Source organism: Pieris rapae, chromosome 12 (genome assembly GCF_905147795.1).
Source record: "Pieris rapae chromosome 12, ilPieRapa1.1, whole genome shotgun sequence".
Lineage (NCBI taxonomy): Eukaryota > Metazoa > Arthropoda > Insecta > Lepidoptera > Pieridae > Pieris > Pieris rapae.
Genome location: NC_059520.1, coordinates 8,469,624 through 8,711,824, shown reverse-complemented (window position 1 = coordinate 8,711,824; position 242,201 = coordinate 8,469,624). Strand labels below are relative to the sequence as shown.

At 33.8% G+C, this 242,201-nt stretch overlaps 11 protein-coding genes, 1 long non-coding RNA gene and 1 other non-coding gene across 14 annotated transcripts; 7 read left to right on the top strand and 6 right to left on the bottom strand.

The window, feature by feature from the left end:
- Positions 1–31,690: 31,690 nt before the first annotated feature.
- LOC123689579 lies at positions 31,691–44,025 on the bottom strand. The gene is made up of 2 exons (XR_006750533.1): positions 43,921–44,025; positions 31,691–31,768 (listed from the first exon to the last, which is right to left on the bottom strand). It is a non-coding gene; the product is annotated as an uncharacterized LOC123689579 (long non-coding RNA).
- A 4,421-nt stretch (positions 44,026–48,446) lies between these two features.
- On the top strand, positions 48,447–56,843 carry LOC123689596. Its single transcript, XM_045630530.1, has 2 exons — positions 48,447–48,896; positions 54,780–56,843. The coding sequence occupies exons 1-2, from the start codon at positions 48,880–48,882 to the stop codon at positions 56,584–56,586; spliced, it is 1,824 nt and encodes a 607-aa protein (XP_045486486.1). The 5' UTR covers positions 48,447–48,879; the 3' UTR covers positions 56,587–56,843.
- A 2,634-nt stretch (positions 56,844–59,477) lies between these two features.
- Positions 59,478–59,596, bottom strand: LOC123689617. Its single transcript, XR_006750557.1, has one exon. It is a non-coding gene; the product is annotated as a 5S ribosomal RNA (ribosomal RNA).
- Positions 59,597–88,581: 28,985 nt separating this feature from the next.
- LOC110999337 (alpha-protein kinase 1-like) lies at positions 88,582–89,834 on the top strand. The gene is made up of 2 exons (XM_022268349.2): positions 88,582–88,661; positions 89,018–89,834. Exons 1-2 carry the CDS (start codon positions 88,650–88,652, stop codon positions 89,753–89,755), a joined length of 750 nt encoding a protein of 249 aa, XP_022124041.2. The 5' UTR covers positions 88,582–88,649; the 3' UTR covers positions 89,756–89,834.
- Positions 89,835–91,255: 1,421 nt separating this feature from the next.
- Positions 91,256–92,452, top strand: LOC110999332 (larval/pupal rigid cuticle protein 66-like). Its single transcript, XM_022268345.2, has 2 exons — positions 91,256–91,385; positions 92,010–92,452. Exons 1-2 carry the CDS (start codon positions 91,374–91,376, stop codon positions 92,370–92,372), a joined length of 375 nt encoding a protein of 124 aa, XP_022124037.2. The 5' UTR covers positions 91,256–91,373; the 3' UTR covers positions 92,373–92,452.
- Positions 92,453–93,114: 662 nt separating this feature from the next.
- LOC110999339 (ice-structuring glycoprotein-like) lies at positions 93,115–101,282 on the top strand. Its single transcript, XM_045630472.1, has 4 exons — positions 93,115–93,246; positions 93,382–93,989; positions 100,359–100,401; positions 100,606–101,282. The coding sequence occupies exons 1-4, from the start codon at positions 93,235–93,237 to the stop codon at positions 101,167–101,169; spliced, it is 1,227 nt and encodes a 408-aa protein (XP_045486428.1). The 5' UTR covers positions 93,115–93,234; the 3' UTR covers positions 101,170–101,282.
- On the bottom strand, positions 98,058–98,861 carry LOC110999341 (larval/pupal rigid cuticle protein 66-like). Its single transcript, XM_022268355.2, has 2 exons — positions 98,727–98,861; positions 98,058–98,646 (listed from the first exon to the last, which is right to left on the bottom strand). Exons 1-2 carry the CDS (start codon positions 98,736–98,738, stop codon positions 98,128–98,130), a joined length of 531 nt encoding a protein of 176 aa, XP_022124047.2. The 5' UTR covers positions 98,739–98,861; the 3' UTR covers positions 98,058–98,127.
- A 5,587-nt stretch (positions 101,283–106,869) lies between the features above and the next one.
- Positions 106,870–107,984, top strand: LOC110999338 (cuticle protein 19.8-like). Its single transcript, XM_022268350.2, has 2 exons — positions 106,870–107,001; positions 107,103–107,984. Exons 1-2 carry the CDS (start codon positions 106,990–106,992, stop codon positions 107,886–107,888), a joined length of 798 nt encoding a protein of 265 aa, XP_022124042.2. The 5' UTR covers positions 106,870–106,989; the 3' UTR covers positions 107,889–107,984.
- Positions 107,985–110,963: 2,979 nt separating this feature from the next.
- On the top strand, positions 110,964–111,893 carry LOC110999331 (larval/pupal rigid cuticle protein 66-like). Its single transcript, XM_022268344.2, has 2 exons — positions 110,964–111,051; positions 111,301–111,893. The coding sequence occupies exons 1-2, from the start codon at positions 111,040–111,042 to the stop codon at positions 111,826–111,828; spliced, it is 540 nt and encodes a 179-aa protein (XP_022124036.2). The 5' UTR covers positions 110,964–111,039; the 3' UTR covers positions 111,829–111,893.
- A 10,750-nt stretch (positions 111,894–122,643) lies between these two features.
- Positions 122,644–164,406, bottom strand: LOC110999329 (zinc finger protein chinmo). Of its 2 annotated transcripts, none has more exons than XM_022268341.2 (7): positions 164,295–164,406; positions 144,866–145,008; positions 127,075–127,298; positions 125,226–125,542; positions 124,877–125,079; positions 124,060–124,239; positions 122,644–123,171 (listed from the first exon to the last, which is right to left on the bottom strand). In XM_022268341.2, the coding sequence occupies exons 2-7, from the start codon at positions 144,981–144,983 to the stop codon at positions 122,957–122,959; spliced, it is 1,257 nt and encodes a 418-aa protein (XP_022124033.1). In that variant the 5' UTR covers positions 144,984–145,008; positions 164,295–164,406; the 3' UTR covers positions 122,644–122,956. The 2 variants fall into 2 exon arrangements, with proteins under 2 accessions (XP_022124033.1, XP_022124032.1); XM_022268340.2 differs by lacking the exon at positions 164,295–164,406 and adding an exon at positions 156,968–157,280.
- A 26,023-nt stretch (positions 164,407–190,429) lies between these two features.
- On the top strand, positions 190,430–197,746 carry LOC110999324 (signal transducing adapter molecule 1). Its single transcript, XM_045630441.1, has 8 exons — positions 190,430–190,682; positions 191,590–191,798; positions 192,509–192,718; positions 193,181–193,415; positions 194,373–194,483; positions 195,140–195,362; positions 195,650–195,823; positions 196,511–197,746. The coding sequence occupies exons 1-8, from the start codon at positions 190,640–190,642 to the stop codon at positions 196,515–196,517; spliced, it is 1,212 nt and encodes a 403-aa protein (XP_045486397.1). The 5' UTR covers positions 190,430–190,639; the 3' UTR covers positions 196,518–197,746.
- A 710-nt stretch (positions 197,747–198,456) lies between these two features.
- Positions 198,457–204,499, bottom strand: LOC110999334. Its single transcript, XM_022268347.2, has 6 exons — positions 204,381–204,499; positions 203,385–203,553; positions 202,822–203,040; positions 200,763–202,229; positions 199,153–200,355; positions 198,457–198,870 (listed from the first exon to the last, which is right to left on the bottom strand). The coding sequence occupies exons 1-6, from the start codon at positions 204,487–204,489 to the stop codon at positions 198,699–198,701; spliced, it is 3,339 nt and encodes a 1,112-aa protein (XP_022124039.2). The 5' UTR covers positions 204,490–204,499; the 3' UTR covers positions 198,457–198,698.
- A 2,414-nt stretch (positions 204,500–206,913) lies between these two features.
- LOC110999333 lies at positions 206,914–237,071 on the bottom strand. Its single transcript, XM_045630397.1, has 11 exons — positions 236,851–237,071; positions 221,381–221,455; positions 219,283–219,335; positions 218,464–218,929; positions 216,921–217,527; positions 215,535–215,951; positions 214,699–214,959; positions 212,569–212,777; positions 210,530–211,735; positions 210,005–210,179; positions 206,914–209,279 (listed from the first exon to the last, which is right to left on the bottom strand). The coding sequence occupies exons 2-11, from the start codon at positions 221,383–221,385 to the stop codon at positions 209,181–209,183; spliced, it is 3,498 nt and encodes a 1,165-aa protein (XP_045486353.1). The 5' UTR covers positions 221,386–221,455; positions 236,851–237,071; the 3' UTR covers positions 206,914–209,180.
- Between the last annotated feature and the right edge of the window lie 5,130 nt (positions 237,072–242,201).

Below are 242,201 nucleotides of genomic sequence, written 5' to 3'. Positions count from 1 at the left end.
AGTTTTAGAACGGCTCTCCTGGGCATTCAAACCTCATTTTGTATGTGGGCACACGGTAATTTGTCTGGCATTATTATTTATTCAAAACGCACACATCGCTCATGGCACCTGTTCGTTTCAACTTAGTAATATTAATCTGGACCCAGAGTGTCCTGTTATCATTTAATCCTAATTATACAGGCCTAGAGTTTATAAAGGTAACTTAGAATTTATGTTTTCGCTTATCGCATATGCTCAGCAGAATATTCAACGAATATTGTAATCTATATAAATATATAAAACACCATTTATAACTCAACATCGGCTAGACCAATGTTAGTTATTGCGTTTTGCTCCGAATACAGCGGAATCAGTAATAAAATATCGGTTAAGTTATCGAATACCAATTAAATTTAAAGAATGACAATAGCATGTGGTGCCATCTGTTGACTAAACAACGCATAATTGTACATCTTATTCGTGTCAGTTCAAGAAATTCCTATCTTGAGGTGAATTATATGAATAAGCCTGGTTGGTTGATGGATATTGGGGATATCCATAACCAGGCTTTGTTCTTGATCGCAGACATTTGTAAATTGTACTGATAGTACATATCAATGCTGTCAGACGATAGACCATAATGGCGACACTGCGGGGAAGTCCTTTTGGGTTCGATAGAATAGATGATTGAAAATTGGTTCATTGGAAAAACTTGATCCCGCCATGATCTTGGTTTGAGGTGTAGCGCGCTCTTCGTAGAATCTTTGGCCGTCTTTGCTACGTCGGTGTTTGGCGAATTCGCTACAATGAAGAACTTTAAAACACCCTTGACGACGCCAATATCCTCCAAATCAAAAAGTGCAACAGGCTCAAGTGGTACATGTACACCGAATGGGAGATGACAGACCTCAAGAGAAAACCCGGTACACCGAGACTGCGTCGGTGGGATGGAGTTGTCAAGGACCTCGAAACACTAAAGGTTCGAAGATGGACGCGGTGAATTCTGAGGCAAACGAGCGTTTATTGTTGATGATGGTGGTGGTATACTTCTTATAAACCATTTTTTTCATCAAAGTTAGTTTAAAGTTACACTTAATAAGATATTACGCCATTAGGTATTTGTTTACCTATATATAATTTATAACCTATTGTTATAAATAACTATTAAAGCACAATGATGACACTTCATTCTAGTTATTTAATTGTTTAAAGGCCTGTATTTACTTTGATTAGTGCGAGTGCAGCGTCCCTGTCAAACCTGTCATGTTCGTCTATAGTTACTGATTGACATCTATCGACTACTGAATTTACTTCCGCCCAAACATAATACCCTCTCTCAATCCATTTATAACCATCTGATATAGACATCTTAATCCTAATATTGATAACAGTTTGCCAATAACCAATCGACGAATTGTAATAGCCATCTATCGATACTAGCTATCCATGGTAGGTCGTATCGGTTTATATAGATCGACCTTTGTATCAAAATGATAGTTCGAGTGTGCCAATATTAAGATTTTAACTTACACCAGTTTTTTAAATATTTTAAAAGCTATTTGATATGTTTTAAACATAGACATGAATATTTTAACATTATTACTACGGTTCTATTTACTTAATTTGATTTATATTTATTATCAAATATGAGGTAAAGAGAGAAGAGATTGCATTCGTAGAGTTTGGTTATTGGGTTGCAGATAGGAAATCGATCGACTGTCACGGTCTGATAGAAAATCTGAGAATGTGGATAAATTATTGGGTTCGGGCGTTAACTAATCAAAGTGAATACAGGAATAAAATAAGTTATAATATTTTTTTTCACCATGAGTATATCGTTTAACTGCGTACACGGTCATTTAATATACCCTAATTGATTATTATGTTTTATAAATATCTGCGCTACTCCCATATTTCATTCGTTAAATAAATATCGCTGTCAAAGATAGTCTAGTTTAAAGTCAAAGATATTAAAGAGCAGTTTGGGGTAGTCTAAAAGTTTAACCTCTAATCGTTCAAAGTTGCTCCTAGAAGAAACATAATGGATGTTCTACACATGCATTTGACAGCATTGCATAAACGGATGTGCAACCGCGTTTAGTTTAAGTCTTTAACAATAGGAATATTATTAAAAGTTTTTTTTATTATAATAGGTTATAAATTATCGAATTAATAGGGATTTGACGAGTACTACCAACTTAAAAAAAACATTTTAAACTAATAAATCCGCGGTCTAGAAGTTATTAATCATGTTGACAAGGTTTTTCATCAAGTTAGATACGTAAATATTATTTTCAAGTCGTAACCACGCACGCTGTTAAACATGTGAAACGTCGGTTAAATTTAAAATTAAGTTTAAATAATTATAAGTTACAATAATACATAACTTCAATCCGTAAAAAAGTGTTTTTCTTTAAATTAGGTTATGTTATTAATTGTCTCGCGATAAGAAGTCAGGGTAACTATAAACTGACTTGCACCGATAGTCCACACATAAGTTAGATATACCCCATAAACATAATATTTTATATAAATGGGTTTTTTTCAATATTCTTACCTGTTACTGAAATTTTACACACAAAAAATCCAGGTAACCTACCCTGTCGCCATCATTAGTGGCATTACAGTGGAAAAGCGAAGAAAAAAATGTGGTCCTTTAGAATTCTCGTCTCACTAACGACAAATTGAAGAGTTGGTCTAATTAGTGGTGGTGCTAATGACCCGCTCAGTACTGACTTGCACCTTTCGGTTATATCGAAGACAATAAAAGTTAATAAAAAAAGAGTGTGTGTATTATGTACACGCATTAAAAGTTATACTTCTTTGGCGTATGAAAAATGATTATTATTAATTATTATATTATTCATTCAATTTAATAATAAATATTAAAAGTTAATATTTAAATTTGATGTTTTATTTTACTTTTATCACAATTTTTTAAATATAGAAACTCAAAGCATGTGGATAAATATTATAAATACACAGTGAACTGAGGCGGCGTGCGCCAATATGCGCCACTAACTTCATTCTGTTAATTTTGTGTCACGGTGCGCGCGCATCGTAAAATTTCACTGTCATAAATTTTTCATAACGCGCCTAAAGAAATAGCCGTGATACTCGCGGTAATTACAAATTTTGTCTATGCATCAAACTAACAAATATTTACTTAATAATTCAGCATGTTTAAAAAATCCTTCCTATGCCGTGATGACTAGGCGAGGCGATGACTTGCCAAACTTTGAATAGCGACTACAAAATGGAAGTTCGGCCGCAAATTTATAAGAACCGATGATTAAAGATTTATTGAGTTATTCAAAAGCAAGAGATCTAACAATGACTTAGGATATTTGAATTGGTACTTACATACACAATATAAACTTTTATAAAATGGAAATACTATATACCTTTATATCATAGATCTTGGGTTCAAATAACAATATCATTAGTAAATAAATTAATAAGTGTTCAGATATCATTTAAACATTGTCCAACTGTTAACACTCACGTGGTTGTTAAACAGCTACGCTATTTTAAAGTGCTATACATCGACAGCTCACAAGGATAATATGTGTTGAATTTAAGATGTTGTTTCATCACAATAAATCAGATTTAAAAGTTGCTTTCGTTTCCATACCTCGACGAATACTTCTTCAAGCCCTTAATTATCATGGTGAGCCTGCCCGATAGCTTTTAGATCATCCCACTACCTTGAACCTTTGATCCTACCCGTAGGGCTCCGCCTTTTACTTTAGGTCTCTTAGTTATTTATATATTCACTATTTATGTGCCTTGGGATCTGTGGGGTTGTAAGGTTCCTATAAGAGAGAAGTGCTTTCTCCTCTCTTATATATTTAGTTATCTAGTACAGCTTGCTAATATATACACTATGTGTAATATACAGATACTCTTGTCATTTAATGCAAATAAATTTTAAATAATAATAAAAAATGGCTTCACGCCTAGACCATGGTTGCCGATTCTCCTTTTCCCTTCCCTCTGATTTAAGAGTTTGTCTATAGATTCGACAGTGCCATCTAGTAGTGAAAAGCATGAGCTATTGAGTACGACTAACCAGTAGAAACTCTGAAATGGTTTAATGCTGTAGCGATATAAAGAAATTTAAATCTCTTTTGTACAAACATTACCTGTTCACATCGTAACACTTGTCCTCTTATAATTTCGTTTTTTTGTTCCTGTATTAGTTCTGTGTAAATAACTATTATCTATTTTGCACTTCTTGCGTACCTTATCTAATTTAATATTTTTTCTTTTTCTTCAACCGTGGTTGCCTGGAAGATATCGTTCGACAGCGAAGGCGGCTAGTTGCCTTCCTTTTCGTTTAATTTTGGCAATTTTATAATGTTATTGCAACGAAATATTAATCAATAAATTAATAAAGGTTTCATAATTTGGATCCAAAATGTAATATTTACAAAATTGTAATAATTAAATCATGCATTTTTTCTAAATGAAATGATATTAAGGAATTCTTCTCGTCAGTGGCGCCATCACACTATAGCCAGCATTTACTGTATATTTATTTTTATATGAACATTGCTGGTCATGAAATACAGAAGTGTTTTGACAATTCTACTTTCGGACTCCACGTATACTTAATAGAACAAAAACTCATACAGGCATCGTGATTCGCGATTAAAAAATATTATGAAACTAAAAAATTTCGCCCAATAAAAGGCAAACTCTTATAAGATTAAGTTTCTGTATTATAATTGGAACGTTTTTTAATATATTTAACGTGGAACGTACAACCTTTATTATTAAGATGTTGTGTTCCAATTAAAAGATAGGGTCAATCTCGAATCCATTTCGTCATAGTCATAAAATATTCATAAAATCGGAGAATTTCAAATGCTCCATACAATTTGTAAAGATATATCCCAGGGGATATTTCTTTTCAATGCATCGGAAACAGTGAGAAATGATTGAATTTTTCACGAGAACATTTGAAATATCACGCTATTTGCAGTTTCCGTAAAATGTCAAATGGCAGTATATATTATGCAAAGTAGATTTTTTCATATTTAATTAATACTTAATAAAACGAGCAAGATGGTTACTTGAACCTGTGGACTATGGCAAACGGTCAGGTTCACCAGATGTTAAATATTACCACCACGCATGGACACAAAGGACTCTATGCTGAATTGGTTCGGACATAATTGTGACTGATTTAGTTTATCTTATAATTATTTATTCCAACCAACCTTGGTTAATATATTAAAAAAAAAATTTAGAAATTAAAACCTAACTAGGAGTGTAGTTCAAATTAACGGTTAACTATGAGTTTTGAAACCACTTCCGGTCAAATTATGTGCATCCCCTGAACCAATACACTTTAGATAATAACTTTGGTGAGAGACGGAAGCTTCACGAACTACGCGAAGTGTAAATAATTTAGTGTTCGTAGTCATCATACTTACTACTACTTATATATATAATAATAATAAGGTACTTGATGTACTCTACATCAAGTACCCAGCTACCGTAATCTGTAGTTGTCAACAACCTTCAAGGTGTTTTAAATTTGAAAATAATACATAACTAGTGAATATATAAAATAATACAGGATATCTGCACCAAGAAGCCTAATCTAATTGAACTTGTATCCATGCCGGGTTGTCTCTGAACAGTTTTAACATGTGATAAGGGGCATCATAATATGGGTTCATACGCAAACACACACACTCAATGAGTGAAGCTATCGTTTTATGATTTGACAACTGACAATGCTGCAATAAACGGAAATCGGAAATTCTACTTTCAAAACTGGGTGTAATTTTCGTAAATGTACGCACGCTTCATAGCCCATGGTAAGTAAACAAGTGTATCAGGGATAGCAATTTGTGAGAATACCAACGCAGCTCCGATTAATCCTAGATGATTGATGGCTTGTCAAACTGCGCATCGGGTTACCTGGTGGACTCATCGGCAGTGAGGTCGTTAACGTGGGACACAAATTTATGTTGTAGATTTACGATATTTTTACCAGAAACCAGGCGCTAAATAAAACACAGGGCAGGAGGCTCATCTTTAAGTGATACCATTGCCCATGGACACTGTTAAAGCCAGAGGGCTCGCGAGTGTGTTGCCGGCCTATAAAAAATTTTACGCTCTTTTTTGATGGAAAAGTCGAATTCGAAATCACAATTTAAAGTTACAGAATAACGGGGCTGTTTATGTAATACTATACTATCAAGAGAGACTCTTGAAAATGCATACTTGATATCTCTTACTATGTAATCAAATCTATCTGAGTACACTTGGCAAGCTGTCGAGTTTCATATCATTTAACGTAAGAGCTATTTCAAATATATTATAAGTGTTTGGAGAACATATATTCATAGTAGTTTGTGTATAAATTGCTGCTTGCTTTTAGCTGTAGTTAACGTATCATTTGAATCACTACAATTGAGTTTTACAAAATTTATATATATTATGTATATATTTCCCAACTTTCAGTTCGAATTTTAAATTTAAAAACACAGTAGGTGCTAAAAACTTCGAAAACTTGGCAGTAAATAAATGAAGTTTCATTCACGACGGTTAAACATTTACAAAATATAAATATATTTCCAATTTTTCAGTTCCAATTTTAAATTAAAAGCACACAAACTTCTAAAAATTTACGAACAAACTTATTGTTTATACTACAATGAAAACTCGAGAGTTTTTATTAAACACGTCATTAGAGTTTTTCACGTAATTTAATATTTTAATAAATTTCTTTATATCCGTCGAAAACAGTAAAGTTTTTAATTGCTTTAATAAAACCTATAAATGACCGCCTGCAGGTAAACGAGTGAAGAAATTTGGGATTTTATTTGACTTTCGAAGCGGCCTGAACTCTTAATGGCTGGAAAATTCTGAGCGAACTTTTGCGGAAGGTCTGGTAGCTAATTTAAGAAGAAAAGTTCGAAATTCGATTTTGAATATTAAAAGAAATCCTAAAGACCCAAAGAAGCTTTTGTATTCGACTCCTGTATGACCGCTAACTTTCTCTTATATGGATTGTAGGGCTTTCGTATCCGAATAAATACTTAGTACATTACAACTGTACTCAGAGCTTAATTAATTTATGTAATAGTGAAAACAAATAATAAATAGCTTTGTAATTTATCTTTTCTGCAGTGTTGGCCTAGTGGCTTCAGCATGCGACTCTCATACCTGAGGTGCACCAATGGACTTTCTTTCTATATGCGCATTTAAAATTTGCTCGAACGGTGAAGGAAAACATCGTGAGGAAACCGACATGTCTTAGTCCAAAAAAGTGCACGACGTGTGTCAGGCACTGGAGCCTGATTACCTACTTGCCTATTAGATTTTTAAAAAAAAATCATGAAACAGATTCAAGAACCTACAGAGGTTGTAGCGCCACTGATTTATTTAATTTAATTTATCTATTTATTAACACTTAGTTGCATTAACGTAATAAAAAATGAACATCATTAAATGAAAAGGACTTATCGCTTTCGACAGATCTCTTCCAAGCAACCACTAATTATAAAGTTATCATCATATTTGATCCCGTCAGACTTGTTTTTATAGATTATTTAATATTTCTTTAGTAACTTATATTTACTTATAACTTAAGTTCATAACAACTGTATTGTTGATAACAATCTGAGATCAGACCGTGACCGTCGATCGATCTCCTATCTGCATCCCAATAACAAAACCCTACGAAGACAATTAATTTTTGGCGACGAATAGAATGCAATCAGTTCGCTCTTTACTTCATATTTGATAATCAATATAAACCAAATAAAGTGAAAAAACCGTACAAATCATATTAAAATATACATGTATATGTTTAAAACATATTAAATAGCTTTTTAATTATTTTAAATATTGGTGTAGTAGCATGTATCGACAGATAGCTATTGCAGACCGTCGTGGTCGATTGGTCATTGGCACACTTTTATCAATATTTAGATTAAGATGTCTATTTCAGACGGTCAAAAATGGATTGAGATAGGTTATTGGGTTTGGGCGATAGATCACAAAAATCCATGTGGTACTTCATCTTTACACTAGCATGAACAGGCATTTTGTACGCTTTTTGTACGTACATACGTACGCAACATAAACGCTTTTTACAACTTGCTAGATTTTGCAACTTCATAATAACACTGTGGGCAATTAGGTATGAATGAATATTCATATTTTATACCAGCTTAAACCTTCAAAAGTTTAAATGACCTGGCTTTTAATAATTTAGGTCTCAATTAAAACAGATAACTGTAGTTAAAAGTACGTTCCAATTACGTACAGAATAATTTATTAAAGTTTCAGTCAGAAAGAGATCGATCATTATCAAAATCTCAAATTATATCGTTTATCAATGAAAGTTTTTCAGAGTTTTTGCATTGTGTCATAACTAACTTGAACATGCAATAAATTATGAAAAATGAGATTTAGCTTGCTAGACCGTTCTTTTAGAGATATATATTATTTAAATGTGTACATATTCTAATTATTATTATATTATAAGCATTATGTTTGTGTACGCCGTCCGCATCTATTAATTATTATCAATGGCACAAATTGGTGGCATTGTGTCTTTCTGTTTATCTGTTTTTGTTTTGTTTGGCAGTGTTGGCGCGGCCTTTAATAAATAAATATAATTTCTAATAACTATTAATTTTCTTCTGATTCAATACTTAACTGATTTTATTTTTAATTATTGTTAAAAATAAGAAAACAGTCAATTGTAAAGGTTAGACTTTAAATGTATAAGAACACGCATTTTTTAAATTAATTCGAAGATCATTTCTGTTTATCTAATGAATAAAACAGACTACAAATATTTAAAAGCTTCCATTCAAAATACAAACAATAAACAATTAAAAGAATTCCACGAGAAAAATAAGGTTTCCTGTCAAAACAAAAGCAAACAAGCCGCAGGAAAAGTAAAGATTAAATCGGGAAAACATTATGAAATTGGGAAAACAAACACAAATCTCGAACAGCTCCCCATTGATGACGTATTGACGAAGATAATGAAAAGACAAACTGTTTGATTTCGTTATAGACTTCTTGTTTAATAAGGTGAACGATAGATAAATGTTTTGAAATATAGGAATATTTATAGCAATAATTGTGTTTCACTGCAAAGAAAAACAAGGATAGAAATTCTGCTACAATCATGAAAAGAATATGATGGTCCTTTTTTTCGTAAGCCATTCTAGTGCGTAAAAATGAGATAAATAATGTTTGTCGTGTCATCTACGTAGTTCGTAGTTCTAATTTTAGTTTTTATTCATTGTTATTCGAATGTCCTTTCAAGTTCAGCAAAATTAATTTTTGATTTGTTTAGCAATATTTACCATTGTTTTTGTTAATTTTACTTGTTGTAATAATATTATTTCTATTGAAATTAAGTAATGTAAATTTTTTTCACAAAGGTTAGTAATTTAAGTAGTTATTAGTGGCGATATGTATAGCTTTCTGTACCTTTATTCTTGATAATATCTTAAAGTAGCAGTATGTAAAAGTAACTACAGAGTTCTATGCTTAACCATATGTTTTCTATGCGTATCAAACGAAAATCGATTAGTCCACAGCAGACTACGGCTTCCGGCATTCCTCTATTAATAATGATATGACAGACAAAAAGATATAAAACTTTATCACCTTTAAAAACATACATACATATATATAAAGATATACATGAGATAGTGCACTAGCCCCCACACTACTTCTACGAGTAATATGTATATCCTACTTCATATTTAGTATAATTTTACTAAAGTTGCACAGAAACTATAGTTTCGGTTTGTAAGACTAAATGTGAATATATGCAGTTTAAAATCGAGAGTTTCAAATCGTTGGACGAAGAAAGTGAGGTTTTTGGTGCGTTGTGTATGATGTAGTGTAGTCAGTGTGTTTCCAAATAAATTGAAATTGAAAGTTAATTAGTAATTAGCAGTTGAGAATTATATGTTACTTAGAATAGAACGAACGAACATTGACTGAAATTTTATTAGAAAATAGATTTTTCTTTAAAAAACAATGGGTTGCATGGCGAAGGCGAGTTAATTTTTATTTCAAAGCATAGGCTTCCTGTAAATGACATTTTCATTCGATTTGTATCACACCCTCTCACACCCTCACATAGACACCCTCTCGTACATACACACAACACATCCGAATTAGGTATAACATTATATATATATTTATGATTCTTTTCGCTAATATATGAAACGATTTGTATATTGTGTATTCTACCCTTGGCTGTATCTTTAATATAATGTTTTAAAATAAATAATTTACTGGCAGACTCGGCCAAGCGCTGCTGTGGCTAAGGTTTTTATTATAATGCATAGTAGTAAGCTATTCAAGGGAAACTGTAGAAGAACTGATGTGAAAGGTAGATAGCTTATGTGAAACGTTGGTACTTTTAACACAGCCCCACCTGTTAGAATTGTATCAAATAATAAACAAATAATTTGCAATAAAATAAAATTGCGACTATAATTAAAGATCTAAGCTATCCTATCTCTTAAGTTGGACCAGACTGCTCACGGTGTGCCAATTTAATTTAAAATCGGTTAAGTAGTTTAGGAGTCCATCGCGGTCAAACATCGTGACTGGAGTTTTATATATACATGTATTAAGAAGTTAGCTATGATATAAATAAAGAAGTAAAATGCATTCAGTGAGTTGAGAGGAATTTAGATTAAAACAAACCCTTAATAAAGCACATAGACTATGGTTAAGTGATTACATTAAAGTCACACTTTCAAAGGTTGTTCTAATTCTATTATACTAGCTTTTCAACCTCGCGCAGCCTTCATTAACGTCACTTTTAGTGAAAAGATCTTTTGTTGCACACATTTTTGGAATTCTCTTTGTTAACTAGTGGCCGAGGCAAACTTTTGTACTGGTGGAAACTATCTTTGGAGTTTGGAAAACATTTTATGTTAAAGAAATTTCAAAGGAATGTTTTTGAGTTTTGCCTTTTTATGTTGTTTGCTAAGAATTGTTAGAAAGAATGTTAGTTTAAGATTTTTGTAGAATATTTTGATTCAAAGACATGATATAGAATTTGATGTTCTTATAACAATGATAAAGTATTGTATTTGGATAATAACGTATTTAAATTTTATTAGTGATCATAACAATCAAATATACAGTATTTACAATTTTCTTAAAGGTACACTACCACAAGGACCAAACTTTTTAAATTTGTTTGAATTTTCTTTTTATTAACTTTTAATTAATTTTATTATTACTATATGTAGATTTAGAAATTTGTACAGAAATATTTTAAACATACCTACACCCTCTGACTTCTTTGCCGATGAGTAGGGATGTCTACAGGTTTTACAACAAATTTAATGACGTGGAATGAGTGATACCTTGATGATTTTATGTTCCAAAATAAACTAAATATATATAATATATTTACAATATTGTTTGCTTTATTAAAATGTTTCCCTATTTCTTTTTGGCTTGCGCAACTCTATAAATTTCCCATCAGGTGTGAAAATTTCATCATATCGCTTAAAATGTAGTGGTCATCAAAAGATCCTTCTGCCAGGTTACAGAACCATTTCTTCATACAACCCCATAACTTGCCTAGCTTAGTTCCACCGCTTCTTAAGCAGACTACATTCGTAACAGAATATACTAAATCATTTTTACCAATCAAACACGCTTTCTTAATCCAACCTTATACTAGTTTTTCACTGATGTCTTTGTTAATATGTTTTTATTTTCAGATTTGTACAAATAATTGTTGTGTAGAGTATTGTATTAATCAAGTTAATTTTCTAAAGTAAATCTAATACGTGTACATTGTTTAGTTGAATTTCTAGATGGATTGTTTGACATCCATGAATTATGAAAGAGCTGAATAAATTTGAGACGAGGAATTATGTCAAGTGAATGCAGCGGATTCTACACTGCCTCTTGTTCTGGGTAAGTTAAGTGCTTTTGTTAGGTCAACAAGGATTATAATTAGTCTAGGCTTATGAAGAAAGGGAATTTTTAAACACTGATAAATACTGCCCATAACAGGAATAGTTAATAAATGTCTTCGAGTCAAGCACTGTTTTTGAGATGACATCTTAATATATATATTTCTTGTGTGCGTGTGTATGTGACTGAACTCCTCCTAAACGACTGGACCCATTTAGACGAAATTTTTTGTGTGTGTTCAAGGGGATCTGGGAATGGTTTAGATTCACAATTTTGTCCGCTGGACAATGTTTTTTTAATTAATTTTCAATTTATTAGTTGTTGTTGATTTTGGAATGTTTTACATTGGATCCGACAGACGGCGCTACCATCGCAGTGTCAAATTTTAAATAATATTCGAATTTTAATTTTAGTCTGTCCCGAAATTTAAAAAAAGTTTTGTAACGTTAAAGTAGACAGGACAACGTCTGTCGGATCCGCTAGTATTAATGTATAGACCCGTGCTGTAACCCAAGTTCAGCTCTGAACAACGTTATTGGTGAGAGAACGTTGAGGTATTTGCTACCGCGGCTAATAAATAAACAACAGAGGTCAGCTATTTGAAAGTCTAACGTTAAGCAACATAAAAAGATGTATGTAGAATAAATGTACGAAACCCAAAGTAAAGATACTAATTTGATGTAACGCTCGCCCGATCATTGACATGATCATTTACGACATTTTCTATTAAACAACGATTTGTAGCATTTTATGATCTTTTGCGTATATTTTCAGGGCTTTACGTGATTGAATCTAAAGTGAGGTGAAAATTAAACAACTGTTGCCATCATAGATACTTAAACAACCAATAATTTTTCGGTAACTTTTCTTTGAAATCAATATTAATTATATATTAACTCTCATGTTTAACACACGAAATCACAGTATATAAGTAGTAGTGTAAATGTACTCTGTTACTTTCTATGTTTTGACAAAACTATAATTGTATGTATACAAGTCATACGGAATGATAGAAAACAAAATGAGGTGTTTTAAAGTCTCGCAGTGATTCGACTAATTTACCAAAACTAATAACCACCTTTTCAAAGTAGTTTTAATCAAACGCTTAATATGAATATCGTAGAGTAGATATCGCCGAATGGAAGAATTGATTTAATGAAATAGAAATCACGCTACACCACTTTACGTAGGGACATTTCTGATTAATCAACGATATACACACATAAACGCATGAACACTTCAGAAATTATAATCAAATGATACTGTTACTATGTTTTATTTATTAACACTTCATTTCATTACAATATAAAAATTGAACATAGTTAAATGAAATGTAGAGCAACTGGCGGCCTTATCGCTTTCGAGCGATCTTTTCCAGGCAACCACTATGTTTACAGTTACACTGATATAATTTCCATATTACTATAGTAAGTTAGGTTGTTTATAAAATGTTTAAAACTTAAATAACATTGTTTTTCCATTAATTATTAACAGACTGAAAAAACTGTTTAGCCATATAGCTGTATAGACAAGAGACAAAAGAATTATAAAATATTGTTTCTTGTACTATATTAAATTTTGTTTTTTTTTATAACTTTGTGAGTCATCTGCTTTATTTGGTCATTAATTTAGGGTTTTGTCAATGTTTTTACTTTATGAACTTTGGGAAATACCCTCAAATAAAATAAAAATATGTTATCAACTATCGATTCTGCGCACTACTGTAAATAATATACTAATATATAAATAATCTACTGTAAATAAGATCGTTATTATCGTATATTACTATAGCAATAATATTAATAGTATAGTGTATAATCATCGAGACAGCCCTAATATAAAAATACCGCTTAAGGTAAATACTTCCGTCTAAGATTCCTCTAACTTCGCTAAATGGAAATAATCCACTACGGCTTTTAGTGTCTGAATAAAGCAACACTTAATAAAATTCCAAAATACACTCTATTATCAATATATACGATTGCTTTTTCTTTGGCAGTGTGAGGGAATCAGATACCTCCGTTTTAAGAATTCAGCAATCTCTGCCTTAATACTGACCATTTTATTATGTACGCTTAATTATTTTTTTTATCCTTTTTGAGGCTTAGCTAGAATACAAATTATAAATATAAGAAATAATAATAGAAAATAATAGAATATAATTATAACACCGCTAGAATACAGAACGGAATCTACACATCAAATAAATAATATCTCAACATGTGAGATATTTAAAAAAAATATCTCAACGTGTGAGATATTAAAAAAAAACTTTATTAAAAGGTTACACTTTTTAATTAAAGATAATTTATTTATAATTAAATCTGAGTGCTAGGTGGTGATGTATATGTAAGTAATAAGTCTGCTGCATTTATACTGTGGGTGCAACGTCTGCGGGGTAAGATGCCGGTGGTCACTGGTGTCATTGCAACAATGCATCTGTATACTTTAATATAATGCTTCTTCTGTCATTCCAAGGCGTCATAATCCTAGGTTATTTATCCTTATGAGAGGTAGCGAATTCATAATGATAAGATCATTATTATTTCCTTGGTTATCGACTTGGTTACTTGGTTCTCTTGTGTGCGTGTGAGTTTTTTTGCAAGCATAACAAGTTAATAATAAAAATAAAAAAGATACTAAATAAAAAATGTAATCAATGCAGAAATGTAAAACTAAAACTCATGAAAGCTATTGAATGTATATAAATAACGACCCATACGTTCAAATCCTATTCAATCTGTATTAAACGCAGCATAAATGGCGAAATTCATTTCAGCTTCCAATACAGTCGTGTGTATTGGCCCGGTTTTGTTTGCAGCAATTTATTGTTTCAACTTTTCCAATAATTCAATAAAATACTCTTCGAGCACATGGAGCTTTCTTAGTTCGGATATGGGCTTATTCATATCAGAACTTCAGCATAACTGGCTAAGAATGTATTTCGTTTATTTTATATATGCAGTTGGATATAAACTATAGTAAGAAATTAACAAATAAAATTACGCATACAGCGCGCCGTGCTTATATAGCCTGAAAACCAGTTTAGTCAAGTGAAGTGTACACTTGACTTTTTACAGCTTATTCTATTTTTTTTTTAAAAAACAGGGGGCAAACTGGCAGGAGGCTGATGGCCTGATGTTAAGTGATACCACCGCCCATTGATACTCTGAATGCCAGATTAAATTACTTTTAAAGAGGGCTTTAAATGTATTTAGTTACAATTCTCTAATTTCGCTTGTTAGTTTGTTGTAAAATCGAGTATAATTTCCATATAAGGAGTGGTTTATCTTATGAAGCCTGGTTGAAACAATCTTAAAATCCGCCTGAATGCACGAAAACAATGTAATTTTGAGTATTAAAGAATTACATATTCTATGTATGGGGGCACGAAACCTAATATTAGTATGCATATCTATACTAATTATAAAGAGAAAATATTTGTGTTTTAGTAATGTTATCACACAAAAACTACAAGACTGATTGCAAAAATGTGTCACCATCTTCACTGACTGTCATTGCCTATAGTATGTCCCTAATAAAAAAGTAATATAAAAACCCTAGGTGTGAAAAAATTATCTATAAACTGTCATAACGTGCGGTGTGGCAACTATAGATTATAGAATAAAAAATGTTGTACAGTATTATAGAACTTATATCTACAAAAATAAAGTTTTAACGGCACGGTTTTGACCTAACGAGTCAGAACGCCATAACATCAAATTATTTTGCTGCCATTTGTGGCAAAAACTACATCAAATATTGCTCTTGTCACTTTTTTTTTTAATTTTTAATATTGGTTTTAAAATTATATTTTCACTATTATATTTGTCATTCCAAGTTCTATAATCCTATTGAAATTGAATTACCGCAATCACCCGGGGCCTGCATCAGAATTAATTATTAGGTATTACGTCTGTTTCATGTACAATTAAATTGATATTTTATGCCAACATTTTCACTGGCCGAAACAGATACAGGATTATAACATCACTAGGACTATCAGAATTATAATCAGAAGCTATGTATGCCTGAAGTGAAGAATACACTTCATCGTGAACCGAATCGTATTGGCGTCACATAAAATATTCTTCTCTTCTCTTTCTTTCAGTGCCTCTCCAATGGCCGTCTTGAGGCGTATCTTATCCTGTGCAAATGCATCAACTCACCCGCAGTTGAAATACCAGTCCACTCTCTAACTTTGCGAAGCCATGATTTCTTCCTTCTACCAACATGGCGTTAGCCTTGGATTTTACCCATATACGCAATTTTCTGGTGTTTCTTGATCTGCATAAGTTTTTTTGACATTCTAACTCCTTTCAGAACCTTCTCGTTAGAGGCTTCATAACTTTAGTACATTAATTAAGAAATTATTATATATTTCTGTAATTAAAAAAAAAACATATTTATTGAAACAATATACCAACAATCTATAACATTCATCGCTTACGCGTTTACGTTGCTAACAATACAATAATTATTTCTCGTAAAAATGATGTAGGAGAAAATCCGAATATAGCATGAATTGTGCGGTAATGATACATTGTTCGATTTTCCGGCGATTCACGTAAAATATCAGCTCTTATGTGGAATGGAGGAAACAATTTGTATCTCTCCGCACATCAATAAAACCTTCCCACCTTTTGTCTGCTATTGTATTTTATTCCAAACCATCTAGTTTTATGAGAATAAAAACAACTCATCCGATCTTTGTTAAAGTAAAACTAATTATTAACTTGTATGTAATATATCAAGGACTGGAAATTCTATACTAATAGACAAATCAGTTTGATAGATAAACATTTATTTAAATCAAATATAGGTAACACTGAAAATGTTTAGAATTGGACAGTTAGAAACATTTCTAATGAAAACCTTTTTTTAATTTCAATTTTAGAACTCTTTGGTAACCTAATATAGTATATTGAATTCATTTGTCATTTGTTTTTGTGAATTGGCGGCAAATCTTTCCTCCTTCTTTACACGTGAAAATTAACCTAACAAGAGAAATTTTTTTTAAAGCTCCTATTAGAGGAGCGTAACATATGCATAGTTATAAGAAAAAAAATGAGTATAGAAGATTTTTTTTTATAGAACAGGGCAAACGGGCAGTGGCTGATGTTAAGTGATACCGCCGCCCATGGACACTCTCAATGCCATAGGGCTCTCGAGTTGGTACGCTCTTTTCTTGAAGGACCTTTTTTTTCTTAACTCTTTTTAGTTGAAGGAGATGAGCGTCACGTCTGTGTCGAACGCCCGAGATGCCTGCAGAATATATACGTATAGGTTCACTCATAGCAAGGTTAAAATAGCTAAGGTCTGAAAGTAGAAAGGCGTAGAGACTAGAGTAAATATTTGTGTAACCTAAATTGATAGTGATATTTGGGATGGATAAACATTTGATTGAATGTTTATTTAGATGTTTGCTCCGGTTTTAAATTTATTTTATTGTAACAGCAATATACGTACTGTTAGTAAGATTCAGAGTACATAGTAAAAGTGGTTTAACTGCATTTTACTTCACATAGTTAACTTCAAGTCTCGTAAATCTTTTTCTTTGTAAAGTTTTAGAAAGAAATCTGTGGTGCTACACCTTTTACTCTTAGTATTGGATTTCTCTGTTTACTTGACATTTATGGGCAAGCAGGTGTTCAACCTCCTGTGTGAAATTATTAACGCATTACGTCCAGTCACTTGAAATTCAAAGTATTCAATTTAGGTAACCCAATAGAAATACAATGCTACTAATTTTATATTTATTTCCAGTTTTCAAATCAGGACGTAGGACGAAAAGAACTGGCAACAAACTCTCCGCTACTCTTTTTAATCACCAAGTTTTTTTTTACAAAATATTTTAAACAGCTGCAACCATGCAGCATGCTTCACACGACATCTTTATTAAAAAATTTAAACGAAAATATAAAAATCAAAGATTTATCTATCACCAGTAAGCATGGTGTAATAGGAGCACGCACTTACATTCTCGTGGGAACAACACGCTGATTCTTAGTCGAAATAACTAATATCAACGCATACACGAATTCAAGTTCGACCAGTCACCACAATCAGCACCTGATCACGTGTATGACGCATGGTCAGCTACCAGCAGTTGTCATAAGAAAAAGTTTTAAGTACAATAACACAACTGAAAGTAACTAAAGTCTTTTTTGAACAACTTAATACATTGAAATAAGTAGCTAATATTTGCTTCATTGGATTTTTAATAACATGAAGAAGTTACAGTCAAGCATTGACCAAAAACAAATGACATTCATATCAGTTTAGGGTTTTTAAATTAATGTACAATAATATAAATTTTTGTTCACGTCTAATCTCTTATATGTGACTTATGTCTAATGAAAAAGTAGCTATAATAGGGACAATTTTCTTTTAAAAGAGGTTATAGGAGCATTGTAATGGTGAAATATTTGTTGAAATCATTTCATCATCGTTTTGGACTATTCATTATAAACATAGACTCTTTCCTCTTTGTAATATTATATAGAAAATATTAGTCCGAAACCATTATAGAGTGGCTTAGAAAGATAACCTAAATTGTATGTGTGCTTCATTGACATAAATTTATGGGATAATTTGTTATACTGCAAAATCTCATGCGTGAAATTGGTTTGCAGTAAAGATGCTGTATTATACATCGTAACTAGCAACGAATTGGTATAACAAGAAGGAAAATAAATCATTGTTATTTATAGTTTAAAGTTAGCTTATCATCTATTTAAATGTTGTACTTAAATTTTAACGAAGAGCTTTAAAAACATTAGAAGATTTTCCAACAGGAGTTTTTAAAAATAGAATAAACGTCCTACATCCTTTTAAAAAAAATATTATCCTCTTAATGATTATTTGCGTGAATAGTTTACTATTTATTAGTAATATTTTATATATGAAGACACATAAAGAAAGACAATGGAAAACAAATGATTTTTACGTCAACATTTTTAGTAAAATTAACACCTCAAACAACGATCGTGTTACGTACAAAAGGGTCTGAACAGCCTCTGAAATTCAGGTCTGACGTTGAGAGATCACATCTAATGAGCTAACTTGAAGAGAGTGCACCTTTTAGCTTGATTGAATTTCATTGAAAAACTACTTGGGCGAAATTCCCTCATAGTTTTCGTAAAAACCTAAAACAGATTCTAAATTTAAAATGGGCTTTAAATAAAGATAATATATATCTTTGATGAAGTTAGACATTAAAATACTGTATAACAATACAAGCAACTGTTCAATATTCTATAAGCTAATATGTACTTTCATGTGCATACTCTAATAGTAATCTTCACGGAAACTAGACATTATCTGAATCTTAACGTAGATCATATAAAAAAACTAAAAGAAAATCCTGCAGACCATATAATAAAACTAATACAATTATACCAGTTAAGTCGAATATTATACAAAGTTATTGATTTTCATATAAATAGATTTATGAATATCGAGTTAATTATCCGAAAAAATAGTAGCCATGATGATGGGCAATCTCTAGGCAGGGGTAACAACAAGTCTTGAAGAAGCAGTTTTTGTATAGCCGAAGTTACTCTTTTCCGAAATATAATGTACTGTAATGGTGAAATTTTTTACATTGTGGTGTATTGCTTTAATAAGCCGCAAGCCCCAGTGCTGAACGTTAAAGAGCATCAAAGATTTTGTAGCTATCTACTCAGATCAGCATGTATGTTGTTTGATTTTTAGATCCAAAGCACGATGTTTTTAATCACCATACGAGTGAACAATGCGAAAGTCCATTGGCTTAAATTGATTGCCTTTTTTTTTGCTCAGACTTCCACGCTCAAACTACTAGGCCTATATTATCTTTACTAATCTATCTATTGAGCTATTGAATACACTATATTCAGAATTTAGTAATAGCAAAAAGTTAAATTTAAAGAAAAACACTTTTTTAACGGATCGAAGTTATGTATGTAAACTTATAATTAATTAAACATATTTTTAAATTTCTAATAACGGCCAAAATGTTCATATGAGGTTAAGTGATTCCGCCGCCCATGGTCACTCTAAATGCCAGAAGAGCCACAAGTGCGTTGCCGGCTTTTTAAAAATTTGCACGCTTCTTTACTTCAATGGGCAGAATACTTACTATACAATGGGTGAAATACTTCAGTGGGCAGTTAGTTCGACATAAGGCAAAAAACTGCCTTAAAAAACGCTTAGTTCTGGAACGATGGACGTCTAGGTGATGGTGTCCGATAAATGAAATTAATATTCTGGCCTCGGCTCTATCGTAAATGGCGGACACCTTCGTTAGAATTTATTTCATGAAGCAGTCAATTTGAGCGGAATTTTTTCATTATATTTTTAAAAGGGTAGGTAGTTTAAACGAACTGTTTTTTAGACTCTATTACACACTTTGTTACAATCTTAGTGCTATACTTAATTGTTTATAATGAAAAATTATATATCAAAACAGCGAACTTAATTTTTATTAAATATTTTAAAAATAAATAAAGTCTCGCAAGGATAGTGTAATAATGAGCAAAAATATATTATTTCAGTATTTTTGCACTTTTAGGTATAAACACAAAATACATTTTTGTTTTATATAACTGTGTATTTGTCTTTTTTGTTTTGGGTAACTCTGCTTAGATTAAATTCAATCCATCAAATCTATCCTCACCGTGTTAAGACTTTGAACCCGACATTGGCGGAGTTGTGATTTACAAAGAAGTCGCCATTAAAAATAAAGTAAAATGAAGTGAATTGACTGGTATATAAAATTATTTCAAACTGTATACAAAGCCATATTTTAATCAAAATTATTCACAAATTTATAAAAATATCGTCAAAGTTTATATTACCTACAACAACCACTTATTAATACACACAGATGGCCAGCCAAACATTATGTAAACTTGTAAAATGCAAATTGTTAAGAGGTAAATAAAATTTATTATTTGCTCATGTTAAGCATCTAAATTAGGGAAATACAAACCATCTGAAGGATATGTGGTACGAATGAGTATGATATATATATAATATATAAATTTAAGAGACGGAAAAAAGACCCTGGCAGAGGAATTAATTCCTAATTCTGGAACTATTTTAATTTTTCTTTATGCTTTCCACGCTGAGCATACAATGAGGAAAGGAAATTCCTTTTTAATGTGTTTTGAGTTTCCTTTCTGTTTTCAAATGTTTTGATGTGTATGTTAACCTTAGTTGGGATTTTATTGGTTAGTTATTAATGTATCAATTAATTAATTATAAAGGTAATTATAATTAAATATTATAGGTCAATGTCCTTTATTTTTATATGATAAAATTACATTAATATTTATTTATCGTATATATAATGTATATTTATGAACGTCAATAATAACAATTGACTGTAATGTTATTTCTAGTTTTCTAATCAAGGACGGAACGGACGAGAACTTGTTCCCGATGTCTACACCAAGACACCTATGGGGCAGGCTCACGATAAGTAATGGTTTCAAGAAGATTGGCCAATTTTAGAGCATAGACAATAGAGCAATATTCAAATCTGAATGATTTAATTTAATTCCTTGACAAAATCAATTGATTGCTGATCTAATTTTACAATTTTTTGTTATTTTTTGCTGTACAATATTTTTGTTATTTTTTTTAATACTACACACGCATTATTTTATGTTTATCTCACACAATGTTTTTTTTTATTATCCTTTAATGTATAATATTCAAAGGTATTTGTAAATATGTGAGAAATATGTATACTAACAATACAATAATAGACCTGTTTAGTAGTTCTATTTTAGGTGTACATTATCTTCACATATAATTATTTAATTAATGTATACAAATATTGTTAATTCTATTTTAAAAGAGTAAGTGTGGAGTTTCTTACCCATCCTTCTCCACGCGAACCTACATTTTGGAAGGAGCAACTAGAATCATATTTATTTATTAAGTTATAAAGTGCCTTGTTGGTGGTCTAATTGGAATAAATGATTTGATTAATTATTATAAATTTATATCTTAAATACTAACATCTAACACCACCTAACACCTACAATAGATAGGCAAGAAATGCAAAAATACATATTACATACATATAGACAAGAAGAAAAAAAACTTAATAATTTTATTTAGCAAGAATTAACAAAAGTAAATTTTACAAATAAATGGCATCGGTTTCATTAAAAACGCCTACCAAACTCACGAAAGCATGGCTAGCATAATGCGATATTAAAACCACATTCAACGTAGAAATATTTTTAAATTGCTTCTCGGCGAAGGCATCCATCGATTTCATGCTCTATTTCTTGATAAAACTGGCACAGATGTTCTAGTTGAGGCTTCTCATAGGCTTTATTTTAATGTTTCGTTCCTACTTGCCGACCCTATAATCAATATGCCTACAAAGAGGGAAATGATTTTTATACTTTTATGCAATTATTATAACTAACGTGATTAAGACCTAGTATGAAGCAATAAGTAATCCTGTCGTCTAAAACAACTAAATGTGAATAAATAAATAGATAAAAACTCGTGTGTTCTTATGTAGGTACACGTGTTAGAGGTTATACTTCTTAGGCGGAACAAGATGCGTTGAGGTGAGCCTCCTGCCCGTTTGCCCCCTGTTCTATATAAAAAAAAGATAAAAATCGTTTCAAAAAAGTATTCTACATTTGTATAAAAAAACAACACTACCAATAGAAAAAAGGTTTTTAATACATTCAAATTTTTATTACAACGCATTATCTAGTTAAATAAAAAATCTAAAATGTTCACTTTATCTAACTTCAGGGTGTATGCGCGAGCATCGTAAAAATTTACTCTCAACGCCCCAAAATAAATATAATTCCAATAAATAATAATTTAATAAAAAAATCATTTCAAGCACTTTAAAAGATCATTTAAATCCGTATGCTTGTAAAGCGTTGATTACTATTTATCGTTCGATTCAAAATAGCATGAAAGCGGATATGAAATGGTGATTGCTAGCAGAGCAAAATAACTAGATTGAACGATGAATGACGTGTTCTCAAATACAATGAACGAGTGATTTATGAGTATCTATTTCATATTTATTTTAATCTTATTGTATTTTTTAGTACACTAACGATAATATATTAAAACACTTATTATTATTATTAAAGTTTTATTAATCCATACAATAGTATAAGTTTAAAAAAGAAAAGTTAGATTTATTGCAGTTTTGGTATTTATTCGGATACTCAGTATAAAATACTAATATCCGAAATCACAGTAATTCTAAATGTAAGTGAAGTTCTCATTATTTTCCTTATTCTCATTGTCATTATAGTATGTATATCATATATACTACAATAATATATAATAGGACGTCGAGCCAGGAATATTTATATATATATATAAAAATTTCCTTTAAAAAGGCACATTTGGCCCGCACCGCACCGAAGTGGCTAATCGAAGTATTTCTAAACTCATTCTACTTGGAATCCGAGAACGTATGCGTATGAACGTACGCCAGAAATACCTTCTAACTAAGAAATATTATCGTTCGTTTTTCTTTATTTCTATATTTGTTCAGATTTTTAAATATTTTTATACTAGCAATTTATTTGTATTACAATGCAATTAGTGCAATCCGGATAGGCATCAGGAGATGTTCTTTCGTGTCATCGTTAAATCGAAAAAAATAATAACACGTGTTGTAGTATTGTCTATAGTATTGACATTTCAATGGCTGGCCAGCGAGTGATTCACACTATTTTAAACAGTAAACGTCTTTTTGTGTAATATTTTGTTCAAGAAGTAAGTTAACTTCAGTACCCATCGACCAATACTTCAATACATATAAATTTGCTTACGAAATTGAAAACCCATTAAGGAAATTACACATAATTTCGTTGTCTATATATTGGGCCCGGGTTAGGTACACGGTTTTCATGAATGTTCCACTTTACCGAATCATTGTCCGATTATGTATTTAAAATCTATTTATGGCTAAACTCATGAAAATGAAACCAAATTCAAAGCCCGGTTATACACATCGTTAAAAATTAACCTCGAAGAGTAGAAAATTCCTGAAAAAAATCAATTACCTAAAAGAAAAAATCTTAGACCACTTTGATACCACCCCTTATATAAGTCTTGTCTAGCTAAGTATCTCAATTACAATGCGTACTGGTTACTAGACATGCGGTTTTGTGTCAAAATTGAACATGTCTAGAACCTAGTTGGCCTATATTAGGTATTAACAAATATTATAACACAAAATCTGTTGCTCGAGGAAATAGCATACAATTCACACTTAATATTTCAAAGAAAATATTATTTGCTTTATTGGTTTACAAAATTGTGGCCTTTTGCCTTCTTATAATTTATTCATAATATTCATTATTATTGATAAGTTATTAGGACGTCTCCGTAGGATTTTTAGCGTTAAAAAAATAATTTGAATTGATTTGAACAAAAATTCTTCCTTAAACTTACAGCGTATTTTTTCTCTAATAAAAAACTTATAACTAATTACCATTCTTGAGTCGATTTGGATATTTACCTGTAACAAAAATAATTTTAATTAGTTCATATTATGTTTTAATGAGCTTTAGCTGAAACTAGTGAATATTTGCCGAACACTGCCGCTTGTCAATGAGCCACTTATCTATATCTGTCCTAAATATATTGTTCTTTTAAAAATATTCGTAAGACAAAACCGTGCGCTTCATTTTAATTGGACAAACCTAACATCGCTCTTCGTTTTCTATTTTCAGCGGGTCTCGATATTTTTATAGCATTTTTATTGAACAGGAGGCAAGAGGCTCATCTGGTGATATCGCCCATGGGCACTCTCAATGCAAAAAATTGCTACACTGTTTTCTTGTATAGCCCTATTCGAATTAGTTTGGAAATGCTTCAATGGACAGCTGGTTCCACCTAGTGATGGTGCACTGCAGAAACTGCCTAGAAAAAAGCACAAACTGTTCATATTTAATAAATTAATTTATAGTTTGCAGAAGTCCCAAGTCAACATTGAAGTTAGAAATCACGCACCAAACTTTTATCATTATGTAATTTGAAACTTTATCTTGCACTGAAAGCTTGTGTAGGATCCTACACTTTAATTACATCAGTTCTACTTAATTAATATCAGTAACCAAAACAAAAATTAAATGATATTTTAAAAAATGAGGTCTGACACGAAAAAACCGTAAAACCGAATAGCTATCATATTAGAAATGCATTGCTAGATTTTTAGGTCTTCTTTCTTCGTTAATCTAGGGACCCTAACAAAAGCGTTATACGAATAAAATTACTGATATTGACTTTTGTAAGTTAGCAAAAACCTGTGTCGTGGAAAGTGATCCTGTTTCGCCACACATGTTTTTATTTTTGTGATATTTTTGTAGCCTGTACAAAAATATCTGTGTTTAGTTCCTGACATACAGAATTCATGGATATAATAGAGAAATCGTAGGTTTGTCATGACGTTTTTTTCTAATATAAATATGCTCGCAAGAGCAAAATTAAACATTACTCCAGCTGGTTTTGAGCTAACTCATTTTTTTTTACAGAACAGGCGTCAAACTGTCAAAGGGATCTGATCTTAAGTGATACCGCCGCCCATGACAAAGAGCACGCGAGAGCTTTGCTGACCATTGGTACACTTTTTTCTTGAAGGACCCAATGTTAATCAATGAGATTGAGAAGTAGCGACAGAGGTTGTTTAGCGGTTTAGTTTAAATGAGCAAACTTATGTTTTCTTGGTTAATTGGGATTTTTATTATATTATCTCATTATGTTTATCAAAATATATTTCGAATATCACCATATAAAATATCGTATTCGCATGCTTCGATCACTCTCATAATATGAAAACATCAAACGATATAAAGGACTTCATATTTTGAGTATTTCATTATAAACCACTTTCGCAGAACACTCCACAACTTGTTATATAGGAGCGATTTAATTACATTAATATTACATTCATCAAACAGTAGAAGATGTTGGTTAGACTAATTGTTCTTATATTAAAAATGTTATTTAATGTTACGGTAAATGCTTATTGCTTTCGGCTGATTGCTACGGTAAATAATTTCTCATAGTATTGTCTTTTATTAAAATAACTTTTACACATTTAAAGAAAAACACTTTTTTACGGATTATAGTTATGTAGTAGTTAAGTAGCTTTGTCCCGATGCCCATCTGCGACGCCGAAGGAAACCGCAGGCCCGTCGCGTAAACGCGCGACGCGCAATGGACGTCGAGGTGATACTGATGGTATTTGTATTCCGTCCGTCCTTGAAGTCTAGTGATGAAACTCAGCTGCAGGTCTGATCCGAACAATCTTACTTCAATAGGAAAATGTGCAAACATGGACTGAATAAAGGCAAAACGGCCTATCCTTTGAACGTGGCTGAAGTATCGAATACATTACAACGTATCAATACTTTATATTATAATCTTATATAATAACTCCAAAAAAGATCATATCAGATTAAATGACTTATTTTATATGATATAGGCAACGAAAAAGCTATAAAGTGCGGCTACTGCAGCTCAGCTCCCTTTGTCGCATCTCCCAGGAAAGACTACACCTGAAAGACGATTCCACAACTCGCTAGTCCGCGAAAAATGAATCCTAAATCAAGTTGACTGTGGAATCATCGAGATGGTGCCTATGTATGTAAACGTCCACTTATAACCTAATTTAAGTGACATTTAATCTATGTTTTATATAATAGATGGGCAGTCATACTCGAGATCTTATTGTTTTAAATTTAACTTAAAACATTAAGATTCAACTATTAAACGAAGCAGCCTACAGATCTTACATAATTCACAATACGTGACGTAAAATCCTTGTGTAGAGAGATAGTTTAATAGTAGAATAAAGCCGATAGTTATACAACGGAGATTAGAGACCAGCCCTCCGATGAATTTGATCCAAAGAAAGGAACTAGTATTTCAGGCCACCGGCCCAGAGATGTAAGCAGTTTTCCATATAAGTTTGTACTTAAGTGTGGATATCATGTCACAATTAAAATTATTTTAGTAGTCCATATTGAAACGTAATAAGACACACAAATTAATGTAAAGATTGGGAGTTACATATTACCAGGTTCTGGAGTTGCTGGGTTAGGACATAAGCTATTAATAGAAGAACGTTTCAAATCCTTTTGAGATGGCATGTGTTTGCGAAATTTTCTTAATATTCAATTAAATTCAATTAAAGATTCAAATGCTTATAAAATAAAAATATCTAAAGGTATCGTAAAATTTGCTATAAGCTTCACAAAGTTGCTTTGTTATTTTCTTTGCCGGCAACGCATTCGCGAGGCCTCTGGCATTGAGAGTGTCCATGGGCGGCGAAACTTAACACCAGATGAGCGTCTTTCCCGTTTGCCCCTTGTAAAAATGATAGATTTTTGAAGTGAAAATTCTTTACGCACACTTGACTTGGGGAGTAAGCTGGCGAACGCGTGACGTAAGCGTTACGAAAAGTGTGATTGGGCAAGGCGAACGGAAGTTGAGTGGGGATATAAGCAAGAGACAGCAGTGCGGGTGCACATTTTCTTTATCTCTTCCTCTCATTAATGAGCCAACTACAAGATATGGAACAACAATCGATGCAGTTCTTTCTAGATATATGTCTGTCTGATATTGTTTACCATGAGAACTAGGTACGGTAATCTATTCAATTCAATTCAAAATCATTTATTCCTTTGGGTAACGCAACGTACATTTATGAACATCAATAAAGAAATCTGAGAAAAATCTAGTAATATGGTATGAAGGAAGCCTTTAAAAAGTTACAGTTGAGAATTGCTTGGTTCGCAAGCCAAGAATGCTACACATAAATATAATACGTCTGCATAAATTACGACAAGTAATGTTGTATATTCTAAACATGTTTCTCTTGCATTTCAGTTTCAGAAACTGCCCCATTAATACTGGGATGACAAAGATCTTGTGTCGCAAATGTATGAGAAGAAACGCACGCTGTTTATGTAAAATTCAGTATGCAATATTTCTTTTGTTCTTGGTATAAAATACTACAGTAACAGAGTGTATCAATGATATATAGTTTGATATAAAACTCTTAATAAATTATAATGCACCGCGGATCAATCAATTTATTTATATATTTCTGCGTTTTGATACGAATCTTTTAATTCTTCAATTCAGGTTCTTCAAGATAAACGATAGTAAGGTCTGTTACATCGGCCTTTTTTATCTAATGAATGTAATGCATATTCCTTAAAATGGACATCAAAATTTTACTTACATAATCTAGCTGTTTCTATAAGCTTTCTGTTTTAATACGCAAATAAATTAAAAATATCGCATTCAATTTTTCTTTATATAAAACTTTTATAGGAGTCGATATAAAGGATTCCAATTTTATTTTAACCATCAATTCTAAGCGTTCAAAATCCATAAAAAATATCGACATTAACATATTGCCAGTTTATGGTGAATCATTTAATGGTTTTATATCTGTGAACGATTCACAAGGGATATGATGACCCAATCTCGCCGCAGACGAGAATTAATTTAGATCAAAACTTGTTTAACATACAAATCCAAGTTTTAATAAAATATGAACTTTGAAAAGGATTTATTAAAATGGAAATATTATATCGTATTTGTTAGGCTCAACAAATCTAATCGAGTGGACGAAAAGCCGTCAATTTTGCAATTAGGGTTCTATGACCGCGCCTTTATTTCTCTTGTGAAAGCTTAAAAAGCTTACCAGATATACTAGATCAATATATATATAAATGTAATTGCTGTAAAATATAAAAATAAATTACGTCTTAGACGTGACTCCTAAGATTACATTATACAGTAGTAAATACTTATTGACTTAAGCTAAAATAATCATTAACATTTTTACCCCTTATATTATGTAAATTAATAAATATCCCCTTTTCATTTATGACATATGCAAGTACAGATAAATACCACACATCATCAAACAGTTATAGATTAAAATATTCGTTTTTGAACACACAAATATATTATTTTAGTAATATTCAAAACGAATTACCTGAAATTTAAAACAAATTAAAAAAGTTTGGTCCCTGTGCCACATGTGAAACGCTGGCAGTAGTAGATTAGTTTTACCAATTCAAATGTCTTTAAATATTTTTTTACAATGTACATTCGTACAAAAACAGTTTTATTTAAATATGTCATTTTTATAATAAAAGAAAATTTTCCTTTTGGTTGACCGTAAGAGCTAAAAAAAAATTCATTGTTTTGTTTCATTCAAATTTATTAAATCTATAACAGTCTGATAACTATTAACAAATAATGGGATACATTTATAATCACAGACATGGCATATTCTGGTACTCTGCACTTCTAATGCAATCTTGAATGCAATCGAAGGCTACGCGGCTATGGGTAACTGCATGCTGCACCACGATCTATGTAAAAATTGTTATTACATGCCTATTTAACTATTTAATGCCGGCAACGCACTCGCGAGCCCTCTGGCATTGAGGGTGTCCATGGGCGGCGGTATCACTTAACATCAGGTGAGCCTCCTGCCCGTTTGCCCCCTGTTCTCAGTTCTATAAAAAAAATAATAATAATAATAATCTCTTTCCTAGAAGTTATAGATCACTAACGTTCAATTCTTTCAAGGGGACACATTCCCCTTGAAACACATTAAAATTTTAAAGGCAATGTTCCTTTATAGCGTGGGCGAGTATTTAGATCATAAGTTTGCCACCAATTCTAAATAACTTATCTTTAATTATTATGGCATTATGTTTATGTTTGTATTATATGACATTATATAAATAGTACGACATTTCTATGCCTATTTATATACAACTGATTGTGCGGATTTTATAATTAATCTATCTAATTTTACCACCAGATGGCTCACAAGTGCGTTGCCAGCCTGTATAACAAACAAAGTCATTGCAATTCTTTAATTTTGAGTTATAGCAGCGTTGCAACCTTACTTCGAAACTGCATTCATACATGTACAAAAAAGTCGGTACTAGAAATAAGGATGTACCAGCGATCTGAAAAGTACAACCCAAGTCACATATACTGTAGACTAGGCGGTCAGTAATAAATTTTACGAGAGTTGCACGTGTTGTAGGCTATTGATGTTAACACTACCAGTTATTAACTGTAGGTGACTTGAAACTTGACTTGTTTAAATAACAGCATTGATATAAAAACCACGTCTTCATTTACGGTATACATATATATGCAAGTCATTAAGCTAAAGCCTCCCATTAAAAAGGTAATTAGCAAAAGCCGGAACGCCGAGAAATGCAACAAGAGCACCGACCAAATTTCTTTGTGGTATGTAGTTCCAGTATTATTATTTAATATGTAGGGTAACCAAATAGGGAATACTTTCTGTATGCCAACGCAAGTCTTTCTTATTACTATCATATAACTGCATACAAATTGAAAGTATTTAAATTAAATCAGCGTTATAAGGCATTTTATGCCGCCGGTTGCGCCGATTTCACATATATATAGTTGTTCAATATATCCATCCTAATCGTTTATAGACGCATATTTCCCAGTTCCCCAGCTCCCATCCTATGGAGGCCCTAGTTCCAGAAAGATAGAGGAAAAATCTTTGTTTTTAATATATTTCATTATTATTTATTAACTAAGGTTGCGACTCCTTACAAACATTGTGGAAAACAAAAAAACTTGGCGATTAAAAAGAGTGAAGCAGAGAGCGTTCCGTTCTACGTCCTTGATTTGACAACTGGAAGTATACGTAAAATTAGAAGCATTTAATATGTTTATTTATTTATTGACGTTCGTATCGTTCGCACAGTACATTGTGTTACCCATGTGAATATAACATTTTGTTTTTCTCTTACCTATTAGATTAAAAAATTACCATGAAAGTGGTTCAAAAGTCTGAAGCCTAGACTTAAAGAGGTAGTAGAGGTAGCCACTGATAATTTGTAATATATATTTAACCAAAAGTGTTTTACAATATTTCTTATAAAAAACGATTTCCTATTACAGGTCTCTTAAATGGTTGTAAAAATAAACAGTAAATACTAACATGAGTAATTTTTTTATTAGTTTAGAATTGCTAAAAATCATTTGGTATCCAAATAAATCTTTCTATTCATTAAATTGAATACTTTATAAAAATGTATTGTTCTGATAACATAGGAATGTCATTAATAATGCCACTGAAGCGAAATCAAAGCCCATTATTTGGATAGAAGATTAATTGAAACAAGAGATTTAAAGATAATTTCAAATCCTTTTGTGTTAAACTAAGCACATAAATTAACTTGACTAAAACTAAACTAAACAACTAAAGTTTCTACATCCCAAACACAACCGCCAAAGAAATAAACTTTTTAAAATCCCACACCTCTAATAGCTTTTTAAGGTTTATAATATATCACAATAAAAATATAAATTCGTTACATAATATTTACACTCTTCCTCGAACTCTTTCTTAGCCGTTAAGAGTTATTGCGGAGCTAGTATCCGTAGTCGACATAAAACCGGGTGGCCCTCGGTGGTGACTATGTGGTGCTGTATGGAATGTTTTACCAGTCTCCGAAGTCCAGGAAGACGAATAATATCCAGAAACTCTTGACCCATACAACTTACGCATTCACTTACAATCTTAAACAACAACTCAACTTTTTCTATGCTGAAACAGAAAATATTCTAATGTTGAACAATAGTTTATTATGCAACCACCAAATTAAATAATATAAAAGGACTCCTTAATATTGTCTTTTATTTACATAACTTTTACACATTTAAAGAAAAACACTTTTGTCTGCCCTTTTTGGACATTTTAATTATACGCAAAGCAGATGGCACACTAGGTCACACAATACACAGAAAGGCAACCCACACAGATAGGTACCTCAATGGTGAATCCCACCACCACCCGTCACAACTGCTCTCTGTCGGTAAATGTTTGTTTCAGAGAGCCCAACGTCTTTGTGATGCGGCCCACCTCAAGGAGGAACTACAGCATGTCAAACAGGTGCTACACCGAAACAAGTTGCGCATCCCCCGGCTGCATCACAGAAACAAAAACAAGACACAAACAGTTCCTCGCCAGCCAGCTTACCTGCCATATGTGAAGGGAGTTACAGATAGAATTAGCCGGGTCCTAAAACGAGCTTCCATTAATACAATTTTCAAGCCGCACAAGAAGATTCAGCAATTCCTAAGACCAATCAAAAGTAACACCCCATTGCAAGATGCAGGTATATACAAACTGGATTGCGACTGTGGCCTGTCTTACATAGGGCAAACTAAACGCAATATGTCCAGCAGACTCAAGGAACACATCGCGGACATAAGACATAGACGACACACAAAATCAGCAGTCTGTGAACACACACTAGATAGGCCTAATCACTACATACGCTTTGACCAACCGAAAGTACTTGCGAAAGAAAAAAGATTCTTCCCAAGATTGGTACGCGAAGTCATTGAAATCAAAAAACACGCCAATTTCAATAGAGAGGACGGCCTAAAATTATCAAACACCTGGGATCCAATAATATCCAAATTAAAATCTCAAAATAAACAACCCGCGAAAATGGAGGATACCGTGAGCAATTTCTGCAAAAACCCTACATCTTTTAGTCGATACCAACTCCGGGGAAATAAATACAGATAACACAACATTTTCTACAGCTGTAATACTTTTTGACATTTAACACCTTTGTCTTCAGTCACCGTGACCACGCACGCTGTAAAGCACGCGAAACGTCGGTTTAAATTTAAAATTATGTACAAATAATTATAAGTTTAAATATAAGGCCGGCAACGCACTCGCGAGCCCTCTGGCATTGAGGGTGTCCATGGGCGGCGGTATCACTTAACATCAGGTGAGCCTCCTGCCCGTTTGCCCCCTGTTCTATAAAAAAAAAAAAAAAAAAAAAAAAAATATATATAATAATACATATCTATAATCCGTTAGGACTCCTTAACTTTAAAACATTTTATATAATAACTAATATAATAAAAGGAGTCCCTTTAGGCAAGGTTCCGAAAATACTATATAAGTACTGTAGTTTAATTATAAATTATAAGCTTTATGTAAAAACTATTACTTCAAGATAACGTTATCATGTGAAATGGATGGGACTAGCTGCCCATGACACAGGGAAGCCTAGTGTTTTGGGGCTACTGTACTTCCTTTTTTAACAAAACTTAATTCTTTTATGATATATATTAAAGTTTTGTGCAGTATTAAAACATAATGTGAATCCATTTAAGCCTATCCCTGAGCATAATATTGTGCGACAAACATGAAAAACTTTCTCCAACCAAAATGGTGTCACGCTTGGATATGAATCTGCTAGGAATTTAATTAGGAGATTCTTCGAGCCGCTATCGACGCGACACGGGAATATTCGACGCAATTCCCTTTTTAACTTCGATATTAAAAAGTAAATGGGCAACCAGTCAACGTCAATGTCTCTTTGTTATGAAGCCAAAGTTTCGAGTTGGAAAAGGTATATAAAAATGTTAATAACTTTGATAAGGCAACAAAAAAGGCAGGCCTACACAAGTCATCTACGTGTATGAAGACAGAATACAAATGGCTTAAAATAGAATTAACTATTTTTCGAAGTATTTTTATATTTTTTTATGTAATAGGGGAGCAAACGAGCCTGCGGAACGTCCAAAAAGGGCATTCATCGCAGCCCATAGACATCCATTATCACCTATTTTTAGTTGCGTTGCCGGCCTTTAAGGGAGGAGTACGCTCGAATTTTAAATAGTTGGGGGTCGTATCTCTCAGGGAACACCCCTACCGGTAGTCGATACCACAGTACACTAGTTCGCGAAAAGAGAATGCCTTGTGAAACGAACTGTGGTAGATTTCCAGCCATCTAGTATTTAAAATATTTCTGAACTTATGAATATGTAGATCTTAGTACTACAATTCCAAGTGCAAAACGTATATATCATTTGCCAGTTTCCCACCTCAAAAGAATGCCAGCTAGATTGCGCTGATGAAGAGTTAATCATCGAAATTGAAGCCTGTGTCATAAAAATATCGAAATAGTTAGCCAAAGAACTGTGTTAGTTAAATTACTTTTTATTCGACTATTTTTCTCTTGTATTTTAGTGTGTCTTCTTTATCGTAATTGTATCTACACGAAATGTACACCTGTAACATTAACGTTGCACCTGCCAGCACAAAGAAGCATTCAATACGGCTACTAAGCCCTTCTTGAGTTTAAAAATTCTTTAGATATATAATATATTGTAACTATTCGAATTTATTGTTAAATGTGAAAGCCCTAGAGGTTCAATATATCCAGTGTTTGTCCACTTTGTATATAGGTCACTTACTCGGATTCCAATGACAACAGAACTACGAGAATACCCATAAGAATACGCTTTCTGATTCCTAATTGGGGGAAAAAATGAAAAAAAATCAAAGTCATAAATAATTTATTTATATGGGTATAACAATGTACACTTATGAACGTCAAAAAAGAAATATACATTAAATGCTTCTAATTTTACATTTACTGCCAGTTCTCAAATCAAGGGCGTAGAACGGAAGAAAAGAACTGGCAATAAAGTCTCCGCCACTCTTTTTAATCGCCAAGTTTTTTTGTTTTACACAATGTTTATATTGCTGCAATCATTATACCATATTCCTCAGGACATCTCAGGTAGTAAATAAGACTTATCTCAGATTGTCAAAGATCCTCTGTCAGCAGGATGCATGGTGATATAGGAGCAAGCTGGTGAGAAGAAGTTCCCACGAGAATGTGGGAACAACACACAACACAAATATATTTATAGTCAAACAATGTTGTTAATATTAAGATAATTTAATAAAAATATTGATAATTCAAAGACAATGTTAAAAATATCAATATAATTTAACCAATCACAATCAAGTGAAATAAAAATCATTTTGTATGGGGTGAAATTAATGCTATCAAAAGCTTTAATGTAAAAACTATAAATGAAAAAGATAAACGATGTCATGTTCGATAACGTGCAGTTAAATAAAAATTAATCGCAAAATGTTACTAAACGCAAAACTGGACCAATTTCTTATTTAATTTATTCCGTAAACTCTGAGAAAGGTTTTCGTTAAGAGAAAAATTGCACGGGAATATGAAAAAAACTGAAAAAGAACACTACAGACCAGTTATCCTTTTTTTGTAATTGTAAAGATTGTATAGGTTTATATTAGGGTATAATATTGGGCATAGTAAAATGTCTCATATGTTATATTGCTACTAAAAAGGTAGGCTAGGTAAAAAAATCATATTTGTTTGCAGGTATAGGTAGTTACAAATGATACTAGAACTAAAATGTATAAATAATTGATATAGAGACTATAATATTAAAGAAACGAACGCTAATTGAGTATGTCTCACAAAAGTGATGATAATAATAATCATTTTATGTGATTAACGTCACAAAAAATGCTTGCAGCATTTTTTGGCTTGGATTTTCTGCATTTGGCTGGCTATTCGCATAAGCAAGGAAACGGGGTTTTACAAAACAACAATTATTGTTCTAGATAGATTGCAATATTTTGTAATATAAATTTTGCAGTTTAAAGATAATTCGAGTCTGATATTATTATAAGAGAATAAATATATATGTGTTCGTTATAAGGCCCTGTAACTTTCAACCACGCTTTTTTATCAAATTTGTCTTGTTCTAGGGTCTTATTTTTGAAATAATTAATAGTTTTACTTAATATAAACGCTAAAACAATTTTATAAATTTAAACCCAACCGAAATTGTTTTACTATGCTTTACTAGGTACTATTTACACGAATTAAAATTGCGTAACACGAGATTTTTTTATAAGTTGAAAAGGGTTATTCCACATTTAACACACAAATTAAACAAACAAAAAAATATCAAGAATTACGGTGACATAAAATAAGAAACTACATCTTATCATAAGACTAAATATTGCCTTATAAATATGAAATAATTATAAAAATACTGAAATTACTATTGTGAAGTAATGATCCATGACGTACGACGCACAAATCGTGAACTAATCTATTATAATTAATATGTATCTAGTTTTTATTAGAAAAAATTGAGATATAGAAAAAGTCCCTGGACACAATGGCAGAGGAGTAGAGTATGATTAATAAAAAAACGTATAGACGTATAGAGTTTACTTATGCGGGAACACGTAAATCATGGCTCCGGTCCGTTAATTTTATCATCTCACGTAGCCTTTTTGCGGTGAACCGAAGTGAGACCAATGTCCTTTCATCGGAGGACCTGTTCCCTCAAAAGAATTTGTGGGATGTGAATTAAATGAATTGCAATTTCGGGACATAATTCAGAGACAAGTCTACATACATATCACTACATAGTATAAAACAAAGTCGCTTTCTCTGTCCCTATGTCCCTCTGTATGCTTAAATCTTTGAAACTACGCAACGGATTTTGATGCGGTTTTTTTTAATAGATAGTGTGATTCATGAGGAAGGTTCCGTGATGGTATATGTCTATCTCTTACGGATAACCCGCATTTTTATATACAACGTTCACAGATTTTCTGTAGTGTATTTAGTAACAGCATTGCACCCGTGCGAAGTCGGGGCGGGTCGCTAGTATTTTATAAACTGATTGATTTGAAATAAATATTGGTTGGCAGAAATCAACAGAGGGATTTGAATGTAATATGATAGACGCAAGACGAAGTGCATTCGATTTTGGTTGGTCAGACCTAATAACATGACACATCGTGTCGCGTGTCGCGTGGTCAATTGGTTGTGTTAGTACGTTTCTTAATCCAAAGGAAGTGCGTTTGAATCCCTGTTGTGCAATATAGGCTGCAAAAATCATCATACTCTTGGATTCAAATGAGATACAATGAGTAATAAATGTATAAGTAATTCGTCTTATATGAGTTTTTCATGACTTTTGTAATACTTATATCTCTTATTATTTTGTATTGCATTTCGTAAATCCGCGAAATTAAATTAAATTTATCAGCTATCTTTATTTTGTAATAAAATCTTGATTATGTCTTTACGTTTAATACATCAATTCCACAATTCCGTCAATGCCAACCATGATTTAATATAATAATAAAGTATTATGGTTACTCAAGATTTAATTCTATTAGCTACATTTCTAACAATTATAATTTTCTACGGAAGCACCTCTCATACGCTCAAATGGTGCTTCCGTAGACGGAATAGAATAATCCGATACCTCAGCTCAACCGTCAAAAATTTCTGTAATTCATTTCTTTAACCTACGCATTTCCTTCGCGTTTTTTTAAAATCTCTATCTTTTTTTAAATCTACCTTATACATATATTATAGCCTAATTGTAGAATTATATCGTCCGCTTAGTTACACACCTTTTTTTTATAAAAGAGGACAAACGGGCAGGAGGCTCATCTTATGTGATCAATGATCGCGAGTGCGTTGTCGGCCTTAGTTAAAATGGTACTATTTAATTGAAGTAGCCTAAATGGTCTCTTGCAATATGAGAAAAGCCTATAGTATTTCTTTTTTTCCTTACTAGGATTGCATGGAATATTTTTTTAGCGATAAGGATGGCTCATTATAATTCAAGTAAAGTGAAGCCAATATGTATTCGTAATATCCAATAACTCAACCAAACTATAACCAATACCTTGAATGTTTATTGTCTAACTTCATCGTGGGGTTGAAATGGTATTATTATTACAAACGACAGCTGGGTAATATGAAAGTGCTTCATATTTAATGGTCTATTAAGCTTAAGTATTAAGATGTGAGGGTACATTTGATATATATGACCTAACAATAGGCGGGTAGCCACCTTGGGTGACAGATTTATGGGGCGGGAAATAAGTTTTTTTTTCCTACTTCCAAGAAATCAAGAAGACTAACAATAGGCGGGTAGCCACCTTGGGTTGCAGATTTATGGGGCGGGAAATAAGTTTTTTTTCCACTTCCTAGAAATCAAGAAGACTAACAATAGGCGGGTAGCCACCTTGGGTTGCAGATTTATGGGGCGGGAAATAAGTTTTTTTTTCCTACTTCCAAGAAATCAAGAAGACTAACAATAGGCGGGTGTAGCCACCTTGAGTGGCAGATTTATGGGGCGGGAAATAAGTTTTTTTTTCTACTTCGTAGAAATCAAGAAGACTAACAATAGGCGGGTAGCCACCTTGGGTTGCAGATTTATGGGGCGGGAAATAAGTTATTTTCCTGCTTCCTAGAAATCAAGAAGACTAACAATAGGCGGGTAGCCACCTTGGGTTGCAGATTTATGGGGCGGGAAATAAGTTATTTTCCTGCTTCCTAGAAATCAAGAAGACTAACAATAGGCGGGTAGCCATCTTGGGTGACTCTTACTTGTACATTTGGTGTAGCAATCTTCTAGAGAAGAACAGCTAGTTCGTTGCCCAACCAGTAATACTTCTGCACCCTCAGTAGTATGAGTTAATAGAGCGAAATTGCAGAAATTATATTTCCATTATTCCCCTCTATCTACCCATATATGTCAGTCCTACTATTGGTTGGAGGCTGCGACGGGATGGTTTGCGCTCAAAAATAAAACCTAATAAAATTATTTTACGTACAGCGTAAGAACTTTAGGGTATTTGGTGATTACGTCAACAATAATTATTTACTTTTTTTCACATATTCATCACATTGTCTATGCACGTGTGACGCAATCGTGTATATGAAATACTCAAAATTGCAAAGAACTCGCAAACCCGAGTTGCCAAGCTTAATCACATAACTAACGTTATGATAGAATGATATTAGATTAATATTATTAGATTTGAGAACTGGCAGTAAATGTAAAATTAGAAGCATTTAAATACATTAATTTTTTTTTTACGAACTTAATTGTACATTATGTTGGTAACATGAATAAACATAACTTTTACACATTTAAAGAAAAACACTTTTTAACGGATTATAGTTATGTATTGTTGTATTTAAACTTATAATTATTTGTACATAATTTTACACACACTAGATAGGCCTAATCACTACATACGCTTTGACCAACCGAAAGTACTTGCGAAAGAAAAAAGATTCTTCCCAAGATTGGTACGCGAAGCCATTGAAATCAAAAAACACGCCAATTTCAATAGAGAGGACGGCCTAAAATTATCAAACACCTGGGATCCAATAATATCCAAATTAAAATCTCAAAATAAACAACCCGCGAAAATGGAGGACACCGTGAGCAATTTCTGCAAAAACCCTACATCTTTTAGTCGATACCAACTCCGGGGAAATAAATACAGATAACACAACATTTTCTGCAGCTGTAATACTTTTTGACATTTAACACCTTTGTCTTCAGTCACCGTGACCACGCACGCTGTAAAGCACGCGAAACGTCGGTTTAAATTTAAAATTATGTACAAATAATTATAAGTTTAAATACAACAATACATAACTATAATCCGTTAAAAAGTGTTTTTCTTTAAACATGAATAAATGATTTTTTAATTTGATAAAATTATTTTTATTTAATTACTGGGTACTATTACATTCATAAAAACATAGGCTTCAAAATCTAATAAATTCTACCTCAGACATCCCATCATGCCATTTGTCCCTTTCAGAAGAACGCGTTGTAGACAACACTCATACACCGATATCCAGATTGAGCAATATAATAAACGAGCTAGCTAGGTGAAATCAATTTTCCTTCAGTTTTTATATAATTTTGAAGCAAAACGTCACGATGATGTGCAGCGCTGTTGTGGAAGAAAAAGGGGAGAGCGATTGAAACCGATTGAGAGAGAGTGAGAAAGGGAGATCGAGAAAAATTCACGCTATTAGTAGATGTATTCGTTTAGTAGTTAGATATTAGAACTTTAGACGGCAATTCTGTCACAACACTTGTGCAATAAATTTTTACAGATAGAGACAGATATATACAATGTAAATATAGATATACAAATACATTGAGTGATCATATACTGGTACATGATCATCTATTGGAGCTTTTACCTTTGTAATAATTAATTTACAAAGAAGTTTCACTTCTGACATGTGTTGTTTATCTCTTCGTATTTATATGTTAGCCTGTAAATGCTTGTCATATTGAATATTATATTTCATTTTGCTTATACCGATGTATCAGTTCGTCAAGCGTTTATAAATAAATAATATGTATACTATTATAACTTTTATACACACTAGTGGTTTGGTAAATAAATGAGAATAGTCTAGATTATAGGTAATTTTCAAATGAACCTGTTAGTATCTCGTGGATATTATTATATTTACTTATTTATTCAAGTTTACCACATCATACATAATACTATGTCTACGGTATATGTCACAAACTCTTTTATTTAAATTGATGTTAACACAAATGTTACAAAAAATACAATTAAAATATAAACAAGATTAAATAAAAATACCAGTAATTTTTGCCAAGCAGAAAAAAATTACCAGCAAAACAGCGGATTAGGTAGGAGATAAGTACTTAACAATGCTTCCTTTAAAATTGATCCGATTACTACCGAGTATATCCACCTCCGGATAAGTATTGTCTAATACGTTATAGTCGCGAAAAATTCGAAAGTAAGGTACCTAAACTTGTTAGTTGGTTTTTGCAGACGGAACATGCTGATTATAGTATTGCCTTTTATTAACATAGCTTTAACACAATTAAAAAAAATGCTTTTTTACCAAATGGAAGCTATGTACTATTGTAAACTTATAATTATTTAACATAATGAAAATGAAGGACACCGTGAGCAATTCAATTCTGCAGAAACCCTTCATACTTCTACTTCCTTTTAGTCGATACCAACGCCGGGGAAATAAATACACATAATACAACTTTTTCTGCAGCTGTGATACTTTTTCGACATTCAACACCTTTTGTCTTCAGTCACCGTGACCACGTACGCAGTAAAGCACGCGAAACGTCAGATAAATTTAAAATGATTTTTTTTAATAGAACAGAGGCAAACGGGCAGGAGGCTCACCTGACATTTCATATTTCAGTTACCATAAGCCATTAATAACAAAAATATATTATAACGATTACAATGATAATTATTATGAAATAATGAAATGATAATAAATGAAGCTCTTTTATAATCTTAGTAGTAATAAGGTAAAATGAAATACTTGAAGTTTCACTTCTAAAGGGTGTACACTAGTACAAGCACACATTATTTTTAAATCAAACAATATTTCGCCTTTACAATAGTGCAGCATACACATTACAACGTAGAAGCTTAACAAAGCATAGTAAATGCATAATTACTAGAAACTTCCTAATTAAACCACTATATTAGTTTCAGCTTCGGTGACTTACAAACGTTATGTATAATTTAATTATAATACTAAGCACTACTCTTATGTGTATGTATGTAGTAGTATTGGGTTCAAAGCTAGGCACATACTCAAGTTTTAACTACGTACCGTGAATATCGTCCAAGAGTAAGATTTTGGAGAGGCGCGTATGTCAAATCAGCATTTCACAAAAAAAGAGAGAGAGTAAGATTCAAAAACAAGACTTAGGGCGAACTGTGTTGTAAAAAGAAAACTAAACCTTGACCTACGAATTACAAAGTGGATCTATGTAATAAGAGGACTGAAATATCAGCTCAAAAAAATTATGACGTAGACCCAATAACAGTTGCCTAATAGTAAAACATTCAGTACAAAATATACAGACACTGGGTGGATGATATTTTGCTTTAAAATTTTATCAGGCGTTTTATTTAATTAACTTTTTGGTTAAGGTTAATATTGTGGTTAAACTATTAACGCTGTAAATGAGAATGGATGCTGAAATTGACGCAATTTTATTTACTGTTAAATATTTTAATGGAATATAAACTATCAAACAAATTAAAATTCAATAATAATTTATTCATGTAGGTAACAAAAAGTACACTTATGAACGTCAAAAAAATACTAATGCTTCTAATTTTACATTTACTATCAGTTCTCAAATCAAGGGACGGAAGAGAAGAACTGCAAGCAATAAACTCTCCGCCACTCTTTTTAATCGCAAAGATTTTTCTTTTACAGAACGTTTGTAAGGAGCTGCAACGATTTAACCATGTACCATATGACATCTTATGCAATAAAGAATAATAAAATAATTAAAAACAAAGATTTGTTCTCTATCAGCAGGAGGCATGGTGAAAATGGAGCACGCACTTACATACTCGTGAGAACAACATTCAAATACGTAGTAGAAACAACTAACATCACCGCATACACGAATTCAAGTACGACCAGTCACCACAAGTACACCCTAAAGTTCTCTAAATTACATAAATTTAGCCTAAGCTTAAGTATTTGCTTTTAGTTCTTCATTATTTTAGATTTTAGTTTTATAATTCTATTATTTTTCGTTATTACTTCTAATTTTTGCTAATTATGTTATGTAGCTCACTTTAACTATAGTATTTTCTTTTCCTTAGTACAGTTGCCTGGGTGAGCCAGCCGTTACATCCCTAAATTTGTGTTACCTATGTTTATAAGTATAGTAATTAAAAATTTAATAGATAACTAGTAGCTGGAGCTATAGTAGCTCAGTAAAAAATTTGATAAATGCTCATTAAGATTAAAAAAAATTTGTATGAAAAATATGTTAGACAATTTAACGATTTTACAAATGTGATCACGATTTAGACGATTTATAGACTGTTATATAGCCTATTACTGAATAATGTTTGCTTCATAACATTTAAATTATTCAGATTGCAAACATTCGAGATTAATAGGGGCTTTAAAAATTGTGGCCATTTATATAAGAAGTCCGAACAAGAAAGTACTCTCAGCTGATGCGCTAAAGAACTCCAAGACAATCAATCAAGTTAAAAGCATTGTATTAACCGATGCGATTCCGAAAATAGCAAATTAAGCTTTTTGTGTTTTAAGTAGATTTAAGACAGTTCCGAAAAAGCTTATACATATATATGTATACAAAAGCATATAACTATAGATATGTCACCAGAATATAACACAATCCACAAGTTTATAAATTTCCCAGGAAATGTAGTAACACGTTTTCCGTGGAAATTTAACGACCTAATTTCGCATGGGCCTCCACAGTACCATAGGTTCTCTACCTTTCTTTTCTAGATTGAAAGGAAGATCGGGGTTCTTGTATTTAGAGCGCTTTCCGCCAATAAGTGAAGTCAGTTTAATACAATAATTTCCTGGGAAATTTTAAACTGGTTTTCGCGTGGAAATTTAACGAGCCAATTCCGAAAAAGAAAGGTAATAAAGAAGAAAGGCGGAGGGCCTCCGCAGGACTAGAGAACCTTTCTTGTTCTGTCAGTTGATAATACAAAGGTTGCACCATTCAGCATTACGAAGGGCCGTTTTCCCTTTGATGATTTTTAAAGTTTATTTTATTATAAATATTTTATTCACTCGCAGTCAAATAGAGTTTCGCTTACACGAGTTTTTATTTTGTTAACAAAAACAAAACGCCGTTTATAAATATGTAGTAACATCCCAAAAATGGAGAACCTTTTGTGTAAACGATATTCTTTAATGATTCCACACAATATATTCTTATATGCTTTGATTTTATTATCATAATAACCTTTTCTCTATAAAAATAGTTTGATTATGTTTAAGAGAGGAGTTCGGGAAACCAACATCGGCTAATTATAGAGAAGCATTTATTGCAAAGAAACCTTCGTTTCGAAACTAGAATGAAATTGAAAACGGAATCTGTAAAAGCAGTCTGTAGCAAAAGTTTTATCTCCATTCGGAGTATATTTGAGGAGCAATATTGTTTCTATTGGCTGTAAATCTCAGCTCTATGGCACAAGAGGGAATGAGAGCTATTGTCGAAGGGGAAAGAACTTTTGCTTTTAATATTCTTCTACATATTATTACAAATTGTGAGACACGCAGACTATTTTTAAACCAAAGCGGTTTTCTAATGTAACATATTGTAATACTAGCGGATCCGACAGACATTGTCCTGTCTACACGTCTTTAATTTCAAAATTTCAATTTTTAATAAGCCATTTTGATGAAAATTATTATTCAAATGTTATGACAATATCTAACGATATACACAGATAGGTACCTCAATGGTGAATCCCACCACCACCCGTCACAACTGCTCTCTGTCGGTAAATGTTTGTTTCAGAGAGCCCAACGTCTTTGTGATGCGGCCCACCTCAAGGAGGAATTACAGCATGTCAAACAGGTGCTACACCGAAACAAGTTGCGCATCCCCCGGCTGCATCACAGAAACAAAAACAAGACACAAACAGTTCCTCGCCAGCCAGCTTACCTGCCATATGTGAAGGGAGTTACAGATAGAATTAGCCGGGTCCTAAAACGAGCTTCCATTAATACAATTTTCAAGCCGCTTAAGAAGATTCAGCAATTCCTAAGACCAATCAAAAGTAACACCCCATTGCAAGATGCAGGTATATACAAACTGGATTGCGACTGTGGCCTGTCTTACATAGGGCAAACTAAACGCAATACGTCCAGCAGACTCAAGGAACACATCGCGGACATAAGACATAGACGACACACAAAATCAGCAGTCTGTGAACACACACTAGATAGGCCTAATCACTACATACGCTTTGACCAACCGAAAGTACTTGCGAAAGAAAAAAGATTCTTCCCAAGATTGGTACGCGAAGCCATTGAAATCAAAAAACACGCCAATTTCAATAGAGAGGACGGCCTAAAATTATCAAACACCTGGGATCCAATAATATCCAAATTAAAATCTCAAAATAAACAACCCGCGAAAATGGAGGACACCGTGAGCAATTTCTGCAAAAACCCTACATCTTTTAGTCGATACCAACTCCGGGGAAATAAATACAGATAACACAACATTTTCTGCAGCTGTAATACTTTTTGACATTTAACACCTTTGTCTTCAGTCACCGTGACCACGCACGCTGTAAAGCACGCGAAACGTCGGTTTAAATTTAAAATTATGTACAAATAATTATAAGTTTAAATATAATAATACATATCTATAATCCGTTAAAAAAGTGTTTTTCTTTAAATATCTAACGATCCAGCACATGGTCACACACGATATAACACAATGATAACAAAACTTTTTTTTAATTTCGGGACAGACTAAAATTAAAATTCGAATATTATTTAAAATTTGACACTGCGATGGTAGCGCCGTCTGTCGGATCCAATGTAAAACATTCCAAAATCAACAACAACTAATAAATTGAAAATTAATTAAAAAAACATTGTCCAGCGGACAAAATTGTGAATCTAAACCATTCCCAGATCCCCTTGAACACACACAAAAAATTTCTTCTAAATCGGTCCAGTCGTTTAGGAGGAGTTCAGTCACATACACACGCACACAAGAAATATATATATATTAAGATATATTATTTTGTAAAATAAAAAAAAAATACTGACAAATTTTATTTATAACTTATTCAGCTGGTGAATACCACCTATATATCTGTGAAAACATTTTTTTTTAATAGACCAGAGATCAGAACTTATACAATAGCTATTCAATTTCTGAATGCATCTAAATATATGGCAACTTAGTGACAATTTGTTTATATCTAAAAGACATCAAATTCAATTGTTGTTTCTAGTACATCTCTATAGTTATTATTTATGTTTCCCACCGTGTATACCTTAACTGAACTTTCATCATCATCAAGAAAGATCGCAATTAGCCAAATCGGTCAATTCATTCTCGAATAGCGAGAGAAACGTATACCAATTCATTTTAATATATATAAGACATGCGATTCATAAAAAAATAGAAAAGAAAAATATTTATCATTCACGAAATATTTCATTTATTATTAAACTGAAGTATTTCCGAACCAATTCGACTTAGGGTCCTTCGAGAAAAGAGCGTATCAACATGCCAGCAACGCACTCGCGAGCCCTCTGGCATTGAGTGCCCATGTATCACTTAACATCAGGTGAGCCTCCTGCCCGTTTGCCCCCTGAACAGTTTTTTTATAGAACTATAAAAAAAATTTATATACTTTATTCACGTGTTAGCATAGGGGTAACGTGCAACCGTAAATTAAACCATAGGAAATCATCATAAAAATTTTTTTAAGAATCGGACCGATTTTCTACTTCTCGATAAAATATTATTATATAAGTATATATGAAATTGATAAAACTCGTAGTATTTATAGAACAATAGCATCCAGGAACTTGAAAACAGCGTCCAGGTATTTTAATAAGAGATAGATATAGATATCAAATCAAATAAAATCAAAAATCATTTATTCATATATGTAACATAATGTACACTTATGAATACTTTAAATGATTCTAATTTTACATTTACTGCCTGTTCTCAAATCAAGGGCGTAGAACGGAAGAGAAGAACTGGCAATAAACTCTATCTCACCTATTCTCAGATTTTATTTCAGTAGAATTCTGACAGCTATATTTTTTTGACATCTTAGAGATGGCAAACCTTCACACTGCCGCCTTTCTATGCCTACATCCCTGCACCCACAAAATGAGAGTTTCTTAAAGCAGTTTTTTCGGCGAGCGAACGAGCCCACTGAAGAATTTTAAAACCAATTCGACTTAGGGCCGGCAACGCACTTGCGAGCCTTCTGGCAATGTACATGGGCGGCGGTATCGCATAACATCAGGTGAGCCACAGATTATAAAATACTACGCCAAAGAATTTTAAATACACATATGTAATTGAATATTTTTTAGGTAGCTACGAACCCTGCTAAATGCGAAGCGAAGGTGTTGCTTTAAGAATTAGAGGTGTTTTAGTGAGAGCTTTACTATTACTAGTCTGATTAATAAGTCGCAGTTGGTTCACGTATGTAGTAGTAGCAGTAGTAGCTACATATTTTGTAGTTGTGTGGTTAATGGCGGTGCAACGCATTTAAGCCTTGGTTAATGAAACAAAAAGGCCTGACTGAAGAATAATTATTTAATAAATTACATCGGCTTTAAACAAATAACTACAGTTTGCAATATATCAGCAAATAAAACTGCCCTTTTGAAACGAATGTCCGAGTTGTGTATTTGACTTTCCGTAGCTCTAGAATCATTTATGTTTCAATCTGTTTTACGTACAAAATAATTAATAAATATTCCTTTTTGTTATATATAATTTTTACAGTTGTGTGTCTCTATTTTTACAGTATATGCAAGCTATCTACTCTGAGATACATGACAATTATGATGCACATAAATGTTACAAAAACAAAAGTATTAATTTCAATTTCGGTTAAAGTGAATTAACGTAATTTTATTTACTATGTAATTAAAACGGTCATTTACAGCTCGTTGTGTATTCTATTTTCAAAATTATATAAAGCAAAAGTCTATTTATTTAAATAACTTTAGTGCCAGTTCGTCTCGTCTGTTTTATGCACTTGATTTTCGAGTGTTCCTGTGGAAGAATTTATCATGGTATTATGTAAATTATCTTAAATATAACGGTTATTCTTGAAGTGTGTGAAATCTTTCCATACACAAAATCTACGCGGTTAAATCTGCGAAGGGAAAGCTAAAGATATCTAGAATAGATAGCTAGATAGAAAGAAGCTCTTTCTTAGCTTCTTTACTATACTTAGTTTTTTATACAGGATATGGACACATGCTAGCCTTTGAGGGTTAAGTACACTCTAACAGTGAGTAGTTGGAGGTCGTATCTCTCAGAGCAGATCCCCATCGGAGTTGATTCTAGAGTTCATAGGCTCGCAGAAGAAAGTGTCTTTTCTGCGTAAGACTGCCATTAAGGTGATGTTGATAAAATTTCGAATTGATACAGCTTGTACGGTAATGAAACGAGGCAGGAGGGATTAACCCAAATAATTCTTCAGAACGAGTGTTCTGAAGAACACAAAAATTGTTCGGTAATACTTCAATAACTTGTAAAATGTTGAGATTAAAATCCCATTTAATTTCTCTGTTAAATAATTATACTATATAAAATGAATACCATTTATTCAACAAAGCCTCGGGTGAGGTCCCTAAAAATTAATATCTCTTCTAAATATATCATGTTTGATGTTTAAACACAAAACTTTACAATACGGGACGTAATTAGGACGACTGACGTCATACTCACGTGCGGGAGCTTTCAGAGTTTCGGGAAAGCCAGCTGGTTTTATTTTAGAACTTTATTCGTATCTTTGTATCTATTTTTAAAATAACCCTTCCGCTTTAATTTTTTTTTAGAGAACAGGGGGCAAACGGGCAGGAGGCTCGCCTGATGTTAAGTGATACCGCCGCCCATGGACACTCTCGATGCCAGAGGGCTCGCGAGTTCATTGCCGGCCTATTGATGCGATCTTTTCTTGAAGGACCCTAAGTCGAATTGGTTCGGAAATACTTCAGTGGGCAACTTCATAGGATAGACTTTTTGGTGCACAAAAATTGCGCGTATTTTTAAGTCTACCACGTTCACACAGACACGGCCGGAGGATTATAATATTATATACTTGAGATGTAAAATAATTAATAAATATAATATAACAATAATTATAAAAATATTAATAATAATTAATAATTTATTTCAAGTTTGTTTCACAAGAAAAGCTTGAAATAAATTGCGCTAGTTATATAAACAAAATTAGTCAGGTTTATCGGACTGTTATATATTTAAAAACCATAGAAACCACCCTGTGTCAACCTTTATTCTAGCAAGCTTGCATTCTTTTACTCAACTGCGATTAGCAACATCTCTCAACCATGATTCAGTCCTATTTTACCATTCAAGCCGGGCAGTTGCCTTTCTAAGCCAATAATTTTAATAAAATCCTTCGTGTTTAATAAATAGTTTTTTTTAAAACTCTTAAATCGGGACGCCGTATAACATTGGTGGCAGCGAAAAGGGATTTTTGATAAATCCTGGAATCGTCTCTTGTGTGTTAAAAGTGCATAAGTGTATCAGTGAAAGTGTTAAGTGGTATCAAGCCCCATCCGTCCACTGTGTGATAAGTGGAACAGGCCTTTCATCGTCAGCCCAGTTCAACCCAGTTCAGCCCAGCACCGTCGAATACCGACGATATTCTTTTTCAAGAATCTAAGAATGATATTCATCACCCTGTAAGTTTTTAATTACTTTTGTGCAACATACAATACCAACTTACAAATCAGTGCAGCGCCTTATCAATTCTCAGTAACGCTAGCCGTCGCAACGTCGTTATCACTATTGTTTAGTCTAAGCCATATCCTAAGTGACAATGCCTAAAGAAGATATTATTGTACGTGAATCAAAGAATAGGTCAGCCACAGACGTTGATATAAATATACTCATTAGATTTATAAATAAATTTGATGGCCAGCGTGAAAAATTAAGTGCATTTTTAAATAATTGTAGGAATGCGGTAGAGCTTGCTACTCAAAACCAACAAGACATTTTATTAAAGTATATTGTAAGTCAATTAGAAGGACGCGCAGAGACTGCTTGTTGTGTTAAAGAATTTGAGAATTGGCAACAGCTCGAAGATTTCTTAAAATCTCAATTCGGTGATAAAAAGCACTATGCTGCGCTGCTTTCTGATTTACAAGAATGTCGTCAATTAAGCAACGAAACGGTCAACCAGTTTGCATTACGATTAGAGTCTTGTTTGTCAAAATTATTATCAGAAATTAATATAACTATCCCTACGAAGAAAAAAGACGAACTGGCAGGCCGCGTCGCAGCTATGAAAGATTTAGCCTTACACACGTTTGTAGTCGGCCTAAATCCAAGGTTGTCAACTGTAGTTCGATGCCGTGACCCTGAATCTTTGAACGACGCCGTTAATTTCGCTACATCCGAAGAAAAGATTGTCAATGCCTTAACACGACGAAACACTAATTACGCGCAAACTCCAAACAACCAGAATCAAGCGCGTTTCCGCCCATCTCACCCATCATATGCACAAAATAGATCAGCCTTACAACATGGCACTAATAATAATATAACATCTGCTGCGTTTAGGCCCTCTAATTCTATAGTGTGCCGATATTGCAAGGCCCCAGGGCATACTATTGAAGGTTGTCGCAAACGAGAATACAATAATAGGAAATTTGGAAATAATCAAAATTCAAACTACAACCGCACAAACCCTTCTACTTCCTTTCAAAATCGGAACCAACCGATTCATGCAATAACTTCATATGAAGATTATGGTGTTGATGAGACAGATAATCCTTTAAACGAATAAGGGACTCTCGACGGTGTCTCCCGAGTCCGAAATTTCAACGTCCTTTATTGCTATATCGAAATGACACCGCAAATTCTATATCTTATTACAATTCCAAGGTCACACAACAGGGTAACCAGCCCCAAAACGAAGACTATATTTCTATTTCTAAATCCAAGGTCACACAGCAGGGTAACCAGCCCCAAAATGAAGACCATGTTCCTATTTCTAAATCCAAGGTCACACAGCAGGGTAACCAGCCCCAAAATGAAGACCATGTTCCTATTTCTAAATCCAAGGTCACACAGCAGGGTAACCAGCCCCAAAATGAAGACCATGTTCCTATTTCTAAATCCAAGGTCACACAGCAGGGTAACCAGCCCCAAAATGAAGACCATGTTCCTATTTCTAAATCCAAGGTCACACAGCAGGGTAACCAGCCCCAAAATGAAGACCATGTTCCTATTTCTAAATCCAAAGTCACACAACAGAGTAATAAAATTCCCATTCATAGTGGTAACAACGTTGATAAATCAATTTCGAAATCCTCTGTACCACATAACCTTTATTCAAAAAATAGTGCAATAAATGCCCAACAAAGGACATATGCATCTATTGTATCCGGTACTCTGAAATACATGCCTGCCATATCTCCTCTTACTACATCCATAGTCGATACACCAAATACCACACCCGAAACAAAAAATAATACATGTAACAAAATACATAATGTTACTTCAAATCCATCCGAAAAATACTTACCCTTTGTTGAAGTACAAACCTCTGTATCCACAAAACGACTTAAGCTCCTTGTTGATAGTGGTGCATCTATTAGCCTTATAAAGAAATCATCTATTCAAAATCTACCTGAAATAGATGAACACACCATAACATTTTCAGGAATCGGAACTGCAGATAAACCGATGAAGTCATTAGGACATATACCTATCGAATTCAACTCTTTGAAGTACAGATTTCACGTTATTGACAACATAAATTTTCCTTACGATGGTATAATTGGAAACGATTTTCTATCAGACAACTGTTCAAATATTGATTTTAAGAATGAACTACTTACAATTAATCAGGTTGAACTTGTTTTAAAATTTAATGAACCAGTATATGTTATTGCTCCCCGAACTGAAACCATCATAGAATGTTCAGTACTTAATCCAGAAATAGGTGAAGGCTTGATGGTAGATCAAAACCCCGTTGACTCAATTCTAATTGCTAACTGCATTGTCAAAGTGAAACCTAATTCTAGAATAAACATTTCTGTTGTAAATATCTCTGAATCTCCAATTACGCTAAACTCAAATTTGAAATTAAAACTTACGCCCTTTGAAAACAAAGCAAATCACCAAATATTTAATATATCTCATACAATCCCTAACAATGCCGTTAACAGAACTGAGCAGGTCCTAGATCTTTTAAGAGTCACTCACCTTAATAGCGAAGAACGAGAGTCATTATTTAATCTTTGCGCTGAATTTTCAGATATATTTCACCTCCCCGAAGATTCTTTAACTTGCACTAATGTTCTCGAGCACCAGATACCAACCTCTTCCTCTGTACCCATTAATACAAAATCATATCGATTTCCTGAAGTGCATAAACAAGAGGTAAATAATCAGATTAATAAAATGCTTAATGAAGGAATTATCAAACCATCAACGTCTCCATGGTCATCTCCGATCTGGATAGTTCCAAAAAAACTTGACGCTTCTGGTCAGCGTAAATGGCGCATTGTTATCGATTACCGTCGATTAAATGATATCACCATTGGAGATTCTTACCCTATTCCTAATATTTCGGAAATTTTAGACCAATTAGGTAAATGTAAATATTTTAGTACACTCGATTTAGCTTCTGGATTTCACCAAATTAAAATGTCTGAAGCTGACGCTCCTAAAACTGCTTTTTCCATTCCACAGGGACACTTTGAATTTGCGCGAATGCCGTTTGGGCTCAAAAATGCCCCTTCTACGTTTCAAAGGTTGATGAATTCTGCTCTGTCAGGTCTGCAAGGGCTACAATGCTTTGTTTACCTAGATGATATCGTAATTTACTCATTTGATCTCCAAAAACATATGAAAAACCTCTCAAATGTCTTTGACAGACTCCGACAATTTAACCTCAAACTTCAGCCAGATAAGTGCGAATTTCTGCGCAAGGAAGTTTCTTATCTCGGTCACATAATAACTGACGAAGGCGTCAAGCCAAATCCCGAAAAAACCAAAGCAGTCCAAGAATTTCCCCGACCCAAATGTCCTAAGGACATTAAATCCTTTATGGGGTTAGTGTCCTACTATCGTCGTTTTATACCTAACCTGTCCAAGATTGCTAAACCACTTACAAACCTCCTAAAGAAGGATGTTCCGTTCAATTGGCAACATGAACAACAGTTAGCCTTTGAAACTCTAAAAAATAGTTTGATCTCTGCACCTATACTTGCTTACCCAGATTTTAACCAACCATTCAACCTCACCTGCGACGCATCTAACTATGCAATTTCCGCTATCTTGTCACAAGGGCCTATAGGAAGAGATCGCCCCATCGCTTTTGCGTCAAGGACATTATCTAAAGCCGAAAGTAACTACAGCGTTACCGAAAAGGAATGCTTGGCTATCATATGGGGAACTAAAACCTTTAGACCATACCTGTATGGTAACAAATTTACAATTTTAACAGACCATAAACCACTCAAGTGGTTATTTAATTGTAAGGATCCTGGATCCAAGCTTGTAAGGTGGCGTTTAAAACTCGAGGAGTTCGAATACGACATTGAATATAAAAAGGGAAAAATCAATAGTAACGCCGACGCTCTGTCTCGATTTCCCGTCAATCCAATTATCAAAGATCAGACTGATTCTCAACGTGTGATACCGTCTTCAAGTGAGAATGATCCACTCCCTTTTAGTCCTCTAACAATAGATGATCTAGGGATTCAACTCCCTTCGACATCTAATGCTGGTAGTGACAGCCTGCCCAATATTGACCTTTTAGAAAATGATGAAATGTTGTTCCCTGCTACTAGCCCTGAGAGTGAAACCAACTTACCAGTTCAAAACCCTTCAATCTCTTCACCTCTTCAAGGCGTTTCAAATTCTAACACCGACTACAATGACTTTCTGAAAACTTTCTCAAACAAAAAAGAAAACTTTAATACCCATATAAGAGAACATAATGAAAGTCTCCTTAAGAGTAATTCTAAAGCCATCTTAATCCCTGTATCAATCGACTTCGATGATTCAAATCCATATCTCCAAGACATCCTGTCCACACTACCCGACTCTACCAATATTCTAAATTCAGAAAGAGAACTACATTCGTTTCAAAAAATCGAAATTAAAAATAAGATATACTATCTTTTATTTACCAAAGTCTACTATTTCGACGACTGCACATATCCAGATATATTCAAAACTCTCAAAACAGCCCGTGACGATATCTTGCTTTCCGCGAATATTGGAGAAATAGCCATATCTGACTTTAAAAGTATCTTCGAACAACATTCCTTTGTCAAAATATACGGCATGCTTATGTACTTATTTAATAATACTAACATAACAGTAAATATACACCATAATACCATCCTATATCCTGTTCCTTCCGAGATCACCAAAATCCTTAAAGAAAACCATGATATCCCAATTGCAGGACATCTAGGCTCGAATAAGATGTATAATAGAATCAAAGAACGATATTATTGGAAAAATATGCGTACAGATATAGAAAATTATGTACAAAACTGTAAATTATGCCAATCAAACAAAGCGCTGAGAAAGATCAATCAATCACCCATGCAAATTACGACTACTGCTACACGCCCATTTGAAAGAATTAGCCTCGACATAGTTGGACCTTTGCCTGAAGCTGGATTTCAAAAACTGAAATTCATACTTACCCTTCAAGATGATTTAACCAAGTTTTCTATTTCATACCCAATATCAAACGCTACAGCAGAAGAAACCTGTGAAGGTCTAGTTCACTTCATTTCTCTATTTGGCATTCCTAAAACCATATTAACAGACCAAGGAACTAATTTTACTGCCGAATTATTTAAACGCACATGCGAGTTTTTGAAGATTAAACAAATTTGGTCATCACCTTACCACCCTCAAACTCAAGGGGCTTTAGAAAGAAGCCATTCCACTTTAAAGGAATACTTAAAATCTTACGTAAATGAAAATCAGACAAACTGGCATAAGTTCGTATATACCGCCATGTTAACCTATAATAGTAATATCCACACAACGACTAAATTCACTCCATATGAACTTGTTTTCGGGCACAAGCCATATATCCCTGACTCAGTATTTGAATCGCGCCCTGACGTTACATATCCAGAGTATATTAAAATGCTCCATCACCGATTAAAAATTTCTCGCGAAAAGGCTTTGGAGAATATCAAAACTTCAAAGGAAAGATCAAAGACCTACTATGATAGACATACGAGGTCTATACAGTATAAAGTAGGTGACTATGTTTATTTAAAAAATCACGTCAGACTGCGCAAGGCTCTTTCGCCAATTTGGAAAGGTCCCTATAAAATCGTCAAAGTCCACAATAATAATACTTTAGAACTATTAATAAATAGACGTCATATTAAACATCATTTTGATGAAGTGAAACCAGCTCACGATACCTAATTTTATTTTATAAATGTTTACTTTTATTATATACTGTATACACTTTAAGTTTTGTAAGATAAGTTTATATCAAATGTTAATGTCGTTCTTTTCTTATAAGTAACATTATTTTACTCTTTTTAATAACACGCTCACATATTTTCCAGGGCCATCGCAATTCTCTGCAATGTCACCCTAGCTGAACCTGAAAATCAATATGTTAAAAATATAGTGAACGGTCCTGGGATCTTCTTCGACCCTGTTGGCTCACTAAAGATAATAGATGACCAATTTCAAATTGTAATCCCAGTAGAAATCATTCCCATAAAAAATCATATAATGGACATAAACAAAGTATTTAACAACGTTCAGTCTTATTGTCAGAGAAACGTAGTAATTGGTGTTTCGCAATGTCATAACTTATTACAACCGTTAGAAGCAATCCTTAAAGATCTCCAACGTGACTTTGATGCCGTTTCACATCTAGTATCCGACGATTACGTCTCTAAAAGGTCCGCATGGTTTTCCGGAATAGGCACTGTTTTCAAACATATATTCGGTACCTTGACCGAAGATGATGCGAGAATTTACGAAGACGCTATTAAAACTCTTTATGAAAATGATAAAAAGATTTCAGGAACATTGAAGAAAACCGTTATTGCTTCCCAATCTGCCATTTCCAATATAAATCAATCCTTACATGACATGAACCTTAATCAAGCAAAATTAAATGGTGTCGTCAAACAATTAGAGTCTTCGGTATCTAATATAACAAATGCCTTTAATGAGGTTAACTTTAGAAATAATTTTTATAACATTTTAAATATTTTACAATCAAACTTACTGACTTTATCTTTTAAGGTGGAAGACTTACTTAACTCCATTTTACTCATAAAAAGTAACACTTTGCATCCTTCAGTTCTAACCCCTAACCAAATGTATAACGATATTGTAAGTAATTTTAAGTTACTCCCTAAGTATAGAGATTTTCCTGTAAGCATAGATATAAGCAACATTCATATTCTAATTAATATAGCCGATTTAACTTGTTATTATTTCAACAAAAAATTAATGTTTATTGTAAAGATACCACTTGTAACCTTAGAATATTTTAATATCTATAGAACTGTACCATTGCCTATCCCACATAAGGAGGGCAATCTTAATTCTTTTGCTATGATCCTCCCTTCGGAACAATTTTTAGCCTTAAGTGCAGATAAATTATACTATATATATCTCAAGAATCTGAATTACTGTAAAAGCATATTTACCGATACCTATCTTTGTGAAATAACCGATGTCTACGCAGTACTTAATAACCCTTCATGTGAAATCGAAATAATTACTAAAGCCTTAACTACCCTTCCGGAAAGTTGTCCTGTTAAGGTCATGTTTGGTAATCTAGATATTTGGCATAAGCTAAATAATAACAATTGGTTATTTGTACAATCAAAATCCACTAAATTGTCTATTGAATGTAATCGAAATGTATCTGAGTTAATTATATCCGGTACAGGTGTACTTAATATACCAGTAAATTGTGTAGGTTTTCATAAAAACCTCAAGCTAGTGACTAAAGTGTATCCCAAAATATATGTACCCACTGTATCCTCAAACTTTGACATTATTAATGATAATTGCTGTAAAAGTGTAAATAAATTAAGCAATAACATTTCTATTCCAACAATCAAAATTGTTAACCTTGATGATTTAAAATCGATTAAAGCTATTTCAGATATGTCAATGAAGGATCTGAATGAGATCAAAGATCCTAATAATTTTAATAATCATGTTAGCTTTCCTATTTTAAGTATTTTCTCTGTAATCCTAGTTATTAGTTTTGTTTTTGTATATTTTTATAAGAAAGGCAAATGTTCGAGAAAACTTGAAATTTCTAATAATATCCCGGTTGAGCAAGATAATAATCCTGCAGATCAGACTAATCCTTCGGTAGCCCGCTTGCGAATTTGTTAAATGTTAAGTAAACTTACAAATAAACCGTAAGTTTCCTCATAACGAGGGGGTTGTTATATATTTAAAAACCATAGAAACCACCCTGTGTCAACCTTTATTCTAGCAAGCTTGCATTCTTTTACTCAACTGCGATTAGCAACATCTCTCAACCATGATTCAGTCCTATTTTACCATTCAAGCCGGGCAGTTGCCTTTCTAAGCCAATAATTTTAATAAAATCCTTCGTGTTTAATAAATAGTTTTTTTTAAAACTCTTAAATCGGGACGCCGTATAACAGGACGCTGAACTAGGTGTGGACCTGTATTTCAGCATAGAGCGCCTTACCCCTTAAATATATCAGAGGAAAACTCTAGCATCAAGTATATAACTCATTGGAAAAACTTAAATGTTATAATTTACATTATATTTAACAAGTAGTTATATTATGGTGTAGAGTGTTGAAGTGTTCTCCCTGTGAGTAACGGTGTATGTGTGTTTGTAGGAGAGTGTGTTTAATACTATATTGCCAAAAGAATACTATAATTGATAAACTTAAGTTGTTTTTTGTTACATAGTGTAGATAAACAAAATTGAATAAATATGTCTTAAGATGTCATGTGGAACATGGTATAATGGTTAAAGCAAAAAAACTTGGCGATTAATAAGAGTGACGGGGAGTTTATTGCGAGTTCTTCTCTCCTATTATACGCTCTAGAATTGAGAACTGGCTGTAAATGTAAAATTACAAGCATTTCATACATATTTCATATTGACTTACAAGTGTTGGGTTACCTATATGAATATTTTGATTTTGATTTTATGTAATGATTTAATGCTTCTAAATGTGAATTAGGTACAATTCATTTTGGGATCCGGTCGTGAATACATCAAGAGCAAAGATAAAACATATTTAATTGTAGACATATATAGATATAAACAGAGTCGCGGAGTGTTTCTTGTCAGTTCCTCGTGCCCGCTCTACGTCCTTGACTTACGAACTGGTAATAAATGAAAATTTCAAATCAATTAAACATACTTTCTGTTGACATTCATATCTATACTTGTTTACCAATATGAATAAAGTTATTTTGAGTTTGAGTAAAATTGAACATTGAAATTTTAATTTCAAAGGAATATTTCAGAACCAACTTCAGCTCTATAGAATGTTAGTACGGCAAAAATTGAATAGGTTTTAATCGTATAATTGAATCTGTCAACCTGACCTGACATGTTGACGATGATTGAAAAGTACTGAAAGTGATGATTAAAAAGTATTGCTTTTATATAAAGTGGTCAAACAGGCAAAAGGCTCACCTGATGTTAAGACTTAAGATATATCCACACTCATGTACACTTACATTGACAGAAGGCTGGCAAGTGCGTTGCATGTACAACCTTAACTCATATTGGTTTTAAAATAATATACTTTAGTAGGCAACTAGTTCCACAAAGTGAGTGGTGCTTGGAAAAACTGCCTTTAGAATCAGTTTAGGAACCGAAGTTGACGTGACACAATTGAATAAAACACTTACTGAAATCAATGCGATTAATTTAATAAAAACCTTATGTATAACGCAAAAATTGCATCATTTATTTATTGTATACATAATCTTAAATAGAAAGTAAAATTGTGTGGTAGAAACACAATCTGGACATAGTTTTTCTGTCCACTAGGACGTCGAACATATTTAAATAATTAAATTATATACATACTAAGGCCAGTGACATAACATACAATATAATTTTTTGCCATCAAACCATCAAAATTGCACGAATACCACACTTACATAGTCAACTTTATATAGGTAATATACCATAAATGACTTTCTGAATTCCGAACAACTTTTTCTACATTTGGCGTGTGTGTTTTTAGAATAAAACATTAAATGGCTATTAAACAACATACAGGAGTGCCCAAGTAGTCCCAATCTATATTTAGACCCTGCCGTTTTGCATTAATTAACCCGTCACTGAGTTCAAAGGACATTTTGTTCACGCGTTCACAGCATTGTGTTTACATAGGTTGTTGAACATTTAATCTTCTAAAATTCCAGTTTGTTTTATGTCCTATGTTCGTATTAAAATGGTCACTTTAATTGTGGTGCCAGGCCCACATAGTCCTGGAGATGTCCACGTAGTCATGTGAGGTTGTGACCAAACAACGTACTGAAATCCTCGGAACAGTGAGGTCGCTCTGTGAAGCCTGTGAAGTGCCTAGACGACTTCTGTACTTCTGGAAGGAGCTAGGCTGGCTAAATTAGCCAGGGCTTCACGCACAACGGACCTTTTGACCATCTAAGTGCGGAAACAGAGTCCACATACATACATACACATTGTGGTGCCAGGTCCCACTTTTGAAGAAATCCCTGAATTGAAATCAAAATTCAAGTACTAGTTGAACTGAGGCACCAGGTTGTATTGGACGTCAAACTTTTGTTTAATTATATATAAAAATGTTTTGTTGGTTTGTGTACTCTTCAAAAACTCAAAAAGTTCACTGATCGAGCTGATGCATGATATATAATCCGCATCAATCTATTTTTTGCATCAGTCACATATCCGCAAACGCGAAGAAACAGTTTTTTTTAAGCTGTGTACCAGTGGCCGCGCCATTTGCCGTTAGGAAAACATGATTCACATGAGAAACAATATCCGTTCCAAATTATAATATTGTTTATTTACAAAAAAATTAAATCTCATTCTGACTTTAATACAATCTTAAATATAAATCAAGGAGCTTTTGTGTGATCGAACAACGACTTTCACCAAAGTAATTTATAACAATCAAAAAACTTGTATTGTAATAATTTTAAATTAAGAACTTTCATCCATGCAACAAGCTAGAAGACTAGACAACTAGAAGCAAGAAGGTATCGAATAACCATTTTCCCCTTTAATAGAAAAGAAAAAAAGCCAACATCACAAGGTGTTCCCAGGCGGTCACCCATCCAAGTACTGACCTCGCCCGACGTTGCTTAACTTCGGTGATCGGACGAGAACCGGTGTATTCAACGTGGTATGGACGTTGGCGATAGACATCCCGAAGATATAAAATATAACACTTATAGCAAAAACTGTCTTTACAACTCTTTGTTTTAATTTTTTCCGTCTATCTACTACTTCGTTCCAAAACATGCAATAATTGAAAGATTGTAGCATAACTATTGGACAGTTCTGGGACAAAGATGGGATGTATGTTTCATTGTTTGTTCTTAATGTCCATCTTCTTTTGGTGCCTCTCCATTACCAGAGATTGGCCGTAAGTCCCGCGAAGCGTGTCTATTTTTTGCCAGGCGCAACTCTTTCTAATAATGTTTATTGATTAACTGTATTCTTGACTATACTAGTTTTAATTTAAATTAAATAGTAAACCTACGACCTCACAGATGATAGTGAAACGACTAGACTACTACTCAGTATTAAGCACCTTTCATACTTGTATAACACTCATTTGTACTCTTTGATTTTGGATTGGCATAATAGTTATTTCAGCGACACTTTGCTATGCGACTTTTAAAGGGCGTTCGACTAAGTATAATTCATTTAATTTGGTTAACATTCCTGTCATGAGTGATGAGATTGTTACACATAAGCTTAATTCATAGGTCATCCGAAAATCAATATTTGGATATCTTTGCAATACCTGTGTGAGCAGATAGAATAAAACCAATAAAAAGTAGTAGTCTTACAACCTACAACATAGTTTTTGCCTCAGATTTATATATTTGTTTCGCTTTCATTATTTCCTAATGGGTGATCAGCTACCGTTGTCTGACAAACGCCGGTCATGCATCCCTCAGGATGTTTTCCTTTGCCATACGAGCGAGAGTTAGGTTTAAAGACTTTATTTTCTCAAAACAGACCAAATGCCACTTAAATGAGCAACAATACTTCTGGTAAACATAAAATTGTAGTCGTTCAATATTTACACATAATCACAAATCGTACATGCAACCAACCCAAAAGTAAAACCAAAGATACACGAATAAAAACCAATTATAAGAAAATTAAATTAAAAGTCATTTTTTTTTTACATACTCACCCAGCCTCGATATGAAATAAGTAATATTTTTCATATTTGTCGGTAGTTACATATACAGCTGTGCGCCTTCGTAAGTAAACATTATTTTGCCATAGTTCGTGCGTATTTTAGGTAGTGCAAGGTAGCTCGTTCGACGCATACTACTATGACTCACACGTTAATGCGCATTTAGTCAGAAAAGTCCATTGGTTCACAGTGAAGTTCAAACCTACATAGGCGTGAAAGTCACACGCTTAGACTATAATTATATCATTGTGATCAATAATAATAATTCAGAGGACGGCAATATGACGGAAATGATATTACAACGTTAATTAAGTTCAGAGTTCCACTCACCGACATTGTTAAAAGTTTGATTTGATCTGATTTGAACTGTGATTTTGAAAACAAGGCCAGCGACCAATTAAAACTCATTCAGCAGTCGTTTATAAGTATCTAATGTGTCTATGGTTACATTAATCTTCAAACTAACCCCTTTCATAAAATCAAAATCACTTCCATGCACGGTTCTAACTTAAGTAATACGTCTGTCTCTTTTCATCACCGCGTATACTTAATTTGACAGAATAAGAGAGATAAACTGATTTAGTTTTAATAAGGGCTAAAACTTTATGACAACCACTTGTAGGAGATAAACAGTGATTGGGTATATAATAGTCAGAAAACAATTTATTTGAGACGTTAATTCTATTACAATTATTTAAAACAAATGTGATTGAGATTAGACTCAGACACCACACTGAGGTCATCGTACCTTAAACATAAAAATAATATTAATTACATTAAAAGATAACCGTTTACCTAGCCCTTCTAACAATATTTCAGCTTAATAAGCTTTTATTAAGTCATATATCTTTTAAATAGACATGTTATATATAAAACTATATTCATACAGTTTGATTATACAAAATTATTAATGCCAATCGATAGGGTGATTCATTTAACACATGATAAAGTACGCGTTACGTATGAAACCTTATATGAAAAATTATGAAATAAAAGACAAAAGTAATTTCTGCATTTGTATTTGTTCCTTCTCAGTGTGGCTACGAAACTAACAAAGCCCGTCCATTCTCCAAGGAATCAAAGACATCCAGCCACTTGCCATTGTCGATCGACTACATGGTGTCCAAGACTACTTACTTCTACTACTAAAGCCATAAAGACTCTTACAGGGAGTATAATATATGGGCACTTTAAGCAAAGGCTGATGGAAATTCGATGTGATGTACGGAACAAGGAGTGCCAATGTTAGTGGCGAAGGATCTGAATTAAACCAATCACTGGCTTCCCTGCACCTCAATGCCATCAGCCTTGCGCACTCTGTAATCGAGGTGTGACCTAATAAGTTAACTATTTTTTTTTAATTTTAAATTTTCTATTTACAATTATTATTACTATATAGGTTAAGAACATTGTTAATACTGTGTGTTCGAATTAAAGTATATTATAATTTGTATTTTTAAATCATATAGTTCCTTTTAGTGTGGTAGAACTAAATGCCTTACTTGAATAAAACCATAACGTAAGCTTAATATATTCTTTAGCGTATTTCTGAATTATGCAGATATTACCATATTACAAGTCTAGTTCGTTAAATCTCTGAAATATTTATGAAGTTATATTATAAACACTATAAAGTTAGCACCTCGTCACTCCATCACAGTTTATTAGATTTTCTCCATTTTGTTATGGATGGTTAACTTCGGCCCTAACCAACCCTTAGCCAATTTTACCCTTGCATTTAATATAAGCAAAATGAACTGACTATTATCATATTAATCGTATATATTACTCTGGTTGTGTGACAAAATAAATAAATACATATATATATATATCTTAATATATATATTTCTTGTGTGCGTGTGTATGTGACTGAACTCCTCCTAAACGACTGAACCAATTTTGATGAAATTTTTTGTGTGTGTTCAAGGGAATGGTTTAGATTCACAATTTTGTCCGCTGGACAATGTTTTTTTAATTAATTTTTAAAATCGATGCCATGTATTAGACAGGAGGCTGATAACCTTAAATGTCTATGAAATAAAAATGATCAAAGAAAGTGAAGCAATCTAAGAAATCTCATATAAGGCTGTAGCGTCACTGGATATTCTAAACTAACTTAATTATTAAATTTTACATAGGTTAATGAACTGAATTTCAAGCGATCATAGTCGTCCGCACCAACTAACACATTAAACTCTGCATTAGGAGAGATGCAGAGTGCATCCTATCCTTAGAAAAATTTTATAAAAGTTTTCAATTAACTTAGCCAACAAATAGATAGAAATAGAGATTATCCGAGAGCTGTAAATAACGATCTGCAAATTTGTAATTATTTAACTTAGAACAATAGAAACATTATGCTAACATTTAAGTTCTCTAAAAACATTTGATGATTAAACCGCACCAACTACCGTTGATAGGGCAACATTTACATAGTTTAATAATAGCGGCGGCGGAAACTTTATTGCCAGTTCTTCTCTTCCGTTCTACTCCCTTGATAGAACAGGCAGTAAATGTAAAATTAGAAGAATTTAATATGTATTAATTTTTAACGTTCATAAGTTCAATTGTGTTACCTACATGAAATAATGATTTTTAATTTAAACAATATATGTATATAATTAAAACTGACTACAAGTAATGCACTCAAAGCATTGTGTCACGTAAATGTTACAATTTTAAGTTTGTATCCCTTAAAGAACTTTTAAATACGTACTTGCCTCACACACACACAAAGCCTCGGCCTACACCCTCTATCTTCTTTGCCGATGAGTAGGGATGCTAAATCTAAAGACGTGGAATAAGTGATACCTGCATATCTATCTATTCTATAATAACCGTTTTTTTTTAAGTACGAAGCAGCCTTACCGCAACTTTTGTTTACAAAAGGTAATAGCAAAGATAATGAAAGAACAACAATGATTAGTGTTCAATTAGAACATAATTAGAAACGGCCCTTTCTATGAGAGGTAATGCCTGTCTTTTATGGAATCAATTATTGGAAGTAATTGGTAGCGAGGCGCCCTTAGAAACTTTGGGAAAGCTTTTAACAGATTTAAAAACGGACGTCATCAGTTTTACCACACAGTTGGGTAAGGTTCAATAGGGCTGCTTGAAAAAGCAATTTAAAGTGATAACGCCCATGGACACTCACATTTTTAGAAGGCTTGCACTCTCCATCGTAAATGCGGATGAAGATGAGATTTAAATTAGATAGATTCAAACTTGGGGAAAAAATCGGTTATGAATCACTTGGTAGATGATCTAATATATTTTGTTTGGTTTGGTATAGTATAAAGTCAGAATATGGTTTTCGATATAAAAATTGTAAACTACTCTATATTATATCCGTAATTTGGGTATCAAAATGATTTTCAATATTTTAAAAATAAAACTACATGTCATTATTGTCATTTATTCAATTATAAAATGTAAGTTGTAAAAAGATAAAATTCCTGAGCAACTGTTATCTAAGAATTATTTAATGCGAAAGGAAATCGCTGACATTTTTCATTAAAATTCTCAGCTCGGCTTATAAAAGTTATTTTCTTATCAGTTTTTAATTCTATTCGCAAATTCTCTTTGAGATGCTGTCTTGATAATATTCCCAATGCAATTGATTTGATTTGTCCGCTTTTATTTCTCGGTATAACTTCTAAGCACTATGATGTAGCTGTGAATTCCTGGGTTTGATAACCATGTATTAACTTTTTAAGTAGCTTGCAAATGAATATTAAAAAAATAGTAATGGAAATTTATCTTCCTTTTTTTGATGTGTTCAACGTCTAATAAATCGATAAATGCTGGCTGCACGTACATAAAGCATGACTCATTGTCCCGTTTCGCTTATTGTCCTGTACGCTCATTGTACGGTTACGGTCATTGAAGGCTTGCGCCGCATCCATCTCTCTTCCACTCGATTGGCCTATGTGTCCGAGGATTCACTCCTTTGTATCCATATATATTTATTATCCATAATTTTATTCATAAAAGTATGTAATCATTTTATCTATGCTTGTTATGACGTTGTCACGTTAAACTATCGTTCGTTAACTGACTTTCCAGACAACCATTTTTTTATCAGTCAGACAGAGACAGAATAATATCTTAATGATTACTTCGCTACATTTAAACACTACTGTGGTTTGCATTAATGTTCCATAGCAGTCTTATTTAGGAGCGAGACAAATGCACATAATAATAGTTCTTAAATTGTTTTTTCAATGGATACGTCGGATAAGAGTCAGGGTGTAAGCTCCGTCATAATCTTTGTTCTGTGGTGGGAAACAAACTTGCTCTGCCTTGCCTTATCCAAGAAATGGGTGATAGGGACGAGGTATGGAATGCAGTGTCTTCTGTGAGTAATAGTAGAATATATCCCATCTCGAATCTTCTATTTACTGCACCCGAGGTTTTGAGCGTAACATTTATGCCATTGACGCCCTGGTTCAATGCGACAGAGACCTCAGAACCTGAACCCTTGGAACTTTTGTGGGCAGGGGATACGCAAACTCATATCCCGCTCGATTATAAAAGAAAATGACAAAGCAATCATTAAAAAAATAGCAATATGTTTCTATTATTAAGCAATAAGTCAACATGAATAAGGAATTTGTGGAAACATTCAGCACGTGTTCATTTTAATATCATTCCGTACAAAGCAACGAAAACATATTTCATTTAAGTGACGTTAAGTTTTACCGGATTTTCGCGTGGCCTACATTGGTGACAGCCATTAAAAGAAAGGGAGGATTTATTTTATTGGATTTTTCCTATAAAACCTATTTTGAGGTATTCGAAATTCGAAAAATCTCGGCTTCGCACTGAATCTGTTGAATACGGCTTTTAGGTGTATTTTGAATAAACGAGGCCTTCTGTCACCATTTGTATGGTATACTATAAAATAGGGCATTGGTGTATAAACCATACTGAACCTCTATTATATTGCTAATTAAATTGTTCTGAATTTAATTTATTGTTATTAGTTTTCTTAGTAATTATTTTTTTAAGTGAAACTTCTTTAGGCGCATGAGGGTAACATTTGTATGGATGCAACGTCACGAAGATGTGCAGCGTTTTTGTTTTGATTAGGTGATAGTGAGAAAGGGATCTAGAAAAAATACACGTTAATGTATTCTTTATTGTATTGAAGGAGTCGCAGTGGTTCTCAAATATACACTGTACTTGAAGCCTTGTTTATACAAAAAATATAGGGGATTTAAAAAAATGGTGACTCTCACCAGTTTCCCTGGACAGAGAACTAATATACGTTTTCTTAAAAGTTGTCTCGTTGCATTATTTAAATTATTCTTATTCTGGGTATTGATCACATCCAGTTCAAACAATCTGTATGACTCAAAACTCGGCGACTAAAAAAAGTGGAGGAGAGTTTCTTGCCGGTTATTCTTGTCCGTTCTATCCCCTTGACTTGCAAACTTGTCAATTAAACATCTTTTCTGTTGACGTCCATAAGTGTTTTTACCGATATAAATAACGTTAAGTATTTTGAGTTTGAAAGTACACATTTTTTTATTTTCCAATTCAAAGCAATCCATTCAGACATATCACGAATGTGAGAAACAGACTCAAATGCGCTCTACGATGCACATAAAACTCTGCAATAAACAGATGAGGTAGTGAATGAAAATAAACTACTGACCGACTACCTAAAAAAGTTTTACTAGCAATAAAGCAGTTATACGTCTTAGTCGTAATTTATTAGCAATAACCTATGTAATTACATAGTGATTTCCAGTATAATTAAATGGACTGCAAACGTAATAAAATTACTCAAACTATAAAATGGAATGGAAAACAGAAAATTTTATTTGTTCGTAAAATGCTTGATAACTTTTGTTTGCCAGCGGTTACCACATATATATTTTTTATATATTGTCTATGTACAAAGACATAATTCACTACACTTAAAAGTATATTTAACATAAGAAGTGTGCAATAACACTACTCACAGTCTCTATTAAGGGAAATACATTCTGTTCTTGTGTACTCTTTTTTCACTAACCCTTATTAGTACTTAGACTAACGCGAACTCACACTAAATCACTCATTCGAATGGTTTTGTCCATTCCAATCTTCTCACTAGGCTCCATTCTCATAGAGCATTGTATAAATTATCACAAAGGTTGAATAATGTTTAGGGAGCAAATGGTCAGTGCTCGTCTGATGTTGAGTGTTTCAAATAAGTAAGCCAGAAGGCTTGTGAGTGCGTTGCGACTGATAAAGATCTTAATACAGCAACTCTTTGATATTAGCCTTAAACTTCTGTATTTGTTTTCGGATATTTTTCGTGGTTTCGAACGTATCACTGCAGGGACGGTTGACGGTCGCCTACCGCTTCTATTTAAAGATGCCTTTGTGTGTAAAACTCGACCGATTTGCCTAATTATGATCTTGAAGTATTTGTTTAGGGAAGGTTTGGTGGAAAATATAAATATTGGAGAAATACAAATAACGACAAATAAATTTTTCATTAAAAGCTGTTCCTAGCTAGAAAGAATGGTTATCTTTATTTATATATATAAAATAGTGTGTGTACTTATGTGCTCGCGTTAGAAGTTATAATTCTTTGGCGTAACAAGATAAAATCTTTTTTAAATTGTATTCAACGTTTGTAGAAAAAAAGACACTAACAATAGAAAAAAAGGTATTTACATCGAAAGTTTCATTATAACGTATTATCTAGTTAATTAAGTTTATTAAAATATCACTAAATACAATTTTGTCTATAGCTAACATCAAGGTGTCGGTTTTTTGTGACGGTGTGCGCGCGCATCGTAAAAATTTACTCTCATTATTTTTCCCTAACGCGCCAAAAGTGGTATAACTTTAACATTGTCGCTTGTCATTTATAGACGCCTTATAAAATTTGCGTTTCATCTTATATCTTTAAACGAACAATTCTTGTATTAACTTGTATAATAATTGGCATCTTGGAATCGGCTCCAACGATTTTCATGAAATTTAGTGTACGGGGGGTTTCTGGGGCGATAAATCAGTCTAGCTAGGAATGATGATGATTTTTTTCTTTAAATAACCAGTTCATATTTTTTATTATTCAGTTGGTAAGATCGAAAAATATTATTCATATTTCATCATTTTATTAGTATGTTATTCGAACTTAAATATAATTTCCAAAAAACACAATTTATAAAAAAAAATACCGGTCAGCCAGGTACTATCTGAGGTATGAGGTCCGATATCCTTGGATTGTGTTCAAAATATCTATTGAAATTTTACACATGTATAGAAGATACGAAGTTCACCGCGTCATTTAGTAGAATATATAACTAACCCGTAGTGAAGAAATTGTTTATACGTTAGAAGTTATGTTATACTCCCGACGTATTATGAATTCTGTAACTTAGCGAATATTTGGTCTCCAACACAATTTCAGAGACAAATTGTTAGATAATATATATATATATATATATATATATAACTTCAACTAATTATAATATAATTAGTTGAAGTTATAAGTGAATTCAAAGTAGCGATATTGTGTATATTATGTGCTTAATATTATATGCACTTCATTATATTTTATTAAATGATTCTCGACATTATCGTATTGGCATAGTCTGTAAGGATAATGTATGTATTTTTGTAATAAATAATAATGATATGCTATAGAAATAGTACTTCAAAGCGTGGTCTGGGGGACTTGGGTTCCGTTCCCGGAGAAACAGTAATGAATGAATTCCAGTTTCTGTTTAATTTCAATCTGCTGTTCGTAATTATTCTAATTAATTTGCAATATTGGTTTTGTTTGATGATTTGCTTTTTTAAAAGAGTATCGACAGTTTTTTACGCCGGCTTTTTCTCTCGGCCTACACCCTGTGTCTTCACTGCTGAAGAAAAAATGTAAGCCTAAAAATAAAAAATAAAAATAACAGTTCGTAATTATTTCCCAGCTTTGAATTTGCAACAAAAGCTGATTACATGCCTAAAAGAACACAATTAATTAAAGAGACGTAGGCGTATTTATCCCAAGCCAAAGTCGGTCACACTATTTATAGATTTCCCTCTTGATAGCTGAAATTAATTCTGATTTCATTGACTGACTACAGAATCAATACTGGAAGTCTTAAACAAAGAATACCTCTGATGTTATCTATTATGATCTTATTTTGATGTACTCTTTAGATTGATGATTTATACTTTTTATTCCATGGACAAGTAGATGTGATCAGCAATCCAGCATTTGAGACATGTCGATTTCCTAACTGAGTTATGTTTCCGTACGACCGAATTATATGTGTGTAAGAAGCGCACGTAGACAGAATGTGCATTGGTGCACAACGGGTGGTCTAACGACTAGGGATGAGAGTCGCACGATGAACCCACTAAACCAACACTACTACGATGTACGTATAGCAATTAATGGTGTAAGTTAAATCATTAACGCAGTAACCTTCTGGATTCGTTTTAAAAAATCTATATAAATTAAATAAACTCGATATTTTGATAAAATATGAATATATGTTATCCTATATGTTATATAGGATACTTTGAGGACATGCGAGGCTGATCCTTATTGTGAAAGTATTCATGCGTAAGATCCATCTGCATCCATTATTCGAGGACCGATAAAAATGTTTTAATAAATGTCATCTAATAATTGTCATTGTCTGCTACAATTTTGTAAGTTGCAGAGAATGCTTAGCTCAATTGAGATGGCCTCTATCTGATCGTATACATGATAATCAGGGCACTAATGTACGTAATACATTTTCTCAGAGTCATTGTTAGCGCTTAGTCTTGTCGAGCAAAGCTTACGCGTCATTAAACAATGTACTTTTGGGTAGTGTTATTTTAGTTAGTAATTGCCATAGGCTTGGGATGTTCATACAACTGTCATGACCACAAGTTATGGGGTTGAACCCGGATGCTTATATGACATTGCTATTGATAGATAGTTAGAAGTGAGTTGGACATTTGAACTATCATACTATGCCAGTTATAGAATAGTGTGCATTTTGTCTATTGAATCTTGTGTTATGCATACAGGAATTAAGTTTATACAGCGTGGCCGAAACGACCTGAAGAATTATTAACAAGATATGATATAACTAGAGCATGTGGCTATGTAAGATAGAGAAGAGTGGAAGCTCTGAGACCTATGTCTTACACTGTAAAATAAAATTAAAAGGCTAGCCGATGAATAATTAGTATGTATAGTACATTTTTACGTAAAAGGATAAGTATTTATCAGCAATAAAGGCTTTTATTATTATTATATATGACTTTACTAATTAAGTGAGCAGTGTTGCCCTAGCGGCTTCAGCGTGCGACTCTCAAACCTGAGGTCGTAGGTTCGATACCCGGCTGTGCACCAATGTAGTTTCTTTCTATGTGCGCTAAAACATTTGCTCGAACGCTGAAGGAAAACCGACATGTCTTAGACCCAAAAAGTCGAGGACGTGTGTAAGGCACTGGAGGCTGATCACCTACTAGCCTATTAGATTTAAAAAACGATCAATAAACATATTCAGAAATCTGCGGCAAAGATCTAAAGAGGTTGTAGCACCACTGATTTATTTTATTACTAATTAAGTAGACCTTACAAAATATTTTATTTTCTTATTACAAAGTTCGAGTCAAGTTCTGAAAGCGAATTGCACTTCAGTGATAGCTCGAGAATTGAAAACGTTGTTACGAAGTTATCATGAGGAGATTTCTTCAACTTGGAGAAAAACATTCCAACTCCTCGGAAAATCATTTCCCAATAGATTGAAGTAATAGAAAGTTTTATACTCTTTAACGATTTTATAATAGTTTTACATTTTTAAATTTATGTTATGGATTTGGTAACATATAAAATATTATTTGTTTTACGGCATACAATTTTTTTTTAAAAGATCAAGGATATTAAGGTCATAAAAACGACGCGATGATTTCATAACTTAAATTGTTACTTAATTTCCTGAATACTATACACTAAACGCCACTCTATGGGTCTGATTCGCTGTTGAATTTTGAATGAAAAAACGCTTTATTTGATATAATATTGAAATATTTATAAAATTACAAGCTGCCCCGGCGAACTTTGTTCCGCCTTAATGGCAATAAATAAGCAGTTTGTTTTTTTTATTGGAAAAAATACAAAAAAATTAAATACCTACATTAATCATTCATTATTATTTCTGTATTTTAGTACATAGGTTGTTCTTCACTTAAGTACCTTGTGATACACGACATTTTTTGTTTTATTATCAGGCGCAAAAACAAACAACGCTGATGGTCTTCCGACCCGTGAACATGCCACGTATAATTGACCATGGGAAAAACATGAATGTTCTAGATTTAAACCACAAACTTTTAAGCTTTGGCCTTGTGATTTGTTGATGGTCATGGCAAATGCAAGACGTATCGGAAATTGAAGTCTTTTAAATTCAAACGGCATATCGGTTGGGATCATCGGGATCCTCGGAATAAGAACTTCCTCACCTTTGAGATTTCCTATCATTATCGTAGCGTAAATTACATTGTTCTTCAATTTTCTAACCACCAAACGCATACCGTTGCAAAACTGTGCAACGGTTGGTTTATGTTTCGAAGCATGATTACTACGGAGCCAACCTTTAGGCGTAAATTGTGCGGTGGTAAGCCAGGCACGTCCAAAGAGTTTAAAAATTCAATGGGATAGTTGGTGGCTTCATCTTCATTTGTGACGCAGTCAATAGATTTGAATGAAGCATTGTTCCAATGATCTTATTTTGAATTATGTAGTTCAGGTCATCTACATCTTTATTCTTAGCCGCTAAAATTGCTCGCTCACTCAACCATTCATTATTTTTGTAGTTAGAAATAATGTTTGGAAACACATTGTTAATAAAATCGTCTTTTGATTCCATTCATCGACAGGTACTTGACCATTACCGATAGTCAGCAATTGCTCCGAGAAATCTTCAGCAGATGTATCATTAAGCAATGTAACTCTCATGTTTGTTGTCAGCTGCAGTTTCTTCACATAGCGCCATAGGTTTGACGACTTGAGGCAAGTGTTTATTTCGTCGACAGCCGTAGATCTTGGAATTACTGGCAGTATTTGGCGGAAATCGCCAGACAGTAAAATCATTGCTCCTCCAAAACATCTTGAGTCATTGCGTAAATCTTTTAATGTTCGGTTAAGTGCTTCTAATGCACGTTTATGCGCCATTGTGCATTCGTCCCAGATGATGATTTTCGATGCCGCGAAAACTTTTGCCATTGCTGAGTGTTTTGCAATATTACACGTTGGTTCTTCAATAGTTTGAAGATTTAACGGTAATTTTAATTCTGAATGAGCCGTACGGCATCCTTCTAACAATGTGACTGCTATTTCAGAAGAAGCAACTGCAACCGCTATGTTGGATCTCGCCCGAACAGTTGCTAAAACTAATGACATGAGGAATGTCTTGCCATTTTCATCATCGTTTGCCTTCATTAAAGTATCATAAACTTGCTTTTGTTGGTAATTCAACAGGGTTACATTCGTTTGAACTACTAAATCTAATTCCTGGTGATCATATTCACGTTCCCGCAACAACAACAAATAGAAACATTAATCATTATTTGGATGAACTGAATACAAACGACCATGTCGAGTTTTATAGTTCTCTTCACTGTTTATACGAATGGGCAATGGCACTATCATTACATTTAATTATTTATTTAATAGAAATATTTTGAATATTGATTTCTTACAAATATCAAATTGTCATATATACGTCATTACATAGCTGTCATTATACGTCAATTACATAGCTATCATTTGCGTTTTATTATTCTTTTTTGTTATACCACGTTTTATAGTGACTGACGTTTCATGTCAAGTCCCACGGGAACGCTGCCGAACGGGATAAAAAGTATCCTATGTCCGTCTCCTGGCTCTAAGCTACCTCCATTCCAATTTTCACCCAAATCTGTTCTTCCGTTCTTGAGTTATAAGTGGTGTAACTAACACGACTTTCTTTTATATATATAGATAAAGGAGTTATTGCAATTCAGGTCTAAGTTATCAAGAGAAATTGACTTATGACTCGCAACTTCTAACATTTTAACTTTTAATGGGTTTTGTTAATAACTGCTTCAGTATTTAAACTTAAGTATTTGACAAGATTAAATTAGAGCTTGTAATTAAAGTTTATATCAACAGTTAAATATTAGTATTTTGCACCAGGCGCCTAAAAATTAGAAATTGAGTCCATGAGTTTTTGACAGATTACTTTTTTTATAAGTAACGTTAATAACCGTTGATTAAATAAATGTACATAATGCAATTATTTATTTGTAGGTAAAATTATATTATTTATAACTAATACTATACAAAACAATTATACTAAAGATGATGACCAAAAATGTCATAATATATATGTAAAAAGGTTAAAAGATACTTAGAATTGAAACAATCATTAAAGGTTATTAAATACATTTAACCTTAATAAAGGTATAAGGCATAAAGGTATGTGTGTGTGGATGTGTATTTGAGGTGTGCTCATGGGTAGGTTAAACGCTGAATATTATTATTATTATAATCCGCGATAGTTTAAAGCATATTCCGCGATAGTTTAAACGAGTTGGGGCTTATATAGCTTATATACTTTTTGCACAGTTGGTGTTGATGTGAAGAATGTGAATTAAAGAACATTTATGACTCTGGTAGGCAGGAACCAAGATGGTGGAGAGTAAAGTGATAAGACGCATATTCTCAGATACAGCTTCGCAACACAAATTCATACAGTTTCATTCTGTTTTTTTTTAAAGGACGCTCATCTGATATTAAGTGATCTCGCCCATGGTCACTCAATGCCAGAGGGCTCGCGAGTGAGTTGCCGGCGCTTTATGAATTGTTACGTAAATTACAGCTTTCCTTAAAAGGCTTTTCTCATGACTTAACGAAGAAAGCAGAAAAGATCTTTAAATATTCACCTCATCAAATATCTTCTCTTGAAACCAAATTAACATTAATTCAAATTATATAATTACCACACTGAATAAAAAAGATAATTAAGGAATAACTCAAGATGTTTGACGATTAAAATTTCCAGAGGGATGTTAAAAATTTCCCGACATGATGATTTATTATATCTCCATTATATAAAATCCTTCGTTGAGCGAAAGTGAACACTTTTTAAAGAAAATTTTCTTTTTTCTCCAGATTAGTATGTTTAAGACGAGATAATGTTACTTTAATTTTTTTGGAATTGGAGTTTTTATTGAAGTCTAATTAGTCTGTAACGCGAATGTTAACATGTCTATGATCCGTTGACGACCTATTAAATTGGAAAATAACCACGTTTATATTCAACTTATTGTTATTTATATTTATATAAATGTAAATTAATATTGCAGCTAGTTGCTGTTTCGGCAATTTTTTTAATAATTAATCTTAATTAAAAAGTCAACTAATTGAGAAATTAATAACCTACCTGGTGCAGAAATTTGCCTATGCATTGTGATGTCGCTTGTAGCTGACGCTCATCAAATACCACCTGACCTACACCAAACACTCCAAAACACTTTGTTAAACTTATCTAGAAATTAACAGTAATAATACAAAAATAATTTAAAAATTAAATTAAATTAATATGTAGTTACGAAAGTTGGCGCGTGGATCGCACGTGAAAATATTCCTCGGAAATGATTTGAAAACAGTCCGGACCGCCGGCGTTCGTAGGAGCTTCTGAGGGCAGATTTCGTTGGGCGGATTCAACGCTGGGCGGCGGCGCGGCGCCCGCCCAAGGCGCGCCCGATACCAGGCTGTCATAACACACCAGAAGCAAGCATAGTACTAGTGTAACTACTGCGCATGTCCAAGAAAAGCTTGGGGAAAGCGAGTGAGATGGGCATACGCTAAAAATAGGGGTGCGAATGAAACAGATTGAAGTTAAATCGGGAAGCGCCAAGCAGTCTGTGAAGTTGATACGTATGATTTTGTTCTGAAGTTATTCGTGTATCAGTTGGAACACCTGCGTACACTAACTTCGATGAAAAGCTCTTGCCATTGCTCATTACAATATAACAGATATGGTTAATAATTATCATACTTTTGTTTGTTACATATTACAAACATAAATATACTATGTAAAGTAAATAATACATAATTTAGGGTATATTATGACTTTCAAGTGTTATAAATAGTAGGTATCTTATTTGACATCCATATTTTTTTTATGTTACAGGACCGCCGCCGCCCATGGACACTCGCACTGGCAGAAGGCTCACAAGCGCGCCGCCGGCCTTTTAAGAATCGGTACGCTCTTTTCTTGAAGGATCGTAAGTCGAATTGGTTCGGAAATACTTCAGTGGGCAGCTGGTTCCACATCGTGGTGGTGCGTGGCATAAATTGCCTTAAGAATCGCTTAATTGTGGAACGACAGACGTCAAGCTGACACGTCACATAAGCCTTTGTTTTTAATAAATAAATAAATATAGCCTTTATTGACAATCTTGTAACATTTTATTTTTGGTTTTAATAGCAAACTTAATATTATGTAAAGATATTCTAAATCTAGCTAAAAGTTTCCTTTCCCTGTAGAGGAAACAAAAAATGCTATCAATCATCACACGGATCCTTTAAGTATCACAACTTCAACCTCTTGATACTCATCGTATCTCTCAATACGCATGACCAATACTTCCAAAATATTCTATACACTTCTTACCGCCTGGTATTTTTAACCTTATTTCTGAATTTCAAGGAAAGGTCCTTCACTTAAGGAAAACGTGGAAAACGTTTCAGCTGTCATAATGTATCGTTAAAGTTTCCCTTTCGTTAAAATAACCGCGGAAATTGAAGGTTATCTTTGATAAAAAAAGAAAGAAAATGTTTCTAATTTTCCATATTATTTTAAAACTTTTTCGTCTCTTTGTAGAGAAATGGTGCTTGAAGCTGGATTTCACTTTGATGAACCAAAGAAAAGTAAACTTATTAATTTGTTAATTTACCTACAAATTACATTTAAAAAATAGATTACAATATGATGCCATTATATTATGATATTTGTATAACATGCAGCCCATGTCATACAGTAAAATTTTCTAAATATTACAATATCATTTACTTAAAAACAACCTATATAGTCTGCAGAAAGGGTACCTAGCGTAATTTTATCATATTACTTTCAATGGGGATCGTTGAACAATAATGACGTCTTTTTATTATTACATTATATTACTCATTCAATAAATAATGTATACATTGATGCCTTTAAGACAATATAGGCACATAAACCAAACTAATCTAAAAAAAGTTACCTTCAGGGAACTGGCCCACTTTCCCACGTGCAACAATTGTTTAATGATTACATTCCCTTCGACCTGACTATAAATTTTCAAGCATATACTTATTATTATCCTTAGTCAAAACAATCGTTTTAATATTATGAATATATTATGTGTTGGCTGATGTGCAGTTACGCATAGCTTTATTCAAAAAATGTCTACCAGCCTCTAGGTTTCAGCATCTTTATGTTCTGTATCATAATCAATAAACTATAGATTATGTATGCTACATACGCCGTCGATAATTAAGTCTAGGACATACACCTTTATTCAATATTTTCTTACGCAGTACGAGCAAGTGCTAATGAAAGACTGCTAGAAACTTTTCAAGTAGAGGGCGCTGTTTTTTTTTGTTCTATTCAGTTGAATGTAAAAAAATCTCCATGTTTTTAATAGCGTTTTTATTTTTCAGAAAATATCTGTAGTTATGAAATGTTTGTTTATAGTTTTTTTTAGTAAGTTATCTGCACACAGAAAGTTAATATACTGTTAATTCGTGCTCGGCCCAGAATCAAACGCGCGACTTGACAACACTGATTAATTATAATAATTAAAATAAATTAATTTTACCTAAATTTATACCTAGACAAATACAATAACTAATTCTCATTTAATTGGTACATAGTTTGTTATCATTATACTAGGGTCATGTTAAATGTACATAATACATATATTATGTTACATCCCATACAATAATACAATTTTTATCAGTACATTTTCCGCGTTTTGCACCACGTCAAAACCGACACTGACAAGGGTGTGACAGTGACGGGCGTATGTCTGCCACGTCATCACTACGCTTTCGCCCCATCGGTACCAGGGGAGCAGTTCAGTAGGGGAGATCAAAGTGAGTTTAGAAATAGACCGGGCTTCGCCGGTTACAAATAGATATTTTATGAACACGTGTAATGGCGCGATTTTAAATTTAGAACGCCTGTTAGTAATTTATGCTATAAACGCTCAAAAGATTAGTACATTATGAGGTGACCTAAATATAAAAGTAAACAAAAGCTTTAATTGTAGATCAATAGATGGCGTTATACATAATCATAATATACGCAACATGAAAGAATAGAGTTGCAATATGAGGTACAATTAATTATTAAATTTGTAATAGTCGAGTTAATATTCGATTTAAGATAAAAATCTTCAAATATCATCAACTATTTTGATTCTTGAATAACTGGTTGAAACCATTTTATAACCTGGTTATCGCCTCGTACAATGGGCGTACATGACATTTAGCAGTTACAACTACGTGTCGGTAGCAACCTTGTCCACTTCCTACCGTAAAAGTAAATGTAAATATCAATTATTACCTCTCATAATTACGTCTGTTGCAAATCTAGAATTCCCAGTATTACCGTTTTTAGACATGTTTAATTCAGAATTTGAATATGGAATTTAAATGTTGAAAGAATTTTTAAAATCGGTCCAGTAGGTTTTGAGCCACTTCCTAACAAACATACATACAAATATATCTTTATAATAATAGTTTAGATAAGTAAACGTGGATGTTAATAATTTAATACTATACATATATTATATATTGATTTGATTTTGTTTTTACGGAATCTGTAAAGATCCACTTACAAAAGCTTAAAATGTTCGTAACAATATCAATTAAAGATACATTTAAGAATTAATGTATTAAAGAAAAGCCGAGTAAACAGGCTTACTATAAAGTTAGCGATTATCTAGTTGATAAAAGGGCCTAGTGCTAGGCAGGCTACTTCTACTCTCATTCTTCTATTAAACTCTTATCATTAATTTGCGATATTTGTTTTAACAAATAAGTGTTATTTGATGATTTGCTATTTTAAAAGAGTACCGAGAGTTTTTTACTCCGGCTTCTTCTCTCTGCCTACAACGTTTATCATCTTTGCCGATGAGTATAGATGTCCGATTCAAATTTAATGACGTGGATTAAGTGAGACCTATATCTTATATTCCATACCTAATATATTTTATTTTTATAAAAATGTTGCCCGTGTTTTAGCTTGCGACTCTCATCTTTGATGTCGTAGGTTCGATGACCGGCTTTACACCAATATTATGTCAAAAGCGCATCTAACACTCGTTCAGTGAAAGAAAACATCATGACGATTGTCTAACACAAAAGGGTTATGGACTACGTATCTCTGAAAAGAAAAACTGACAATAGAAACGGATTAAATCTGAAGCCTGAGGCCATAGCATCAGGCCTCTGTGTGGTCATGACAAGTGCCTGATACATGTTAGTTACGCGAACTAATAGACAGCGATAGTTTGAAGGCTAGGCATGATAGAAGAATCAGAAAATAGAATAATTTACTGGAAAAAAAATTTAGAAAACATAGTAACAATTAAACAGGTAACCGAACCTGTTAAATATGTAATGTATGTAATCATTGTTATGTTGTAAAACGATACGCAAACAGAACATTTTTCGTAAATATATTTTCTTTAATATTTCCGTTTGTAAATAAATTTGTGATAGTCTATGCAGGTTATAAAGTGAATTACTTGACCTAGAATCATACTGACCTCTCACTATACTTACTGCTATTTACACAGTTAAAATCAAGGCTGCTTAGAATGTTTTGAATTAATTACATTGTGGTAAATAAAAAAATGTATAAAAGAGCAGTGTTGGCCTAGTGGCTTCAGCGTGCGACTCTCATACCTAAGGTCGTAGGTTCGATCCCCGGCGGTGCACCAATGGACTTTCTTTCTATGTGCGTATTTAACATTTGCTCGAACGGTGAAGGAAAACATCGTGAGGAAACCGACATGCCTTAGACCAAAAAGTCGACGACGTGTGACAGGCACTGGATGCTTATCATCTACTTGATTACCTATTAGATTTAAAAATTATCATGAAACAGATTCAGAAATCTGAGGCCAAGACCTAAAGAGGTTGTAGCGCATCCATGCTATGTCCCTTTGGGTGGTTTTTGAAAGGTATATAAGATACTATAAATTTTTGTATAATAATGAAAAAAATATACTGGCCAAATCAAATTATAAAAAATTAATTCATCAGAGTAGCAGGTAGCTCGGGCACACAAAGATTTATTTACATTATTTTTTGTTTTACTCAAAAACTAACATAGTTATTTTAAATTTAATTGAAATATTTTTAATAAACAAATGTGTTTTATCTAAGCAATCTCAAGCTTAATTATTGAAAACTTAATCACCTAGTCATAAGTCTGTCCACGAGATTGAACAAAGAGACGACCTTGAATGCGCATACGCAAGCTAGACAGAGCGACAGCAAAAAAAGTAGAACAGACTTTAATCGTGATTTATAAGTACCTATATAATATCTTATATCTTTAAACGAGCAATTCTTGTATATATATATAATTGGAATATCGGGATCGGCTCCAACGATTTTCATGAAATTTAGTATACGGGGGGTTTCGGGGGCGATAAATCCATCTAGCTAGGAATAAATGATAGAAAATAACAAAAAGGTGGTGTTTGAGTAGTCCCAATTTAAACTGAAAAATGAATCTTCCTGACATCTATCGGCGAATAATAATACTATTTTTTTTAAATTGCTGTAACGACACAACAACACTAAAGCTATTCCAGCATATATAATCTATATTGTTCATATTTCATCATTTTATTAGTATGTAATTCGTACTTATATATAATTTCCAAAAACACAATTTATAAAAAAATAAAAATACCGAGCAAAGCTCGGCCATCCAGGTACTATTGATTAATATAAGTCCGTTAATACTATTGTGTACTACGTCAAGATCATAATTATTACCTTTTTTTTTAATTTTTCTTAAAATGCAATTCAACGCAATTGCCAACCCTCTGGCAATGTAATTATCTATTTGCAGCGATTTTCTTTACCACTGTTATATACAAAAAATACCCACATTATATTAATTTTACTATTGCTTTGCGTTTCACGCACGAAATTGCAAACGTGAGTGTTTAACTAACTTTAATGACAAGCATATATTACTATAACTATTTTTTTAATAATTATGTCTCAATATTGTGTGTGACAAAGTCATGATTCTTATAGATCTGCTCATAACAGCTGCGCTAAGAGAAGCTATAGACATCAAACTGGAGAGATATCACTAGCAAGGCAGCAAGCACATTATAGTGACACGATCTTCAGCAATGAAGATACGACTGAGAAAGTGTAAACAAATAGTTTTGGACAAAATCCGTCGTATGATAAAATTTTACATAGAAATATTTAAACTTGGTTTGAAATAAGGGTTTTTCACTTCGACACGTAACTTTACTGTCTATTTAAAGCTAAGATTTATAGAACACGATTTGTTACACAACAGTCTTGATAACAGCCCTTTGCACAATAAGGACGTTATCAATAGGTTATACAAGTTGATATTGCTGACCGTACTAGTCCACTTTCAATCCGCATTCCGGTCAAACTGCTGAATCATGCGCAGTTACAAATATAAGGTACCGTTTACTGAGTGGCAACTTCTGACAAACACAACTTAAGTTGCTTGTGATATTTTGCACGGAAATTAACAATAAAAACTTACCTTGAACCATATTTGGTTTTTCCCATATATAATGTCGACACGAAATCTGAAAGTACTTGAAGACTATATTTTTCTCCTCTCTCAAAGGCCGGCAACGCACCCACTAAAAATTGGTGTCCGTGGGTTGCGATACTCCCTGTCCCGTCATTTGCCCCCTCATTATATACAAAACTATGAAAATTATTATGTCTTTAATATAATATTAAACTGTATATTTACATTATTTTTTACTACACACCATAACTTTTACTATTCAGAACGCGTAGGTTAGTCTTCATTTAAATGTTTACATACCTATACACCTTCCATAGGCACAATCGAAACAATATTTCAACACCAATACTCCAAACTGGGTTCCAGCCTCACTGACAAACACAAAGACAAAAATAATTTATTCATATAGGTAACATAAGAACATACATACATACAACATACACTTAAGAACGTCAAAAAAAAGAAAAGAAATATCGATTCTAATTTTACATTTACTGCCAGTTCTCAAATCAAGGGCGTAGAACGGAAGAGAAGAACTGGCAATAAACTCTCCGCTTATTGACGTAAGCCTTTTAAAACCCAAAGTTCTTCCAGGCCGGCAAAGAAAGGTGAATTTGTAGAAATCGCCGCGTACATAAACGGCCTATCACGCAACGCGTACTACATCCATTCATGCTCATCTCATGTCAGTGTCAGCGACCGAAGATGATCGTAATGCAAATAAACTCGTTGGAGCTTCTTGATTTAATGTTATTTTTATGGTGATGTGAGATTGAATTTATTTTTATGTTGATACCGTTTATTGAAAGAGATTTATATTTGAATGTATCGAAATATACTTTAAAAAGTTTTCTTTATGTGCATTACTTTTACTTTTACGGGATGGAGACTCGCTTTAGACGCCCTCTGCCCCACCTAAGGGTTATAGGACATGAAGAGATTACTTTTACAGTGTGTGTATATTAATTGATTTCATTCAATATCATATTGACTTCCGAGCTAACGCTTTTTCGCTCAGCGTGTGTCGAACACAGGCTATAATAACCGAATTTTGTTATTTTTTTATAAAGAAACAACTGCTTTATTAAACTTATTTGCCACTGTTATGTATATGAGCAGTGTTGGCCTAATGGCTTCAGCGTGCGACTCTCATACCTGAGATCATAGGTTCGATCCCCGACTGTGCACCAATGGAGTTTCTTTCTATGTGCGCATTTAAGATTTGTATAAACGGTGAAGGAAAACCTTGTGAGGAAACCGACATGAATTAGATCCAAAAAGTCGACGGCGTGTGTCAGGCACTGGAGGCTGATCACCTACTTGCCTATTAGATTTTAAAAAAAATATCATGAAACAGATTCAGAAATCTGAGGCCAAGACCTAAAAAGGTTGTAGCGCCGCTGATTTCTTTTGCCACTGATATAGTTAGTCTTATGCCTCAAAGTATTTATACACTGAATAGTTTTGCAATTAAAATCAATTAAACAGTACAGACACTACAGTACAGTACAAACAATTAAATTAGTACAATATTTTTGCGGTTATCAAAACTATTTTTAAGGCCTGTTTCACAATGTCCGGATAAGTTCCAAATAAGCTATTTGTTACTTATTGGTAGGACAAATAGTATTTTTGCGTTTCACGACTGTCAGATAGCGCTATACGTCATGAAATTCGAAGTATCTTATTTGGAACTTTTATCTTTCGAATAATTTATGTGTTGCATAGCTATTTGGCACTTTATCCATACATTGTGAAACAGGCCCTCATTAGTCTCACAAAGTGAACGAGACAAACATTGACAGTGTGGCACATGCTTCATTTATCGAGAAATGCGTAAACTATAAACAAAAAATGAATCGCAAAATATGCTGCTAAGCATATAATTAGAAATTAAGAAATACGACTGGAGCTATGCGAGTTTTATTATATTTTATATTAGTTGAACTGTGACTAAGGTTTTTATGCAAAACAAAATTTTTCCAATTTTGTTCTGAGGTTTTTGTTGTGTTCCATATGGTATATATCTACTGAAAAAATAGGCTAAGTAAAAAACAACTAAAATCGTAAAATTGCTGGACCGATCGTTCTTATATAAAACCCTTTAATATTCTTTGTTCAAGCTAAGTATTATTAGATACTCGATACTGAAGCTGTTGGCTTTGTTCCCGATATCGACCTCTGACCATATTGTATAGCTATTAAAAGATTATATAACATGCAGACTATACTACTATTTATGTGACATGGCGTAAATTACTTAAGTTAGAAATATTATGAACTTGACATGAGACGCGATTTTAATGACAACCCGAAATTCGCCGGGAAATTGATCCAGTCAATGCGTTTACTCCGCCACGGGTTTTTATTTAACATAAAGAAATATTCTAAAATCAGTCAAGCCATTATTAAGTACTAAATAGTGGTTGCCTGGAAGAGATCGCTCAAAAGCGATAAGGCCGCCAAATGCCCTCCATTACATTTTATTATATTCAATTTGTATATCGTAATGTAACGAAGGGTTAAATATATAAATTATTATATAAATAAATAACAATATGTTTTATAGAAACGGCTCACCTGATGGTATACGATGGACAATAAGATGGATACTCTCAATGCCAAAGGGTGCGTTACCGGCCTTTTAGGGATTGGTACTTTCTTGATCGTTATATTTTTCTTTAGACAACTTAATGCTTGGTCGTTATAGCCTGTATCAGAGTGGCTTACAACTCATAATGTCTTTCGTATATGAAATCCAATAGTTTTTTAACACGGGTGTCTTATTTAGTGGTCTACACAATTCTCTGAGAAAGTTAAGTACCCGGGATTCGAACGCTTACCACTAGACTAAGATTTAATAATAATTTTTAATTAAGACAGCTTACAATTGTAATTATTATAAACAAAATATTTATAAACATAAATTAAAAAGCTAATTAAGTGGTCTCGCTCTAAATACGAAATATTTGTAAATTTTTTGTTTAACCAAGTCGTTTTACACATATGTTAACGGTACACATATGATTAAGTTTTCACTGTCATACATTCTTTTAAATCTATATTACTAATGGAGGTTTCAATCAAAGATTTTTTAACTAATAATATTTAGAAAGTGATAGACTTAATGTCCGATAATATATCGATATAATATATAAATTAATATATAACCCCTGGGTAAGGCAGAGGGCGTCCACAGTGAGTCTCCATTACGTTGGTCTTGAACCTAATTCACCACCAGGTCTTTCTGGCTCTATTTGTCTCATCTGTAGGACACCAAGGTTAGGTAGGTTTGCTTGGGTCGGCCAAGCTTTTGCTCCGGTTGTGGGTTCCAATCAAGCACCTTCTTGGTTAATTGGAATCCCTTGGAGTGTATGGTCCATCAATTTTCACTTGTGTCACTTGGCTTATAGTCCTTTTCATAAATAAATTATTAAATTTACGTAAAAGTTTTGACTGCATTTCAAATATGGGAGTTCTAATGAACTTTGAATACAAAATATAATGGTTAATTATGATGTATCATCTGTTTATTAAAACTACGTTATATTACAAATAAAAAAGTAACATACATTATTAAGGATGCAATGCCCTTATCGCTAAAAAGCGATCTTTTTCACGCAATTCTTGAATGAAAAATAAATAAGTGTAAAGTGCAAGAAGAATCAAATCCAAAAAATACAAGAAACACTGAAAAATTATACAATTACCAAACTTAATCTAAATCAAATTTATAACAGACTTGTATGTATACTTTTTACATTTTATATTCAAAAACCAGTTCCTAATTACATTTAAAACAAACGTTTAAAGTTTAATCATTTTAATTTTGAACAAAGTTGCTTATTTTAATTAATCAAGTTACCTTTTGATATAAATCTAATGCCAGTTTTACCGGAATTAATTCAAGGCTAAAATATGTTGCAGGGTCTCAAACACGTTCATAAAACTCATATTAAACCCTCGCCGTCAAAGGTTCCGGGCTCAATTTCGGAGGAAAATTTCACTATAGTACGCAGGAGAACACACCCAAAATGGCGGACGTAGGTAGTCACTTGAGCACAAAATTCGTGATAGTTCTTTCAACTATTTGATAAATTAAAACAATAATTTCAGTTGATGACAGCTCGTAAAGTACCGACGTTTGATACAATTTGAATAGTTTACTCGTAGAATACTAATGATAAATATTCATGTTTTTACTAAATAGTAAAATTACACACGCTACTATAAATGTCGATAGTTGACCGATGCGATGTGGATCACCCTTTCGCATCCGACAGTAACGAAAAGATATCGGGAGTAGGCAGTGCCATCTTTGGTTGTCAACTGTAATATACGACTGATAGATTTTATATATTTAAAAATAAAAATATTATTGTGTAATATCAGCTATACTTTAATCTAATTAACGCATGTATATCTTAAATTCTCCATCAAACAAATATGTAATGAAATCTATCACCTTAGACCTGAAAATTATCTAACATTTCCATGTCCTTATTATTCTCCTTCTATTTATACCGTAACTTTATACCTATATAATAGAAAACATATTAATGTAATAATTAAACTAAATCATAATATAAATAAAACAATAAAACAAAAAACCTAAATTCAACATTAAGTAATTATATGTAATACAATTCCTGTGAATACTGCCTGTGAGCAACCAAATATCCGTCTCACATGCAATAACAGGGTGCGCAAGATACGCGCAAATGGCGCTTCTCTGAGTAAATTTGTACACGCTTGCGGCACTGCAAGCAATTGCGATTTGCTTGCCACGCCGAGTGAGATTATTTGGCACACAGCCCCAGTCTCTTCAACATATTCGCATTATATATTCTACCTCTAAGGTCCTTACAGTAAATATAATGTGATAGTAAGCTCCATCCTTACTAGATGTATTTATAGGAAGTCTTCGTTATTTTGTTCTCCATCGAATCCTTTTAACTTGTAAGATGCTTTTGATGGCAACTTCTAGAAATTTTACAAAATGGCTTATTTATTATTAGAGTGGAAAAACTTATCAGAAGGTTTTAACAGTAACTGCATTAACTATAATTTGGCTTCATATTTCTGCTTTATGTGTAAATTTAAAAAAATGTAAATTAAATCGATACAGAGAGATTATTCTGTGTTTTGTAAAACCTTTTTTAAGGTAAAAATATTATTTACTTACCGTCCAGATAATGAATGATGCTGAATGATGAAAAATGAGCTTTCGCTCCCTGCTTATCTGATGTTATGTGATAGCGCGCGGACGTTAACGCCAGAGAGTTCGCGAGTTCGTTGCCGGCTTTTAAAGCACGATAACTGTTAAATATACTACTACATTACTACGGTAAAAGCATTATCCATATTATTACTACTTTTCCCTTTCCAAATATATAACTAAACTATGAGTTATATTTCACAAATAGAAAAACTAATAGTCTGACACCAAGAAAAATTATACTACGCATTTATGTATCCTTTCCCATTTCTATAACAATTATCTATTCAATATCAGACTAATAATGACATGTAAAACATTATGACCACTTAATCAACTCACCGCAGCTGTAACGAAAGATCATAATTACAAACAGGAAGACTTTAATAACAACGGGTATCAAATTTAATTATGGAATTTGTTATATCGATTCCGTAAGATGTATATTCTATACGAATATACACTATATTCGTAAACATTGTTTACAGCAAATACCTTGCTTATCGCCGTGGTAATTAGATGTAATAAATGAATGTTAGAGCAGTGTTGGCTTCGGCGTGCGACTCTCATAACTGAGGTCGTAGGTTCGATCCCCGGCTGTGCACCAATGGACTTTCTTTCTATGTGCGCATAATTTGCTCGAAAGGTGATGGAAAACATCGTGAGGAAACCGATATGTCTTAGATCCAAAAAGTCGACGAAGTGTGTCAGGCACAGGACCAACCTACTTGCCTATTTGATTTAAAAATGATCATGAAACAGATTCAGAAATCTGAGGCCAGTGAAATGAGTAATCTTAACGAGAGATTTTGTCCAAATCATCGGGCATCTTAATCATCAATTCGATTCATTTTCCGAGGAGATTGAGTTTATCTTGGTATATATGTAATATAATGGTGAAAATATGTCTTATGCCAGATGACAGGCTGGTTATTACACTGCTTTCTATGTAAAATTAACATGTAAGTTTTAATTTTTTGGTTCTGTTTTGAAAATGCGAACACTGATTAAAGGCTTATTTATTATTTATTTATTTGTAACTGAATCCATTAGTTGACAGCTGTGATTCGAAGTCAAGACGAAGGCAAAAACGGAATACACATTCAAACATAAACAAAAAATACAGTTCACAATTATTACCTACTTATACAAAAATAATGGTATTTGACAATACTATACTTCTATTTATTATGAATTATTGTTTCTTTGAATTCTTGCTTATGGGTTGTGCAACTGTGAATAGTCGGGGCTAACAAATTAAAAAAAAAGATTTTGTAGCCAATAATAATCTTTATTTCTTCTCTCACATATACATACAAGGATATAATGATTAAAACTAAGATGATAACATTTGAAAGTGTATGTGAGTGACTAGTCTCTGTAACAGGAGACCTGAGTGACAGATAGCCAGTCTCTCCACCACCGGACCGGAAGACGTACAATCAGGTCATTGTCATAATATACAAAAGAATAAAAAAATTAACGCTAAAGAGAAACATTGCAAAGATTCTATATTTATAACCATAAATATTAAAATAAATCAAATACTTGACCCAGATCTTACTTATTTTGAAATGATAAGTAAAAGCATCCTTATTCCAAAAACAAGTTCTGTTACTTAACTTGACTTAAAAGGTGAGGTCGTGATTTCGGCTCAAGAAGCGGCAAGTTCATTGCCACGGCCACATCTGTCTTGCATAATCTCTGATGCGATTTATGATGATTACGGGAAGAGGCGTGGACGGTTAATGCGAAAGTGGATTATAGGTTTAACTATGAAGCTTAATGTTGAAGTGTGTATGTTGTTGTGAATACCATTATGTTTGAGGCAACTTTGAAATTAATATTATGCTTAGGATTTTAAATTATCATCAATATGATCAATCAATACATGTTTTGTGGATTATACACAAAATGATACTAATGCGTACTAAGAATTAAGACATAAAAATATGTATTTTATTATTTTTTTCCTGCATAATAATATTCTTATAATTATAATATACTTTACAGACGGAAAAGTGAACAATATTCACTCGAGTCAATTTAGAGTCACCTGTTAAGGTAGGAGTATTTTTATAAATAAATAATATTTAATATGTAATAAACATCCCATTCGTAGTTCTCAACCGGGTCGTTGATTCGCACCTTTGAGCAATAAATTTTTCATTGTACGCAAGTCAACAAAGTATGCTTCGACATGCACAGCAACTATAGACAGAGAATACTCTCTCGAAAACTCGTCTTCCTATATTTGCCTATTATGGTGTTGAGATAAATTCAATTCAAGAATGGATATCCTTCTTAAAAGACTTCTAATTACAAGGTATCGAATTCTGATGTGTAATACGTACGCATTTTTTTTGATACTTTCTTATGTATATTTGGCTCTAATAAAATTAACTCTCATTACTTATTTAGCCTAGACGAAAAAATGACCAAAGATCTATCAGTAAAAAGAAAATTTATGCAAAAATACTATTAATGTATGTTGTATGATGTGTCTTGAATTAATATGTATTACTAGGCGATTCTAATACAAATAAATAAACATGAGCATTTGATACCTATTGAACTATATTCATTGATAATGAATCAAGTGTTTTGTAATTTATAATGTAGTCAAGTATAAGTATACTTTTATAACCTCTTAATTGTGGTTCACATCTTATTAAAGAAATCAGATGTAATTAAAGGTTTTAGGTTCTTTACTCACGATGTTCTGTTACTTGTATAAACAAAAATCCGGGTTTTGTCTTAAGACCTCAAAAGATTTCTAAAAATATCGATGCCGTTAATGAAGCCGTAAGTAGCTAATACGCATCGTATTACATACGTAATCTAGACCTACAATAGTCTAAACATTCTAATCCACAAGGTATCGAATTCTGATTGTGAAATACAGTATCATTTTTCACTTATTTGCATATAAATTGTACAGATTTCATCTCATAATCACAGTCGTCAACTGTTCAATATTGTGAACACATCAATCAAACAAACAAGATGGTTCAAAAGGTAATACATTTCATCTACTAAAAAGGAAATCAACATTTGTTTTAACTTGATCAAATTCTCAACAAATTCATTAATACAACATCCCTTTTCAATTAATTGTAGCATTATTTATCGCTTGCCTTGTATTTGACAGTTTTTGTTTGAAAACCTTGTTCGGTCTTTGAACCAAGCCTTTTGTTATTTCGGGAGGCAAATGATTGGATTTTTTTATCTGTTTTTTTTGACAATTTTGTGCTTATGTTAATCTTATTACAGTAGCTTACCTTTCAAGTTGACAAAGCAGTTAATACACAATTATTGATAAAGTTTGATTAATAAACTTCTGCCATACTTAAAAATTATGTTCTGTTTTTCAGCTTTTAATCTTTTCTGGTCTTATCATTTCTGCAACATGCACCTTCCTCCACACTGCACCAATTATACTGGAACCATTCCGTGAGCCGCCAGTATCCTACGACTTTTCATACCACGTCAATGATGCTCGCACTGGCGACTTCAAAGCCCAATCAGAAGCTAGACGCGGCGACACTGTTCTCGGACAATACTCGTTGATCCAACCTGATGGCGTCAGGAGGGTTGTGGACTATCAGGCCAACGACTTAACTGGTTTCCTTGCGACTGTCAGTAACCAGCCTTTGATCAACCCAATCCAAATCAACAAAGCACCTCAAGCACCTCAAACTCAAGAAATTCAAGACAACCAAATTAGCCAAGACAGCCAGCGTCAACAGCAACAAGATCTCCAACAGCAACAACAGCAACAGCTCCAGCAACAGGAACAACAGCAACTTCAGCAACAGTACCACCAGCAGCAGCACCAGCAGCTCCAACAGCAACAGCTCCAGCAGCAACAACAGCAGCAACAGCACCAGCAACAACAGCAACAGCAGCTTCAACAGCAACAGCAGCAGGTTCAACAGCAGCAGCAGCAGCAGCTTCACCAACAGCAGTACCAAGAGGAGGCATCCCGCCCAACAACAGCGAATGCTGGTGTTAGCATTGAAAACCAGTGCCCTAACTGCGCTAGTTCCACACCTCCCACCATTTCTCTATCAACAGTTCTCCACCCATACCAAAACAACCTTTGGTTGTAAATTAAAAAAAAAAATTTAGACAGACCTCGCAAAAGTGTTCCTTTGACTGTTTATTTAAATATACTATGGCACTCGTAATATAAAACGTATTTCCTTTAAAAACCTAATTCATCTAACGAAGAAATTACACGAATTACATTTATAACAATTTGATGATCACGTGGTCATTACAAAACATGAATAAAAGTATCTGTAATAGGACAAGTTAAACAGATACTTAGCTGAATAATTTCGCTTTCAGGAGTTTAATTAAAACACGTTTTTGCACAATAATTAAAATAATAAATTAAGTAAATACTTTACGCTAATAAAGAATGTTGAAACTGAAAATTTTGAAACGTTTTAACTATATGTAACCTTTACAAGCGAACCGTAAAGTTATCGTGTAACACCTTAAACGTTTTTATATCAACTCTTTGATCATATTATCTCAGATGGTAGACTGCAAACCAAGTGGAATATAAATCTCATTATTTCTTCGTAAATTTAAAAAATGCCTACAATTTTGTGCAATTATTTATTTATTTAGATAATTAGTAATACTCTCAGTCTAACTACATCCCTTTTCTACACAGAATACATTAAATTTGACGGAAAGAGACAAAAGAGTGCTGCTCAAACAATTCAACAACACAACACTCCGGCCCTCAAAAAAATTTCAATTTCAACAATAACACAGATATGCAGGTCACCTTTTCAGTCAAAAGAAAGCTGTATGAGAAACTTTTGTTCAACATTTTCAACATAAGCCTGTGTTTGTCATACGATGTTTGTCAATTTAAGAAATTAATAATTATAAATTTATAAGCACTATGCCACATAGGACTTATGATAGACGGACGATTTTTTAGGCTAATATAGACGGACATACAACATTTAAGCATAGTAATTATGCCGTATAAGTCTATGTATATATATTTTATTCAATTCAAAATAAATAAATAGGATGTGGAAGAATAAAGGTTTATTATATTTTAATTGTGTAAAAGTTATGTCAATAAAAGACTTATTCATATATTATTCTTTTTCCATCATTTTATATTTGGATAATAATTATTATTTGTGTGTTTCTATGCGTGTGTTTCGTTAGTAATAAATGTTATGTCTACGTCTATACGCTTCAAAATCATAGATTTTAATGCTAAATAAATCATGTTACAATGATTTCAATTCACTTTCCGATTTCGAGAAGAATGTGGATTATAGTAACTAATGTGGTATTTAACTCCGTGCTTTATAGGGCTGTTTGGCCGTGCATTGAATAAGCCAGGAAAAATATATTTAACGACGTTAAAGTGAGAGAGTATTAACTTATTTTAATCTCGAGAATTATATCCTGGCCTTGTATTTTTCGTTTAATTAGACTACAATCGAATGGCCAAGATTAACTCACAACACGTATTTATGTACTTACATAAACATTGATCAAGGCTGATGAAGTAGAAAGGTCTCAAAAAGTGCATCGTTCAGACGAACTTGACTTTTAAACATTTCCTGAATTTCTTCTTAAACAGGTCCATCCAGATCTGGATCATATAAAAAGGTACCGCATCATACCAACAGCATCACATCTTCAGGATTCTTCAGCGTAGTCACAACCTCATCTATAACACTCAAAATGGTTGCGAAGGTAAGAAATTTAAAACACTATTTTCTCTTCTCGTAACAATATACTTGATTTATAATTTTGTTACCGGTAGCGTAATGTTACTAAACAATTATTTATTTATTTTTATTTATTAACACTTCGTTGCATTACGTAAAAGAAAAAATTAAACATAATTTAATGAAAAGCAACTGGCGGCCTTATAGCTTTCGAGCGATTTCTTCCAGGCAACCAATGTTACTCACAAGGAAAAAAAAACATGTACTAAATTATAAGGTAGGCAAGAAGTGCAAAAATACATATTACAAATACAATAAGAAGGAAAAAACATACTTAACAGTAACAAAAAAAATACTAAACTGATTACAAGTAGCGGCACGAAACTCTAGCGCTGACCGTTATTGCGCAGAAGTATAGCTGGCTAGCGGAATGAAGAGCGTCGATTGGCTCGCCAGTCGCATTCCGGCCCCCGCTCCACAGTACACATGCGCAGCAATTCCCTCCACGTATCGGCCAGCGCTAGACTTACGTGCCGCTGCCTATAAATAATTCCCCAATTCAAACAAAAAGTTCCTGAAACGTTCAACAAATAAAACCTATCCACATATTACTACAGATTTGATCAAATTTGTAATTCTTTATCAACAGTGCGTTATCCTTTTCGCCCTCTTGGCTGCTGTAAGCGCTGACTTCTCCAGCTTCTCATATGGAGTAGCAGACCCCTACACCGGTGACTTCAAGCACCAATTCGAGACCCGCAACGGTGAGAGAGTTCAGGGCCAATATGCCCTCTTGGACTCAGATGGAACACAGAGGACCGTCGACTACGCCGCTGGTGCTGAAGGATTCAACGCTCTCGTGAGGAAGGACCCAGCTATTGTTGCACCAATTGCCCGCGTAGCCCCCATTGCCCCTATTGCCCCCCTCGGTCTCCGCTCTTACGCTCCCTACGCCCCATACGCCTACGCTCGGTACGGAGCTTACGGCTACCCTTCACCTTACTACTACTGATTCAATGAAAGCTTTTCACAACGGAACTCAATTCTTCAAAAATTGTAAATAATGTAAATAAATTAAATCCAACATCAGAACAATTATTTTTCTTGATTTCCTTAATATCTGAGATGGTCGAAGTAACTGTGTGACAGTTGAGTACGGGGTATGAAATGTGTATACCAAAATGTTTCTAACTACTACAATAAAATATATTTTGTTTATATATATTAAATGAGAATAGCTAATTCACATTTACATACACACACATTGCATTACAGCTTCTATGTGTAGATTATTCTACGGTTAAAGATATTTATTTACAACACACAAATATACAGTATTAATACTACACACGTAGTAATAAAAATGATTAGAAAATAAAAACAAATTTGGTCTCTGTGACAGAATTTCGCTGTATTGCGATACTAATATACAATTTTCAATAATGGAAATGTTATATAGACTTAAGGATAACATTGAATACGCTGTGCACAAAAAATAAAATTTATCAATAATTAATTTAAATGTATTACAATAACCAAATAGGTTTACGGTTCAAATCAAACATAATTTAATCATCAATATCTAACCCATACATGCCATGCCACAAATCATTGTTATTGATTAAGTTTCCTGGAAATTATTATTCCCGTACAATATCCGCCGTTGTCCGAATGGGTCCGACTAGTTCCGCATAGCAATTCTGTCTGACGAAATTGAACTCTAAAAAACATTCACTTTACTTGACCTAGAGTGGCCCTGCCATTATTATTTCCTATTAATAGCGCCGATATTGTTCAGGACCCGTATAAAAGCCCTATCACTGTTAGGATTAAACATTCACAGTTCACTGTGCAGCAGAAACATACACCTCAAAATGGCAGCTAAGGTTAGTTGGCTAGTCGGGGTTTATTGTGCAAAAGTGATAACTTGATTTAAATTTATACGACCAAATTGTTTAACTGAATATATATTGTTTTATAAATAAATTTGCTTATACTAATGATTTTTTTTTCGTTAACAGTTCGTCGTTCTCGCTTTATTGGTAGCTGCCGCCCAAGGCAGTGCCATCCATGGAGGCGACTACTCCAGCTTCTCCTATGGAGTAGCAGACCCTCACACCGGTGATGTAAAGAGCCAGCATGAGACCCGCCACGGTGACAACGTGGTCGGCCAGTACTCTCTGCTGGAATCTGATGGCACCCGCCGGACAGTAGACTACGCTGCTGACGCCCACAACGGTTTCAACGCTGTTGTACGCAAGGACCCAGCTCTCATCGGACATGTTGCCCACGCCGCTCCAGTCGTAGCTGCCCCAGTCGCCCACGCTGCTCCCCTGGCTTACGCTGCTCATGCTGCCCCAGTCGCGGTTGCTGGACCCTCCGTGTCATACTCTTCACACTCTACCTCAGTGAACCACGGAGGAGTAGCTGTCGCCGCTCCTCTTGCCTACGCTGCCCACGGTGCCTACGCTGCCCCCTTGGCCCACGGTGCCTACGCTGCCCCCTTAGCCCACGGTGCCTACGCTGCCCCCTTAGCCCACGGTGCCTACGCTGCCCCCTTAGCTCATGGATACGGTGCTCTTGCCCACGGTGCCGCATACGGTGCTCATGGTCTCGGCTTACATTACTAGATTACTGACCTAGGAACAAATTAATCTGTCTGTGTATTTAATTCTTCTGACGATGACTTCTGATGATGTTATGAATGAAACTGCTGTGATGTGAAATAAATGTATAAAGATTTATAGTTTACAGAACTTTGTAGTTTTATATATTACCTATCCAAAAAAATAACAGTCTATATTACGAGGGAAAGTTTTGGTAGGTTGTAAGAAGTAATTTCTGCTACACAACCGATTTTCAAAATTATTTTACCGAAAAGAAGCAACCGCCAAAATGCCTGTTACTTGTGAGTTTCAAGGGATATTTATAAAACTCGACAACGTATGAAATTTATGTAATACAAATCTGCCGCATCTGCCAGTCTGTTCGCGATAAACTCAAAATTACTGCACGGAATTGAGTGCAATTTTCACCAAACTCTAGAATGATTTATGAGGATAATTTTTTGAGATTAAATAAAATAAAAATTCTTAAAATTATATATAAAGTAACTAAAAACTATTGAATAATGAAATTAATTTCGCAATAATTCACTGCATTTCCATAATCATTCTTTAGGTTCAGTTATCACACGGAAGGAGTTTCAATATTAAAGTTTTGTTTTATAGATTAACATAGAATCATTAAGATATCATTTAAATACAATTAAATATTAATATGTTTTAATAATAATAAGTGAAATGTATTACATTAATTTCATAACTTTTTTATCAAAGAGCAGGAGGCTAATCTGATATTAAATGATGCCCATGGATAGTCAATGCTGAGAGTGCGTCAACGGCCTTTTAAGAATTTGTACGCTCTTTTCTTGAAGGACCCTGAGTCGAATTAGTACGGAAACATTTCAGTATAATACTTAAACTCGCCATTTTGAGAGCTTTAAAACAAGTGACAATAACCTTTAGTAGGCCTATGTAGGTGAAAGTATTTCAACTTAAATAGTTTATTTACACTTACCGGAAGCTTACAATTCTGTTTTTGTATATTTAATCTTAATATATATAAATCTCCTGTCACGATGTTTGTCTGCGATGGACTCCTAAACTACTTAACCGATTTTAAATTAAATTGACACACCGTGAGCAGTCTGGTCCAACTTAAGAGATAGGATAGCTTAGATAATATTGATATGATATTTTATAATATTTATTATTAAGTTTGATTGTGATTTGTACGATAATGTTATTAATTGATTATTGACTGTCTTATTTATAAACAGTATTTAGACTCTCATTTGGTCCGTTAAGTCCAGACTAACTAAGCCAGTCCAGTTCCTTCCAGAAGCACAGAAGTCTGGGCACTTCGCAGGTTTCACCTCATTTCCACAGCCACACATTCGAAGTCAAAGTCGGAGTCAGAGTCAAACTTTATTCATATCGGAAAACAGGTACAATTATGAACGTCAAAAAAAAAAGATAAATTTAAATTTCCATTTTTGTTTTATTTTATTCCAGGATAACGTAGTGTAGTTTGATAGACTATAGTTTCTAAAATAATGTAATTAGTAATTATGTTTCTCGTTCAATCGCCCTCGTTTTGCATCTACATCAGTTTACATCTAACAAGAGATTCTGAGTTTCACTTGGTGAAGCGATACCTTTTTTTATAATTAATAACTAATGTATTATTTATTTATAAGGGCTATGAAAATCTAAGCCTGTAGTTGGCATTCCAAAGGGTTATCAATTATAGTCATAATTCATAGAATGATTGTGGTTATATATACATACTCAATTCCGAATATTGTGACATCTCGATTAACTAGATCGGTTCAAAAACACACAAAAATACAATATGATAACCTCCTTGTTAAAGTCGATTTTAAAGAAATAGAAATGTGTCTGCTACTCGCCCCATTTTAAAGCTTCAAATAATGTACCTCCATAATGCCGCATTTCTAAAGGTTAAAAACTTTAATAGTCGTGATAACAATCAGTGGAATCAAATCTACATAACGTGGAACTAATAGACAATTTTAAAGTCCTTCAAATAAAGTTCACGTACTTTTACCAATTAGTCACACTATACCATTCCCATAGTTAATAATTATAGATAATTAGTGTTGGCGACTTGGCAAGGTCAGTCGAAAGATTTTCTGAAGGAAGTATTTGTAAGATATGTGGCTATAATACAGGATATAAATCATTCGACCTTGATTTGTTTGTATTGATTTCGTTACTCAAATGATAGACTATGTGAAGTAAAATTTAAAGAAATTCATTAAATTATTTATGAATGCGACTTATACGAGGAATTGAAATAATATAAATGTTGTAATTGACCCGAATTTTAGTTTGATAATTTTCATTCGTAATTTATGAAATTACCTATTTCTTGAGAGGAAAATTTTAATATTTAAGCCTTTAATACATATGCAGTAAGGAACAGCCATTAATTGTAATATCTGTTTTTGTTTACAGTCCACTAAAAATATTATTCTTTCACAAATGTAACTTATAAAAATCAGGCTAAAACAGATAATTGGTATTTTGTAAACAGATAGGAGAGGCGGGGCTCATGATTCATGAAAACTAAAGAAAGAAATGAAAGCGTACCATGTTTTATTCAAGTAGGAACATAATAAAATAACTACTAATGTTTTAGTGTCACTTCTAACAGCCATATTTTGTGCTGCTTGCTATAAGCTGAAAACATATTGCAAGTATAGACTTTATTAACTATCTCTATATATAAATCATATCAATAATAAACAAAAGAAGAAATGTTGACAAATGTCTGCAAGTTTCATTAATCTGTATCAGATGCACTGGTACACGCTCTAAGGCAGGTCATATATTTTTAGGACGCGGGATCGACTCCTGAAACAATAAAATAGACTGTACCTACTGGAAAAGATGTATACGTCAAAAGAAAAGATGGACATAATGTTGCTCAAGACAAAGAGAAATGGAAAAGTATGGGGGACGCTTTTACCCAAAAATAATAATTAACTCACTCAATTTTTTAGAATGTTTTACTAATCAATACTCATATAAAGAAATGTTAATTAACCTATTGTTTTATAGATTGGTTAATAAAGCTTTAATAATAACAATCAATCATAGGAAATACATTTAATGTTAATTATTAAAGAACAAGTTCTACATTGTGCAAACCAAAACACTGATTTCGTATTGTTAACAGTCAAAGTCAAAAGAGTTATTTATTTAATTACGTATGTACACTTATGAACGTCACAAAAGTAATACATATTGTATGCTAAATGCTTCTAATTTTACATATACTGCCAGTTCTCAAATCAAGGGCGTAGAATGGACGAGAAGAACCGGCAATAAACTCTACGCCACTCTATTTAATCGCCAAGTTTTTTCTTTTACACAACTTTTGTTCGGAGCTGCAACCATTACACCATGTTCCAGATGACACCTCAAGTAATTAATAGTTAAAAAAACAAATGAGCCGTCACGGGACGCCTGGCAGATGTGAAACATCGATATTATTTTTTTAAAAGTAATATGCAGAAAAGAACAGACTGTGATAGGAAATAAATATGTTATAATGATAAAATAAAATAACGATTTTTTTCCAGATAACGATGACTATTTGTTGAATAAACATTATATTCATTAAATATTTTTAATGTGAAATTTACTACTGCATTTAGACTGTATATCATACAGTGTGGCGACGCGTCGCCACGGCATGCGTCGCCACGCCAGAAATCGGTTTTACGTGCGGCTATAGATGTGTCACATCAAAAACAATTTAAAACAAAGATTTGTCCTTTATCAGCAGTAGGCATGGTGAAATAGGAGCTGCACTTATATTCTCATCGGAACAACACGCTCATAAACGGATAACTCTTTTCATCACAGGGAAAACACAATTTGATAAAAGAAGACGAAGCTAGAGTACTCCGTTCAGCCGTATAATATAACTGATTCACTTGTATAAGAGGTTCCTTAATGTATATTTAGATACAGCTTGCATCTTTCGAATGATTAATGTATTTAATATCGATTGTTGAAAAGATTTACAAGGTGTAACATACATATTTAAACAAACTCTACAAGTAGGTTTATATTATTTTCAGGTTCAAATTAATTAGACTTTATGCACATAAATATGTTTATTTTTTTAAATTAAAGTAGATCACAGACATTGACTTTCTTGATTTGGATAAATCACCAGGCAAGACGGGCGTTAAGACCATGAGCACCGTAACCGTAACCCAAGGGGGAACCGTAAGAGACGGCTCCATGGGCGAGGGGAGCGGCAGCGTAGGTGTTGACGGCGACTGGAGCGTATGAGTTGTAGGCAAGAGGAGCGGCGTGAGCGGAGTAGGCGGGGGCGGCGTAAGCGTGAGCTCCGTATGCGACAGGTGAAGCAGCGTATGCGGCGGGAGCGGCGACAACAGCGGGAGCGGCGACAACAGCGGAAGCGTGGGCTAGCAGAGCTGGGTCCTTGCGTACAACAGCGTTGAAACCGTTGTGGGCGTCAGCGGCGTAGTCAACAGTCCGGCGGGTTCCATCTGAGTCAATGAGGGAGTATTGGCCGACCACGTTGTCACCGTGGCGGGTCTCGTGCTGGCTCTTTACATCACCGGTGTGGGGGTCCGCTACTCCATAGGAGAAGCTGGAGTAGTCACCTCCATGGACGGCGCTGCATTGAGCAACAGCCACGAACAAAGCGAATACTGCGACCTGAAAGTAGAACGTATTAGTAGAATTCATAAATAATGATATATTTATTTATTTATTTATATGTATGATTTAAAATGTACCTTTGAGAACATTTTTTCTAGTTTGAAGTCTATGAAACAACTGACGAATATGCCTTTTGATCGCGACCTTTTATAGCGATAATTTTTATCAAGCACGTATCATGCAATCACATTATGTAGGAACTTGTGAAAGAGCATGCACAGTGACCTAGGCTCACACGGGCATTCCGTTGCCTTTGTTTAAATAAACGGCATTATAAATTTCATAAATTTTGACCATTTAATATAAATCGTGTGAATTATAAAATATATTACGGCATAAACAAAAAATCGGATCATTACACAAAACAATTATTAAACAAAACAACTAAAACTACTTCTACTCTTCTGTTATTTTAGTAGCAATAACAAATAACGGGAACAACACCCACCCAGTAATATTGTGATGCAAATTGAGTTAGCAATATTATAAGTGCAGCAACAAAAGTTTTCTAAGCAAACTCCTTTGTAACCCACGCGTGTTATGTCAGGTTATATCAGATGCTTCCCTAAGCCAAATACTCTTTTAACGCTCCCTTATCTCTATCTATTTTATCTTATCTCTATCTCTTTTATCTCTGCCTTTTAAGAAATATATTAAAGAAAAGTTGGCTTACTATAAAGTCAACTACTATCTTGTTGATAATAGGGCCTAGGCCTAGTGCAGGCTACTTCTAAATAATTTGCTATATTTGTTTCAAAATATGTGTGTTTGATGATTTGCTTTGTTAAAAGAGTACCGAGAGTTTTTTACGCCGGCTTTTTCTCTCGGCCTTTGTCTTCTTTTCCATTGAGTAAGGATGCCTACAGGTTCCAATTTAACGACGTGGAATAAGTGATATCTGTCTAACTTATATTCCGTAATAACTGTTTTTTTTATCTTCTACATTCAAAAGAGACGCATTTAAGAAAACATTGACTGAACCGAGTTTCAACGGCGTTTCATTATCAAAATTTTCAGTAATTTAACAAAAGAAGGTTTGAATTATTTTGTTCTAACTTCAACATCACAGATTGCAGACTAGCCCACCACCAACCACCATCGGTTAGGAGTGTTCGATTCCTACCAAAGAAAAGATGCAAATTAAGCTAGAATTTTTTTAAACAATTATTAAACCACAAGACAAAAGACCATCAAAGTTTGGAGGTTATTAAGAATGCATTACACAAAGTACTCTCTTAGTTACATTTAGAAAATTTAAATACATGACACATATTGAGGAAAATTATTAAATCGATAATATAATATAGATAAACAAAATAAGTTTTTTAATATTTATTCAAATTTTTCAATTTCAATCAATATCTGTAGACATTTTTGTTAATTCCAGTTTCGAACTTCTTCGCTATCTTAAAACAACCATTCCGCCTCTACACATATACATGTGGATGAAGAAAACGAAATTTAACTTAATATTATTTAATAACACTTAAAAAGTATGCCAGTTTAAAAATTTAATAATTAAATGTCTAGTTAAATAGATCAAAACGCCGACCTTGCGAAAAAGTTGAACATTAACAAAAAATACGGCCGACGTTACCTAAAATTAATTAATGCATGGTGGAAAGTACTGCTTATGAACTTCCTGCTTTGTATCAAAATCAAAGCCTTCGCGATAATATAAATAGTATACGCGTGCACGATTAAAACAGTTGCGATCAGAAGTCGAACAAAACACGTACAATGGCCTCTAAGGTAAAATTACTATATTTAAATTACACATTCTAGGCCTTTGTTACTTGCGAATTATTGCGTCAAAGTTTTATTTGAGTACCAGCATGTGTACTAAATGGGTACATTAAAATACTCATTTATTTTATTGTATTTAATATAATTTATTAATTCAAAATGAATAAAAAAATTTAAATGATTTAGATGTAAAAATATTTTCTTTTGCAGTTTGTTGTCCTCGCTTTATTGGTAGCTGCCGCCCAAGGCAGTGCCGTCCATGGAGGCGACTACTCCAGCTTCTCCTATGGAGTAGCGGACCCTCACACCGGTGACGTCAAGAGCCAGCACGAGACCCGCCACGGTGACAACGTGGTCGGCCAATACTCCCTCATTGACTCTGACGGAACCCGCCGGACTGTTGACTACGCCGCTGACGCCCACAACGGTTTCAACGCTGTTGTACGCAAGGACCCAGCTCTGCTAGCCCACGCTCCCGCTGTTGTCGCCGCTCCCGCTGTTGTCGCCGCTCCCGCCGCATACGCCGCCTCTCCTCTCGCATACGGAGCTCATGCTCGCGTGGCTTACGCTGCCCCAGCCTACGCCGCATCAGCCTACGCCGCTCCCGCCTACTCAGCACATCCTTCTCCCCTTGCCTACAACTCATACGCCGCTCCAGTCGCCGTCAACGCCTACGCTGCCGCTCCCCTCGCCCATGGAGCCGTCTTATACGGTTCTCCCTTGGGTTACGGCTACGGCGCTCATGGACTCAGCCATGCCCGTTTGGCCTGGTAATTAATAGATAAAAAATAACTGTGATCTTAGCTTACTTATCTATTAAATGTTCCTCAGAAATGCGTTCCCATCTTGTAAATACGAAGTTATTGTAATATAAACTCTTATTACAACACGTTTTTTTATTAATCTTTACGATCCTTGACATAATTTCTTTAATAATTCATTTATAAGGGCATTAAAGATATTATTATTAATTTTTAAACTAATTATTCTATTTCGAAATTTATAGAACAAGGCTGTTTCAGGAGAAGTTTGTTAATACGTTGTAGGCATTGTATTTCCGAATTATTCGACTTAGGGTCCTTCAAGAAAAGAGCGTACCAATTCTTAAAAGGCCGGCAACGCGCTCGCGAGCCCCCTGGCATTGAGAGTGTTCATGTGCGGCGGTATCACTTAACATCAGGTGAGCCTCCTGCGCATTTGCCCCCAGTTCTATAAAAAAAGACAACGCAAAAACTTAAAATTAACATTTTTAATTTTTGGCTTATGAAGGACAACTGCAATAACACACAAAAAATATACTTTATTATTACTTGCACCTTGTTCTTATTCTAGTTAAAATAAAACTAAAATAAATTAAAACAGTATGTATAAAAACAGCTTTATGGACGTTTGATGTTGAAATAATTATTTAAATACTAAAACATACAATTTTGATTAGCGCAATAAAGTATACAGACCTAGCCTACTTGCACAGAATAATTTCAACTTCCTGTTTGGCCAGTTTCGGACAGCATATCGAAAACAGTTTGCGTTTGTCCTTCAATACTCTATATCCTATTACATGAAGTAATTTAAACGGATTGGCATAACTCAATATTAGATCGATTAGTCTACCACATCTACCAACCAATTACGGCAAAATATTGAGCGTTGGGGGAGTGCTGAGATAAGACTCCAAAATATAAAAAGTGCAGACAGCCTAGCAATATTTAAATTAAGAAAACCATCTCTTGAGTGAGTTCTCTATGGAAATGAAAGTCCACCCAAGTTCTTTTCCAGTTCTTCTCGTCCGTTCCAGCCCTTGATTTGAGAACTGGAAGTAAATTAGAAGCATTTCATATACATCTCTTTATTGACGTTCATAAGTGTACATTGTGTTACATAGATTAATAAATGAATTTCAATTTTAAAAGCCACCAGCTAATGCTTGAATAGTATATCGATGCAGAGTTTAAACTATTTCTCCTAATATATTTTAAATCAATAATTTTGTTCAAATTTAATTAATTGTAAATGTCACATTTATATCTATAATTCACAAGGTTGTTTATTTTAGAACTATAAGGGTCCGTTTCGCAATGTATGGATTAAGTACCAGATAGCTATGCACCACATAAATTATTCGGAGGATAAAAGTTCCGAATTAGAAACTTCGCGTTTCATTTCAATTCAATGCGTCGCTATCTGGCAGTCGTGAAACGCAACAATAGTGTTTTTTTTTATAGAACAGGGGGCAAACGGGCAGGAAGCTCACCTGATGTTAAGTGATACCGCCGCCCATGCACACTTTTAATGCCAGAGGGCTCGCGAGTGCGTTGCCGGCCTTTTAAGAATTGGTACGCTCTTTTCTTGAAGGACCCTAAGTTTAACCCACGGATAAGTAATAAATAGCTAAGAGAAACATCTCTTCTACCTATCGATTAATATTTACCTATTTACAAAGTTGTGTGTGTGCAACGAATGTTCTTAATTTGTAACAGTGTTTATAAATTCTTATTCTCCGACCTATTTTTTTAGATAATTTAAGTTTTGCAAGGGAAATTAACCAACTATTTCTATAGTACATGTCTATTTAAATATGAAACCTGAGTTCGTGTGTTTGAAATCCGGCTTAATAGTTGTTATATTTATTATATATATTATATATTATACATAGTAATAACATTTAACTTAAAAATAAAATAAGCTACAATATTTTAGGTGTAGGCCTCAGATTTCTGTATCCGTTTTATGATCATTTGTCAATCTAATAGGCATATTCAATCATATGATTAGTCTCTGTGCCGGACACACGCCGTCGACTCTTCGGGTCGCCGCAAGCCGATTTCCTCACGATTTTTCCCTTCAGAGTTTGAGCGAATGTTAATTGTACACATAGAAATTAAATTCATTCGTGAACAGCCGGTAATTGAACTTATGACCTCAGGTATGAGAGTCGCACGCTGAAGCCACTAGGCCAACACATTCTCTGTGTTGCGTTTCGCTACTTAAAAAAAGATTTTTACACGTGTGCAGTATATGCAAAGTTAATAAATGAACTTACTACAATTTCTAAAAAAAATGTCGTACAAAGCTAAGGTAAAGCTGTAAAAGTTCACTAAACTTTATCTAGGCTAGGACAAATACAAGATCTAGTTGTATTTGCATCTCATGGACTAAGGCTTAATAACAAGTAATTAAATTGTAGAAGCAGATATTGAATTTAATAAAATACCTATTGACCTCATTGATTTCGTGTATCGGTTAACCAGTCCTGGTTCTTCTGCGGTCATGGTGAAATCCTTTATGGAGAAGAAGAAGAGAGAGAAGAAGCCTTAAGAGGCTATATGCAGATTCAAAAAACCTCAGTTATTAAATATTTTGATAGACGCGTATGCAACGATTAAAGATTATTAACTAGAATTACTTATAAATTTTAATCATATGATAAATATTAGAGAAAATTTTCATTCACACTTATTTATCATAATTTAAGAGTTACTTACACTTAACATATGAAATATAATTATTTATTTAATTAATAATTGTGTTAAATTAAAGAAATCTATGAATTTAAAAATATAAAATTGTCCAGAAGTTTAATTGCTCACATCTCGAAGATGCATTTTAATTATTTAATAATATGACAGTATTTTCTTGCTTTTTATATTAGGTACATAAAAATACCGTATTTAATTATTTTAATCATATGTAGTTTATATAATTAATTAAAATTTAAAGTAATTTTAAAGATTTCTATAGTGAAATTATAATAGAACAAATCGGTGAAATTCATGATCCTGACTTTATTATAATAATTATTTTATTCAAAACATGGGCGGGATTTCCCATAATTCTTCATTTTCGAATTATGTCTCTACATAACAACGAACTATTAGATATTCTGCTTCCGTTATCCAAACATTTTAAATTATAAAAGTTGACGTAATTTTATTCATACTTCCTTAAGCTCTTGAATTGTTACGATGCGTCCACACTAACATTTTTATTGCTAACTTCACACGAACGCTTTCAAAGTTTTATGGCAGAATTTTATTAGTATATAAAACAATATTCCAGGTTTATATCGGCAGTTTTTAAGTTCAATAAGTTATGTTATTTTCATGATATTATTGGTTTATAATAATTAATTATATTTTATTGAAACCAATTAAATATAAACATAGGTTCTTGCATTTGTTTTCTTAAAACTGTCTTTTAAACATTTACATCTCCGAGCCCTCTAAATTTAATAATTTATGTAATTGAGATACTTAAAATGTATTTTTTATGCTCCTTCCCGCCGGCTAACCTGTTGTTAAGTGATATCCCATGGTCACTCACATTACCCGAAGGCTCACAAAAGCGTTGTCGGGCTATTAATTTTTGAATTAGTACGCTTTTTTCTTGAAGGATCGTAAGTCGAATTGGTTCGGCAATACTTCAGTGGGAATGTGTCAGTTCAATGGTTATATACACTCTGTTTAAAATGTCCTTTACATTATTACTATGCAGTAGTTATAACACAAATCTGTATATTCTCTAGATCTAGCCTTATGATTCTGTATTCCGTTTTGTGGGCACTTTTTTAAAATATGTCTAGATCAGTCTGTGTGCCTGACGATGTAAGTCCTAAGACGTTCCGGTTTACCACGATGTTTCCTGCACCGTACAAGCGAGCTTATTGGTCATATATAAAATAGTCACACACACAGCCGTATTCGGACGCATGGCCTCAGGGTTGTGAACTCTCAAACTATTCATCTTAACAAGATCAAAATCAATCTTAACACAAGTGTGTACGTAGCATAACACAAAACGTGTTAACCTTGCGCTGATTCACTTTATCGATACTTCTTTCTTCTGATCTCTATATTTGTTATTGATTTAAAATACGAATATCTTTTAAAGTGCTTTTATAAAGTTATTTAACATATTTTACGCACGGGTAGACATTTTTTATATAATTTTTGCATAAACCTACATTTATTACACAAATATCTATTAAAAATTATTAAGCAATTAAATGTTGAAAGAATTTTTAAAATCGGTCCAGTACATTTTGAGCTAATTTGTTACAAAGATACAAACAAATATTTCCCTTACATAATAATATATATATTTAGATCGACGTTTATTTCTCGCTTCGAGTTTTTTGCCTATAAGTAACAATAAATCTTGTTTTTCTTAAGTAAAACTATCGCAAGTATCGGTATCAGTGTACAGGGCAATTTTTTTATAAATAATTAAGGTTCATTATTTTTATATGAAAAACCAGTTAAGAGGCGTGTATTTGATTGCCGACTATGCAGCAAGCTGCCCTATACGATTTGTAATGATGGTTAAATTGGGATTCAAAAAACAGTGGAGCTACAACTCTAGGCCTCATCTTCAAGTTATACTTTTTCATTGAGTACTTTGCAGTACGGGCGACTGTTTAATTCGTACATACATAGTCTATTGGTTTCGCCGGAGATCAAACGAACTCAGAAATAAATTCTCTCAAGCTATTAGGCCAATACAGCTCTGTCCCCAATACATACGTTTATAAAATTATATTTTTCTTACTCTAATATCAGCCAAAAATGGAGATTACAATGCCCACGTATTGAGGCATTATGTCTGCATAAACCCGTACGTGCGATGCCAACAAATGGATAGATGATAAAAATCCTTGTACGCTCGTAACCATTTGGGAGAACAATCGTATCTTTATTACCGTATTACGCCTTAATTTTGGCATTTTTGCCGACCACACCCTGATTTAAAAGTTTTAATGTATCTTATGAAGTACTAACTAACCTAACTAAACTCTACTAAGATTGAGATGTTACAATAAAAATAAATTAACTTAAGTGGAAACTAAATTGCACATGGCAAGAGAAACAGAGAAGTGGAACAAGAACTAAACGGGTTAAAAATTACATAAACGACAAAGAGGAAGACAACTTAGAAGTTGGAAAAACCAAATAAAGGAAACAGCAGGTAGTTCATGGCAGAGAGTCGCACAGTCCAGACAGGAGTGACGTCATTTGGAGTAGGCCATTTCCAAAAAAGGACGGCAACGCACTCGCGAGTCCTCTGGTATTGAGAGTCAATGAGCGGTGGTATCTTTTAATATCAGGTGAGCCACCGTTTGCCCCTGTTGTATTAAAAAAGGCACAAAGTGTAAGGCGTAACTTAAATGTGAATCTATTTTCGGAAAATCGCAATACAAGCGAATGCACCATTAATATAAAGGATTCCGAAAAATCTTTTTTTGCTTTCATATATCACCTGTCGCGCGAAAACTCGTACACGTCTTGCAAACAACACATATCGTAGTAAAAACTGTGATAATTCCATAGTTAAGCAGTAAAAAGTTGATCCCATAAATCTCCGCCTGCATTAATCATTTATGAGTCCAAAGAAAGGCATCTTAATGGATACAAATTATCATTTCTTTGTACTTTCCAGAGTACACGGCCTTGTGTTTCCGGATACATCGACATTATCATGTACATGTAGTTTAAAATATCAAAAGACCACGCATTAACCACGCCCGCAGATTTGTATAAAAGCTCTCGTTTAGATCCATCAGTATTCACTTGTCGAGATTCACTTGAACACACAGCAATGGCAGCAAAGGTGTGGAATTAAAACTTGAATATTAAATACTCATTACAGTGTTAACCTGTTCGTTCGTGCCGGTGTTTGATATTTGTGACTAATAGTGATCTTTTTTCCAGGTTGTAGTTCTTACCGCTCTGGTGGCGTTAGCCAACGCATCAGTTGTACCAGTAGCGAAAGTAGACAACGATTACACCAGCTTCGCATACGACGTAGCTGATCCCTACACCGGTGACTTCAAGAGCCAAGTGGAGACCAGGTCTGGAGGCCTTGTTCAGGGCCAATACTCTCTTCTCGATGCTGATGGCACAAAGCGTACCGTAGACTACACAGCTGATGATGTCAATGGATTCAACGCTGTTGTACGCAAGGACCCAGCTGTGATCACTGAGACTGTTGCTGCCCCAGCCGCCGTTGTTGCACCAGCTGTTGCTCCAACTGTTGTTGAGGCTCGCGTTTCTGCCGCTCCCGCTGTTGTAGCATCTGCCCCCGCCGTCGTCGCATCTGCCCCTACCGTCGTTGCATCCGCCCCAGCTGTTGTAGCTAAGACTGTCGCTCCTACATACTACGCTGCCGCTGCTCCATCTTTGGTAGCGACCAGTTCTTACGCTCCCTCTGTTTACGCTTCAGCTCCCTCGGTTTACACTTCAGCTCCCTCAGTGTACGCTTCAGCTCCCTCGGTTTACGCTTCAGCTCCCTCAGTTTACACGTCCGCTCCCGGTTTCGCCCGCACCTACTCATATGCTGCCTCTGCTCCAGTTGTATCACACGCTGCCCCAGCCTTCGCTGGATCTTACGCTCCTTACCTGACCCGCTACGCCCCTACCCTGTACTCAAGCAACTCTTACTTGGCTCCTACCCAATACGCCCGTTACGCTTCTCCTTACTACTCCACTTACTGGTAAACGATAATCGATTGTATTAAACCAAATGTTTCTCGAATAGTAGTGTATATAGTATGTTGTACATAAACATCTGTTAAATAAACGACATATAAAGTATTTATTTGTTTAATTTTACCTTTTTAAAGTATATTTCTGAAATAACAAGGTGAATGGTCAAAGGTCAATATTATTATTAAATAACAGATACTATATAATCTTAAGGTATTCCAGGCCAAAAGTTATTTTATAAGATTTTTTTATTATTTTCTTAAATTAATCATAATTAAGCTCAATAAAATAAGTAGACTTATCAATCTTATTAAATATTTATTACTGAGTAATGAACTTCTAGCTATTTATTCAACATTGAATTATGCGCAAATCATTTTATTTTTATTTATTTATTTATTTATCACTACATTTACAATTTTGTAGTTCTTAAACTAGTTCATATATATCTGGACAATTTATGGAACCCTTACTTTGTTTATTAAGATCGAGATATCCATACATGAACTTGTAACACGTTTGAAACACATATGGTTAACTATTTTCCACCCGGTAGTATGGCCAGTGACGCGCTCACATTTGTATATATACATATATATAAATATAGTATATATAAATGCATATATTCAAATACTGTTTTTCCTATAATTGATATAATTGAGAGAAAAGTACACTAAAAAGCCTACAACCAGTTCTAAAAATTTTATACATATCTTTAAACGAGCTGTTCTTGTACCTTTACATATATAATAATTGGAATCTCGGAATCGGCTTCAACGATTTTTATGAATTTAAGTATACGGGGGCTTTCGGGGGTGATAAATCGATCTAGCTGGGAATGATGATGATTTTTTTCTTTAAATAACCAGTTCATATTTTTTATTATTGTGTCGGTAAGATCGACTTTTCGATCGATTTTTTAGTATATAATTCGTACTTAAATATAATTTACAAAAAACACAATTTATAAAAAAATACCGGTCATCCAGGTACTATTATTAAAGCGAAACGAATTTAGCTAGTGATCAATTTTATTATATTTGATCTTATATTATTATTATTTTGGGTGTATCTTTACTAATAAATGTTATATCTGTGTGTGTTGGCATTTAGACGGTTAATTTAAACTTTTTAACGAATTTCTCAATATATAATCTGTCATTGATAGAGCTTAGAAACTTGATGATATTTAACAGACTGGAGTGGAACTTGTTATAATCTAAATGACTCATTTAATTATTTCCTAAGGCCTTCAGCGTTTCCTTCGCTTCTGTATAAGTTATACAATAATTTATCACCTATAGTGAGAATAAGGATTATAAAAAATAAAGGGCACTTTTATAATACAATGTATGATTACAATTTGTAATCGATAGTAATAAGTATTCTTTACACATTTTAAACCAGTTTTTCTATGACGTTAACACTTAGTATTTGATTTATAACCTAATATGTATTTAGATTCTGATTCTGATAATTAGAACTGTTGATACAGAGAAAAGCAATTTACATTAAATTTAATCGAAATAATTAAACAAAAATATAAAGATGTAAATGAAAAATATGTTGTTCACCATATATCAATTCAAATTCAACTAATACAAGAGAAAGTTAACAAAAAAATATAAGTATATAAAAAGAAGCTCTTTAATAAGGTTTTGTTGCACAGCTGTTCTCTTGTACAGTTTGCCTTTTTGGCACAAAGGACTCCAGCTATTTCCAGTGCTTCCTACCTTTACCAAATATATTATCTATATACTTTTTGAGTTTATATACCTTGACTATAAAATTATTTTTAGTATAGAATTATACCCACATTGATAAAATACTGAGTTGTTGTAACCAAATCACTCTCTTGAAATGAAAATTGCTATGACAAAACATTCCTAAGCTTTTAAAAGTTTGTTTGCATAAAAGTTGTCTACATCTGCAGCGCAATATTTCAGTTTGCCTTTCAGGTAGTGAACCTCTTCTGAAGTTATCAAAATTTAATCTAAACTAAGGTAACTCGCATCGCTGGGAAGCATATATATATATGAATGATTTCTCGTATATGTTACATATATGAGATTATAGAATCATGCATATACATTGTTGTTACTGCTTGTAGATCCGTCACCAATGTTTACCTTAAAATGTTGTGCACACGTGTCAGTGATACACATGCATGTATTGTGTTTTTGTATGTCGTGTTCTATGTAAGTGATTGTATAGGTTTCGTTAGTGTACCTTTTTTTATTAAAAAAATACGTTTATTTTGGAACGTTAGACAGGAATCACTTATTCCACGTCATTAAATTTGAACCTTTAGGCATCCCTACTCATCGGCAAAGAAGATAGAGGGTGTAGGCCCTTTGCTGAATTTCTCAGATATCTTGAATTTCAGCAAATAGGGTGATATTAGGGTCTTTACCATGGATTTACATGGGTATCGCATTCACCATGGAGAGTGTTCAGAGGAGTTGTTTTGATTAATACTTGGAGCTGTTTCATTATCGGGCGTTGAGGCAGAATACGAAATTTATTTCATATCACCTTGACTTCCGTCTCCACAACTGAGGGTTATTTCAGGCAGTTTATTGCTGTGCAACAGCAAGGGAAACCAGTACCCACTCCCTCCTTCAAGAGAAGTGCGTACTAATTCTTAAAGTGCCTCTTGTTGGCCTTAAGCCTCCTACCCATTTGTACTATAATTTTACTAAATATATGATGACATAAAATAACTGGGAAAACTCTATACAGATCTGATTACAACCTGGGAAATAGTATAAGGCGTATTTACCTAAGTGAATTATAAACGTTAAAGTAACGACTAACTAAGTCGAACATTTACGATTGAACACTTCTGATTTTATAATATAATCCTGGTTTTTAATTAAATTCTAATGTAAAAATATTTTTTATGAGGGCGACAGTATGTGCCAATCTCAAGGTTATAGAGCATGTGTTCTGGCTGATCTAATAAATGTAATTATTCAATATTTATGATAATGGTTTATTTATGGGTACTTTATTTTTCAAATTGTCGGCCTTGTGTTTCCGGATTTTAATGGAGATTTTTTTAAAGATCAACCACGTATGACGACATATCCTAGGCTTGTATAAAAGCTTCTGAATTCGTCAAATCAGTATCAGTCAAACAGACTAATTCACCCAAAGCACAATGGCAGCTAAGGTAAGACATTATTATTATTTCCTCTGTTTTATTACATAACATAAAATGGATGTATGAAATATCAGTCTTTCCTTTGGTTTTCATATAACACTTTTTTAAGTTAGATTATTACTCGTAAAATATTTACAGAGATTCTTAATTCAACTACGGCAAAAGTACAATTGTTTTGTATTAAATATTATGTAATATTTATATGAAATATTTGCATAGATACCTACACCGGCTGACCAAATAATTACTCTCTTCCAGTTCATCGTATTCCTCTTCGCCGTCGCCGTGGCCCAAGCCGCAGTCGTGGTCGACAATGAAGCCACCAGCTTCGAATACGGCGTCGCCGACCCCAGCACTGGTGACTACAAGAGCCAAAGTGAATCCCGTGTTGGAGGCGTTGTCCGCGGCCAATACTCCCTAATCGAACCTGATGGCTCCAAGCGCACTGTTGACTACACCGCTGACGACGTCAACGGATTCAACGCTGTTGTACGCAAGGACCCAGTCGCCACCTCTGTCGTCACCCCCGTTGTTGCCGCCCGGTCTGTTGTTGCCCCAGTCGTCACCAAACAGTTTGCCCCAGTTACCTACGCTCGCTCATACAGCCCAGCTGTCGTCTCCCCAGTGGTCGGTACCGTTGCCCCCGTCTACGCCAACGCTCCAGTATACGCCTCAGCTCCCCTTGTACGCAACTACGCTGCCCCCACCGTCTACGGAAACACCGTAGTTTCCCAGGCCTACCCCTACTACAACGCCTACAATACTGTCCCAGTCAACTACTACTAAGAACTTGTACAGTCGTTATGTAAATATTGTTATTTCGATGCTTTAAATACAGTTGAATTTCACTATTTTCTAGTATTATTTAATACCTTGTGTTAAATACGCTTTCACTCAAGCTTATTTATATTAATCCAATTTTTCTCTCCATAAAAGCCTTCCTTACAGTTAAAAGAATAAATAAATTAAACATTACTCCAATTCGTACAGCTGTCTACCAGATTTGCACGTGGCTTAGCGTATAAAAAAAATTGTCTTTGTGGTAAGGTAAGGGTAGCATAAAAATGTTTAAAATGATGGGATGTAAGCTTAGTAAAAATCCTATATTAAAGCGAAACAAAGTTCGCGAGTGCAGTAGTGATAAACGATACCTTTATTAATAATAAAATAATCAATCTCATTGCACCGATTTAACTAAAGTAATCATTTATCTTTTATATCCCTAGCGTAAACAGAAAGAGACGAAAGTACATGAGTAAATTAAAAATTATTATTTTTTATATCCCTAGCGTAAACAGAAAGAGACGAAAGTACATGAGTAAATTAAAAATTATTATTTTTATGAATAAAAGTATTTAAATGTTTACTAAAAGTTAACTATATCTAGACATAACTATGCGCAAAATAATAAGCTCAAATATAAGAATCCTCCAACTTTTCTTTTGAAGTAGACTCTTGGGTCGTAGGGTTCAAGTGCACAGGCGCTAATTACGGATTTAAGTTGGCGCCTGGTGAATCGTACTGGTCATCCCAGAGCCTGGAGCTTTCTCGCTCAACGAATAGGTTTCGCAATACAGCGAGGAAATGCTGCCAGCATTAAAAGTACACTGCCGCAGGGACCAAACTTTTAAATTGGTTTTATTTATTTATTTTGTAATTGTTTTACTCCTAGAGCTAACATAAATTATATATAGCAAACAAATACACTGAGAATATAGCCACAGATGGAATACATGATACATTATATAACAAAAAGATTTATAAAAGGGAACAAACAATCAAAGTATTTAATACAATTAACTAACTGTGATTAAATTTAATTAATTAAGCCTAAATTGGTTGTGTTTTGTAATGGTGTAAGAGTGTGGGTATGTACGTGATGGAGTGTATGTGAGGTGTGCTTATGATGTAGATGATTTTGCGCTATGTATATTCTTAATACATTTTTTAACCACATTCCGCGATAACCTAAACAAGTCAATACCTAAATAGTGGTCATTGTATGTCCGGGCAGCGCGATACAAAACTGAGTTTTTAGCATAATTAGTATTCATGTGAGGAACATGAATTATTATTTTTTTATTATTGCTAAGCTTAAGAAAGTTGTGAATATTGTAAATTTGTTTGTTCAGTTTAGGTTTTAATAAAAATAGTTTTGCTAGTTAACTCGTTAATAAACACACGTTTAACGATAAGCGTTATATTTATTTAACATAATACAAAAATAACTTTCCTAAACTTACATACTTTGACACTAAAAAAATTCAAATAGCTTAAAAACTTGTAAGCTCCTTCGTAAAATCGTGCCTCACGCCGAACGCCGTAAAAGGTGATCTACAAAAAACATATAAAACTCCACTTAACAACATATGTGAAAAATTCAAAGCACCATATTTCCTACAGTGTGCTTTGTTTGAAAGTCTAAAAAGGCTTTTATCCTTAAAGTGCATGAAAAGATATCAGGGAAACAGACTTCAAAATATATGCTCCGTAGAAATATGGGTGTTTAGGTTTCGTTACTAAAATAATAGAAATAAAAAATTTATTAGTGGCCCTACAACTCTTTAGGTGTCGGCCTCAGATTTCTGAATCTGTTTCATGATTATGTTATTCATTTATAAATCTATTAGTAATTCCATAGAGGCTATTATCATTATTTTCTTTTCATTAATCGTAGTTCTATCTAATTGATATCTATTTACTTTGTATATTTGCGGACGCGGTCTAGAAAGAGTCCCGTCGCGATTGTGACTTTGTGAGGACATTGCATAGATCTATCTTAGCTGCGCCTTCTTACAAATCTTATAAGTTCTTATTTCCTGCCTGTATATAACATAATTTCATAAGTGTTTGGTTGTCCTCATTTTATTGATTTATTTATCGTTGCATTAAAGATAAGTACACAAATAACACAATACATACAAATTATTAAGGATGCCACGGGTGACCTATCTTAGCTGCGCCTTCTTACAAGTCTTATAAGTTCTTATTTCCTGCCTGTATATAACATAATTTCATAAGTGTCTGGTTGTCCTCATTTTATTGATTTATTTATCGTTGCATTAAAGATAAGAACACAAATAACACAATACATACAAATTATTAAGGATGCCACGGGTGACCTATCTTAGCTGCGCCTTCTTACAAGTCTTGTTAGTTCTTATTTCCTGCCTGTATATAACATAATTTCATAAGTGTTTGGTTGTCCTCATTTTAATGATTTATTTATCGTTTCATTAAAGATAAGAACACAAATAACACAGTACATACAAATTATTAAGGATGCCACGGGCGACCTTATCGCTAACAAGCGATCTCTTCCAGGCCTAGTTAGGGAAATACAAAAAAAAATTGAGTGAAGTGCAAGAACTGGAAAAATGGAAAATAAACGAATTATATTCGTATATACATACTATATAATATATATTATTTTCTTTAATCATTCCTTGACTAAATTGTCGTCGGAGACATTAATTTATGTATATTAGGCTTGAGGCTTATTTCTTTTCATTCTACCCGCATGTCCTTATATGTGACATACAGATAAGCTAATGTACAACCCACATTCGCTTTTTATCTAAGCTTAAAAGCTCCATATGTTGCCGTTTAAATTATATTAACCTCATGATGCTATTAAGATTCAGAACGAGGTGCCTAATATTACATAGCTTATACATTAATAAGTAATTAAGGCTGAGTTTAGTGTACTAAGTACATATTGCCCGCATTTGTGATGGCAGATGGGTCAAGAAGACCCTTGCTTGGAAAAGCCCAGTGTGAAGATTCTTCTTCTTCTCTCTTTCTAGTGAGGGAATATGGAATACAAGGGGGTCAGAATTGGAAATATGTCGCCAGAAAAACTCGTGTAACAACAACATAATGAAATTTAATAAATATCTGACATAAGTTATACCTTCTAACTTTATTTATTGTATACAATAAATAAAGTTACAATCTTAAATAGAAAAGAAATTGGTGTGGTAGAAACATAAACTGGACACAGTTTTTCTGTCCACCAGGACGTCGTCGAACCTATTAAAATAAATAACTTAAAGAATAATATAAAGAAAATAATCAAATATTAATAAAAACTTTATTTTTTACAAAAGGTTGTACCCTGTGTTGTTGTACATGTTTAAAACAGTTAAAGAAATAATAATAATTTAAGTGTTACAAATTAAGAATGAGTGAACGAGTGAGTGTGTGTGTATACGCATGTATTTGAGAGTAGCTGAAAGTTGTTATCATCATGCACTGTGCCTGTGTTATCATTGGAGAGCTCCCAGTCAAACCAAGATGAGTAAGGCCTCTGTAAATTCGAAATCCATCTGTATAGTTTGACTATCACAGAATCCATTGATATGGAAATTTTATTAAAAGGAAGGGACCTCTAAATGCAAAGCGTTGGGCAAAAAATAAATCATAATACCAAAGACATATTAAAGTTCATTAAACTATAACATAATGTTAACATGCGAATTATCGAATATATTTATATGTGGGTGCCTGGTATATGCTATAAGAGCGAATTACCTATGATTACATCGCCAAAAAGAAATACTCGTTTTAAAGATCACAAGGAAGGCAAAACGACAAAATAGTATTCAAGGTGAGGTTGACATTTATTGCGCTCATTACGTTAAACTTTGTTTGATTTAATGCTCTTTAAATTAATAGATTTTTTTCCTCTAAATGTAAAGTCGAGCAAGTTTATTTGCGAGTATTTTTATTATTTTTATATTCTCAGTTTTTAATTAAAATTACGACATAAAAGTTGTGGTGTATGTAGTAAATATCCATACTTGAACACTTAATGATTCCTTAAACTAACGCAAAAATTTAATGACGTCATTGACCGTCGTCACGGGATGCGCTTATAATACACATTATTCATTAAAAAGATTCTGATACATAATTACGTAAAAATCCAAAAATGTATACTCTATAACTCGAACATCAAAAAAGAAAAGTAAGTTGTAGTTAGTAAAATAACAGGTGTCTTAAAATAAAGTTTACATAATTGATTTAGCTTACGAACGCATCAAATCACGCATCTTGGTGCCTTATTTTCAAAACTTTCTCTTGGCTATTACCAAAGAACATGGTTCCAGGAGGACGGAACAATGTGTAAACGTATAGTACGACTTACTTGAAATTCTCCAAAATAATAGAAATAAAATCCAAAATAATAATTGTTCGGGATCGGGGCTTCTAATGTATTGTTTTTGTCATATGCACGTGCAATTAATGAAACCATTTATCTATATATATATACATATATATATATATATGTATATATATATATATATATATATATGTGTATATATATATATATATATACATATATATATATATATGTATATATTATTTAACAATGAATCTATAGAAACTGCTCATTTAACATTTATTAGATGTGTCAGTAGAGTGTCTATGTAATATTTTACGTTTTTAGATGTTAAATAAAAACCAAAATATCTATTAAATCTTGTTTTATTTCATGTTAATTTAAAGAGCAATTCTGGAAGTTTATGAAAAACCACCGTTTGGAAATGCGCACCCTTCATTTGTTCACACTCATTTAACCTGGAGCTAAATGTTTTTTAGACTTTTTTGTTCTCTATCACTGCAAGGCCCTCTTTTCATTTCTTTTTTCTCTCTCAATGCATTGTCTTGTTTTGGATGATAGTGATCTAACGTTGATAGCGCATAATTGTAATCGACCTGGAGCTCCTTTTCTTGTTTTGGTTTTACGATTTCGGATTGGATCGATAGATTTTCGAGAATAAGTGAGGTCAACTCGGAACAAAATCATCTAACACTTTGTCAATGCGGAAGCGTAATATATAGTTGATACATTAAAACCGCCCCCAAACTTTACAGTAGGTAATTGATTTATGAATAAGTCATAAGGCGGATCTATTTGAACCTCTTATATAAACTTAAGTTTTTACCAATTTAGTGTTTATTATATATGCATAAAATGCACATACATTCATTGTAGTATTGGTCTTTCTTAAGAGACAAAATGTATTGTTTTCAGAGAATATTTTTCTTACGCTTTTGTTTTACAATGTATTTGCTTAGAATATCATTAAATATATATTGTTGTAAAATAATAATAATAATCTATATTGTTTTCACTAGCAAACTGTGAAATCGTCTCCCAATGGGTGCACACTCATCTCCAACTATTCAAAATTGAGTAGAGTGTACCTTCCTCAAGGGGCGGCAACGCTGGGTGCGTTGCCTAATAATGACTGCCCTTTTTGAGCATCCCGTATGCTCGTTTCCTCCCTGTTATATACTTTAAAAAAAGTGTGTGTGTACAAAGTACACATGTCAGAAGTGAAACTTCTTAAAGGTAAAAACCCCAATAGATGATCATGTATCAGTATTTGACCACTCCATGTATTTGTATTTCTATATTTACACTGTTTACACACTGTATACGCGCTAATGATTATATAAATAAATAAAAAATCTGCGCTTACTGCACAAGACGTTATGCGACAGAATTGCCATCTAAAATTCTAATATGTAACTACTAAACGAATACATCAACCAACAGCGTGTATTTTTCTCTCTCTCTATCTATCGGTGTCAATCGCTCTTTCCCTTTTTGTTGAAGAAAATGGAGAGAGCGATTGCTTATTGCATACTAAATTAGTTAAAAAGTGTCATTGCAATATTTATAAACGAATATCTAGAAAATAGAATCAAGCGGCAATTTTGTATTACTGAGTTTTATGATCGTAAAAAATTGCAAGGCGCTAAAGAGCGCTTATACATATAAAAAAGTAAATTGCAACTAAATTAATGTCAAAATTTCATATGTAAATGTATGTTGTTGTATGTATGTGTATGTTATATGTTAATAATGTATGTATATTATGCTAAGCAAATTACTCGAAACAAAAAATACGCCTATTAATAGACACTTAGCAAATTACAAGATTGTTGTAAATCAGGGACGCATAGGTTAGAAATAAAACAACAGGTTATATTTTAGCAACATTTTTATTAAGAATTCCACAATGGAACAAATTTCTTCCATATATCTATGCCTATTCAAGTTGTAGGTACAAGTAGTGGATTATAACGGCATTGTTTTACATTAAGTGCATATTATGGACTATTAATATACCTGTATTTACGTCCGTAACGCATTATATACCGAATATACTGGATATACGTGCTATGAGTTATTTTCCTCGAGTTTTCATAGTAATTTATGACGCCTGCAAAATTTTTATAGCAAAGTGTATTAACACGTCATTGCTCAAAATTATGTTAAGGCGCATGTTTTTTAACACGTATATCCACCGTAACATAAAGCTCAGTACGTTTTTACATTTTAATGCCAACACATAATAGAAGAAAAAGTTGCTTTTATAACAAAACACATGCCCCTTAAGGAAGCAAACAAATGTTAGCCTACTACATTGAACTAACGAAAATAATCGCAAAATGTTACCACACTAAAAAATTCGCTAGTACATTAAATTAACATCATTCAATTAATTCACTAAGCCGCGTGCCTTCAAACAGGAATAAATTCGTATTAGCCGAGAAATTTCAATTTCGTTGGCAAATTTTGAAGTACACGCAACCAGTGGGTTCGCTCTAGGACCACTTTATTGCGATTCTAAAAAAACAATAGTATTATGAAATGTTAGATTGAACAAAGAGTATTTATTGAGAAACTGTCATAGACTATGTAGTATATAATCTATTTAAAAGTTCAGTGGCCCATTGACAAGCGAACACCCACTAAGCATGGTTATACCGTATGCCAATTTGTACATTATGTATAAGTTTATGTACATCAACCCGCTACACGCCTGCCTATCCTATATATATAGTACAAAAACGAAGTCCAACTAATAAATACCTATGTATAATCACATGTAAGTGCTATTCTTACGGTTAAGGGTTCATATAAAAGTCGCTTGAAAAAATCACAGACAATCACTTTTCTTTACACACGATACCGATTACTCCTTACCAAGCATTATGTTACATTACTTAGTTTTACAACCACGATGGTTTGCTTTACACTACCCACTAAGCCAGTACTTCTGTATACCCTTGCTCCTCATGAACTAAATGAAATCAGCGTATTGTCTTGATAACACAATATCGTATACGAATAAATAATTTAGATTTCAACCATTAGTAACCAACAGTGCGGGCTGCCATACATTTAATTTGTACTCCTCAGTAACTAGAAAACGAATGCTCCATTTTTGGCAACATTATAAACATTTTAATCCGAAATTTGTACTGATATCAATTGTAAGACTTTATTTGTACTTTAGTTCTTGAATTATAACCGTGCTCGATTTTTTTTTTAATTTTTTTACCTTTCGTGGAGGTTTTTACACTACACCAAGAACATGTAATAACACCAAAACTTCGTAATCGAAGTGATTAAATATAAGTGTTTTATTTACAGCAATGATGAATATTCAACTAAAATATTTGACGCAATTTTGTACACCACAGATTTGGGCGAATTTTTCACTAATATTCGATGTTGTTACACATGATGTTAACGTTTGACAGATGACGTAACGTGACACTGACACCAAATCTTAATTAACGTCAAATATGAACTAGTGCACTTAAAACATAATAAAATCAAAATACCCGACTGTCAATTCCTTATCAACCTAATTATAAACATGGACGGGTGAAAACTTGTAAGGAAAATAAAAACAAAACAAAATAAAAATAAAATAAATTTGTTACAATTTTAATTCGCAGAAACCTAACAAACAATATTTTCATTTCCTTAAAACATAGTAACATCTATGCAACACAAATAACTGGGGGAAAAAAATTAATAAAAATTATGAAAAAAAAAAAATAGGGTTTATACTCCTCAGAGTGTAGGTACTAAAATGGATCTCGGGGCCGATCTCTGCGCATGAGGTAGAACTTGAGATTATAATAACTAGCCTAAATAACATTTAACATTATAGGACCGCCAACTCAGCTAAGTGAGACATGAGCACACACCGAGTCGAGGGCACTGACTACCAATCAGAGATTCATTATGCGATCAAGACTGAACCCGTTCTCAAGCCAGCCCCCTTACTACATGAAAAAACATTAATACTTTGATAAGCTTCAAGTGAATTCTGAGGTAGTATATTTGTACTTTTTAATTTTTTTTTTCTTTCTTAACCTATATAATTTTCGTCATATAAAAATCTATTTAAAAGACTTATTTAATCCTCGAGGTAGATAAACTTATGTGCTAAACTAAATTGTGCCGTTACAGTGTTCGGCGGAACTCAGTGACGGCACAATTCATGTGACGGCAGAGGGTCACCATACCCGTAACAATCTTTGGCTTTACCATCACGAGACATCGCGACATATATACACTTAAAACTAACTTAAACCTAATTCCTTAGCGAACCCATTAAGAGAAAGTTTAAGCAAAATAAATGCAGCTTTGAGCCATTCACCTATTGCACAGAGAGAGGTAGATTAATGCCCGTCCTTTACTGCAATTGTTTGGACCAGGGCTCATCGATTTGCTCAAACTTCAAAATTATTCAATATTCAACAAAACCTCACCGAATTTTCTAGAATTTCCCGCAACGAGATCGGCCCGAGGAGGGGGATACACCGACTTTATGTTATCACATCAAATACAACATTACATCTATCGTGGACAAAATCCCACGTTAATTAGACATAACAATGAGAAAACTTAATGCGAACTAGTATACTGGTTACCGAATTATCGAAGTAAATTGACGTACTCAAGCCAGCGATCCGTTGAACATAACTATGCATTAATGCAACTCTTTCACATATCACAAAAAACATTAAATGTCAAAAGAAATCACATGAATTTTAAATTCATAAAAACAGAGGGTACCTATTAAAAAAAAACAATTTAAAATGACACCTAACAATACTTAACGCAAAACATACTAAGAATGTATTTCTTTTCACTAAATAAACGTCAAATAATTCCAACACATTACCCCAACTAGAAACACTTATGAATCTTACATTTTTCATACTAGTTCTAAGTTATGGCATATTTTACATCCACGAAATTTGTCGGAGCCCAAGACGCTCTTCGCGCGTACAACGTACTCTGTTGCGTACTGTACGTGACGTCACGTGACGTCACAAACGCTAAAGAGGTCTACAGGGAAGTTACGTCCGTTACATCGCCTCATCTGGGCGACCATTTAGGCCAATCAAAATCCCGACCACAACTCTTAAATCATTTGACCGAGAAACAATGATAAATTACTGGTAAAGATTATAAAATATCAATTAACAATATTGAAGTATAAAATCTTTAGAGACTTTGTAAAATAGCTTCTTTAGTTGAAATCAAAACATCTTTGTACAGGAATACTCGAAAATATTTTTCTTATATAAACCTGGTGCTACGAGGCGTAGACAATTCCAGATTCATAGAAACACCTACGACCCGTAACAATATAGAAACCAAATGATACCGGGCGTGTAAATAGACGCTAATTTTAAGAAAATCGAGGTAAACGTTCAGATATAATCTACGTTACACGGAAAAATTATAATAAAATCACTGAGCCTTGTAAGCGTTAAAAAATCTATTGTAACCTAAATAAATAAATATGAATGCAACTCATTCCTAAATATCAGGAATAGCACACAGTCGCCACATTCACACTTAAAAAGAAATAAATATAAAAAAATAAATAATTGTAATGAGGGTATTTGGCACTGTCCCGTTGATTGCTACAAATGCGGATAAATGTCGCCCCTCACATAACACTGGCCTCGTTAAATATTCAAATCTCAACCGGTTGCACTCGAAATGACTAGCTATATTAAGTGGTCTCTAAATGCTAACGAACGGAATGTTAAAATCGACACCATCGCGACAAAACATATAATATTTGGTCTCAATAGTAACAACCGTGCGAGCGGGGAACGAACAGCGAACATTCACCTCACTTCAGGCCAATGTTGAGTACAAACTCAAAATCGCGTGAATTAATTAAAAAGCCTGTTCTATTGTATCACAGATGCGTTAAAACTTAAACCGGGTTTGCAGTCTATTGTCGTCGCATCGTGTTTTAGAAAGAGATACTCGGTTCGTCATCTCTGTCACACTAATAGGTTGACATGGGTGACAGAGACGGCGCTATACGAGGCCGAAGCTGGGTGAGTATCTCTTTCTAAAGCACGATGCGACTTTAAATGGGCGGGTAATGTCTCGAGGGTCAGGCGATACTTTCTCCTAATATTTACATACAAGCCTTTGACCGTCTCGAGAGAGGTAAAATAAAGGTAACTCTGAAGGATACAGCGACATGAATTAAGTAACAATTAGAACGATTCCGAATCTTAAAAATCTAAGATCAAATTTTGAGGTAGACTGTTACATAAATATGCATAAACGAGGTATATTGTACTGGTCGGCTCGGAATCGCGTGGAATCCGAACCGGCCGGATTCCGTGACCCTGTTGACAGTGAATGAAACCCTATTGAAAATATTGCTTTTTTTATACAAGAGATGGGGTTTTAATAAATTGTCAAAACACTAGTACCCACATTTTGTAAATATTTTTTAAACAATTAATAAACTATTGCGTCAATCTCAACCTTAAATAACTTTTAATAATAGAATTAGTAAAAAAAGTACCCACAATTTGTACATGTTTTTGAAATACAATTAATAATCTATTCCGTCAATCTCAACGTCGAATAACTTAATAATTAGTAAAAAATAAAGTACCCACATTTTGTAAAAATATTTTTTTTAGTTAATCGGCGTTAAAAAGATACCTTATATAGAAAAAATCTCGAAAAGGTTTTTAATAATTAGAAATTGTCAGTTTAATTCACTGTCACACCAGGGTCACAAAGAAGAGAAGAGGTAGATTGTTTGATTTACTGGGTATGGTTGGGTAAAGGTCCTTGGTGGGGCGTGACCTGATGACGATGCTCGCGGGCAATGTGTCGCCGCACTGTGTTGTTACGCGTGAATGTTCGCGAGCAGTGTGGACATGGCACACGAATGCCTTGATGCCGCTGCCGGATGTGAGCGCGCAGATTCGTCTCGTAGCCGTATAGCCGTTCGCAGTATGGGCATTTTAGTTTCTTTCCTGGAATGTTTAATAGATAATTTATTTTTAAAAACATTCAAAATATCGCACATTGCAATATGTAATATATGATCGCATAATAAATTATTAATTTGACGAATATTCAAATGATCTTATCCTTGGGATTGATTTGCTTCAGTTCATTTGTTGTATGACTCAAAACTTGGCAATTCTTTTTTCATACGCCCTTAACTTGCAAACTGGAGGTAAATGTAAATTTCTAATTAAATTAATTTCTTTTCTTGTTCATAAGCGTACTTGTTTACTTTTAATAACAGTATTTTTAACTTTTAAAATAATGACGAGAAAACTACATACTTTTCATCCAAATTTACACAATAAAATGTATGCTACTTTTTTCTTATGTTGTAGTTAACACTATAAAAGAGCTGTGTTAGACTGGGGCATTTTTAACATGGCTGTGCACTTATTTACTTTTCGTACGGTAAAATAGACTATGAGGTAAGGAAACCGAACTATATTACAGAAGGTTTATCCCTACCTATTATGAAAAATATCATAAAACAGATACAGAATATTGATAGTATGTAATACTTTCACATAAGTAAATGTTGTATAATATGTTGCAGTAAATTGGTTAAGACAAAATAACACACTGGCTTTCGATCAGACAGATAGTTAAACGTTTTCGACGCTGCTTTATTTAAATCAAAATGCTAGTGACTTGATTGAAAATCGATCTTTAATTAACTGTCTAGAGATTCAATTAACTCTTCGATTTAACTACTTTACTGCATTATATATACATATTAATGAAATATAATAAATTTTATTATTTTAAAGTATAAATGTGTCGACAGATGGCGTTAAAGTGAACAACAATCACAATTTTACTTTCACTAGAATTCAAGTATCATGATTTATTACCGTCAGCAGTAGCGATCCCACCAGACTTGCTGGTGATGATCTTGGGCGGCCAGAGGTCAGGGCTGGGTTTGGGTGGCGAAGTCTGCGGGTCGTGGTAGTTAGTGGTTGGGATCGGCGCTGGGGGAGATGAGTTGTTGTACCCACCGCCATGGTATTCGTTTTCGTTTTTTATCCGTAAATCTGTAATAGCAGCATTATAGTTAGCAACAAAATAAAAATTAATAAAGAATTATATTTTTTTTTAACGCCAAAGGAAAGCCTAGGTAAACTTTATATCAGCTACATAATATATTAGTGTACATCTTTAGCATGAGGGTAATTTTTCTATGAAACGTCACGAAAGTGTGCAGCGTTTTTGTCGAAGAATCCCAAAAGCGATTGAGACCAATTGAGAGAAAGGGAGATCAAGAAAAAATACACACTGTTGGTTAATGTATTCATTTAGTAGTTACATATTAGAACCTTAGATGGAAATTCAGTCGCATAACGTCTTTGTGCAGTAAACGAAGATTTTATCAATACCACCTATACAGATAGATATAGATATACAAGTGATGGTACATGATCATCTATTGGAACTTATACCTTAGTAATAATTAATTTACAAAGAAGTTTCACTGACATGTGTACTTTATTTTGTATACGGCATCTATAAATATATGACAACCAAATGTTTATTTCTAAAAAGGCAACAAATATTTCCCCATTAGGAACCGGTTTAATTGAAAATTCAATTGTCCCATATTCCTTTAAACCTTCCCTAAACCTCGACAGATAGATAGTTATAATATGGAAAAAAATAAATAATTGTCTGTACCTTCAGCACCCTGATCCGTTGGTAAGCGCTCCATTATCTCTTCTTTAACTGATGAAAACCGTTCGTAGCCATTGTTCTTTATAGGGTTCGCGACGCTGGATGTGCAATCTGGATTCTCTTCATACTTAACGCTCGCCCCTGGTGATGATCGCGTGTCTGGTTCATCAGCTACGCTGCCGCAATGTGATGATGATGAGGTTTGTCTGAAATAATGGTGAATTCGAAAGTTAAGTTCAGATAGCATAACTCAATACCCCCCTTGCATCGTAACATTTTATCCCCCCACCCAATTCGTTACGTAATACGTCAAAAATTCTATCATTCTTTATATGAATTATTAATTTCTTACCTGTAATTCCTAGTCAGTGGGCTCTGCGATGGCGATTGCTTAGGTGGTGCAGGCCGTCTATGGGACGACGAATGCAAGTGAGCTTGGGGCGCATACCGTCCCATCCCACCACCACTTCCATGTATGGGTATGCCGTATGGTGGTATTATTGGGGCAAAAGTAGTAGAGTGGGATGGTGGGGACTCCTGAACCTCACAATTGCCGGATCCGGAAACTGGACTGGTCTTGACACGGGTTTCCACACGATCGCTCGACACTTGCTGGGTCTGATGCTTCATCCATGCGTCTTGGGACATTTCCATTGACAAGCCTTTAACCTGGAATTTTTTATATAATATTTTATAAGAGAAATATCAAGTCAGTTTAAGTTATGTGTACATATTGCAGTTGCTTATATACTTCTGCTTTGTATTTGAAGGGACCAAATAAAGAGTGCAATGCAGCAATTTAACAAAAACGTTAACTGATATTTTTAACGCATCATCTATCATTACAAATAAGTCACTTGCAACAGTTCAATAGTTTCATTCATTAATTCAATTCATACATTTTCTTATACGCAATAAAGTTTTAGCTAGTCAAGACGCTCCGTATATACTATAGGTATATACAGTACTATAGAGTAAATATAACCTCGTTTTAGACCACCTTATAGATTCGTCAAGCCTAAGACACACGATACTACATCAAGATAAGAATATTATGACGTGTGATGTTTCAGCCACTTGATATTTTGTTTACTATGTGAGTAACTATATCGAACATCTTGCAGTATTGAGAATTTATATATAATTTATCGTTAAAGTGAATAGTATATCGTATATATCCACCATCCATCGGAATATTCAACGTTTTTTAAGTGTGGTGTAAGGTGTAAAAAATCTAGAATTCTGCATTACAAAACGTGCATTGAGATTTCATTTTAACATTCCAACAATTAAATTCGTTGACAACCCTAAGTTGACGCATGTTAAATTAAACAAGCCTACATTTCAGAGATCTCGGTTTTATTCAGATCTTTTATTACAACGAATTTTAAACTCCGTTCCTTTTAAATAAACCAATCAATATTTGGAGAAAGATGCGTGCCACACTTCGCTTTAAGATTGATCCACTTATCAAAAATTTATTTGATTTTGACAAAAAATAGGCATAGTAAGCAATCTTTCTTCTTCTTTCTTCTGCGCATTCTGAATCTGACAGTCTCTTCATTAGACCAGAATAAATTCAAGCATACTGAGTACTTTTAATACCAAAAAATAAAAAATAAGGAATCTCTGAGAGATAAATTTATGGAAATTAATATAAGTATTTTTATCCTTCCCTTGCAATACATTCATGAAAACGTTATGTGTGTATACAAATACACTTTTACTAGAATATAACATACGCACAATGTTAATACTCGGAACAAACGCAGGCTGTAATTTCCCCGTACTAGATAGACTATCTAAAGTTAGTAATTATTTTTTGGGAAAAGGGATACTCTTCTTTAATAAAATGCTAGTGGCTCTTTTATCTCTTTAATAAATTGAAGAAATGTATTAAAGAAAAGCTGTGTAAAAAGTCTTACTATAAAGTTAGCGATTATCTAGTTGATAAAGGGGCCTGGGACTAGTGTTAGGCCGGCTACTTCTAATTAATTTGCTATATTTGTTTTAAAATAAGTGTTGCTTGATGATTTGCTTTTTTAAAAGAGTACCGAGTCTTCTTTCCCGATGAGTAGGGATGCCTACAGATTCAAATTTAACGACGTGGAATAAGTGATAACTGTATCTTATGTTCCATAATAAACATATATTTTTTTCTCAATCGCAAAATTTATCTTCATGTGTAGCTGGTTATTTACCTGTAAGTTCGCCCCGCTTTTGAGGAAACTGGAGAGAGCATTTTGGCTAACATGCACTTCGCCCTTGTACATGAACTCCAGGAGGGCCTGCATGTTATCTGCCGAAGTGGCTTCCAGTATGACGTAACAGGCGCCTGCATGGCTGGGAGGGGCGGAATCGAAGAGCTCTTGAAAGTGTTTACTACAAGCCGCCAGAATCACTTTGTGGGCTTTGAACTGCCGACCTGAAATACCAATAGATTTATAAATTTACTATCCAATTAAAAACATATATTTGTAGTATTGACGCAGACGATTTTACTTATGTTATTAATTAAACTGCATAGAGGTATAATATATGTAAGCAAAAAAAACGCAATCTGATCTGAGATGGACTGAGAAAAACATTCAGAAGTCAAGTTACGTATATAATTTAAATTTAACTATATACACCTCGAAAAAATGTAAGACAAGATTTAGAATAATTATTATAGCATCAATATAATTTATTACGCCTAACAATTAATATACGATGTAAAACTAATGTTAGCTTCAAAACGTAGCATATTCGTAGCTATCTACGAAATAAATTTTTAAAATGTAAAAACGACATAAAACAAAGGCGAAACGATTGTTCCGTTTGACAATCAAGTTGGTGAAATGGATTGGCCAACAATATCTTGTAGTCCTCTACGCATAGACATGAAACGTGATATATAGATACATTCTCACCGCCCTGAAATTTATGCAATAGCCCGACTGCATCTTAATCGAATGGCAAGCACTTTTTGTATAAACATAAATATCATTACACTAAGAATATATAAACATATTTTCGTTTCTTTGTAATAACTTCAAAAAACTGACCGATTTTTAAATTACTTTCAACACTCGATACCGGCCGGAGTATATGCTATATTTAATTCCAGAACAAGAAAAGAAACCGAACGAAGACGGGATAGCCCACTATTTCTATATGTGTCGCATTCATTGCTCGTATAGAATCTGCGGGTATAAGATTAGAAAACTGTGTTTTAAGTTTTTTTTTTGAAAATTTCGAATATCTTGGAAAACTTATCATTTAATTGCATTGCTCAAACAACCTTGAGCATTCATTGCCGCTGAATAAATACCCTAAAAATTATTACCACTCATAATTTATGCCTAATTTCAATCTAATTTTCATTGTCTGAAGGTTTACAAATTTAAATACATCGCATAATTATCTATGAATATTATTTATTTTGAACACGAGGCTCTTAAAACCTTGTTCTCTGTTATCACGTGTTGGTCCAGTGATCGACTACAGATCAAATACCGATGTTATGTGGTCCCCACTGTATTATACAAATATTATTAATATTTCTATTTACCTAATTACTATTTCTTTACTTCTTTAAAAAAAATGTTATGAGGTAGTGAACTTGAAAAACTTGTTTTTAAAATTATGTTTACAAAAACTAGCGTTCAAGTAATATGGAATAGAAGTGTCTTTCAAAGGATCGGGACTTGATACTAAAAGGTTTGGGTTTTGTAGTTTAAGAGTAGGGATATATTAAGTGGAACAAACTAATTAATCATAACTTATACAAGGTAAAGAAATATTAATTTGGTAAATAGAAATATTAATAATACAGTGGGGACCACATAACACCGAGGGGTTTTTTTTTTCAATTTTTTATTTCGACAGTCATGTATAAATGTTATATAATAGATAATGATAAGTCTAGTTAGAAAAGATAATACTGTTTACGAGTCAAATATTATTTAGTAAGGGAATATGAAAAGGTGCTTCACATTATTAGAAAAAACGTTTTTATGTTATGCATTTGGTTGTTAACTTGAATATTTATTAATTGGTGATGACGTCATACCGCGGAACTCAAACAGCCTTGGACCTACGCACCGTTAAGCTAGTACCTATAGGTAATGAGATTTGACGCAATATTATCGTAGCAAGGCTCTAAGGCTTGTCTATCTATGAAGGCTCTATCTCCTAGTACTAAGAACCTGTATATATGTATCACACAAAATCTTTTTTACTTCGAAAAGTCTAGAACTCTTAAATAATATATCCATTCGTTTATGAACATGGTGTAATGGTTGCAGCTCCTTATAAACGTTGTATAAAAAACTTGGCGATTAAAGAGTGACGGAGTTTATTGCCAGTTCTTCTCTTCCGTTCTACGCCCTTGATTTGAGAACTGGCAGTAAATGTAAATTCACAATTAAGTTATTTTTTTTCGACGTTCATAAGTGTACTTGTTGATGTGTTGTGTTGTCTATATGAATAAAGATATTTTTGTTTGGTTTTCAATTGGCAGATAATTTTTTTTCATGTGAATTAATCAACGCCATAGACAAATATAAATATAATGTCTGTAATTATCAACCATAGACCTGGAAAACGATAATAATTTAATTCTTAGAATGCTTTAGACTCTCACGTTTACAAGCTAATCCAAGACTTCGTAAATAACGTATTATTAATAAGTAGATCAAAGTCTTAACATAGAGTCTGATAATAGAGCACTGTCTAACAAAAGTCTAGACAAAGCAAATGCAGCTAATTTTCCGTTTCACTGAAAATATTGAATAATAGACACTTTTTATTAAGGAAACAAGGCGTCAATAGGCTTTTTGGCATTGGACCTTGGTAATGGTACCAACTAGTGTAAAGGTCAACGACTTTTGAAGTCGATTTTAATTAAATCTTCCTCTATGTATAATTCATTTCATTGAGTTATACTAACAATAAATATAATATTTATAATTAATAATAAAATATTATATTTATAATTATTAATATTTATAATTAGGAAAACTATAGATTACACGTATTACCTCTGCTAGTTACCAAGGTTTTTTCAAGTCTGTCTAAAATTCTTATACCCCCTATGTACATAATTTTTAATATTAAAAAAAATGTTTACTTAAGAAACTTAAAGGATGGGTTTTAAGGAAAAAATCAATAGAAAGTTTTAAGAAACACAGAAATTAAATTTTTCAAATGTAAGCCGAAATTCAAATCTAAATAATTTAGATAAATTTTGGAATAACAATCAAATTGGGAACCACTCTATAAACAATAATAAAAACAAAAATAATTCATAGATGATGTTCATATACTACTATATATACCAAGAGAAATAAATAATTACATAAATATTCAGACTGGAGAGTCACGTTTTTGATATACCCAAAGATTTTTATGAGTGACTAAAAATATTCCCCTTTTCAAAAAGTATAAATTTTTTTATATAAAGGGCGCATTATTTGATCACGTGCAATCCGCACGTGAGCGAACGCGTACTGTCGACAAGCGAGTTTTTGTCGCTCTTCAAGGACAGCCTAATTTGTATATTAAGTACTATTATTTACGGCTAATATTTGTAATATATAACATAGATAAGAAGACTACGTCGGTATTAGAAATCGCTTTTAAAATTTACCAGAGTAATAATATATTTTTTTGTGAAAATAGTAAAAAAATTTACAACTTAAGTAATTTGTTAAGTTTGATAGTCATTATAAAAAAATCAGTACTTGAAGAAATCATCTTTCGTGTCACAAAATATCAACAGAAGGGAAAGCTGAAACTTTTCTGATAATCTAAATCATCAATCCTCTTTCAAACTATATAAAAAATCTTTAGTTTGATTAAGAATCAAAGGAAAGGGATTTTGACTGGTGCATACCATGAAGTGGGCAGGACACTTAAATTAGCAGAAGTTAAGAAAGGTAGAGCAGAAACATTAAAAAGGGATTAAAAGGAAGAAGGAGTCATGGATGGGAGGATGAGATTCGAGACAAGACAGTTGAAATACTGTCCGATGACGCACAGTATTTTTTATGTACTACGTAACTGTAAAGGCTTTATTAATATTGATTAGGAAACACACAGAACCAAAACGTCAACGTCTTTTTGGGTCCAAGAGTAAATATTAGCCTAAAACAGTTTTTTTCCTATATTAGATTTTTATACAAAATTTTAAATAACACATAAATTGTATGTTACATACATCATCTACTGATAAATATTTAAATTATAAGAAAAATCGTATTAAATTAATATCAAATGTATCCTTTAACTTGTTGGTTTACAAGACGCAATTCACAAGATTGAAAATTCGTCCGCGTCACACTCAAAGACACCGAGAATATATTTTGAATGATAAATGCATAACCAAAGACACGCTATGCTTAAGAATCAGGCTCTCTATAATTTATTTGTGGTAATTTTCTTCATTCAGATCAGGCATAAAGGTGAGATTTTCAGACAAGAATGTATGAACAATGCAGTTTCCACTGATATTTAAAATAAAATATGTTTATTTTGGAACATAAGATCATCATAGTATCACTTATTCCACGTCATTAAATTTTTTAAGGCAAAAAGCCTTTTGGCATCCCTACTCATCGGCAAAGAAGACAGAGGGTGTTGGCCGAGAGAAAAAGCTGGCGTAAAAAAACTCTCGGTACCATACATACTGCAATTGACTCGACATTTAGAGCAATATAGGTAACTCAATAAAGCTAAACTTAGTCAAAAAATAGAGGTAAGATGGTTTTCTTCGTCAAAACTTTTTCTCCTTCCGAAGCCCTTCCATCTTTAACCAATTTCTTAAAAACAAAATGTTCACTAACGTTTCAAACATTCACTAAAACAACATCGTGTCAACTTGTTCGATGCTGATACAGAAAATATTCTAATTGTGCAACAATAGTTTAAATTATAAATTGTCTTGTATAGCATGTCAAAACAAAGACTAGCTGCTAGAATACACTGAAGTAGGAGTGCTAGTGAACTTTTCTAATATTCTTTCTTCCTATTATAAAATGTAATTCTGAGTATTCTAAAAATAAAATATACAGACGACACTGGAACCTGACAGAGGCGTCATAAAGTCTTGAAAAGGTTCAGACGCCCATCCGCCACCTATAGTGGATAAATCCTATATCTACATAATAACGGGTATATATTATGATAGATTAATAATCAAAGGGTTGAACGAATACAATCGAGCTGGGAACACTACTGCTTAACTATGATTATCAGTAGAAGTCATTTCTGGGAAATACCATCTTCAACAATATGAGCATACTCCCTAAAGGCCGGCTGTGCACTCTCTAACACAGATGTACATGGAAGCTGCCGTTTAATGCCGTGGGAAGTCTAAACAATTAGTTAAAAAGTAAAACCTTAGGTTAATGAAAAACTAACCACTTGTTTAGGAAATTCGGTAAGGACATATAATTTTTTTTAATCAGTGGCGCGACAACCTTTTCAGGTCTGGGCCTGAGATTTCCGAATTTATGAGCATTTGTCATATGTATATTACAATAATAGGAGGAGATCATCAGCCTCCTATGCCTGACACAAGCCGTCGACTTTTTGGCAAACAGAAAAAATGTCAGGTACACAGGGATAACAGAAACACGTCGAAGCCTTGGGCAACACTGCGATACGATATGTTGCTGACTTATTCATGCTCATATAAACATTAAAAAATGTAAACGATAAATATTAAGGTCTCTATGAAGGTTTATGTGGACCAACTTGACCTAGAATTATTTAATCACTCTTTCTAATTGCCAAAATTAACCCGCTACAAAATATCACTAGAGATACATTCATACAAGTACCTAATAAAATAATCAGGATTAAAATTTAAAGTCTCTTTTTATAACATCGACATATATATTTTTATAACAGCGCTATATATGTCGCACAACTGGAGGCTGTACAAAAGAAATTTTTACGCATTTTAAATTATCGGATGAATAGTGGTAGGGCTAATTACAAGGAACTTTTAAAAAGATATAAATTACCTTCTCAGAGTACTAGGCGTAATCTAATAGATTGTGTCACAGTGAGAAAAATATGCGTAAATGAAATAAGTTGTTCAGATCTTCTTGAACTCATACCATTTAATGTTCCTGCCAGGTCTCTACGCTTACATAGAACTTTTAATTTTCAGACTCCCAGAACCAACATTGGGTTCCGTGTTCTTCCTTAGATTCAATCAAAAACATTGACCCTTTTTCGCACTCCACTACTGCTTTGTTTAAGAATAAAATAAAGCAACTCTTAATGTCATAACTTTATATTACTTTTATGTGTGTTGTTGTCATGTATTATTTTTTGTATCATATATAAGTGTAACCTGTTGTAGATGCATCCAGTGTGTTTGTATTTGTTTTATTTTTGACTGTGTTTTTATTAAGGATGTCTCTGTTTGGTTTCCCAATAAATAAATAAATAAATAAATAAACACAGCGGGCAACAGGAGATTCCCGGTGCTAATTAATACCGTCTATGGACTCTTAATGCCATGTAGGTTGCGAGTCCGTTGTCGGCCTATTAAGAACGCTCTTTTCTTGAACCTAAGTCAAATTGGTTCGTAAATACTTCAGTGGCTACCAAACACAGACTGGTGGTGCACAGCAATATCTTAAAGAACACAGTTGTGGTACGACAGACGTGGAAGTGTTATATACTTATATATTACATACTAAAATATTTTGATTAGGTAAGAGGAATCTTCAAGTACAGATCGGTACGTATGATAGGAAATTCACACTAAATCTCGACTATAACACTGCAGCATTCTCTTAACGAGAAACGCACTAAGAATTAGTAAAAATTGCGAACCGCTTAACCACTAAACCAAGAGATAAACGACCAAAAACCACTTCCACACGATAGCTAACAAGGAAATAGTTCGGCATTGGCCGACGCAGCTTGCAACACCGACATTGACCTGATTTCGAGACCTACTAACTTTTATCTAACGTTATTAATATACAGCGTTAGGGACATTGTTCTATGTAAATTATTTTACAATGGTAGAATTTTTCGACCTATTTATTTATTTATTTATTTATATATACATTCTAAAACAATGTGCCTACTACAAGAAAATATGACATCACAAATTTAACACACTTACACATCAATTACATTAGAACTTAAGCAATATATTAGAGGAACTAAAGAAACGGCCACAAAATAAACAAAAATAAAACAAAAAACAAATTATTAAAATTAACTAATAATATAAATAATAACTAAAACTAAAAATATAAAAATAACAGTAATAAAGAAACAAAAATTAAAACTAAAACCACATTAAAATTTAAGAGCCTGCAAAACAAAGTTACGGAATGTTGGTAGACTGTTGTAAAACATTTGTTTTAACACTAATAATTGAATTGTTAGTGTTAAACCAAGTGCGTCTCCATTGCGTGTTTTCGCCGTGTAATAAAATAGTTCTGAGACTGAGAACAGTGTTAGCTATTTATTAACTTAGAAACAATTTTTTATGACAAGTTCTTTGCCGGCATTCGGCATGAATCAAGTCGGTGAAGTATATTTTTGACAAATAAAAATACAGTGTCAATTCTATATAACGACACAAAAGGTGCATATTCTGACGTTACAAAGAGTTGTCGGTAAATGGAAAGAAAACTCCGTATAAAAAAAGTTTATGTTTATTTCAGACTATTAATAAAAGTAAAACACAATTCTTATTACGTATAGGCTATTTTCGCCTGACGTTCTTGGCTGCACCAGAAATTATGTTTTATTTATTCACTTATTTTATTCATATTTGCGCTCAATCCATCCCAATTTGTAAACATAGGTATGAACGGATTGCTTGCAAAGTTCGGTAGTATGATGCCGATAGTCGAGTTTATTACGGGCTAGGACAATTACAAAAATATGCTTAAAATAAAAGCTACAAAATAATGTTCATAGCTACGCAGTTACGTACGTACGCGACAACTTAAATAGTACTTTTTATTATTTAATTATAGTTATTGAGGTTGGGTGTGTGTGTCTATGTAGTATGAAAAACAATCTAAACCAACCAAAGCCGAGTGGACGAACTTTAAGGAGTTTTTTTTAAGTGAAACCACTTGAGGTTATTTTTTTACGTCACAAATACGTGCAGCGTTTTTGTCGAAGAAAAGGGAGGGAGCAATTGAGATCGATTGAGAGAGAGTGAGAAAGGAGAGATCGAGGAAAAATACACTCTATTGATTGATGTATTCGTTTTGTAGTAGTATTAGAATAATTATTCGGTGGAATTTCTGTCGCTAAACGACTTGTGCAGTAAACGCAGATTCTTTTAATATTTATATTATTATTAGCACGTATACAGTGTATAAACAGTGTGAATATAGATATTCAAATACATAGAGTAATCATATACTGGTACGTGATCATATATTGGGACTTTTACCTTAGTAATAATTAACTTAAAAAGAAGTTTTTTTTAATTACCATTATAAAAAATCACCGAAAAACCTTACCTAAAACCTTGCCACCCTGGTGCCTAAAGCACTGTAGACCAAATGACAAATTCTTTTTGTGTAGTTAACAAAATACGTAATAAGCAATGACATCCTAGGGTGACCAAAAAATATTTTTTAAATTTACAATTTTCGAGTGTTATTTTGAATTTAAAATGACCAACAGAATAATTGTATAATACACACAATTACGAAAATATTCAATTGTGTTCAAAAAGTCCTTCATGCATAATAAAATATGTGACAAACAAAACGAGCATCTCTATTGTATATGTTAAATATTGAATATAAAAATATATATAATCACATTGAATGCATATGCAATTTAAATATCAAAAGAGGTGTACCTGAATGGTCCAGGGTCATATGTCGTTAATTCATTGTTTAAATATGAGATATATGTTAAGTAATAAAAGATTCCACAAGGGCAAAAGGACAAGCCAATAGGCATTAATACAAACAAATAAAAAAAATGTAATTTATTCATCTACATACAATTTGTACACTTATGCATGTCATTTTATGCTATCTATCTATCTTATAGCGGTATAAGTGCACACATTGTTATCATCTATGTATTCTTTAACTGTGTAAAATAAAATTTTTTTATAAGGATAAGGTTTATAACTTATGTAGCGGAAGTTTGATTACATGATCTGGATAATATGGGCTTTATTAACTATTTACTCAAATATCAATACATATTTATTAGATTAATTATAAAAAAAAACAAAATCAGTGGCGCTACAACCTCTTAAGGTAAAAAAATCATGAAACAGATACAGACATTTGAGGCCCAGCTCAAATGTCTGTATCTGTTTCATGATTTTTCAATCTAATAGGCATGTATGTGAACAGCCTCCTGTACCCGCCTTAGATTAGGGCGAGCAGGTTTCTCCACGATGTTTTCCTTCACCGTTCGAGCGAATGTTAAATCGCCACATAGAAAGTGCGTTGTTTTTTGTACTGTCTTGATCCACTTTTCTCATAAAGTAATAAAAGGATATCTAATTTGGCGATTTAACTTCTACTTTCTATCTACTACTGTCAACGTATCTTTCAAAAACTAAAGGAATATTTAAAGGTGGTTTCGATGGCCGTATCGTAGAAATAAACAAAATATATACAATATGGTTTATATATATGGTGTAGACGTGCATTTTTTAAATCGAAATATGACGTTCAACCGTTTAACTAATTCTATTAGTACTTTTCCACGCCAACAGATGGCGCTATAATAAATATTAGTGGAAACTGCGTATGCATGATTTAAATGACATGATTAAATTTATTCATGTGTAAGCATCTAACTCTAATTAAAATTCAACACTAATCTCTAAATCTAATCATTTTTTGAGATTATTTGTTAATACTTAGGCCGCAACACGTATTTTATTGAAATCTGATTAAATCTGTTAAAAATTGGACAGCAATTTAATGTCGCGATTCCAAAGACTTAACCACTTCAGAAAAATTTAGATTTGGCTCACAGAATTATGAGCTTCATCAATCAATTTGTCGGGGGTGTAATAAAACGCGCCAAAACGCGGTTTTGGTTAAAAACGTGCAATTAATAAAAAAATATATCTGAATCGTCACAACTAGTTGAATATTATGTTATGTTAATTAATTTTGTTAATTATCAATTTTAATTATATTTTTAAATAAGTATATTTTGAATACCTTAACGGTATATAAAATTACGATATGAACCATACTATAAGCAGTATAATCATGAATTAATATAAAGAGAAACACCCCAAAATACAGTTTCCCGGGGCGCAGTCGCAAGCAAAATCTAGTTTATGTAAGTTATTGATCACATGACTGTACAACGTATATATCTGAACATTGAACAGGATGCAAGTGTTCAGGGGGTGGGGAAGTCGACTAACCCCGTTTTCAGCTCACTCACACTTTCAAACGAATAAATCGTGCTAGGGTTGCCACTTGTTTTTAAATAAAATTAAAGCAAGCTCAATGTTTATTTAATTTGTGTATTATTTTGATTCTTTAGGGCCAATTCAGTAAAGTTTAACTCTAAGGCTTGTGGACTCTCCTTTCGATCTAAAGGGATCCGGGGCCATTCTACCACTGCCTGGCCTCAAGGCCCCAGATTAATAAAAATGGTAGTACAAAAACTAAATCCCTATTAAGAATAACAACTTTAGCAGTGCAGGTTATATATTTCTTATGCCAACGAAATTTATTTAGATATTTTAAAATTAAAAATTATTTGTCAGCCCTATTTCGGCGTCTGTGTGCCGCCCAAATTCAAGGTCGGCGTAGGTGGTACCCCCTAGAGCGAGACAGCAAGTCCCCAAAGTGCAGGAAAATCGATCTTGCACGAGGCAGGGTTCTGAAAACTAGGTGAATCATGGCTTTTCGAACACGGGGGAAAGCGTTGCGGCGGCACATTTAACAATTTTGAATTTCGACGATATTATATCGAAATAAAGATATATTTAGATTCCTTAGACATTGTTTATTTAGGCATTTTGAACAGAATCCTGATAAAATATCAGTAGGGCAGTAGTCGGAAACTTATGTGTCTATGAATTTTAGTGATAATTAACGGGAAGGTGACGAATTTCGGGCCCAAGCAGATCTATGGGTCGGGACATATCTAGAGAAGTGGGAGAGGCCTGGGGTTAGGCATCTAGGCCTTTCTTTTATAATTTTTTAAATCTCTTTATTTTTTTATGAGCCTCCCAAAGATCTCAAATAATCACGTAAATTATATAAAAGAGAAATAGAAATCAAGTAATGTCGTTTAAACATCTAATCTCTAGGCAAGAGCAATATTTTTATTTTCTATAATTCCTACCTTTAATTTCCAGAAGATGTTACCTGCATATCCCTTTGTTTTATGGCAATAATCACTGTCACATTTGTTAAAAATCACGCACCTTTTTAGTTAAGAGCGATGTTTTGAAATTGTAAGTTTTAAATCAACTACACATACTTATAAGAGACTAAAAATACTTTAATTGAAATTATTACAACCCTTAGGATCCAATTAAGAATAAAACACTATCTTATAAAATGCCGGATAAGACGAGATAACCACTAATGACTAAAACCTAATTCTAAAATATTGCTCAATAGTTTAATTCTTATACAAATCAACTGACTACTCTTCAACAAAATTCCCAACCAATCGTGAATTCTCAACGACGAAGCCGCATATCAAAAAAAATCCTTATAAATATTTTATCTAATAATTGGTATATTATTTCATATTGACTGAAGTTGATAATTAATATTGTAGTTTATAATCATAACGACATTCGTTTTATTGATACAAATAGTGTAGAATCTTAGATCAAATTATATAAATTTTTGTTTTGACTGACGTCAAATATATTACGTCACGTTGGTAAACGTACGCAAGTGTTGCTATTTTCTCTCGCTTTGCTAATTTTGGGTAAATAATTATTAGACAAACGCAATTTAGTTGGAATATACTTAGAAAACTAAAAGAGAAAACATAAAATCGAAACTATTATTTAATAATAACAATTCACTCAGATATTTAAAAATCTGAATTATGAGTGAATATGACTATAGTGACTATTTTCTTAAAGGTGTAAATAGATTGATACCAACTAATGCACGTCCTAAAAGTAACATAATTTTTATGAACGTCGCAGATTGTTTGCACAGCTGTTGGATATATTTTAAATATTAAAATTTAAAAGGCTTTTTTGTAAACTGTCCTAGGTACATTTTCTCATAAAGTTATCTCCAATAGTATATTAGAATATTGCATTAAATAATGAGTAACAACCCTTAGAGCCAATGTCGTACAAATTTTATAAATATAAGCGCATCAAATTTTATACAATATTTAAAAATATTTTTTTATGAACAATGCTCAAATAAGTAACATTTTATACTTATTTATGGCATCACTCGATTTAGCGCATGTGTTGACGTGTGAGTTTTGGCGCGATTTTTAAATTGCGTTTGTGTGAATTTTTAAAAAACGAAGACTGATTTAACATACACGTAATTAGGTTGTGTTAGAAATTAAGTACACACATCCGACCTAAAAAGCAAAAAATTCATACTTTGCTAACGGAAATCTATAAAAACAATATTAAAATAAAATCGTAATTAATATTGGTGATGTCTTAATCATGAAGCTTTAAGGAGTTATACAATGATTTATCACTTTTTAAAGTGCATAGGCGTGTAATAATTATACGAAATAACGCGGAAGAACTATGATGCTTGTACGACGATTTCTCAATAAAGAAAAATACATTTAATTGACATTAAAAGTATAGGTAGCATGTATGAAACAAATACATTATTACGAACACATCATTGTTAAAATGCTGCCTAGAAACGTTTCTCTAATTAACCCGTGCGTCACGCGTAAATAATTTAACCCTTCCTGAACGCAATCAATACCCAAACTTATCTCTGCCACACTTGGGGAGGCACAGTGCATATGTGGAACCACCCCATATAAAGCTACGCCTGGATGTTTCCGTACACATAATACCTAGTATGTATATTTTAGATAATTTGTATCTATCTATCTAGGAATAACACGAATTTAACCCACACGCATGTCAATTTTATCTAATAAAAATGTAAAATAACTCGCTTCAACTATAAAAATGTTTAGTTTTTAAGATATTAAATGTTACGAAACTTTAAAATTTGGATCTATACACATTCGCCAAGAAAATTATGAAATGCAATCGTGCGGTCATATGATTTTTGGATTGTTATCATGTGGACTCAATCACTGGACAACAAATAAATGTGCTAAAATCACGGAAGCGGGTTATTATTTATATCTACGTAACAATTATTAGAAACCTCTGATATCGTATATAAATATTGTAATATATATATAAACATTTGTTAGGGAAATCTTCCTATGAATCCAGTGAAAACAAAAATATTATTCTTAGTAGAACCATAGCTTATACAAAGTCTACAATAATGTAAATGCCAAAATAAACATAAGCAATTTAAAAAAAGATAATTTTTGAAATAAGAATGTTTTTCATTCACTCGCAACTGCTGCCAGCCTTAGTGCGTTTCAATGCGGAACGCATTGGCGCCCGGGCGTATCGACCCGTCGTTATGTGTGCCACTGCCCCCCACTGCCCCCTACTGCCTCTAACCCCCTGCCAGCTGACACGATCACTCTTGACTTTTAATACCCCTCAATGTAGTACCGTGCACTTGTGAAAGATTTAACGATAAGACAATTTTGAAGATAACTGGAGAAATTGTTTTTTAATCTGCAGGGTGTCAAGCTGTGTATGAAAAACTTTTGCGATTTTTGAGATTCATTTTAATGTAAACGCGAATTAAATAACAATGTTTATTAATTACTGTAGGTACTACGACTTCTTTTGTTTTTTTAAAGTATGCATTGATTTTAGTTTTGTTAATTTAACTTAGTTATTTATTGTAAACGAATATTTTACAATTGAGAAGTGACAAAAATTAAGGCATCATTTGGCGCACTATGACCCACTGAAGTATTTCCGAACCAATTGGAAAACGGTGTACACATTTATAAATCCGGCAATGTACTGCAACCCTTCTGGCAATGTACTGCAACCCTTTTGGCAATGTGAGTGTACATGGGCAAAATCATCGTCACGTGCTCTGTCTTACTTAAAAAAATGTACAAAGTAATAAAATATTAATAAATAATTACGATACAATTTTCTGAAAGATAACGGCCTTGACTCCAAAGAAATATTTATATCTCTGGGTTTTTGTATTATGTGTGAAGTGCGTTTTTATTTACGCACCGATTGGACTTAGATGATACCGAGTAGGCACTCGAGGTCAATGGCTTTGATTCGAGTGTTAGAATATTATTACGAATTCGGCTTGTTTTGATCTTCGGCCTTTGTGTTTCGATTAATTGAAGAAAATATTTTTCTAGGTTATTTGTGGCAGACGTCCTTGCCGTCAAAGTTGTAGGCTTTATTGATTTATGCCTTTGTTCCACATTGCTATGCATGCTCGTCGGTTGTACTTATGACACAGTCACTTCTCCAGACATCTTTCAGCCCAGGTCTACATCAGCCGACCGCATCTTTCACATCGTTGTGAAATTCATACTTCAGTGACATTAAACATAATTACATAACATTAAATCTCTAGACAAATATCTTTGTGCTACATTCGTCTAGGTCTGTATACGATCCTGGTTCCCATTTCCCAGGGAGGCTGGGGGTGTCTACCCACCGACCTCGAAAACTTCAGCGTCAACGAAACGAGCAGGTACGTAATTAGTCAAGATTGTTTTCGTGGTGCGTGGAATACAGTAATATTAAACCTTTTGACAAAATCTCGTGATAATAATAAGGTTGCTGTGTGCCATACACATCGTGACTTTACTGATGAATTATTATTATGAAGCCTTCATTGCTGACACCCAGTACATTATATGTACATATTAGATTTATTATCATCATCATGCATCAGATTTGCCCGTTGTGGTGATCAGCGTGCAGGTACTGTGACACACAGGCCTCTTCTAGCTGCTTCAATTATTTTCTAATATTTTATTATCTTTTTTCTACCGACAATTCCAAGCAAGAAACTTTTTGCTTTCTGTTGATATTTAATCTTATAATTGACGTCATCTATAAAGATTTAAAATGTATCCAGTGCTTTTTTGGAACGACCATATAGTTAGAAAATTTGTGATTTTTCTTTCCATGTACTATTGTTATTTTAAGTTTTTAACCTTTTTTTAATTGGTATAATTTGTATTGTATAATTCAGGATTTAGTCCGGCGTTCCTAGGTTTTACTTGTTGAAATAAAGTAAAAAAATTAACACAACGTTTAATGTTATTATTACTCCATAATCTTTCTGTCCTTAAACTCCCGGGTATTAAAGTAAATAGACTTAACAGATCCCCACACATTTGTCAACGTTAAATCTAAATAAATCTTAAAGTCCGAGTTACAAAAGAAAATTCGAGAAATAAAAGTACCTACAATTAAAGAATAAACAAAAAAAAATATTCAATCATTTAAATTTGTGATCTATAAAAATTCGAAACAGACTATAAAATTCCAGACAAACAAAATGCTAGCCTTGAAAAATTGCATGTGTCATTTGTTTTTATATATGATAAGATTATTTAATGCGTAGATGCGTCGCTTATCATCAATTTCTTGAATTTCAGTAAACAAGGTTGCAATATCCTTTTTTTGATTCTAATCAGTAACTACTGTTGATATAAAGCATTAAATATCTATCTAAAATAAATAAATAAAATATTTACAGTACAACCTTTTTAGGCCTCAGATTTTTGTATCTGTTCCAGGAACATTTGTCAATATAATATGATCAGACTCCTGTGCCTGACAGTTGACACATGCTGTCGACTTTTGTGTCTAAGGCAAGCGGTATCGTAACGTTTTCGCCGGCGTGTCTTAAGTGCGCACATAGAAAGAAAGTTCATTTGTGCCCAGCCAGAGCTCGAGCCTTTGACCATAAAATTAAAATGTAATAATAATATTCTCCTCTTGTCACCATGTTCTTTCTACATCTTTTCCCACCTCAATAACCATACAAAGTATTCCGTGTTACCGGCAAAATGGCCATGGTTTCAATCGTCTTTATCTTCTGTTTGTAAATATCCTTGTTTTTATTGGAAACCGGGAATTAACGTCGCGATTCAAATTCTCTAGTTTATGTCACCATTTGATAAACAGAACTTCAATTGAGAAAGCTTTAAAATCACTATTGTACATTAATCAATATTTTAGGCCAAATAATGTGAAAATACAAAGCAATTTCCTCGTATTGTGATCTTCAATGCAAAGCTACGCGAATCTTGTTCTGATAACAAGTTCGTTGACATTGAGTGATAATTTTCTTGGCAGTATTGGTGCATTTCTTGATATCCGACACGTGTAAAATGTTAGGTATAAAAAATCAAGGTCAGCCACTAAAAATATATTTTTTAACGAAATATTTTTAGAAGCGAAATGGATTATTTAAATTATTTCACAAGATTAAAGCTTTTATAAGGGATAATGTCGTGAGCGCTGTACTGTGACTGAACAGTTTTTATCCAAAGGTTACTTGGTATTGGTTTGAAGGCACTTATTAACACCTTATTGGCCTCGACAGTGGTGTTTCACGTTAGTTGCATACATTAACTTAAATGAGAACTATATATGTGTTTCTATGCTTAAATATCTGTATAAAGCGAAGTAGATGTAATATTTGACTAATACTCTCGTTACAGACGTAATGTCTAATTATAAACACAACAGCATCACAAAGTGCTTTTTATGTTCATGTAGTTTTTAATTGTTAATATCGAAGCTTTATGCAAATTATTTATTATCAGTTTTATTAGTCAAAGCGCTATTTGATAAGCTTGATCCTAAATGAAATAAATGAGAACCATATATAATGCAATTTCCAAAGTACAAGTTACAATATATTCTTAAATACATTAAAATTATACTGAGCATAAATTTTACACAAAGAAATTTTGTTTTTACTAGTAACTTTTCGCTTAACAAAATTGCAGATTAGATAGCATATACACAATGCTTTTATTTAAATTGATCAGTCCACTAACGATATATCAAGCTCTGGGAGTTTATTATGTTATATTTGTGAAGAATTTGAACGATGGTTTAGAAAATAAAACTGTATTAAAAGTGTTATATAAGGTTTAAGATACTCAAATCTTTAATTAATTGATGCCGACAACTTCCGAGTTCCAATGTATTTATATATTGGACTTTATTAAACATTTACATGCAAATTTATTAATAAATGCCTAACTTTTAATAGCAAGTCCAAGAACGTAAAGCAAAATAATATTTATGAATTAAAGAAATAGCATGGGAACTTCCTTTTAAAACAGCTGTTTATTTATATATTTACAGCTGATACGCCAAAATATAAGACAATTGAGGATTTTTTATAATATTAACAGAACACCTATTGCTACGTATTACTTAATCTTTTCTAAGTATATTTTCAAATCATATCATAATGTATGTTATAAAGCTTTTAAGTGATGTATATTTAGTAATTGTAATAAGAGAAGGATAGATACAGGGTGGTCCAACTAGTGACGTCAATATACTTTTTTAAATTTCTCACACCCGAAAATATTTATAATACACCCGATTTTTTATAGTTTTCTGGCCATATATTTTTTTGTTTTTTTTTTTAAGTTTTCTGCCAGCGAAGATTCAAAGATTCGTATCGTTTTTACTGTAGGTATTTTGCAGTTTTATTTTCTGTGAAATGATTGTCTTAAATGTTATTCAAATAAAAAATATCAGCTTCCCAAAATTAGTTAAATCTACTCAAAAAAGGTTTGAAAGTTCATAAAAATGCAGGCACACAACCAAACAGAGATTTCCTTATAATAAACATTGTTGCTCTTGTGGTTAGCGTTGTATTTGTTTAATTATTTAAAAACAATTAAAAAAAAATATATGTTCAAAGTATCAAAACTCACCTTCGCAGTAAAGTGTGACGTCGGCTAAGCTCTCGGAGTTCCATAGGTTCGCGAACGAGGTGGCCAGGTTCGAACCGAAGCTGTTCCATTTCAAGCAGTATTGCTGCTGAGCGTCCATGCCCGGGCCTCCTCGAATATCTGCCCTGTTAACGAAATTATACATGAGAATATATTATCCCACACAATACGTTTTTCAGGTCATGGGATATAATATTATACAAAGCTAAACAAGGCTATTTTTATGTTATTTGTTACTCTTTCTTCTCTCGCTATTTTAAACGTAAATAAATAAAAAAATATCAAATAGCCTATAGCAAAAAAAACAACTTTAGGTAAAAGTAAAGAAAAGACTTACAGGCTCTAACTTTAGATCTTTACCATAAAGCACACAGATGATATAAAATCTTTTTCTTTCAATCCATCAATCAAGTTGAATGGTTTTTTTTTTGTTAAACGAGTACTACTCGTATGTAAATATATCAAAAAGTCTAAAACCACGCGCATCAAAATATAAGGTGAAACTACTAGGTAGACACAGCTAGTGCTTTTTTAAAGCAGTACCGAAATAGTTCTCTGAATTAAATAGTGTAAAAAAATAAATAACGCTTAACGAAAACTTTTGCAAAAATTTCAGGAATTATAAAAATCTTTTTTGCAATATTTCTACGATGAAAATTGCTTTGTGTGTTGGAAATAAATATTTCTGATTCATAAGTTAAAAAGTTGATACAAGGATATATTTAAAGATAATTCGATAAATAATAGTATGGCGTAAAGCAACCAATAACAATATTGAAATATTTTGACAAATACGACAAGATGACAGTTGACAAATGCGTCAGTCAGTTCTGATTGTATTGCCGAAACACTGAACACATTTATTATCTGCCTCCTTGGTTATGTTTGGTGACATGCATTTAACTTGCTCGTTTAGCAACGCAATTGTTTTGTTATCTCTTTAGAATATTTGCCTATGTAAAAAATAATAATTGTCCATTCATAGGAGAATTCGTATATAATAATTACACAATATATTTTAGTATCAATATTTTACAGAACAGGCTCATCTGATATTAAGTGATCCTACTGCCCATGGACACTCATAATGCCCCAGGGCTCGCAAGTGCAATATGTAATAATAAATTACATTTAATTTAATTATGAATCTGATTAATAATGGGTGATACTTATGAGAGTCTTTCTGCCAACTTGGATTTAGTTCCCTTTGGAGACTTCTGGATAATTTTGAAGATTTATGTTAGCGCCTGTAAGATAGTACCGGTAATCCTAGACCTGGTGCTTTCCTCGCTCAACAAATAAGCAACATATCGAAGAAATGCCACCAGCGTTATTGGTACACTGCCACAGGCAGACCAACTTTTTTTTGAAGTTATACTTCTTTTGGCGCGATGGAGAAAAATGAGGAGAGTGAATTTTTACGATGGGCGCGCACACCAACACCTAAATTCGACATCGTAAAGTTAGGTCTAGGTGGCATGGAAATCGATAACTATGTTCAAGTTGTATATTCTAGTATTTTTAAATTTAGAACACGTGTTTCGTAAAAGTACAATTAAACAGTGTGAATAAATAAATATTATTTGGAGTATTTACTGATAATTTATTTATTTAAATTATTAAAAATCATTTTGATTAATTTTAATATTTATCTTTAATCCCTACTGCAGTTTAATTTTTTCCATACGCCAAATAAGTTCAACTTCTAGTACACACACTCTTTTTTTTATTAAAGAAAACTTAGATTATCTTACGAATCAGTATTAAAAGATATTCAAATTAATAATAATATTCAATTAAATATAATATATACAGCAATAAAAATAAAAAAATTTCTCAGTTTAATTATTATCCCCAACACCACCACATATACAATAGTAGCGCACAAAATAACAGCTAACCATTGACGGATAACGACCGAACTATTTTCTGACATATGCAATGAATTCGTAATTACAAACTGGCTTTTCCCACGTTGCCTTTTATTGATTTTCCCGTCCTGCTCAATCATAATTTATTACCGCCATGGTCTATATCGATACCTCTCTAACTATTTAGTAGATTGAACAAATCATTTAACTTTTAAGAAACTTTACTACTTGGAGTAATTAAAATCAATAATTAATTATGTACATATCTGGTTATATTATAGAAATTCGAAGAAAATAAAGGTTTACATAACAATTAAGGTACGCTTAGGTATGGACGGACACATTTCACCAGTTTGATTTGTAAGGCAAGGATTTTAAGGTAATTAAAAACATTCCATACTTTGCTCTGGCAGCTACACAAACGTGAGTTTAAGAAACATTTTTGTACAATAATTTTGTTTGCCTGATAAGAAATGATTTTTAATCTCTATTGTTTAATGAACTAAGCCCCTAAACAACTTGACAATCAAAAGAGGCACTCATGTGAAAATTCCCTTCACTAATAGATCTGCAGGGCCGATACGGTATCGATTCTAAACTCCGTTACAGCCTAACTGTACATTTGCATGCGTGCACATTTCGCCACTCTCCGTAGAGCTTCCAAAAGATGGACGATCAAAGGGCGGTATATCAGAGGGGGAGGTCATGTAATAGTGGACGTAATTTCGGCTACGACCTGGTTCCGGAATGCAACACGCGCACGCGTAGAGAGGGGGAGAAGAGAGGGGAGGGTGCATCGAGTTGCGCAAAGCACGGTCAGTTGCAGGTCATAATGAACCGTTTCTTGCTTTGTTCTATAATCTATTGTCCCGTTACATTAATAATAGACAATTTTTGGTAAACTATGTATAAATAACTATTGGGTTCATATTATGTAAGATACTTAACATTAGAAAAAACAAGTATTGTTTTATAATCTGTATTTTCTCTTACCTAGGACGATTTGATTACTCTATGTTTTTAAAGGAGGAAAATGGACTTTCCTCATTACAATTAAATTGTGCCTGAATAGTATTTATTTCGAGAAGAAAATTAATCAATAGAAATATTAGAAGGCGAGAGAAGTCACTTGTGTGAAATATAAAGATGTATCTTGAATATATAATCGTAAACCAAACTATATTACCGTCGGTTTAATATCTGTTGTACAATTTGAATAGATTTCGGTTGTTTGATGGAGCATAAACCGGATATCAAACCACAGATTGTTTTAGCCTCTTTGATTCGCTTGAGAAATGTCAATGTCAAAACAGATTACTAGACTAGAAATATAAGCAGAAAAGATCATAGTGCTCTTTTACTTTGTAGTATAATAATTATTTTTTATGACAAATGTTTAATACCGACCGTGTAAGGAAGTAATTTAATAATAATAATGATTTTTCGGATACCTCACATAATTATATTATAATATTTTTTATTGTATAATATATGTCGTATTTGTTTTTTTTTTATATTTCCCTTTTTTCGTACCTTATGCAACACGGGTTACTTTAAAAGGCAGTTTTACTTAGAACCTGCTCTTTGCAACATCACATTCGCAAACTGTGATGTATGATAAATTAAATCAGTGGCGCTAACACCTCTTTAGGTCAAGGCTTCAGATGTATGAATCTGTTTCTGGATCATTTGTCAATCTAATAGGCAAGTAGGTGATCAGTCTCCTTTGCTGACACGCCGTCGACTTTTTGGGTCTTAGGGAAGCCATTGCTCACGATGTTTTCCTTCACCATACGAGCGATGTTAAATACGCACAGAAAGAAAGTCCATTGCTGCGCTGCCGGGATCGAACCTACGACCTCAGTGATGAGAGCCGCATGTCGAAGCCACTAGGCCAACACTACTCACAAATTGTGATCAAATTCTTTAATAATAAAAATTGTAAATACACTTTATTTTTATGTATTTCAGTGATTCATGACTCTTAAGATAAGATTTTTGTTTTTAATCTACAATGTTATTTGTATTATTTTTATTCAGTTATTCACTTTACCCTTAGTATTTTCTTTTTACTTTTTTTTAATAGGGTTGTCTTGAAGTGATCGTTTGTTAGCCGCCCGTTAATTATGTTACAAATAATAAAATAAACGTCAAACGGAAAAAAAATGTCTGATATAAGGCGTATCACAGATTAATAATACAGCTTAAAACATCTGTGGTAACATAGTTAAGTAAATAAAAATTGTAAACACGCTGCAGTGTGACACAGTTCTTTATCATTTGTAAATGGGTATTGGGGTCAAATGCATTGCGTCGGAGACTAGCGCTGGGAACGACAACATTGATAAACTTTTACTTTCATTCATGAATTCCAACTCAGAGTCTAATATTATTTTTAATTGTTGATTAATATATTAAATGCCTTGATTAACGATTTCATAATAAATAAAAAATTGAAACCATTTTCGTGGTTTATGTTGTTTAAAAATAAAATGCAGTTTAAATTTAATTGAATATGTAATGTGTTTATTAAAACATATAGAATATATGACATATATAATCTTGTGATAATGTTATTATATTAGATAAGCAAAATTTTTGTAATATATTTCAAAAGCTACATGCGTAGATTAAATGGGGTATAGAGAGCAATTTTCCGGATCATTTTTGTTTATGTCAAGTATATGTGCCAGTGATGCCCACTTGGGGTTTCCCCATAACTTTTAGAGATGTTCTGGGGGGGGGGGGGGGGGGGGGAGAATTTTAGGACGGACATTAATTTAGGAGTATTATACAAGATTGTTATTCTTCAATACGCACGAGTCTATACAATTTTTAGTAGGCTAAGAACCCAACCAACAAATCAAACCAAATTTAACGCCAATTGTTGCTAGAACTGAAATATCAAAAAGCTTTAATACTTCTAGATCGAACTACTATTATCCTAGTTGAATATATTTTTGATGCATGAAATAATATCTCAAATCCAAGGTACAACCAAAACTTGAGGGGTTTTAAAAGGATATTTAGGAGTATTTGAAGTTGGTACTACATTCTGTATGCATCACACAGATGTGCAGTTCGAATCCAGCGTACAAATTGATATTTATATCTAGTGGGCCGGGTACAGTGAATTAAAACACCACGAATCAACCCATTCAACACTAGTTTATGAGCTGAAAAATCAGAAATATAAGCTAATACTGTAATAAACGGCTAATTATAGGTATTTATTCAAAATTTTGTTCCCTTTGGAGTAGGGGTTAGTCTCTTTGGTTTGAGTAAGTTAAAGATTTCAGTTGTTGCATCAGTATCGCAATACATGAAGGAGATGCCAGCATTAAAGGTACATTGTCACTCGTAAATCTGTTTTAGTTTTCTTTTTATACATTTTTAAACATATTTGAATATCTATAAAAAATGTTTTTAAAAATCAGTGGCGCTACAACCTCTTTTAGGTTCTGGCCTCAGATTTCTGAATCTGTTTCATGATCATTTTTAAATCTAATAGGCAAGTAGGTGATCAGCCTCCAGTGCCTGACACACGTTCCAACTTATTGTGTGCAAGACATGTTGGTTTCCTCACGATGTTTTCCTTCACCGTTCGAGCAAATGTTGAATGCGCACATAGAAAGAGACTCCATTGGTGCACAGCCGGGGATCGAACCTACGACCTCGTGTAAGGCCACACAATGCAATGCAAGGCAATGGCCACTAGGCCAACACTGCTGAATATCTATAACACATTCAAAACTAAGGCATATTACGAATTCAAACTGACATTAAAGCTTTCTATGTATAGGTAAATATGACAACAATGAATAACCATTTCCTGTCATATTTCGAAGCAAATTACATTGTCTCTACTCAGTAATTCTGTGTTACGCAACACGTTTCGACATACGCATGCACAGACCACTTTTCTAAATGTTAAACGTGCTTGATGCACTATTGTATGCATAATATGGACTGTAGTATAAGCCTACTACAAGAATATATATTATACACTTAGGGTCTGTTTCACAATGTCCGGATAAGTTCCAAATAAGGCTTTCAGGCTCGAATTTAATGACGTGGAATAAGTGATACCATGATGATCTTATGTTCCAAAATAAATGTATTTTTTATTTTAAGCTATTTATTACTTATTGGTAAGATAAACAGTATTTTTGCGTTTCACATCTGTCAGATAGCGCTATTTGTCATGAAATGCGAAGTATCTTAATCGGAACTTTTATCTTTCGAATAAATCATGTGTTGCATCATAGCTATTTGGTACTTTATCCATACATTGTGAAACAGGCCCTAAATGTTTAGTATAAATGACAATTTAATCTCAAATATAAAAAAAAAGTGTGTGTACTTATGTACACAGTTTGGATGTTATACTTCTCTGGTGTAAGATTAACATCTTTGCAAAAATTTTATTTGATCTTGAAAAAACGACTCTAGCAATAGAAAAAAGGTATTTAATACCTTGAAGGTTTTGTTATAACGCATTATCTAGTTAAATAACATTTATTTATATATCACTAAACAAATTTAAATATTGATTATATCCAACTTCAGGGTGTCGGTTTTTTGTATCGGTGTGCGCGTGCATCGTAAAAATTTACTCTCACAATTTTTCCCGAACGCGCATAAAGATGTATAACTTCAAAAACATATTCTATTGAAAAAAACTAAATTATAATATTAATTAAATAATTTTAATTTTTAATGAACCATGAGAATGCGTCTACATATTTATTTCTAAAACGTTTTTACAAAATCGCACGAAGCTGTGTACTAATCGTCTCTTGATAGATACTATGTCTATTATAAGCATACATATACATATAATATGTGTATGTAGTTTTTTTTATAATCCTTGTAACCTTAACATTGGCAGGTTTACAACAAAAAGCTTATAAATAAGACACCGGGTGAGTAATGAATGATTTGGTTTCTAAAATATTTATTACAAAATAATGCATTAAAAGGCGTACATAAAAACTATTAATATCGGATTTCTTAAAAAGTTTCCGATCGGATATTTAATACATATTATCTGTAGCATGTAGTATTGGAAGAACTATAAACAAAGGTACAGAAGGCTAGTAATTTCGATATTTTTTTTCGGATCAGATGCTTAACATTTATTATTATCTATAGCTAGTATATCCTAACACACTTTCTACTGCGTTTTCAAACGCGGCACGATAAAACGAATAGAAAGTTGCAGGTACGTTGCAGTGCGTACACGCATTGATGTTTGGAACTTTGCGTCACTTGACCTAGATTTTTGTGTGAACCACGGGAAGTTAAAGTTAACTATTTGACGTCGAAACCCGTTATAGTAACTTATATGTAATGGTAATGAAATGAAAAGTAGTTGGAATCATGTAAAAATATAAATGCGTCAAGATCTTTACAATTATTCCATATGTATCGTACTAAGGAAATAATCTTATATTGGAGCCGATTATATTATTTGTATTAATTTCAGTTTCTTGGATTAGTGTCTACATTACTATCTGAGGTAACGGTTTAACTACTGTCTACTACACTGAACAAATGTTATTTGCGCACAATAAAAATCCAATGATGCTCTGTTGGAGGTCCAACAATGTTAAAGTTGTATCATACAATTCTACATGTTGCTTTGTTTTAAAAGAACTGATAAATTAATGAATTATTTTAAATCTAAGCCAAAGAAAACTTGAGGGCTATTCTGCACGTTCCATTTTCAAGATGGAACTAGCTACACTATGCAAAACAAATTTCTGCTGTTAAAGTATTTTACAGCTATTACACTTAATTTCATATGCTGTTACATTATAAAAATTATTACATAAATAATCACGTCTTCAAGTAGTTAGTTCCTCGCAAATAAGGGCAACACGTAAAACGAAACCACGTGAGGGACGACCAATCCTTTTTTACAAAGTATAGCAGGGATTGTCATTTAGACATGTAGATTCTCGATCGATCGCAATACATCTGGATTTGAAATTCTAGATTATATATCAAGTATAGAAAGCGGCGTTTAACTACAATCCAGTTTTTTTGATTTTTAAGGTACCTTAATATATATATATACCTAACAATACCTTAGATAGATTTTATCGCGGACCTCGAGCGCGGCGATGGAATCAAGAAATTCCGTAACGAAAATAAACCTAACACACTATATAGGCGTGTCAGTCTAAGTCTGGTAGAGTGGTAGACTGAATTAATATCAAAGAAAAAAATACTGAATAAATATACAATTATAATAGCATAAGTTGATAAAAAAATCTATGCAAATAGCTTTACCGCAGCAGTGCCACAAGTTTTTTTTTAAACGAGAAATTATTATGGCAACGTTTATGATCGACGTTTCACAAGACTATCTGAGCACAGTATCTGAAAACGAGTAAGGATTCTACAATGACCTTTGAGCTGTCTTAGGGGAATAAACAAGGGGGTACTTCCGCGTGGGGAATGGGACTGAACAAAGGGGTCCGTGGCTAATCCTTGACCCAAATGCAACCAGTTTGGGACTGTCCCACACAGGTTCAATTACCTATTGTTACAAGAATTCTACTTGTACTTGTATTGTTCCGTGGTAAGCGGATTTGATACATATATACATGTACTTTCAAGACATAATTAAATGATTTCTACGTAAAATATACCAGTTTTTTTATTAGTAGTTACATTATATTTACTGATGTTTGAAACTGATTGAAACAGTTGAAGGAGGAAACAATTCGCTTAGTGTAAAGCTTGTGTAATTAGTTTTGATCTACATCTAAATCTTTATATGAAATAACAGCTAACAAACTGTTATCTAATTCAAGAATGTTATTTCTTATAATACGCAACAAAATTCTATGAATTTGACATTTAATTTTATTTTTATTAAAGTGGATTTTTCGATTTGAAAACAAAGCCTTTCATATTGCTTTCGTATCTGGATTTAAATCGAACCTTTTCGTCCAATGGCAATGGAAAATCAAGCTCTAAGGGTGTGGTTATAGTATATTTGTCGTCTGTGGTACTAGTCTCTACGAAAAAAAAAGGCTACGTAGAGGAAGCTGCGGGCATAAGCAACTGTCAGACTGATTCGAAATTCAATGTGCATTGTAAAATAAACCTTAAAACAAACCACTAAGGACTAGTTAGTTAATTCTACGTATAGAACTAACACTATAAGGTAACTGCACACAGCCGCAGTGATGGCCTTGTAATATTACGTAAGCGTCGCGCCTCGAAGGTCCTCCGGGAGGCTGTCCTTGGCCCCCCTTACCTCAACCCCCGCCTAGGCCTAGCTAAATACAGACTACCTACAAACTAACAATTATCCACGTATTAGGCTTGCGATTAGTTTTCATGATACAAGACGTATTTGCTACCAGCCGTAGTTATACCTATGTACCAATCGATGTGCTGCGAAATATAACTCGCACAAAAGGATATTTTTGCCACATTAGTGGAATTACGCGTACTAATTTTCGTTTTAAACACGAATTAGTGCACGTAATTCCTATGAGTCGTTATTAAATGCGTTATTATATTTCTATAGAACACGCTGTGTTTAGTATTTTAAAATATTGACATGAAGGTTTCATTTATAACCTAAAATTATATTTGTACCGTGCATAATGCATGTGATGTAAGAACATTATTTACTATGTAGAAATATTACACATTCTTAAATGGTCGGCAATGCACTGGCGAGCCTCCTGGCGCTGTGAGTGTCCATGGGCGGCGGTATTACTTAACATCAGGTGAGCCAGGCATGAGTCTGTTTGCGTTCTATTACATACAATACATGTTTCTGTTTATATTGATTATATATAAATTTTATATACTTCTGTCTATTGAAGTCGCATTAAATCTGTTGCGTAGTTAAACTCAGTGTACGAGGGGGACCTTTTATATGTAGACACGTGGAAAATATATCTAAATGTTCATTATATTAAATCAAAAAATCTCAATATTAATTGCAAATACATATTCTCAAATATTAATATTTAAGTAAAAGTGCTAGTCTTCGCAATATCTATTTAATTGTATGATAATACATTTTCTTTGTTATTGAATTGACAAATATCAGGAATGTCGAAAAATTTGTCCAATCACGGCTCCAAACGATCTTATGTGGTGGCTGGAATGCTCTTTACCCCATATAAATTAATTAGAACATCATGATTTGTGAAATGAATGAAAGAATGAACAAATTTTTGGTTTTAATCTAATGTAATCTGTGGAGCTGTTGAAATTTCGAACGTCTGCAGCAAATTAGACAATTTTTTTCTTGTGTTCGTTTTTTAAAACTTCATATGAAAAGCGAGTACGCAAAGGAGATATTAACAAACATTGACAGATCTATGTGTGCTATACAAGATAGCACTACCTGAACAAGGGGGAAACCGCGGGATGCGACTAGCTATTAATTAATTGATTATTGACTCAATGAGGTATTATTTCTTTATGGTTATTTCTTTGTTACAGATGTGTCATATTAATTCACATTTTTTATGAAACCATTTAAAATTTTTCTCATAGCAATAGAATAGTTTCGATTTATCTGCATTAGTGCTTTTGAGATGCTTGGAAACTAAAAAGTATTATAATAAAAAAATATATTTAATAGAAAATATTCATTTGACACACACGTTTACCACCTTATTTGACGACATTAGAGTATCTAGTCGGAATCTAGAAAAACAAAGGACCTATTTAGTATTATGGCAACATCTTATCATTTGATACTACTATTTTTTTAATAACATTTCCGTATTATATTCTATTTGTTTTATCAGCTGTTATCTTCACAAGTCTATGAAATAAAGGTTATCAAATTGCAGATACCACGTGGTAAAATCTAACGAATTTTTACTGTAATAAAATGTTATCCAATCGCCTAAGCTGCGTTCTGCTATCAATCGAGATAGACGAGACGAGTAGAGTGGGCAAGAAAGACTCCTTTATCGACAATTTTTTCTTGTAGTTTGAAGTTTGGATAGTATATAAAGTAACTTAAACACGTACTCTCTCATTGCGGCATTAATATATTTGTTGTTAAATATATCATAGATATTAAAGGAAATAATATTTGTTTTTATATGTCAATAAATACCATCTGCGCACTTAATACAATAGTAATGCGTAGGAAGATTAATTATTAATATATATTTTATCGCTTCTTGTAGAACTAAACAGCGCGTTTTAAACCCATTAAATGGCTTGAGTATACTCTTATATCATTAGTGTTGTCTTGCAGGAATCGAACCCTCTCTGGACATATATATATATTGTGCAATTAAATTAAGCTAACTTAATCTAGATCAAAAAATATTGCCTTAACCTAAATGATTCGTAGTAAGCTTTATTTCTTAAAGGTTTCTTATAAATTATTTGTAGTAAAATTGTAACATTCCAATATGATATTTAAATAAAAAGGTTTTAATCGTCACTAACGGTGCAACTTGTTTAGTGCAATAGTTTACTGATTAGTAAAAATAAACTAATAGTGCTGATAGTAAAATAAAAATACATATTTTTGTCTTGATATTAGGCGTAAGAATATATTATGGTCAATTACCAAATATTTAATAGGCATTTAGATCAAAGTACAAGGCAGGCCGTCAGTTGATTTAAAAACCGCAGAGCTATGTAGTCTGTGGACGAGAGCCGGTCGCTAATTATTTATTAGACGAACACGGGGCCAGTTTGACAGTTTCTATGCAAATGTTAGTGCGTCGCAAGACCAGTTTCGCTTCAAAGCAATTCCGGGCCTACCTACTCTTGTGCGGCCTATTCACGCCCATAATTACTTGAGAACGACGACCGTAAACTGGATTCTTCGATGAATTAATTAAACCGACAAATCCACGGATTCGTTAAATCGAAATCTGCGGCCAACCGGTCGGATCAAGCAAAAAAATTGTGATGCAATATAGGCATAAAAAATAATACGATTGTATCATTATCAAGTTCAATAGCCCCAAAACGACAGCACGTGTATGCAAAAACTGGGAAACGATTGAGATCTATGCAAAAATGTCCTCTCGAGGTAAGATTTTAAAGCATAATCTGCGCTACGAGTTCGCGCGTTTAGTATTTATCACATGCTACGGGGTGTCAACACACATTTATCAATGACATCGTATTTCAAGCCTAGATTGACTCACAGATCAGGCCGGCTCTCAGCCGGCCTGTATAGATATTAAACAATACTTTCCTCGAAACCATGAAAGTCCAAATTCGCAGTCCCAAATTGAATTCAAATCAATGCTCTGCCGAGCCGTGCACAAATAGCATAGTTCGTTTCACTGAGAGTGCGTACACTGAGAATCACTTGACACTAGCATTAGCTCCGATGTCTGTGCTCACTTCCGCATATTGCAACGCGCACGCCTATCGCTATGCGCAGAACGGCCGCTTCGTAACTGTCGAATGCCTTGAGCCTCGCTCGCGAATGCGACCGCCGAAAACTCCACACTCCGTTCGAATGCAGAAAATTTGGGCGCGCCGGGTGGGGGACGCTCTATGAGTACGACTATCCGAAACTAAGCGTACGTGCAGCGCTTCGCTATGAAAAATCCAAGGTTAACGCGCGTTGCCAAAAAAAGACGCACGCAGTATGAAAAAAGACAGCTAGATCGGAGCCTCTCGCGGGCGCCTAGGTGCAGCCACTTCTGCACACACTGCCGCATTCGTCAGCGCGTGACCTCACTTGCTTTGTGTAAATTACTATCAGTATTTAGTTACCTTTAAACTTTGTCTAGGAATATACAACAAAACCCTTATTACTCTAAGATGCCCTTGAAGCACACCTACAATTGTGTTGTACATCTGAAACCCTTTTCAAGGAAGTATTATATAAAATTTATGTATTTCAACTATGTAACATTCAATCGTCAATCGCCTCAAATAACAATGATGCAGCTCAATTGTATGACCATAAAATTGACGTGACCTTGTCGTACTGAGCGCTAGTTAGTAGGGACAGCAACAAATTTTAAAAGTATATTGAAATAGTGTATATTTCGTGAACGCATTAATAAGGAATACAAATAGAATATAAAAATAATTAAATGTTTAGTTTCCCATAAAAAAAACTACTAATAATAACTAATATTATTTATTTTAAACTTAGAAAACATATTATAACTCCCTTTACCGCCTTTTTTTTCAAAATATTTCAACATAATATATTGTATTCTGAAGTTCAAAAAAAGAATTCATAAATTCATGTCGTATTTGCAATAAAAAAACTACGTAATTTAACGAATTTGAAGGATAATAGAACATAAAATACTTATAATTTGAATGCAACAAAATAGGTAACATATATCCAATAGTATTTTCCTTATCATTTTGGCAAGGCCACCTAAATTATGATAGGGCAACTATTTCGAAATTAGAGCACAGGATGTTCTAAAATAAATAACTTATAAGGTTTTACATAGTCATAAAGCCTTATTCATAAAAACCCGTTATTTCAACTTATTTAAGCGTTAAACTTTTTATACTTAGGTACTTTTGTGTATCTTTCTGTGAAATTGTCATTTTGCTGTGATAATTGACATAAGTTAAAACACATACTTAGAATGATACTCCATAGTATCATTCTAAGTATGTGTTATCAGTCAAAGCGTTAACGACTTCATTTAGAACAATATACCGTTTATATTGACCAAAATCAAAGGCTGAATTCTATTGTATTAGGTAGGTACTTAATAACTACGTCATGAATACGTCTCTCGGTTTTTACGACTAAATATGAGGTGTCCCTTAGATGTCGTTATAACAGATTTTGACTGTATATCTATTTTTTTATAGAACAGGGGTCAAATAGGTGATACCGCCGCCCATGGATACTATTAATGCCAGAGGTCTCGCGAGTACGTTGCCGGCCTTTCAAGAAATGGTTCGTTCTTAACTTGAGGGACGTGTCTCGTAACTCGTTCTTAACTAAACATTTTCTAACGCAGTTAATGTAAATGTCAACGGTAAAGTTTTTCTATATTAAAAGCAATAATAATGTATGAACATTATTAACATTCACTATTATTTTAATAACGTAAAATACAGGTCTAAATACATCCAAAAAAGGTAGCCATCACAGCCCAAACAACCACCTCTACAACTACCAGTGTAGTATGCGTTGCCGTTCTATAAGTAATTGGAGTTCGTCCCGATGAAAAGACTTGCACTGTATCCACAGCTTGTCATTACCAAAAGGCAATGCCTAGTAAAGAGGACTGTTAAACCAAATCATTTATTCCAATTAGACCACCTAAAATGGCTCTTTTGAACGTTAAATATACTATAAAGATGATCCTAGTTGGCCCTTCCAAAAGGTGATTCATGTGGAGAAGAATGGGCTAAGAACTCCACACTTACTCTTTTAAAACAGAATTTACAAATTTTGTATACATTAGTTAAATAATTATATTTGAATACAATGTACTTCTAGAATAAAATTACTATACAGGTCTATAATTGTACATACATGTTCCTCACATATTTACAAATATCGAAACCGTAAAAATTCTATCCATTGTGAATGAAACCTGTAATTATTATTATTATATTATATTTAACATCCGTACAATATAAGTTTAAATTTTAATTAATTCAGTAGATTAACTTATTAACTTTCGATAAAATACTTAAAACACAATTCAAAACCGAATTTTCTGCGTAGTATTATAAATTGAGCTAATGCCCTAATAAAAATTCCCAAAACCGGTAGGTTACCGGTTTTTATTGTAATGTATTAATAGACAAATATATTTTTTTATTCAAGCGTTGACGTCAGCTTGCCGTTTTGGCCTCAATGTTTTTTATTAGTGCAAGTTTTGACGCATTTTAATTAATTAGGTTTTTTCTTAAACCTTGTTTCAAATACTTGATTCTACTTCATTTATTCATATAGGTAACACAACACTTATGAACGTCAAAAAATAAATATATATGAAATGCTTCTAATTATACATTTAATGTCAGTTCTCAAATCAAGGGTGTAAAAGAACTGGCAATAGACTCTCTTTTTAATCGCCAAGTTGCTTGTTTGTAAGCAACTGCAACCAAGATAAATCTAAACTAAGATAAATTTGCGCGCCACTGTGTGTGGCAGAATATGCGAACGACTGACAATTGTACCACCTTGACATTTTATACCATATTCGTGCAATAAATAAATTATTATTATTATTATTATTATTATCATTATACCATGTGTCACATGACATCTTAAGTAATTAATAGTTCATTAATCGTAATAAAATAAATAAAAAACAAAGGTTCGTCCTCTATTATCAGGAAGCATGGTAAAATGGCACACACTTACATTCTTATGGAAACAAAAGATAAAAGTCTAAAAATCAAATATTTTTAAAAGTTGGGTTAAATGGGGCATCGGAAGACATAAGTCTAAACCAAATGTTACCATTATAACCTAATAATTATTGTTAGAAATTCGTATTCAAGTAAAAATAATTTAATAAGAAACATAATTTTTGGAATCTTTTGCGATTGAAAATTATTTATGACCTCGGTATATCAAAGTTTTGGATTCACAGAGTTGTACCTTTGTCCCTAAAAGTGAATATAGTTATTATAACGGGGCCTCAAATAAAAACGTTATTTTTACGGCACCTGCTGCGTTTTAGCGAATAGCAGCTAAGCTGAAAAAAATTCAAACTTTAAATTAATCATATCAAACCTAAATTTATTCAAAACTGTGTACACTAGTAAGTATCGCAATACAGGGAGGAAAAGCTGTCAGCATTAAAGGTACAAACTTAAAAAAAATTGGTACCAATTTTTAAATATTATTACTTAGGATATCGTCAATACTGTATTATGCGTTGGAAAAAAATGTTTTGTCCACTTATGAACGTCAATATTTAAAAAATGTAAGGTCTAAATTAAAATATACAAGTTCACAAATCAAGGACTTATAGCGAAACTCTTCAGCAGTCTTTTTCGTTGTTAAATTTTTATTTTACTTTTAAGGTTGAACGAGCGGTCTTAGAGTTAAATACTACACCGCCCATGGGCATCAGAAGAGAGGCAGAACAAAATAATATCTCAATTTTGAAAGTTTGACCTTTGTGAAATCACTATGCGACTGTGAGTATAAGCCAAACTATTTTAATGGATTTAACAAATTGCTGTTTAATTTTAACGCCTTTACCTTGGTTTAGATTCCACCTGTATATCGGAGGGCTTACAAAATTCTTGTACGTTTATCTAATCTTTTTATATCATAGCATTCTGCATAGGCGTATCAATTTAATGTAGATATTATACTTATCTAGGCGAAGGTACCTGTAATAATATTTACGAACAACGTATTATGAAAAATAAATAAATGGCGCTACAACCTTTTTAAGTCTCGGCCTCAGAATTCTGCATCTGTTTCACGATCATTTGTAATATAGTCAAGTAGGTGATCAGCCCCTCTGTGCTTGACGCACGCCCTCCACTTTTTAGGTCTAAGGTTTTTCCTTCACCGTTCGAACGACTGTTAAATGCGCACATAGAAAAAACGTCCATTGCTGTACTGCCGAGGTTCGAACCTACGATCTCAGGGATAAGAGATGTACGCTGAAGCCACTAGTCCAACACTGCACTGGCTGCTGCATTAGTATAGACAACTTTCACATATAAAAGCGAATTTATTATATTAGTTAAATGATCCTTGTCTTACTAGAAATCGTGGCCAGGGAACACTGAAATACACTGGAACTTTCGAGTCACGAAAGTTCTAGTATTTATTGTGCCTAAGTTTTTCATACAAAAATCTATCGTTACTATATATATATATATTATCATAATTATATATATTTACAATATACAACAAAAACCTTTCTTAAACAAGCCTAAGTCAAGAGATAATTGGCCATACATATCAAGTAAAGCAATGTTACAATTAAATCTGCCAATCATTGAGACAATGGCTGGCTTTAATAAGCGATACTTGAAATCGACACTATGATTATTTTAATAAACCGACTAGGGTTAAGATCGTATCAAATGACATAAGATACTGAACGGCTACAATAAATTTGAAAATCGAACGTTTTGTAAGGCAACGAAATGTTATATTATATAAATATTTGACAATATACTTGAAGTTCCTATAGGAAACACTGGACGTCTGCAATCGCAACATTTAAAGATCGAACGGTTATGTTTCCAAATTTGAAATAAGATTATTAATATCATATTTAATTTACTAGTTTTGTAAAATGAAATGTTAAATAAATTTGACAATTCACTCGAAGATCTTATACGTATGATATTAACACTGGCCGGCTATAATTGCAAAATTTGAAAATCGAACTTATGTCGTTCCAAATTTAAATTTATTAAAAATTATCTATAAATAAGCCAAAAATAACTATGAAACGTGTTTGTAAGTGGCGCCATCGCTATATAAGGACGCGCTACAGGCTTTGCATACGAAACAGTTTTCGGTAAATTGTCTAAGTGGATAATTATGAAGCATAATCATCTATTTGAATATATTAACTGCTATTAAAAATCAATCAGTCAAACCAATATCTCGGTGATATCACATAAAAGTAATTGGAATTTAAATATTTATTGAATACAATAAAGTGATACTTTAATCAATAATCTATGGAAACGGAAACAGACAGCCCAAGAAAGGCTTGATGCTTTCAAAATGTGGTGCTGGAGACGGATTAAAAATAACCATAGACGATCAAGGGGCGACGAGAACCTAAGGAAGCCCTTCATTATTGGCAAAGCCGAAGGCAAAAGATCGGGTTCATCAATAAATAGACTGATCAAAGAAGAAGAAGACGATCAAAGATCGTTCGTTACCTAACGTTTCTTATGGCAGTATTTGCCGCGCACCACCACTATGTAGTACCAACCTGTCCACTGAAGTATTTTCGAATCAATTCGACTTAGGGTCCTTCAAGAAAATAGCGTACAAAAGGTCGACAACGCACTTACGAGCCTTCTGCAGGCAACCAATTGCCTCCTGTAAAGTCACGTGATAGGCCGCTTGCATTAAATAAAAATACTAGGTACACGCGGAAATAATACATGGCGCTCGATTTCAATTTAATAAAAATCGTTTTTATATCTAACTGTAATTTATAATTAACTAACTTCAGGTTCTACGTATGTTCAATTGTTCAAATATTGAAACGATAATATAATGCCAATACAAATATAACTCATGGCCATTACTTGCATCATAATACTATTTATATATTCGCATAAGGCTATATATAAAATACCCTCTTCATAAAACTAAATTTTAGAATTTCTTTTGACTTAAATAAAAACGTATGAAATTTGAGTAGCTTCAGGGACGTAAGAGAAACAAAAACACGAAATTCGTTACGAGTACTCGAATATTACTAGCTAGTATAGTTTACCATACCAAGTATAGTAACGTTAGTATTTTTAGCGTATGCAGCGCTCCGTGGACGTAAAAGACACAAATACGAAATTACTTTTACGAGTATTCGAATATTATTAGTTCCATTAGGTAACGATACTAACGTTACCATACTAAGTATGGTGTAACGGTACTAGATAGAGTGCGCAATTCTGTTACAATACTTGATAAATGTGGTGATGCTAAGGCTTAGTAATATTTCGATGCGTTTTGGCCGAAGTCCAGGCGAGAACAATATAAAACGCTTAAAAAGCCCAACGATATAGCATTAGACATATTTATAGTGATATATGGTAGTGGTAGACAATAGACAAAGGTTGGCCGAATTTTGAGCTAAAAACAGTGTCGTAAAGTATACGCGTCATACGTACACCACTTGCTGTGTTTTCCTTATTTACCCGCAGCTGCGATATCGTTCGCTTTAAAAAATCTGCATATTCACATATACCATGGAGAAAGTTCAGAGTTCGGAGCTGCAGCTGAGTTTCAGCAGATGTTTCATGAAATTCGACCTGTATCATCTCGACGTCCGTCTTTCCACAACTAAACGTTATTAGGCAGTTTTTGGCCAAAATCGTATTGCCTCATTCGCATTATATATTTATTTATTAACACTTCGTTACATTACAGTATAAAAATTGAACATAATTAAATGAAAAGGAGGGCAACTGGCAGCCTTATCGCTTTCGAGCGAATTCTTCCAGGCAACCAGTATTAGTATAAGATTGTTTTAAGTTATATACTTTGTACTAACTGACTAAAATATTAACGGGGCTTATTAAAAAATATGAGTAGTCTAGGAGTTAAATTTGTCACAATAAAACTCGAAGACTTTCTATATAATTACTACTACTATGTGTACATCTAGTAACATAAAAAGCACATTCGAGAGAGATGAGAGCCTTAATTACTCAAACCTAACAAAAAACCATGAACTATTTGATAATCTTGTATCGACCATAAAATCCCGAATCTAATAAACGACACGAAAATCTGAAAACAAAACACAAAACACGACACAACACAAACATACATACACAGAAACACTGCACATACAAAGCACTCGACGGCCTAATTCTTTTCAATTTAGAAGGCCGCGGTGTCTGATACTTACGTGAAATATCAGTTAGCCATCGGCGTCTCGAATTGAACGGGAGTTTGGCCGGGCGCCAGGGCAACAATTCGAGCCCTTGAGCAACGGCGCGGACGCGCTGTCGAGGAAGTAAGCCGAGCGGACTGTCAACTTTGTACGGAAATCGGGCGGCGGCAAGACGGGCTGGAGGGCGCACGCGCGCGGCGCCCGTTAACAGCCCTGCAGCCCCCTGCGAGCCCACCCTTTAAATCGAACGTCATATCCCGACCTCCCGCCCACACCTCGCGGACCCTAAAAAATGCATTGCGTAACGCTTCTACCGAATTTAGGCCCGATCAATTATACACCTGCGTTGTTACTCCGATACCTGCTCCCGTTCGATGATGAAGTATTCTCCAGAGATTAGTAGAGATTTATTAGTTGTAGTTACATGTGCCAAGTATTGTGAAATATTCGTAATCTAAGGTTTTGATTAAATTTATTTGGTAATTTCGGTTTCAAAGACAGTAAGAAAGAATTTAAATATTAACTATCGGAAAAATACCACTGTGACATTCGGATTATTGGCCATGAGATTTTATTAACTCAATAACAAATGTAAGACGTAAATTTATAAATGCAATGTTATGAGTTTTTATTTGTTTATTTCGTAATCCTACAGCTAATACATTATAACCAAAACAATATAAATACTGAAGATATAGCCAAAGAGAGCATAATTTATACAAAAAGGTTTAAACATTTACGAAAGGAAAAATTCAATACAATTTTTTAAGTACATTCAACTAAGTAACCTTGTTCAGATTTACGTATGATGGTGTAAAAGTGAGGGTATGTGCAGGGGTGGATATGTGGGGGGTGCTCATTACTACATGAAGGTAGGCTATTGCATTGCCACTTTACTCCAGTATACTTTTTCTATGTTATTTTATTATTATAATCTTTCATCGCGCAATTAATAAATCTAAAGAGAATTTAGCAGCGCCATCTAGCTTAGAAAATAACAATAATTATTTTCGATGCAACGATATACTGTAGAGGGGAGAAATGGCAAAAGAAGTTGAGGACAATCGCCTACACGTTGGTCTGACCAAATAGTGACTGTTCGAGCGAATTTTAAATGCGTACATAGAAAGAAAATCCATTGGGCGCAAGCCAGATTGAACCTACGGCCTACGGGATGTGAGTCGTATGCTGAATCCAACCTTTAAATTTAATCAACCTTTAAAAAATAGTAATAGGATTTTATGTGAATTTTAAATAAATAATAATTAGCAATATAAATAAATTCCTACGATACTACATATCTTTAACTTAAGATAATCTACATAAGTTCTATAATATTTTGGCACTATATATTATATTCATTAGACTACAGATTTTTTTTTTCGTGGGGAAATGCGTTACGCATACCCTCCCGCGGCACGGTTGCCTGTGAAGGGTTATGTGGGACTCGCCACTGTACATACCCACTATAACCCCACGGAGCCACCAACAATCGCCCGAGATGACAAAACCCATCAATACTACATTATTTTAAATTTTATAAAAGCTTTAGATTATAAAGGAGGTCTTTCTAATGAGGTTATAGACAAAACTAATGCAGCTGGCGTGCTTATTTCCGAAATAGACACTCGATAACTGGGTCAAACGATGCGCTTACTTTTTGTCTATTAAATAAAAATATATTAACATAAGTCAGTGTTTCGAGTGGTTTCAGAAGTGATGTTTTCAACTTCAAATAACTCGCTCAAATAAAAGACAGTTTAACACATTGAAAAAGCAGTAGTGGCTGCTCTGGATCCCTGGCTATGCACCAATGGTCTTTATTTCTATGTGCGCATTTAACAGTTGCTCGAACGGTGAAGGAAAACATCGTGAGGAAACCGATATGTCTTCAGCTGTCGTCTGACCCAAAAAGTCGAAGAACATAAATGTCGCCTTTGGAAGCAACATATAAAAACATGATCTATGTAAATTAAAAAAAAACATGAGAACGAATCTATCTATAAAAACGTAAAAAAATCCAGAATTTTCTGAATGCTTCTTTTAATGCGAACGCAATAAATCAAAGAAGGCCGTCAATGAATGCATCTGTGAAACATCCACTAAAATAGTTCCAAAAAATTGGGTCGAGTTTTAAATAAATGAAATAGGACATAGGTGTGTGACCTCACGAATTAATCATGCCGAACGGTATACCGTCAGACGGAACTTACCAATTTTTCAAAGGACGGCAACCCACTCGCGAACCCTCTGGCTTGGAGAGTGTTCATGTGTCATGAGTCCCGGTGTCCCCGGTGTTTTGAGAAACCGCGCGAAAATTTGAACATAAGAATATATAGAAAAAAACTAGCCAAGTTGAATTCTTATTGGAAATCGTCACCTATATTAAAACAACTTTGCTCTTCTGATCAACTTAACAATTTAAGTAGGCACCTATATATTGTGATTCGGTTCGAGCCAAATAACTTTTTCTAAATAACTAACTTTAAAAAAACGGTTTTTTTTAATTGATATTTTTTGACCTAAATTAAGTCTTTCTAGGCATGTCGGTGTCTTCACGATGTTTTCCTTCACCATGCGCAGTTCGCACGTAGTATTCTATTGGTATGAAGCTGGGGTTAGCATTGAGAGCGTTTATGTTACTAGGCAAACTGGTAGATCGAATATTTTCATCGAATTTTATTTTGTATAGGAATAGCTTACATATATATTGCAAAATTTGACGTTGATATTATTTATTATTACTATTTTATCAATATTAAAATGCAATTTTATCATACAGACAAATCGTAATTAAATCCTAATCGCTTGATTATAAATAAGAAGCTTTTTTCTAACCAAGTCGTGATCAAAAGCTATTGATATAATTAAAAAATGAAAGTGTTACATTTTTCTAAATAATTTAAAATTTGGTTCGTAATTTGCTTAACTTATCAAGTCACTAACATATTAACATAATGAAGATACTTAACTGTCTGAAATTCATTAAATCATTGGACACAATTAGTTTATTGATAAATCTAATACATTTTAATTTTACTATCTAAGGTCACGCATTCAAAGATAAGTAGCTAAAACATCAACTATTCATAAATCTAATTAGTGGTATTATAACTATGACCTCTCTTTAAAACCATGTTTAAATTTTTCATATTCAAAAACATCACCAATTCGCAAAATTCTTACTACACACAAGAATTTTCCTATAACTAACGATTAAATAGAAAATGATGAACGCATTTGAAACAAAAAATGTATTAAAACTTGAAGGATAACGTGCCCATAAATTATCTACTGCGTGCATTGTACAAAACATTCGGCTACGCGGGGGCGGAACGAAGTGCGGGGCGGGGGCTAGTGCGCAAATACGCGATGCCTGCATACAATGACTGCCAAAGATCGCATCCAGGGGACCTCGAAAACGCGGCACGTGTAAGCGCAGACACGAATCCAAACGGCATTTATATCAAATGCACTGCCCTGCAACAAAACCTTCCTAACATCACAAAACTAACGCTTACAAGTTCTGTTTCAAACTAGTTATAAACCTAATTAGCTTAACTAGCAATACCACGCAATAACGCATAAATTAATCCTTTGATAGCGCTGATATTAACACAATAGGCGAGCGCGTAAAAAAGTAATTGGAATTATTCGAATTCGTCCCTGTAATCGCATTGTACGATAACGTCATTCACGCACACACGCGCGCAATTGCCGAAATTCGTGGATGTATTTTTCTAGTCGACGCGTCTGTGTGCGTCCGCAGCGGCGATGCGGATCGCGACAGATATATCGAAGGGCAAGTGGTGCGAGTGAGATGTATGTAACATTATATAACGCATTATTTTTATAATTAACAAGCAAAAATTGGCTATTCGACCCTGGAAGCGGACAGCGACCTTAGCGCACGAAATTTGCACAGATCAAATGTGGGCGACCTCGAACGGATAGTTGCACGAGGCGAACACACACTCATGCAAGCGGGAAAATTCTCGACTTCCGTCAAACACACCACACCTAGAACATGCAGTGTTTATATTTGGTTCTTTGTTATCTGAGAAAGTTTATAAAAACAATCCTAACAAATCGCGATATAAAAACCGCCGCCCATGGACACCTACATGGCCAATAGGCCTTTAAAAATTGGTACACTCCGTTTTGAAGGGTCCCAAATCGAATTGAGCAGCTAGTTCCACATAGTGGTGCGCGGAAAAAACTGCCTTAGAAAACGTGCACTAGCATTTGTAGAATGACGGACGTCGAGGTAATACGGATAGTATTTTGCATTCTGCCTCGACGTCCGATGATGAAACTCAGCTGCAGTTAGAACAAAACAAAATTTAAAATGTTTTGGAAATAAATCTATTAGTTACAAATATACAAAACTGAATTAGATATGAAAGTAACGTAACAAAAGAATACCAAAGGAATCTATTATGACGTCACAGCCCCGACCTTGAACGATGTTCTGTTTACTTCATACATCAATTTGTATAGATTTATGGCTTTTAACATATTTCGAGATTTTTTCACTTTTCAACTTCACTTTTTAATGATGAGGTCACGTTGAAATTCCGGCAAGACAAACGTTTTGATACTAAAAAAAATATTAATTATATTTAATAACTTCTAATTCATATTAGATTTTTTTATTCCAACTACCAATTCTTAAATCAACCGTTAAGCAAATAGAATAATTATGCCTCCTTTTATCGGCAAGTACATACTGTTTCTAACGCTGCAATCATTACATGAACCTCACGGTGTTGTCATGGTAGTCCAGATATCTTGGCTTCTGTAGATCCACTTCCCTTTATCGCACCGATTTCTGCTGCTGCAGGACGTCACCAAGTGCATAACGCTCTAGGCGAGGGGATAGTGACTAGTACCTATAGCTCGGATGAGGTGTCAGAAAAAAATAATAATAAATAAAATACGATTACTTTGGAACATAGGATCATAATGGTATCACTTATTCCACGTCATTAAATTCGAGCCTGTTGGCATCCCTACTCATCGGCAAAGAAGACAGAAGGTGTTGGCCGAGATGGCCAGCTATCGCTTTGTGATAATTATATGCGCATGCGTATTATGAAATATAAGTGCATTTTGACTATATTATGTAGCACAGTCTCCTTACATTTAGCCGGCGTAACTGTTTTGGACCGGAGCTATTTTCATTTATTATTAAGTACATATTATTACTTAAAATTTATTGACATTGAAATTAGTAATTAAATTAAATTTAAGGATAAATGAAATAGAAATAGTCTATTTTTAATGCATGCACATATAATTTTTTTCATATGATATACTTGTTTAAAATATATTATTCATTATGGAAATAAAGAGGCTATTATAATAATAATAATTAGTAGATACATATCAAAGGATACAATGTCTGACGGTGGAAGACAAATTGGTTACAATTTATGTCCGAAAATTTAAAGTTATATAGTCCATACAGTTTTTAAAAGTAAAGAGGTTAGTAGCTAGCAAAACTGTTACTAAGCCGTAACTTGAACAATTTCTCGAAAGCATTGTGTTCATAGAATACTAGAACTAATTGTAATTTTGTATACGTTTTATTTATTCGTCAATCGCAACCGCTTTTACGGGCACGCTACCCGCATATTAAAAATAGATCCATCCGCATAGAGCCTATACAACTAATACTAAATTATTAAATACAAAGTTTTCAAATAACCGACTTCAATATTCATGTAAAAGTGTTGTACCTAGAGAATTAAATATAAAAGGATAATTAATTACAGGGCGAAAAATTACAATTTTTTAATGTCACCTTAGGCTTTTGTTGAGGTCCATAGAAGGACTAGAGTCACTGAGATAGAAGAAACATTATATTATGCAATTGAATAGCAATGGCATATTCCCCGAAGGACAGATAACCAATGGGGAAAAACAGTACTGAAAAGGAGGTCTAGGAGCAAACGGCGAAGCGTTGGACCTCACTTAAATTAATGTATTCACGTAAATTAATTTCCAAATTATAAAAAAAAAGTCTGTGTTAACTGACTGAACGAAGATTATTGTTAGAGAACGCAAATCTTGCCAAAATACAAGAGATCCACGCTGGCGAAGCTGTAGAAGCTAGTGTGTGCTCGTACTTCTCCGAAAAAGTATAATATCTCAATGGTTTTGTAACTATGTTTGTGCAGGAAAATTCAGCTCTCAGTATATTTACATTATTATACTATTTGTTTTTAGAGTATCACCTATTCACAGAATATATAAATTCATGCTAAAACTATGAGGCATTAACCTTTTTTCTAACATCAAAAGTCACTAAAGTTACTAATCCATATAAAAGAGTTGGACTCTTCAGAAATATTTTGTTTGACAGCATACGGCAACTGTGTCAAGGAGACGCCCGTAAAGGGGTGTCATTGCAGCCCATGGACACGCATTTTAGTGGGTGCGCTGTCGGTTATTGAAGTTTTTAAGATTCTCAATTTTAATTTTCACCTTCTTGAGCCCTGTAATTGGAAGCCGTCTTTTGATGGCACAGCTCGAAACTCATAGTACATTTATTCCTTTGCCCCATATATATGAAGTAGGAAACAGCTATATTATGTGTATACATATATTTAAGATGTGACATGATCTACTTGCAGTACATAATGGCCGCACATGAGAAGTACACAAACTCATTTGCGTCGTAATGAATGAAGCTAAACATTCGTCCAAAACGATATATGAACTTGGAATTTGTCCGTGAACCTTCCACCTCCGAAGTAGATGACGAACTAGCTAGAGCACGTTTGTTGCTTATGGATAGTTAAGGTCACATATTAGTACCAAAATCTCTGTGTGACGTCATCGCAGTGATTGTAGTCACCATCGATTGGAGACCGAAGCTGGAGTGCTGAATAATATTTACAATTATTCTACATTACACGCATTAATTGAAATAAAATTATTTTTTATCTTAAATAACTTGTTTATTTTGTGAACACAGCGATTTGTCATACGAAAATACTAATTTTGTATAGGCATTCCGAGAAGATTAAATTTCTACTATTTGTTAGCTTTGCTTCTTTCGGGTAATTTTTTTTTAAATTCTTTAATTTGTCTATCTTCATTCCACAAAGATAAAGTTCTACTATTTGTTAGTTTTGCTTCATTCCCTAAATTATTTCTTGTTTGTTATTTCAGGTGTGAATTTTTTATTAAATTTTTTTCGCTCTATCCCTTCAGTCGGTGGCTCATGTCTGAGCGTCGTGGTCAACAAGGAAATATCTGGAGCGGACTGTTCTACATGAGTCTTTCACTTAATTGTTCCATCTGGGTGGTAAACTGCCACGTGATAAGGATCAAGCCAACGTCACGCCACCTGGTGATTGGAAGCAAATAGGCAAAAGTGCCTTCTGTGGGGTAACACCACGATCAGTTTCACAAGTTATCATCGCCTGTGGTAAAGAAATGCAAAACGGTACGATAAGAAATAAAAAGAACGAAAGCAGTTCGTTCGCTTAAATAATTTTATACGCAATATTCTATTAAGAATTCATATCTACCGCAGGCACTCTAGCGCAATATACTCTAGGAGCTGACGTCATTATAACCGACCAATTGCATAATATTAACAACACTTCCTATTCAACACCCACTTAAACTGATATCTTAAACATTAATTAAAAATACAACTACCTATGTATTGTTTACGGTTTCTAGCAATAAACGTACTTCAATCTTGATTGACTCTACGCAAGAAGTGCATTAATACCAGGCACATATGCTCTCTCTATCAGACCAAAGACTAAAAGATTAAGCTTTTTAGTCCGTCGAGAGGTCTAGGTATTAACGTAAAATGTGATTTATGCAGGTTGTAATTATCGTGTGCATTTATTAAGTATTTTCGACCAATTCGACTTAGGGTCCTTCAAGAAAAGAGCGTACCAATTCTTAAAAGGCCGTCAACGCACTCGCGAGCCCTCTGGCGTTGAGAGTGTCCATGGGCGGCGGTATTACTTAACATCAGGTGAGCCTCCTGCCCGTTTTCCCCCTGTTCTATAAAAAAAAATTATACTAAGTTCAAATCAAATATATGGAACATAACAATGAACCTTTATGAACACCACTATAGTAGTTTTATTTACATTCGTCCGTCTGGTTACTACTACATTTCAAAGAAATCAAACAAATGATTAAAGAAATTCTTATTGTATTAAAACTGTACGGAGAACAAATACTTATTAGTGTATTGTTTTTTTAATGGCGTAATAACAAAGCTTTGGCTGTCAATGTCAAAAAGATGGTGTTGTATAACAAGCTTGATATTGACGGTCATGGTTTTAAAGGTCAGGTCTATAGATGAAATAATGGATATCGCTTACTGTATCAGACGCCTTATTCTGAGCACCGCTGTAATATGACGTACTATCGTTTTAAACGCGATAGTACTTACGCATATCGTGATCGTTATAAACATTTCTAAGTAATATAGTTGGTATACAATACATGTGTACAAAGAATACTCCCTTTAGGCAAACCTATAGATGACACCTTAAACTGACTCTTCTTGTATACGGATCTGAAGCCTACTACTAAAAAAACTAATGCCTGAAGCTTTTGTTTGTTCTTAAAAAATCTTAAAAGTTTGAATCTTCAAATATTTTTAGACCATAGAACATTTTTGTTTCTAATTTTCATATAATATCCTATGCTTAATGGTCAAAAAAAGTCATCAGTTTTATAAAACTCCTCTAGTTTTAAAATATATTTGTCGTTTTTTTTATGATTTTTAAGAAAATAAAATATATATAAACACTCTATACAGTGTTTGTATTACAATAATAATAATCATTAGTTTACAATGTTAAGGCCCGGCTCTCATTATCGGTATCGGCAAGAAAAAGAATCCTCCGGCATTAATACATGCAAGCGCATACTGTCGGAAACTATGTCTAAGCATGCTGCAACGTTCTTTGGGATGACGAGGCCTCCATAAGCATGCCGCACTGTCCTGCCTTCCCCCGAACTGTTTCCTCGGCGCTGGCGGCGCGGCAGACGTCGGCATACCGAAGGATCTCGAAGTATCCGGAAGCAGCCTCAAAGCTGCCGATGCAGTAGCCTCAAGCTTACCCGAAGCGGTATTTTTATTACTACGATCATATATCATGGAGATGCCGATAATGAGCACCGGGCCTAAAGTAGTCTTAATTTATAATATCAAAAATATTTCAACAATTTAAACATAGGTAAATGTACACTTTTCCAAATTAATTATCGTGACGTATGACATATAAACGATAGAGTACACGATCACCAGAATAAGACCATTTGCTAAGCCCTTTCAAATAACGAGGAAGTAATGATAGCACGTTTTATCTTCTATGAATTTTGATAACGAATGCTCAAGGAAGTGATTACGTTTGTATAAAAAATATATTTCTTGGCTTATGTTTACTAAATACTTCGATCAAGTGTCTTAATATTTCACAACAAACAGAAAACTTACTGAACAAAATTCAACGTAACGATTCTGTCAGTGCCTCCCCAAGGGGGAATCTGCCAAACTTAGATTATAATGTTTGGTAACTATAAAATGTTATGTTTTTCTGTAAGTAAAAGTTTGCGATTCTTAGAAAATTTAACACAATTCGTAGAATATTTAAATATATATCTTCTTTTTCTATAATTAATTGAGTCCGTCCTAGCCTTGTATCTAAGTCAAATTAACACACATAGAAATATAATCAACAATTAAAAGCCCTTTGCATCCTGCTGTTGGAATGAAGACCTCCAACAGCTGGATGCAAAGCAATCTCATCATTAGAAGGGTGTATCTGTTATTCTGACACTAGCTGGTGCGCTTTTTATCATATATCACCAAATGTGATAATTATTAATAAAAAATAATTATATAAACAAAGTAATAATTTTGACGTCATCATAATTTTGTGAAATCTGTTGACGTCAATAAGAAAACATAACAAAATAATTTTTAACCAACTTCAGAAATTCGTTGAAGGTTATCAATTCACGTCTTTTTCCATGTGCTTAGCGACGTCGAGCTGTTCCTATGATCAGGGACAGAAGTCAGTCTATTAAAATTAAGATATAAGATCGAAATGTTACCAACGAAATATTTTTTTTACATGAACACTTACGTTGCTAGAAGGCTCGCAAGTGCGTTTCGGCTTTTTAAGTCTAGGCTCTTTCTTGAAAGACGCAAAAGATTGCTTGATTGCTTTTTAAATATTTCTTAACAATAATAGCAATATTAAACAGATCACAAGTATGTCTTTATTAAGTCTTGTTTATTGTATTGAAGTTCGGATTTCCCGTAACATTCTACAATTATTATCAGTTCTAAAGGCTATAATCAATAGGCTCCTAATTTGAACCGAACCGTTACCATGGCAACGATCCCAGGAGCTTGTTTACGCCTCCGCTGTGGTTTACTTCGGATAGAAGCCTATTCGGTAAGTACTTCAAAGGTGCCTTGATTTTTACTAAGGGCCTGTTTCACAATGTATGGATAAAGTGCCAAATAGCTATGCAACACATAAATTATTCGAAAGATAAAAGTTCCAAATAAGATACTTCGAATTTCATGACGTATAGCGCTATCTGACAGTCGTGAAACGCAAAAATACTATTTATCATACCAATAAGTAATAAATAGCTTATTTGGAACTTATCCGGACATTGTGAAACAGGCCCTAAGTATGAAAAATTCGGCATTTAAAAAACCATTTCGAAGGATGGATTAAAATTGATGACTAAAATAATTATTCGCCTCACGTCTCTTGATCTCAGATTGCTCTTAATCATTATTTTCTTTATATAATAGTATATCAGCCTAACAGACGCCATTGGATTCTGCAAAGGCATGAAGTTTCCTTGCGGTTTCCTCTCGATATTTCTTTCACGAACTCCACTTTGTGGAACCAGCTGCCCACTGAAGTATTTCCGTACCAATTCGACTTAGGGTCCTTCAAGAAAAGAGCATACCAATTCTTAAAAGGCCGGAAAGGCACTCGCGCCCTCTGGCATTGAGAGTGTCCATGGGCAGCGGTATCACTAAACATGAGGTGAGCCTCCTGCCCGTTTGCCCCCTGTTCTATAAAATAAAAAGGAACTCACGACTCAGGGTTTGAGTCATACGCTGTAGCCACAAGGCCAATCCTGCTCATAAAATAATCTTTTATGAGCAGGCATAATAATTTCTTATGGATACAGCATCGCCACGCAGTTTTATACAAATATAAAAAATATTTTTTCCTTGAATTATTACGTTGTCCTAATGTACTAACAATAATGCATTAGTTCCGCTCTATTTGAGAAGAATCTTGTTCGAGAAAATGTTTAATTATTATGAGGAAAATTGATAAATTTTATTCAAGGCTCTTTCTTTATAATGAGTACAACAATTGATTTCAGATTTCACACAAATCTACATACGTTTGGACTGACGTCGGACCTATAGTAATAATGAAAATTACAAAATGAATTCACTCTGCTGTTAGTAAAAAGGCTATTAACATGATTGATTCGAATAAGAACTATATTTTATTTTATTTAAATACAAAACAAATCCTGTACTTCTGTGGCGCGATATATTTAATCTATGGTTATTTTTTCAGTATTAAAACTTACCTGCCTACCTTAGTATAATTTACCTATTTTTGAATAAGAGATGACCTGATGTTGAAATGTTACCCTACTACAGTAAACATCGCGGGACATTTAACATAGTATGAACTGCGCATTTATGAAAACATTTCTAGGAATTAATCGTCTTCAATACCTGGAATGAAGAACCGTATAATATGTATTACTTATATTCACACGGAAGACTGACCACTTGCTTCAGAACGCAACTTTAAAAATCTCCAGCGATGACGCCATCATCATACAATTCATAACAATGCTGAGTTGTATGGGACATGGACGAATGGTTGATGAGAGAACCCTAGAACTTCGTAAACCTTCAAAAATAGGAGTTCTAATTTGGACGCAAGCAAGAGATTGCGATCATGTCATATATTTGCGGAGACTACAAGGGGCTGTACAGCCATTGATGATGATGGTGTCCAATTTGGCTCAGTACCGAATTTCGTCATATCATTTTCAAGTACACAACTTATCGATGCGTATAATATATTCATTCATGAATATTGGTCCGATTTAAATATCTTTATTATTTGTTAAGTCGACTTTGAAAAGAAATTCACGATATATTTTGTGGACGAGCAAGTCAAAATATGATTTATAATAGATTGAACATTCAATGCTAGTTCTAAAGGGCCGGGGGCGGTGGGGAGGAAGGGAGTTTGAGGCCCGAACACAAATACCGAGCCCGGGGACGGATTAGAAACGTTTTCTCATAAACAATTTTGTTGATGGACTTACTTGTTTGGCTTCTTTCGGTTTGAATAGAGTTTTTACCGGCTGTAAGCATTTCTCAATGTTTATTTCTTAAAGTACTCCACATCGTATTTAAAGCATTTTATGTAGTATATGTTACAGGCTATTTTAAAATACATGACAATTATTATGATGAACGCACATTTTCCAAAAATTAAAAAAAAAATTATAACGAATATCGTTAGTGGAATATTTTTTTTTCTCTGGACTTGAGCTTAGTAATGTTTATTCTGTTATATTCGTGATGTTTTGGAATGAGTATTAGCGAACTCCTAAGTTTATACAGACGGTATTTGAAAAATTCTTCAGTTTTAAACCTGTTCATTTTAAAACTGTTCTGTATTTGACCACAAAACTATTAGTGTAAACTTTTATCAGTTCAGTTTATTACGACTTCAGAACCATCTAATGTCACTTTAATTGATAAAGAGGCACTGGCTGTACATCTAGATTTTTTTTTTTACTTGACGTCTGAATATTTTTTTTTAAATTTCATTTAATGATATGTTAAATGATAAATATACCTAATAATTACCCTAAAAATTTAATAATTAAAATATATTATTAAAAGGAGTCCCTTTAGGCAAGGTTCCGAAGATACTGGCAACGTTCTCCCTTTGAAGAGCTAGACTAATTCTTCGTGCGAGGAAGCTGCCAGCTCTTCGTTCTCCTGTGATGTCGACTAACCTTTTTGATATTTCCCTAAAAAGCCTTATCGCGCTAGGACCCCAAGGACTTATTAATTTTTTTGATAACACCAAATCTGATGCTACATAATTCCACCTTAAATAATATTATAATTTCTAAAGGTAATATTCATATAACTAAAATACAAGTAAAAGAAAATCTCACATAAAATAATATAGACATATTGGGTACACGGCCCAATAAGGTTTTGTGTTTATTTTCGTCTCCTAGTATTCAGATAAACCAATGAACAAGATAAAATCAAGAATCTGATAAAAGCCTAAACGGGTTTTTTAAGATTTAGTACGATTCGTATTGAAAGGCGTTGGATTGTGGAATATTGTTCAGGGTGGAGGGTGGTATTACTATCGCAACGCTCGCCTACGCAATTGCCATGACTACGCGTAGAATTCGGCCCTGGGTGGCCTTGCAATGGTGTGGGGAGGGCATTACCCCCGTCTACTTGCAAGCAAGTTGCCAATTGCCAACAATTTGTGGATTTTTGTGCTAATGTGTTACGTTTAACCCGTTTTCGAAGTAATTAAGAAAATATTAAGCGTAAAAGTGGATGTTTTATATAACGGACAGGAAGCCATGTTGGTTAAGCCCATGGACCATACTCGCATATACGCTCTTTTCTTTAAGTGTCCATGGGCGGCGGTATCACCTAACATCAGGTGAGCTTCCTGCCCGTTTGCACCTTTTCTATAAAAAAAAGTTGGATCGATTGATGTTACTCGTGATTAAGTATTTTTATAATTCACCTATATCGGTCGCTTGAAAGAGATATGTCCAGTTTTCTTATCGACTTGTTTATTCATTAATTTATATATTTTATTAAAGTTACTACAGCTACTAATTAAACAATATTCAAATAATTACTTTATACACAAAAGCCAAAACCGAATACACATTCAAATATAAACATAAAGCACAGTTTTACAAAGCACAAATTCATATTAAATTCTAGATTATACGTTCTAATATTGATTGATTGATAGATTATAATATATATTTAATATAAAGGAACAAACATAGCCATTATTATTAAAAGATACGAGAGTTCTTTTTCAAAGAATAGAGAGGCCAAAAACAGGACGTCCGAAAAGGGCAGGCATCACACCCAATGGATACGCATCTTACTGTGTGCGTTGCCGGCCTTTAAGAGAAGACTATTGGTATGATTTACACTCGATACCACTACAAAAAAAAAATCTTAAATTATTCTCCAAAGATTTCTGATATTCCTGAATATAACTGAAAATCTATGCGTCTTTGACATACCTACGCATATAATTATCAGCAATATTAGAAATAATATGCATAATAAGCAATACATCGAATAAACCAATTCCTCATATTATATAGGTGACAATGAAACCTTTATAAACCCTTGGAAACCTCGTAAAACACCACCTTATACAATTAAGAAAATTCTACTTTATTCCCATGCAATAACGCTTTTAACAGCTTACGTAAGGCATCGTGTGATGGCTCGCTATAATTCAGCGGTGAAATCTAATTGAACTGTATACATTGCTGTGTTACTTCATACCAGAAACCCAAATGTTTGTTAGGCAAGCGATGTATAACAGTAATATATTTTGGATTTTTAAAGGGAATTGCGTGCGTCGTAGTGCGTGCCGTCGGCTAGTTTTCTTATAGCCAGACTAGGCGACCTCGTTTTTTAAAGTTATGGGCCTATAATTCCGCTCTGCACTCAAAACGCACACAAAAGAAAGAGCAATATAACACATTTTAATATTTCGGAAACGTTTAAAAACTTTTAGTTATTCTTATTAGAATTTTAATAGAAATTTTATTAAATACGTTGAAAATACTAAAGCGATTGATACACTGAATGGAATAACCACTCAATATTTATTTCTGTCAATTTGATCTGAATTCCAAAGAAACTAGAAAATATTCGCAGAACTGTTTGAAAGATATCTCCTTTGTGCTATCCAGTCCCAGACGAATAGGTAGAATTTTTTCCCTAGTTACTCATTGTTACAAATTGAAATGCTCGGAAGCCTCCCTAGGACCGGGCGGTGCCCGGGAACTTGTCCATTCAGTACCAAAACACGTGTATCCCGACAACTTGAAGGTCGTTCAAACGCTACATTTGGCAAATTATTCGAGTTTAATAACGAATTTCGAAATTCAAAGGCTTCTTCTTTGTTATTGTGTAGGCGTAAGGCCTGTTTGTTTAACGTTTAGCTGACGCAGGTGAATTAAAAATGTCTAAATAACCAACCTATTTCAAACAACGCACACAAAAGATGGCCTCAATTTTTCGTACAAAGGGCCTTATATCGTTATTATATGCAAATCTGTATACAGGTATTTATGTTTTTATTAAAATTCAACCGAGGTCGACCGCTTCTCAATGTTGCATAGGTACTTCGAAACTATTAAATTATCACATAAATATCACGTTCTCATAGCATAAAAAAATTGTGAGGAAGAAATGTTTTATCCGAAGTATTTCTCAAGAAAACGTTAGCGCTGTATAGAAAAAAGTATATCCGTCTCGCGATTTACATTTAAATACATAAACAGTACTGGACCTTTAAGGGTAGAAGGTGTGAACTGTCTAGACGACCCACCAGTTGATAAGGGTGTCATTGGCCTTGAACTTCCCAACTTCTTAAACAAATTACGCATATTAAGTATATACACACCACAACTCCAACCCATTTGAAAAGAAACCTTGATTAGTCCATGTAATACATCTAATAAAACCACACAAGAACGCAAAACTGCCTGAACTACCTACAAAGAAAACTCACTTGAGTCGTCGACTTCATCAACACGCAAAGTAACCTGGTATTAATAAGTTCCTAAACAAAAAGAAACTCAAATAAACAAGGTCGGGGAATCAACGCGTCGCCGCCATAAGAACGTCGGCCGTCCTTGAAAACGGGGGGTTCTTACAAATTGGGTTATTAGGGGGTGGGCGAGACAGTGCGAGCTGCGAGGTCCTCGGGCTTTCGAGGAACGTTGGAGAGGGAGGGAATGCGTGTAGGCGTTGCTGCGCCACCCTCGGCACGCCTCTCCAGGAAGGCCACCCAGACTTGGGTTCCGGCGCCGATCATTATAATTACTCTCCAAGGTAAGTCGGGAGCTATTGGGCCCATCCAGCATCCGCCGGGACGCTGCCGATTGAGGACATCTCGTCGGTGTCAATTAGAAATCTAATTAAATACTCCTATGATCTCGACTTGAAACTGAATTGGGTTAATGAACAAACTGATAGCTTGATTGTATTCAAATAATCGATTCGAAACTACAAAATAAATTAAATTTCCCTTTAAACATTATATACAACTATATTACCAAAAAAAATTTTATTATCAAAAAATTAATACCATTAAAGAGAGCATCGTACGGCAACACGAATAAAAAAAATCAATTAATTATATACGTGAAACACCTGCTTGGAGATAAAAATAGGACTAGCGTTGCGGAAAACGTAGCAAAAAGTGTGTATAACAAAGAAACGGATATGCAGATTGCAAAACTATATTAAACTTGTTGAAGTAGCTGTCTTATCAATCTTTAGAGGCCCAAGGGTTCAATGTATTGGTTATTAATGCCTACATTCCGATAGTACGCTGACGTAATATGCGACCAAGCGGAGGCTAAAATTTGAGTTTGCCGCATAGCAACAAAGTGCGTTTGAGCATTATAGGCGTAGGACACATTCTTACAATAAGTTTTAAACGGGTCTTTGCGATAACTCCAACAACCGTTCGTCAAATATGTTTGAGATTTTGATATATAAAATAAAAAACAGTGTACTTATGTACATGCGTTAGAAGTTATACTTCTTTGGCGTATGGAAAAAACCTAAGTAAAATGCAGTAGTGATTAGCGATAAATATTAAAATTAATCATAAACGATACGATACGAACGTGCTTATAATTTAGGTAAATATTTAAATAGATTTATATGTTCGTGTTTATCCACAATAAATTACTTCATGTGGCCTAAACATAATACTCAAAATATAAACCATTTCAACGATTCGCTGATGTGTACCTGCCTTTAAACTGCCATATGATACGACTACTGATCAAATATCGCATAGAAAGTACATCCAGATTGGGGACTGTTAAAGTTTCGACAGTGAGTTGTGAATATAATTTAAAAAACCTATTTAAATTGATTCACTGAACTATGGTTTCAAAATGGCACAAATATGACCAAAGATACTTTAATTGTCTATGGTAATACGTAATACAGATGAGTAGTACCAACAAATTTATTATAATATCAATAAATTAGATAAGAAATACAATCAAATGTAGATTTGCAGAAAAACTTCCTCTATGATAATAGATAAAAATATTAGACAAGATATTAAAAATAAAATGAATAAATCTGTGGTGCTCTACATCCATTAGGCCTGAGCCTCAGATTTCTAGATCTCTTTTATGATCATTTCAATCTAATAGGCAAGCAGCTGATCGCTTCCTGTGCCTGACACACAACTTAGACCAGTTTCCTCGCGATGGAAAGATACTGCATTGGTGCACATTCGAGGGTCGAACCTACGACCTCAGGAATGTGGCACGCTGAATCTACTAGCCTCAAATAATATTTTAATCGACGTAATATTTTAAGATTTCTTTAATCTAAGACAAGTGATTCGTCCCAATACACAGTGTATTGCTATTGAATAATAAAATTATATAGTAAAATTTATTATTAAAAATGTTCCTTTGAATCTGTCTATTGATATAGACATTATTCATTGCGTAGATAATAAGGGCCATTTCAAATGCCATCAACGCACTTGCGAACCCTCTGCCAGTGTCCATGGAGGGGGTATCACTTAACATCGGGTATGTCTCCAGCCCATAAAGGGCGTACTTAGTTAAAGGTGTCATATTTATAATGTCTGAATATGCCAATTTAAGTAATTACATTGAATAAAACTAAAGCCTTTTTTGAAATTTTGACAGTAATGAATTGTTGTATTTCCAACTGGTTCGGATAAAGATAATTTAATTACATTAAATATAGAGCGTTTGGGATTATTGTAGTTACCGTTTGTAAAGATAGCAAGAGTGTTAATAAAAGTCTTACTTAAGTTTTAAAAATATTGATTTAATTTCAATGTATAATTCAGAGACTATAAATTCATATTATGTAGTAGTGGTAGCATAACATTAAACAGGTCATTAGTTAATTTTAGGACTGGCAGTTCAAATTCAAATTTAGAATCATACATTTTTTGACGTTTATTAAAGTTTGTTACTCATATGAATAAATATATCGTGTATTCGTCGTGAACTTTCCAAATGTACTGATTCAAATAGTATTGAGAGAAGCAAGTAATTACGTCTCCATACTAAACGATATCTGCTATAACGTGAGTCTAGAACCTATTTTTGTGGATAAACAAAAGTTCAATCAACTAAACACTGCATTCTTTGTCTGTTATTCCCGGCGCGGCGTGTGATTCAGTGAGCGCGCAAAAATTGCTAGTAATAGCTGATTCCCTTGGTATTTTTTATAATCACGTGCGTTGTTAAACTTGTTTGGGTAACTTGTCTGAGTACATTTTGTAACAAATTTGGAAAATATTTGAAAATTATTACAGAAACAACTTGTCTTTTCGTCATAAGCGCCGAAGAATTTTTGTTGTATTTGGTCTAATATCTGAATTAAGCATAACTTACATATATACTATATAACTTTTTCTGCCATCGATACTATAAGAAGGTTCGATTCCCGGCGATTAATAACAATAATTGTTTTCGATTGATGTTCTCTGTACATGTTCTCAGTCGAGACTGAGCGCTAACATTGATAGCTGTATATCAAAAACCTCGATACAAGAGTTTTAGAAACTACAGAGACCAGTAATCACCAACTGTGCTTAAATATAAGGAGGTTTCAAGCAACATTTATTTTTTATACAACAGGCACGAGGCTTACTTGATGTTAAGATATACCGACACCGATATTGTCAGATGATTCGCGAGTCCGTTGCCTGCCTTAAAAGAATTAGTACGTGTTTTCTTCAACAAGAATTCCAATTGATTCAGTAGCCAGAAAAACTACCATAAGAAACGCTCAGTTGTGGAACAGCAGACGTGTTGACGTGCGATGATCGAAATTTTTTATAGCATATATAATAGAGGGCAAACGGACAGGAGGCTCACCTGATGTAAAGTGATACCGCCGCCCATGGACATTCTTAATGCCAGAGGGCTTGCGAGTGCGTTGCCAGCCTTTTAAGAATTCGTACGCTCTTTTCTTGAAGGACTCTAAGTCGAAATTGTTTTAAACATTGCAGCTGATAAATAGACCAGTCTCCTAGGCAAAACATAGCTACAAAAATAAACGAAAACGTCGAGTTCGTTACCCGCCAATTCACACGCATTAGAATAGGTATATATTTTTAAAAATAGATATACAAAATGATATCATCATTGTATACTAACGTTATGTTACTACTCTTATAAATAAGACACAAATAAATAATGTTTTGAGACGTTTATACATTTTTACAATGACACAAAAGCCATAGGGACAAAACATAAAAGAGCAATTTGAGATATATATGAGTATAAATAAATGTATGCGTTTTAGAACTTCGATATTGTAGCGACGCTACGAAATGCTACATTGCACATGCACTCCGTAGCGATGCAGCTACAGCCTCTACGTCGTAACGGCGCTACGAAATTGCACGTGCAAATATTTGCAACAAGCGAATGGAGCTCTAATCACGCTTGATGATAAAATATAGCAGCAGGTCGTGACACAGTCTTCTGTAAATTGTCAGATTTGAAATGACGTTAATAATCAACAGTGCGTCAGTCTTAATAGACGTGTTAAACTTTTCTTACCCTGATAAGAATTTCCTGAAGGTTTAGCAATGTTCTTTAGGCTGACTAGGCTACGGTGCCCTGTACTCAGAAAACTATAGAGCAAAAATGTATGCGCAAATATTGTTTTTATAAAATATTAGCTGAACTGGCAAACGTCGTTTTGCCATGTATATCATTTATGGTTATTGTGCCTCACTCGACATAGATAGGTATAGTGTGTATCGGATTTTTTTGTAGATATTTATATTATCTACAATTACTTAGAACATTTTATGGTTCTATCTTTAACAGTTTAGGCAGGGTACGCAAAATAACTTTTTTGGTTGATTTTTTACACCTTGTGTCCGAAAAACCCTAATATCTTACGGAACCCTATGTTGGTTCAAAATTAAATATATTACTCGTGGATAATGTAGCTTTCGAATAGTGAAAGAATTTTTAATATCGGTCCACTAGTTTATGAGCCTATTCATTACAATCAAACAAACAAAGTTTTCCTCTTTATAATAATAGTGTAGATTTTTTACTATATAATAACTCCACGAAATGAGTGGATTCATTGATACAATATGATTTTTTTCGCACATTCTGCCAGTCACAGTGTCGTGCTAATTTGTCTTTGATAATTATATCAATTGGTTTATGTGTTGTACGCAATATTCACATCATGAAATAGATTTCTAAAGTTCGTTTTGTAATAAAGTAACGTACGAACAAAAAATGTGCAAAGCAGATGTCCCAATGTCAATGACCTTTTAATTAGCCATGCCCAACTAGATTTGCCAAACATTTTCTTTGTTTAGTATTATCGGTTAGAAAATTTGTTTATTTTTTAATTAATTTATGTATTTAATCATACTGTATTAATGTTAAAATAAAGATTTAACTAAATTTGTAACAAACAAACTCGAAAACTTTATTTTAAATCAGCACTGCCAAAGCTTGACGACTATGCGCGTATATAACTTTAAAATATACTCTTTGAAACAATATTTATATTTAGAAATTAAGAAAACAGAGTTATAACTTTCCGAGAATCAAGTGCCTCTGCCCCCGCTTGGTAAACTTCATTTTTCATTGATTAACTAGATATCTATCAATTAGATAATAAAATTGAAGTAACTTCTGCCGTGCACCACCACTATGTGAAACTAGCCCACTGAAATATTTCCGAACCAATTCAACTTAGGGTCTTTCAAGAAATCCGTACCAATTCTTAAAAGGCCGAAAACGCTAATGAGCAGTGCGAGTGTCCATGGGTTGTGGTATCACTTAACATCAGATGAAACTCCTGCCGGTCTGCAACCTGTAATATATAAGATATATAGCTTTCATACTAAGCATAAAAATAAGTTGAATTATTATATGTAATCTATGCCGTTTAAAACAATTACGTCAAATGAATTTACGGCTTTGAACGCAGTACAAAGTTTCCTTGACCTATTTATATTGACACTTCATGTAACCCGTATACGAAGAATTCGTTTAGAATTTGTCAATTACTAAGCCCTTATAGTAATTGAAATTACCAGATGCTTTGGTAGATATATTTCTTATACAAATGATTTAAGTACAAGAATGCTACAGTATATTATAAAAAAATCTCCAGGCCAGTTTTGTTCAATTTCAAATTTTTCAAGTATTCAAAATTCGAGTGTACTCCTCCCTCAAAGGTCGGCAACGCGTACACTAAAAATAGGTATTTATGGGCTGCGATGACTGCCCTTTTTGGGCGTTCCGTAGGCTCGGTTGCCCCCTATGATGATGATATATGTATCTATATGAGTATATAAAAAATGTTATTCATTTAACATATTTGTTTTTATTTTAAGCTTTCAATTAAATTTAATTAATCTGATTAATAAAAAAAATAAACATTAACATCTTCCCAGCTTTCTGGTAAGCATCCTGTCTTTTTTATCGATTCCCTATTTATTTTCCCTGCATTCTCTAAATTTCCTCCATCAAATTCATTTCATTATTACATATATAAAAAATATATATATATAAATTCATGTTTGATCAAATTCGTATAGAACCATTGAAAATGAAATATACGGAAAGAATATATTTAATTTTCATATACGAAATAAATACTATTATTACCTGGTTAGACTTAAATTACTAATTATCTTTGCTTAGGCTAGATCATAATTATATGACTTACAACATTAACATATCAGTTCAATATTAAGTTATATCAATGGTTTAGTACGAGAATATATTAACGTTCTAAAATAATATAAATATATAGAACCATAGACTCATTATAAATTTAGTTTCGACTATTAAATTAATTCTAAAACACAAGATGCGTGAGGGCACTATACGGAAACCTTGTCTATCAAGGACATTAAACCGGTTTAGACGTGTCATCGAGCCATGACACCTTTGTGGGATACTGCGCTGTTTAAATGCCCTTCGATTTTTAAATATTTAGGTTAGCTAGTAGTTGATTCAGGTACTTATGTTCACCGTCCATAGCGAGCAGATGGGGATGGATTTTAATGAGAGGCCCACACTGGCCGCGTCACTTAAAAGACAACTTTTAAGTGACGTAGCCAGTGTGGGCCTTCTATTTTACTTAATACTTCGACATATTAAATAAAGTTAAAGACATAAATACGTCATGTATTGAACGACAAAATATTAATTGGTATTTTAGATAAAAATATTATTCATTATCAGTAAAACGGAGGCCCCTTACAAAAATTAAAAGAGTTTTGATTATTGTATAGCTAACGCACAGTTTTGTAAGTACCGTATATGGTTGAAAAAAGACGAAGTTTCTTTTGTTTTTGAATTTGGAACGGCATAAAAATATCGCTTGGTATACTAAACGAGCATTATATTATTTACATCTCACAACTAATAAAAAGAAAGAAGAAATATCTCAATTGGAGTATATTTGAATTATGCGACAGAATTAAACTCTTGGATCTTCTGTAACCGTTTTTATTCTTGCTTTTAATGTATTTTGAGAGCAGTGTTAGCTTAGTGGCTTCAGCGAGCAACTCTCATCCCTGAGGTCATAGGTTCGATCCCGGCTGTGCACCAATGGACTTTCTTTCTACTTGCATATTGGAGGAAAACATCGTGCGGAAACCGGCTTGCTTTGACCGGCACAGGGGACTGATAACCTAATTTCCTATAAGATTGACAAATGATCAACAAATTTACGATAAATGATGAAGTGACTGTTGACGCACTCGCGATCCCTTTTAGCATTGAGAGAGTCCATGGTCAGGACTCAGGAGTATGACAGTAGCGATATTGTGTATATTATGTGAGTAACATTATAAAGGTACATATTATATGTATTTTATTTAATGTTTCTCGCCATTATCGCATTGGCATAGTATAGGTATTGTATGTAGTACAAGGCTCAAATGAAATACTGCTCAAATCTCTGGGCTGGTGCTCCCAGGGCAGGAAGGGCTTGTCGATTTGTCATTCTCCAACGTATCGACTGATCTCTCTCTATCTACATTGAGTCTCTTTACGTTTGTAAAGTGTGTAACAAAGTGTTGAAGTGTGCTAAAGAATGGTTTGGGTAGATCCCTACTGCCTTAACACCGTACGAGCCGTAACAATTCAACATTTCATCAACATCCCCTTGGTGGCTTGTAGTTCACAGTGCGTTTGACAAGACACTCTCTTTAGCGAACTATGGAATCGACTCCCGTTGGGGTCTTTCCTGAGAGTTACGACGAAGTATTCAGATTTACAGTATTTATCTCTCTCAAAAGCCATGGTCTGCGATGACTGTCCTTTTTGGACTGTAGACTTTGCCCCACTAATTTTAAGAGATGCCAATAATTGATGTATATTCATATGAATGAATTGCAAATCGTCCTTTAGAGAGACATTCCATTCTTTTTTAACCCCACAGGACGCCACTATCAATTGGATACCGGTTCGCGAGCGTAGAATCTTTAAAAATGTTGTTCTTCTTCTTGTTTTTTTTTATATCGAAACTTATTTATATATTAGTTTATTTGAATATTTTCAGCGGTTTTCAAATACTAGTATGAAATAGCGAATGTTTCTCTTAGTTGCGCTAAACTCAGTTTGTTGCTCCAATAACACAACACATATTAACTGGAGTCATTACATTATACAATCCTCTTCTTATAGTGCCATCTTACGAAGGTTGCAATTATCATGGCTAGTTTAATTTTGGATGCTGCATATCTGAACAATGATTTCGACAAAAATATGAAAATTGTTTTAATTTTGTACTCAGAAAATGCCATCCAGCAAACAAACAATTTTTGGTTAATAGATTAATTTTAATCAAAAACACATCACAAATTTAAGAGAATAGATGGTCTTCAAGAGGATAAAGGTATGGGTCTAGCATTGCAATACAAAAATATTTAATAATGATCGGTTGTTATGAGAAAAATCATATTTGCTGTAATCAGTCGAAGATAAAGAATGTAGCCAAGTTCTTCACGTGACATTTAAGACATAATCAAGGTATATATACAAATAGTAGGTATTGAACTTCACAGACTACCTGATGACGACAGGTGTCTGTCAAGTGGAAACCTTTGCCAAATTACACAAAACCCCCATTCCATTTGGATTCAGTCCAATCCAAAATCAAATAGACAAATAACTTTTCTTTTAATATGCAGGTTTTACACTTCCGTTTTTAAATCATATCAGGCATTTCACATTATTACTAAAAATTGTATTCAACAAGCGCAAGAATAATTTATTTTCAATACTATTATTCTTAGATATCAAACAATAATAATACATCTATAATTTAACATCAAGGTACAAAAATATAACAGTCGACAAAAGGTCGATTTACAAGAATCCATAGTGATAATATAACCTATTCAATATTCCGTACTAACGAAATATTGAGTTCTTACGATCGCATTATGTTCTAATTTATCATCAATATTTTAGCAGATAATATAGCATTTAAATATAGCATAAGCAACAATGTTAATTGTAGAAAAATCCCAAGCGTTAACGCACATGACATGCAAGTATGTGTCAGCCGTATGCGGTAATAAATTCATTGTGTAATGGGCAAGCCACATTTTAAATTGGGCCGTCCCTCCCAAGAGTGCCTCGCGCATCTACAAAACTATTCAGAAACGCATCTTAGAACGCGATCAATTGCTACTAGCGCCACCTGTTATTGCTTATATTAAATTAATTTTAATCTGTTTCTAATACGATTGACATTAATAATTTTTACACTATTTACAAAAAAAAGTCTTATCACCGTTTTGTGATCACGCTGTGATGATGAGACTGCGTTTTAGTTAGACCAACGTAATAAGACAGATTTGGTTTCTATAAATGATATTATTACTTATAAATAAATAAAAAATACGTTTGAATTTTAAACAAATTAAAAAATAATCTCAAATATGATTTTTAAAATGGAAACTAAAGAATATTTCGAAACTATGATAAGCCAGCAAAGTCAATAACTAAATATAACATATATACGTACCTATTGAAATATAAAAAAAAATATTAAAATAAAATATTTTGATAAATAAGACAAAGACAATTCAAGTAAATTAAATCAAAATAATTAAATTGTCTTTGGTATGACATAGGCATCTAAATCAAAATATTGTAATCAATGACATAACGCGTCGCGTAGCGAGCGTATCAAGGAAATGTTTCTATGCAAGTTAAGGTCATTACCATAGGTACCTAAATAATATTTATTATTGAATCATATTCAAGGTGAGAATAGTTACAGCAAAAATAAACATTAAACGCTTTTTAATTATATATCGTCACGTTACAGGTGAGCTTATAGATTTTTATTTTCGAAACAAAATCCGTAAATCCGATAAATAAAAATTTATCAAAATCAAGCTAGCAATAAAAATGTGCATTGGGCATTTTACATAATAACATATATTGTTCTAAAAATCTTTAAGTCGCAATGCAATTTATTTTAAAATTGGAATAGCGCCATCTACATGCTATTTAATAAATCGACATAAAAATACTTTGTTGTAAGGTTGTCTGTCGTACATACGTTTACCCAAAATTTCAAAAGATATGCCTCTGAACTTGAGAAATTTTATATAGCACAAATCAGCATCATTATAGTTTTTTTTAGAATTACAAATACATACATGGTATTAGATACTGGAATGTCAAAAGATTGTCAGTTGTCATATGTCGCAGCAAATGACAATCGAGTTTCTGAGCAGCGATAGAAAGCTTCAGTTTGTTGTTTTCTTCTGTCTTTTCATAACATTAATCATTTAACAGGATTATAAACAAGATAATATTAAATCTTACAAGTCTTAATCTTACAACAAAGAGATCGTATTCATCAATGTGATTGCCATAACATTTGCGTCGATATCAAATAAACGTTACCATCTATTTAGTTTACAAAAACGTTTAACAAAAAAGAAAGCCACGAAATGGGAATCTTTGGAACATCGTCACCATTCGACGCAGACGTTGGTAAGTTGATTAACCTTTTAATTAGAGAGCTTATTACTAATTATTGTGAATAACACTAAGTTAATAAGCTTCCGTTTCTAGTGTTAGGGGCGGTAAGTATGACCTTATACTCGCAAACAATGAATAGTCTTAAGGAAAAAAATTGTATTGAATGTATTGTGCAATCACTGTGCAATTACTGCATTTTTTATAGTTAATACTAATTTGGCTGTATAGTGTAGTACAATACTGCTCTTTCATATTAATCTCCAAAGAATATGAAAGATAGAGAACCCCTGAAAAATTCTAGTAAAATTAGGTTTGATTGAATTTTATAACATTTTTAATTTCCCAACAAGAATATAATATATATATAGAGAGCTTGTAAAAATCTTATACTTTTAAAAGTATAATAAGTAGTAATATTGTTACTCATATAGATATGAAAAATTAAGATGTTAAAACATGTGAGTCATATTCTTATCAAGACAATCTGTAAATTGTACAGTAAAAACATTACAGACATAAACAAAGACTAAACATTTAAAATAGAAAATTTGATTAAACTCTTTAAATTAATAAATTAGACACAACACGCTTATTAATTAAACAATTAAACAAAAAATACATTACAAACAAGCTAATTAGGAGGAAAGGTTATTATTTAATTTCTTCATATAATTTGTATTCCTATAATTTATATTTGGAATACATATTTAATTTACAGAATAAAATTATAATAAATATAAACACAGATAATAGTTTGTTTTACTTGTAAAACAGCACAGTATGACATCAGGAATCAGCTTCTGCTGTATAAACATCATATTATTTCTATTTTTAAGGCAGTATCAAAATAATTACCTGAATTTTGTGATCCTTTAAATGTATTCAATATGTGAAACATAAATTTGCTCTGTTTCCACAGAACGTGCAACAAGTGAAAACAACACAAGTGAAGAATGGGGACTTATATTGGAGATTTGCGATCGAGCTGGTGCAAGTGCCACAAATTCAAGAGATTGTCTCCGAGCTGTGATGCGGCGTCTTGCTCATCCAGACCCTCATGTACAAGTCCATGCAGCTACGTTACTTGATGCTTGTGTGTCTAATTGTGGAAAGATATTCCACTTAGAGGTGGATACATTTTGATATTAATAAATCAGTAGTTCACAGCTTTGCATAGTAGCAGCAAAAGCTGATTACATTTATTTTTAAAAGAATTCATAGCAGATGACAACATTCTGTACTTTGGTTTAGTTTTACCATAGAGATGCTTATTATTTAAAATAATATTTTCTCATTGTTAAAAATTATAGTGGCCTGAAACAAAATTTTCCAACATTGGCGGAATTGTGATTTACAAAGAAGTCGCCATTAAAAATAAAGTGAAGTGAAACGAAATTCTATGTTTCCATTAGATTCTCTCTTTATTGTGCCTTTTAGACAGATGACAAAGTTCTCTGCAATAATTGGTTAAAGATTTTAAACATCCATCATATGATGCCTTCTAAAATCCAATCAATTGATTTATTGTTTTAAACAGTGGTTATGTATAACTATGTACAATGTTAGGACCAGATTGTACAGTTCTTAAAGGACTATAATGGTGCTATTTATGTTTACCTTTAACAATCAATTGTTGATTGAGCTGGTGAATAATTTATCAAGCAATCATTGAACACACATCACACAACCTTGGTTGATAGATACACATTTGAGCTAGGCTTGCTTCGACACAGTTAAACATTGCTAGTTTTAGATATTCAAGTGTGGTTCATCTTAAATGTACAAAGATTTTGAAATACATTTTTTGAAAATTTCTTTAATCATCATGACATCATCAGGTTGCATCACGTGAATTCGAAATGGAATACCGCCGTTTACTCTCTCGTGCCCAACCGGCTGTTGCACAGAAGTTAAGAGCATTGTTGCGGAAGTGGGCTGAGGGAGAGTTCAGGAACGACTCCCAACTTGATCTGATTCCATCTCTACATACAAAGTTGTGTGCAGAGTTAGGAGAAAAGACTGTTGCTGTACCAAGTACTGATACACAGGTATGATGAATAATGCAAATGGTGAATCCATATGTTGTCTCTATAATAATTCTGGTGTTTATTATTTATAAAAGTAATCTAGTCCTCTGCCTGTAAAGGTTTTAATTCAATTTAAAGTCAAGTTATTAAGATAACAAAAGAGCTGGCCTTTTGAAGAGTTCCATCTATATTAAAATTTATCAAATTGTTTTCTACATTTTAACTTAATTACTGAAGGTAGTGCATCTGTCGAGTCAATGCCTCCACACCACTCTACCCTCACTCATAGTGCATTAGTGATGTTGAAAATTATTGCCAATGGTATAACTATGTATATTTTTTGGCACATTTTATACTAAATTTCCTTTTCTAAATAACATTTGAAGTAACTAAATATTGATTATCTTGACTAAATGACTACAATCCAAATTATATTTTGAGGGTAGACCCCAAATTTATATAGTTTTATGTTGTACCCTCCAGCAATCTGCCAAAGACGCAGCAGCACAACGAGAGCAAGAAGAGTTAGCTCGAGCGATCGCCCTTTCACTAAGAGAGGCCAATCCCACAGCAGGACCCGCTAGCACATCGACCTCGAAGGCTCTTTATCCCCGCGTGGAGTCGACGACTGAACCTCCACCGGCGAGAAAAGTCCGCGCTTTGTACGACTTTGAAGCCGCCGAAGATAATGAGCTGACATTTGTAGCAGGAGAAATAGGTATGAGCTGTGTATAATAAATTAATATTTTTTCATTAGAATTAATATTTAAGTAACCTTAACACACTGAAAGTACTATATTTGTTTGTTTTAAAACTTACGCAGATATTTCAGTGATTATGTTTCTCATAGTTTTTATGCAGTACTTTGAGTGGCTTAGGCTTAGTCTTGGATATAGAGTCTTAGCTATAGTTATAGTAATAATATGTTAGACCTGTTTAACTTTTATTAATAAAGTACCACCACCAGTAATCACCTTTATGGCTGGAAATATTCCACAGTCCGTTTCACAAGGATTTTTTTTTTGGGAACTAGTGAACTGTGGAATCGAGTCCCGGTGGGGGTCTTCCTTGAGAGATACGACCTCCAACTATTCAAAATTCGAGCGTACTCCTCCCCCAAAAACCGGCAACGCATCCATTAAAAAGGGGTGTCTATGGGCTGCGAAAACTGCCCTTTTTGGGCGTTCCGCAGGCTCGTTTACCCCCCTTTTAAATTAAAAAAGTTGATTTTAACTCTATAAAGATTTTTTTATAAAGTAAAAAATTTTTTCTGACATTTTTTAATAACGTATAGACCATACAGATGCGAAGTTTGGATCTGTATTTAGATAGAAATAACGAATATGGCGAGGGAATTTAAGTTTTCGGTAGCGCGGTGTATAAATGGACGAAATGTTCAATTAATAGAGAGCCTAATGTTAAAAATAAGTTGAAAAACTTATTTTTTGTAGAAAAAAGACATATATGATCACATTAGTAGAAACCACAGTATTATTTTGTAAAGTTTTATGATTTTATTGAATTCATTAAACTTAAATATTCTTTTGTAAATCTTTGATTCGAATGTCGTCATAACAATAAACTAATTCAATTCAGATTTAATTAAATCAATCATAGTTAAATGGTCTGGTGGTACTGTTGGAAACTGTTGTTAGATGACTAATGTGTATTTCAGTACATGTGACTGACTCCACCGACCCTAACTGGTGGAAAGGCTACAATGAGCGTGGCGAAGGATTGTTTCCAGCGAATTTTGTTACCTCCGATCTTAGTGAACCAGCCCCAGGTAAATGTTTTGATATTCTTAAACATAATGATTGAACTTAGGGGATATTATTATGTAAACTAATAAATAAAGAAGTGTTCAATAATGCAAAACTTTACATGAATAACTGACACAGAATACACAAGTGTGTTAAGTACAATCGTGGGGAGCGGACTGTTAATGTTAATATCAACGTGCTATACATAATAAATTTCCGCATCAGCAGCGTACCTACAAACGCTTTAAAGTCAAATTTATTATATACATACATATTATACTTATATATTATATTTGCCATGTATTTGGCAGTTATACAAGCTTATAGTTTTACTAGCTGACCCGGCAAACGTTGTTTTGCCATGTTTTGTGCCAAAAAATTAGCAAAAAAACATATGGGATGATTGTAGAGGGGTGAAAATTTAGGGTTGCATGTATTTTTGTATGGTGTATCGTAAAAAAATAAAAACGTAAAATTTTGTCTAAAAAATAAATAAAAAAATTTAGGGGGATGAAAAATAGATGTTGTTCGATTCTCAGACCTACCCAATACGCACACAAAATTTCATGAGAATCGGTCGAGCCGTTTCGGAGGAGTTCGGTTACTAACCCCGTGACACAAGAATTTTATAAGATATGGTATGTTCAATTTACACGCGAAGTTCATACTTGCCTTTCAGAAAGTGAAACTCGTCCGCCAGCGACATCTAGCGGCAAGACCGTGCAATTCGCACCTGAGACACCTCTACGCATAGACGAGTCTTGTATGGACGATGCCCTCGCCTTGCTCCACGAAGCAGATCCAACTGGCGAAACTCCAGATGACGCACGTCAGTCAGAGCTTGAAGCACGCGTATACGCTATGGGACCGCTCGTTGATGCCGCTCTGGAGAAGGCTGATAGGTATTTAAAAAATCCTGTGTATAACACACAGAAGTCACACACACATACACAAGTCAGAAGTAATACAACTTTAGCGAAAAATAATATCTTTCATCTTATTCTATGTTTGTAAAAAAACAACACTAACAATAGAAAGACTAAAATGTTGAGTATAGCTAACTTCAGGGTGTCGGTTTTTTGTGACGGTGTGCGCGAGCAACGTAAAAATTTACTCATCATTTTTTCCGTACGCGACAAAAAACTAAAAAATTTTTTAGTAAGTATATTTTTAAACTAACATTTTCCAGACGCCACGCCCGCCTGACCCAGTTAAGCGCAGACCTAGTTGACGCCTTGAACCTCTACCATGAGCTGATGCGCGAACCGAAGCCGATGTACCAGCAGTACATGCCGATGATGGGCGTGCCCCCTGGACCTCATCCGTCTCACCCTCACATGGGCCCGCAGCCACAACCGCCTAGGTATGAACTATGAAAATATGATCGATGAACTTAGACATAAAAAAAAAAAAAAAACATAAAATGCAATTTCTTTGTTTCCTCTTGATTCTTTATTTCTTTTTTCTCGCTTGTAGTTTTCCTACCTTTTACTTGAAATTGGCATAAAGGTATAAGTATTGCCATAAACAAAAAAAATGCTTTTTTGAAGTGAAACTCCTTTGGGCGCATGAGGGTACATTTTTTACGAAACGTCACGAAGATGTGCAGCGTTTTTGTCGAAGCATTTAATGTATATTTCTTTTTTTGACGTTCATAAGTGTACTACATGAATAAATTATTTTTAAATTGATTGATTTGATATGAATTTATCGTATATTATTATTAGTTTTATCAGTGGCGCTACAACCTGTTTAGGTCTTGGCCTCAGATGTCTGAATCTGTTTCATGATTATTTTTAAATCTAATAGGCAAGTAGGTGATCAGCCTCCTGTGCCTGACACGTCGTCGACTTTTTGGGTCTAAGACATGTCGGTTACCTCAAGATGCTTTCCTTCACCATTCGAGCAAATGTTAAATGCGCACATAGAAAGAAAGTCCATTGGTGCACAGCCGAGGATCGAACCTACGACCTCAGGTATGAGAGTCGTACGCTGAAGCCACTAGGCCAACACTACTTCTGCTTATTATTAATTAATATTTTTATTTCAGGTGCTGATCATTCCCGCATTTGTAAATAGCGTCCGAAACGTTAATATATAAATTATTTTCTTCACATTCTATTTAGTTTAGTCTCGTGTTAATTCTGATGAACATTTCGTGTGTAGACATATTTTTGTGTCTGATCTTACGGAGCTTTTAAATACATATATTTTTTGACAACAAAGTTTGAAAGGCAAACGGCGTTTCTGACTGTGAAATTACCTTTGAAATTAAGACGTCGAAGGCCGTAGACCGGAAACGCATTCGCGAAACCTCGTGCATTGAAAGTGTCCATAGACGGCGGTATCACTTAACATCGGGTGAGCCCGTTTGGCTCCTGTAAAAAAAATAACAAGTATCATCTGATTCGCAAGGGCGAAATATAGTTTTAATTTTTTTTCAGAATCACAAATACCTATTATGTTATTTCTATAATCTATAAAAATGTATTTAGTTCAACTTCATAACTTATATAGAATAATGCTAAAAAAACATACTTATTACATATTAATTGAATATGTATATATCTTGTTTTATCGCAATGTGTGGGAGAGAGACCAACGAATATTAATAGTTTTTTGGTTTGTCATTTACTTATACGGTATGGTAGTATTAACTCTTTTGTTAGTCATTTACTACAATTAACCCCCCCCCCCCTCTTGTCAGAAGTAAGCAAATCTATCAAAAATGGTACATAAACGTATTAATAAATGCATTTCGATTTCATAGACAATGGGTGGATAATGAGTAAAAAAGTAAATAATTACTGTTGACGCAATCACTACGTAAGAAAAAATCCCCCCCCCCCCCATGGTGCTTACGTAATACTTCAATGACCCAATTCTCTTCATTGGTATCAAAAAAAGGGGTGCTTTTTCCACATTTCAGTCGGTTCGATTCCCAGACGAGACAAGTAATTTAATAATCATTGAATGCAGTAATACTTTCCAAAATAAAATACTCTTATCCTATCAACTATATTAAAAATACCTTCATGTCCCATAAGTCTTGGGACGCCCTGTATATTGTCATTTCACGTATTATATATTTCGTGGTAAATATAAAGCTGTTTTATGTTTGATTTATGCAACTCATGTTAAAGGAGAATTAAGTAAATGATTTAATAATCGTCTCTCGGTCGAGATTATAAATTTATATAAGCACTGAAAATGTATATTATTTTAGGCCTTAAGGGAAAATTGTAAGTCATATTGTATTATTTAATAAAAGTCTTGTTACGGTAAATGTGTTTCTTTTTAACTGAAACCCAATGAAATATAACTTCTTGATACTGTCAAGATGCCAAGGGCGCTCCTTATTGAAAATGAGCAGAAAATTTTAGGTGATAAAAAGCATTACATAAACTTCATGGCAATAAAGTTCAATGATATATGATCGTAGTAATTAAAATACCGCTTCTGTAAGCTTGAGGCTACTGCATCGGCAGCTTTGAGGCCGCTTCGGGATCCTTCGGTACGCCGACATGCGCCGCGACGCCGGCGCCGAAGCAATACTCGGGGGTAGATAAAACGGTGCAGCATGCTTAAGGAAGGCGTCCATCATCCCTAAGAATGATATGATAAGAAGAATGCCAAGATATAGTTTCCGACAGTGTGCGCTTGCATGTAGGAATGCCGAAGGATCCCTTTTCTTGCCGGTGCCAATAATGAGCGCTGGGCCTAAAGAGAAGTAAACCTTTTGAGTTACTACTACTAATGTAGTTAATATTAGTGAAAGTGCGGTGTCTCAGACACACGAACATAGTGTCAAAATATTATGGAAGACTGACTGTTCATAACATTATCTTACATTAGTAATCAAATAAATGTAATGTAAAAACCTGGAATTAGTAGACACTGATGTCAGCTAAAGAATAAAATAAAGTTATTAAAGTTAATCCGATATATTATTCGTAATTTTGAAATATTTGTTATTTTTGAATTAGGTCACTTAAGTAAATATTTACAAATACCTTTTTGTAGGTAAAACAAAAAATACGTAGCATTATATTTTTTATTGCCCTCTAGTGGGTCAAATTTGTACTCCTTTTCTGTGGAGAACTTTTAGTAGCAACACTTATGAAATGTCACAATTCTGCGGAATGTGACATTTCATAAGTGTTGCTACAAAAATCAGAGTATAGTCTGTAGTCAATTTTCTTTTCCAGATAAATCAAGCAAGCCGCTTAATAAATAAATTATGTCAAAAATTTGATGTCTGCTTCTTGTATAGGTGCAATGAGAGGTAATTCGGGCGACAGTAGTGCTATAGAAATAACTTTCGGATTGTTGGTCAGGTACTCTCGGAGTTCCGTCGCAGTTATTCGCTTCTCTGGGTTCATGTGCCAGCATCTTTGTAGTAATTTACGCCTGGAAAATCATTATATCCAGTTATTATACTTCTCTCAAGAGTTTTAACTTATTTTCGTAGTAGTCTGTGTCATATTTAATAAATAATTTCAAATAAGTACCTTTTTATTTGTAATATAAAAAAATAGGATTTTTCCTCAAAAGTTAGTTTTTACATTTTGTGGCGGAAACTATTGGTACTCAAAATTTTTTTTTATTACGATAATTACTTAACACGGTTTATTATTTTCATTTTAGCTACATGAACTAATTGATCTTAATGGTGCCAGATATTTTACTTACATTTGCATCGAGGCATCTGGTGGCAGGGGTGGTCTTCCTCCATCAACGACATGGCTCAATACACGCCACGTTGGCCAGTCCCCATACGGCCTAGCTCCTATTGTAGCGATCTCTAGCAATAGCACTCCTGTAGCCCAAATATCTGATGCCAGTGAAAATACACCTTCCTTTAAGCTTTCTGGAGCCATCCATAGCACTGGAAACAACCCTTTACGACATGTCATGTAGGTCGAATCTTCTTCGTCCAGTTCACGCGCCATACCAAAGTCTGCCAGCTTCAGAGAGCGTTTTTTATCTATAAGGCAGTTAGCGGCACGAATGTCTCTATGCACCAAACGGCGCTCTGTTAGATATTCCAAAGCACAGGCTGCATCACGGGCCCACTGATTTAAGCATTCATCTGACATTTCATTGTCCGCCTCTTTATCGTACACCAGTTTCATTGCTACATGACGCCGTTCTATTAAATAGCGCTGCAGATCTAAATAAATGGCATGCTCCATTAAAACCAAGGGCGGACCGTCGACTAGGCAAACTCCCATAAGCCTAATGACATTGTTGTGTTCTAAACGAGCCAGAACGCAAGCTTCCCTGAGTATCTCGTTTTCTTCTGCCATCGATAGGACGCCTTCATGAAGTTCTTTTGCGGCAACAACTAAGGTCCCACGACCAGGACGTGTTAGTTCAGCAAAGCGCACGCGTCCATAGCAACCAGAGCCTATTTCGTGTAAGAGTCTGACAGAACCTCGGTCTACCAGGAAACCAATCAGCGCAGACGCTTTTTCTTGACGACTTTCAAGTAGTCTAGCCATTAACGCCTCGTTTTCAGCTAAAAGTCGTTTTTGTCTCATTCTTTGTGCTACATAAATTGCTATACATATAAATAAAACACATGTAATAATTACTATTATGAAAACATCGTGACAACGTGGTGTAAAATCACCATCACTACGTACAATGCAGTTGTCCCTATCTGATATTTTCGCGGAGCCAAGCATTGAATAGCACGAGTCGGTGTCATTTATAGCGGCCCAAATTTTAACTACTGTACTATTGGTCAATTTCCAAATAGCCACAGAGGTCCGTTCATTTCCTGTCCATCTTCCAACAAATACTAATGGTTCTTGGACTGAAAAATTATTTAATTTTAGGGTTTGTGCAACTCCAGTTACATTTACTGTGCCAATAGCTTCGTAATAGTCTCTGTAAAGGAATACTTTTTTTATTTTTTTTTTATTGATAAAAGCTTGCAAACGCTCGCACACTGATACATTGGTAAAAGAACCAGAACATACTATTTTAATGTGATAAGCACTTTTGGCAAATATGATATACACGAAGAGATCATTGAAATATCAAAAAAAAGAAAACATAAACAAAATGAGTACTAGTAAAAAAATAAAAATAACAAAAATCGATTTTAAAGTGTGAGGGGAGCAGGTATGGATATCCAGACCTAACTCGTTTATCAGAATGCTCAATCTGGACATCAGTAGCTTTGGCCAAAACGCGTTCTCCGGAAAGGAGGGACAAATTATTGAAATATGGCATGCTTATATTACTTAAAACGTCAAAAGTTTTAGGAAAATAAATTGGATTATAATGCTTACTGTGCCGTGCCGAAGCCGTGTAAATCATAACGCCTACTAATGTCACGTCTACGATACGCTGCAAATCCATGACCAAGTTGTAACAAGGCGTCAGCCAGATACGAAATTTCAGGCACAATTGTGATATTTCTTTGCATCAGGACAGGTATTTCAGATAAATTGAGTCTTAATTCGTTGGAACCACCGAAAACTTTTCCACCTCTCCATGAGAATTCGATCGTAAAATGTACTAAAGCTTCGATTTTTGTTCTGTTTTCTATGACGCACCAATCGCGTACAATCCAAACGTAATTTGTCAAGGGTGAGAATACGTTTACTACTTCCGAAAGTATTGCATCAGCTAATATACAGTCAGTATTTACTATTATTATTCGAGCGTCACGAGATTTCATCTCCCTTAGTCCCTGAGATATGGTTTCATGTCCCACAGTGATTTGGAAATGATTAAGATTTCTCTCACTAAGAATTGCTTCAGCAAAAGATTTAGAGTATTCAGTGAAGTCGGAAATGATAGCAACGCGAGACCATTCACACTGATACAAGAAGTGTCTATACGCTCGTGTTAAGTCTGTCAATCGGCCTGATGATGCGTATGTTGACCCCCCTAAAAGAGAATCGTTAGCTGGACCTGCCACCATTAAAGGAATTTGTGTATACTGTACTGCATTAGAACCTCCTGCCAATCCTGGGTGCCAACCAAACACGATATGGCCTGCCAAATCGTTTTGTTTATATGACAGAGCAATTCGGAGCTCATGTATATTAGTACAATTTAAAGGCATCGCATTTATTCTATAGTCCAATTCTTTTATATCCCTCCAGAGAAAATTTATATTTACTACTTCAGACACCTTTTTATATATTTCTATATTTGAATCATTTTTGCAAATTATTAGGTTAATAAGGTATTCGGGAGGCAATTTCTTTTCTTTTATTTTATACCATTTGTCGAATTCGATTTTATTTCTTAATGCCCAGAAACAAGCCGCTTCCTCTATACTGTGTGTATCTAACATCGACTCTTTTAAAAGTACGTCTTTGATGTGTTCGGGTTTTGGAGAGAATTCATTCATCAACTTATAAATTGGCGGTGCATAGTCTTTAACATCTTCTCCATCTCCAACTAGTATAGCTTTTGGAGCATTAACAATTAAACCAGATAGACACTTAGTATCTGCTCTGGGACATGGTGGAAATTCTAACTGTACAACATCAGGATCATTAATCCATATATTCTCATCTATGAAGAGATATGTTTTATTAGAATTGTATAGGTTGAATACTTCTCGTCTGAAGCTTGTATCAGTGTCAAAAGTTATAAGAGCAACATTCAGTTTAGCAACACTAGCTCGTTTTTCAAATTCTTGTAGGATTTGGTTATCATAACTGCTTTCGTTTCTCGTCAGTACTACGATACAGGGTGACTGATTGCAATGTTTTGAAAACTTCCCCTGTGATTCTTCTACACTGAAAGAAAATGTTAAATTAATAAAATATCTTTATAGCTTGGAATTTTAAAAATCTGTTGTGAATTCCGCCTCATGTTTTAGATGACAAAACTAGTGGCGATAGCTTTAGATATTGATATATGTTCCATGATAATTTATTTTTCTACTAGGCAAGTAGGTGATCTGCCTGTTTTTAACACATGCCTCCGACTAGTTGGCACTGTAAAAGCATGTTTTTTTACCCCGCGAAGTTTTCCGTCACCAAACAAATGACGACGCACATAATCAAAAACGTCCAGATTGTTCGAACCTCATGGATGCACGTTCAAGCCACTAGTACTTTGCTATGATTGAATAACTAAGTATTTACAAAGAAATATTTATTTATTTAATAATAAATAATCTTACAGCTTATACTTATACATATTATAAGACAAAATACTAAGACAATACAGGAAGCCCAACAGATTACATAGATAAACAATATATGTATATGAATCAGAAAACAAGTTTTAACTAACATTCATAGACAAAGAAAACTAAAATTGAACAAATAATACTTTGAATTTAAAATTAAGAGAGATAGATCGCCCCAATAAAGAAATACATACTTGACATTTTCCGTGGTTAAAAAGCCACATGTTGATGCATTGTTGTTTTTGAGAAAGGTCCAAGATTCTATGATACAGCCACTCGTGGTAGAAAGTCGTGCCATAAAGTGTAAGTTAACGGGTAGGGAAGGTGTTGATAAAGATGTTATACGATCAATATCATTACCAATACCGCAATCCTTATGATTCAATATTGCTGCGGGGGCTAGTGCAAGCGATCTGAAATGTTATAAATGAAATTAAAGATTATGGAATGGATTATTTACAGGCTGATTAAAGATTTAAGTTGGCGCCTGCTAGATAGCTCAGCGAATAAGCATCGCAATAAATTTGTTCTTAATAATCTTAATAACTAGTAGGTTAAGAAAATTGTAAATACTGTATACTTGATATGTTCACTAATAAAAAATATTCAAATATACAATGGATTTTTTTAACGATTGATGGTTAAAAATGCAATAAAGAGATATTCTCTTTTTTTAGTTTTTTCATGCATAAAAAATATATATATTAAAATATAATATTTGATAACATACAACTTAAATATTTCCAAATGGACTTACTTAGTCATAAGCTCGCAAACATTACGATGTACTGGATCCAAACGTGATACGTATAAAAGTCGGTTTCGCAATACAGCGAGTAATAAGGCGGCCGCAGCGCGCGCAGCCCCGCCACCTCCAGATACAATCACTTCGTACTCCTGCTTGTCTATGCGCACATGTCTAAGGGCTAATTAAGAAATATGAGTTCATAGAAACCACTAGTGATGCATCCGATACTGATACCGATATATCGGCGATACTTTAGGTTTGCCTATATATCGGTGTCGGCGTATTTTAATTGTTGATACAACGATCCTTTTCAAATTTCACGCTTTGAAAAATCTATTGCATTGCAAACGTGACTCGGTCTATTTAGTTGGCTTTTAATTGCCATCGTGTGTACTAATTTCCGATACCAAATAAAATAAAATACACAAAAACAAAAAACAGTTATTTATGTTATTTTAATTTAATGATCTTTCTTAATTCTATTTTTTTAACTATAACTATAACATATTATCCTATTCGAAGATTGTGAGTGTTTATGTTATATAATAACAATTAAAAACTTTAATACAAACTTGATAGATGATATTACCTTAATTTAATTTTCATTCAGCTTTGATATCGGTATCGGTATCGTATCGGAAAAAAAGCGTATCGATGCATCCCTAGTTACAACTATCTAACAAGAATCCATTGCATGAAGAAACCGAAGAAGAACGCATGACATTCCTGAATGTTTAGCAGGTAACAGACTAAATGAACAACTCCTGAATTTTACATGTATGAGATATTTTTGACAAAAGATATTTCAGCGTGTTCTGAAGACGGCGTTCTATGATCACAGGTCAACAATGCTTCATAGATAATGATAGACATTTCAAACGTACCATTAGTCTTAATCGTTATTTATAGGTTAATACAAAAGTATAGTGTATATTTCAAAGTACCATATCAATGTAATATATATACAGTTCTTATGATGAAACTTGAATAAATAGTAAGACATACCTTTTTTTGGCGATTTGTGATATACATCATGTAATTTCTGACAGTGTTGTGAGTTAACTTGAAAATTCACTATTAACATAACATAAAAAAATAAATATTTTTTCGACATGTTTACCGTGTTAATGTTGTAATAGCACTGTTATTCCCAGCTCTTATCATTTATATGTATTTCCTTAAAGTTATTAATGGATCAATCCAGAGTAATTTAATTATTAATATTAACTCTTTTGCTACAATTATTGGAGGGTAATAATAATAATTTATTTGCAAGAATACAAAATGTTATGGTGGTAAAATCTAAAGCTCGCATTCTGCAATCACAAGGGCGTACAGACTTGTCTTATAAGGTAGAATAGAAGTTATAATTACACTACAAGTCATATCATTATAGTCAATTGATACATTATTTTATTACTACATCAGCATCCCAGAGGTCGTAGGTTTGATCATCGGCTGTGAACCAAGTTCCTTTAAGCGCATTTAATTTTCACTCGAACGGTGAAAGAACGCAACTTCAGGAAAAACCGGCTTAGACAGGAAAAAGTCGGCTAACCACTTACTTGCTTATTAAATTAACAAAATCTAATCAGGTAAATAGATCTCAGGGCCAAACCTAAAAAAGTTACCGCCATTGCTTTATTTTTGTATTCATTTGCCTTATAAAAAAGATTTCGTATATTGATGATGTAAATAATTTTGACCCAACATTCGTTGCACTTTCCCTTGCCCTTCTCGCAAGTGCGAACCTGGATTCGCAAAGACCCCACAGAAATCAAACATCCCTAAACGTCCAAAATAAAACTGCCCGCAGTAAACCCGCTAGTGACAAAGCGACCGTTAATCATCAACAGAATTGATCTCAAAATAATGCTATGGACAATTGCGGGCCACTGTCTCCTCCAAGAACAAGACTGTTTTATTGCAGATAAATCCCCTACGTAGTCCAGGAATATGTGGCCTAACCTGAATATGAAGTCTGCAAAATGCCCAAGAAACTACTGAAAGGATCTAGGGTGGTTTAATTAGCCTGACTTATATTATTATCTCAAATAAAATTGATTGCAGCTCCCTTCTGGAAAAGTTGCCCTTCCTTGTTCCTTTTTTTTTTTTTTTTTTTATAGAACTGGGGGCAAACGGGCAGGAGGCTCACCTGACGCTAAGTGATACCGCCGCCCATGGACACCCTCAATGCCAGAGGGCTCGCGAGTGCGTTGCCGGCCTTTTAAGAATTGGTACGCTCTTTTCTTGAAGGACCCTAAGTCGAATTGGTTCGGAAATACTTCAGTTGGCAGCTGGTTCCACAGAGTGGTGGTGCGCGGCAAAAACTGCCTGGAAAAACGCGCAGTTGTGGAACGGCGGACGTCGAGGTGATACGGGTGGAATTTTGTATTTTGTATTCTGCCTCGACGTCCGATGATGAAACTTAGCTGCAGGTATTAATCCGAACAACTCCTCTGAACACTCTCCATGGTAAATGCGGTAGAAGATGCAGAGAGACCCCACATCTCTACGCAACGCCAAAGGATCAAGCCGCTTGGAGAGATTTTGGTCGTCAACGATTCGAACCGCTCTTCGTTGAATACGGTCAAGTGGAAGAAGCTGGTACTGGGGAGCACCCGCCCAAAGGTGGGAACAGTACTCCATGTGGGGCCGAATTTGCGCTTTATATAGTTGCAAGCGGTGGCCCGGAGTGAAGTACCGTCTCGCCCTGTTGAGCACACCGAGCTTTTTGGAGGCTAATTTTGCCTTTCCCTCCAAGTGACCGCGAAACTGAACGTCGTTCGATATGTCAACGCCAAGTATTCCAATGCTAGCTGTGGCTTTAAGGAGAGTGCTTACAAAACTCGTATTCGTACATTGTTTCTTGTTCCTCACATGAATACTAATTACGCTAAAAACTCAGTTTTGTATCGCGCTGCCCGGACATACAATGACCACTGTTTAGGCATTGACTTGTGTAGGTTATCGCGGAATGTGGTTAAAAAATGTATTAAGAATATACATAGCGCAAAATCATCTACATCATAAGCACGACCCACATACACACCATCACGTACACACCCACACTTTTACACCATTACACAACACAACCAATTTAGGCTTAATTAATTAAATTTAATCACAGTTAGTTAATTGTATTAAATACTTTGTTTGTTTGTTCCCTTTTGTAAATCTTTTTGTTATATAATGTATCATGTATTCCATCTGTGGCTATATTCTGAGTGTATTTGTTTGCTATTATATATAATTTATATTAGCTGTAGGAGTACAAAATAAATAAAGAAATAAATAAATAACTAACCAAATAGGCGTCTAAGTGTGTCATGTATGCAAAAAATGAAGAACAGAAGGCCGAATGTGCCTCTTTGTCGCTCGTTCCGCGCTCTCGCTTGCACTTCAAGCCATAAAAGGAACCTCAGAGCGAGGTAACGTCACGAGCGAAGAAGCGCCGCATACTTCATGTTTTTTTGTACGGGCTCCATCGAATTATAAGACGTTGTCACGTCAAAAAAGGTTTAAATAAAAAATATTGTAATTCAAATTATTTATTTGTGATGTTTTACATAACACAGAAACACTTATATCGAAAATCATACAAAACAGTCACCATAAATATTAAAACTATTTTATGTACAATTTTAAAAACTTAAAACTACTTAACAACTATGACTAGATTTTGGAATGTATTTCGTAGGCACAAAAGTGATGCTCAATATACGGCTACATGTACAGAGTACATAGTAGAATCGTACACGATTATGGCGTCTAACATATAAAATAATCTATGAACTACGTAAAAACAATTGTATAATTGTATAACTATCATATTATTATTTAAAAAATAAAATTTGTTTATTATTGAAGTAGCTGCCGCGTTTTAACTTCATTTGTGTAAATTACGTAATTCTTAGAAAAATATAGCGATTGCAAAAAATAACTTGGAGCAAAACCTTAATACACAATCATATCAATCAATATCAAATCTATCAACTTGACAGCCACAAATGACAGATGCCATTTGACAGTTGACAAGCGCTTGACATGTGTAATGTAATTCGCGTTTATATTTATTTAATGTTTTATTAGACTAAAAATAAATAAATTTTCGTTGTTTTAAAAGAGATTCATAGTTTACTTCTTACACAGTTGTTCCATATCAATTGTAGTCCCATACAATTCACAACTTTTTTTCCATAGATGTTATACCACCTCGAAATTCGGATTTCGGAACAATAGACAAATCAATTGTTTAGTCTTATTTGATCAGTCAGGTCAATTAGGTCTAAAACGACGCTAAGGGCAAATGGTTGGAAAAATCTGGAGGAGACAAATATTTTATTTGTAGGGGGGGATTACTATACGTAGATTATTATGGATCAATCAATCGCGTAATAGGGCTATAACGCATTAGCCCTATAACGCGATTTACATCCTGGATATAACGCGATACACCTACAACGCGGATATTTCTCAAGTAATATTCCTGTAGTGTAAAATTTGGGATTTGTTTCATTTGTTTGAATTCGTGTTCTTAGTTTGCTCTTGAATTGCTCAAAAAACGGCTTTACGAGAACACCGATCTGGTCAGAGAGATGTGAGAGGCAGTAAGCGTCCTGTCCCGCTCTCATGCGTATTGGCCGAATCTATATTACGTCATCGTGTGTAAAAAATTTTTCGTTATGGACTTTCTTGATTCGGTTGCCGCGCTCAACTCTCGCGATAAAATCTATACAATAGCTTAAAACTATTATTGTCTGGGTTAAACCACTACTGTGATTCGTGATTTACCAATCACGCGATCCTCTACGTCTGTCTTCCGCCGCCCCCCTCCTAGTGATACCTCAAATCGCTTCGGCGCACCCAAGAACATTTTGCAATATGTTTGCCGGTATCTGTATTTATTAGTACTATGCATAATCGCGAGTTCCACACAACTCTCCCGCACTAAGCAGTCGCTCCACGGTATGCGCAATGCATTTCCCAACGTAAAATAATGGGCAACATATAAGTACCATTTCGCACTCTTACAATACAATTTGAGCATAATGTAAACTATACGTAAGTGAAAGTATTTAGCTGCATAGGAACACTTTAGATAAGAAGGCACTTTGTTCTATATCACATTAAAACAGATTAAAAATATTTTATAGTTAAGTTGAGCTTTTAGACGTCTTAAACTACGTAACAGCCGTTAAATAAATAAAAAAAATCAGTAATGTCCGTTTGCATTTGAAAATGGATTCAACTTAAATATTTAAAATCTAGATATCTTGGTTTGTATAAATCTTCTGTCATTTGTCATAGACTGTCACTGTCACTAGTCAATGACACTGACATTTTAGTTTAATAAATGTAGTTAATTATTACGATTATTATATTATATTATGTCAACGTGGTTTGAATTTAAAAATGATTTTTGATATTTGTACTACATATATAAATTTAACGTAAATCTTTGGTTACTTAGCTATATTAAGATTTTAATCCAACTTTTTGGAGCACTGGTATGAGCACGGGTACTCTGCAACATAAAATAACGATTCCGATTTCAATTTACTTTTTTTAACGTAACGTTGTGTTAGGATATTGAGACCTATGAATTTCATATCAAACATTGAAATCGTTTTTGTAAGTTACAGAGTACCGACGCTGACATAAATAAATTCATATATTATGTTCTTTAAAAACATTGTTAAACAAAAAACTATAGTTAAATATGTTAAACGCTTTTTTAGCCTTGCGAAAGGCTTCCATGCCCATGGCCTAGAATAAGTATTTACAAATTATATTTACTTTAAATTATGGTAAGAATCGGTCATTTTCCCGCGGTGCGTCTGCGCTGAGGTAAGTGACGTCGGTGGTCGCGGATGGAGGTGCGGCCCATGATACCCATCGAGCCTAAAAAATTATTAGTATTATTCTGTAGCCCAAAGTTTTCTGCATTGACCAGGCTTTGGACTCTAGACTGGCCATCTTACACCATGATATAAAATGGATCTATATATGAAAGAAAGTAAAAAAAAAATCGTAGCTAAAATAAAAAAAAAGTCATTATAAATATGGTCAATAGTTAGCAAGTTACCAACATTAATTTTCAGTAGGGATGCATGCGATACCGATACCGATATATCGGCGATACTTTACTACTACTTGGTTTGCCGATATATCGGTATCGGCGATATTTAAATTGCCGATACGATACTTTTAAAAATTTCGTGCCTAAAATCTAGTGCGTTGCAAACGTTGGCTTTTAACTGCCATTGCGCGTAGTATTTTTCCGATATAACATTAAATAAAATACAGAATTACAAAAATCTTATCAAAGTTAACTTTAATTATTAACAATTATTTATTTTTATTTAATGATTACTCTTAACTATGAATTTAAATAACTAAACCTTACATCCTATTCGAATATTGTGTTTATATTTTATAATACAAATTGAAAACTTTAAACCAATCTTGATAGTTGATATTACCTAAAATTTAATTTTCATTCAATAAGCGTTAGTATCGGAATCGGTAACGGCGATATATCGATAAGATTATCGGTATCGTATCGGCAAAAAGGCATTCCTAACTTTCAGTATACATTTCATATAAACATTCAACCAAAAACTCACTTCAGCCCTTTCTTTGGACAGTCTCCAAGAGTCAACGTCAAGAGACAGGGCATCCAAGGGTAAGTCAAGACATGGGGAGAGTAGTCGAGGGGTGTCAGCAATGAAGGCGGCCACCTCTGACGCCGTGGGACGGGATTTATACTCTGGCTGCCAGCACGACTTGATTAGGCCTTCTCTGTAATGAAAAACACTTATGGTTACCGTTTTAGGTCTAGGCCTCAAATTTATGTATCTGTTTCATGATCATTTGTCAATCTATTAGGCAATTAGGTAATCACCCAGCTGTGTCTGAAATACTTTATCGACTTTCTGGACCTAAAGCAAGCCGTTTTCCTTCACGGTTCGAGCGCTTATTAAATGTGCTCATGGGCATACATTAATAAGTTCATTGGTGCACAGCTGGGAATCACAGCTACGACCTCAAACATAAGAGTCACACTAGGCCAACATTGCTTGTTTAAATAAATTATATTAAAAATTCATACAAGGTAACAATTCGTAAAAAGTATTTACTGAAAAACTTACAATTGAGGCTTCAAACCCGTCGGCAGTGAAATTGTCTGTCCAGATTTCACTTTATTCAACACTTCACTATTACTAAGTCCTTGGTAGGGCAAGGAGCCAAACGTCACTATTTCATAGAGGAGCACTCCGAAAGACCACACATCAGACGCAGGTAAAAATATCCCAAGAGCTAAACTCTCTGGGGCCATCCATCTCACTGGCAGCATCCCTTTCCTGCTAAATCTGTAGTAATCATTCTCAAAAATCAGCCTCGTCATCCCAAAGTCAGCCAACTTCACGACTCTCCTTGCGCTGACTAAGCAATTTCGTGCTGCGACATCTCTGTGCACGTATTTCATTTGCGCTAAATACGAAAGCGCTCTCGCAATATCCAAAGCCATGCCCGTCAGTCTTCTAGCAGACACTTGCTCCTCTGGGTCGTCTCCAGAATCGGAGTTAGCTAGATGCCTTCGAGCTAGAAGATAGTTCTTCAAGTCTCCATAGAGCATGAACTCCATAACCGTGCAGACTGGTTCAGTTTTTGTGATCACAGCCAATAGCTTCACGACATTCTTGTGATCGAATCGTTTCATCACTTCCGCTTCCGATAGAAAATCTAGTTTTTCCTCGTTACTGGCTCCAGCTTTTAAAGTTTTGACTGCTACAGCTGTCCAACCTCGGTCTTCAGCTAATAGGGCGTGGCCACCATACACGGTTCCAAAGGCCCCCATGCCCAATTTCCTGTTTATAACAACTCTTTCACGAGGAATTTCCCATGGATCCAAGCCTACAGACTTGACTAGTGGAAGTCTTCTCAAGGTTAATGCTTCGAGTTTTGCCCGATATTTCTTCTCTGCTCGTCGCTTGCAGTAGACCATTAGTCCGGATAAAATCACGATTGTAACTCCCAGCAAAGCAGATACTAGAAGAATGGTTGCTGTGCGGCATTGTATGTTGAATAAGTCGGCTAAAGGCTGTAGAGCGCATCGATCGTGGCCATCATCAGGTCTGCGACCATCAGCTGTATACCATTTCAAGGCATTCTCTTCTAACTCCAGTTTATCATCAAACCATCTTCCAATCTCACGTCGACGCTGACCGTCCCATTGGTAGATGATAAGAGGAGAAGATCGAGCAAATATAGCGCCATCTTTACTCAGTTTAATCCATTCAAATTTCCCCGTTAGTCCTTCATATTCGATTAGAGTTGCGTTGGTCACCAATGATCTGAAAGCGGATTTTGTTTTTAAACAAGTTTCTAATTCATTTAAAAGCCTAATTAATTGCTTTATTATTATAATTATTACACGTGCGTAATACTATACGCATGGAACTTTCAAAACCAGTTTAGAGGTATCTAAATTATAAATACAGCATTGATTGGAGAAAAAAACATGTAAGTAATTGTGCACGCGTTAGAGGTTGTATCTCTTTGGCGGAACATGATAAAATTCTATCGCCTTATTCTACGTTTGTAGAAAAAACGACACTAACGATAGATCAAAGGTATTTAATACATTGCATGTTTTATAATAAAACATCTTGATAAAGTTTATTTAAATATCACAAAAAAACTATTAGGTATGTTGACTTTGCTAACTTCAGAGTGTCGGTTGCTTGCGACGGTGAACGCATCGTAAACATTCTCTCTCCTATTTTTTCCTAACGCGCCAAAAGAGTTTATACATTTTCAAGAAACTACTTTATTTTTATGTAACAGGAGGCAAACATTAAGTGTAACATCAGGTGATGCCAGCCGATACTCACATTGTAAGAAGAATAAGAGAGAGAGTTCTTCATAATGCTTGGTGTTTAGGAATGATTTTTTAATATATACAATAATATACACATTAAAAATACATATTAAAAAAATCCGAAACACCATCGATATACAGTAACTATTGATTGTATTTAGTTCAAAGCCTCATTGTAACTTCAGCAAATTTATAACTACAGATATGTATGTTCCAAGGCTAAGAAGTTGATTGATATCTTAGTGCTTTCAAATAAGGCGGTTTTACTAAACGAGTAACAAAATAAAAAAAGGCATTCCCACACACCTTAAAAGATCGGGATCATGAAGATCGTCAAGGGCAGCTGGTCGAGCAATAATTAGCTTTTTGAGTGCGCTGGCCCAAAGCTTTAGTACGTCATACAGCAAAGCTGCATACGGGCCTGGCTTGTCGCAGGGTTTGTTTAGCATATGACAGTCCTCTCTCCAACGGTACTCCCATGACTCAATTTCTTCCGATCTCGAAGTATTTGCATTCTGATGACATAACAGATTTTGATTTCTGGTGATCAATCAATCAATCAAATCAATTATTCCAATTAGACGAACTAAAATGGCATTTTTGAACGTTAAATTAAATATAAAGATGAATCTAGATGCCCCTTACAAAAGGTAGTTTCCTGTGGAAAATGGGAAAGAAACTCTACACTAAATTTTTTAAAATAAAATTTACAATACTTGTATACATTAGTTAAATAATTGTATGTGAAGACAATGTACTCCCAGAATAAAATGACTAGGTATACAGGTCTATTATTGTATTGTTAGTATACATGTTCCTCACGTATTTACAAAGATTGTATCCTTTATGTTCTGTTAAGATTTAAAAAATTTAGTAGCTGAATAAGTGCAAATGAAAAGCGCGTGCGACAGAGGACGTAAATACGATCTATGGTTGTGTACCAACTTTTCTATGTGCGTGATTCAACGAGCACGCTAAAGGCAAACATAGTAAGGGAACAGGTATATCTTAGAGCTAAAAAGTCGACGGCATGCGTCGTCAAGCTTCTAGACTGTACACACGCCAGTAAGACACACTAGTAAGAATGTAAAGAAATTGTAAAAAAATCAAGGATTTTTGCTTGACTGGTTTTATGTATATATATTTTTGATGGTTCATAAATAAGTGAGGTTAATTCATCATAGAATGTATATTAAATTTCTTTAATATTATAGTAAAACCTACGTATAAAATAAATATAAATACTATGTAAATAAATCAAGTGAAATACATCACTTAATGGAAGATTTAAAATATAAAACACATTACAACGATTTCTATCATTTTTAGGAGTTGTTATTTTCTTAGATTTCAAAGGATACTCATAAAATTTCAATAAAAAATCTATTAATAAATAATTTGGAGTTAATGTAAATCTATTTCCTGTTTATTGGCGACATACTTCGCGGTCAGCTAATTACATATTTATTTTGTATTTTTGCATTATATAAATCTAATAAAAATTCAAGCCTTCGTATGTTAATTTTTCTTTCATTTTTGCGTTGTGCACTCTGTACGGAAACACCTATTAGCTTATTAATCGGAATACTCCATCTGGATATCTGTAATTTTGATGTTTACAAAGAGTGCTACTATTTTTTGTATTACGTACGTAAGTACGTAATTGCAAATGTAATTTATACTACACAAGGACAAATGTTTTTCTAACTTTTCGTCGAAATAAATTAAAATTTTAGCAAACATTAAATTGGTTTTAATCTTGATGACGTCTTTCTCAACTTCATGCCAAGTTATGTCTTCATCCTCACTATTTCTAAAGCTTAATGCTTTTGAAATGTAGTTTAAAATCCTTTTTTTAATGTATTATTGTACTATTATATATATGTCTATTTGTTGGTATAACATGTTTGTCCTAATGTTGTGGTAAAATAAATTAAAATGCTCCAACATAAAAAGCCTGCCTGTTTCAGCAATGTGGAGCCAACTAGGCATCGCTACAGAGGATGGCAAGCATCTTGTTTTGACGTCTTTGATCCTTAGGGTTGGGGTTTTGTATGGGACGCTACTTGTGTGGACATATTAGCCACGTCTGACTTCCCTTGGACAACTACAAAAGCTGGCACTGACGAAGAGCAGGTGGAAAATAATTCGGACGGCTTAGATATAAAAGTCTTCCTGCCAAGTTTGATATTGTTCCCTTTGCAGTAGATTAAATATAATGCTAATTAAAATATAAATTTTCCCGCCTGGTTGACCCCAGATGGTGCTTTTTTCGCTCAAAGAATAACTATATACAGCGTGAAAATGTTGCCAGCATTGAAGGTACACTGCTATAGAGACCAATTTTTTTTTTAATTATTATGACTGTAGGTTATAAAAGTTGTAAAGATATTTTGTATGAAAAATATGTGTGTACGAAAAAGGTTCAGAACTTACATCATCTAGCCAAGGTAGCATCCACTCCTGGGCCACAGAAATATGTCCAAGAAGCATTTCGTCAATTTCTTCAGCTGTACATGTATCGCCTTTGGGTGTTTGCCAGTTTTGTGGAAGACCAGATGGCAGGATCCAGACAGCACCGCTGCTAGGGGTTAGTCCTGACTTGTGACCCGCACATAATGCGTGACGGACTGCCCGTGCATCTTCCACTGATACATAGATGATTCGCCCATCTGCCCGATCTACGCGGTCTGCCCACTGTAATATATAAGTAAAAATTCAAATTTCGGAGAATTGGGTAAACCCGTGTTAAAGACAAGATTATAATCAAACTATCAAAGCAAAAACTGTTTGATTCTAGTATTGAAACGTCGTATCGTAATTTCTACGATTTTTTATTGATACTTTGATTCTAGCATTGAGTTCAAAATAGGAATCGTAATTTCTACGATTTCTTTGAATGATACTTTGATTCTAGCATTGAGTTCAAAATAGGAATCGTAATTTCTACGATTTCTTTGGATGATACTTTGATTCTAGCATTGAAATCAATATAGGAATCGTAATTTTTGTAAGACTGATGAAGTCAATATTAGTTACATCCTTCTTTTGTTGTTTTGTTTGTTCCTTAATAATAAAAATACAAATCTAATAATATATTATTTACACACCGGTTGCACCTAGACCACCGAACATAGCATATTACAAACAAGGCAAAAGGTTATAGCTACTATACACAACTACAATAATGTATGAGTGAATATGTCACTACAAATGAATTATTTACTGCAATTCGTTACAAAACTTCACTAGCTTTCGAGAAAGAAACTTACCAATGTAAAAATAGAAGGATCGTACTCCGGTCTCTCATCTGGTAATTCCAGGTTGACTATGAAGTCGACTCCAAAACTGGCTGTTGCTAGGGCAGAGTGCGTTGCTGTTTCGCTTAGAGATACCATCCGTCTCCATCCTAAGCTATTTGAAAAGGCTGCTACAGCAGATCCTATACTTCTAGCGTCTCCAGCTGCTAATAAAGCCAATGGGGCCGCGGGGGGCGACGGAGGAGATTGAGGGGTATAGGCCAGCGCTGGGAGACGATGGGAAGGACCCTGACGTACCACGTCTGCAAATGGTACACCACATGCAGGTCCAACAGCAGCAGTCAACGCATCATAGTCACCAGTTCCCAAAGCGTCTATTAGGTATTTATAAGCTTGTACTGCATTGCAACGGTCGTCATATGTTTGGACCTGAAAATAATGAGGCGAGCTAAAACATGTAGTAGAAATGTATTAGTTATTATTGAAGTGAATGAGTGAAAGTTTCTTTAGAATCGTTGTGATTTCAAACCGGATGCAACGAAAAAGCGACAGTAAAAAGAGACAGAAACATTAATTCATATGATTTAACGTGGGAGAAAATGAGATAGATAAACTTCTTTCGAATCGTCGTGATTTCAAACCGGATGCAGCGGTAAAGAGAGACAGAAACATCAATTCATCATATGATTTAATAGCAGGCATTATACAGCCTCTATTTACTGCCGCTTTTTTTTTGATCGAATTTCAAACTTTCGTTGTTTTAGTTTTTGTCAAATTAAAGATTTATATTAAACTTATAAATTAAAATGTATAATTAAAATATACTGTTTTTAAAGAACACACACATTTAGATAGTGGAAAATGATTAATTTATATTTGTTTTTGAAGGTTTCACTTCTACCATGTGTGAATTGCACAAATGTTTTTTATTTTATAATTTTATATTGCACATTTGTATTATTTTTAATCTAGTTCGTTTTTTACTTTTCTGTTTTCTTATAAATGTTGTGCACGCTTGTCATTGATGCACATGCATGTATCCTGTTTATGTATGTCATGTGTTATCTGAAAATGTTTGTATGTGTTTCGTTAGAGAACCTTTTAAAATAAATATGAATAAATTAAAAAAAAAAACCTAAATAACTGTTCGCTGCATCTTCTATCGCAGTTTCTGCCGCGCACCCATTATGTGGAACAAGCTGACCACTGAAATATTTCTGAACCAATTCGACTTAGGGTACTTCAAAAATAGTGCATACCAATTAAAAGGCCAGCAACGTTCTCGCGAGCTCTCTAGCGTAGAGTGTCCATGGGCGGCGGTGTCACTGAACATCAAGTGAGCTTCATGCCAATTTGTCTTTTTCCCCTGTTCTATAAAACTCGTCATCAGATACCAACCTTAAAAGTTGCAATTCCAGGCAGAAGTCCTTCAAGATCCCTAGCAGCCAGTACTGCTGCAGCCATTAACGCCGAAGAGTTGTACACTTCACGTTTTGTGTCTTCAGGTAAAAATGTGACTACACGCAATTGGCGAACATTGTCGCGTACTGGATGATCAGACAAAAAGGCTAGAGCACCAGCCTCGACACCGTAGTCTCTCTTCTTCGTCGCCAACTCTTGTAAACCAGAAAAGTTGATTTTTAATCTGCGTAAAGCTCTAACAGCCGAGGGAGACCTCGCTAAAGCTCTCGTGTTAATCCATTTCACAACGCGGCGGCTTTCGAAGTGACATTTCTCTGCGTCCATTTTACATGGTGGAGGACCGAGAGGGTAAAATGGCTCTTGGAAATGTTGATTCCAGTCACAAACAAGCGTTCGATTGTTGATACTGTTGGTGAGATTTTGTAAATTTGTTCCTAATGGAACGACGATAGCGCGAAGATAGTTTTCCTTCACTACCTCATATAAAAGGCGAGCCTCTCCCACATCACTTGTGAAGATAGTTGCACATGATGTATTTGAGTTACACCATTCTGGTTCATACATTTTAGGAAGCTTTGCTTCGCTGTAAAATATTTCAAATAATTTAATAGTGATAAATTTCAATTTACACACATTTTGGGAGACAAAGCAGGAAAGACTTGGAACATGGTGAAATAAAGCTGAAGACTTAACGCGATGGACCCTCACTATGGACATCTTCTGCTCTATTCAGGGTTCATAAGAGATCAATTCAATTTGATATTAAATCTTGTATCGCATAAAATAAAAAGGTACTGGCGGACCCGACAGACGTTGTCCTGCATGATGTTTCAAGCGATTAGGATATTAAACAAAGTATGATGGTACCGACTGCAGCGCCATCTGCCGGGCTGATTTGTGAATCAGCCAGGGCTTTACCAAAGCGCATTTAAAATAGCATTAAATCGGCCCAGCCGTTTATGACGAGTTCAGTGACATTAATAAGTATAGTAGAATTATATATATATGCTTCCTATTTTTTAAGTAAGATCACAATGCACATGGTGCAAATTTGATTGATATTGGTTTGGTAGTTTAGGAGTCCATAGCGGACAAACAACGTGACGCGTAATCTTAATATATATAATAATAATAAATGAAATTATATCTCGTGTCACAATGATTGTCCTCAATGGACTCGTAAACCACCACCGATTATAATAAAATTCGCACACCATGTGCAGTTCGATCCAACTTGAGAGATAGGATAGCTTAGATCTATAATTATACTCGCAATTTTATTTTATTGCAAATTATTTGTTTTTTTTTTATACAATTCTAACAGATGGCGCTGTGTTAAAAGTACCAACGTTTCACATAAGCTATCTACCTTTCACATAAGTTCTACCGTTTCCCTTCATTAGTGTGCTACTATGTAATATAAGAAAAAACCTTAGCCACAGCATCGCTGGGCCGAGTCTGCTAGTAAATTATAATAAGTATAATTTACAGTTTTAGTTGCATAGTGTAGGCTACTTACATTTTCAATGTTACATTATTTTGCATATCTGCCTGTAGTTCTAACGCTGTGTCCCGTGCTATGTAATACTTTCGAGCAATTAAAGCGTCTTCTAAATCTAGTATTGATCTGGCTGGTGGTGGGGCCACACACACCCGTCTTGTCGGGGACATAATGACGTCACCAAGATCATCTAATCCATTATTTCTGAGCAACCACGAAGAGAGCGAGCTTCCTGCCGGCACTGATAAGAGTGCTACGTGTAATTTCCCTTGTCCTAGGTCTGAGAAGATTGCTTTTTGGCAGGCGACTGAGTCCGCCCTTGATGGAGACACACATAATTCTGGTGGTGGAACTGCGTGTGCCCTTATTCCTCCTATGCGTAATGTTAGTGCAGCTAGTTCTGCTAGTGCTGGTGATGCGTCGGCACCATCTCCCGCCACACATGCTGTCACTGCTATAGATTCTTTGTGAGTTATGTTGGTTTCTGTAACAGATTTACTTGGAGTTAATTTTATAGAGCTTCGCTTTCTTCTATATTCATTATTAGGGCTTTCAATAACGCGTCTTTTACATTAGTTAAATAAATGTGTGTTATACTAGCCATATTTGAGTTAAGTAATTTTTTAACAGGTTTAGGTTTGGGCGAAATATTAAATTTTTAAAACTTAATAAATATTTTATGTGAATAAGGAATCTATGTAATTATTTTTTTCACCACTTAATAAACATTAAATTAACCATCTAACTGTAACCTCTTGAGTGAAAAATGAAAAAAAAAACAAAAAACAACATGTTGTTTATGGTATTGGAAAAAAGTTTAAAAGAATAAGTAATTACCTGATACAGTGACAGTAATGGCGAGCAACAGGGTGCACGCCGTGTTCCCCCAACTAGGAAAAAATAAACTTAGGTAAATTAAATGTTTTCAAGAGTACTTTAGAATATAAAACATGTTTTAAAAAATGATCGTGGTATACTTCTAAAATCCTTTACCCTTTCCGTATTTATCGAATTTTGTAACATAACATACTATACGTAGAATACTAACATATCGTGTTCATGTCGCAGTAAAGTAGTAATAAATCAGAGAGTTAATCGATTCTCTAGGCAGTGAATTAAACATCGAAATTCAATCAATTCGAAAGCATTTTGATTGAAATAAAGCAGCGTCGAAAACTTTTAACTATCTGTCTGACCGAAATCCAGCGTGTTGATTACTAATGTAAAACAAGATGATGGTCACGACAACAGATTACTTTTAGAGTTTTTGTTACAAATTGTGGTCTTTGATGAAATTGTAAACATGTTGCCGACTCCACCATGATTATTGTAGTGTGATCGTGAAGAACTGAGAGCTTGGAAATTCCATGTTTTGTTTTATTGTAAATGGTTAGGTTAGGTTAGTCGTGTTGCCTGTGAACGTTTAGGAAACTCGTCAAACATTTCGTTCAGTCACTTGTTTGACGGAACTTTAGCGACTTGATAGAATATCGACCTTTAATTAACTGTACAGAGATACAATAAACTCTCTGATTTAACTACTTTATTGCGACATACTCTCTAGACACTACACTCTACACTATTTCCTGTATTGACTTAAATTCTCCAAAGCCTTGAAACACCTGTTCGAAGAGAGTTGTATTAAAAAGTATATGTTACTTTATATTTTTATCAGTAATGTTTAGTGTAAATTATTCAGTAATTAAATATAATAATAACTATGAAATGTTTATTCGAGCGTTAAGGATAAGATCCAAAGACGGTACTTGTGCGAACGTATATAAAATCCAATATACCTAATTTTGATATACAGACGCCAAGGTCAACAAACCGGCAGTTGTTTTGTACATACATTTATAAAATAATAATATTATAATATTGTGTATATTAGTATATGTACATTAAAATGGTATATTCTACTTAATTATACGGAAAAACTTGAGTTTAAAGAAGCTTATCCTCATTAAAAACTTAATACGTAAATTTTAAATACATATTTACAAAATTGTTTAAATTAAAAAAAAATATATAATCTCCGACAATTTACCTTCGGTTTCCCTCAAATTGTGACAAAACATAATCTTGTTTTTTTTTACACTTCGTTAAATTTATAACCTAAAAAAAGGCTAAGGCCTAAAAAATAAATAAAAAAGAAAATGATGGGTAAGGTCCAAGAAGTCTATAACCAATTTTATTAAAAGAGTTATAGAACCGTAATCTAAAGTAATACAAAAAATATTCAAAAACTAAAAAGCTAATCTCACGGATTCATGAATGGCGATACAAAAGAAAAGGAACTAGAAGAATTACAAAAGTCACGATTGAACGACGATTTAACGAGAGATATAAAAACCGATTGCTTCGCTCTTAATATTATCATGCGATCATTTTACCAATCGTTACTTACCAACGGTATTGTAAAATCACTTTCGACGTTATTTATGTAACATAAATGTTTTCTCTATGTTATTTATGTAAAGTATTTCGTTTTTATGGCTACCAGATTTATAGCTAAGCACTTTTGTTTGCAGCTAAAGGAGCGTAACAGTTGTTTATCTATGTTCCTCTTACTTGTTTTGAAATCTAATTACTTTCAGTAACTCTTGAAATTATTATCCAGTGTAAACTCCATGTACGGTCAGTCATTAACCCGCGAACTCAATAATTAATCCACAATCTCAGATTGAAAACAATCAGACTGTGACAGTCGATCGATCTCCTATTTGCATCCCAATAACCAAAGCCTACAAAGACGCAACAGAATCTCTGCGCACTCATATTTGATAATCAATGTAAACCAAATAATGTAAATAAAATTGTACAAATAATATTAGAGCCTACATATAGCCTAGATTATAGATACAGAAGCCTGTCATATTCACAAAATGTTCAAAAAAAATCTGAAGGTTATATAGGAAATGGTTCTAGTTCTTACCTCATGTGAAATTTAACCGGTGACTGGTTTGAAGGTGGCGCCGGGTTCCTTGCACTCGTTAGGGGCACCAGCTACCTGAAATAAACATTTAAATATATTAAAATTATGGCAAGGGGGCAATGGCTGGCCATGCGTCATGCTCATGAACGGGTAGTAATTGTGGTGACTGATCGGACATGAATTTGTGTATGTGGTGATATTAGTTATTTCGATTATGTATTTGGGTGTTGTTCCCACAACAATTAAGGTGGTTGCTCCGATTTTACTATCCCTATTGCTGATAGAGGACCAAGAGGACCAATCTGTTTTTTTAAATTTAATTATTTATTAACTATTAAATACTTCAAATGTCATGTATAAAATGGTGTAATGGTTGCAACTCACTACAAACTTAAACTAAAATTAGAAGCATTTTTAATTAAATATGTATTTATTAGTGACTTTCATAAAGTCTTCATTGTGTAATCCAATAATGTTTGTTTGTAACGAATGAATTTAAAAACTGAAGATATTTTGCAACACTTTTTACAATTTAGAACTTAAAACTCGATAAAGGCCATGTTTTTCTTAAATATTCCAATTACAATTGTCTAGCCGAGACTCGCTAGTACAGTCCGTTACTATAGTGTATTACAAAAACACCTAACAAAAACGAATGAGGTTGTGTTTTGGCTGCTAGACAGTTTTAGCGGCATTTTAATTAATTTAAGTTGTAGATTGCTTTGATATACGGAACGAATTAAACCCGTATTTCGATATATCACTTTATAGTCAACAAATACTTTAAAATAACCCTCTCTCTTCAGACAGTAGTTTTTCTTATAGCGTCGTGGTCAGAATGGAATCTTCTGGATAATCTGTTTCCACCGGATTCTGTCCAACGCCTCTCTTTTGACAGTTTATAGTTTTGAGGACGTTCACTTGATCGATCTGGTTGGTGAACGGCCACATCATTAGTGTCTCCAAGTTCTCATCGCCTCTGCGTATTGTATGACCGAAATGAGATATAATTTGCTATAGGCATGTAGGTACGTTAGACTGGCGAGTCAGTGTAGCCATCATACCTTTGCCTTTCTCGATAGTCCATATTAATTAATACAGGGAGTTTTATTTTGAGTTTTAATACCAATTCCTCTTTTCTTCCAGATGTTGCCTAAGCGTGTCTTGGCATCTTTAGCCGTGCCGTTTCTCCTTTTATCTCGGTTTTTTAAAGCACAGAGTGCTATGTATTTTACTGTTGCAATGAACTATAATTACAATTAATTATCTCTCCGTAATATGTTACAGTCTGAAGACATGTAGGACAAGGTACACCACCTTACCAACAAAAATATTATTTTATACACAAAAAATATATTATGGAAGATGTTTCAACTCTTATTAGGCATTCTATATTAATATACTATAGCTTCAAATCACAATAATCGATGCAACATACCCTACTCCTCAAATGGAGATGGGCAGGTTGCATAGCCTGTTATACAGATGACAGGTGGCAGACCAAAAGGGCGATGGGCCGAGGGATTGAAAAGACAGATGGGAAAAAATTTGATGATGACAAAAACAAAACAAGGTGGAGTCCTCTCGTGGACGTTGTGGAGTGTACGCGTTTTTGCTTGATAAAATTATATGTATATTTCTTTTTATATTATACTAGCAGACTCGCCCAAGCGTTGCTGTGGCTAAGGTTTTTGTTATATTACATAGTAGTAAACTATTCAAGGGAAACGGTAGGAGGCCTTATATGAAAAGTAGATAGCTTATGTGGAACGTTGGTACTTTTAACACAGCGCCATCTGTTAGAATTGAATCAAATAATAAACAAATATTTGTAATAAAATAATGTTGCGGCTATACATTGAGATGTAAGCTATCCTATCTTTTAAGTTAGATCAAACTACAGATGCTGTGCAAATTTGATTGATATCGGTTCGGTAGTTTAGGAGTCCATCGCGGACAAACAACGTGACACGTGATTTATATATATATTAGGATAGGATATGGTGGATAAATAACGCTTATTATTATTATTTTTTCATACAAATTATAAACGTTTGCCAAATGTTGTAATATGCAATTCCATTTTAAACTTTCTATAGTTAAGCCTCAATAGCCGCAACCTTTATCAAAGGCAATAAAATTTAGAAATTTAAAGTGCTTCCGCCTTTAACATTTCCTTAAAGTCTGGTTTATGGAAAAAATACACTTTCATAGTGCTAAGCTTATTTATTAGTAATAGCTTATATAAATTGCCATATTTTTGATTCAGAAACTGATACTTTTATTACAAATATAACTTTTATTAAACTACATTACAACAAACAAACAAATAGTATTAAATGCTTTTTGTTTGTTTGTTCCCTTTTCTAAATCTTATTTTAGTAAAATGTATCATGTATTCCATCTTTGGCTATATTTTCAGTGTATTTGTTTGTAATTAAATATAATTTACGTTAGTTGTAGGATTACTTAATAAATAAATACTACCGATTCAAGAAAGTATTTTCTGAGTTATGTAACCCAATATTAGTGGAGTTAATTATAAATTTTAGTTAATAATTAGAAGCTAAAATTGTAAGCGAGCAAACAATTTTTATTGGTTTTAATAAACGCGATTTTTATGAAGTAACATGGGCAAATTTAGGTTTGACATTTTCGACAATGTTTTATTTACCAATCGGCTGCGCGGAGCGAGTCAATCCTATGCCTCCTCGCGCGTGGCAGCCTCCATCAAGGGCTATATTGCCCGCCCAAGTACCGCCCTGTATCAGCAGGGCACGGACCCACACACCACCCGAAGGGGGCATATGCCCCGAACGGGCCTAAACATGCCCCTCGCGAGGGAGGATGTTTAGGTTGTGGTATGTAGTTCATGTTACCACGACGATGTTTTATTATTAACGGCTGCAAATTAAAATTCAATAATCATTTATTCATGTAGGTAACATAATGTACACTTATGAATGTCAAGAAATATACATTAAATGCTTCTAATTTTACATTGAGTGCCAGTTCGCAAATCAAGGGCGTAGAACGGAAGAGACGAACTGGCAATAAACTCTCCGCCACTCTTTTTAATCGCTAAGTTTTGTATATCAAAATGTAGTTTAACAAAGTAACATTCGTAATAAAATTTCATGATTATTTCTTTAATAATAAAAAATATAAGTGTTCTACTTTAGTATATACAGGTTTTTGTCGATTAATTAAATACGTTTTTTGCTTTATCAATCGTCAAGAGTCTAATGACCTGTCACGTTAAAAACTTAAGTATAACCAGTTTCATACTGAGTTGTGACTGCATTTGTAATTTAAGAATTGCTATTTATAAAATACTTTCCAAAAATATACATCCTTAAGCATTTGTATGATAATAATTCGAATATCAATATAATAAAGAATGTTAAATGCGCGTAAAGGCTGAAATATTGGCACAGCCGGGGATCGAACCTACGATTTACGAACTGCAGGGAAGTATTGACAAAATCAATTGGTTGCTGATCTAATTTTACATATATTTTTATATTTTGTTGTATAATACTTTAACCGCATTATTTTATGTTTTAATTGTATGTTTATTTTATTAATCTTTAATGTACAATATTCTACGGTTCCGATAATTGTAAATATGTGAGGAACATGTATACTAACAATACAATATACTAATTTTATGCTGGAAGTACATTGTCTTCACATATAATTATTTAATTAATGTATAATTACTGTAAATTATTTTATAAAAGTGTAAGTATGGAGTTTCTTGCCCATTCTACTCCACACGAAACTACTTTTTGGAAGGGGAAACTAGAATCATCTTTAGATTTTATTTAACGTTTAAAAGTGCTATTTTAGGTGGTGTAATAGGAATAAATGATTTGATTTGATTTGAATATCGCGAATGGATGTCGTACGCTAAATCCTTTAGGCTAAAACTGCCTATATTTGTCATAGGATAAATATATTTTTCTAAGAAGGCAGCAAGTATAATTAGAACCAATTTGATATCGATAAAATTGTCGTTTGAACACTTACGCATGAGAATTGAAATGAATAGATACGATTGTTTTAAACTATAATCGTCTACAATAATTACCACTTAACAAACATTAGTATGCTGTGTAGTATAAATATATAAATAGTGCTATTCACTGCGATTCCTATTTCAACATACAATATTTAAATTTTTAGACGACCGTACTTCTGTTTGTATTGAAGTTATACTTCTTTTGGCGCGTTTGGGAAAAATATTGAGAGTAAATGACGATGCGCACTGTTACAACATGATTTAATTAGAAATAGTAATTAAGAAACAGACGTGTAACCTGACGTCACTGCTTTCCTTTTGATTACTTAGCATATTAGATAGGCAAGAGGTAAGTCATATATCTTACATGGGCACGCCCCCGTCACAAAAAACCCACTCCAACCAAACCAAATAATTAAAAAAAAAGTTATTATTATATATAAATAAACTTAGTTTAACTAGATAATGCGTTATAATAAAACTTTCAATGTATTAAATACAGGAGAAGTGTTTCTTGGAACCATTAAATCCACCGCTGCTTTCGTCGTGATGACGTTATTGCGTTGTTCTCTGTCAGTAGCAGGCAATTGTGAGTCATTGAATAATTGTTATGGTTGCGAATAAAACTAGAATCACCGTTCCTCAACTGAGGAAATATGTCTATTATATAAATCGTGTATCGAAATATAACCGAGCTAATACGTCTTATAGGTAATTAAAAGCTGGCAAGAAAAGAACTTAACAATTCTTAGAATTTCTCTGATTTTAAGTCCAAGCACTCTCCAATTCACAAAAGGAACAAAATTACTCGTAAATTAGTTTATTAGCCTAATCTATTATTACTAATAAGTATATTTTATCATACAGGTGGATGTTACAATCTTATGAATGAGAGATAAATATCCTAAGCTTACATATTAAGACCCTAATATTATTTGCCGAGTAGATTTAATAAACATTACTTTGCCTACTTCTTTGTAATATTAGCCTACCCTCTGGTGTTGAGATTAATGGGTATCACTTATCATCAGGTGAGTCTTTGTGGGGGCAAAGTAATTTTTAGTAAATCTTCTCGGCAAATCAAATAAAATCATTCATTCCAATTAGATCACTAGCACATCAAAATCAAATCAAAATAGCACTTTTGAACGTTAAATAAAATATAAAAATGATTCTTTAGGCGTAGGGACCTGACGACCCCATCGCCCACTGGTTATTTCACCAGTGCAATCAGTCAACCCCCTTCCTAGTGGGAGTGCCATGCTGTTGCTTTCGGGCTTCAGCCAAATGGGCAGGCACGACCGGGGCAGTACCACTGTCTCACAGAAAACCGGCGTGAAGTGATGCAATAGGTTTATCTTATTGTACTCGCGTTTCGTTCGGTGAGTGAGACTCCCGGAGCCCATCCCCCCCCCCCCTTCCCCAGAGTATGACGGTGCAGTTTAAAGAAAGATTACCCCAGGGGGGTACCACACGTGGAGAATCCCCCTCTGGGCGTCCATCATCGGAACAATCAGTATCCGGTGGTGGATGCACAGGCTGCCCTTCGTATTCTGGGGTGGGCAAAAACTGCGCTCTAAACAAAACATCCAGTTCTAGTTTTAGGTTTCGATCTCGGGGCAAACGGAAGAATTCGCCGAAGGCAACCCCTTCCACGCTCACAGTGGACTTCACCAATGTTAGGGGGCTCAACTCAAACCTAAACGCGGTTCACTTTCACCTTGAATCTGCGAAGCCGGCCTTATTCTTCCTCACTGAGACTCAGATATCCTCCCCGGCTGATACTTCTTACCTCTCCTACCCGGGGTACAAATTGGAACATTCATTTGTGCCGCGGGCGGGAGTTTGCGTGTACGTCAGAGAGGATATCTGTTCTCGTCGCCTTGGGACGCTTGAAGGAAGGGACCTATCTAACCTCTGGCTCCGCATAGACTGCGATGACCATCCGCGATTCTATGCGTGCCTGTATAGGTCCCATAGCGGAAATGACGAAACTGACCGACTCATCGAGCACATCCAAATGGCTACAGATTCCCTGCTTGAAAGGGTTCCTACCGCCGAAATCGTGATACTTGGCGATTTTAACGCCCACCATGCCGATTGGCTCGGCTCTGAAACCACCGATCACGCGGGAAGATCCTTTCACGACTTTGCTTTAGCCTACGACCTGACACAAATGGTCCCTGCGATTACGCGAATACCAGATGTGGACGGTCACAAACCCTCTTTGTTGGACCTTCTGCTGACTTCGCATCCGGAGAACTATCAAGTCTCCGTTGACCCGCCATTGGGTTCATCGGATCATTGTGTGGTCCGGAGTACTGTGCCATCTACGCGCCCTTCGCGGTCGCGCTTTTTGGGTTTTCGCCGTATTTGGCACTACAAGTCAGCAGATTGGGACGGGATGCGGTCTTTCTTTGCGTCCTACCCTTGGGGGCCTATTTGCTTTTCGTCTGAAGCTCCAGATTCCGTCGCTGCCTCTGTCGCCGAAGTGGTTCTGCAGGGAATGGAACTCTTTATTCCTTTTTCTGCGGTGCCGATCGGTGGCAAGTCTCAGCCCTGGTTTAAGCGTTCTTGCAAGACAGCCTCGCGTCGAAAGCGAGAATGCTTTAAGGCATGGGCAGAAGCGGCGAAATCTCGTGATGCTAATACCAGCGAACTCAAAAAAGCATATAACTCAGCCTCCAGGTCCTTCAAACGGGAAATCACTAAGGCAAAGTCAGAGCACATTGCCAGATTTGGCGAGAGATTGGCCCAACTCCCTTCGGGGACTCGAGCCTTCTGGTCTCTAGCCAAAGCTGTCCAAGGTAATTTTTGTCAGCCCTCCATTCCACCATTGCACAGGGAGGATGACTCGCTGGCCCACACTGCGAAGGAGAAGGCCGACCTTTTAGGCTGTCTCTTCGCGTCCAACTCGACTTTGGATGACCGAGGGAGATCACCACCGAGCATTTCACGGTGTGATTCTTCGATGCCGGAAGTTACATTCCGGCAACGTGCTGTCCGTAAAGCATTATCTTCCTTGGACATACATAAGTCGAGCGGGCCGGATGGTATTCCTCCAATTGTGCTGCGTACTTGTGCTCCTGAGTTGGCTCCGGTCTTAACGCGCCTTTTCCGGTACCTGTACTCGCTTGGCACTGTCCCGGAGTGCTGGAAGATCGCATCGATACATCCGATCCCTAAAAAAGGCGATCGCTCCGATCCGTCCAACTATCGCCCAATAGCGATAACCTCCTTCTTCTCCAAAATAATGGAATCCATTATTAATTGCCAGCTCCTGGAGTATCTGGAGGGCCACCAGCTGATAAGTGACTCTCAGTACGGCTTTCGTCGTGGTCGTTCGGCTGGTGACCTTCTTGTATACCTTACGCATAGATGGGCGGAGGCAATTGAGTCCAAGGGGGAGGCTCTAGCGGTTAGTTTGGACATAGCGAAAGCCTTCGATCGGGTGTGGCACAGAGCACTGCTCTCGAAGCTTCCAGCCTATGGGCTTCCCGAGAAATTATGCGATTGGATCTCCAGCTTTCTGGCCGATCGGAGCATCAAGGTCGTCCTCGACGGAGCATGTTCCGACCTTAAACCCGTGAACGCTGGGGTCCCACAAGGCTGTGTTTTATCCCCGACCCTGTTTCTTCTGCATATCAATGATATGTTGCAACTTAGCAACATTCACTGCTATGCGGATGACAGCACTGGGGACACTCTTTACACTGGCCGGGCAAGTATTTCTCGGGCAGATGTCGATGAGTACCGGAATAAACTTGTGTCTGAAGTAGAAACCCTACTACGTGGAGTCTCTGCCTGGGGCAGACTAAACCTAGTCCAATTTAACCCCAAAAAGACACAAGTTTGCGCGTTTTCCGCTAAAAAAACACCCTTTGTCGCTACTCCTCTTTTCGAAAACACTCTCCTTAAAGCCACAGCCAGCATTGGAATACTTGGCGTTGACATATCGAACGACGTTCAGTTTCGCGGTCACTTGGAGGGAAAGGCAAAATTAGCCTCCAAAAAGCTCGGTGTGCTCAGCAGGGCGAGACGGTACTTCACTCCGGGCCACCGCTTGCAACTATATAAAGCTCAAATTCGGCCCCACATGGAGTACTGTTCCCACCTTTGGGCGGGTGCTCCCCAGTACCAGCTTCTTCCACTTGACCGTATTCAACGAAGAGCGGTTCGAATCGTTGACGACCAAAATCTCTCCAAGCGGCTTGATCCTTTGGCGTTGCGTAGAGATGTGGGGTCTCTCTGCATCTTCTACCGCATTTACCATGGAGAGTGTTCAGAGGAGTTGTTCGGATTAATACCTGCAGCTGAGTTTCATCATCGGACGTCGAGGCAGAATACGAAATTCCACCCGTATCACCTCGACGTCCGCCGTTCCACAACTGCGCGTTTTTCCAGGCAGTTTTTGCCGCGCACCACCACTCTGTGGAACCAGCTGCCAACTGAAGTATTTCCGAACCAATTCGACTTAGGGTCCTTCAAGAAAAGAGCGTACCAATTCTTAAAAGGCCGGCAACGCACTCGCGAGCTCTCTGGCATTGAGGGTGTCCATGGGCGGCGGTATCACTTAACATCAGGTGAGCCTCCTGCCCGTTTGCCCCCTGTTCTATAAAAAAAAAAAAAACTCTTTCTACACTTACTCTTTTAAAATAGAATTTACAATACATTAGTTAAATAATTATTTTTTATTGCAGGTAGAATTGCATTTTATTCAGTCATAAAAAATTCAATTGATGAAAAAATTTTTAAAATCGGTCCTGTACTTTTTGAGTCATTTCGTTACAAACATAATTTATATAAGTCGACGGCGTGTGTCAGGCACTGGAGGCTGATCACCTACTTGCCTATTAGATTTAAAAATGATCATGAAACATATACAGAAATCTGAGGCCAAGACCTAAAGAGGTAGTAGCGCCACTGATTTTTTCCAAATATTTAATCTATGATTTATCTTTGATCTAAACAATTCTATTGTTTACGAAGTTTATATTTCTCATATCTGCAAAAGAATCGAAGTTGCGCAATTACCAAGTAACGAAACGAACGAGATAATACAACTATTTGACCAGATCGAATTCAAACCTACTTCAGACAATATACATTCTAAAACTATGAATGAGAAAGTTAAACAACTTTCTCTAAGTAACTATTACATATAGATGGAGACAGTGTGCATTATCATACATTAATAGAGTACATCTGCTACTAAAAGTAAAACAGTGGATCACAAGAGAGTTGGTTCAACATCATCGTGTCATCAATAAACAAATTCACATACATCTACAAAGTCAGTCCTAGTGGTAATCTAAAACGAAAGATGATATAAAAGACTGAAGATATATTTCTAAATATAATTATATTGTTTATTGGAGACTTGAACTGTGGGGCTCAAGTGGCTAGGCGCTTATTAAAGATTTAAGTTGAGGCCTGGTAGATAGGACCCCAGAGCTGGTGCCCCGCTTATAAAAAGTATCGCAATACAGCGAGGAAATGCTGACAGCATTAAAGGCACGCTGCCACAGAGACCAATATTTTAAATTTGTTTTTATTTTATACTCATGAATTTTTAATAATTATTGCTATTCTTACTATGTTGGTTAATATTGTATATTTGAGTGTTGGAAATAATTGTATGTATATTCTAAAATAGACATCTATAAATAAATTACAAATAATTGTATGTATTTCTTTCAAATGTAATAATATACAGTCTTAATATAATATAAAATTGCACTTCTTGTACTCATCATTTATTTTCTTTCTTTTCTTACTAGGGTTGCCTGGAAGAGATCGCTTGTTAGAGATAAGGCCATTTTATGTATTGTGTCATTTGTGTTTCTTTGCAAAGAAGTGTGAATAAATAAGTAAATAAAATAATAGTCAATTAAATTTATATTGTGTTACTTAATAAAGATCAAGTCTTTAGTAAAATTATAATATTTAAACATAGATATTTTATAGGTATAACAAAAAAGTGTTCTATTTATAATTTATATAAAATATGTATAGTGTAGAGCCTTATAATGAGGTGAAGTATTGAATTTTTTAATTTCACTTTAAAATTGCATAATGTTTTACGCATTTAACAACCCGACTTGCGAATCAATTAAATAATTAAATGATTATTTAGTTTCTTTCTGTCATATTAAGGACACACCAAATTAAAACTTGCAAAATAATTCAGAGCAATTATTGTGTCAAAATATCATTATCTATACTTCTTAGGTAACTGGAAGGTTATCAGATTTTTTTTTAAATATATTTTCATGGATTCAGAAATTTGCTTTTTGATTATTATTTATGTATTTTTGTCAAGGATATTATTAACACTGCACGCTTTATAAAGTAGTTGTTTACAGGGTGTTTATAGAGGGAGCAACGTTGGGCAACTGGCCGTGCGTTCTTATTACAATTATCAGCTATGCGAAACGATCTAAAACTATCAAATATACGATGAATTTATTGTGAGGACACCATGAATACACACCGCCGTAGACCTCAGAATCGATGCCATGTTAGTCAGGTATAGAAGGCCGATCTACTTGGCTATTAAGAGAAAAAATCTTGAAAGTATAAAAATGAGGAAGATTAAGAAGGAGAGAATGTGAAAGGAATGATTCCGGTATGAATATAATGTAAACCTAATAACACTTAGATTTAAGTTATTACGTTGTAATTACTAACATTGTTATGGAACCTTGTTTTCCGAAATAAACAATTAAATAAATAAAATAAAGAAACATAACCAAGGCAACTATATAACTATATAAACGTTACTTCTTAATTAGTTTTCGATGTTGTCATGTATATGTACTTACTGCTGTCACAAGTTACATGTTAACTTAAATAAGCACTAATGAAGTTTAAAAATTCAATTTTGAAACCTTTACCGGATTTAGCGGCTGGTAATTTGGTACTTTATTGAAATTACATTTATGCTGAAATATTGTGTAACTTAAATTTTAAGAAACTTTATCGACAACAGAATTTTAATGACATTTTTTTAAAGACTTATAGTAATAAAAATATGTAATGTCTGCCTTGTGAACTTTTTTGTCTTCTACTAATTGATTTTAAGATTTTTTCATGAACTGTAGACAATATTTTGTAAATCAACGACCGACTGATTTAATCTATGGTAAATTTGTCGAATCACAGCTCCATCTTAAAACAGCTCCAAATGTTTAATCTACGGTGTACCATGCAATGATGTGGTGTTTAAACCCATAGATATTAATTTGATATCATGATTTATGACATAAATACTAGAAGTAAGAGATTTATGTAAACATCACAAACGCCACGTTGAGTAAAAAAAAATCCTAAGCTAACCAAATTGGCAACACTCAAAATCTAAACCTAAGGAACCTAACTAGGATCCAGTGGGAATTGGGACAATATCATTTATTGTCATATAATACTTTCCGGTTTTTGAAATTTATTTACGGGGTCCAAAGCCTTATCGAAAATCTATTAAAATTGATACATAAACTACTCAACTCCACCATATATTTTTCCATTTTCCCTACTTCAAGAAATAACGACGAAAAATGCACAGAAACAATGTCCTTTGTTCCTTAACAAAGTATTCGTAAAAAAACGATAGAAAAAAATTTAAGCTGTGTTAAAGTGGAGTCGTGATTTAACATCTACCCAAACTATATATATTTAATTGATTTGAACAATGAATTTAAAAAGTACTTCCAATGTACCAAAAAGTAATTACCACCATTTAACTAAAATAGATTAATCATGTAACAACTTATACTGGTGCATTATCTCCGGGTTATGACTTGTTATTATTTAAACAACAATTAATAATATTATTTACTTGATAAGCAAATATAAGCTGATTATATGATTATTTGCTTGGCGCCAATTTATTGCGATTTTCTTAAGAAAACAATTCTTTATTGTTTCTTAAGGGTTTTGTACCACGCGACAGGTTTATCAAGCACATTATTTATTAAGGACATCTGCCTTAGTATTTATAAAAAAGCAAGTACCAATATATAAGGTTCACCTTTTTCATCTATAATTTAAAATGTAGGGAATCTCTGAGAGATAAATTCAAGGAAATTAATATACTTATATATACTTCTAATATATATAAGTATATTAATTTAATATAATACTACCTTTCTTTCGCAATATATTTATGAAAATATAATGTATGTATACAAAAATAGTGACTAGCTTACTAGAATAGAACATACGCACAATGTTAATACTCGGAACAAACGCAGGCTGCAATAGTCCCGTACTAGACTATTTAAATTAGTAATTATTTTTTGGGAAAAGGGATACCCTTCTTTAATAAAATCATAAATCTCATAAATCAAAAATAAAATCCCAGAGGCTCTTTTATCTCTGCCTTTTAATAAATTATCCAGTAACATTGTTTGTCTTGGGTATGGTAGGATATAACAAGCTAGAGGTACATTTTGGTACATTTTTCTTTTCAGTGTAAGATTTGGGAACCCTTTTACTTAAGTAAATATACCTGTGTTAGGGTTCCCAGCTCTTCCATAACAAAGTTAATTACATAAAATAAAATAGCTAGAGGTAAGGAGGGACATTACTATCTCAATATAGATTTTTTAATTTAAACTTTACCTCTCCTTAGGGGTAAAGTTTATAATGCAGAAATTTTGAAAAGAAAATTCTTTGCTATGACCAAAAAAGAAAATTTGTAAAGTTATCAACCCCAACCAATTTCAAGCACCAGAAACAGTCATTAAAAAAAAAAACAACAAAAACATATTATCTAACATTAACCGGGCACGTCGTCCTCGGTCATCCACATAAACCGGTCGTTTAATAAGAATAGTTTACAAAGTTTAAAAAAATGCAAATAAAATTACGCACATTCACGAAAAAATAAAAGAAATGTAAAAAGTAACGGCCTTTTTTAACGGATAATCCGCACTGTAACACTATTCACATACTGTTCTGACAAAATTCACATGTCCAAAAGTTACCAAGTGCCAAAAGTTATATAAGTTAAAAAAAATATATATATATATTTATCGGTTTATATAATGAAGGAGTAACATATACGTTGGCATTAATACTTTGCTATGACCGTTAGTTACTCTGACCTTTTATAAATTGCGTAATTGAAAATATGGTTTTGTCGAACCGAACAAGCTTACTTACTTTACTACCAAAAGTAATAAAACAGTTGTAAAATTAAAATTGTTACGATCATAAAAAGCACTAATTTATAAGGCTTCGCAGCTGAGAGCTTTTAAATTGTGCTCGCAAAGTAATATAGTAAGCTCATGTATAATGTATGAATTACTAGTTTTTACTATAATAAAGAGGAAATATATGATTAGCTAGGCTGAAAAACACAAATATTTCACCATTAGAATCCTGCGTTATGCCTGATGAACAATAGATTGTTTTCACAAAGGCTTGGAATTCGTATGATAAGGCCGATTATGTGAACCAAAGTGTGATACAACTAAAAATACCTATATCCCAAACGCTACCTTGTTAATAGAGTGATGTGATGTACTACAATTTAACATAAGAAATGATTATCTACAAAAAGTCTAAATTTATTAAAATAAATATCCTTCCATGGCACATGATTGTACATGTACACGAACTAAATAAAAATTGTTTAAGGAGTTTTTATTATATTGGGACAGACCTGTTATCTGCTACATGGTAATTAAGGATACTATTTTAATACCATTAAAAATAGTTTCACAAGAGTTCTAGTTAGAGAGGTCGAGTTTGTTTAAAAACGTGGTCGCAGTCTGTTGAAAAATAATAAATACAAACTACAAATAGGAGCAAAAGATTCGATTATTAAAAGTAGAAAAAAATAAAAGACCAGTGTTGGCCTAGTGGTTTTATCGTGCGTGACCTCATCCCTGAGGTCGTTGGTTCCAATGGACTTTCTTTCTATGCGCGTTTAACATTAGCTCGAACTGTGAAGGAAAACATCGTGAGGAAACCGACATGTCTTAGACCCAAAAAGTCGACAGCGTGTGTAAGGCACAGGAGGCTGATCACCTACTTGCCTGTTAGATTGAAAAATGATCATGTAACAGATACAGAAATGTGAGACTCAGTCCGAAATAGGTTTTAGCACTACTGATTTATTTTTTAAAGGAATGAACAATTGTATACTAACTAAATTTCATGACGGGGTCGTAACACTGTTTTTCCTAATGTTTTTGACGTTTTAGTGGGTCGCGAAAAAAAATGGTTGAGAAACGAAGCTCTAAAAGATATGACGTAGACATAAATGTATGTTTAATGATTTATACCCAAATTAAGTTAAAACTGGGACCGTTAAAGTATTTGATAAATTTCATTTGTTTTTGAACATTTTTTTCGGAGGTGACATTCTAAAAAGTGGATCACCTTATAAAAGGAGGCCAAACAAGTTTTTTGTTTGATGCTACTAATAGATTTTTCTAATTATTGTATCGTGGTTATAAATTAAGTTTTTTGTATTGGTACAAAAAAGTGGATTTCTAGGCTTCGTAACTGCGTAAGCGCAAATAACACTTGTTCTCGGCTTTTGGTAGTGAGGACCTGAACTCTTCGCGTCATTCACATGTGGATTCAGTCAGCTCAAACCCATAAGAAAGTTGTGCCATTTTTCTTCGTTCGTGTGGCTTATGGGGGCGACGAGTTTTTCGCTTGCAGGAAGTCCGTCAGGGGCGAAAATTCGTTGAAAAAAAAAAACAAAATTACTTTAGGCATTCAATCTGACCAAGGACTCCGGATACGAAATTTCATTGGAAAGCTTCGATAAATTTTGTTATAATAAATTGAGATAACAGTAGAGCCACGAACCACACGAAAATGTATTTAAAAATGTCTCTTGGAAATTCCGGATTTAGATTTTGAACATATACATATTATACTTATTACAACCATACAATATCGCTGTTTATAATATACATTACATGTAATGTAAGCCGTGTAAGCTTTGAGATTCTCTCGCAGTTTGACATTTTTATAATTTCTAAAAATACTGCCAACATTTTACGTCTAGTAAACAACTACGAGAATGCCGTGGGGCCGTGACGAAATATTATTATTACCAGTTTAATGAATGCGTGGAATTCTAATTAATTGGTTTGTTATGAAACTATGCCTATTTATTATAAATTGTAATAACTTTTCACTTTTATAATATAACTTCTAGAAAAATCTAGACATTATTTTATATAGGTAACTTAAGTTGTTATGTGAATGTCATATTTTCTGTTTAAAATTTAATGTACTGGAGGCATTTTAGCGAGTTTTAATGATGTAATTGACATGATTGATTGTAAATTGATATTATTAATTATAATGTCAATAATCATAGTCTATTACTGCTCGTCACAGTCTTAGTTATCTGTTGCCATGTGTGTAATTAACATTCACATAATAATACAAATATAATTACAATTCAAGAATGTTTTACCTGTAAGTACTCTATTGATTTGCGGCATCAAAATACTGATAAGCATAAAAACAATGATAGCACTGAAATTTATCACAAGCACAAAAGCATCACTTTTATCTTATTAACAATTGTTTACGTCACATGAATTTTATTTATGTTGCGTACTACGCGTTATATTAATACGCGCGCAAAAGACCGACTGATGACAGTTTGCGTGTCACAGACTACATTTGGACATTGCCAAGTGCCGACTGAGTGAGTAAGAATTGGCGGCAATTTGAGGGTGACCACTTTTAAACAATTTAACTGCAAAAGTATGATTTTTTTTATTATTTCAGAATAAACACATACGTTTGTTGGGGAATATTTATAAATGAGATTTGTTTTAAAAAAATATTTAGTTATTAAAAATACATATCAGTTATTTTCCAATAGGCAAGGTAATTGTAAATGATATACATATATTGATAGCGATTGGAACGCATATTTTAATGGGGTTTTTTCAAATGTTTGTATAAGTTACGAGGACATTATAATAACTAACTTACTACTTACATTGAAATTGAGCTTGATCTCTTATGACGTAATAATGAATGCCAATTTCGGCCATATTTTGAGTCATAAAAGGTATAATTTGACGATATCTACTTAGAAAAAAATTGTCAAAAATAACAATTAGCCACAATTGGTCACACTGGGCAAAACTGCGAGACAACGGCATTGAGTGACGTCTTTGGCATACAAAGTTATTACAATACATTAATTATAAACTATGAATGTTAATTGTATCGCTTTTAGGCGCCTCTTAGGCCTCGCATTAGAGATTTTTAACGAAATGTGTTTTTATTAACGTACGCGGCTGTTTGATAATTAATTTTATTGACGCGTAGACTGTTCGAAGTTTTAAAAAATATCGAGTAATCTCTACTATTTGGATATGCTTTATCTTTGCGAAAATGAAAAGAACTACCAAAATATCTCTATTATTGCATTCAAAATTCCATAGATCTTGAAGCACCAAGAAATAGACTCTAAACGTCGCAGGTTGCAAATATCGGTATTAGTAGCGGCTTATTTATGAAATCGTAGTCAATGTAAAATTTAAAACAGTACAATTGTATTGTGGTTTTGATTTGACTGACATAATTGAAGTCGTTCTTAGCTTAAATGTAGCTTTTTTTAACAAAATATATATGACCTAACCACAGCGTTGAATGATTGAGGTTTTTAGTTTTATCTCGTAAAGTGATTCGTCGAATTTTATTAAAAAAAGTTTATACTATAAACATATTTAATTCAAACATTTTAATTAAGTAATTTTTACACACATAACAATGTATATAATTTATGTAGTGTTTTAAGGCAAAAACGATGTTATCTGCCTAATTACTTTAATGCAGTGAAAATATATAAAAATTAATGTATAAAATCTTAAGGACTAAATACGTAGCCAAGTGAATAATTCATTTAAATATTATAATACATTTATATTATATTTTAAGTAATATATGCTAATAACACTGTGATTTGTGATTCTTATCTTCTACACTATGGTTTGCAGCTTCACAATTCTTATACAATATCTTATTATGGGGAATGTGCCTAGATAAAAGTAGTTTTAAAATTAATTTTGTTATTATGTGTAATTAATATAATAAATTTAAATGTAATCTAAGCAGTATTATTTTTTCTTGTTCTATTAATATACAAAATAAATTATTTAGGCGAATAAATTTTTAACTCATACGCAATATGGTTGAGAAAAATAGTCGCTTTTTAAATCTAAAACCAGAGACAATTAAAAACAAACAGCTTATGTCATTGGTCCAGTGCAAGTATGTGTCAGTAGTCAATGATTTATCTAATGGTGTAAGACCAATCTCAAATTTATAATGTACCGTTTCCACTAGAACAGCATAGATTGGTAACACAATGTACACTTTGGAACGTCAATAAAGAAATACTAATTAAATATTTCTAATTTTAAATTTAGTGCCAGTTCTTAAATAAAGGGCGTTAAATGGATGAGAAGAACTGGCAATAAACTCTCCATCACTCTTTTTTAAGCTCAGGTTAACTTTAGAGTCGTAATTCATATAGCTATTCTTTTATTTATTACAGATTCTGTAAAAATAATTTTACCACTGGAGTAAAATAAAATAAAATCTTCCCTTTTTCGGAAGTGTTTTCCCCCGAGTATTGTCTATGGGAACTAATAGCAGTAATTTGAGTCACGTCAATAAAAAAACCTCTTTGCAATTACGATCCAATATTTTTTAACAACTTTATTTGAACCATAACAATATTTAACTAAAAGCCGCTTAAGTTTGTAAAGTATACAATTATGATACAGTTACAATTGATAAGAATCGCAAATGTGTACAAAAACATATTCCTCATTACCATTTCAAGTGCGTTGACATTTGATACAAACAAAATGGATGCATTTTTTACGCAAATTACATAAGCCAACGATAACGTGTAATAAGAAAAAAAACTATTATTTAATATAATTTTATAATTAATTCAGCCCACACCAGGCCGTGATGAAACAAATACGAAGGTCAGGAGGCTCACCTGATGTTAACCTAATACCGCCGCCCATGGACACATTTATTTTATATGTGATGTTTTGTATGTGATATTATAGAAAACCGTTCTCCATTGAAGTTATCTGGAACGGTAGCTCTTTTTATTAAAAGTATAGACTAGGTTCTCGCTAGATTAGCTACTATATTATTAATTACGTAGATGATATTTAGCTCTAACGAGTTACCTTAGAGAAGGGAACGAGTTTTTTAAGTCAAATGTTTATTAAAAAAACAATTGAAGATATCACGCGATGCGTTTTTAGTTTGTTCCATTGTTTCAACGATTTAGTGTTGGTTATCATTAAAGATAAAATACGTTATAGAAGTTCATGGTACGTTGGCATATAGGAAACATGTTTACAGGAAACAGCTGGATTAGTTAAAGTAATCGTCTTTTTTGTGGCATATTGTAATATGCTTAGTATTTATTAACAACCTTTAAAATAAAAATAAAATACCTTTATTATGGAACATAAGGTAGACAGGTACCACTTATTCCACGTCATTAAATTTGATCCTGTAGGCATCTCTACACATCGGCAAAGAAGACAGAGGGTGTAGTCCGAGAGAAAAAGTCGGCGTAAAAAACTCTCGGTACTGCTTTAAAAAAGCAAATCATTAAACAACACTTATTTTAAAACAAATATATCAAATTAATTAGAAGTAGCCTGCCCAGCACGAGTCTTAGGCCCTTTTATCAACTAAATAATCGTTAACTTTATAGTAAGCCTGTTTACACAGCCTTTCTTTTATACATTTCTTACATTTATTAAAAGGCAAGATATAAAAGAGCTTCTGGGATTTTATTAAAGAAGAGTATCCCTTTTCCCAAAAAAGAATTATGTACTATCTTTATATAGTCTTGTGCGGGGAGTTAAAATTTACATGTAAAAGTGTGTGGAACAGCCACAGGAAACTGGCATGTGCAATAGTGTTTTGTCCCCTGGTGGTCTACCATGAGCTTTTATTGCTAGCATATTGACAATCTGTAACTAAGGTGCATCGCTCCTTCATACTATGGTATCGAATGTTTCATCGTTTATGTTTTACGTGACCATAAAGCGGTGATTAGATTTTATTCATTTAATTTGTTTAAAAATTTGTATGAAAATTCGTACCATGACCGCGGTTGAAATATGACCGTTGCGCCAACAATTGAATGAATAAGCGATTCTAAAATTTAAAAAAAACATATGTGTATTTATATTCACACGTTAGAAGATATACTTTGACGTAACAAGAAAAAATTGTTACCTTTCGCCTTATTATACGTTTGAAGGAAAGATGATACTAACAATAGAAGTAATTAAAATGTTGACTCTAACTAACGTCAGAGTGTCGGATTTTTGAGACGGTGTGCGCGCGTATTGTAAAAATTTACTCTCGTCATAACCTAAGGAAAAAGTTGAACAAAAGTTACTTTTTCATTAATTTTTTTGTATCGAAATGTTAAAACAGGAATCTGTGTCTGTTTTCATTTTACAATAAATAATAATGCTATATCACTAGTAGATACTTTTCTACATTTCGGTTATGAATTGGATGGTTCTCAACACAAAATATGCCTTTTTCAAATTTTTATTTTGTTCATAATAAGCCGTCTGAAAATAAATATATTAACAGTATTTATTTAGTTATGATGTCACCAATAGAAGATTTCGTTAACAGATTTTGTGGGATTACGATTAAACTGTGTTGAACTTAGCATTTAAATTTGGTAGTTTTACAAACCTTGCAATGTTATTATTATTATTTATTTATTCTTACATAAGATTCAGGGTATCACCGTGGATGCTGGGTGGACCCATGTGGCGTCTTTGATACAAGGATCTCCTCTCGAGTGCTGCGATATTGCAGGCTACTCAATTGTGAGGAAGAGGGAAGTCCACAGAAGGCGGCACACCATTTTCTAAGATATTTTCATAAGTATTTGATTGTACTCATTTTAATATGTACAAACAAACATAATAGACGCGGCTAAAATGGTGTGCCGCCTGAAATGGCGTTAGGCAGGGCACACAGCAAGGAAATGTGACAACAGATGGAGCGAGAGACGAGAGAGTGCTGCACTGGTAGCCGCGCGATGCGCCGGCCGCAGGAGGCGCCGAAGCTGGGCAGATGACATCATCGCCGTCGCCGGGGTTACCTGGCCGCGCCTGGCCCGCGACAGACGCGAGTGGAACCGGATGGAGGAGGCCTATGTCCAACGGTGGACAAACCAAAACCTAACTAAATGATAAAACATTCCTACATTTTTAATTTTTTTTTGGAAATAAAGGCTATTATTATGTTAGAGAGATAATAAAAATACCGCCAATGCTGGGTCAGCAGACCGATACGGCCAAAGTAGGTGTGCTCAACGCCGGTGCACTCCATTCCATACATCTTGTAACCCGACAGGGCGGACGTGTTCAATGACCGGAATATCATGAGGTCATCGGTACTAGATCGGTAATTTCACCGAAACACGAGACATGTATCTATCTTAGGGATAAAATTTTAACTAATTAAAATTACTACGCAAATTGAAGTGTTTTGAAAATGAGGCCAGCAAGGATATATTGTTTTGTCTTTGAAAAATATTCATATTTTTTTATAAAGTTGCCTCATCAACATCATATAATACAAACGATTATAACCACGAGTAAACTGAATTGAAACGGTTAAAAAATATGCAAAAGAGACAAAAAAGTCACGCAATTTAAATATGGAATAATAATTCCATAAATTCAAACTCCTTGGTATATTTTTTATGCTTAATAAGTACTTTCAATGAGC

Bases quoted from the DNA above. Each gene is read 5' to 3' on its own strand.
- LOC110999339 (XM_045630472.1), top strand. The intron at 93,990-100,358 runs GATTACTGACCT...CGATTAAAACAG, and splicing joins GGTCTCGGCTTACATTACTA to TTGCGATCAGAAGTCGAACA. The intron at 100,402-100,605 runs GTAAAATTACTA...TTTCTTTTGCAG, and splicing joins CACGTACAATGGCCTCTAAG to TTTGTTGTCCTCGCTTTATT.
- LOC110999329 (XM_022268340.2), bottom strand. The intron at 125,080-125,225 runs GTAAGAAATTAA...CCATTATTTCAG, and splicing joins CCACTGACTAGGAATTACAG to ACAAACCTCATCATCATCAC. The intron at 124,240-124,876 runs GTACAGACAATT...CTGCTATTACAG, and splicing joins AACGGATCAGGGTGCTGAAG to ATTTACGGATAAAAAACGAA.
- LOC110999324 (XM_045630441.1), top strand. From the start codon at position 190,640: ATGGGAATCTTTGGAACATCGTCACCATTCGACGCAGACGTTG. The intron at 192,719-193,180 runs GTATGATGAATA...TGTACCCTCCAG, and splicing joins TACCAAGTACTGATACACAG to CAATCTGCCAAAGACGCAGC. The intron at 194,484-195,139 runs GTAAATGTTTTG...CTTGCCTTTCAG, and splicing joins TCTTAGTGAACCAGCCCCAG to AAAGTGAAACTCGTCCGCCA.
- LOC110999334 (XM_022268347.2), bottom strand. From the start codon at position 204,489: ATGTCGAAAAAATATTTATTTTTTTATGTTATGTTAATAGTGAATTTT. The intron at 200,356-200,762 runs GTAAGCATTATA...ATTCCTTTACAG, and splicing joins CACGGCTTCGGCACGGCACA to AGACTATTACGAAGCTATTG. The intron at 198,871-199,152 runs GTAAGTAAAATA...ATGATTTTCCAG, and splicing joins CCAGATGCCTCGATGCAAAT to GCGTAAATTACTACAAAGAT.
- LOC110999333 (XM_045630397.1), bottom strand. The intron at 212,778-214,698 runs GTAAGTTCTGAA...TTATGTCATCAG, and splicing joins TGCTACCTTGGCTAGATGAT to AATGCAAATACTTCGAGATC. The intron at 210,180-210,529 runs GTAAGTTTTTCA...TTTTCATTACAG, and splicing joins ACGGGTTTGAAGCCTCAATT to AGAAGGCCTAATCAAGTCGT.